The 225191-nt window shown below is 40.5% G+C and overlaps 5 protein-coding genes across 12 annotated transcripts; 2 read left to right on the top strand and 3 right to left on the bottom strand.

Annotated features, from left to right (window-relative positions):
- Nucleotides 1-8820: 8820 nt before the first annotated feature.
- uckl1b (uridine-cytidine kinase 1-like 1b) lies at nt 8821-27641 on the bottom strand. 4 transcript variants are annotated; one of them, XM_075474674.1, is made up of 15 exons: nt 27514-27641; nt 20962-21155; nt 19012-19118; nt 17901-18071; nt 17479-17550; nt 16362-16551; nt 16061-16122; nt 13004-13023; nt 12144-12242; nt 11927-12020; nt 11381-11443; nt 11126-11248; nt 10691-10798; nt 10450-10606; nt 8821-10340 (listed from the first exon to the last, which is right to left on the bottom strand). In XM_075474674.1, the coding sequence occupies exons 1-15, from the start codon at nt 27639-27641 to the stop codon at nt 10261-10263; spliced, it is 1668 nt and encodes a 555-aa protein (XP_075330789.1). In that variant the 3' UTR covers nt 8821-10260. The 4 variants fall into 4 exon arrangements, with proteins under 4 accessions (XP_075330789.1, XP_075330790.1, XP_075330791.1 ...); XM_075474675.1 differs by lacking the exon at nt 13004-13023 and adding an exon at nt 14103-14119 and having other exon boundaries at nt 27514-27625; XM_075474676.1 differs by lacking the exon at nt 27514-27641 and adding an exon at nt 24252-24835.
- Nucleotides 27642-32026: 4385 nt separating this feature from the next.
- znf512b (zinc finger protein 512B) lies at nt 32027-66341 on the bottom strand. Of its 3 annotated transcripts, none has more exons than XM_075474672.1 (17): nt 65214-66341; nt 63302-63436; nt 50208-50287; nt 49937-50065; nt 49617-49792; nt 49242-49516; nt 48994-49065; nt 48135-48269; nt 44801-44928; nt 43032-43124; nt 38928-39026; nt 38179-38418; nt 37714-38037; nt 37425-37526; nt 37185-37247; nt 36697-36795; nt 32027-35797 (listed from the first exon to the last, which is right to left on the bottom strand). In XM_075474672.1, the coding sequence occupies exons 2-17, from the start codon at nt 63432-63434 to the stop codon at nt 35453-35455; spliced, it is 2493 nt and encodes an 830-aa protein (XP_075330787.1). In that variant the 5' UTR covers nt 63435-63436; nt 65214-66341; the 3' UTR covers nt 32027-35452. The 3 variants fall into 3 exon arrangements, with proteins under 3 accessions (XP_075330787.1, XP_075330786.1, XP_075330788.1); XM_075474671.1 differs by lacking the exon at nt 65214-66341 and adding an exon at nt 63735-63762; XM_075474673.1 differs by lacking the exons at nt 63302-63436; nt 65214-66341 and adding an exon at nt 54375-54463.
- A 3683-nt stretch (nt 66342-70024) lies between these two features.
- On the bottom strand, nt 70025-128840 carry LOC142390310 (sterile alpha motif domain-containing protein 10-like). The gene is made up of 5 exons (XM_075475704.1): nt 128619-128840; nt 100015-100199; nt 87699-87867; nt 78679-78819; nt 70025-71407 (listed from the first exon to the last, which is right to left on the bottom strand). The coding sequence occupies exons 1-5, from the start codon at nt 128629-128631 to the stop codon at nt 71385-71387; spliced, it is 531 nt and encodes a 176-aa protein (XP_075331819.1). The 5' UTR covers nt 128632-128840; the 3' UTR covers nt 70025-71384.
- Nucleotides 128841-141616: 12776 nt separating this feature from the next.
- Nucleotides 141617-157831, top strand: prpf6 (PRP6 pre-mRNA processing factor 6 homolog (S. cerevisiae)). 3 transcript variants are annotated; one of them, XM_075474667.1, is made up of 25 exons: nt 141617-141857; nt 142185-142347; nt 142488-142606; nt 142763-142841; nt 144456-144632; nt 145083-145211; nt 145331-145425; nt 145519-145675; nt 145811-145973; nt 147837-147955; nt 148082-148300; nt 149161-149283; nt 149391-149512; nt 149702-149840; nt 149976-150095; nt 151234-151410; nt 151551-151684; nt 151901-151992; nt 152470-152584; nt 152730-152856; nt 153031-156047; nt 156190-156298; nt 156589-156645; nt 157001-157141; nt 157277-157831. In XM_075474667.1, exons 1-21 carry the CDS (start codon nt 141655-141657, stop codon nt 153181-153183), a joined length of 2925 nt encoding a protein of 974 aa, XP_075330782.1. In that variant the 5' UTR covers nt 141617-141654; the 3' UTR covers nt 153184-156047; nt 156190-156298; nt 156589-156645; nt 157001-157141; nt 157277-157831. The 3 variants fall into 3 exon arrangements, with proteins under 3 accessions (XP_075330782.1, XP_075330781.1, XP_075330783.1); XM_075474666.1 differs by having other exon boundaries at nt 156164-156298; XM_075474668.1 differs by lacking the exon at nt 156190-156298.
- A 186-nt stretch (nt 157832-158017) lies between these two features.
- aar2 (AAR2 splicing factor) lies at nt 158018-161635 on the top strand. Its single transcript, XM_075475701.1, has 3 exons — nt 158018-159139; nt 159232-159461; nt 160695-161635. The coding sequence occupies exons 1-3, from the start codon at nt 158371-158373 to the stop codon at nt 160860-160862; spliced, it is 1167 nt and encodes a 388-aa protein (XP_075331816.1). The 5' UTR covers nt 158018-158370; the 3' UTR covers nt 160863-161635.
- Nucleotides 161636-225191: the final 63556 nt, after the last annotated feature.

Genomic DNA, 225191 nt, shown 5'->3' with positions numbered 1-225191 from the left:
TGACAACAAACAAATACATTCCATGACATGCACTAATTCCTGAAAATATCTATTAAATAAAATGGGAATGAAATCAGCTGTTCCAGATAATGTGAACCCCTTCTCCTTCCAGGGTTCTGCTGTTTAGTCAAACCCCTTCTGTTTTTTCTGAGGGACGCACAAGATTTTCTTTAGGTTTCTTGACAACACCATACCAGCACTTCTGATAATGTTGCACATTTACATCATTTTACTATGTTTACCTGATGTGTTGAAAACTGTAACTCCTAACGAAGAACCAGACTGGTTCTCATCTTAATAATAATTTCTGTTCAGGAACCACAGAACCAGTCACCCTGTAGTAACCTACCGACCCCTATTTAATTGAAGAACCATTTTCCCATGTTAGTCCAGTGGGAGGTGATGTCACGGCTGCATGCTGGTTATAGCACACTGGTTTCAGTTTGCTTTTTTGTTGTCACAGGCGTGTTCACTCAGCCATAATGGCGTGTCTGACTGGCACTCATTTCTTGCTGGAGATTTAAGGTTTCAAACTTTCTCATTTTGTTTTGTTATGAAATCATTCTATTTTCTTTTGTTTGATTTCATTCATTTATTTATTCAATGCCTGTGATGCAAACCACAAGGGTCGTCCAACTACCAAAAAAGGCCTGTTACATAAGGACAAGCTGGAATTATCAAGCCAATCTATATACTAAAATGATGTAATATGTAAAAGTGATATCAGTGATTGGTAAGAGTGAAATCAAATACAATTTAACCTCTGTTTTCATGTGTAATAATGTTATTGGCCACTTTTAGTTATACATTTTTAATACTGCACACTGCAGTCTTCCAGCTAAAGATTTGGAGGGGTCAATTTGAATGTCCATGATGTGAGAAGAACTATTGTATTGTCTTCTATTGTACTGGTTGCTTTAGGATAGTCATTGTATACTGTATTTCATGTAAAATGCTCAGCACTTAAATGAAATGACTAAGCAGCACATTAAGTTCTATCAGGTTCCAGCAACACTGCAACATTACCAAGAATTCACTGTCTGCATCTTTAAATAATAAATGTAGGTAATCTAAAAAAAAACAAAAAAACAACACAAATCTTACTTAGATCTCTCCTATATTTGATTACAAGCTTTGGCCAGAACAGTAAGAGTTATGGGGTTGCTTCAGCACACTAATATTATGTACACAGTATATGAATACAGAATATTCTTTAGCGTTCCTCAGAAAGAGATTATTGACTGAGTGAATGTGGAAGCTCTAAATGTTTCTCTTTAGCCTACGCTCACATGTGCTCTTACACACTTATTGTGTGTGGTTTAAAGAGAAATCAATACATATTGCTGAATGCTGTACTGAAATGTTTTAATATGAGCAACGCTCCTCCTTGCGTTGCTCCTTATGTACCTCCGTCATTTCTTTCTCCTGCACCCTCAGTTCCATCTCTCCTTCTCTCTTTCATTCTCCTTTTTCATCCCACTTTCTTGCTTTCTCTCTCTCTCACACACACACACTCTCTCTCTTTCTTCAGCCTCCTCACAGTCCAGATGGCCTAGCTGCCCCCACACTCACTCCCCCACATACACTCCATGCACTCCACCTTACTCCTCCTCTCCCCCTATGGGAACAGCACTCCCTTTTGAGGAGTAGACCTCACACCCCCTTTAAAAAAAAAAAACATAACAACACCACTACCATTGTGCTCACTTTCTCGGTCTGTACGCTCACACACCTCCCCACAAATGCACACAGTTACTCCTCAACACATCTCTACTGTCCTTCCACAGTCTACAGGCTTCTATACGCCCACTCACACACACCGACACAGAGGATTTCGTTCAGAAATCTCTTCTTCTGCAGCCCAATGACTGATGGGAGCAGAGTAGGAATACTGCTACAGGTGTGATGCATAGCACAGATAAACAGTAATCATATCGGGTCATAGCTGGGCTTTTTTTAGGGTGTTTTATTCTTGTCATTAAATCAGTCTTCTGATAACAGGGAGTAAATGAGAATGAACTCACAGACATCTTTCGGTGGTGAATCAGCCGTTGCTAAGCGCAGACTGGATTTACAAAATGTCTTTCAATGAGAAGCACATGGTTGTGCATCTCATTGCTGTGACCCTGACATGAGTTCAAATCCACCTGCATAGCCACAGTGGCTCAAGTAAACACATGCGCAGTAGTGCTGACTTATATTCATGATTAGCCTGTCAGCACGAGAGCAAGAGAGACATGATGGAAAACACTATTGTTTTTGGGGAGTGTGTGTGTTCACTGGCCAGGGAACTGAAGGGGAACGAGTGGAGGGTTGGTGTATTCTAGAGTGTTTTCTAGGGCTTGGGATGGTGGAGAAGGGTGTGGTTAACGGTTATAGTGCTGACAGGAAGCTGTGAAGCAGGGAAAGGGGAAGTGAACCACCCCCACACTGTTTCAAGGCCACGGCGGCACTCTCCTCGAGGCTGGAACTAACTGACCTCAGCTCACAACTCACACCACACCTTTAAACCCTCTAACACACACAACTCACATGCACACATACACACACACACACACACACACACACACACATACACAAAGATACATAGATAGTTGAGGCATGGTCACTTGCTAACCCTAATTTCCACTTTTTCAGTGAATATTTCTAAAATAAGGACCATGAAGACAGTGCATTTTTACCCTGCAACTAAAAAAAACTCACAACTTAGAATATTGTCAGCCATTTTGCAAAATCCCACTGAGTTTGCATTGGCATTCATCTTACACTGTACATACAACTGATTTGGTTATTTGCTGTTAAAGGTAAGTTACAATCATACTTTTGATGAGAGCAGCCCAATAATTTTGAGGTGTTTCTGTCATAGATTTAATTAGGCTTTCTCCTGGATGAATTATAAAAAAGTGCGTTGAATATTTCAGTATTTTAATTTTCAATTCTATTCATTCTAATATGATAATACAATATATTGTTTCTTTTGTAGTGAGTAAGAAGCATAGCTATATAGCTATATGCTATAAATATGCTATATACACCATAAAGAGTAATGAACCCCACAGGTTTATATTGCCCTTACAATATGAACCTATATGATACACTATGATACCGTGCAATCTTATACAATACGATACCATACAATGCAATATATTCTATTGTCCCCAAGGAGAAATTTTTCTTGTTCTCAAATGCTGCACACATAAATGCATTCATAGTTACAATAGAAAATAATCACAATAGGAAATTTGAATTACAGGTTCCCCCGAAATTTTGAGATTTGTTTTCTGGTTTTATCTTAATAAGATATGTGTTAATATGCATATATTTGCAGATACATTTTACCCTGGATGAAGCTATGCCATATTAGAGTAAAATATTTTCACTGATGGGATTTATTTCATTACTAACAGCTGTGAAAAAAAAAATCAATTTCAACATGTTTTTGGATTAAAAAGTTGCATGAATCAGGCTTTCAATAGCATGCGAGCAAAAGCCTCTTGCAATAACCTTCAGAATGTAGATAGAAATAAATGTATAAAGTTGGATGAATGACAGTACAACCGAGGTGGAAAAAAAGAAAAAATTCAATAAAATCTTTATAAAAAAGCTCTTTTCAGCTCTTTACCAGCATGCAACCTTCCCAAGTGAAGTGCATATATACATGTAATGTGTGCTCACATAACAACGCAACATCCTGCACACCCACACACTACCATGCACATATTTGCACTTACACAATACAGCAACATTTTCATAGAATGCCAAATTAAAAAACAAGACAAACAAACAAAATCTTTTTTTTTTACTAGGATAGCTGGTAAAAAAAAATAAAAGCGGAGCTCTTGCATTTAAGCAGAGTTAAAGGTTTTCCAGAAGTGACAGGCATATTTCCATCACATTCCACCATTTTGAATACATGATGCAATTATTCAACGTGTTAAATGTTAATAAAGACGATTATCAAAGAGCATCATGAAAAAAGGTTGAAGATACTGTTCTCTGGAGTTTTAAAGACAACCTTGACGGTATGAGAAGACGTGTAGTCGGCTGTCATTCAGATTTAAAGCAAGAAAACCTTTTCCAATAAGGTGTTTTCTTTTCATGTCAGGTGCATCTGTGACCCTAAACTTCCTTGACGCTCAGACTGCGCTGTTCACCAGCCAGCCAGACTCACGCTTGGACTCCACAGTCTGGCTCTTTAGTCCACACACATGTTCGTTCCAAACCAAGTAGCTACAGGCAAAGTGGCTAAAAGCCGGCAAACCTTGTCGGCTGACTCACACACAGTCAATGCTGTAGGGCAACGAATGTTAAAGCCAGCAGAGCTGACACATGCAAACACACACAAAATATGCATACACACTTGGAAAACTAATTTTACGAAAAGATTTATTGTTTATACAAGTTATCATAGTTAAAATGATGAAAGTTAGAATGAAAATAATCGTTTTCCCTTCGATAGGACAATGGTCATTGCATGATAAATATTCCTTGTTGTGGATGTGGATGCACATTATGTTACCCTGGTGACTTGGTTTAATCTGTCCACAGAGAGCTGCATCCAAATCTGACCCTTAACCCAGATGAAAGACAGGTCACCCTGGTAACACTCTCCTCTAAAAGGATGTTTGTAAAGTCTTTTTTTTCATCTGCAACACAAAGCTGGTTTGACTACATTTAGCTGTAACACAATTGTCCTGATACAATTACCACAAACTACCCTTAAAACCGCAGAATAACTAACAATGACTTTATCTTTGCATTGTCCTCTAATTATTGGCAAGGGTTTTACTAATTACACCCAGGGAGATTTTAAAACTTAATAATCAGTCCTCTCAAAAATCATGAGGTGCCCTATCTCTAATCCAGTTTGTGCAAAAGAAAACAAAAGGTAATAGAAATATGCAGGACTGTTTATATAAATAGAAGAAATTGTCAGAAAATACTGAAACATATTGACAAGTTAAATCTGTTTCACTTGTTTTTGCATTATTGACTCAAGCTGATTTTTTCATACTCTCCAAGAAGTACAATAACCTGGAAACAGTTGCTGGGATAGTTAGTGGAGAATGGATCTGGGGATTATTGTACAAAAGATATTACAAATTGGCGTAAATGTAAGTTCTTCTATTTAGCTCTGAACATCATTTTATAGCTTCGAGTTTTAGATTGAATTACATTTCAACCTCAGTAACAGCTTAGAATATTACTTTTAACATACTGAAAAACGTGTGTGCATGCCACAACGCAGAATTGAGCAGAAATGACTTCTGAAGTGTCTGTCCTGGTAACAGCTAACACAACAAGGAGACAGAATGAGGAGAAGTCGCAGGTGATGAAATGAAGCTGATACGTCTGTATGGGATAAATAGGGCCGGAAACGCCCCACTGCATTTGATATCAATCGTGAACAATTTCAGAAAAAGAAAAGTGTTTTTTTTTTTTCACGATATTTGATTTGCTGAGAGTAACCACACGCACTCATAAGCATTTGATTTTATGTGGCTTTTATTTCATTTAAAATACAGTATATTTTTCATCAATAACAGAGTAGTTTAATGCCCCTGCTGCCACAATATGCTTTACTCTAGACAAGTGTACGTGACAAGCAATACCCTCAATTTACTTTTAAGCTTTTACCGATTATAACTCACGTTACACACAAAAACTGCCAAGTAGTGAACAATAATTTTATTTTGCCTTGAAAACATATCAAACATATATGTACTCTAGACACACATTTAAGATACATGAGTTCCACTAAACAAACTTAAAATGGATACAGCTACAGTAGCAGAAATCAGTGCAACCCGCCTTTATATATGCTTGCAGATCCTATGTAGTGAGCAAAATAGTTTTTAGGATAGATGATATTTATGCATATTGTTTTATTGTCTTGAGCTGTACTTTGTGATTCATTGGCGATAACAGCACAGTTATTCACAGAAGTCTGCAGTCGTCAAAGAAGAACAACAGAAATGATTCTAGGCCCGTCTACCTTTCGTACGTAGAGGATCAACACTGTAAGGCTTCTGGAAATAATTTAGAACAGTAACTGCCTTTTTATAAGTGTCTGTAATTATAGTAAAAAATGATGTAATGTTTTATTCAGGTGCCCTGTGAACACAACTTTCACGGCAATCTATAAAAAGTGCACAAAAGATTTCAAGACTGAAGTTATCCTTTTTGAATACATTAAAAGAGAATTAATGACCAGCCTCTTCAGTTGATTTATTGCATAGATTACAATCAAAATGAACTTTATCAGGAAAAGTTCTTTCCAAAGGCTGCAGAAGTCTTTGCTTTCTGGTCGGTGCAACCACTGCTCCCTCTACTGGCTGTTACTACTGGCATTTACTGTTTGTTGGACAAAACTTGCAATGTCAACTACTAAAGTCTTTGACAACAAGAAGTATCTGTGATTAGTCAAGAAGTAAATGACAATAAAACCTGCTATTTCAATGTGATCAGCAAGTAATTCTAAATGTTTCAGTCTGAATATCAATGCTTGCTCTTGCACAGTCCGGATGGGTGTGTGCTTTTTCTCCCTCTGCTGAGGCGAGTTAGCGTTTCATGGGCTGACGAACCTGAGATTGAGCGTGAAATCAACATTCTCAGGTTGGACAGTCCTAGAAAGAACCACTCAAAAGACAAAGAGCAGCCGGTTGTCTGGTTCAGGCCGCTCCATGAGCCTCAACGCGCAGTATCCACACTGAGGGCAAATGTCCTGACAAAAAATAAAACCACTTGATGAACCACTGTCTCAGAGGAATGGCATAAATGTGTTCACATGTTCGAAACTGTGCAATTTGTTTAATCCTAACCTGTTTTGTTGTTGTTGCTTTTTGGGTATTCGGTACATGAAAATGTTGCAGAGACTCTGATTTTATGTTGCATTGTGAGCTGCGTGTTTAAGGTTTTGGCGCCAACAGCAATTATTCAGCGAGAATAAAACTGAGAAAATGTGCTTTAAAAGAATTACAGTCAAACAAAACAACATGGATTTTCACTGATTTTATTTGTATCATTTCTCTATTTTCTCTCCTTTAAAAAGACCTCAACAGGCAATCATGCTTAATGGAGGATCTCATTTCGATAAAGCGAGGTTTCAGATTGAATGGCAAACTCCAATAGCTTCATAAGGAGCACTGAAACATCATAATAAAATCTAACATTTGAGCTGGATTTCTCTTTCATAAAACTCCGTGCATGGTATGTGTGGGTTAACACCGGATCTGGCTTTTTGTTGTTGCTAACCTGCACTGAAACCTCTCACAGGACAATTAAACACTCAACCAACTGAGCTTAATGCTCAAACTGTATCTCTTACTAAAAACATATAAATCAACCTGGTCTGATTTTATGAAGACCGTCCAATCTCTCAGAGTTTCTACTCTCATGATAAACTATGCAGATGGAGCGTGTACGAGGACACACACACACACACACAGAGTGAGAGGAGAAGGCAAAGGAGAAGGAGAAGGAGAGGGGAAAGACAATACTTTACCCTCTTCAACAGGCTAATCTAAACCCTCTTCACATGATTCAGAAATACTTCATCATCTGAATAATTTATCCTCAACTATCAGCACTCACTTGCTGCTCAGTAATGGCCTACATCTCTTCACATGTACAATCCAGAGACACTGATAGGACATTAACCAAACTAAATAACAGCCATAAAAACAGTTATATTCCATGTTTCCTCTACAATCATCGCACTACTGGGAGGAAACTGCAAGCTTTCAGAGACTTTTCTGCATGCTCCTTACCCACATGGCAGACCCTGTGACTCCTCAGGCGCAGTCAAACCAGACAGGGGGGGCGATCTTCATCATGTAAAGTCAAAATCAAAAGAAAGCAGACGGGAGGAGAGTGGAGCACCCCAGAGCACATGCCAGTGATGTGAGGATGAAATAGCAGCACAGGTCGCTGAGTTATAACAGCCACTGTCTTCACTAAGCTGTGACCTCATCGTGCTCTGTGCTACCAATGGGGATGCAAGTCACACACACCGTGATACACCACCTTCCTGTTTGTCAGTGCTGCTGGTGAACTTTCCACTGACATCTCCATTCATTTGAAGTTGCCATGCATTCTGTCATCTAGAATAAAACCTGTCTTCATTGAATCTATACAATGTGTTTAAGCAAATATCATCAGCAAATGTCACACACGAGTAGAAGGAAAACCTTTCAGTTTACCTCAAAGTTAAGCTAGTAGAATTATATTCAAGCCATCTGATTTAAAGACGGGCATCTTAACTTGTGCAAAAAATTAAAGAAAATAAACAACTATTAATCTATTACGGCTGCTCGTAAAAGAACAAGATAAAAGAAATAGCTGCTGGTGAGTTTCCTGATATTCTTAGCTCTTGCATGACTTTTCACTGTCCTTTTCATGCCTCCTCCCCCAGAAAAAGATGACTTTTCTGTGTCAACATCTGCCCAACAGGTCGCTGGTTTGTAATTGTCCGTTGGCCTCATGAGATGCGTGCCAATCATTCTTTCACGTGACCGACATCTCGACAGCTGTCAGGGTGATAATTATGGAAAGTGATGGAAGGTATCAAGGTTATTTTCCATGAGAAGAGGACAACCACAATATCCTTCCTGTTCATTCTCAGAGTGAAGGCGACGTGTCTGTGTCGAAATGTTTGATAAATGCAACTTATCCACATTATGGAGACATGAAGAGAAGTTCTCTTTATGTGCTTTGAGGTATTTTAATCTCCCGTTCTTCCTTTTTGGATAAGTGATGGGCGCTGGCCGAATACTGGGTTATAATATTCATAATTGACATAAATAAAACAATTAGAACCAATTAAAATCTGTATTGCACTTTTATTAAATATATATATATATATATATATATTTTTTTTTTTTTGAAAAAACAAAACAAGAACAAAAAAAAAGACAAAAACATGCAGAGCTGGTGAACCCAAAACGGCACAATCAAACACTGAGGCTGCAAACACAATCAACTGATCTCAGCACAGAAAGACAGCTGTATGCAGCAGTAAGAACTTACTGTACAGTAACAGCGATGATAAGCCAGCATTGACGATCTGTCACTAATATGACAGGATGCACGAAGTTCCTTTCATTAGAAATGTAAAACATTGAAATTCCAAGAAATATAAATCATGAATTTAAAAAAAAAGAAAAAGAAAATCAAAACAATAGTCGGGCAAACTGTTGACATTTTCCAAAAATAAGTAAGAGGCGATATTAATGAGCCCCCCCAACTTTAACCGATGGACCTCATTCTTTTCAATGTAGCTACCAAGTAAAAAAAGTTCAGGCACGATCTGGAAACTTTCTGACCTGTAGATATTTCAATTTCATGAGTCCAGAGCTCAAAAGCTCTCTTTAAACAACCAAAAGCGTTAAAAAAGACGGAGGCATAAATCAGTGTGTGCGAGACTGAAGTAAAGACTTATTGTGTGTTTGCTAAAAGCAGATGACCCATTCTCAAAGCAACAAAAAGATGCATGACTTGCCTGCTGACAGGTCAGGTCTCTCCGTGGCCAAAAGAAATATGTAAATGAAGAACTTTCAGCGTAAACATAAACCACAAGTACATACTTAAAGCTGTATAATGAAAAGTGGTTTTCAACATCCTTTTAAGCTGGTTAGGTCAGCATCCACAGAGAAGGAAAAGGCTGAACGAGAGCGCTAAAAAAAAAAGAGAAAAAAAAAAAAGAGATACACCCACACATTTTCCGATTGAATGGTCCTTCAAAAAGTGCTTGTGGCGATGGAAGTCGAGCCACTCAAGTACATGTTCTGATTTTACTTTTGCAAACGTTAAGAGGAAGGAGCCATGTGGTGAAAAAATAAGCTTAAAACCCCGACTGTTGTTCTTTTCCGTCGTGTGCAAATTCACATTCAGTTGTGTCGTCCACAGTACTCGACTTAAGGCTGATCAGGTCTGACGTGTCAGCGAATTTTCATGGCGATTGTCACAATTCAAACATTCAAATAGAATTTTACAACTTTGAAAATACTGTAAAAATAAAAATATTTCAGACTTCATAACGGTAACGTTCCTTCCCATCATTCCCAAATGATTAAATAATATAATTTAAAATTCAAACTGTACATTAGCAACATCTCGTTGCCCTGTTTTAACTTTATTTCTCGGCTGAGTCCTTTTTTGCCCTCGAAGGATGCACGCTGCGGCCGAACAGAGGCAAAGAGTACGTCCTCAGATTGTCCACTGAGGGGCACAGTCCAAAATCAAAAAGATATTGTAGAAATATCAGTAACTGGGTTCATCTATGTCCTCGTCGCTCCAGTCAGGAGGTGCATCTGTTCCAAAGTATCGATCCCCAAAGTTTCCTACAGCGATCAAAAACATGACGTGATGTGAACTTTGTTGACACCGTGTAAAGATCAAAAGGCATAACTGTGAAAATAATGTAGCACTTCTCTCCATAGCATCACTCACCTATGCCTGGTATGATGTGAAAGAGGTCGTTGACCTTCTTGTCCACAGCTGTGGTGATGATTTTGACCTGTGGGAATGCATAGGCAACCGAGTGGACTCCCATTTCAGCCATGAGCAAAGAAACCAGCAGGATCTTGTCTTCCTGAACGTCGTGATCCTGAAAATGAAACCGGCCCAATGAAAACAGGCTACATGTAGAATGCAATCAAAGTGGATTTTGTGAACAACGAGGCACACCCACCAGCAGAACTCGTACTGCCATCATGGCAGCGGCCCCTGTGGACACAGTGCAGTCCATCAGAATAACATGATCTTCGCCGATGTCTTTGGGTAAACGAAGGTAATGAAGCTGAAACGTGCAAAGACAGGATTTGGGTTAATACCAAAATATGACATTTCTGACCTGCAACTATGTCGCTTGTGGTATTGTGTGGAAATAACCCCAATGTGATCATTTCCTGAACAGGACATTTAGATAAACAGAATGCACACAAAAAAACAAAAACAAAAACACACACTTCAATCCGTACAAATGCATTTGGACCCGGTTCAGTGGAACCTGTTTCAAAAAGTTGAAAGTTTCCTCATTGGGGACAATGAAAATAAGCATAAAACAATAATCAGTTTTAAACTACTCAGAAGTTCTAGAGCTGGTGGAGTTGTTGCAGGTGTGTACCTCTGGTTCTCCCGTGTCCTGGTTGGTCTGGATGAGGATCTTCCCGATGCGGACGTCTTTGCAGACGGCCCTCAGAGCCGGCTCCATGGTCTCCCCAGCTCGCAGGATGGACACGCCTGTGATCTACAGAAAAAAAAGAAAGAAAACTAAACATTTAACGGAGGTTAATTGCATCATTTAAGGCAGAGAGAAATGATTCTGAATGGCTACAGAAAAAATAAAAAACAGCGTGGAGTAGTAAATGGAGTCACTCACCCTCTTCCCGTGGAAATTTCTGCCTTCATAATCCTCTCCTTGGGGGGTCTGGACTATGTGGACCTGAGATAATCATTAAAACCATGAGAGTGTGAGCACAGAGCTGATCACCTTGCTGCATACTGCACTAAAGCAGACAAGAAAATACATTGTGTCCGGCTACAGAGAACTACAGCCCATCAGTCGTAAGTTTGTGCAATGCACGCGACAACTTTCGAATAAGGCATGAAAACTTTCCATTGTGGTGACATGATAAGTTTCCATGCTCATGTTGAAAGCCATTACAGTGTGTGTATATTTGACAAAAATGCAACCAATTTCCATTCGTCTCTATCTTTCCGTACCGAGTATAAAATTGAGGTCACATGTATGCCCCTCTTCTGCTGTATCTCGTAGGCATCTTTCAATACACCGGTTATCTCAAAGTTTCCTATTTTCCATCGCTCTCTATCTGCACATAGTTATCTAATGGTATTGTCCTAATACATTCACAGAATCTAACGCACCGCTACCAACTGATTTTCAGGGTATTCTAGTATTCAGAACCTGCGAGGGGAGGAAGGAGAGCGCTCGTTCAATCAACAGACGCATCAACCTCTTGGAGTAGAAGATGAACTCATCGCGACTTGTTTCCTTGTTTCTACATGACAAGATAAAGAGGGAGACGAGATTTATTTCAATGGCAGCAGCTTTACACTGCAAAGGCTTTCATGGAAACACATCCCGATGTTAAAGGAAGAAATGAAGGCCTCTTAGCGTTTACCTGATGATGGTGTGCATGCCCCTGACTTGGGGTGTGCTCTCCAGCACGCTGAGGGTTTGGGGGAGGGGTTGGGCCTGGTGCGCAGAAGCCAGGGCTGCCCTGTAACCACGGCAACAAATAGTAGCGCGGGGGTGGCAAAGGGTGAGAGCAGTGGAAAGAATGAAAGATGGACGGAGACATGAATACAGGAGCAATTAAGACTTCAGAGTCACACAGAGGCGTGCGCGTACGTTCTGCATTCACACTCAGAAAACAAGCGCACGCGCACACACACACACACACACACACACACACACACACACACACACACACACACACACACACACACACACACACACACACACACACACACACACACAAACGTGAATGTGCATGCAGAAAAAAAGAAAGAGGACAAAGACTAATTTTTCAGCATCAGTTAGAGCAAAGTTGATAATGACAGTGTAACCGATCTAACAGGATTGTTTGGGAAAATAGTCACACAAATTTGCAGAGCACACGGGGCCAAGTGTTGAGTATCTCAGAGGAAAATTAGGATGGCACAGAGACCATGATGATGGAAAAGAAGTCGAAAAAGCTAAACAGATCCATCTAAAAATGATCATACACATTAGAAATAAAGTAGAATTTCAATATCTAATGTAAACAAGTCCACATTATTTTCCATGATAGGTCTCTGTGTTTTCACAAAAAAAAAAACATTAGTTCAGAATATCTAGTAGGTCTACCCAAGACTCCAGACAAAACAGATACAAAATGCCCAGTGATGCAGTCGTATCGACACTACAGCATCTAGAATGTCACTGTGATACAGGTAAGCCCAATCCAACGAAAAGAAAAATGATAGCAAATCTGCTCACATATCCCAGCGAAGCTTCCTCTATGGGGAGAACATGTTGACGACACAAACAATCACAACAGAGGGGACACAGAAAAGACAACAGATAAGAGGAGGAAAAATGAGAAGAGACACAAGGTCAGGTGGATGAAGGGATGGAGGATTATCAGACACAGTGCAAAGTGTGACAGCTGAGATTTGGAAATGCTTCAGAAGATATTGTTGAGGTAAACTGACATCTCAAGTTAAACAAAGTTTTATGGGTTATCACTCACACTCATATTTGAATCACAAGGCTGACAAGAACTCAGGTAACAGGCCATGCGTTAAAAGATACTTGCAGATGCTAAAGCAAGAAATAAAATGACTTTTTGGATCAGATTTTGGTATAGATGCAGGTATATCTATTGTGTGTATGCGTGGGAGGCGCGCCAGCTATCGTGTGGCTGTCACTCTTTCACTGTGCCGAACAGTAAAGGTTGGTATTTCAGCTCACAGGCCCCAGCACATCCTGTGTCTAAAGAGACACACCAAGCTCACTTCCTCTCTCGGTCTGTCTCAGTTGCTGTGGCCGACATTCAATGGAAAAACTCAGCGCTTTGTAGTAGGGTATTGGAAACTTTCTCTGTGGCTGAGGTGTGTGATAATCAACAATAGCTAGCAAGAGCTTCCTCTCTTGTGCTTTCTGTTATAGTCACTCTCTCTCTCTTGTTGCCACTGAAAATAGGGGTCAGTGACTTGAATCATGGGTGTATTTTTAGACACAGAAGGCAGGAAGCGTGTGAGATGTAATTTCTATAAAACATAAAGAGAAGGAAAACCAACGCCTTTACATTAAATACTGGCTGCATCACATCACTTGCAAACTTTTCAAACTACAGTTTTCTTACAGTGCTTCTTTTTTTGCATTAATGTGGATCCAGAGTTTACACTACTGCCGCCAGATCTGGTTAAAAGATGCAATAGTGCCGCCTGGTGATGTGTCGTGGCAGCCAGCATGAAAGGCGAAAGAAAGAGGTTGGTTTTACTCTTTTCTCTCCCTTCCAGTAAGAAGCTGGAGCACTTGGGGAAATGGGAAGTTGTAGAGGAGAGAATGATAAATAGGATAACGGCCACTCTACCTGACGCTGAGCTCGCGCTGTGAGCAATGGAGGGTGGGGGTGGAGGGGAGGGGGAGAGTGAGAGAGTAGTCCGTCAGAAGCATGTGTGTTTTTGTGTGGTGGTGAGGACATGTAGCAAACAACACCGTCACACAAAGTGCTCCCCACAGACAAAAATGTGCATTCGGTGACTGGTTATTAGTGCTGGCTGTATAACAAATCCAATTGTGAATTTGATGTGTTGTGTTCTCACAAACCAACACTCAATGCATAATTGGATGTTTGAGTATTAGGATCATAGACTGTATATTAAAGACAGAGGAGGCAATTGTGCCAGAAAAATGAGGCCTGTTTGATGTGGTTTGAAGTGAAGCCCCGTTGAGGGCTGCAAGGTCCTGGCTGCAAAAAAACACGACTCCCATTCAAAAGATGCAAAAATTCTCCCATGAATTGCTAATCACTTCCTATTCCTGGAGGAAATTGCCAAAAAAAATCCCTGTCCATGGCAAATGCAAAGGAAATTGAGAGCGGTTTGGAACAATATAGCGTACTTGCTTGAAAAGCAACTCCACCATTTTTTTCTAAAGTGTCAGAAACACTCTCAGTATTACTGGGACTGAGTTACAGATATTTCTGTAGTTTCTTTTTATATTCATCCAGATTCTTCATAAAGCGAGTCCTGTAGCAGGCTGCGAGTTTATTAGTAACAGCAGCACATAACCTTAACGTTTTTTATTCAGGTTTTTCTAAAGGATTGTACGGGCACTCACACAAATGCTTTCAATCAAAACCTAATAACTCTGGCTTTAGTTCAAAATCACCGTATCAAGAATGCCCCGTATCAAGAATGAAAAGACATCATTTCTGAAAGATGAGGCACATGATGATGCTACGACAGTCTCTGGGAGTATATCAAAGTATTTTTGGGGGGGGGTTTGATTGTACCCGCTGTGGGCACAGGATGCTAAAAAGTTTTACATCAATCAAAACCTAAAACTGTGTCGAAAACAGCTGAGGGCCTGTGGGCTGTGCTGGTGGTTATATTGACAGTAATCCCATCATTAAATAGGTAATAGAACTCATACAGAGGTATGTTTAGGGCAAAAATAAATACTTTGATCTGAATGGTTCCAAATCTTAATAGGAAGTCTACAAGGTGCCATAAGGGTTGTGCGCAGAAGTGAGACGACAATTAGCATTCCGTAGCCAACATGAATTAAGAATGAAAATTGGTAACAGAGCTCAGGTGAGCCTAATATTTGCCAAATAACTTTGTTCTCTTCCTCTCGTCCAAGAGGACTGACCCTGGAGTCGGACACGTCTGACTCTAAAAAAAAACGTAGATGGCCAAAAGTGACTTGCTTCCCCCTCTTTAAAATACAGTCTAAGATTTGGATGGAATGCTTCCACAACAATCAAAGTCACTCAAAAGGAAATGTCAAAATGAAATGTCTGGGAATTAGTTTGATATAGAACAATGCAAAACAAAAAACCCAATGAGGGGTTAACACTGTTGTAACATGGTTTAATTATTTAACCGTTAGTCAAATTAGAACTCCAGAAACTCTTAATCAATATTAATGAGTTTTACATTATGACAGGCATACAAATCACTTGACTCTTTCCTAAATGCATTCATATTCACATTAACCATGAGGCAAAAACTGAATAATCCAAATTGCAACTACTGAGGTTAATAAACAAGGCCAGAGCAATCAAACTCAATCAGACCTCGTTAAAACCTGTGCAATGTCTTTTTCATCCACTAGAAGGAGCAATGCAGCTTCTGGGCAAAAGATCAAGTGCTGCTTATCAGCACACCCCCATATGTGTGCATTTAGTTAGTACATGTACTGAGTCAGAAACCAATAAAAACAGAAAAAACAGGAAGTGGGAGTGCTCTTCAGTGCTCTTCCAAATGTACATGTCATGTGAGTGTGCTTTCATGTTAGTGTCTGACTGGGAGTGTCCTCTCTCACCTCCTCCAGCTGACTGTGAACATGCTGCACAATCAAATCAATGGCTACCATGTTGCCACCACCTGACAGGATGAAAATCAGAGAAACAGAGATGTTTAGTTTTCCATCTGCGGAGTTTGAAAACATGTGACTTTTTTTTAACAGTTGGAAAACAAAAAAAAGTGCTACAAGAGCACTGCTGCATAATAAAATCGAAATGATAAGTCTAACTCTTTTTTTTATATTGCTGCTGTTATGTCATCATGAGCTACAGTTGTGCAATTCTGAATTTGCATATGCAAATAGGTCAGTGTGCGCGCACCCCGTGGCACCACGATGTCAGCCAGGCGCATGGTCGGCTCAATGTACTGCTCGAAAGCTGGCTTCACAAACTTGTTGTACTGCTTGATGACACCCTCGATATCTCGGCCTCGCTCTGTAATGTCCCTCCTGAGGCGGCGCACCAAACGAATGTCAGAGTCCGTTTCCACAAAGATCTTCATGTCCAGCAACTAAAGGAAAATTTGAAACAGAGACAGAAAGTGTTCCACTGAACATTAAGAAAAATAAAGCTCAATGTCGACATTTCACGAAACAATGACATAGAAAAAGAGACCAGACTGCATGTTCAGTTTGAAATGAACCCTTCCTATTTCAAACTGTGGTGCAATTTTTATTAGATTCCATTTTTCGAAAAAAAAATAAAAAATCCACGAGAAAACTTTTTTAAAAATTAAAACATTGCAATCTAACTTCTGACGGACATTTTCTTGGAACACAAATGACCAGGCTGGTGCTACAATTGTGTGATGGCTCATTACTATTCTATTCTTTTTTCTTTGTGTGTCAATACCTAAGAACAAGAAGAAAACACTAAATCAACATGTCCGTCAAGACAATTCATGTGTCCAATGTGTCATTTTTCAACTATGTAGTATAAGCTGATTTGACACTGACATGGTGTGTGATGGAGAAACGAGAGCTGTGTTGCCACTGTTTAGACAAAGAAATACTGTATGAGAGAGTGTGTGTGAAAGAGTGGCTTATGGTGTGAAAGCACTCTGAGTGGTCAACTAGACTAGAAAGGTGATTTATAAGTACAGTGTGTTATCAAACAGACTTGAACAAACGTTTGCGATACAGACAAGGCTTCTAAATCATCTTTGGCACTTTTGTGTGTCCGTTTCTCTAAACTCAACTCACATGTGCACATAAACGAGTTCATGGATTTGTTCACTTTGTAAACAGATGTAATTTATATGTGTGCATGGTTTTTTTTAAGACTTATTTTATCATTAGACTTACTACGGCTGTTTTTGCATCCCCAAAAGAAAAACAAAAGACATGCAAATGAACTCTGACTTAGCAAAAGCCTGTTGGGCCACAACCGACTCCAGTGAGTCAGTTGTGCAGAGCACATTAGAGGATAATTACTTTACCTGCAAGAGCTGTTTATCTGCAAAGGCCATGATTCCCTCAAAGATGATAACACTGGCCCCGTATACGGTTTTCTGGCATGAACAAACATTCAAGATTAGAGTAAAATGTCTTTACCAACAACAGCATTGTGAAGATACAAACAGTAAACACCTATATATATGGAAGTAGGTGCCATTGATGAACAAATAGCCCAGTGCAATTTATTAGAAAACAACAAGTTTGACAGATATCACTACAGCACTCTTAACAGAGACCATCTGGAGTCATGTAGCTTTGAAATGTGACTAAAACGCATGATGGAGATTAAAACCCTCTTAGATGTCGAGAAACTGAGATTATACTGCATGAACCAACTCTGACGTGCAACCCATTAGCTTACATACGCAGTACTGCATGTCCGCATGTGCACGTTCATCCTTACCCAGTCCTTCTGTCTCCCATGTGTTGTGAAGTCATACACAGGGATTTTCACGCTCTTGCCCTGTTTGAGTTTGCGCAGGGTGTGTGTCAGCAAATCAAAGTCAAAGGCATCAGGGTGGTCAAAGTTATAATCATTGCTGGCAGCCCGGGTCTGCTCCTCTGGGGACAAGACCTACGGATCACCAAGGTGTTTTCAATACAACAGGATTTCCATGTGCTTTCTTACTTACAATGAATAAAAGCATAAATCAAGCAAGGTTCCTTAAATGCATTCTGTTACATCGGATGTACGTCCTCAGATACTAAAACATAATGTATATAAGCAAAGATAAGCATGAAAACACAGATCCCTGTTGAAGAGCAGTTGAAGTTGGGGGACCTAAATTTAGGAGAATCATGCGCCACTGTGACGTCTGTACCAGGTGCTGTGCGTGTGCCCTCGGGGTAGTTGAGCGTTAAAGCCCCAGACCTGGTATTTGGCCATTTCTGAACAGCAACGCCCCCATCTCAAGTGAGCTGATTACACACTCAATATTATAAACCAATGTTGCATGCTTTGTGTTGGCTGTAGGCTTCTCCAACAGCAGAAAAGCAGATATCAATGTGAAAACACACACATTCTTAACGAAATGTAAACAAATGCTGACCTCTGGTAGTGCAGAGCTTGCTAAGGGCAACAGGAGCATTCATAAATCCCTCGTACTCTGCACGGTCTGACCCCCTTACTGCTGTCAGTTTTTGGCACGATTACACAACCAGAGTGGGTGGAGCTATAGAGGGGCAAGAATGATTGCTCTTGCTTGATTGTTTTCGAGCGCTCGTTCTCTCTCCCGATTTTACTCATCACTGCAACTCGCTTTCACCACATGAGCCTCCGTTGTATCTCCTCTCTCTATCTTCCAAGGGATTCAGAGGGAAAACAGAGGGAGGGGTATCTCATGTCACAACTTTAATTTCTTGGACCTGACCCCACTTGGGACTAATGTAAAAGATTTGTTTTTTTTTTTAAAGTCAAAATTGAGCAACTTACAACAACGTTTTGCACGTGTGCAACATAATGCAAATGCACACACACCGTCAGTACACGTCACACACTGCACGATCATACGTACCTTGTAAAAAGAGTCCATAGAGAGTAATACAACCCATGGAACATCTAAAGCTTCAATGATTTTCCTGGCAACAGTTGTCTTTCCTGAAGCGCTGCCACCACACAGACCTGTGAGGATTAAAAGGACACAAAGACATCAGGCGATGCTTTTATACATTAGAAAAAGCACCATTTCAAAATACAATCTCTTGGTACAAACATATCAGAACTAATATGGCAAGACAGGCCTGTTATCAATCAGTGCAGGCTGAGGCTTGTTTCAGACAATTACTTTCACATAGCGAGGCAAAAACACAGTCAGTGACTTTTTTCCAGCAAGATTCTCTCACATTTCTAATACATATACTGTATATGTTGGATAAATTTACCATTTTTAAAACATTCTACCCTCGTGAACCATCACGGTAGCAACTTATTGTCTGACAACTGTAGAAACTAGAAACTCAACTAGAAGCTCATGTGAATCATCAAATCGGGAAAAATTCAATTGCAAAACATTTTATTCCAGCAGCACTGTTTTAGTGAGCAACAAGGCACAGCAACTCTGGCTGAAGAGGAACTAAGCAGTCCTACCCACACCGATCTTTTTCTATTAACTCATTGGCTGCCAGCCATTTTCAGTGCAGAGAGACCCATACTGCCAAGTGTTTTACAGTATTTTGACTGATGTTCCAAGACCCACAGAAAAGTGTGTCTTATGACTATGTACACAACGAAATGACCAAAAGAAAGAGTAGACTCTCTACTTTCATCAGGAAAAAAAAGTTTGTTTCTACCATTTTCAGTCCTTTAGTAATAGACAGTAGAATATAGGTTGGTTTCACCAAAAACAGCTGTTTGACCAAAAAAATGGAGAAAACAAGGCAAGGCAAGGCAAGGCAATTTTATTTATAGAGCACAATTCATACACAGGGCAATTCAAAGTGCTTTACAGCTACATAAAATCACAAGAAGGCAATAAAACCATTAAAAAGGAATAAAAAAAATAAAAGAAAGAAATTAAAAAAGAAAGAAATTTAAAACCCATTAAAATAATCATTAATTAATTAAAAAGTGAAGAGTGCAGATAAAATACTTTCAGGTGTCATATGCACAGCTAAATAGAACTGTTTTCAGCCTGGATTTAAACATTGTCAGAGTTGAGGCCTGTCTCACATCTTCTGGAAGACTGTTCCAGATTTTAGGAGCATAAAACTGAAACGCAGCCTCACCTTGTTTAGTCCTGACTCTGGGCACCAGCAGGAGATCCCTTTTTTTTTTTGTGCAAAGTGGCACTGCTGCCACCTTGCGGGTAATTTTGCCAGTATATTCTCTGTTTAGTGTTTACAAGCCTAAGATTTAGTGACAAACTCCGCTAGATTGTTCCCCAGCCCGCTCCGTTAAAAAACGCAATTGACGTCTATAGACATCTTTGGCAGTCAACGTTTTTTTTTAAATTGACGTCTATAGACGTCAATGGCAGCCAATGAGTTAACACTATGAATGAACGCCATGAAAAAGACTGCTTGTATGATTTTAAATTTCATATGCTGGAAAACAGAAAATAGGTCAGTTTGGAAGCAAACTATTTTTCCATAGAAACCGATTAAGTAAACAATCCAATGAACAGATGAAGGTTTTTTTTTTTTTTTTTTTGTAAAGATTTTTTTTGCACAGTTTATGCCTAATATTTCCAGCTGGCCATGCAGAGCCACCTTTAATTAGTTTGAATATTAAAAGTGGCATTGAATGAGCAAACCGACACACATGAGCAATAATTTTGGGTATAAGCTGTGAAAAAGACGCCTCTACTTGGCTAATTATGATAACCGGCAAACTTTTCCAACATCTGAGTGATGCTTACGCAGCTTTTTAAACTCAGCGTTGAAATGGTGCATTCATGCACTCAAACATTCTTCTTTATTTTGCTAAATCAAAGGAAAAGATAGATTGTAAAAGAACAGTTTCCTACCGATGACGAAGGCCTCTTTGGACTGTGTTCCATGTTCATTGTACCAGGGGGGGCGGCCGGCAGTGTAGATGGTTCGTTTGGAGGTGCGCAGCAGCGGAGGCTCAGACTTACACTGGCTGGTTGTCCTTTTCCTGGGAGAAAGGCCTGTGCTTACCGAGGGAAGAAGCCGGTCCAGTGAACCCTCCCCACCTCCACTGTTGATTAACAAACACAACAGATCGACGCATCACTGTCTTGGAGCATTAAATAAAATATAGTTCATTTTTGTTTGTGCATATTTTTTTGTAGTTGATTCCACATCATTCTGCACAGTCACGTCCTCTCAGCTGCTGTAACATGATGCGTTTCATTGCGTTTTATTTCAGTACGATCGGGTTCTCACGCAACCAAACAAACTACGCACGAAAAGAGTTCATGAGAGCAAAACACGCGTGACCATAAAATACCTTTAACACAGTCTTTTTTATGTCTAATGCGTGGTGGCATCAGGTTATCATTATTAAATGTGTGACAATGGAATGGACACACAGGTGAACTAAAGAAAGGTGACCGACAGCAAAAAACGTCTGAAGCATTTTCCCTCCAGTTTTGGGTTAATATTTACTTCGTCACATCTTCACCAAGTGAACTTTGTACAAACTCGTGTTGTCTAATTGCTACACGTAACAAAGTACACATGCAGTATATAGTTCCTTTTACACAATGGGAACAAAATAATCTGAGGACGATGTCATCCATACCCGAATGCTTTGAACTGGTACGTTTTCGGAGGCGTTTCTAACAGCCCTATGTAGGTGACGGGAAAGTTAAGAAGTAGACAAAGATCCCTCAACTTTCCCAGCAAGAAAGCATGCATATACAGTGCCTCTCTGTTCCTGTGATATAACTATATGGCTTAGAAATAACCATTTTTGCAGCATGTGAGGAGCGTAACATAGAGAGCTTGATGGAGATGCTGCACGCACTTATCATTTTTCTATCTAATTCTGCTTTTATCAGTAGACTTTTTCTGTTTTACTTCTGGTCTATTGAGGTTTATTGCCACACAAGCACACCACTGTCACAGAAAAGATCTGACACGTGCTCCTGAAAACGCCCCATGTACAGAGGCTACAGTCCTTGCTGCAGCTGGCCCTGGTTTGAGTCCCACATCGGACGGAAATTTGCTGCATGTCTTTCCCCCCTCTCTGCTTCCTGTCTCTCTTAATCTGTTCTGTCCATTAAAGGCATAAAAGCCCAAAAAATACTACCGAGCCACTTCTCTTTTCTTTCTATTCAACTGGCTACTTTTTCACTCACTTTCAGTCCAGTCCTGGTACCTGAATACATATTCTATCATAGGAAAATGCTTCTTTTTTTTTTGGGGGGGGGTGTTAAACAACTTTACACTGACCTATGAATCATTAAATCATTGAACAGGCACCTAACTCAAGGGATGAACCAGTGTTGTGTCATGTTTCAATACACAACTGCTCCCATTTCTCATTTTCCAGGCAGTACATTCGGATAAACGAGGGGTTGCTCAAAACGTCTGCGCAGTACTGTATGCAATTAAAAAGGCAACAGAAGGATGTCACAAGAAAAGATTTTGCTCATTTGATGCGTGTCCACAATGTACTTCTTTTGTTCTACCTAATTAAAAGTTTTATAGTTTACTTGCCGACCAACACAAAGAAGCGAGACAACTACTGCTATCCTGTTTAGTTGTGTTTGAGATTTGATGAGCAAGCTATGTGACAATCAAGGGTGAGGCGACAATGCTTCAAGTATCCGCCCTTTCTCAGATCAGGTCTCAGATCTTGTTGTGAAACAGACCCTCAATGTTACGTCTGCGGAAAAAAAATGCTGACTCAATCACACGACTATAGTCCTGCAATCAGTTGTGCCACGAAATACAACGTGTCACCACAGTGAACAAGATAAAAAGGTCCCGATAAACAAATGTCAACAACCCAATTCCAATCAAGCATAAGCCCCTGAGGGGAATTTGCAATTGGAAGTGAGCAAGAATTTTACAAACACCTGGTTAAAAAACCGATCCAACTTTCTGAGCAAAACCAGTTTGACTGCTTTTTTACAAGTCTAGTTTAGCAAACCTATGACACGGGTTACCAAAGCCGTCGGTAAACAAATTATGATAATGCGAAGGAAAAGCGACTTGGAAATCAGCAGTGAAGCAGTAGTTCACACCCAGTCTCGTCTCCAAAACTCACACTGCCTTTGTTGCTGTACAACACAGCTCAACATGTATGAGTGAGAAGTCTAACTATTTACCAGTCGCTGGCAACACTTACTGCAATATCCTAGATATCCAAACCTCACCCTGAGGGGACAGTATCCAGCCAGATGCCATAACTACAGACGTTTGTGTAAGAGAGGTTTTCCTAGATGTTTTCTGCTCTCCGCCTAACTGTCGGCCCCCCAGGTCTTTAAAGGGGCCATATATCTTTCCAAGAGTCAAGAGTTCAGAAGTGTAGCAAACAAGGGAGAGCGAAGACTTATCTTATCGCATCAGGGTCACCTGGGCTTGGATAGAGCTAGATAGTGGACTGGGACAACACACTGAGACACAGCTCACTCCAACAGAGTTATCAGTTAAAAACAAACCAGGGTGCCATAAAAGATTAGCCCGGTTGACTGTGCTGAATCATGCCCTTCTTCAATGGTTACACTTATGCTTTATTGACTCGTGCGCCTAAACATTAAACGCACACTGTAAATGTACCGTTGAGAAAAGAGAGAAGGCTAACAAAAGGTCAGAGTGCAAGGTGCCGGAGAAAACTCTTGTGGACCAGAACCAGGTACAAACAAAGCTCAGCAGGTGTGAAAGGTCACATTTCCAGCAAGTGATGCAGTTCAATGTCTCAATGCGTAACAAGTCTAAGTGATGGCATCAATGTGCAACTCAAACTCACACAAACCGTCTACTCATTTGACGCAACCCAACCATACAAAAACACTTCCTCCCGTTTTGTCATCTTAATTAGCATTTCATTATTTAACTGTAAAACTAGGTTTTTAAAAATATGATTCTACTGAGATTCTTCAGTATAAAAACACCATATAGTCAATCATATCAGCCGGGTGCTTCTGAGTGACAGATGCTAAATTTCCCAAAGCACAGCATGTCAACAAATACCTCGAAGGCTTAAACTCCATATCTCAAGAAGAAAAACAGTAGATATCCAAACCTCACATAGTTAAAAAAAAACTAAAGAAAACCAGATATCTGTTACACCTGAGGATAATAAGAAAAAGCAGGAATACAGAAATAAATCAAAGGCACTTACCTGCCATCAGATCTTAGAGTCCAACAGCCGGATATTCTAGCTCCGGAGTAAGCTGGTAGAGAGTTCATAGCTGGAGAAAATGCAAGAGATACTTCCAGTGTGTGCACTCCACAAGTTGTGTTTTAATCCTACACCACTGACAACAGGTATGCTCTGTATTATTGTGCACCTGAGCTCAGTTGCGCATTTAACAGTACTGCCCTCTGGTGCAACACACCCAGAGATATGCTGGGTGTGAGAGAGAGATTGGGAAATGTGGAGTGATATCAACTGGGGTGAGAAACGAAACCTAAAACAAGTGTTTAGCTTTCTGTTTCTCCCATTCTCTCAGCAGAGGGAGAGTAAAAGAACTGCAGCTTGGTGGAGAAAACAACTCAGTGTGAAACTCCAGCGCAGCTTTTCCCTCCTCTTTCACCAGCTCCCTGCTCCTCCCCTTAGTCGTCCTGGCCAACAAACGTAAGAGGATAACCTACCCTCCAGATTATGTTCATTAGCTGGTATTAATAGCACCAGCTCAGAGCCAGACCCCCACACTACTGGCACACACGCGCATGCCGAGCTTGGGTCGTCTGTCTTTGACAGCCAGTGTTGCAATATGTGGCTGGAGGTGAAAGAGGGACCAGGAGAGAGCGACAGAGACCCAAAGAAACAAACTGGTGGGGGGGGGGGGGCGCCCACGAACAAAGAAACGACCAGCTAATACTTTCCTCCGATGTTGACGTTGACTTAATTCACAAGGGAGATGCCTCGGGCTGTGTTGGGAGGAGACATGAGGGAGAAATGAGGGAGGGGAGAGACAGAGAGGACGGCAGAGGGGAAGGGCACGAGGGACGTGATGTGCTTGTACCCTGCAGGGACTTGCTATGTCTCTGTGTGCCTTACACCAAGTCTGGAGGCGTCAGCACCACACATAAACACACACACTCACAGAGAGCGATGCCCCCTCCCAGACATTACCCACAGAGAGTACTGGGGAACAAGCAGCATGATGAAACCCAACACTGAGTGCTCTATCAGCTGAAAGTCAGACAAACAGCCCCAGGCAATGCGCACACACACTTAGACACACCCTCACACTTCGTCTGAGCCACAACCTGTACATGCAACCAAAATAAATCCATATCCTTTGAGTTCAGAGGAGAAAAGTTGTTTTTTTTGGTGAGTGTAAAAACAAACCCCGGGTCGCAGCTTAATCCACATGCTGCTTAGAGGAGCTACTAGATTTGTTTTAAACCTACGCTTTAAGTATTCCAACATGTTTCGAGTTTGGAATTGACATGACCCCACGAGTGTTTTTCTTCCTTTGTAAAACCACAGAGGAAAGAAACATGGTAATCCCTCTAATCTTAACTAGTTTTGGGTCTGTCGCTGTAGCTTTAAAATGCGGCCAGAAGACAGCTGCGATGCAAGAAAGTCACATCGAAACAAGAAGCCAGAGCTCGTTGCTATGCCAGGCATCCAACCACCGCTTTGGCTACAACGAGGCACTGTAGAGCCTGAGGTTGAGAAACACAAACAAACTATAACTAAAAAAAAAAAAAAAAAAAAAAAGGGACATGTGATGCGGAAGAAAAAATAACACTTGTCTCCAACGCCTTTCGACTCGCGTGAACTCTGTGATTAACAAAACTGTGTTCAGCTGCAGTTGTTCATAGGCCAAGTTCCAAATCCTTTTCAAACCAATTCTAAAAGATGAGGACAGAAAGTAATGGAGGTAAATACACTCGGTATGGATCGGAGAGTCATTATTTGTCTGCTATTAAGTGGCTGTTTGAAATGAAGAATTAGCACTTAGGATAGCAGCGAATCACTGGACATACGTTTTGTTTCGACTGTTGGAATCGTTTACACTGAAGCAGTCTTCATTTCCTTGATAAGAAACACTTTATTTTCCCAGGGGAAAAATCTATTTCATATTTGCAAAAATCCAATATTGTGCCTTAACACTTTAACATTATGGCATTCTTTACATCATATTTTCTGTTATATTAAATCATACCATCGTACTGTCACTTTACTGCATCCTTACACCTTCTGCACTGCTTATGTGTCTTGCTCAAGCCTACATACATATTATTCATACTCCAATACTGTCTACATGCAGCTCTTGCTACATGTAATCTGCATTCTCCACTCACTGTATGTGCTTACCTCATAGATATGCACTTTCTTAACAATGTACATGTATTTACAATATATATTTATTTCCTATAAGATTTCTACTGCACTTTATGTAAATAATTCTCTATACTCCTAACTATGCTAACAGCATTTCATTGGATCTGCACCTATACTCTGCACAATGACAATAAAGTTGAATCGGAATCCGAGTTATGGTCAGACTGTGAGAAGGATGTATGGTTTATTCAGATATTCAGTTTGTCTCCAGCTATATAACGTCAGCAGAGTATCCCCGTGTTAAATGGCCCTGCCATGAGTAATGGCTTAGTGCTTGTCTGTGACTTTAGGGATCAGGGACAAACAGTTCTCTCGTCTCGCGGCAGATAGACCATCAGACCAATGCAGCAACACCCCCTTGTGGTTTAGTAAGGTACCGAGTTGTAGGTTGGTGTGATGCAGAGCTCACTGGGTCGATATGACCGCATGACACGTGTGTTTGCGTGCGCGTGTGTGTATTCAGCTGTAGTATTAGTCACACAAATCAAATGTCCATCCATTCGGCATTCGTGCATGTGACTGAAGAAGACGTCACTTGTCTGTAATAATAAGCACTTAACTCGTATCTTAGTACTATTAGGGAACGCGTGCCGTATTTCTTTCTCCACAAAGTGAAAACTCGCACCATTGCTTTCTTACCGCTACAAATTTAGACACAGGTTAAAGTGCGAGGCCTTATTTGGGTCCGTGTGTCAGTGTCTTATTTTCCGGCTGAAGTGTGAGGTGATGTCAGGAGGCCACCTCGTGCAGAATAAGACAGCTCCGAAGCCCAGAGAGAGAGAGAAAGAGAGAGAGAGAGGGGAGGAATGCACGACGGGTGACTTTATATCAGTAAGTTTGTGTGCCAGCTGTTATTAACAAAGTTATACTGTACTGTAGTTCCCCGGGCTGCCTTGGCAGATATACCGATATGTTAGTTTAAAATAGGTACACTTACTGTACCTCTGGACATACAGTGTGACTGTTCGCGTTTCCGTAAAGATGCTTAACTGCCAGTAGAAAATGTTCAAAAAGCACTCGCAAAAAAAAAAAATGAACACAATACAACCCTCTCTGATTAAACTCCAACCTTTAAGCGTAATACCTGTTCAAAGCAGATGAGGTTCTCTCGTCGCTGTCCATCTTAGAAAGCCTTTCTTCTATGCTAACGGCAGACATATCATATCTGTTGACAATCAGGTGTTGAGCTTGAAGTTGGCTCCGAGACATCATGGGACATGTAGTCGTATCACGGTTCACTGTTTAAACGCTATAGCAGCATCTGCCTACATATAGACTTCAAGCCCCAGAATGCACCTCTCGCCGTTTCGAGTCAAAAACATGTAGGCTACAGTACAAGTGTGATGATCATAAAGGCCCAGTCCCCAAAGCTGGCTATGGCTGACGTTCAACGGGCCACGTGCAGATCTGATAACTGACTGTTATTACGTAATTAGTACAGGATAAACTACTTTTTTTAGGAGCATGTTGCAACTAAGTAGGGAACTTTGCAACATGCCAATAACATGGTCAGTTTTAAAAGAAAAAAGATCTTAGAGAAGCAGAGTCTCCTCATCATAAGATTCTGAAAATCTGGAAACATCTGTGTGCAGCATGCATTCATGACAGTGTCATCGAAATCACTGGACGTGCTCAGGAATACTTCCAGAAATCATCGCCTGATCTCCCTGCCATCCACAAATGCAGGTCAAAGTTCCCACATGCAAAGGAAAGCCACGTGTGAACATGAACCAGAAATGCCACCGTCTTCTCCGGGCCAATGCTCATCCAAAATGGACTCAAAGTTGACAACTGTTCCGTGGTTAGATGAAGCAAACTTTGAAACCGTTTTTGGAAATCGTGGACGCTACATCCTCCCAACCAAAGAGGAGAGGGAGTATCTGTTTTCATCCCTTGTTCAAAAGCCTGCATCTCTGATGGTAAAAGGGTGTGTATTGGTGCCTATGAAACTGACAACGGGCACATCTAGAAAGGCACCATTGATGCTGAAAAATATTTATAGAATAGAATAGAAAAATACTTTATTCATCCCCCAATGGGGAAAATTCAAATTAGTCAAGTAGCTCAAAAATTATTAATATTTACAATGATTGTATATTAACAACAACAATAATAATACAAATTCTAATAAAAATACTACTACTAACTAATAATAATAATAATAATAATAATAATGATAATAAATGACTAAATAAATAAAATAAAAAAATTAATCAATCAATTTGAGAAGAACTCAGCAGTCACTGTTAAAAAGCCTTATGGCTGTGGGAACAAAGGACCTTCTGAACCTCTCAGTCCTGCTGCGCAGAGAGATGAGCCTCTCACTGCAGCTGCTCCTCTGTCCTGTCAGGATGCTGTGGAGAGGATGTTTATTATTCTCCATCACAGAATCTAACTTCCTCCTCATCCGTTGCTCCACCACAGCACCAAGAGGGTCCAGCCTTCTGCCTACAACAGAACCAGCCTTTTTCACCAGTTTGTCCAGGCGCCTACAGTTTTTGTCTGTAGTGCAACTCCCCCAGCAAACAACAGCATAGAATAGTGCACTCTCAATGATGGTGTGATAAAACATGCACATCGAATCACTGCAGACATTGAAGGACCTGAGCAGTCTCAGGAAGAAGAGACGGCTCTGGCCCCTCCTGCACACATTACATTACATTACGGTCATTTTGCAGACGCTTTTAACCAAAGCGACTTACAATTAGTGCGTTCAACATCAGTAGGCAAAAGAACTTCAGGTCACAAGAAATCATAAGTGCATTTCCTTCCAATACCAAACAGCTAAGAGCAAAACTAGTGCTAGAGTAAGTGCAATAAGTCAGCCTCTCACCAACTGCACACCAGTCACAGCGGGGTGGGGATGCAAACCCTGGTTCGGGTAGGGGAAGAAATAAAAGAGGTAAGAAAAGCAGGAATGGGATGCAAACCCTGGTTCGGGTAGGGGAAGAAATAAAAGAGGTAAGAAAAGCAGGAATGGGATTCAAACCCTGGTTCGGGTAGGGGGTAATGAAAATATAGAGGGTGCCAGTGGTGGAGGAAACAATAAGTGCATAAGGAACTAGGACGGAGCAGGGTAATGTTTCCTGAAGAGGTGGGTTTTCAGCCTGCGGCGAAAGATGGGCAGCGACTCAGCTGTCCTGATATCAGTCAGGAGATCGTTCCACCATCGGGGTGCCAGAACAGAGAAAAGCCGTGACCGTGTTGATCGTGCGCAGGGACCCCTGAGTGACGGGGCAGCCAGGCGCCTAGTGGCCGCGGGGGTGTAGGGCTTGACCATAGCCTGGAGGTATGAAGGAGCTGTTCCTTCCACTGCCCTGTAGGCCAGCACCAGAGTCTTAAACTGGATGCGAGCAGCTACAGGGAGCCAGTGTAGAGAGCGGAGAAGGGGAGTGGTGTGGGAGAACTTGGGGAGGTTGAACACCAGACGAGCAGCAGCTTTCTGAACCAGCTCCAGAGGTCTGATGGCAGAAGCCGGGGCACCAGCAAGGAGGGAGTTGCAGTAGTCCAGGCGGGAGATGACAAGAGCCTGGATGAGCACCTGTGCTGCCTTGTCGGTGAGGAAGGGGCGAATCCTCCGGATGTTGTAGAGGAGGAATCGGCAGGAACGGGTCACTGATGCGATGTTTGGCGAGAACGACAGTTCGTCGTCCAGGGTCACACCCAGATTCCTCGCGGTCCGGGTTGATGTCACCACAGAGTCATCCATGGTGATGGCCAGGTCTCGGAATGGGCAGCCCTTCCCCGGGAGAAACACCAGCTCAGTCTTGTCCAGGTTGAGCTTAAGGTGGTGCATCGACATCCACCCCGAGATGTCTGCCAGGCAAGCAGCAATGCGTGCTTCCACTTGGGTGTCAGAAGGGGGAAAAGACAGAATCAGCTGGGTGTCGTCTGCATAGCAGTGGTAGGAAAAGTTATGGGAGTGGATGACAGAACCAAGAGATGATGTGTAGAGGGAGAAAAGAAGAGGACCCAGGACCGAACCTTGGGGAACCCCGCTGGTGAGCCTACGTGGCTTTGGTTTTGGTGGTGTTCAGGGGCAAACAGTTATTTTTGGTCCTGTCAATAAAGGCCTCGACAAGGTCCCTATACTCCTTCTCCTGTCCACCATGCACACATGCCACAACAGCCGTATCATCAGTATACTTCTGTATGTGGCAGGACTCTGAGTTGTACTTGAAGTCCGATGTGTACAGGGTGAAAAGAAAAGGAGCTAAGACAGTACCCTGCGGAGCCCTAGTACTGCATTCCAGTGTTCCAGAAACACATTTCCCCATCCTGACATACTGTGGTCTGGCAGACAAATAGTCTATAATCCATGATGTCAGGGAGGGGGCCACACCCATACCTAGAAACTTGTCTTTCAGTATGGGAGGCTGTATGGTGTATTATCTATTATAGGTTTTAAAGCAACATACGCTGCCAAAAAGCATGAACACATCACCCCAGTAATCATCTCCATTAGATTTTGAATTGATTTTAAAATCTTACCATTTTCCTTCAAAGCCGTGGTCCCCCGGCACCACTGCTTAAGAAGGTTGGTGATCTGGTCCCGGTCATAGATGGCTGTTCCATCTCTCCATCACCACAGGTACGGAAGCTGGGTGTCATCCTGGACTCCACCCATTCATTTCGGTCCCACATCAAGAGTATCACTAAATCTGCCTTTTTTCACCTTAGAAACATTTCAAGACTCCGGCCCTCACTATCCGACTCAGTAACAGAGACCTCATCCACTCATTTATCTCCTCCCGTCTGGACTTCTGCAATGGTGTCCTGTCTGGGCTACCCAGTAAGGCCCTTGATAGGTTGCAGTATGTTCAAAACTCAGCTGCCAGGTTGCTAACTCACACCAAGCCCTGGCAGCACATCACCCCCATCCTCAAGCAACTTCATTGGCTCCCAGTCAAAGCACGCATCACCTATAAAATCCTTCTCTTGACCTACAAATCTCTCCACTCACTTGCACCTAAGAACATCTCTGATCTCCTCCACCCCTACTCCCAGTCACAGCTTCTGCGCTCCTCAGACAAGGACCTACTTTCCGTTCCTCGAACCAGACTAAAAACATATGGAGATAGGGCCTTCTGTTCAACTGCCCCTACCCTATGGAACAATCTGCCACTTCACATCCGTTCTGCTCCCTCTCCACTACAGTTAAAAAATAATCTAAAAACACATCTCTTCTCCATGTCCTACTCTTCTTAAACCCACCCACGCTGCCCTACCCTTCCCCCCTTCTTTTCTCTTGTTAAGCGACCTTGGGTACCCTGAAAGGTGCTATATAAGTCCAAGTTAGTATTATTATTATTAAATGGCCTTGTCCCCAAATACATCTAAGACTTATTGTCCTGGTAAGTCCCCTTCCAACTATTTAGATTTACCAACAGTGTCCGGCTGACTATTCCCAGGCTTCCTTTCCTTTGTAAATCTGAAACCAGCTAAGATGGGAACTGCAGTCGTTCTGATTATTTGTCCTGTCCATGTTTGTCAAGTCAAAACTCCAAATGCGATGGCATTCCAGAAATTGTATCCACTGTAACCTATAATGTGAATAACACTTAACATAGTTTTTCAGCTGACATGAATGACACACGTTTTTGTCAACAAACTTTTATTAATTAGTTGAGGGATACTAATGCACAAGTAATACAACAAGTTTGGGAGAAAAATTGTAACAGTTCAGATGCAAAGGAAGCGTTGGTTCCTTCGACGATAGGTACTACACAGCTTAATTTCAGATAAGAAAATCTTTTTATCGGTTACCAATGTATCATAAACAGTCAGAAGCTGCAACATTATCTCATAAAGTTCTTAATAGTTTCACCACAATGGCCCAGACCAACAGAGCTGGATGCCATATCCTCCTTTTCAAGTAGGTAGAATACAAAACAAACCACTGTTGTCAAAATAAAAGGGTAAAATCTTCAGCCCGTCGAAGGGGATAGCTAGGGATTCACCTTGGTTTTGGAAATAACATTGCTGACAAAGGGAAGACACTTGAGCCTCCTGTTTCCCCAGGTACAAAAGTCACACCACACACAGTCCAGGTAACTAGAAAGCTCCAACAACACTCCTATTTCAAGCCTATTTCATGTTATAGTAAGTGCACTAAATACAGAAACAAACACACATACATATGCATTGTTGCCCCATATTCAATAGATAATAATAAAGGACTCTCTCAATTGGTTTTCCATTATGTATTGAACATAAAAAAAAAAGCTCAATTTACTGTATGTGCATCATCATAATGGATAAAATAACAGTGTATGCCAACACATAGGCCTAAAAGGTTTCTTCGTAGTCTACTAATTTTTTTCAACTTTTTTGTGTAGAATTTATAATTAGCAAAAAAGCATTTTCAAAGCAAACAACAAAAGAAAAAAAAGGAGTGGAGGGGGTGGAAAAAAGCCATATGGTTGTGAAAAGACACATCTATATGAAAATATTAGCAAGCTAACAAAATCAGCTAAATATGGTGTATTGCTGTACTCTAACATGTTGCAGTTAGCTCACACTGCGGGATAGATATGCGTTTTTCCCCGTCATAGGAAGACAGATAGTAAAGGGTGTGATAAAATATAAAATACCCACTGTTAAAAGCAGTGCTAAACTATCATATTGCAACACCAAAGCTTGTCAGGTAAACACAGTCAATGTCACGTCTTCAATGAAACATGAAACAAGCAGCTGATGAACTGATTCTGTGCCACAGCATAACACTCGACAAGTGTCACCATTTCTAACATCCAGTCATTACAAAGGTGCTAGCTGTTCAATACACTCACACACACCCATACACACACACATGCACTCACACACACACACACAAGGCCTGGACAACTCATTGAAAAGGTCCACGAACCAATCAGTGCTCATCTAACTTATGCTCTTTGTCAGCCGAACCTCGTTTGGAGATAAAAGTTCCAACAAACTGAAACGCGTGCATAATCGTCCCCACCTGAATCGCCTCCATCGTCTTGATTAGTAATGAAGGAATTCAGATTGAATCTTTGCTTTACGTTATAAAAAGTCACAGCGCAGGAACGAAACCACCCGGAAAACACGCACGCCTCTTAAATCCAATATTTCTTGAAAATGATCTGCTGACATCAGTGCTTGGTTTTTAAAGATGACTTTGACATTTTGGTGCAAAATTCGGACAACTTGCCAGTAAGGAGAACACGGCGGATGGATTAGTAGACTTGAGTGAGCTTTATCAGGTCCTTAAGGTAAAGTGGCAAATAAAGCACCCTTATTATCTCACCAGGATATTCTCTTCACATCACAATTTTATACAAAGCTATCAGATTGCTATCTAGGCAATACACAATAGAATACAAAATAGATTCATGATCTGGTTTTTTTTGTTGTTATATTTTTTTTGTTTTTTTTTTTAATGCAAGCAAGTCATTATTTTAAGGACATAAACTGCACACATAAATCAAATATTTATGGAGTTTTCATTGGCTCAAATTGTTAATACAACTGTGGATTCAAGTATCTACTTTAAACACGTTAAAGTGAAAATATGCTCTCCTCTTAAGTAATTAAGTTATTTAATCAATTTACAAATCTGAAGCTAATCTAACATGAAGTGACAGAGGACACTTAAACTTCTACAAGACCAGTTATGGCTTTCTGGGGTGAATCATAATTATACTGTCGATATAGTTAATGTTAATGATGCTACTTTTGTGTAGCTTTTCATCGGATTAAAGTATTTCAAATCCTGTACATCGGCATGGTTGACTACACCTGGAGTGCAAAAAGACAAGAGAGGATAAAGAAGGTCAGGGGTTAAAGTGCATGGCAATAACTTCTAAGCTTCTAGGAATTCGTTCATATAAATTATTTTCTGTAAATCTGAATTAGCAATTTTCCTGCTTAATAAATCCATCTCTCTATACAAGATTGCAGCTTCACTCTATCCTCAGCTTAGATTCGAGGTGAAGCGGCGGCCAAAAGTGCAGCCTCCTTTGAAATGGCGTCACATCATTTGATTGTGCTGTAATGGCGCAACAAGCTTCACAAAAAAATAAAAAATAAAAATCTTCCTTCTGTCAAATTTTTAGCTTTCATTAGACTTATCTTAGAACGCTTCAAGGTTTTGGTTTTTTTTTTTGTTCAAAAATCAGTTAAACAATGTCACAGTCAATATTGTTGTAGCCAACTTAAATATGTAGTTTTACTAATTAAAATTGAGGTTTTTGGGGTATTCTGCTCGTGAATTTGACTGAACACTTGCCTATGGCCGTCGAAGCAGATACCTTTCTTCTCCTCTGTGGGATTGCGTGGAACGGGACTAACAACTGACAGACATTGTAGCTTATGTGACATTTGCTTACAGGAAACATGAACAGTAAAAAAAGAAAATAAAAAAAAGTTAAACTAAAAGCAAAAAATTCAAACACCATTGCACTACAGCACACTGCAACAAAGAAAATTCTGACTTATTAGGATCCAGTCGGACGTGTCAGGCTTGAATATGACAGATGGCATCATTGCTTTGAGTATATAGATATATAGATATAGATACTGTTTATGTACACCGTACAGTATTTCAGTGAAAAAAAATGTAAAAACATTAGCTTTCATTAAACGACTTCACCATGCTAATAGATTTTCCTTTTTAAAACCTCTCAAACACGACATGAAACTTGCAGAGAAAATCGCTCTCATTCATTTGGAATACTACCTCTGTTTAAAAAAATGTTATCCATGTTAAGGTCTGGATTTTATCTTGCGAGTACAGAAACTGAAATGTGTGCCTTAAAAAGGAGAAAAAAGTGGAATGGAGGAATATAACATTACAGTTCTGATTATTGTTAACACCAGTGCAGGCATAAACTCTGGGATCGCAAACCAGGATTTGAAGACTGTATTCATTTTTACTTCTTAATGGTTGACTTGGCTTTCTTCTCAGTGCCAAGTCGTCCTGGAGTCAGTGAGGTCATTTGGCTTCCTGGCGTATCGTTAAGTAACCGTCCTCTCCTGCTCCAGGGTCGACAGAAGCAGTGCTACTCTGAAAAGGAGAGCCTCTTGGGTTTGTTTCGTCTGCTGGCGGAGGGGATGGGCTGTCTGTTCTGGCCTGGATAAGCACTGTCCGTCCGGTCGGGGATCAAGGTCGGGGACTGTGCTGGGCCAGAGGGAGGGGTAACGCTGGGGGCTGAGTTTTGACTGGTCACGAGTAATTCAGTTTTGGTTTGAAGAGCCTCGTCTGTGGAGGGGAGCTCTTTTGGTTTGCGGCCCCTCTTCTTACTGGTGGTGGCACCGTTCCTCACCTCAGTTTTGATCCCATTGTTCTCCAGCACTTTACTCTTGTTACTTGCCACCACTTGACTGGCTGCTGCGCGAAACCAGTTCTGGGGGCAAAAAAAAAAAAAAAAAACAACACACACAGCAATCAACCCAGGATCTGAACAGGGTACAGGAGCATGCATATAACTGTATTCATGTCTAAATATAGTTCAACAGAGCCCCTGAAAATGATTAGTTATTGGAGATATTAATCTTTACAGGGACAATATAATTCATCTTTACATATTATGCTGTGTAAAAACTGGACCCATAACCCAGAGTGTTAAATCATAACTGAGTGTTTCACACACACACACGACATTAGAAGAAAATAGAGTAGTATAATGTACAAGCAAGATCTTTATCAACTTGTTCTCAGACTTAATGATGTTTGCACACCACAGGCATAGTGTTTCTCCACACTTTGAAGGGATATTCTAGTTTTTGTCCATTTACTTACTTTTTAAAGTGGGCTTGTGTGAAGTACTTATGTATACTGCCTGCAGTAGACAGTAGTTAGAGCACTTTCAGTTTGGAAGGCACTGAGCTCTGAACTCTGACCTCAAGAAAAAGCTAATTTTCGACATCTAAAATAACTCAAACTTCAAAATTGTTATTGGCTTTGAGCGAAAACTGTATGTAGTGGGTTTTGCACGGAGCCGCTTTTGCATCAAACAAATTTTCTGAAACAGAGAATATGTCTAGCATACACTTATCGCATACACAGTGGCAGGTCAACACAGGATTGTGCTGACATTTTTTTCATGTCACCAGGGTTCAACGTCTCCCCCGTTAACCTCGACTGTGGACTGCATGTGGTTCAAGCTTGTGCTACGTTAAAAGGAGTTTAACATGTTCAGCTGCTCTCAGAGCAAGTGGGAGCAGTGCATGTATGAAAGGGGCTTCGGTAATATAAGGGGCTGTTTGATGGCTATTTGTGACATTTTCTCGGAGTGTAACCCACCTGTGAGTGTGTCTTACTGATGTGGTACTTGACACCACTCTCTGAGCTGAACTCCTTCTGACAGATCAGACAGGTGTACTTTCCCATTTCCCCACCACCCTGCAAACACAGACCGGTACAAAAGATGTACACACATATTTATATATTCCTTTCAAATCACACGAGACAAGGACAAAGACTCTTTTATGTGAATATGTTCTAAAACACTAACAAATATAAACAGGCACAGTGATTCTTTCTCATCTATCCTTTATTTCAGGGCAATTTCATTTTCAATTGTTTCTTATCTCCCTTTTTTTGTGTTTTTTCTGCATGTGTGTGTGGGTTTTGCTGTGATGTATTACACTGCACTGTTTTCGAATGAATGAATACAGTACATGCAGACAGCAGAGGCAAACAGCTTCACAAGCATGATGTTTATGCCCAGAGAACTCATTAGAGTTAAAAGTAATCAGATGCACGGATATACTGCAGATGTGGGTTTGTACCTGGCTGCAGTTGGCGAGGTGGGCCTTTAGTCCGGACACACTGGAATAGATAGCTTCACAGTTCTGGGACAAAGCAAAATAAAAAGCGAGTAATCGAACCAACTCAGTCAAAATTCCTGTGGAATCCTTACCAATATCATAAACCTAGTTCACAGTGTAAAGCCAAATTCCTGCGTTGCTTTAATCATTCATAGAGATTAATATTGTGTACATGATGATCAAACTTGTGAATGCTCTTACTGCATTTGTGCAGCAGATGAATCCCTTCTCCTTGACTTGGTTCTTCCAGGCCTCTAATAGCTCCGGGCTGAAGTTGGGGAGGCCAGGACGAGTGTAGTTTAACTGTACAAAAGATGGCAGTTTTATAAGCAATTTCGCTTGTTTTTCAGATTCTACTGGGATATGTGTCATTGCGTAACCCTGTTTGTACCTCTGCCTGTATGTGAGGAGGTCACTCATGTGTTTACTGTATATCTACAGGTTTAGAAATATATGTGTTGTGCGCTTACTGCATCCACTCTGTCCTCACCCTCTTGCTGTCAGGCACCAGGTCATCCTTGATGCGCCGCTTGGTGCCCCAGTCTTTGGCCAGCTCATCCTCTGCGATCTCCTGCAGGTGGAACACTGCCACCTGAGCTGACCGCCGCCTGACTCTGCCACTGGGAGTCCTTTCAAAGTCCTCCCCGTGGCTTTGAATTTGTGCTTCTTTTTCTTTGTCTCGCCCCCCCTGCTTTTCCTTTTCCCTCTCCTTCTCCCTCGGATGGCCGGATGGTGCCTTCTCCTGCCAGTCTTTCCTCTCAGACTGGATTTGCTCTTTCTTCTTGCCTCCTGGTGGAAACTCTTCAGAGACCACCTTGAGATACAGAAAGACATATTTTTGAGATGAAAATGCGATGAAAATCTGGATCTTTTATTGTCAATCTATTAAAAAAAATATTATCAACAGCATATCTTTTATCATAATGACTACCATTGCTTCGCAAGATAACCTTACCCTCTCCTTTCCAGTATTGTTGTTGGTGTCAGTGTCAGCGGTGGTTGCGGCTGTTATGATGGTGGTGATGGTCGGGGGGTGTTCGGTGCGTACGTGGTAATCTCTACCTGCCTTGGAGCGGTAGTTTTTTCCACAGTGCTGGCACAGAAACACAGGCTTCTCATCATCAGAAAGCTCTCTTCCGCAACGTTGCTGGTGATACTGGTAGCCCAACAGACTGGCAAAGTGGGCTGAACAGCCCTGTATATGTATGTGCATGTGTGTGTTTGGTTGTGTGACATCAGTGGACAGAAACGAGACAGAATGAAAACGCCCATTATGCAACAAAAGTCCAAGTCTAATGGAACAACATTAGTGAATTTAGTCAATACATTTAAAAGACAGGAGAAGCAGGAGGAAGATGCTCATTTTTCACAGAAAAGAGTCTATTTTTCACAGCTCTTTGTCTGTCTCTCTCTGCCTTTTGCACTCTGGTGTGAGTAATGGGAACAGTGTTGATGTGGTTTTGGGCAACATGTCAAGAACAAGGCATGAAGGGGGAAAAAAAAGGAGAAAGGTAAAATGAGGAAGAGACAAAAGAAGAGCCTGAGGAAAAATGGAGAAACCAAATCGAAACAGGCAGTTTGGGAGAGAGATGAATGTGACATGAAAGACAGGGGAAAATGATATTTTCTGATGCAGGGAGCAGGAGTAGTATGGACTGAGAGACAGGAAAAGAGAAAAGGATAAGTGAAGATAGAAGCACATACCGCACTAGGACACTTGATTCGTCCCATCTGTTTGAGCACTCGGCGCAGTCTTTCTCTCTCTTCGTGCTCGTTGCCCGTCTGGCCTTCGCTCCCTGAGGGCTGAGGGGGAACAAACACACCGTCGCATGAATGTGTCCCACAACAACACATTACAATCCTTGCAACTTAAAAAAAAAAAAAAAAAAAAAAAGCGATGAAAATGTGTTTCCCATCTCGGGTGTTCACACTGTGCCAGGATCATTAAATGATTTCATGGTGTGGCTGTTACTCCAGGCATGTTTATGACAACTGTCAAACTTGTGTTTTCACTTGGGTGTCAGCTGGTGCCAAATCCCGACAAGACCACAACAACAGATGGTGGGGCTGCCAGGAAGAAAGAAAAAAGTGCAAGGAACTGGAGAGAGTCTGGACTTCCAGAGGGATCCCTGTGGAGTAGCACGCAGAGATAATTGACACACAAGCTTTGAGTTGCTATCTGTAAAGGTAAGGTACAATGAAGCTTGCCTGCAGGCAAGATAACAGATACCGACTCAGCCTGTGATTTACACCAACAGGGAAAGAAACCATGAAACTACATCTGCATACATTTATTAATCCCTCTATCAGACACAGAGCAAAAGAGCAAACATGAGAGAAAGAAAGAGACAGAACAGGCAGGACTTTGAGGTCAGCCCCAGAGGTTCTGACTATCGACCCGCCATTCTTTTTTCACCACAATGCACTTTGGCTGAGGAATGTCACGACAATGACAACACACTCAATCTAGTGTCAGCGCAAACTCCAAACCGTACAAAAAAATCTAATTTCACAGAAGCAGTGGTACGAGATAGAAGTCCAAACTTCTAGACTAGAGCATCATGCAAAAGCTCGACATGTCAGTTTGCTTCTACCACCCTCTCGGAACTCAATAAATATCAAAAAGAATATCAAAGCTTTACAAATACTCCGACTAGTCAAACATGTTCGCAACAATCAGCAGCCACAGACTCCTCGAAGAAGCTGCCAAAGACTAGTTGTCAAAAATTGAATAACTGATGGCTGTAAAGTAGGAGACAGCTATGAGACAGGGGCACAGAATTATCATCTAGCAGTTTCCTCAACTTTATTACTGCATGACCATTGAGGGTGATTTAACAGTTGGTACACTGTTTTACTTTGAAGCGGGTCCTGTATAAATATAACATTCGTCGAAGCAACACCCGAAGAAAACATTTCCTGTGTCCTCGCCAAAGAATTCAGCATCTAAGTTAGCCTGATGTAGTCTTGTGGACTGGAGTAGTTGCAACAGAACTTTGGCAGCAATAAACAGAGGAAACGCAGAAGTCAAATAAAAGAACACAACTCCAACTGCTAAAGATTCAGTGAATAGGATGTAGTGATCCTGAATACATCTAAATACCAACTACCGAACCACCTTGTTGGAAATGTGTAGGGAAATCTATGTGGTCATAAAATAAACGCCTGATCTGGAGCCAGTGATTGTTTTGTCCCTTTTGACTTACTGTAGTCCAGTAGCAGTGCTACACGGTGGAGGGACCACGAGGGTTTTGTCGGACCACTGTTGTTGCATGCACAGGGACAGAATCTAGTCATTAACAGAAGTATGTCAGATGCCATAACGCTGTGGACTTTAGGAGAAAATCTGAAAGACATTCTGCCACTTCTAACTTGTCTTTTAGGGAGATAATCGCCAAAAAGGGCCAGAGTTTTAACCCCTCGAGGTGCACATTTCCATTTCTATTTAGGAATAGATTACTACTGGCTCCTTTTATTCCAACTGAAAAAATAAATTAAAAAATAGCTGACTAAGCTTACATGGCATACATAGCAATTTTGATCTTCAAATTTGTACGACTTTGTTCAGACTAACACAACATTTGTGTTGCGAGTCGTGTAAATGTGCTGCGTGGGTACAGTCTTTACTCTGAAGTGACCCATAATTATCTGAGCAGCAGCCATGATTAAAGCTGGTTGAATCCTTTAGATGATAAAGGAAATGAGCTTCAGTGCTTTATTTAGTACTTACTTTAGCATAGGAAACACTGGACTATCCTCTATGAAAGGAAAGGATAATTCCATCCCACAATTCCTTGTAGCCACAGCAGTGCTTTCATTTTCATTCAGTCGTACTAAGTGTGATTCGTGTAAATAAATATGAGAACAGGAGGGTGAGTGTGAACTGCCTGTGGCAACAATATTTTGTACTTATGTGTCTTTTCCTTCTGTTTTGAATGACAAACCTTGATGATGAAGCAGTGGCGCGTGTCGATGACATCATCCCAGTAGACAAGTGTGTAGAAAGCCCCCATAAGCCCCCCGATAGTCCCGGATAACAACAACATGGCAGCTATGAGCTAACAGTGTTATAGTACGCGTTCGTTCGTTCGTTCATTCATTCGTCTTAAAGTATTGGTGAAATAAAGACAGATAATTACTTATTTAGAGGCTGTACTGTCTATGCCCTGTTCTCATCGTTATATGGATATACGCAGATCTCCAGTGATCTAAATATCTTCCGAAGGACACAGACTTTCAACAAACTGTTATCGGTGAGTAGATTAACGTATTTTATGCCAGAAATAAGGTCCAGGTTTAAAAAAAAAAAACAGAACTTCTCCTTTAAGCTATGATGATATGCCTAAAATAGGCTCTGAGGAACAACATGATACTAACGTATAAGGAAAAACGCTTACAATACTTTTTGTGCAATATTTTTTTAACATGTATAGTTTCAGTACAAAAGCCCTACATCGAAACTTAAAGTAAATGATGCTGGATCTTTTCTGAAGTCTAAAATCATTTCTGCCACGACCTTTTCTGAATGTCTGACTGTTCCTCGTGCTTTAACTGTGGCCCTTTCTCTTTCTGTTCAAATGGTTGCCAAATGGTTACTTTGTTTGTTATATGCAAAAAGTGCATTTGCATTAAAGGAATACATCATGTGTAATTGTACTTCCTCTAGACAATTATTCATTTTTTACTCGCTTAGCTATTCACAGAAACAGTGAATTTTGACCGGTCGGGGCCTCAACCTTTTGCATTCCATTGTAATGATATAAAAGCAACTGCCTTACTTGAAAGAAAATCAAAATTTCTTTCTAAAATACACAGAAACCAAGATACCCAGAATGAATGGCTTTCCATCTGTAACACTGAGTTTTTGTTATACCATCTTAAATTGTGGAAACGTTTAGTAGTTTGATGAGGAAGTCCACTTAAGCCTCAGAGCATCTTACTTTTAAACACACACTTAACGCTCTGATGTGTTTGGCATTGCTAGGCTGCAACGCTGCCAATAGGGTCAGGGCTGAACAGGTCCAATCTGAAGACAAATGGCGGCATCAAACAGATTAACTTTGCTGACACTGGTGGCACAGTAATCTATCATCCCTGCTAAACTGGCAACCTCTAACATACACAAGCATGAGCACCGACTGTTCTGTATATCATCTGCTTTGAGCATATGCCCTCATAGAAAAACACAAATAAACATGCTACAAGCCACAAAGTTTACTGGCTGTAGATTCATCAATCTTTTATAGTACCTTTAGAAACAGGCACTGTTGAATTATTCAGCAAACTTCAATGCAGTAGGATTGCTCTAATGCAGGAGAGCGATGATAATAACTTCATGAAGCTCTCTGCTGTCAAGAGTTAATACAGCAAGAAAGAAATGTGAGCACCTTAACCACAACACCATCACTATTTGAAATATATCATCTTTTAGGAACTCGTGGATCACATCTATGAAAAAGGCCAAAGCAGCGGAGGATAAATATACAAACGAGAATTCATATTAAAGAAAGGAAGCCATTCTGCGACAGGCTCTGTGAAACCATTAGCAGCAGTGTATGAAAAGCCTCCATATTTAGGGTAGCGTGTAAAAAGTCTGGGCAGCTTATAAATGGGTGAACCGTGACAGTGGTGAACCACTAGATCTCAAAAAACAAACAAACAAACAAAAAAAAAAACTCATCTTGTGTCAAGCTGAGCGGTAAAATAATTTGATTAAATATCAGCATAAAAGAAGACATAAGACACTACGTCATTTGGTGCTTAAAATATTGAAGCAAGTTTTAGAAACGACAAGATTTACAGGTGTACCTTGGTGCTGTGTTCAGCCATAGTGTGGTAGTTGAGGCCCGCCTTGGACCTGAACTGTTTGTGGCACTGCTGGCACTTCAGGGCATCCTGGAGCTACAGGGATGAGAGCCAAACAGTGCATCAAATTACATTTCTCTATGAAAGAAAACAAACACTCTTGCTGGCTTTGCTCTTAATTGGATCCATTTTCATCAACTGTAGAACTTAACGTCTCGCCGTGAGTGCAACAATTCAGGTCAAAATAAAACATTAAGAATCTCACAAAAACTGAAAAAGCCAGACTTCACCTCTTGTCTCAGTATTGATTTGGAAAAGGAGGTGCTGTGATGGTGAGTGACCCAGCAGTAATGTGGTAATTCTGTCATTGTTTAACAACAGACTGTCACTTTAATAGAGTCACGCAGGCCACTGGGCTAAGGAGCGATTATGTTGGCAGTAGGAACACGTTTCTCTGAGGACCAGGCTACTGAACCACTAGATCTGGTTCATAGAATTGGAAAAGCTCAATTTAATGGAGTTGGATAACCCTTTTCTATAATTAACCACTACTATAACAACAACTGACCACAATCAAGTGCTTCTCAAACAATTTCAGAGGTCTCCAGTGTCCCTTCCCTTAATCAATTTCAATCAGGATTGGCTTTCAGGTCACAATCAATGAATGAGAATATGACACCAAAAACTGGTTGAAATGATTGTAAATGATAGATACTGGCCAATGCGATCTCTAGTGTCTTCCAGTCAATATATTCACAGGAAGGAGTCCTAAGACAGCGCATCTCTAGGAGATGTATCCAATAATGCTACAGTCACAGTTCAAATCCAGCGTAGAAACAACAGCTTTGGGTTTAAAGAACTTTACAACCAGATCTCCATAATTGGGACATGATTCAGAATTTGTTTAAGAACATAATTAAAGCTTATTTAAACATCATTTCTAAATAAAAACAACACAAAGGCCACGTGTCAACTGTTGTCCCTGAGAAATGCTGTTGTTCTTTGATCACAGTTTTTAATTTGGATGCTAGCAACACATTATTTAAAAAGTGGGGACAGTTCCACGTTTACCACTGTTGTCCATCAACTTTTCTTTTCGAATGCTCACTAATTCGGACTGTAAATTGTTTCAGATCATCTGTTGTTGTATGTTGTTTCAAGTTGCAGGCATGAACAAATGAAATGACGAGTGAAAAGTTAGGGCCAGTTTAGCAGCAGACCACAGGACAGTTTTCCAACTTTACCATTTCAAACAACCTCTTGCCCAGAGAAGATGAAGGCTTTTCTAGATCTTATTTATGCACTATATGACTTTTCATAATGAAGTTTTAGTTTGCATTTGTGGGCGAAGCCACACACTGTGTTCACTGACCAATTTTTTTAAGAAATATTCCTGTTTTTGTTCCATAATTGTGTCAGTTTAATGAAGTGCTGTCTGAGAGGCTGAAAATCACACACATATCTTAGTGCAGTGTCTTATGGATCTCACAGAGGATACGCAGGATCCCAAGAGCAGCTCAGATTCAAGATGTTTTTCCAACTGAACTGCTCACAGGCGGCATTCAGCAGTTAGCAAATGAAAATATCATCCAAAGAGCGTGTAAGTTAAATTCAGTATTTCGGCAGGCAGACGCCTTCTGAGGAGCATTCGGTGAAAGAAAAGTTCTACTCCAGTGTTTGCCTTCATGTGGTTTCTGAGGTGAAAATAAAGATAATGCAACACAGTGTCCAACCCACTTCCAGTCTGATGGACCCCTGTATGCCTCACTAACCTTCTGGCAGATCTCCATATGTTTCTTGAGGCCGTGGATTGTTTTCCTAGTGACGATGGAGCAGGTTGGACACACCACTTCCCCTCGCTCTGAGATAGCTCGCTGCCACTGGGTGTCAGAAACGGCACCTGAGTAACATCCAGGACACAGTTTAACTCCGTTATTCAGCTAATCGAATTATACTCATAAGATGCTAAGTGTTTGACATTTCTGTCTAAATATGTGCTTGTGTTAGCAAAGTGTAGAGAGTGAGGCACTTATTTGAAATTATCCCTGATCAGGTGAAAGAGCGTGAATAGTTGACTGTTGTAGTTTACATCCATTGCTATTCATTTGCTCAGTGAAAAAGACTTTTAAAAAAAACAACAACTATTTACTTATATTCTCTTCAGGTTTGTAACATATATGATTAAAAACATCCTGCAAGCTAAAAATAGGACGAAGTAGGTATGGAAAACGAATGACAGATGACTAAAACGCGCTAATCTTCCTGGTTGTTCTTTGGTCAGATATCACAACGTCCAAAACCATCAGCTGTTTGTCAGAAAACACTTTTACAACCTTGATTATCAATCATTATCAATGCGGAAATATCAAAATGTTACTGGCTTCACCAACATGAGAATTTGTTGCTTTTCCAACACTGCGATTGATATCACTGTTGTACCAAAGGACACGATCACTGTGCTGGAATTGATCACAGCCACTCTGGACAATGTTTGTCTCTGTCCGGCACTAAGCAGATGAGCTGCACAGGAAGTCAGAAAATGAGCGTAGAGAATTTGAACAATTCCTAAAATAAATACACCCGGTTCATACTCGTAAGTGTGATTGGTATTTTCACCACGGGGATCGTTTAAGGCTGAGCATCAAAATTACTTTAATGAAGGAAAATACCATGAAGCACAAAGTGTAGAAATATACTGCAGGAGCATTGGGAGTATAGGGCGGGCAGCCAATTAAGCCTGGTTTATAGTCGGTAACGCAAGACACAAAGCAAGACGCAAGACAAAATGCAAGCCCTTGCGCGGTTGCAAGCCCCCCCTTGCGTGATTGCGTGTGTCACCTCAATTTTCTAAACTTCACGCAAGACGCCAGACCCGAGCGGAGCTATAGAGTAGCCACTCTGGACGCGAGCACAAGCCACTATCTAGTCCAGGCGGCTAGCTGCTAGCATGGCCCTATTCCAGCCACCTGATTGGTTCAGCGCGGTGCAACTCTCGTTCTCATTGGCTGTTCGTGTTGTCTGTCAAAAGATGGACGAATGGAATCTATGGAAAAGTATATCGACCATGTTTCATATCTCTATCGAGGAAAAGTTATTCATCGATAGCTATCGTTATATCTCCCAGCCCTATCTGCACATGTACAGATATACAGTTATTCATTCTATGAAAATACTATCTGTAATAAACGTTCAATTAAAAAAAAAAAAAAAAAAAAAAACAAGCCACTATCTACATCACATCCGGCGGCGTGTTGATCTTCCGGTTTCATCCCCTAATAAAAGACCGCTGTTTTCAAACGCTAAGGTAGAAAGTGAAGAAGAAGAAGAAGAAGAAGAAGCATGAATCCCATAGACATAATATATTATATATATTATGTCTATGATGAATCCACTCGAAGAGAGACTTGCCGAAGAGGTCCTGGCGGTGAATTTCCTTTCATTGTAGTAGGTTTGTCATTGAAAAAACCCGCTACTCCACCTACTGGCCTGGCGGTGAATCGCCACGCAGCACACGCAAGCGCCGGCAAAGCTAAATGAAGCATAAACGTCTCGAGCCATTAACCCAAGACCCAAGCGCAAGGGCAGTTAAAAGAAGTATAAAGGCTGAGTTATACTTCTTTTAACTGCCCTTGCGCTTTCTTCTTGCGCGTATGTTAATGGCTCGAGACGTTTATACTTCATTTAGCTTTGCCGGCGCTTGCGTGTGCTGCATGGCGATTCACTGCCAGGACAGTAGGTGGAGTAGCGGGTTTTTTCAATGACAAGCCTACTATGATGAAAGGAAATTCACCGCCAGGACCTCTTCGAGTGATTCATGCTTCTTCTTGTAAATAGCCGGTATTTTGTCAGATTTTCAACACCTTGGGGGTCTAAACGACTACTTTCTCGCCTGAAAATGTTTCAAATGTTGCTAAAGTTATATATTTACAGAGTTTATAGCTTAAGCGAAATCAGCTTTTCAGGCTGGCTGATTTGGGCTCGGGCAGGAGTGAAGTGCACTGTGTGTAAACGCTCTGCATGCTGTCTGATCGATTTTATAGTCGGTAACGCAAGACGCAAAGCAAGACGCAAGAAGAAACGCAAGCCCTTGCGCGGTTGCAAGCCCCCCATTGCGAGCTTGCGTGTGTCACCTCAATTTTCTAAACTTCACGCAAGAAAAGACGCAAGCCTACTACTTGAAAACGACATACTCATCGATCAGACAGCATGCAGAGCGTTTACACACAGTGCACTTCACTCCTGCCCGAGCCCAAATCAGCCAGCCTGAAAAGCTGATTTCGCTTAAGCTATAAACTCTGTAAATATATAACTTTAGCAACATTTGAAACATTTTCAGGCGAGAAAGTAGTCGTTTAGACCCCCAAGGTGTTGAAAATCTGACAAAATACCGGCTATTTACAAGAAGAAGCATGAATCACTCGAAGAGGTCCTGGCGGTGAATTTCCTTTCATCATAGTAGGCTTGTCATTGAAAAAACCCGCTACTCCACCTACTGTCCTGGCAGTGAATCGCCATGCAGCACACGCAAGCGCCGGCAAAGCTAAATGAAGTATAAACGTCTCGAGCCATTAACATACGCGCAAGAAGAAAGCGCAAGGGCAGTTAAAAGAAGTATAACTCAGCCTTTACTCAGCCTTTAGACCCTACAAAAATATTTTGTCTGAATGACTTCAACATGTCCGGCGGTTAAAACGAAACACTCAGCCTCTGAAGCGCTACTGGTGTGACATGACTCTGCAAGGTGGGCGGACGACAACCAAGTCACTGAGGAGACGTTGCAGAGCCACGGGCTCATATTCCATTTTTTAGAAAGAACAACAATCAGAAGATATCGACTTCGGCTCAGAGAAATTCAAGGCTTTACATTTTTTTCTAAAACAAAAATCTAAATAAACAACAGCTAAATCCTCATCATAGAGCATAAGGACACCATTCGTAACTGAAGGATCTGCAAAGTTGGGCTAAAGATCACTTAAAATCTGGATTTATAAAGAAACAATCTGAGGTTGGGAGTTATATTTTTGCACAGGCATCACAACTAAAATGCATCCTATGACAGATTAATTCAGATTAAGCCACTTTTGTCTCAGTGATCTAGGTGTTCACCAGAGCTTGCGGCAGCTGATTCCTTCTTGAAGGACTGCCTGGATGTAGGTCTTCTCTGAGGCTCCTCACTGAACCCACTCCCCTCTGGTCTCTTCACACGAACCGCCTTCAGCTTCTCCTCCACCTTAGTCATACCTGCAACACATTCAGAAAGGGTTAAAGACTCATTTATTGTAGTAATTAATACACACCAAAAATATATTCAAGGTTAAGTGAGAGAGGGAAGCAACGATGGGTGTATTTTGGACAATGCTGAACAACGAGCTACTAAAAAGGGACAGTTGATATAGTTGAAATAACCTACACATAAAATAAAAAAGGGAGACTGGAAATAATCAAAAGAAATTGCTTTAAGCTATAATGGATCGATGACAGGCAGACTGATAGAGAGCAGCAGAACGCAGGTATGGTTTATGAGTCACTGAACATTTTTCAGCATATGAATGAGACATAGAAAGAAAGGGGTTGGTAAAGCTGTGTGTTTGTGATATGCATTTAGTGTGTGAGTCACAGATTCATTAAGCCAGGCATGAAGCATCTCTGCAGTTGCCACATTTAGCACTTTTAAAAGACTAGCTCTATGATCAGCAGCAGAAGGGGGCAGTCACATACATACAATACTGATCAGGCAATGCTGTAAAGTTTATTTGAACAAGTCCAGAAATAACAACACTGCACAGAAACCAGCAATGGTACATTAGCCCACTCATGAATTCAATTATCAGGTAAATCATCTGCTGTAATTAGTGCTCACTTCAAATTTCACACAAGGTTAAAACACAAAGTGGATTTTAAAGGTCGTGTTTTCATTAAAAAAAAAAAAGTGAAATCCGGGTTGCTCTCATTGGCAGGCGCTTACCTTTCAATCCAAATGTTCCTGATATAGAGGGCTGTTCTCCAGTGAATTTCTTAGGAGTTTTCTGCTTCCGTCCTGGCTCAAGAGAAAAATAGAGGAAAGGATTGGTGATTATACACTTCCTTGGAAGCGTACACAATCTTCAAACTGCTGATGAGTTCTATGATATAGGATGATAAGCAATTTTTTTTTTTCAGTGGAAGCATATAATGAGACTGAGGCATGTTGCAAAAGTTTTGCTGTAATCTTACTGTGCCTCATTCGCTCAGGGTCTTCGTCTGGGAAAGGAGGGGGGAGACTGCCACCATCACTTTCACTTCCTCCTGCATCTGATGATGTGCTTTGGGACTGTGACTGAGGCTGGACTGGTTGGGACTGGTGAATCTGTTGGGAAGGCTGGTTGTGACTGTGCTGTTTCCTCTCACTCTTCTGGTGGGCCAGCTCTCCATTCTGAGACGGTCTGGACACCTCATGGGTCTTTTTCACTTTGATGAACACAGAAGAGGGGGGACTGTTCTCCATGGGCCTGAATTCACAGAGACAACGGTTTAAGGATATCACCATTATGACACTGCTAACGCTATTTGGATCAGAGGAGACGATATGAGCTCCGTAATTCCAGTCACCTTTTCTTGGTGTTGGACTTGACATGAGTCTTTTGAAGCTTAGATTGCTCTTCCTTAGCCTCTTTATTAACTCTGTCTGGGTGGTTCCACAGCTTGTGCTTCTGCAGGCGCACCTTTGTGGCAAACACTGCCTCACAGTAGGGACATCCATGACTCAGCTTCTCAGCTACAGTGGGCTGAATATAGACATGATGAGAGGGGATCTAGGGTCCCTACACAATATCTGATGACAATAGTGGGTATATATAAATATAAATATATGTTCATTTTTTTAAAATATAGCCTAACTAATTGACTAATCGCAGAGGCAAGTGACTCACCCCCTGGCAGCGTTGATAGTGGTACTTGACGCCATAGATGCTGGGAAACTCTAACCAACAGCCCGGACACGGACATTTAACTCTGGAGCGGCGCTTAAACTCTTCCTTCCATTGTACTATCATATGGGCCTGACGAAGAGAGAGTTGAATACATGCAAGTTTTACTGCTTTATCGCACTGTATAATGAACATACTCATGGGGAGCCGCCTCCTATGTGTGAATAATGAAGCCCACTTTAAGCCCTTGCTTATTTAGAAGTCAAATACTCACAGGGATGCTTCTCAGTTCTTGCACATCAGCTTTAGGACGACCTTTCCTCTTCCCCTCTGCTGACTCATCACACACCAAACCTACCAAAATGAGAACGAAAACCACATCAGTGGTGAGTCACAAAGAGACCACTGCTTATACTTCACATTCAACACATGCAAAGTACAACTGCAAAGTTTCCCTTTTCATAAAAGTTAGGACTTTCATTTGGGTCGTTAACACTCTTAATACATAACGACATACACAGTCTTGATACATTAAAAAGTCGCACATACCCAACTTTAAGTATGGTCACACAGTCAAACCACACATGGACGTCAGTAACTGCTAAAGTACATGTGTACATATACAGTAGTTACTGTTGTTCATGTCTGATTTCCACGCAGCTTTGTATAGTGTCCGTAATATACAGGTCATACCCTCGGTGTTCAGCATAAGAAAATGCATTTCCTCACTACTTTCTTTCGAGATTTGATTGAGAAACTTCACTTCAGCCAAGAGAACGAGGCTAATTTTATCAATGTCAGTTTCTATGGACTATGGATATAGAAGATTAATGCAGTTAAAACGGACTGAATAATGCAGGTGGAGAAATAAGTTAGATGGTCAGCCTGCAAGGTGTGTTATCCTTTTTGTGAAATGTTTTCTAAATCATCAAATCAAATTTATTTGTATAGCACATTTCATGTACAAACAGTTCAAAGTGCTTTACATAAAATAAAAGCATTGCAGCAGGGAGTGCAAGAAGCATTAAAAATACATAAAAGAATATAAAGAGAAACAAATAAAATCATTTAAATGAATTTAAAAACAGGCAACAGTCTAGATAAGTTAAAAGATATTTCATGCATAGACACATGAGAAAAGAAATGTCTTTAACCTGGATTTAAAAATGTCTACATTTGGTGAAAGTTTAGTCTCCACTGGCAGTTTGTTCCACTTATTTGCAGCATAACAGCTAAATCATGTACAAACCATGAGGCATACATTCTGCTCCTCACACAGCCATCAATCAATTCAACACCAGCTAGATAAATACTGCTTTGAGAAAATGCATCAGTAAAGTAGCTATCAGTTTGACTATTTAAAGTTAAAGACGTAGTTTTTCAGCCTGTAAGCTTGCTTTTGGCACAGCAATCCACTATAAAAGTGACAGGAAAGAGGTGTTTTACACACATATAAAAAAAAAAAAAAAAAAAAAAAAAAAAAAAAAAACGGGCATAAATGCAGACTTCTAGTTTGCCTTTATGTGTATAGGTCCGATGTTAGTCACTCGTGTGCATGCTCATATATGAGTTTTTGGCAAAATGGATTAAATCACCATTCTTGGAGGAAGTTTTTTTAGATGTTTTATCCAGAAAATGACAACAAATTAAAGTAAAAAAAAAAAAAAAAAAGACAAAACATGCATCTTTCTATTAAGTTAACTACGTATGTTTTATAGAGCCAAGATGTACAGCTGTAAAACCACAGCTATTTATCATATCTTTGATTTGTTTTTTTACAGAATAAAAACAACTAATTTAACATTTGTCAAGAGGGCTGATTCCATATTTTCTGCCAGAGGTTTTATATGTGTGTGTGTAAAGGAGTGAAGGAGAAAGCAGAGTGGGCAAATGATAGAAGAAAAAAAAAACCTGGAGCCTGTGTGAACCTCTGACACAGCAGACTGCAGACCGACAGCCTCAGCTCTCTCTGTGCTCTCGGTTTCTCCCTCCCTCTGTCTCTCATGTTGCTGCCTTCCTCCTTCCTCGCCCGTGACTAGCTTTCTCAGTTCTCTATTCATTCTCTGCCCACACCCTTCCAAATCTTTCTCATTGGTTCCACCAGCTCATTACGGTTTCTCTCCTACAATTAGACCTCTGCAATCCATTTCCCTTACACACTGCTGCTTGAGTGAAGGGGGAAAGAAAGATGGAGAGTGTATGCATGTGGGAGAAGGTGACAAAGGAGGGGGAGGAAAGGAAAGGATGTTGAGGGGGGGAGAGGGGAACTGCGTAGGCGAGAGACTCTGACCAAGCATAATACTGAATGACAGTGTTGCAGGTAGCTCTGCAGAATTATATATCTTTACATACAGTAAGCTCTCAACTCTCATGCATTGATCTGGCAAGACCGAAAAGCAGCAGTAGAACCAAGGCAGACAGGAGACAGAAATGTTGTGGAGTGTATACAGTCATATCAGATTCTGAAAATGTCAAAGGGAAACTACTTCAGGCAGTTGGTTCTGAGGTGGAATGCAGCAGAGCTCTTCCTTTGACTTTCCTCTAAATCTGTTTCACTGCTCCGTGTTGAGAAACATGACATTGTGTCTACCAACTGCTCACCTCTCCTGCAAACGCATTGATAAGACGACACGGGACGCACACAAGCATTCTGCTTGGAGCAAATCCCAAACTGAATCAAAGCACTGTGCCAACCAGGATTATTTCAAAATAGAAAAAAAAAAAAAAAAAAGGTTGGATAATTTTACATTAGAAAAATAAATTTTCCTCCTCTAAGTGAAGCTCAGACAAGAGATCATGTTGGTAAAAAAAAAAAAAAAAAAAAGGCAGCCTCCAACCAAAACCCATCTCTTTATGTCAGTGAAGTTAATGTGTCTAAGAAACATCTCGGGACTAACCTACCATGACCTCAGCTTTCCACTCTCTCCTCATTTGTCTTTGACCTCTTTCCCACTCAGAAGTACAAACACATTGTGGTGGATTATATCTAATCTCTAAAAAGAAAGTAAATAAGTAAAGCAAGGCAAGGATGGAATGAGAAGTAATGCATTATTGTTGGCTGTTAGTTCATGGCATGAGGTGTAAACACACACATAAAAGCATACACTGTTGCATAAACAAATTCACAAAACCATTACCAGAGTATGCAAGTGTGATGTCTGTGCATGGATATGAGTGTATTAATATTCTCCAGGCGACAGAGCTTTTCTCTATTAGCTGTCTGGGTAGCAGCTGGAGAGGTGATGCAGTCGGCAGAGAAGCTCTTGTGCGGAGAATAACATTTGAGCATGCATTCTAATTCATGTCTTAGAAATTAAAAGGTCTTGCGTTTAAAAAAAAAAAAAAAAAAAAAAAAGCATAATTAATGAATTCTGCTCATGGGAAAGATGTGATCTTGTTGCTATGGGAATAAGATCCACTTGTCTTAGTTACCACTATCAGATGCCTCTTTACAGAATGCAAAACAATTAGGCCCACATACAGTACAGTGGACCACAATACACACAGGCAAAGCCGAGGCAGCAGAGCAGCAGACTTTACTCTTCTGGGGTTAACTGTGCCAACACATTACAGTGTGTTAATATATTTTACTTTGCTTTGCTTGCATAAATATGAGCAGCACACCGACGCTAAAACGTTCCAATCACAAGCATTGTCTTGGTATGAAACAAAGCAGGTCCATTGTGTCAAATCTAAAGCCCAGTTCTCAGGCGCAGGCTATAGGGATAAAACAGCTGTTCAGCTAATGTCAGAGTGTGAGTCGCTCCCAGCTGTCTGCAACTGTTGCTCCACAGTGGTTTACACTGAAAGTGGTAACCAAGTCGGAGAAGAGGAGAGAAGAGAAGAGGCAGGACCCAGGAGTGCTGGCAGCTGTCTAATGATCTCAAATAACCTCTGAGTTCTCCTAGCTACGCCTGCAACTGCTCTCCCTGAGTGCATGGGTTCACACATTACCCACAAACACACAAACACACACACAGAACAGTCATTTGTTTTCCTTGACAAATACTCACACAGAAGCCTTTGTCTGTGTCTGCACAGTAGGTTTTAGACCAACTGTAGTTTATACGGACAGCAAACGTAAAATAAACACTGTTCACCTCTGACTTCATGGACTAAGGACATAGTATCACTATTTCCTCAATCTCAACAGACAAAAGATGGAGAAAGTAACACACCTGGACTGTTTGTAAAACAATCCCACAAATAGTAACAGTTTGTTGTCCACATTTTGTTTATAGCTTTTCTCCTTCGCAATGTTTCCTTCTCTCACCTCTCCTGTTAGGCGGCATGTTAGCACTTTGCCACTTTCATACACTCATGTTTTATAGTACTTCCTATCACCCTGCATGCTATTTTTCAGCACGTACTGCCATTTCCTCCCCTCTCTCTCTCTGTTTCACGCACACACTCAGTACAATCTTTCCCATCATATACGCACCTCCTTTTGAAGAAGTTCCCATATTCCCTCCCAGTCAGCCCTGATTCCAGACAGTGAGTAAAACGGAGAAATGAGGTGGAGCAGCACCAGAAGAGTCTTACAGCGCGGACACTGACTAACTGAAAGAAAACCAGACTCTCTCAGTGAGTCTGGCTCTCGCACTCTGCCTTTGTTTTTTGTCCCCCCCCCCCCGACTCTTTTCTTTCTGCCTCTCCACAACTGTTGCTGTGAAATACAAACAAGTTTCACCTAAATTGTGCTATTTCAAGGTACCACGTTATGTGACTTTTGCTGATATATACAACACATCTATATTTGTCAATTCATTTTGACTAATTGCATCACTGTTAAACGCATGTATTCTTCCACCGAACTGCAGGAAATATCCAAAGCTTCCTGTGGTGGAGTCAAATATTTGTGATGACCCACTAACAGATGCAAAAATAACATAAAAAAGCTTTTTCTTATTTGCTGGGCGCGCTGTTATCACAATGCATCCCCATGAAAGCACAACCCAGATATCAACCGGTCGCTAAAACGTCTCTCATGGACATGCCATCAGCATATAGGTTGTGTGACATGAATTGAAACAAAAACTTTCTTGATAAAACATACAGCAGAAATAGTTGCTCCATGCAATTTGGATGTGGTGTCATTGCATTTTTTGACCAGCGGAGCAGATGGGTGCACAGAGTACACAACAAAGCTTCAAACACAGCAGTGTGGAGTCAAACAGCGTCTTCACGGTAAGTTGCTATGCAGCTTGTGAAATTCTTCACTGAAAGGAACAATGAGCCCCACCGTTTTCCCTTGGAAATATCACTTAAACATACTGTAGTTATGCATGCAACATGTAGGTATAATCTATTAAAAATATTTTACTCCCTTAAATCTGTATCGCTCTGGCTCAAACTTTCTTTCATTCCATCAAATATTTATGAGATGAACCCATATAGGACACATACTGTGCAAAAGATTGTCCCAACTATACGTTAAAGCATTGTGCGGGACTGCTCCGGCCCAAACTCCACGCTGCCTCTTCCAGAAAGTGTGTATGTGTTCTGCTCCCCCTGGATTTCTGGATATCATTGCCGATTAAAGTCCTGCTTTAATCTTCTTCCCAACTTCATTTATTGGCTCCATCACTGTTGTAAAGTGATGCTCCTGCTGCTCCTGCTGCTCCTGCCGCAGCAGCCTCATAATAAGATACAACTTCAGGTCCAAAAAAGTTATGACTATGTTTGAAATGTAAGTATCAGAAAGCAATGATTTGTAGATCTCATAAACCAATACTTTATTCACAATGGAACATCAAAAAATATATCAAATAAAAATCTTGAATTTGATGGTCGCAATAAATCTCACAAAGGTTGGGACGATGGCAACAAAAGGCTTGAAAAGTAAATGCTACGACAAAAGAACAGCTGGAGGAACATGTTGCAACTAATTAGGTTCATTGGAAATGGGTCAGCAACATAACTGGATATAAAAAAAAAAAAAAAGAGCAGTTCAGCAATCAGCAAAAAAAAAAAAAAAAACTGCCTTTGACTGAGAATCTTCCATCATCTACAGTATTTGATATTATCAAAAGACTTTGAAAATCCTGAGACATCTCTGTGTGCACTAGACGCAGCCCAAAAAAAGAGTCTATATTGCCTGGATAATCTTTTGGCCCTCTGGCAGCACTGCATTAAAAACAGTGGTGAGTCTGCCATGGAAATCTCTGCACAGGCTCGGGAATAGTTCCAGAAATCATTGTCTGCGAGCACACTCCACCGTGTCACCATCAAATGCAGCTTAAAGCTCTGTGATGTAGAGAAGACACATGGGAACATCATCCAGAAACACTGCGACCTTATCTGGGCACCATCAACGCTGAAAGGCACGTACCAGCTTTTAAAGCAACATGCGCTCCCATCAACACGATGCGTGTTTTCGGGGAAGATCTCGTATATCTGAGCAAGACGATGCTAAACTACATACTGCATTTATTACAGCGGCCCGTCCTCGTAGCACAAGAGTCCCGGACTGGCCCTGCCTGCGGTCCACACCTTTCATGTGCCGCCATCAAATTCAAGATTAGCTAATATTTTTAAATAAAATAGTCAAATGCATCAGTTTCAACATGTGAGAGGTTTTCTTTGTTCTACTGCGAGTAAAACATTATTTTTTCAGTTTTACAAATCATTGCATTCTGTTATTTACACTTTTACACAGCATCCCGACTGTTTTTGAACTGGGGATGTAAATATCGTGTGTTTGGGCACATACCTGCTTTCAGCCCTTATGTGTCTCTTTTGATGCAGTGTGCCATCAGTAAATGGGGATAAATAGTACATAGTAATAAATAGTAATAGGTCTGATGCAGGTTTTTGCATTTGCTGGATCGACGAGTTAGTGGTAGAATTACAGTAAGTCCTTTTCAGACAAGAAACACTTAACATTAATACTTCATCAGTCCGCTGAAGCAGCAGCGTTTGGTCACTCTTACATTCAGACCTGCTACTTATATTTTCATATTTTGTGTGTACTTATCTCTTGTTGTGTCTAATCTTGTATGCTTATTTCTAATTTTTGAATAATTTCATTTCAGTATTTGGTCTATCCCTGTACTGCTGTAACAATGTCATTTTCCCCATTAAGAGACAAATGAAGGGGTACTCCATTCTATTCTCTACATCCTTCAGCTTATTCCTAGGTTTGCACTACTTTGTGTCGAAGCAATAAACAGACTCGGACTGGGAGGTTTTCTCCCCACAGAAGTTTTAAAAGTAGTCGCTAATGTCAGACAGTGAGCGTCCTAATGAAAAACTACTTCCATAGCTCTCAGTGGTCTAAACCACTGTATAGGGAATAACTTTGTATAAAAGGCCAGGGCTCACTGCACAGAACCGAGGATGGCTATTGGTTTACAACCACCACTAAACCACAAGTAAGGCAGACAAATCAAAGAAGTGAGGACATGCCTGATATTTCTGCCACATAATTTTGGTGACTCACAGTACCTTTATTGATTTTACAGCTTTTCACATCAACTCTATGCTTCGTGATATTATAAATCTTCTGTATTGGGCCCCCAGACAACAGTGTGTATAGACACTTTCCATCTGAACATCTTCAGATGGCTGGCCACATATGTGCGGTTCCAAGAGGATGATGATGTTGTTGTTGTTGGGGAAGCTAAGCTGACAGCAGAGCAAGCTAAATGTTTTCAAATGCAAGGCTGACTGGAGAAGATTACTGCATATGCAGATCATGGTGGAGTTTACGACAAGTGGCAACAAATATTTCAAATCTACATATTCAAATGAAAAAAAAAAAAAAAAACAGCCTGTGTTTATGCAGCAGGGCATACAGTCCCGTATACGAGAGCCAGACGGACATTGTCTGCTCGAGACTGTTTGTGCGTCTTCCTTATGGACAATGACTCACCGTCTCTCTTAGCTACCTCTCTGTGCTCCGTGTCATCTGCCATCCTAAAGCCTGCCAAATAAAAAAGTATCTCAAAGGACCCCGTTTAAAACAAGATGTAGCGCCAAGCTGAGAAAATACCCAGAATCAAGTTTCAACTCTTCACTTTATAACTAGAGAAAGTAAAGAGGCTGAGTCACGGTGGCTGATAATAACGCTTGATGAGTAAAACAAAAGAGGGATGAGGAGTTTGGAAGAGGAGCATGTAGAAAGGAATAACAACTATGCATGAGGAATTGTTCAGCAAATAAGTGAGAGGACGTGTGGGTATATGGAGTGGAAAAGCAAGAGACTGATGAAAATATAGACAAATATGGAGGTTCAGCAAATTGCAGCTGTGGGCTCAAAAGGAAGGTCCTCCAGTCGGAGTACAGAACTCTCATTTGAGAACCCACGTGTTTGCGGGCACATACACTGGGTCACATGGCTAAGGTATTCAGAAATCCCAAAGGTATGACTTGCAACACCAGCAAAAGATAATTGAGTTGATATATTGCAGTTCACTGCATGCCATGTGCTACCAGGGCTCAGTGCCCACTGAAGGAACGGGTGGCTGAGCTGAGAAAAATGACGAGTAGAAGCGGTGGGGTCAACATTGCACGAGAGGGAAAGAGGAAAATACGTCTCTGCCCTCTCTGGGAGCTCGAGTCTCGTTGTCACAGTTTACGTTAGCCAAGATACACTCGGGTCGACACAATGTGCATGCGTGCAGTACTTTTAAGTGATAAAGGAACGCATGTGCATTTCACAAGTCACGTCCAAAGTTTGGAATTACCTCGAATTTTTCAATGGTGGATAAATCATTTTCTACAGGTCATTTAAATCACAATGGTAGCGTTAAAAGAAAAGTAAAGAAACACAGATTTGTTATTCTTTGGGTGCAAATAGCTTCAGACAAACATGCTTTTTTGTGGAAAATATAATGAATTGTGACTCTTTCAAGAGCTTCGTCCACAGAGAGAGCAAAATGGACATTAGAGGCAAAGTCAATTCTGACAGATCTATATTTCCTACCTGACACAATAAACTATTCTACTATTAGATAGAGTTATAGAGGTATTAAATCTGCCTCTCAACTTTTAACCTACATAATGAAGGTTGGTCGTTACGTAAGAGACATTAAACTGGCCTAACGGGATGACTTGGTTATAAGCTACTCATAGCTCATCTTGATCAGGTAGCGTAAACTGTCAGAATACTGACAATAAGCTGGTATCTGTTGGGAAATGTACCAAATAAAACAAATCAATCAATGAATAACATATCAGACGGCCTAAAATTATGTGACCGATAAGATAAGCTCACATGTTGAGAGATGTATCAATCATTGAAAATAATAGGAAACAAAGAAGTAAGAAAATGAAGAGGAAAATAAAAAGGTTGCAGATATATTGCAGGTAACAATAAAGAAAAGGAAATTGATGAGATTGGACCTGAACAGCGTCAAAGCAGTCTGTGAAAAACAGAAACAGTTCTGTAACTGAAGCGAAGTAGTAAAAGTTAAATGAAATACACCGTGCATGAGCATAAAGATAGACTCAGAGAGGATTATGTGACAGCACTGGCTCGAGCTACAAGGAAATGTGCTGCAGCTAACAAGCTATTCCCACTTTTGCACGGCATGCCTCACGTTTTCCAGACGTGTTCTGGATGGGCTGAATGTGAAAACCTTTGTTTCCGAAACTTTTTCATTAAGGGGGTTTTCTTGCTCACATTATTTAACCAGCGAGTTAGACCGTGTGTGTGCTTGCCAGCAATGTTCCAACGAGTAAACTTCCATGCTGATTTGAACTTCTGCTGTAATGTAGCATGCTTTTCTACTTGCTCATAAATACTGCAGATGTATCCCACCACATATGTGACTGATATCTAAACACGAACAGCCTACAAAAGTAGGAAGCCTCATCTGACATTTTATAAGTGCTGTGAACTAAATGCCGCAATTTCCCCAGCATGTTTTTTGCATTACATCCTACCCTCTGTGTGCTGTAATGCAGGAGCCACTCTGCAGTATTTATAGTTGTGAGAACGCATTTCCAGCAGAATCTTCTGCTTTCAAGTGCACGTGTAAGCACTGCAGAAAATCCTTACCTTAAATCCTTAACACGTTCACAATTGGATTGAATGCTACTGTTAAGTTAGCCAGATTCTGTGAAGAAATAAAGTTCAGCTAAAAGTCATTTCCCACACATAGATTACATTAAGGTAGGCCACTCAGCGATTTTCAAGGGCACCCAAATATATCTGGTAACGCATTAACCATATATATATATATATATTTTTTTTTTCTAAAATGATCTAAATTGGAGAAATCTCATTTCACTGTAAAGCTGCACACAACCGGCTGACTCCCACTGAGTCCCACTCTCTTAACTCCCACACGTACGACATCGGCCCTTCCTCTTCACGCAACATACTGAGTCAAAAAAATCATCAAATATTTGGCGGCTTCTTTTGTGTCTTTTCTTAATAAAAAAAAAAAAAAAAAAAAAAAAAAAAAAAAAAAAAAACAACCTACTGAAAAATCTAACAACCTTGTGAGAAAAAACTTTTTTTAACGTGGAAGAGAGTTTTGAGCACGACCGTCTGTGCTGCAGGCACAAAGAAAGACGACACAGTGCTGAAAAGATCAGAATGTAGTGTTAACCAGTCCGACCACGTAGACGTGTTGGGCGACCTGACTGCAGCGTCTTCCAACGAGAGGCAGAGGACAGTAAGCTAACACCCCCCCTCCGCCACCCTCCACACAGACAAACACATAAAAAAAAAATAAAAAACTACACTCAATCAGTAGTGAGTATCCTGTATTCATGAAGAGTACGGAACAGCTCATTTCCATTAATGTTTGCAAGGCCCTTATCTCAGGCCCAATCTCACGGCTTGTCAACAGCATTCAATATAGCAACTTTATTTTTATATATATATAATTATTATTATTTTTTTAAAAGGCATAACTGAGTTCAAACAAGATGTCATCAGTAAAAAGAAATATACATTTGTATGTATTTTCACAGAAAGACAGAGAAAGAGACAAACGCTAAGAGGCCAGGTCGCCCGCATAAACCACACATCCTCCCCAGAGATGGTTTTTGGTGCGGCACGGTTACCACTCAACCACAACACTCAATTTTTAGCTTTTCTTTTCATGTGTAAGCAGGAAGGATTTCAGGAAAGTGCTAGTGCCACATACAGCCAGTGAGACAGGGATTCTTCACATTGCTGCATTATGTAAAGGATCTGTCGGCGAGATTCATAGATGAACATGAGAACTGATATCACAACAACATGTAGCAGCCTAAACTATCATTGGACATGGGGTGGAGACTGAAAACTAACAGCGGGATGAGGGCAGATAATGAGGAGCACACTGAAAGAACACACTATGCACAACTGACCTACACCGAGAACTGAAAAGCCTCCAGCCTGCCTTAGACATTGATGCTTTTGTTTCAGAGGGGTAGACCGGTTAGCGCAAAGCTCATTACTATTAGCGATACAAAATTTCTTAACTCTCGAAGGCTGTTGAGATTTAAGCGAGCAAGATACAGAAAGCTATCTTACTGACGAATCATTTCACTGTAAAACAGTTGGGTGTTTTGCTGATTGAACAAGAAATTCAGGTCAGTCAACAAACACCTTATACCTTAAGCCTTAGCTGAAGAGGAGTGAATCATACACCACACTAGTTCTTGGGTGGTGAATTGGACATCATTCATGTTTAGTGCTTTTTTCCTCAAATGAAAAATAGCATCTAATAAGCATGTAAATCAACGTGTACTGCTGCATTACATTCAGAGAGAGAGAAGCAGCAGTCACACATTTCCCCCTCGGGTTGCTGCAGGTGTTTAGAGAATCATACAGCCTCATGATAACTTTAAACTTTAAACTCCACAGCCAACGTCAACAGCTTAGTCTCCTTAATGGCAGGAGAAACCTCAGGTGATACTCGATAACCTTTCCAAACCAAACAAGACAAGTCTTCAACAACAACAGAGTGGAATGTAGATCCATATCTTGTGCAGTCTAATCATGCCGGAGGCTGTCCCTAACACACACACACAAAAAACGACTCGCAATATTAAAAACACGGACATCATTACAGCATCAGAATCTGTGAGAAGCTGTGAGAAGCTACAGGTGAATTAAAGCAGATCGACCGTTGGAAAAGAAAGTGAAACGCACGCAGAGACAGTTAAGTATGAAGTTACCTGAAAAAGTCCCATAAATCCATCGCCCGCAGTTACATTATTAAAACACACATACACTGAGTCACAATCATCAGCTGGACTTACCAAAGAAGCTGAGTTTAGAGTATTTGTTGGACTTCCAGTCTCAAAACGGCAGAAACAACCACTAACCCTCCACTGATTGATTTATAAACTCGTCTTGTTTACTGAGTAATAAAATAAAATGTAAGAAAAAATACGAGACTTTGAGGGCCTGCAGGGAAGACGCTGTCATTCAAATCGACTAATCGTCTTCTACCAAAATAAATACTTCAAGAGCAAAATACCACATTAGCCTGCATGCAATGAGAGGTTAGAGAGCATATTTTGAACCGGTGCCATGCTGCCAAACACCAGATGAGGCTGAAAATCAACACTGATATAGCGTACATTTAAATAAGGGCTTCGAAACGTTGTGTGTCCTGGGTTTTGCTGCACAATCAGTTATTTCTTGCAAAATAAGCTTCATATTAATGTGCATAAGAACTAAGCACAAACAAGGTCACATGCACGAGCCCACTGAAAAAAAACACAATAAAAACACAGAATGACAACCAACTCAAAGACCTCGGCGAGGGTTGGTGCGCCGTGTGTCTGGGCATGCCGGGCTATTTTGCAGCAACCAAAACAACTGGGTCATATTAGAACAGGCCCCCGTTTCCAAGGCTGCCTGATGCTATTAACAAAGATCCGCTGGTTATTGGATTGAAAAATAATTCCCCTGTCTGACTTCCACTTTCCAAAATCTTCCGTCTCCATCCAGATGGCTTGGGGTTTCACCCATGTCAGAGCTTGGCAATACTTGTTGATTTGTTTTTTTTCTTCTAACTGTAAGGCCGTCCCTGGAAAAATGTTGTAGTTTCCAGGCCCTTCTGTGGCGAGACGGGTAGAGTTACATTGAGCCTGGAAGCATTGATTCTAAATAAAATATATATATATATTATAAAAAAAGATGACGATGCATAGTAGGGTAATAAAGTCCTGGTGGAACAACACAGGTGTTCTGAACAACTAACCTAAAATGATAAAACATCGGCCAGTGCTGGAGAGCACAAGTATATTTGTGTAGTGCAATCATGAAACACCGTTTGTGTCAGTGTTTCATATTGTTGTAGCTATTCACCACTTGGAATTAATCTTGGAATCAATTTAGGAACAAACTTGGGTCTTACCAACAAAAGCTCAATTCACTGACAATATTAAAACCAAATGCGGCAGCTCTTCACTCACGATGTTTGTTGTTGTTTTCAGGGCCTGACGTAGTCCTGACAAACTCCTGGGGATGTCCGTGCTTGGTGCTGCGGCCCCTTGGCAGGCCTGATGAGGACAGCTTCCCAAGCCTGGGGCCACTTGGGATCTCCATGCCTGCAAAAGTAGACGAGGGGGTTCAAACACACGGGAGACGTATATGTCTACAGGCAATGCCCGGATGTTTTCTGCTGCTCATTAATCTGCCTTCATTGTGTGTCAACACATTACTAGCACTCCATTACATCAATAGACTGTGATAATGCTGCCTCCTTGTTCTATAATTCAGTTTCTTCATGTCCGCCATCATGCTGTTGGACTGAAGGTTATCTGAGCGGAGGCACATGCATCATCTGCAGCGATAATGAGGGTGTGACCTTCCTTGTTTCATTTAAAAATCAATACTCTCACTTACACACTAACTTCATGCTCTGCCCATTAGCCAAAAGGTGAGTCAAAGAGAGGGCGTGGAGTAGAAGCAGCGTTCCCTCCTTTCTTTAGATACAAGATCCATCAAAGTCCATGAAGCACTTTTAAAGTCTGTGGTGTCATCAGCCGTACTATGCCTACAGTACATGTCAAAATCGGGCTTTCTGTTCCGAACCTTCATTGCCCATTAGCATGGAACGGTCTAATGAACGGAGGCTGACAATAGCCAATTATGCTAAGTGGTAGTGATTACGATCCAACACGCTTTCTCTTAGCACACGTTTATGTCACTCTTCCAATAAATTACGACAACACACAAAGGCTCGCAGTGGGGGCCAATCAGTGTCCGTCTGCACGTCGTGCATTGACTATGTATTGGCCAATATTGGCTCATCTATCTCAGTGCGAATTTAGTTTGTTTAAGGACTTGTTCAACCTGCCGGAGGATACGAGCTGCTGAAATGTAGGCATAAACACAAACAGGAACTCGCGCTAACACAGGAACTTGCTTTAGAAACCGGTGTTTCTGTGTTCAACTCTTCTGCGAGTATTGATAGTCACCTCTGTACAGCACTATGTATTTCCTGATAAGAAAACTGTTCATCTTGCATCCTTTAGTTTAAAAAGGGGAGTTAAAAAAAAAAAAATTTAAAAGAAAAATCTCAGTTAGCAGTTTCATTGCTAAAACTAGGCAACTAAGTACAGTCAGGAAAAATGTAGCCACCCAAACCTATTAAAAGTAAAAGCCCTCACAGCAGAAGTTTGCTTGTGAGCATTTTTTGTGTATTTGTTTGTTTGTCAATACACTGAAAACAGAGACATGTACTCACATGTGCTCTAAAGGGATGATCAACATAGCTACAGCTGCCAATTTCCTTGTCAGTTGACCAACTGATTAACAGACTGTTCATTAAAGCTGTATTTTATATAAACTCTCGAGTAGCTCAACCTTTAAAATGACATAAATCCCAGAAGTTGTTTTTTATAATATACATTTATAATGTAACTGGTAATTCAAGCAATCAAAGAAGATGTTACGAAATTAAATAAAAAGTGTAGTGCTGCCCTTTGAAATGTAGCAGAGTGAAAGTAGAAAGTGGCATCCCAAGAAACAGCTCAAGCAAAGTACAAGTGCCTCTGACCGTATCCAGGAACAATTGTTTGGTTTTTGCTCTTAGTTACAATCCAACACCGTTTTTCACAGTTGGGATTCTACAATTTCAAGACAGCCCTTAAAACAGATTTAGCTAGACACAATGACACCCGGTGACACCCACACACATCTCACACAATCTGCTGACAAACAAACCTGGAAAAGAGTATTTTACACTGCACGTGGCACGCTGCCATGCTGTGTTTGTCAACTACAACAAGGTTATATTTGCATATTTAAGTGAATACGAAAAAAAAAAAAAAGTGCTCCACTTTCTTCTTCTTCTTCTTCTTCTTGACCGGCCACACCTACCTGAACTGAAGCAGTCACCCAGCACCAGGAGCCGGGTGGCCCCGGGTCACCCACGTGAGGGAGGAAGGGGTCAGGAGACAGGCACCGAAGTGGGCGTATTTCCACCAATGTTATGTTACATGGCAATCACACCTGCTGTGCGTCAAGGACCGGTCTGACTGAGGTTGGGGGGGGGCCTGGATGGAAGCGGACAGTCGTCACCGTTGTCCTGTACTTCCACTCCGCTGGCGGTGACCCGGTGGACGGCCAAAAAAAAAAAAACAACAGAGCAGGGCAGGAGAGCAGAAATCACAATTTTGTCAGTCCATTAAACGAAGTCCAGGATACTTTCACCTTATTTCCAGTTTCCAAATGCCTTGCCCCCCCTCCTTTCCTGTATTAATATGTATACCACGAGGCACTTCTCTTCTCCAACCTCTGTGTTCTCCTTAGACACTCCAGAAATATCAGAAATAGCCAGGAAAGACGGGTAGGTCCCCAACTCCTTGATGAAAAATATTAGAATACGGGATGGTTTATATAGGCAGTGAAGCAAAATGGCGACTTTATTGCGAAGGAGGAGAAAAAAAATCCTTGCGCTGGCTGGAGCGAAAGGGAGGCACAAAAATATGTTTAGTGCAGTAATGTCGACGGCTTCGACACTGTCGGTTAGAGTAAAAGAAAACGAAGCGAAGGAAAAATCAGCAGAAACGCCGAACCTCGGTCGGTTTTGGTTAACTCCTCGGCTCCTTACCTCGAGATTATTTCGGTATTTTATACGGATATTATCTCGGCGGCCGTGTACAGTATTACAGTAATGTGTGTTGGGTCATGCGCGTATCCACTCCACCTTTGACAGTTGCAACTACAGTCTTGAGGCAACTTACAAACTCTCGCGTTATTATTTTCTATTTCGAGCTGAATAATAGTGGGGTTGCTGGCTAATAAAGTCGCGCAACACCGGCTCCGGCTACTCTTCCGACGTAACGTCGCTCCTGCCTGACGAAAAAGGGTCAGGGCTTAAATTCCTAATATCAGCCCTCGCAAAGTATCTACCGCGAGTTCCAGCTAAATGTTTCTGCCCATGTGTCCTTCGTCGTACTGTGTTTGGGCTTTATCAAGTCCGACGAAATGTCTGTAGTCTAGTCTATGCAGACAACTCTACTTGTCATAGGCCAGTGCTGTTGTCACATTCTCCAGAAAACCCCTGGAATACCCAGTGTGCCAAAAAAAAAAAAAATGACTGGACATACTTAGCTGAAGGCAAAAAAACATGTTCTTGTTTTCCACATGGAAAACCGAGCTCAAGCAGTAAGGATCACATCCACCTTTTCCTGAAATAACAATAGACTCCCAAAATTCAAGGTCAACATTCGTGCACAAGCTATTAATCCTGTTGATGTTAATGGAGGCTAACAGCACATCGCCCCACATTCAGTGCAATATTGGGTCTGTAATTGTTGTAGCCGCAAGCTACTTCCAGGCTATGTGCACTTGCTGGCATTTTGCCCGTTTAACACGGCTAATAATAAATGTTTCACATATGGTGTGGGCCTACATCTTTTTCACATCACAGCCCACTTAATGAATCATTCATGGCATCATTGCCACCTCACTCAGTTTTAGTAAAACAACAGAGGGACTCTCTTAGTCTTTGATTGGTGCCAGTCACCATGGCCTGATATTTCCTATTAGTGGAAATGATCTAAAACCATGATGTAATTTATGTATGACAACAGTTTTAAGCGTTGCCAGTAGAGGGCAGTGTAGCTCTATATATTATCTTTTTTTTTCACCAAAAGGAAATAAGGTTCACTGTCACTGTAACATCATGCCACTTAAGCGATGCTTACATTGCGCATTAAGAGGTTCATCATACCACTCGTGAAATTAATGAATTACCTCATAAAGACATGAAAAAATAAAACACTAATAAAACTGATGGATCAAAATTTTACATCAACTTTTTTGACATAGTCCCAAAAAGTCATTTTTCATTGACTCCTGTGCTATGCTTATGTATATAAACACATGCAATGACACTGATCCAGCTGTCATAACTGCATTAGACCATATAAAACGTTAATGCTTTCGTTGTTGTTGTTGTTGCAGCAACAGCTGACAAAAGCTTACAAACACGTTGTGTACAGGCAAGGTTTGCCTGGTTTATGCATCTTCCACAAGGGGGCAGTGCAGTTCTATGATTTCATAGAGCATCCCCAGTCGTATTCAATACAGAGGCCCCTGAAGCATCTGTCACGTCCAAATGTGTGGTTTGTTTTGCTCTGGCTGAGTGGTGTGGTAGTACAAATACATTTGGGATATCTCTGATGAGTTCATTAAGACTTGAGGGCAGTCACAGCTGGTTCATGACAGACTGGTCCAGTAGAGGGGAGGCCTGGGTTGACTATCAGCTGAGTGACAGCTGCCATTCTCCAACACAGTATGTCAAGGTGATCTGAGTTAAATCTGGCTCCTGCCTTCTTTTTGTGTGTTTTGGTAAGGCAGCTGATAGATACTTTACACAGGGCACTGTTTGACCCATGATTAATCCTTAAGACTATGGTAGTGATTCATGTTTCTCCTCCTTCCCTGCTGAGTGAGCAATATGTTACTTAACGGTTTTCAAAACTGGACGAGTGGAGTTGTCTGCTTACTTGAAAGCTCAGAGGAGCCCATCCAGCAGTTCATGGTATTGTCTCTTGACCTTTCCTATCAAAATTCAGAGAGCACACACCCTTTTTTAACTGCTTACATGCTTCATGTATGTTATGTATATAGAGATTCTTGATATTAACATTTGTCTGCTAGCCAAAACCATCACAGTCTTCAGCTGTTTATGTCATCAAAGCAACTTCACTAGCTTTTTTTCAACTGGCTTTTAAAGGACCGCCTGACGGTAGTTGATGAGAGACGACGATGTGTGTTTCTCATTCAATTTAAGTGCTGTGTGAGGATGGAGATACAGCTGATCAGAGTCATCAGAGTCACAAGCACATAAAGATAAATAAGCTTAATGAAGACTCCCATTATTGGAGTATTTTGGGGAATAGTCACGAAAGCTTTCTCAAAAGAAATTGCCCATTTCCAAATGCCACACAAAGGGGGGAAATAGATACTTAATAGTAAACAGTCCCCAATTAACTTCAGTGTCCAACCATCTGCTCCACAGATTTATTCTCTGTCAAGGTTGAGAAGGTCACTGTTCACTGAATCTGTTTATCATACATGTGGCCTGATTTCAACAGGTGAGATGCTTCATGTCTCTCAGTAATTGGATCCCAGAGACTGTGTGTGTGTGTGTTAAGAGTGTCAGAGAGAGACAAAGTCTGTGTCTACTTAGGCAACACTGATTTGCATTCCATAAGTTAAAGTCGTGACTTGGGACCCCGAATGACAGCGACAGATAGATGGAAGTTTGAGGGGTAGTGTGAAACCAATATGCAATAACCGCTGTATGAATGAACCGTCTGTATTTGGCTTTAGATTAGAAGTGTTTCTCTCAGAAATCCATTTTCAAACTTGCTTATGAACCGAAGGCAGAAAGTGAGAGTGAGAGAGAAGAGCAAGTACCTGCAGCATGGGAGGGGAGCAACCTTTCTTGGTTGTGATAGAATTCTGGAGATTATGGATTTGAGGTGAGGACCCCTGAGGTTAATCGCTGTTGTGGCATTTTAAACAAACCATTGGGTTTCACAGTTTGTTCATGTAATAAAGACGCTGAAGGACTCCTGTAGATAGAGCGCTGGTAAAACGCACAGACTAATATTATCACTACAATTATACATCTGTCCATAAAAATACAGTGTATGTATTCTTCAAGAAAAAACACAATTTTTCCATGTCTCATGCACACATTGAGTGCACATTTAAGGATGCCTGTTTTTTTGTTCAGAATACTTATGCAAATAAGTTTGTTTCACCATAATATTTCATAATATGTTGATTTACGTAGGTCTAATTGCACTTTACACAGAAAGTAAAGGGATTCAATCAACTTGTTGGGCAGGGGGAAGGACGAGAAAGAGACACAAACACAAACAGTAGTGGCATTTACTGTACTTACATGGAAAGTAAAGACAGCAGAATGAGGATGGGTGCTTAGTGCATCATGGGTGGTCCCCCAGCAGCTTTGACCCAAAGCAGCATATCTAAAAGGATGGCTCAGCCTTACCCATGCCACCCCTAACCATATGTTTTATCCAAAAGAACATTTTCTGCCTCCTAAATCCAAGCAGGGAGCTGCTTCCACAAGAGAGGAGCTTGATGGCTGAAGGCTTCACCTCCCGTTTACTTTGGGAAACTCTAGGAACCACAAGTAAACCTGCAGTCTGAGACTGAACTGCTCTATTGGGAAAAGATGCAACTCCATTCAGTGAGCTGCACATTTTAAGACGTGACTGTGTTCCTTTATTGTATTTCTGCTCACATGCTTTGGTTGTTTTGGCGTCATGTTTTCACATTTCACAAGTATAAAAACCCCTGACTTTTTTTCTGGTCCCTGGCATCCAGTCACATTAAGTGATGGGAGCACTGCCGACTAGAACACTCAAGTTTTGACAAACCTTTTGAAAAACTGCTTTAGCGAGAGGCAGTTTGTGTTCATATAAGTAAGTATGCAATTTCTTGTTCTAATATGAATAAAAGGTCAACTTTTGTTTGTTTTTGGAGAGTTTTTCCTTCTAATTTTGTCTTCTTTGCTAATTCATACTTATTTCTCAGTCAGAGTTCTTATTTCTCGAGTTTCAGGGTCTGCAACCCCGACACCCCCAAAAAACAGCACTGATTCTCAATTAGTTTATTCCAAAAAGACAGCTTTCGTTATACTCCATACATACATATGCCCTTGTATCTGTAAAGCAGACAGATATCATATAGCTTTGCTTGTTTGCATGTCAATCACTTCATCAATCATCAGTCAATGTAAACCAAAAGCGTAGACATTTACAGTACATCAGGTGATCTAAAATTAACACAGCGTGTTTTCTCCCTTTTAACAGTCGGTTACTCACATTACCCAAACACGCCTTATCAAGAGACAGATGGAGGGACGTTAGATGGGGAGGTTTTGTTTGTTGGAAGTGTTTAATACTTTATTATTGATGTGGCGCAACATCATCATCATACAAAGCTGTCTGCTGCTGCTTTGAGTCCCACCCAAGGTTGAGGGCTGCAGTCCCTTTCAGAGACCTGCATTTGGGTAGCTGTCATAGTTGGCTATTTTGATTTCTGAGCATCTGAAATTTCAGTGTCACATCAGGGACAGAAACAGGACATAATTCCACAGAGGCTTGTCCTTTCTTCTTGTATCTCTGTGTGACAGATGACATAAAGTACACAGTTGCACATACAAAGTAGTTTCCTTTACAGACACTCCAAACTTGGAAAAAATGATTTCCATACAAACCAGATATTTCTTTGTCATCTTTATTTATCATCATATGAATTATTGCTTTATCAAGCATAAAAAGTCAGTCATTGACTCTGTTGGCCCCCCTTGATCCATTTCATTCTTAAACGACTACAGTACTGCTACAGTATACACAGATTTAAGTGTATTTTACTCTACCACACTCATACTGTATATATATATAGATATATATATATATCTATATAGATATATGTGTAATTTCTCACTGACATACTGCAGAAAAGTTACAATACAAAAGATTTATTGTGGGAATGACATTCAGCTTAAACAGTTAAATTCATATTTTTTATGCTTTGAATCCAATGTCCAAATAGTAACACTGCATGTAAATCTGTGCTTGTACCATAATTCAAGGAATTATGAGTAAATTTCCTGAACATACTCAAGTTTTTGCTAAAGCTGCCCATTCAGTCGCATTCCTAATGAGGCAGGAAACCAAAAGGAGATTTGCAATGATCGAGCCAGCGCCAGGTCTAAATCATCACTAGGAAAGTGAATCTTTCATTGCATCATTATGTTACAGTGGATATCCCTGCCCTGAACAGAGCTTTGTCTCAGTCTAAGTGTCTGTAAACCAGATTGGCTGTGTTGAATGAGAATCCTCCAGACCAGTTGGCATGTGGCCTACAGGCTCATCCTTTCCCCTTTCTCTGGTCGATTCTCTGTTCACATATCCGAGGACAGCAACTCTTCCGTGGCTCCTAGAGACGTATTGTGACAAGGGACGAGGGGAAGGGCTGCCAAACAGATCCAGGGATGAGCTAAGAGAAATTTCCAAAGGAGGCTGCAGAGAAGGGAGAGAAGAGAGGCAGTGCATAATTAGGATTCACATGGACGCAGAAAGCAGAGGTTAAAGAGCAGGAATCGATTGTTCCCACATCGTGAACTTTATAACCCTGACTAATAGTCAGAAATAAATTTCTCACGACTCGTATGACTGTTTATGTACCATAAACTCCTGTGTGCTAAGCCTCTAATGCAAGATCCTCTCCAAAGCCACAATCCCACAGTCAAAGAGCAACACATTCCTCAGGAACCAAAAAGTTCAACTGAAAAATCAGAAGGATTAAAGGCAAAAGACAATGACTGTGATTAATGAGGCGTATAATATGAAAATCTTAAGAATTCCTCAGAATAATGGTTTATACACATATATAATATATATGTGTACAAACCATTATGTACACATAATGTACATTATATAACATATATATATATATATATATATATATATATATATATATATATATATATCTTTTTTGAGACACCAGATGCAATCAAGTGGTCTCAAGTGTCAGTGGGAAAGCAGACTTTCCTCTCCCAGTCTGCTGGTATTTTAGCACTAAGCCCTTCTCTCCTGAAAGCCAAGGAAGATGGACCACCTGTTACTAGACACAGACAGATGCAGCTTGGCACTGAAGTGAACCTGAACTGGGAGGCAACAGAGGACCTGAATGGAGAGCCATGTGACTAGATGCTTGCACAGAAAAAAAAGTAGAGCTGCCCCTCTGATAGAAATTTGTTTAAATGAGCTCCTATGTAGTTGTCAAAGCCTAGGTGCAGCAGAGGAGGAGAGGCGTGCGAAGAAAGGGGGATAAACAGCAAGAAGGCAGTATTTGTTCTGAGCAATGACACATTCCTCCTTCTTCTTTGTCTAATATGTTCGGAGTTTCATTCATATTATAATTCAGATCTATAGTTCAGCTGGCAGGCACCACATGGAGCTCTTGAGTAAAGCTCTGCAAGGATGGGCAACATCACAGAAGTGATTCAGAACTAGGTTACCAACACGGTCTCCCATAGCAACTGCAGCGCTACCGACAACATGCCTTTTTTATGGTGGAACAGGGTCAGGTGTTCTATGGAGGTTGTTTGCAACATCATCAGCTTTTCGTAATTAGTGAAGATTTTGACACATTGCAGATGGCTTAACAAAAAAGGCACAGACTGACTTTGATGAAAATTTTATCTGCTGTCGAGGAAGGAGGCACCGACAGTTTACTATTCAGGTAAACAAACAACCAGTGGCTAAGCAGAAGAAGGATGGCAGATCTTACACTTGGCTCTGATATGAATACTCAATGCCAAAGATTACCAGATGTTACAATCCCTGCATGCTTCTCACTACCCTCAAAAAGCTGTGGCTCCAGGCTATGGGAGACATCAGCCTCACCTTTCACTGACTGACTGAAATAAACATCACAGCCCTCTAAAAGCAATAAAAACACAAAGTCTGGGGTCTGAAAATTCAAATGCAACAATCATGCACAAAAAAAGACAGGGTTATGTACAGGAGGAGATAAACAAGAGACTCCTCGAGTGTTAGAGTCTATACAGCATCCAGTCATTGGCATTCAGTTTTGATTCTTTGATGTAAACTCAACCCTCTCACAAATATAAGCAACTGTGTCTCTATCTTCTGAGTTTTTAAAACTTTTTCGAAAGGTAACTGCTGTATAAGGTTTGTTTTTTGGTTTAGTTAAAGTGCAAAGTTCCAAAACTTTGTCAGTGACAGGGCAATCTAATATCAAACTCCTCGTGGAAGACAAATCACATATTTTCACCATCACTGTTGGAATACAATTTATCCGACCAGAACACAACATATCCATGGTTACCAAAGTGAAGGATGAAAAAGAAGATGGGTGCTTCATACTTTATAGTTTACCATCTGTTTACTTTTTTTTCTTTGCCTAAATGTTAATCTTCATTCATTTTTTTTTTTTTTAAACACAGCACAACATGAAAATAATATTTCCAATTTGTATTGGTTTCATTAGTCTTCAGATGTGGAGAAACCCCTGTGAGAGTCAGAAGTGAAAAATGAGTGCTAATGTAAGCCTTCTATTGATCACATTTGTGTCCAAGTAAAACATTCAGAGAGAGTTTCTGGTAAGTTTGTTGATCTTCAATAAGTTTTATGAAATATAGACATCTTCAACATTTAGAACTGTAGAAACTTAAGAACAGAAGTGTCATGCTGATTAGTGTGGTGGTAGTTCTGTGTCTAGAAAGGACCGTAGGTCCAGTCTAAGAGACGCATTGCTTTGATTCCATGAGAGAAGTGGATGAGTCAAAGTCAAGGAGAAAACCTGAGGATTTAAATGACAGCACAGGAAAAAGGAGCAACAGTGCCCCCCTCAACATTTGCTCTTGAAATCTTTCATATCTTTTATTGCCCGCACCAAAATTTAAATGGAATATGCGCCCATGGGCTGCAATAACCTTTTTATAGTTCTCAAACTACTGGAGGCTTTTCCCCCTCTTTTTTAGTCTCTGCACAGGAACATCAGACAATTTTAGCAAATAGAACTCCTCTTTTATTTATTTCTTTTGGCTCATACTTTTGAGGAGGAGCTTTCCCAGCACGAGGGAAAGCTTCTGTGGCATAATTTTACAGTAATTGGTTGATGGATAAGTGGTTGGATAAGTGAATGATCATTGGTTGAACGTATGAAGCTACGGCAAAACCTATCCTGAAAAATGAATAGAACAAACAAATAACGCACAAAAAAATGCAAAAAGCTGTGAAATGTTTTCCACGTATACAGCAGTTCTTAATAATGTTTGACTCTACACACTATAACAAAACACAGAAGAAGAATGAACTGATCGTGAAGCCTCTGATTATCAAGCCTATTAGCCTAACCTAAGTTATCATGTCCTGAAGAAGACACCTAAAACATAGACCATACGACTGTTCGGATTGAAAGGGCCTTATGTGGTGTTGGTGGGGGGCTCCTTTAATAGAAATTTCCTTCCGTTGGTAAATCCAGTAAAGCGCAGAGATAATCTCTAAATGCAGCTTTCAATACTCCCTACTGTATGGACTTCATAACACAAAAGCTATCAGTCCCTTTCAGTCACGCACAGCCTTTTGGTTGATTCACTCAATTTCTACTGCCTTACTTATTGTGTGGAGACGAACACTTTCAAACAATAATTTGCAACAGGAGTAATGTAATTTTGCTCTGAGTGTGAAATGATATTTCAGTGCTTTGAGCAGGGGAGCCTGCTGTAGACAGATTCACATGGAACGGAAACTAGGGGCGCATAACCATGAAATAAAAGAACTGTCAGAACAAGTTTTCTTTCCCTGTCCAAGTTCTTCCATTAACCTCTTGACCAATCTAATTTATTTATATCTCAGTGATCAGCAAATTTCCTCCCCAGTATTTATCTCTGTCTGTTAAAAATGTCATCTCCAGCCGCAGCTGTCCTCCTTTTGTGCACTTCCTTTTCTCTCCTCTCCATAACTACAATGCCGACTGAGATACTATAAAGTTTTCCACTTTATGTTTTAAACTCATCTAATATACTTATTTTTTGCTGATAAGTCGACTCACAATACTCCACCATATGATTGAATTGATCAATAAGATTTTTTTTGTATTTTGTTGAAATGATTCAAATGACAGAAGATGTTCCTCACAGAGAGGCACCTGACAACCAGCTGGGAGTAAACCAAAAGGCACCTCAGCAACTCACAAACTGGAAAAAGCTAAATCTTATGATCTAACAAAACAAAGAATCCCAATTTCCAAACCAGCTACTGGGCAACACCTTATTAATAACATCCCTAAAGTCAAACATGATGACGGTACCATCTACTTAGAGACTTATTGGGATAAATGGAAAGATGCATGCAGAAAAATATTGTGTAATTCTGAGGGAAAAGCTTTTCTGGAATGCTCAGGACATTCCAACAAGACAATGGTGTGAAGATTGGCTTCAGGAAAACTCTGGAGATGAATGAAAATTACGCTGTCCAAAAGCTGCCTATCCCAGCTGCCGTTAAGCCACATTTAGAGAAAACTTTGGATAGGGATACTCACCACTTAACCTAACATGCATGTCTTTGGGTGGCATGGGAATGCGCTATATAGTACTACAGATCTCGGAGACACTGAGGGAGAAAAGAGTGGAGTCGAGTGGGTCTCTCTCCAACCATTAATCTGAGAAACACGTACGAGCAGGCATGTCTGATAAATCCATTTCTTTTCATGTGTTTTTTTTTCATGTTCTTGCAAGATGCTGAGACAAATCCACAGGCTGAGGTTCCCTGCTGTGGCCACCAGTTCTGGCTGACCAGGTCAAAGCGAGTCAAGGCTGAAAATGCTTTGTTTAAACAATTTTATATGGTGCTTTTAAATAGATGATTTAACCGTTTTAAATAAACGGTTTAAGATTTTAAACATCATCTGAATGTCAGGAGCAAATGGAAAGGACTGGCACACTGGTTCCAGATCAGCAATCTTCTTCAAACCCTTCTCCATCTATGTTATCTCATCAGTGCTGCGGGGGTTATGGAGCTCTCCCAAAACTTCTGGTTCCGTACACAGCTTTGGGACTTGAAAAGACATTTCCAGATCCCAAAGGATGGTTCACGGACATATTTGTCAGCACTTACGTCATAGCAGCCTGTGGTGGTAGGAATAATAAAAAAAAAAAAAAAAAAAAAAAAAACAGTCACAACATCAGCAGCATGCGTGAACACCCCCAAAAAGAAATGATCCGTTTAAATAGAGGTGCATACCAGTTGAAGCAATCGGAGCTGCTTTTCATTAAATTTAATAAAGTTTCATTTAAAGACTTCAGGAAATGTTGTCATCTTGTGAGAAAACAGCATATGCCGAATATTTCTCATCAAGTAAGTTTGCAAAAAACTCCAGCAACTTGTCTTTGCTTTGTTATTTTGTAGTAATGTGTGTTGTAATGAAGAAGAAAACTACTTCAGCTATTTTAAGGCGACTCTGAATATAAACAGAATGTGGAGAATTCGAATGGGTCAGAAAAGCTTCCATCTCATCCCTTACGAATCGAGCTGGTCTTTTTTTTGCAAACGTCCAATAAATTGTGTCACATATCGGTGTTGCATGTTATTTGTCGAAAGGAGCTGGAGCCCTTACTGCTTGTGAAAGTTTAAGAATCACTGAAGAGAGCACTTTACACTCCCGACATGAATAATTTAAACCCTAGTTATGGTTGTCATGGCTCAGATCACAGACAAACTCACATCAGATTTCAGCTGCATCACTGTGTTTTCGTCCTCGTTTCAAAAGTTATTGTGAGATCAATATTTAATTTTTGGTAAATCCATTGGAGATGAATCAGGCCTGACAGGTGGTATGACGGCTGCACTAAATCGCACCAGAGTTGTAAGCGTATTAGGAATATCGTTCAGGGAGAAAAGTTGGTGGGGTGGAGTACTGTGAGTGCAAAACCTTAATGTGCATTAACTACTGTTTGAGTCTCTCTTTCTTCTTGCTTCTGGTTCTCATCGTTCAATTTCTTAATCCCATTGCCTGTCCACACATATCATCTGAGTTACCAGTCAGAACATCTTTTCTCTCTTGCCCATAAAAATATTTTCATATTTTCTCAACACAGTCTCACACAGGCTAATAGTCCTCAGCAAAGCTAGCAGACCTCCAAGACCTTCAATCTTCCAATAACTGAGATGTTTCAGTAGAATCATCAGTGCGGACGTCATTGTTGTGCGAGAGGAAAAGATCTGACAACCATGGATGTCTGTGCAAAACATCACGGTTATCTGTTCAACAGTTGAGATAAAATACACACCCAGATAATGCAGTTCCCATTTGAATCACTCAACTAGACTCAAATGGGCCCAAGCACTCTGAGACAATTTACAGGCTGAGGTTCCCTGCTGTGGCCACCAGTTCTGGCTGACCAGGTCAAAGCGAGTCAAGGTGGAAAATGCTTTGTTTTGACAATTTTATAAGGTGCTTTGAAATAGACTCTGATAAACGGTTTACAATTTTAGACATCATCTGAACGTCAGGAGCAAATGGAAAGGACTGGCTCACTGGTTCCAGATCGGCGTTCTTCCTCAAACCCTTCTCCATCTATGTTATCTCATCAGTGCTGCGGGGGTTATGGAGCTCTCCCAAAACTTCTGGTTCCGTACACAGCTTTGGGACTTGAAAAGACATTTCCAGATCCCAAAGGATGGTTAACAGATATATTTGTCAGCACTTACGTCATAGCAGCCTGTGGGGGTAGGAATAATTAAAAAACAGTAACAACATCAGCAGCATGCGTGATCAGAGAGAAAGCCTGTGAGCTTACAAAGAATAAAGACCACTTCATTTATTCATAATTGTATGAATGTAACTGCAGATTATGTGAGCCCTTGCACCATCAGCTCATAATGATCAGCTGACAGCAAAACAATTTCATTGTTTTGAATTAAATACTCATTTTTAGTGAAGAGCACCTGTGTAAAATGCAGGTAAATCTACAATAATTGTGCAATTTTTCCAAAGTTTGCTGAAACATTACGGTCTAAATTACGCTCTAAAACATCCAAACTATTTTGTTGAAGTACACTGGAAACTACTAAAGCTACAATTTGTTGCAATTCACCTTAAATGCTGCAGAGTCCATCTCATTTGAAGCCTGTACTCAACAAGGTTCCTGCTGTAACTGAATATATATGTCATGGGCTTAAAGATCACAGTGCCTGAAGGAAACAGTGAGTGCTCATGCGTTTGGCTCGAAATAAAAACAAATAAAAATTTTCTTTATTTTTTCTTTATTTTCTACGCATCATCTGATCATCAGCTTCCTCCTGTGAGTAGTATTCATCCAAAAATAGTTAAAAAGTCTATTTATTTTCTATTTTTCTTTGCAAAAGGTGAAAGATAAAGAATAACCAGGGAATATTGGAGCGAAAATTGAGTTCCACATTCATTTTTGCTGTGTCATGGCAATCGAAGCACAACAGAAAGCACCAACCTACAACAATCACCACAACAAAACACATGTTTCCAAGTAACAAGCCCCATCAAGTGAATCCAGGTCTGCGATGGCTGGCAGTGTAGTAAATCAAGAGTTCTCATCAATACAACCACATGGACGTCCAATTCCAAGTATCTCACAGCTAGCATGCACGGTCTCCGACTTCTGTCAATTTGACAAAATCCATGTCCGACTGTTTCTCCTCATTGTTCCCTTTCTCAAACAAATACAGGCACAAACCACAAACAAATCAAAAGACACAGTAACACAGAAAACTACACGATCACTTACTTCTGCTTAGGAGCTGCAAGTTGCGAACCTCCTCTCTGACCTGCAGCTGGAGGACTTGTTGGAGGACCTCCTGCCTCAGAGTCTCCTGAACGATTCCCATCCTCTCCAGCTTCTCCCCATTCAAACGCAGCAATGCCCGTCCTGCCAGAGAGGGTGTGAATGGGTTTAGTTACCTAACATATCCATCTTTAAAGAGTATTTTGATTTTGAAATTTGATTCTGACTCTTTAAATTAGTTTTCAGTCAGACAAATGGTGAACAATAAAAATGTTTTATAATAAACTTATGTTGCTGTCTTGTCAGTAGAGTAATTATTTTACTTGAAATGTTTTGTCACTATACACGAGTGTTAGTTTTGCTCCCTGAGCTAATTTTCCCCCACACAATACGATACATTTAGATGTACTTTACTGTCCCCTTGGGGAAATTTGTCTTGGACTCAATGGCTTCACAGTTAAATAGGAAAATAAACACATGCACACACAAAATACACATTGTCCCAGATGTTGTCTTACATGACTATTTAAAATAACACCTGTGTTCAGAAAGTAGATGTTTCACTCTTGTGCTTAATCAGTCTTAACTCACTTTGTATTTAAACTCCCTGCTTTTCTTTGTTCCTTGCCAGATTGTCTTCATACTTATGAGTCAAGCCATCTTGCAATGCATGATTTTCCCAGCTGCTCTCAGTTTAGATCCAGTGTTTCCTTGTTGCCTGTTATTTCTTCTCATTAGTTCTTGTACACTTAGAATGTTTCATTGGATATAGATGTTGCCTGTTTCTCTTTGCTCCTCTGAATGCCTCCCATTAGTTTTATAAACCTGAAAATAAACTCTTGGATTGTGGACTTTTTAGGTCTTTATATCAGTGAACTTATCACCGTTAGAATTTGCTTCTCACTTTTAAATCCCTTGTTTATCCAAATTTTTTAACATAATTCTCTACTCTTTCATATTTACACACCAAATTGTACACTCAGATCCACCTCTTCATGTCAACTCAATACGTCCCCTTCCTACTTCATCGGCCCGCAGTCTGAAGCTCTTAGCCTCTGATACTTTGACCCACAAGCCCCCTGTGAAACTGACTCTCTCCTTACCTTCAAATTTTCAGTTTGAATTTTAAAATTACTTATTCTGTCTCATCATTCTGCATCTCTGTTGTTGTGCTGTCAGTTTCTAAAAGACAGGGACCGTCTTTTCTTATTTGAAATAAGAAAAAAGGGACCTTTATGTTATATTAGGAAGCTGACCCATGAAGGTTCGCATCTTTAGTGGCAGACAGAAAAGTGCTGCTTTTGTTGTGTAAGTGCTCAGGTGTCTGAAGCTGAAAAAGGACTGAGGAGAAACTTAAAGTACTGGCCATCTTCAGCGAAGCTACTGGTGGGCAAACGATTTTGTGTTCATATTTGTTACTAATTGTCAATTTTGGTGTTAAAAAGGTTGTACAACTATAATGTTAAGTTAAGCTAGTTTGTAATTAAAAAAAAAAAAATTTTTAAATGGCTACTCTAATTGCTTATACTTTTCTTGGCATATTGTTGTTACCATTAATTCAACTATAAATATATATGAGGACCAGAAAGAATTAAACATCTTGATGTCACAAAATAAAAACATAAATGACTAAATGCTATATCCTTTGAAAAAAACATAGTTCTAAGGGTTAGGCACTGTTAAAAAAGTCTTCAGGCTCATAACATGTCTTCAAGCTTGTGGAAATGATCCTTCTGCAGAACATTTAGTTGTCTGCATATGGCTTGTGTCGAAGAAATTTTTTGCAAATAGACATGGATCATTTACAATGGTGAGCTTATAGATTTACAGTTTAATTTACATAAATGGCTCAGGTGTTGAGTTCACACTGAGCTCTGCGGCCCCCCAGTAAGCGGCAGGCTGGCACAGAGTAGATTATTCACATTTGCCTGTTTTCTGTGAAGTTTTATTACAGAGTTTGGCAGTTGACCCTACCATTACCTACAGTAAACATCCTTTACAACCGAGCTGCACTCACACAGACAGTGTGAAGGACTTGCATGTAAGGAGGTGCAGACACGCAAACAGAGTATTGTGGCTGGGTGAGCTTCAGTGTGTCCTTCACTGGTGCAGAAAGAGGAGGAATCCATCATACCTCCAGCAGCTCTTTACGACACCCAAAGCGTAATTAGACCCATCATTCATGCAGCCATCTCTCCATATCATTCCATTCCTTCATATTTACTTTATCTAAACATCAGCGCATCATTTGCATTTCTGTCATCCTTTTTTTTGCCTTTAATCATTGCAATGCTCCGCTGACAGGTCCTGCAGAATTATTTATGTATGTATGTATTGTACACGCACTTTTTATACATGCATCTCTCACATAAATTAAAGTCAGTTTATTGTTCCTATATTTACTCAGCGCAGCTTGTAAGCAAGTCTGTGGTCTGAGTGCAAGAAGAGAGGAAGAAAAAGAATTAAACTGGGAAGAGCAGAGACAAGGAAATTAAACGAGAGCTCGAGCCTTTTGTCCTCCGGCCTTTAAGCCCATCAAATATAAGTAGATTCCCTTAATAAAGAGTCGGTAGTGATAATTCATAAGAGAAGCTTTATGGTGGAGAACAGCTTTCTGTGTTTGATGGTATGCATTTGTCATGACTCACACTGGTCAAACACTTGGGCTAAGTGCCACTAAAACCATCTGCAAAGAAAAATGCAACACGCCTCATACCATATCATCCTCAACAACATTAGCACAGCTAAACTGATACGAATATTATACCAAACAACAACACAAAAACCGTATTTGGGATTTTGATTTACTTTTTCTCCCACATAATTTCCAGAAACTGCTTTATTTCCATCCGTTCATCCTCTAGACTTCTGTACTGTTTTTCAGTGTTTTCAGCTGTGTGACTCCACAGACTCATCAGCTAATCGATGCTCTCTCACAAATCACTGGAGATGTCTATTTTAATCATATTTTTTTGTAATTCAACAATTTCACTACACGTGTGCTTTTTTTTATTTTTATAAAAGTATGCTCTGGAGGGAAACTGAAACAGGATTTCAGATTCATGATCATTCATGTTTATCAAAGTATTAACATTTAGGGAATTTAGTACATAATGTAATCGTTTGGCATGATGAAATAATACTTATAGTTAGCTTATGATGACATTAGGGATAGTTTAGTTTTCAGTTAAACGATGTTTTGAAAGAAGGAGCCTACAGATTACTGAATACTATATCAAAAAGCAGCCATAATTATGACTCCTTTCACATGTCATAGCTCTTTGAAATACAATATGACGCACTGCAAATGGACAAAGTAAATGAAGACACAACTGTCAACCAATACTTGCTTTAAAGCCAGATGGGCAGAAACAATACATACAATAGTTTCTTTTGATGGGGTAGAGCTTCTCTCCCTGAGAGACAAAGCCATGACAAACCAGTTAGCTTTTATAATGGTTCAATGATTGGTGTGTGGGTGCTGTGTATGCCTTTCTACGCACATGTTGTTTAAAGCGATTATTTGAGTCCAGGTGCTCTCTGTGTCTAGAAAATAGAGTAAAAAAACAAACCTTTTTTTTGTCCATCTTGAGGACACAACAATAATAATTTTCTATTTATTTTGTGCACATTTCCAGTTCTTTTTTTACACTGTCTGTGCGTACACACTTGTCAACCTCTTCACCCCATCTCCACAAAAGCCTTCTCGAGTGTGCTTGCCAACAGCAGAACCAGCGTGTCCTAGAAAACCCCCCTGCCCTTACTCTGTATCCGTGTATGCCGTGTGTGTGTGTGTGTACAAATGAGACAAAGCAGATGAATAGAGCTCAAATCAATTCCCCTCAGACAGACTTAATACAGCTTCTAATAATTGCCTGCAGATAGGCAAAGTATGCTGTCAAAAGGAGAAAAGAGACACAAAAACAAAAGCCGTTCCAATGGAGATCGCTTTTCTCGATTTGGCTTCAAAATAAATAACTTATTAACAATGTCTGCGGGCAAATGGGAAAGAGCTCTACTTTGGCAGGGACAATAATGACTCTTAAAGCGGTCTGAAAAAACAATCCAAAAGGGAGGAGGGTAAAGACCCTAAAGGCTAACACAAATTATTACACTACTGCTAGCTTCCACACACGGAAGCACCAAAGGTCATGTGTATCTTTGTAGGCACGTTTGCTAATCACTTTACTCGTTATTTATTTATTTACCAGATTATAGTCCACTTTATAGTTGCTAAATTATACCTGCATCCTATTTACACTATCTTTCATTCACATCTGGTATTAAATTCCCATCCACTATATCTTTAAAGGAGAACAGAATATTAAAGTCAGTAGTAGGCAGAATGCAATCATGTCTGTAAGTCCACATCTGGAGGTGGTCTACCTAGCTTTGTGATTAGATCTCTGTCTGCAAATGCAATCCGTGAAGCTTGCAGTCATACCATGAGAAAGTAACAGTACATGAGCTGAGGCCAGCAGGTATCAGTTTATTGACTTCATACATGCAGACTAAGTGAACCTTTTTTTTTTTTTTCACTGCGTGGACAAAATATAGTTAGAAAAAAATGTACTAAATAAAACAGCATGGGACAGATGCTGTGTGTAGTTTCATGACTAAAACTGTGCAGTTAAAGGTAGATGTATACATATTTAATCATTTCACCTGATTTAGCCCCATTTAATCTGTGAATCTACAAAAAAGTCTCTTTTATTTCTTTTAGGCACAGGCACAAATCTGACTTCCACCCCTATTTTTTTTAGCTACGAATGGATGAAAACACTCCTCTATGTAATCATTTGCATAGAAAAACCTTTTGTACCACAACTATACCGACATGGCAATAAAAGCAAGCACATGGTAAAGTAAAGAAGCGCAGTTTCACTGAATGTGAAACAGACACAAAAACTGCGGGTGGGAAAAAAAAAGAGAACTCCGTCATTCCTGAGCAAAGGACCCAGCAAAAGTGAAAGAAAATAGTCGGATTACAGACGAGAGGAAAAAATGTGCATCCAGCTCACACAAGGACAGCATAAGGGCTATGAGCAGAGGAACGGTAACTCCTGTTTTATGTGGCTAGGATGAACACGTAGAGTAGACTGTACAGTATACAGCGTTGCATTGAGAAGACAAGGGGGAAATAGATGTCTAGGTTGGAGCATGGTATGTTGGCTGTTTTCTCATACAATCTTTGGAAGCATAAACCAGGGCACGAGTCACTATTGTGTCAAAAAATCTGAACCAACCTCAAAACACTCATTGGGCCTCATGTAAGAACATTTTCGTATTCTTATTCTAAATTTCTCTCACTTTTTTTGAATGACAGTCTCGCACGAACACGCCACGTCAGATTCAACAAACTTCGGAAAAAAGTGTGTAAACGACTTGCGTAAACATGATGAATGTCACTCCTGCATATTTAAGGGAACGTGCTCGAGGATAGTAAATTTGCATACTCCACGCCCAAAAAAATACCATATAAGGCTGTGCTTCCTCTCTCCTGTGCCAGAAATGTTGAGTGTTGAGTCATGAGAATGGCATCAAGGCGCAAAAAGAACAACTTTAGGGGCTCTGAGATCGAAGTTCTGCTTTCAGAGATCCAGAATGACCTGGCATGCCATCTCTGGGCTATAGAGCAGCTTCGCCCCGCTATATCGAGACACACCCACATGGCCTTCAGCACACTAGTGCGCTCCACAACGGGACGGGTGCTTTGATGCGTATATGTGTGCAGTCTATTGCTCCGATTAGGATTAAGATTGGCAGTCCAGCCATGGCATGAAAGTCCCGCTTAATTCTTTTACATGTTGGACAGTGGTGTATGGGAATTTGATGTACCATGGGTGATAAACTGATGAGTACTTTTATGACCAAGGGGAGCGCAGGACTCACAGAGGACTGGGACACACCCGATCTGTCTCCAATGTCCCTCTGAAATGTTCCCGTGGCCAAAAATCCAAAACAATAGTGTGGTGAGGACCTGGACGTGTGGTGGAATTGGGTTTGATCGGCGTGTTTCTCTCTGGAGTTGTGGCTCTAGCAAGCTGCATATTTGAAGCAGCACGGTCCTTGGCAATCTAAATCGCGATGTCAGCCATTCGTCTGTCTCCGCAAGGATATGTACCCGGTCTCAGAACACACACGGTCTCTTCCAAGAGCCTAATGCGCTAAGGCATCCAAAAGTAGCAAGTCAGCCGCTGGTTACACTTCCCATTGACCTTGTTATATCTAGAGTCAAATTAACTTTCAATTAGTGCATAATTTAAGTCAAACAGAATAATGTCAGCATAATTATGGGATATAATGTATATATTTATTTATGTTTGCTTCAAAGTAATTAAATATACAATCCATTAGTCAAGCAAACTTGATTGGAATAACAGCAGACTATTCTACATGACTCCTACGACAGCTCTGGATCACTCGTAAATTCTGTTCGTACCTTAAAGAGAACTAAAAATACAAAAAAAAATTGTGAATGCGCAAGTTCTCTTAAATCTCTCATACGCACGACTTAAGAACAAATCTGTTCGTACGAGTCGTTCTTGAATGAGGCCCATTGTGTTTTCAAAACCACATTAGCAGGGCCTTCCACTGCCATCCTTATGTATGACTGAAATAAAACTCTTTATTTAGGGGCTCTTGAAATAGTGTCTTTTGTTTTTATAATAAATTTTGATACCAATTTCCCCCATTTCCACTTCACTAGGCGTAGTCTGAGGAATGTCCGAGGGGCACGTTCTCACCGAACATTCTCATCTTCCTTGATAAATTAGTTTGTGGGTTAAAAAAAAAAACGCACGGTTTTTGTGTGTATGCATCTTTATTGTGTCTGCCCTCGGGTGTGTTTGCAAGGCATGCCATCAGGAGCCATTACGTACTCTGAGAGCTCAACTGGATTCAGATGAGATTTTTAATAGAAGGGAAAAATCTGGCTCCTGTCCCCAAATCGCATGCATATCATCATTCTCCTACAGAGATGATGGGCATATTCAGATCTCTGCTCTGCTTTTAGAAGGATGAAATGCAAAGTGGAAGTTGTGGTAGTCTGGTATGACCAATATTTATCATTAGACTTTAGACTACTGGCTACTTTTGGTAAAACTCTTCAAAACTGTAAAAAAAATGGAGGCATTGTGAGACCTCGTGTTCAACATAAAGAGCAAGCAACTTCTTCAAGTTTATTTATGTGATTGTGATGGGAAGCTCTACATACATTACTGTATGTTCTACACACACTCTCATAAAGGCAGATGATAAAAGACAGTTTCCTAAAACACAACAAAAGATAGCATAAATTTTTAAACACACACACACACACACATATTGTAAAAGCAAGAGGCACTGCAGAAGCTACATTGTTGTCCTGAAGCAGCTTACTTCACTGTAATGCTGCTCTGACAAACAAACTGAGAGGGACTTTCGGATCACTGAACTAACATGATTCAGAGACAGAATCTATTTCTGAACTGTTGGTGAAATCCAACATCCATTAAAAAAGGCTGGAAATTTGGACGCAGAACATTCATTGATCTAAATATTCGATTATAGAAATAAACAAAGAAATGTATTCAGCCAACATTAGCACAAGAAAACCCAGGAGCTAATAACTGTGGCCAAATTAAATCCAGCTGGACATCAGCGAGTAAATAAGATCAGAGCCTTTCTTTCACTCTCCCTGTTTGAGAATACATAAATAAAACTGATCAGATCAGAGCTGCAGCATTGTTCACCCTGAAGCCAGTGTGTAAGTACAGCATGTGTTTCTAAGTAGCCGTGTGTATGTGTGCATGCAAATCTCGCCGAGTGGTGGCTGACCCTACGGGACAAAACAGCAATCTGTTCTCTGTGAGACGCTAAAAGAGAGACTGCTCTACCGTCTGCTCTGTCAAAGCTGTGTGTGAATAACTGCACGTTCACATTTGTACGAATGTTCTTGTGTGTCTACGGTTGGTGGGTTTTTCTGTGTATGAGCACTTGTGTGCGCTTGTGTGGGCTTGCTAGCAAATGTGTGCGCATGAGTGTGCTGTTTGAACTACGATAACCCGATGCTTTTCATACAGCTTTGCCTCTTTCCTAAAATAAGCTACACTCCACCGAACATGGGTGCCCTTTAAATCTCCTTTGCAGAAATTTGAGTATAAACCTGTTTTGAGTAAAAGCGGCTAAGCAGTGAAACCTAAATATATAACCAATGTGAGATTTTTTTTTTTGTGTGCGTGTGTGATTCTTTGTCCAACTGATAAACATATTTTTGTTTTTAAAGGAATAAAGGTCAATGAACAAGGTGTAAGGATTAACATTAAAAAAAAACACCCTTTACAGAATTGATACCCAACCAGCGGTATAAGTGCTCCGGGACATCAAGAGAAATATAAGCTAAACTAAGCACTTAAAGAGAGTGAACAACCAAAAGAACTTGGAATCACGGACCAAAAACTAAAGCTAAAAACTCATTATCAATGACACTAAATAAAGATGAAATAAACAAATAACTTGTGTATCAAATAAATCAGTTTTCCCAACTTTATTGATAAAATGCTTTTTATTCAGGCAATGAATACAAGCATGATGGAGGGAACAAGTTTTAGGGAAAAAATGTTTCTTTGGCTACAAGAATAACTTATAGTAGAATTTAAAACAACATTATCAGGGTTTAGGAAGAGTTAGTTTGCTCTGATTCAACATGAAACAATGAACTTCACCAAACAATGACCACATTGTTCACTAAATGTTCACTTTGTTAACGATGCAGGCCAACAGTGTGTGTTCAAATGGTATATAATACAGTAGAACTGGTTAGTTAACAAGATATCCAAACAAGTGAAATTGTTTGCCATGATGAACAGTTAAAATCATTAGTTAAACTCAAAGGGTGAACTGCTCAAATTAGTTAGCAGTTAAATTGTGGTAGCTGAAGGGAGCACTGATGGGCACGAGCTGCCGATATAAGAGTACAATCAGTAAGTATATAATTAATAATTGCTAAATGTGCAAGCATTTGTCAGTGCTGTGCAGTGTACCTGTGATGGCGTGATGAGAGAAGGCCTCTACATAGGTCAGGTAGTTGTGAGGACAGTGTTTCTTAAGCCACTTGCAGACATCTTGTTGAGTCCACAGCACCACAGGTTTGGACAGACTGGACAGTGTTGGACTAGTGTGATAAACAGTGAAGGCTTCACCCGGACGCAGCTAAAACACAGAAGAAGACATGTTACATTGTTTTGCATCCATGGTATATTATCAAGATATTATCAAGACAAAACCAGCTAGCTGGTGTACACATGTGCTTGAGTTTTAATTTGCTATTGGAGAGTAATTTGAAGCATTGCTTTTTTTTATTGCTCACTCTAGATCGATGCTGTAATTGCACTTGCTTTCTTAAATGTGCACCACGCAGGTTTTTTTTTTTTTTCATTAACATGAAAATAGCAGAGATGATGCATTCTAATGCTGCAGTTTGAAACTAAAATCCCTTTGGTATTTCTAGTAAGCCACAATTAAAAAAAATGAGTGGAGAGCAAATAGCCTTATGTAACAGAGGTTCACTGAATGTTTTTTTTTTTCTTTCTATCATACAAACCAAAAATGTATTTTCTGACTTCACTACTTTCAATTTGTCGGGGTTATGTTTTGCTGTGTTCAGAGAAAAATAACACGATAAGCCCAAATGCAACTCAAATCATTGGTGAGCATGAGGTTTAAAAGCTTGTAGGCACTGAACGGGAAAACAGATGCTACTTTTGAATTAAATGAGCAGCCAGTGTTTCACCTCACTTACCTGATGAAGAGGGACAGATGTAAGACTGCTATTTGCACTGCTGGTATGGTCTTTCTCCTGAGGTAATTTTTCCTGACACCAGTACCTTCATTAACAGCACATCATCAGTGTCATTGTGCCATTTTTATCTTTCATTTACATCAGTACGTCTCGCTTCTTCTTCATTTTTCTCTCCCCCTTTCTTCACAGGCCTACCTCTGATGCCTAGAAGTTGTCACTTGTCAGCAGCACACTTTTCTTTGTTTGCGTGGAGTAAATAGGGACATTAGTAAAGTCACAACCTGTATATATGGCCAGATAACACACCCATCACCCTGTCCCCTCCACATTCTCTTGGGTGACTTACTCTCATGTCCAATTCATTCATTCATGGACAGTCTGAGCCAACTCTACAACAAAAGGCTTTGGCTTGTTTTCAACAGAAAAACACACAACTGCTGCCAAATGTGCCGCTCCATAACCAACTGTATTTAATAGGATTATGTATGCTGAAATGTCATACACACTAATGCAACTTGCACATACTCTTGAAGCTTAATATCCAGCGCTCCCACTATTACAGTCTCATAAATGTCAGAAAGTCCAGCTTGCAGAACACCTCCACATCTTAATAAGCTAAAGAAGTTCATAACTGTTTCCATCTTTGCCAGCTGCTGTAATGAGATCTCCTTCTCTCCATTAAAGCACAAATCAACCCTATCAAGTTCTGGCTACTCCACTAAAAGTGGTCTGCTTTATAGACCTTAATTGAAGACGACTCTATTTCTCCACTTTGGTGTGTTTGCTTGTTTTCTAACAAACAAACTTCTACCTCCAACCAAATTGAGCTCTGAGGCCATTTTGATACCCCTAATTTACAGCTCAACTCAATCATTAATTCAGATCGAATTGGGAGCGGTGCAGTAATGGTCTCTTCTGTGTATGATTGAGTGTGAGCGAGAGAGGGTAAAATTGTTCCCTCATCTTTGGATGGCCATAACTGCTCTCTGATTGAGGCTGCAAGCCTACCATTTTATAATTTATTATTTTATTACCTTATCATCTTTACAGTCTTCATGTTGATCCAGTTGAGCGAATATTCAAGTGAGCAAAAGCTTAGACAATCAATTTGTAGGGCAAATTTAATAGGACAAATTGGTTTTCATCAAAATCAAGTCAAAGACTAAATTACATGCTGTTTGTGCCCTCACGACCAAATACAAATTGGTGACCTGAGGGGGCCTTCATAATAGAGCTCTGATTTTAGAAGAAAAGCTATTTTGAACTGAGTGAAAGCTGTCTAAATGTTGTAACCGAAGAAGAATATAGGCTAAAATAATGGTTAACAATTGCCAATTGTTGGCTGCATGTATGGCTAACAGTTGAAATTCTTAGTGAAAGTCTTTCTAAGAGATTAGTTTTTAGCTAATAGCATCTAAAGTTGATTTTTTTTGGCTAAGATTAGATATATACATTACCAAATGAAATGTAGATTAAAAGTATGGTTAACAACTGGAATTTCTAGTTAACGGGATGGATAAACAAAGTGTGATCTAAACATGATGGTTAAACAGTGGAAACTGGTCCCCAAATACTCTTTAAATGAGCAGTAGGCTAGCTGCATTCTTTAAATACAAAAGATAATTGCCATAGCGGATACAACAGCCAGAGGAATAGTTTAACACTTTTATAATTTTGTTTTGTTATGAGAAAACTGATAGTTTGATGAACATTTGCCAAAGAAAAGCCCCTTTCAGACAAACTATATCCAAATGTTTTTACACAGTAGTTTTTCCTTTCTGTGGTTATTTAGTTTCAGCATCCTTTTTCAACTAAAGTTAATGAACAGGAATAAGCTGCTTGATGTTCTGTATTGTAATTTCGGTTTAGAGCTGCTGGCCTTTGGGCCCCATGACACATTTTCGTCACTAAACAAGGTTATGCAGCCTCATCCCTCGTTATCTCCACCTAGTTTCAATTTAAGATAATTTTGGATTTGCAGTCCCTCGAAACTGAGAAGTTTGAGCTCTTATGCTGGCTTCCAGTCAGTCACAGAATAGATTTTAAAAGCCTACTGATGGTTTACAAATCCCAGAACAGTTTAGGCCCAAAATACATCTGTGATATGTTCAGAGAATATAAACCTAGCAGAGCTCTTAGATCCAAGGACTCAGGTCAGCTGGTCCAGTCCAGAGTCCAGACTAAACATGGAGAAGCAGCATTTAGCTGTTATGCTGCAAACAAGTGGAACAAACTGCCAGTGGAGATTAAACTTTCACCAAATGTAGACGTTTTTAAATCCAGGTTAAAAACATTTCTTTTCTCATGTGTCTATGCATGAAATATGCACGGTATCATTGATCTTATCTAGACTGTTGCTTATTTTTAATTCATTTTAATTATTTTATTTGTTTCTCTTTATATTCTTTTATGTTTTTTTAATGCTTCTTACACTCCCCGCTGCAATGCTTTTTTTTTTTATGTAAAGTACTTTGAATTGTTTTGTGCATGAAATGTGCTATACAAATAAATTTGACTTTGACTTTTGACTCTTGCTTCGCTATCGCCAGACAAATCACATCATTAGTTATGTGGTTCACTTAACTGCAGAGATAAATGAGCTAATAACGCTCCACCAATACTTTCTTTCATTTTATATTTCCCAACATAGAAATCTGACACCTTAGTGGTGTTTTTTTGGGGGGGTTTCTTTTTCACAATTGGAAATAGGAAATTCTGATTTTTCATTCATCATTGAATTGCGTACAGCACCAGTAACTGCTGTTACAGACAAACATTGGCAAAATATTGCCCATATAAGCAACGGATCTTTGTGTCAGCTGGTGAAAACTTACACAAAACACAGAGGAATGGAGCAACGGTGAAGTCCAGAGTTTATGGAGCCAATATGTAACTGAGGAATTATAACGTGAGTTCTCAATTGTGTGATAAACCTGCCAGCAATAGTAATATTCTTTGGCAAGTGGTTAAAACAACTTGGACCAGTTCAACATATGACGTACATCGAGATTATACCTAAAAAGGAGATTAGAGGTCTTCCAGCTGTCTGGAATGTACTGATGTATTTAATATCAAAATTGCCAGTGTAGTATTTTTCTATGTTTGGTGTGTAGTCTGAGCTCTCAGGCTATTTGCTGTACGCTCTCTTATACCGTAGCAATGTACTCCAATGGTAATTATAAGAACAACTTTGAGGAACAGAAGAGCAGCATAGAGTCCAGCGGGTCACTACATGGCCTTAAATGATCCACTTGAACTTTTTGGGAAGATCTATTCAGCCAAATAGCTACTAGTTGTTTTTTTTTCTTTTATGAAAAGGTCCAAAAAAAAAAAAAGGTGGAATTTTCAAACCTGTGACCAGGCCCATAGGACCATTTGCATCTGGGTGCGATAGTCCAGTTTTGAGAGCTTTAACTTTGCACGATTTTGGTCAGACTAACATGTTTTTATGCATTTTAAAAATCCAGTTTTGATGCAACTTAAACAACAATTTCTTTGTGTTCTAGTGTCAAGTTGTAGTCACACCGAGAACTGCTTTTCTGGTTGTAGTAGAAACATGTACAAAATTCAGTCAATCATGTCCGAAGCACATATTGTGGGTGTTCTTTTGTAAATGACCTAATAAAGAATGTATTACATAGCTAAATGATAATAGGCAACAATATGTCAAAATGATTAGACTGAAAATGTAAAGGTCTTGTGATATTGCATTTAAGATTAAAGAAAGCAGAATTCCCTGTTTGCTCTTCATCCATAACATAACAAGAATGAACTGATTTAGATCAAATTTCACAAGGCAAATTCATTATTTTGATAGACCTAAAAACAGTTTGTATGATAAGATACATAGGTAGCGCATGCCTTTATAGCTGAGATAGAGGCCCATTACAGCAGTGTAATATATCCAACTTTAAAAACCACTAAAGGATAACTGAGTACCGTTACAAATATTCTTATAAATACTCCGAAATCTGATTATGAATGAAAGTATAATGATATTTAAGTCTTGAATATTTTATGATTCAGCTCGTTTTTTTTTACATGCATTGCCTGTGCGGTACATATATATGGCATGTAATACTGAATGAACTGCATAAAGAGAGACAGATAGAGAGAGTGAACGCAGACAAGAAAGGGACACAAAAGAGAAAGAAGACAGCAGGCTGGGGAGTTGGCTACTCTTTGTGTGAATAATGGCCTTCATCATCAAGAAGCCAGACAGGGGGGAAATTAAATGATAGCTCCCAATCATCCCTCCGTCTCTCTTCCCCCCCACCTTGCTCTTCTCGCTCCATTTGTTGGCCATCCATCAGACTGTATCTACTCTGGCCAGTTATATCTCGTCCCTGTTCACCCTTTACTACTACCCTGCTCCTCCTGAGACCTACTTCTGTCCAGCTGGAGGAGGTCCCTTATTTGTTACATACAGAGGAGAAGGGGGGAGGGTGCAAAAGAAAGGTGGAAGCTGTATATGGAGCGGAAATCTATCCAGGATTAAGGACAGAGGGGGCTGAGGGTGATGCAGAAATATATACACAATAATATGTCCCATCTTTTCATAAGCTGCATTCAAATAAATTTTTTCGAGGGAGCTCCTTATTTGTGATTTCTTTTATGAAGCATAGAAACTTCCAATAAAAAAAAAAAACAGAAGATGAATATAATTTCTGTCATTGAAACTGATATGAGCAGATAGATTCCACTGTCTGCGTGGTAAATAAGCACTCCAGCTATAATCGTCTTTTTTTTCCCTTGGATATAACTCTTTATTGGCCTTTTGCATTATTCCTCTTAAGTCTCTTCCTGGCAAAATTCCTCCAAATACAATATTGACAGTTTTTATAGATATATTACATGTCAAATATCCTCTGTAAACAGTGGGATTCAAAACCTACAAGGCCCCTCCTTGACATGCTTCAAAATGGAACCCACCATGTTTTTATTTTTATTTTTTTTGCTACTCTTTGGTGGATTTGATGAGGCATTGGCAAACATTGCTCCAGGACGCTGTTCTTTTCAGACAACAACAAAGATTGTTTTTTCCTGGAACTTGTCCAATGCAGGTCAGTGTTGTAAAGCATCTTTATGATTGTAGACAGGCCCGCCAATAGGGGGGGACAAACGGGTATTTTGTCCTGGGCCCAGGAATGGGGGGGGGCCCAAAAAAAAAAAAAAAAGGAATATGCGCATTAGTCCGCAAATATGTCCAAATGTTTCAGGCACGCACGCCAATCAGGCTGAATTGATTTGAGAATCATCCCCGGTCAGCTGAATGACAGCCAGTGTAACGCGGCTCTGGTTTAACCTTATTTTGTTTAAAATAAGCCAGTATAGACATGGCAACGTGTGAAATTGCCATTTAGATAGAGTTGAATGTAACGAATGGGTTATAAACGTGACGTTTTGGGGTAGCCTGTAACTTTCGTTTAGACTGATTTAACTTGACACTCGCCAGATGAATGGGCTCCGCCTTGTTCCCCGAACATTCTCAGAAAGTTCAGCGGACATACACACCGGTCTGGCGATAAATAAAAGTACCCTTAACATGATTCCCTTGGTCAAGTGAAAAAGGTTGATGAAATGTGCAGTTTATGAGCTCTAAATGAATAAAATAGCGTGAGTTTTATTGTGGTAGGATTTTGAAAGCCATAACTCCACTCAGTCCATATCCATATCCAGGCAAAGTGGTAAATAATCCTTTTGGTTTATCCGCAATAAATGAGAGACTGGGAAAGTAGAGGTGGGTGTGGGTGGGTTGCTCCGGGGGGGGGGGGGGGGGGGGGGGGGTGTTATTCAGAGAATTTTGTCCCGGGCCCAGCCAAACCTGTCAGCGGCCCCGATTGTAGATGTATGCACTTTGTGATCAACAGTTGTATGAGCTATCTGCAGATACTGGGGTGAAATCTTTGGGGCTCTTGGATATTTCTGTTGCGGATCAAGTTCTCTAACTAGATATCCAATTTGTTTGGTGCCTTGATAAGCAACAAAATGGCATGCTGTGACATATCAACGGCATTGTGACAGAATTTATTTAAGCCCAAACCGTTAACTGGTGAAAACGCATGTAAGCTTCATGTAAGCATAGGTACCTATTAGTCCATACATATGGGAAGAGTGTTCACTGATAGCACCAACAGAATTGCATGACAGCAAATTGAATGGATGTTTGCCACTACACCAAACCTGCAGGATGAAGGTCCTGTCAACTCCAAATGTTTGTTGCTGGGTGTTAATGAAAGTCAATGAAGGCTTTCTTGTCTGCATTGTTCCAAAGAAAAAGAAAATCTACGTACAAAAAGCCAATCTTGCGATGTATAATTCTCTTAATGAGTCGTGAAATGTTGAAATATTCTTTAAAACCATCATTTATGACTTTGTCTGTGTGGAAATTGATAGAGGCTCCTGATAAATGATGAATAACAAGTATGCTATTTTTAGGTGTCTTTATCTCTGCAAGAGGAGTTCTGTTTCCATCCATGAATTCATCTTCCTCACATCTTTGACTACACCCAACTCTGACTTTTCTCTTGGCACTTCTCTATTGATCACTCCGTTTGTTTGGAACAGCTTTTTAGTTCTTCCTTGCTTCTTTTATTCTATTAATTCTCTTATCTTCCCTCCACTTGGTCTTCATAAATTTCATCGCATCGCCAGGCTCCCTTTGCATCTTCTCTTTTCTTCCTCCTTTAGATCTTTCTTCTACCTTGGTTTCTGCGCATGGGGAAATGTTTTGTCTTGTGTATGTGTTTGTAATTGTGTGTGCTTGCGTGATTTGCCTCCGTCAGCAGCTGAATCTGGGATTAGCTTAAAGTCAGGGGAGCGTGGGGAGTAAAATTCTCTCTTTGTCACCAATAACACCTCTCTTCCGATGACTGCCTGTTAGACCCTGCGTGAGAATGATCAATCATGCCATGGTAGTTAGCAGTAAAAATGTGAGTGTGCATGTGCATGAATGAATAAATCAATGTTTCATGGTCTGCATATCATGTAATGTATCCCACACTTCCTTTTCCTTTCTGCTGTGCATGTTTTCTTGCTGTCACTTAATCTCTGAAAGAGGTGTGAACACTTGTCCTCTCTCTTCCCTGTGTAGTCTCTCAACTCCACTCTTTCCTTTTGCCCCAAATCTATTTTACCCATCTAACTCGCTCTGCTGTCATTATCAAATCTTCAATCTGTCTCTCCTATCCTAAAAATCCTGACACATTGTTACATGTGACCCTTCATATCATCTTCACTCCTCTTTCTCACTTCTTTGTTGTATCTCCTGCCTCATTCCTCTCTTCACAGTAACCCCCCTTCTCACCCTTTTCCCTGGCAGTCTATATTTCATCATTTAGCACCAACTGCTCGGTCCAGCCATGCGCATTTATGGAAGTGAGTCACTGTGATGCTTCAGAACCTTTACTTGGTGTATTCTTGACTGTTCTGTCCAAGTAACTTTGTAGATGTGTGTGAACTGTCAACCTTTGTCAGCTTTGTGCAACTCTGCCTGTGGTTGTCCTGCCTCTGAAAGTGTAAACGCCATGCACTCATGCAAATATAGACAGCCTCTCGGTGCGTGGACAAAAGGGCCAGATGGGATTTTCACAAAGCTCTCTATTTAGCATGAGTCAAACATGTGTCTTGGTAAGAGCAACACATCACTGAGTGGCAGGACAAGGACAATGCAGACTGAAGCATCTCTGCCTCACTGCCCAGCAGCTCTTATTTCTCTCTGCGTGTCTGTGCCTTTCAAACCACCAGCTTCCACTGCACTGAACTGCACTGCACTCACTTCACCAGCACAGCCATTGGCCACAGAGGTGATGCTTTACCTTTTGGAGCTTGCAGTGACAGTACTAAACGTGCTGTTGGTCCAAATTAGTCAAGGAAGTCTGTGGGGTTTTGTCTGTGGGGACTCTGTGGGGACTCTGTGGGGACTGTGGGGACTCTCCGAAGTGCGAAATATCTTTGTGGACTTTGTCTTTACTTGAAATTATTCACAGATACAAATGTTCAAGTGACAAAACAGCTAGTCGGCTCTTGCTGGACAAGGCAAAATTTCGTCTCATTCATATCATATCTGCTTTCAAACTGCAGGAACCTTTTCATAGGTCTTGGGACTACTGATGGTAGTTTTGAAGACAGCTTAAGTGTACTGTGATTGGTTGAATGAACCAGTCCAAAATTTGGAACCCGTCATAACAGAAAACAAAAAATCATTTGCAAACATCAATAAAAAGCTAGTCATGTCAACAGCAGTTCTTAATGTTGGTCTCTAAAAAAAACTACAACAAGCCAAAATAAAAAAAAAAAATAGAGCAATGGGTTCATTGAGCCTTTATGTGGCGAACTCTACCCACCCACTTCTCCTACCTACTGACTGGCTATTACATCACTTCAGCTTTTATACCTACAGTGCGAATGTAACCAGGGAAAAAGCCCATGTACTGTATGCTTGTTTTCCTTCGGGAAGTTGGGTCTAGATGTGCCTGCAGGCTCAATAACCTATCAAACTGTAGGAGCCATAGTGCAGCCTTAGTGAACATATTGCCCCAGTTTTTATAGTCATCTGGATCAAAGTAGTGAGCCTTAGTATATCTAAAAAGCTCTTCATATAAAAAGGGAGCCACCAATATATAGTGTGTTTTATAAGGTCTACAAGCAATGTTCGAGCAGCATATTTTCCTAAAGGGCAACATTTGTACACACAATGATACGCTACACTATACCATGCATATAGATGATTATGATAGACTTAAGTGTGTCATACAGAGCAAACATACAGAGTAATGCGAAATAGTGGTAACAACAACAGTAGTAATGTCACTGCGGTTCAGTCTTATTAAGCAAGTGTAAAGGCATAATTTGAACAGCAATACAGTAACAGAATAACAATAACAAAAAAATATCCTTCCTCAATACCAGCTTAAAAATGATCTCATATGATCCTTAAAAAATAATATGTGCTATCTGAAAATGTAGAGCACATATTTGTGGAAAAGTGTTGTGAGCGTTATCTGTGTGTTTGTTCTCCATTAGTTTCCTGCTTAGTGCTGCTGCAGCTCAGAAGGTCAGCCACTGTGCTCTGTAATGAGGAGGGAAAAATAATCATGAACTGCTCTGTCTTTTTCACTCACCCGCCCAGCAAGTTAAAGCAGAGAATGGCAAAGACCTTCGCTTTATCTAACAGGCTTGGTCCTGCTTTAGAATGAGGAGGCAATGTGGCTACATTTACTCCCTAAATTGTGCCTTTGTTGTTCAACCTATTCCCTCATCAAACGGTCCACCCACAAGCTGTGTGGCAGACAGCAAAATGAGCACTCCCTTCACCCCATCTGGCCACCTAAACAACAGCCAATTCAAGGATGGCACAGAAGGTGCACCGACTACACAATGGCTCATTATTTGGAAAACTCCTGAAAGCATAGGTCTCTACAAAAGAAATGAGTATATACCCTCCATTTCGAGAAATCATTTATGTTGTCTTGGAGTCAGAAGCTGGAGTGTGCTGACATTTCACTGGTTTGAAAAATACATATTTTTACTGCATATTTGAATAATTTATGCATCCCTATACTCTGTCTGTAACACTTAATTGTTGGGGACAACTTTGATAATGGCAGCCATGTCTGGGCATGAATGAACACTAACATCTCTGCTGTTGCTACCTCTTGTGTCCCCTTAATGGGAGTTTGAAAATCTGTGCATAATGCGTTACATCAGCTTTGTTAAGCACATAAAAGAGAATTCTCCAGGTCATACCTTTTCTACAGAAGCAGAGATATGTTTCACTTAACTGGCTCCCTCATTACAGCTGGTGTGGGCAATGCTGATGCAACGGATAATAATCGAATCATCAGTCCTTAAAGAACTAGACGCACAAACAACAATCCCCACCACACCCGCATATGTGTATTTTGAAACATAAATGTCTAAAAGCATGGATACATGAACAGACACTGAAAAGTTTGTGAATTCACAGACACAGACACGCACACATACACTAAAGACAGCTGAACTGCTCTGAATAATGCATAAAGAGGCTTGTTGCTACGAGAAAGTGATAAGCCTTACTTCTCATGGTATAGAGGAAGTTTAATTATCTGGTCTGTGTGTAATCACATGGAAACAGCTTCTCATTCATCTTTTATTAAGCCTTTTATAGCTGTTATACGTGAGAGAACAATGTTTTATGAATTATTGAACAAATTCTGCAGTGCATATGTATGTCTTACAGCCTCCTGGTTACAGGCTTTATTAAAAGCAGTGAGAAGATGAAACAAATGACCTCCACATGGCTATCTGGGCTCTTTCATCAAAGGAGTAGCAATGAGGAAGAAGACTGTTTTGTCATATGCGGTTTTAGGTCAGATGCGGGCAAAAGGCCTTCAAGAATATAGCTTTTCCTCTTCAATTTACTTTTCTGGTGCTACACAGATGGGATTCAGTTTTGCACAAAGCAAAGTGCGGAAATAAATGATGCTGTCGCTGAGACATTATGCTGCTGCTGAGAAATACCTCATCCATGTGCATCTGTTTTATATATAGTATTGAAAACAATTAGTTTTGTTTAGGCTGTTGTTAAGCTCTGGGGGACATATTTCATATTAACTGCAGGCTGCTGATCATTTATGTTCTTTGCAGTATGTGCCTACTCGGACTGCACAAACCCTATTACATCACACGCCATGAAGTAACAGTTCCTGTATCACTCCAGTAATTATATAACAACTTTCTCTCTGGCGACTTCTACAACCACAGTGACGTAAGACCACGCTGCATTATGTACACGATAAAACAATTAGACTTCCTGTCACCGCTGAGATTTGACTGCTGGAGATGCAGCACTGCCGTATGACTCTCCATCACTCAACTCACTCGCTGCTACATCACTCCAGAATTAAAAAATTATACCAAAACCATCAACAACCGAAAATACTGTCTTTTAAAACAAGAACTTACTATCTTAGTTACATTTTGTGAATTGTTATATAAATTAGAGATTTTGTTAAACTTGACGTGAAAGCACATTGAGCTGATTACCTGACATCTCTGCTATTTTTAATAAAACGCAGTACTAAGATGTATTAGTGAGTCCAGTTAGAGCCCTATGATCAGTCAGATTTGAATAACTCAATTCTTGTTTCGCTTCTGCATTTCCAAAGAAGTACAGACTTGAGATGATGAGAGAATGAAATACTTTCACTGGCAAAATATGTCCTAAATTTGCAAAAGTAAGCCATAACTTGGAACTGGCCAAACTGACCTCACGCTACCTTGAACTGTCATTAAATGGCAAGCTCTAAAAATCTACGGTTTTAGATTTTGGTAAAAAAAAAACAGTCCAAATTGGGCTGGGCTAATCCAAATTCAGTGACAGATAATAAGTTAAATATTTCAAAGTAGATTATTTAAATGAAACCAAGAAAAGTTTGGGCTGTCTCTTGTTTGACAAACTATGCAGTCCTCTATTATTTGTCATTTTAAGCTAAATGATTTAAGTAATTATGTTCATGCATTGAAAACACTCATCTGGGCAGCAGCCTCTGCTCTGTTTGTGCGAATGTCAATACCTGGATGCCCTCTGTGCCGGGCTGCTGCAGCAGTTTGACGGTGCGCGTGTGTGCCGTCTTCTGGCCCCGGCCATCGTGCCAGGTCAGGTTGCTGCCTCCGGCACGACGCGGCAGCTGGTAGCTCAGCTCTTCAGCAGACACCGTGTGCTCCAGGGAGGCACGGCAAAAACTGAAGCTGGACGCCGCTGTGAGGTGAGAAAGAGAGATGACGAGGTGAGAAAACAGAAAGAGGCAAGCAGATAGAAAATATCATCATCTTTGAACTACACCTCTAATTGTCTTTATTTAAGAGTTTGCATTAAGAGTACAAAAAATAAATAGAATCAGATTAATGACCGATATTCCTGTAAGAGCTTAACAAACTGCCTTCATTCTAGATTACATGCTTTGTGCATTGACTCTGGTACAGATACAAACAGATGGCTGATGCGATGATGATGCTGGAAAACGGTTTTACTCCACTGTGATCTCCAATTATATTGAGTGCATGTTCACAGAAGCGGCGCGTGATTTCTGGAGCTGTCTTTTGAGATTAGTTCTTGATTATTTAAATCCCACATCATGAATATGTGCCATTTCTTCTTCTCTCTTTCTGTCCACCTCCCATCCCCCTATCCTCTCAGGACAGAGTGTTGGCTCTGAGACAGTGAAGCAGACAAACTGTCAATGCAGGGTCAGGGTGCAGTTCTGTGAAAGCCACAGGGCATCTTCTACAGTTCATATCAAGTTGAATGAGCTGCTGAGCTGTGGCAGTCCATTTAATCCAAAGGGTAGACAAGCGGTCACTGGCCTTCCACCTAAGAGCTAATTTAATGTGATGTGATATGAATGATAGACAAAGAGCTAGGAGACAGAAGAGCAGGGGTGAAAGTGGTGCTAGACAGTGACAGAGTTAACATATTAATGTGGGTGATGTCTGCTTCTTGCAGTAACATTGTGTTTTAAAATGGGATAGGCTAATGTGATATCATGTCATTGCATGTGAATAACAGCAAAGGTGAGGCACATTTTGCACATCATGTCAAGCTTTCAACAAGCCATTTTGCTGTTATATCACACCTGAAATGGTAAGGGTTAGTTTGAAAGTTCAGTGTAGGTTGTTTTTCCTTGATACAACCTCTCATGCTATTTCACACCTGATTGGATAGACAAGAAATCCATTTATCAGAGGTTAATGGCAACCTGGTTAAGCCACAGAGAGCTGATATTTGGTAAAACTGATACTCGGTTTCCACATGTGTGCATTTAACAACAGACAAGGGAAGACAAAAATTCTGAAATAAACATATTCAAATACATTATATATGTATACTTAATATATAAAACTATATATGACGAAGGAAGAATCTGCTTCCTGCAATGTGTAAGTAAATGCAAGATGTTAATTGAACTCCCACTAAAAATCCAAAAATGGTTTTGCCTGTTCATGTGAACACAAGTTACTGAGACAGAGACAGATTTGCTGATGAGGGAGCTAAAAGTGTAACAAGGCATAATAAATGCTGCATTCATATCTTTCTCATATAAAAACATTTCTGTGTAAGAGGACAATATCAGAGGGGTGGTGTGCTTCATTTCATCTCTGCTGAATGGCTTCTTAATTTCTTTTTCTCCCTCCACCAGCATGCAACCAAATTTAAAACTAGACTGGGTTGAATTTGAACACACAAGGTCTTTCTACTGCTTTTTCTTCGGCATGAAATACTTTCCGATATTAAAGTAATTTATTTATTAAAAGAAATACCCGTTTACTCCATTATTAGAAGGAGAAGAGACATTATGACATTACAGTTATACATTTATTGGAAAACATGATGTGGAACAATTCTAACTTACTAATGTGTGTGTGGCATTCACTGTTTAATTGTGGCATTTATAGTACAATAGCAGTGCAGCTTCAAGAAGTGAAACAATGGGGTTCCTAAAAACAGTCACCAGAGTATAGAGTTTCAAATTCCAACATTTGAACTTCGGAGATATGCACAACACATATGTTGGCATCAGTACAATGGCACTCAGAGAGCAGCAATATCTGATGAAGAGAGCAAACGTTCAAGCACCCTGCAGAATTGTCATGAACTGCCATATTGTGCTAAACACACAGTTTGGAATCTGGCTTGCAATGGACTATTTTCCTCATGAATATGCTCCAAAATCAGCATAAGAGCCAAATCATATTCAGTGGTGGACATGCACACAAACGACTGCAGGCATCACTAGTCCTGTTCACATATTAGTTGCGCCTTATATGTGCAAAAATGACCTCATTAACAACTTCCACTTCCGAAATTCACACATGTCAAACAGGGGCAGTTCATTCCCAGATCAGTGTGTGCTTACATACAAGTCTGTGTCTCAGAATAAGATGAGTCACGACAGCATAATTGGGGTGGCTGTTGCTAAGAAAGAATAGCTCTCTGCCAATCAGAAGATCGGTCGTAAGCTTCCTGGCTTCCTGCACTCTGTACTTTCACACATGACACAGATGCTCAATGATAGCCACAGCATTCTCAGCTGTAATGGCAAATGTGAAAAGACCTCCTGACACCTACTTAAACCTTCTTGAAAGACAATGGTATTAGCATATGCACACTATGAAAACCCATGTGAGAGCACAGTTTTCCTTTTTAAACTTTTATTCTCACGTGCCATTTAGTCTAGGCTTCAAAACTGGTTAGAGATGGGCATCAAAGCCACTTGGATAAGGTAAGCAAAAGACTTTCATTTGAGTTAAAAGATGTCCTTTCACAAACTTGAGTGAAGAGAAAAATATTCAGAAGATTAAAGAGTGTGTTACGGTGTGAAGTCAGTGCTTCCTGAAAAAGTTACTCCTGTAGTTCAGAAATGTGTCAGAGTGTCAAGCGGAAACAAACAAAAGTAACATTTCATGTGGTGACTGGGTGGGCCTCCTTGACCAAAACCCCCAACAGATTTTCCATGAAAATTTATGAATTAATTACCTCACATGATATTCTAATTATAATAAAATTATATATATAATTTGTCTACCATTTGTCTTTTCATTACTTTCCTTTCTTATAATTTTGTTTCCTCTAAACTAAACAGGAGGGATGAATAAATATGAGGTTTTAACACCAAAAACAACCTGAGAGCTACAACTCAAGGACCACCGTTTCTGATTAGCATAACGTTCTCAGATAATTAGGATAGCTTATCATTTTTGAGTACACAGTGTGTTTCTGTAAAGAAAAATGTAGCGGATCCTACTCTTGCAGCCTTGATCACAGCACCTTCATTGAAATTTAGCATGTCCAGGTGTAAATACCTGCGACTGCAGAGTCATATGATGAGGAGACTACATGCCCATTAAACACTTTTTCATTGCACTAAAAATCTAAATCTTAGCAATTTTTAGCAGGGTTTTCACTGGTGTCAAAAGGACTTAAGATGTTTACTTTTTTTTTTTTTTTTTAAAGTGAAAAAAACAACTACAACGAGAAGAACATTTCATCGCCTTTCACCAACAAGGGAAAACTAACCTTGTATCCCAGTTGGAGATTTGCACAACAGACCACTGAGACCTGTTTTATGACAGGTGAGGTTTGTGGGAAATCCCTGGCTGCAGCTGAGTGGAAACAAACACATTTTTTCTCAACCTAGAAGGCTGCTCAAAGTGAGCAGTGATGAATGCCGAGTTCAAACAGCCATCAAGGAGAAAAGAAAAAGAGGGAGGAGAAAAAAAAAAAGAAGCCTGCCAGGAATCACTGTTGTGAAACCTTTTCAGACGATTTTCTCTCCCTATCCTGTTTTCTCTCTCTTCACTCCTGCTTTCCTCATTTCTTTATGTTTCTTATCCAGTACATTTCTTGTTACTCTGCTTTTTTTTTTCTTACCCACACTCTTTCAGCATTTCTCTGTCTTTATCTTGTTGTCATGTCTTTGGAGTCGTCGGGACCAACAAGGCCCAACTCTGAAGTAATTACTGCCAGTCAAACTGACGGAGGTAGACAGGAGGAAGGAACGTGGGAGGCTAAGCACCTTAGAACCCTAAAGACCTGCCAGTCTCACAGAAAAAGACAAGAGAAAACGTACAACCAAGAGTGAGACAGACAAGAAAGAGACAAGGAGAGACGTGCTGTAAATTAGCTCAAGATCTATTCTAAAACAAACTAGACTGTTTCAAGGTGAAAGAGCTCAGGAGGGAGACATGTTAACAGAAAACAACTTAATGCCATAAGCCAAGACGTTCCTTATAGAAGGAAATGTCTCAGCTTTCCTAATAATTGGAAAGTCTTGGCATACTTTAAAGACACAACCCTTATACAAAGATATGCTGGATCATGACTTCCCTCATTCATTTAAATCTAAATCTCTTCCCCATTGCTGCGCCTCTCCACCTCCAATAGTCATAAAATGAAGACAAAGCACTTGTTCTGCAAAATTTAATGGACTTGGTTGGCTTAACCTCCTGGTACAGGATACCACAGAGAATTTAAGATTAGCCAAAGTTGATTAGCTATTCATACATTCCAACTAATGTCCCTTTTGAACTGGCATTGCAGTGTAGAGTATATCTTTGCTAGTTGATTTAAGAGACATAAAGCTTTAAGAAAATAAAAATGCTCTATATTCCTGCAGTGTGAAGTCTATTTAGATCTGTGAGATTTGGGGAGATTACCATTCTTTCTATTCATATCAAGGGGATATCTTCCACCTTTCCCTGTTTGTCTCAACATGCATTTGATGAGCCTGGGCAAATGCCAAATCTTCACTATCCTATTCGTCACTCTGTGGTGTTGTATTATCACTCGCTGCCCTTGCTGATGACTTTTATCACTGTCAGCCAAGGGAGGGGTGAGAAGATGAGGAATGGATGGTTGTAGGCAGGATGAAAAGGAGAAAGTATGAAATGTTTTCCTTTTACAGTATTTTAAATGAGTTATAGATGGGAGTGCATCTTTTAAAAGTTAAAGGGTCAGTAGCTTCAGATTCACATCCTTAGAAAAAAGAAATAAGAAGGACTGCTTGTGATAGAGGTGCCAAAATCAAGGCGTAGTTTTTATTATAGTGTGTGTGTGTGTGTGTGTGTGTAGGATAGGTAGGTCAAGACTCAGTCCAGTGAAGTGTAACCTTATATCACCTCCTCCTGACTGAGCAGCATATCTGCTGTGCAGAGAGGCTGCTAAATCTCAGAGGTATTCCCTTTTGAAAAGGTAATTAAGCTGTTGGGTACGACATCCTGGAAGGTCGTTCCAAGCCAAATCCCACAGTAGATTAGTATGGCACTCATTTTACTCCAAAAAGAGTGTCTAAATTAGTCCGTCTGGGCTATTTTGCTGTGCAGGCTTTCTCGTAGAAGTTTGATTTTGATTTTTGCATAACCTTGGCATCAACTTCAGAGCGCACATGTTTGCTACATCGCCTCGAATGGAGGATGAGGCAAGTGGTCTGTGTAATCCACCTTATGTCAGGCATCACAGAGAAGAATCCATGGTGTATTTCAGCAGCATGATATTGGCATCAGCTCCCTGCTGCACCTCTTATTCAGCCCAGACAAAATTTCTATTTGCAGCCCAAGTTTTACATGTGAAAAGAAATCACAGTCACCCTCATTTCTTTGTAATCTTCCAAGGTGTGAAACTTCATCATGCAGAGATTTCATGCCAGTGTAACACATTAAACCTAGAGAGCTAACTTTAGCGTTGCAGAGGCCGATGCTGCCAAGTCCAATGGTGCATTTACCACTGATCCCGATTTGCTGGTCCTGCAGTATGTTGGGGTGAAACGGGGGGCTATTTACAACTCTTCCACTTCAACAGACCCAGTTTTAACCCTGGAATGAGCCATGAAATTACTCTATTTGAAAGAGTAGGAGGGAAAAACGATGAATCTGGTGGCAGCTTTGAAAATAAATATAAACCCAAAATCCCAGGGGGAGATGGGAGGGGTGGGTTGTCCCATGATGCATTGCAATCTATTATCCACTCTGACATGGAGACACAGAGAATGGGGCTGAGGTTTACCTTTCACAAACAAACAGGGTCCGGGGAGCAAGCAAATAGGGAAACGGCAGTAAACAATCCACAGCTCCAACTCCCATCACGGCACAGACGAGGGGAATGGCAACTAAATATGAGTGCACAACTGTGTGCGATTGTGAATGCCAGTCTTCTCATACACACATGAATGCCAGCATGCCGACACATATTCACACATCGTTTTTGTAGGCCAGTGAATCTGAATGAAGCTGCAGAGAGGCAGCTATGTGGATGGAGATTGAATTCAAACCGCAGGGTAGCTATGGTTCAAAATGCACAGTTTAGCCCAGAATACGGGTGAAGTTGGCATTTCCATCATGACTCTGCAAGTGAGACCTTGCACGACCCTGAGAGCACATACCTAGGCGGGTATGATAAATGGCAGGCTGACCTTGGTTTTCTCTCAGCTGGCACAGCTGTGAGAGGAAACAACACCAGAAGGTCCAGCACTTCCATGGAGACAGACGGAGCTATTGATTACCCATCGATGTTTCAGATAATTACAGATAGACCAGAAAGAGCACACACAGTCCCCCTCGCTCCACTAACCACCACTTCACCACTGGCTGTCATACCTAGTCTTGTTAACAGAAAAATCCCACCATGTTTTTCAAAAGATGATGAAGAGTAAGAATGACAATGAAGAGGAGACGAGATGAGAGGGGCTGACATTGTCATGGACATTTAAGAAAATGACTGAATGAAGCCTGGGGTAAATGAGAAAAGAAAAAAAGTCATGAAAACAGGCAAGATGACATGTGAAGAAACAGAGACTAGATGTAAAAATTAACACCATTAACATTGACTGCGTCAGAGAAAGAGGGGGACAAAGACTTAAGGAGACGAGACCACGTGTATCTGCTCTTTTCTCCCCTTTACAGCCAAGCCCTCGTACGATGACACGGGAGGACGGATTAGATCTCAGTGACTATCAATAATCCAGACTGAATGTCAGAGGAGAAGGGAGGAAAAGGAAGGACACGACGAAGGAGGAGGTTTGAGGTTGAGTAGTACGACGTGAGATGAGAGAAGGTTTGATAAAACAAGGGAAATGACACGATCAATGAGTGCCTATGCATGACCACTAGTAACTTGGTTAACTGCTGTTCTGGTTTGTGGAGTATTCTAAATATGAGTTGTGCAGAATACCAGAAAACTGTTTCCAACTCAAGTCATATTGAAGGTAACCAGTAAAACAAAATAAAATGTTTCCATAAACATTGCTATATTAAAACTACAAGCTGAAATTGGATTGAAAAACTGACTTTGTGAATACATAATTTCACAGATGCATCCAGCAATGTCGTAAATGTGTTATGGTGGAGGAAAAAAAATGAAAGGCTAAAGTATCAAAGAAGCACTTGAAGATTACGAGAGCCCTTATACTGTCATAGTCGCACTGAGATAACAAACAAATTATGTTATTTTATTCATGCAAATTCATGCTCACAGTATAAATGTGAAAAAGCTGTAGAATCCCTTGCACCTGACCTGCTCTGCATCAAAAGACAGATGGGCACGGTCAGGGACAAAACAGTGAGATGCAATTTTATACAGAATATGAATGACAGATTCCTTTAGTTTGCTTTATCAAGCATGTGTTGGTATGAACTGGCATACCGTTACCTGGCAACATGTGCAAACAATCAAAATTCCCATTTCGAGGCAAATCAAACAAAACTCTGAAAGCAAACACTTTTCTCTTAGCAAGAATTTATAGTTTACAGATTCCTGTACTCATATCTTACATGCTCTATGTTAGTTTGACCCTGACACTGTGCTCACTTCCATACACCAAACACTAAGCTCCATTAGGCAGCAACATGCATAATGAATGCAGTCCTTGCAGGGGATCTAAGAGAAAAAAGAAGCAGGAGGGATTTTTCGAATGAAGGTTTAAGTGCCATAGCTTCAAGAGCATATGACACTTGTGTGTATTTGCAGGTTAATTTTTCACGAGACATTGAATGATTCATAATAAGCCACTCCAGCAGGTGGACGTAATCACATGATAAACCTGTTTGTATGCAGTTGCTGCTCTGATATCATTCACATCACATGAAATTCTGTGACAAATTTATCCACATTTGGCTGGTTGGAGATCCAGACGAATAAAGGAAATGAGGCAAAGCATGAAATGGGAAGAATTACATGAAAAGGTCGCAGAGGCAGAGCACAGCTTAATGTAGATGTAAAGCAGGGGCACATTGTCCAATTAAGCAGATGAAGCAGTGCTTACAAGAATTCACAACGGAGAAAAATGCCATCAGTGGATTTAAATCACATGGGTCCTCGACATTTATGCTTGCCTCATTTTGTTCAGAAAAACTGACACTGGGTTCTTGTAACAGTGATGCACACTGGCAAAAACATTAAATTTGGTGTTTGGTCAACTGACTCAGGTCAAGTGACTGTCCTCGAGCCGTATCTGGGTGTTCTCTGGGTCAATTAACTTTGCTGTTTCATTAGGTTACAGTTGGGTCAGACCAGACAAATTACAACAATGAAAATCAGGAACTTGCTTTAAGCAAACAATAATATGTTTTAAAGGGTCCTTGTAACTGCGAGTTTTCTGAGCTATGAAGATGTTTTTTGTTTCAGTGTGAAGATTGTAAAAAATATTTTTTAAATTAAAAAAAATAATAATAAATCACCTAATCTATCAAACAATCACTGATTCCACATTCTAAACATTGCAGAATCCCTTGCTGATGAGAACAATCATTTTAGCTGTTGAATATAAATAACAATCATCGGCATACTATGCAAACTACCACAGTGTGTTCACAGTTGGTCTCCTCTTGTATTGGAACTTGCTGGAAATTGAATGACAAAGCTTCTCATCACAAATAAGATTGGCATTTGAAACATTTAGGGTTATCATACTACTGTTCCCCTGAGTGGTAAAACATTCAACTTGAGTGGATAATCAGATGTTTGGGTACAAAGCGCTAAAGCTCAGAAATACTTCCTTCCTTCCTTAATAAAGGCAGCAGACTGAGTAACTGGTGATCATGAAAACAAAGTCTGCATTCATTTAAATATCATAAATATTATCTTTTCATTGCAAGAACAATTTAAGCCGATCATTTGGACCTAAAAGCAATAAGCTAGATGGTCTGCTAATGAACTCTAAAGTGGCTCGTGCAATGAAACCAAAAGGTTTGTCATCATTATTCTTTTTCTCAGTTCACATACTTTTTAAGTGATGCAGGAAGACTGTCCAGCAGTGATTAACAACATTCCAGCAGCTGACTATAGGCCATAAACTACTATTAAATATAACTCCGCCAGACCAGCCTACAGAGGTGATTGAACCATGCTTATTTGAGAATGCCGAATGTGCTCTGTAAATCAATGAGGTGCACTCACCCTGTGGCCTGGCGTGAGGAAAGGATGAGGAGGGGTTCAGTGCTCAATACATTATTGAGTGTCCCTAAACCACGACAGTCACGCAAGTTGCCTACCATGTTAGCTAATCTATGTCGGGGCTCACGGACCTCTAACATATTAGAAAAGCAGTAGTGTGGGGGAAAAAAAGTCAATAACAAAATGTACACGCAAACAGAGATGCCCCCCCCACACACGTTTGCATTATTGAGCACAGAGGTGTTTGAAATGAGCAAATGTGTGAGCAAATGACCATCATGAGAGTTGGTTAATAACATCAACGCATCTGCACAACAAGCCTAGGATGGGGGGATGAAAAGGATAGAGAGAAATGAAGAAAAAAAAAGAGGAGGAAATAGGCTTATAGACTGGGTGGAAAGCTGGTGAGGCGAAAAGATAAAAGTTAATGCTGTGCAGAGGCTGAGAGGTAAACAAAGAGAGAGAAAAAAAGCACAGTGGGGAGAAAAGGTAAATGTGCCAATGAATTTGAAAGTGAGATAGGTGGGGAAAATGAAAATTGCACACTGGGAGTTAGTTTGTAGACTCGTAAGCTGAGTGAATGATTTGAAACGCTCAGCAGCAGCGGTGGTGGTACTACTACTGTCAGCCAACTGATCGAAAACTATGAGTTTAGAAGTTTGTTGCAGTGCTGTGTGTCAAGCAAGCTTCCTCCAATCTTTTCGGGAGGCTTGAGAAAGAAGAAAAGTAATATGCAAAATAATATGCAACAGTTGCATAAGGCCATACTGAGAGGCTCATGTAATACTACTGAGACAGGTGAGAGAACTGCAGTACTGCGACTGGCATAAAAGATCAAAGAGATATAAAATGACTCTGCTCTATTTCCTCTGCTTATCATTTCCGCAAGGAGCAGACAGTGTTAGCCCAGGACTTTGCTATGTTCTACTCTTTTTCAAAGGAGACATTTTCAAATGCACTTTCACATTGTTGTTTGACATAATCACATCTCCACAGCGTCAAGAGGTCCACAAAAATGATTAAAGAACATGTTTCTTTTCTTTTCTCTTGAGCTCAGAAAGTGCCTCTCTGAGCAAGCCTTTCAGGTTTGATGGTGGTTGTGACGTCAAAGCCAGAAAAGCACTAAAGCACTGCCCTTAGCAAGTGAAAATATCTATTATCTTAATCCACATGCCACTACATACTTGTCAAATTTCCATATTCTTCTTGGTTACTCATGTATTTGAAACAATCCTAATGTACTTTCCCATTCTCCTGGGAAACTCAAACATTATTGTGCACTTTATCATCTTCATTCATGGATCCATTAACTTTGCATGTTTGTCTGACATTATCCGAGCTGGCGTATTGTCTATGAAATAGTATCTACGCACACAGTCCAGACACCACATCAAATTTGACCTTGTCTGTCACCACAAATTAGCAACGCACTCTCAGATTAAAGAGGTGTGCGCTCAGTGGCTCAAATAGACAATTTGAATGAATTACCTGTTTTAGCCTGCACCACTTCAACTGTGTTGGCTGAAAACACACAATGAAATGCAACACTCCATAACATATACTGTGTATTAACACAGCTGAATTCACACTGAGCTTGTATGCTATGGAGAAATTACAAAGTAGTAAACTGAAGCAAAATACGTCTACCAGATGCCTTTGGCAATTACTTCATCTCAGTGTTCCCATCTGCAGAGCAAATGCAAACACATAAAGTGCTCTTGAAGGTGTGTAGTTCTCCAATGAGAACTCTGGTCCCGTTAACCTCCTGGAGCACCTGAAACAGTTTGATCCAGAAGTGCCTGAAGCTGCCCAGAAGACATCAAATGGGCTGCATTTTTGTCATGTTTACATATAAAATGATCACACACAGACAAAGTTAGAAGTGACATAATGTTTCTTTTTTTTCTCTCTAAAATGCTACAACACATCTGTCTGCTGTCTGAACTCACTAAGAATAATACCAGGTACCCTCAGAGACCCTGCTCTGTTTATTGAGGGGTCTGTGCACTGATGTTTTGAAGCCGCAAGTTAAGCATTTGGGCTTTGGCACATTCTTTTTTGGTTTGTTTTTTTAAACTGAACGTGAGGAGCAAATATGGAGCTGACTAAGAAAGGGCGGAAACAACGCACACCCATGTGGTAACATTTTTTTCAACCGCAAGGTCCCAAAACATTTCCTCCTTCATCGTCAAGGCTACCAGTTTGAATCTTGGCTGGGGGTCTTTCTGTGTGGAGCTTCCCTGTGTCTGAATAAGTTTTGCCTGCTTCTTTCCACAAAATGTGTTGACTGGAGGTGTCAGCATACGTGGTTGTTTGTTTCCTGTGTTTGCCCCGTGATGGACTGAAGAGCTGTCCAAGTGTGACAGCTAACCATGGTTTCAGCCGACTGTGAGCCTGAACGGCATAAAGCACCACAGAAAATGAATGAAAAAATTATTTACGAAATAAAAAGCACACTATATTGAAAACCTGGGATTAAGAATATAAATCAATTTGAGAACATTTTACTGAATTCAAGTGTTTTGCTGTGTCATTTTCACACAATGCCACAGCCTTCTGCTATTAGACCCACAGGCTATGTCCATATTTTAAAGTTCATTCCATGGGGACTGGGAATGATCAGAGTTGTATTTAGAGCTGGAACTTACACAATCATTGGACATTCGATCCTTACATTAACTTGTCTTTGAAAATGACCTCGCAAAACCAGGATTGAGTCTGTGGCAGGTGTCTTCAGGGGGAATGTGACTGATGTGTGTGCACGGTCCTATACTAGCCCTTCTGGGGCTTGATGTTTTCAGTCTTGCAGCAAGACAAATCAGCTCACACCTGGGGCACTCGCCCATTCTCCCATATCCACTCGCTGCAGTCCCACCTGTCTGCCTAAGTTTCTGCACCCCGCTGTGCTGACTGGGGGTCTGTCTCTCCCAGCTTAATTGCCATGTTATCAGAACCACTCCTACTCCGCCACCGCACCCAGTTCTTTCAGTCAGACGGACATGCCAATTAATTCTCCACACACACACACACAAGTTCTTGCTCTCTCACATGGTTTCCCAGGGCTGCACTTGCAGGTAACTGAGAAGACAGTCGCTTATAAAGTGGGCAGTTTAGAATGAAAAAGGGAAGAAAATCAAAGCTTTTTGTTGCAACTATGCACACATACAAATACACACATCCTTGCACATAAAGTGTCATTATGACCTTCATATCCAGGCCAAAGGATGTCCAAGGACCCTTTCTTTTTCCTTCCCTCTTACTCCTTTATCTTAACATGATGTACATATTTCTAAATAAGTACTGGTTTACAAATCCCAGAACGGTTTAGGTCCAAAATACATCTGTGATATGTTCAGAGAATATAAACCCAGCAGAGCTCTTAGATCCAAGGACTCAGGTCAGCTGGTCCAGTCCAGAGTTCAGACTAAACATGGAGAAGCAGCATTTAGCTGTTATGCTGCAAACAAGTGGAACAAACTGCCAGTGGAGATTAAACTTTCACCAAATGTAGACATTTTTAAATCCAGGTTAAAAACATTTCTTTTCTATGCATGAAATCTGTGCGGCATCTTTGAACTTATCTAGACTGTTGCTTGTTTTTAAATTCTTTTGAATTCTTTTATTTTTTTCTCTTTATATTCTTTTATGTATTTTTAATGCTTCTTACACTCCCCGCTGCAATGCTTTTATTTTATGTAAAGCACTTTGAATTGTTTTGTACATGAAATGTGCTATACAAATAAATTTGACTTTGACTTTTAAATGATTTTCTTTGCCTTACAGTTTGGAAATATTCACATTAGTTTTCTTTCTCTTTTTGGTAAAAAAGTGTCAAGTGTCACAATGGCATTTCCAAAAACATTGGGACACAATAAAATGAAGTAAGTATAGCCAAATTTAAAGATCTGGAGCAAAGATCTGTAAGTGTTTGGGAACTAAAGAGGCCATTTGTTGTCATTTTGAAAGAGAATTGCGTTCCCATTTTTTTGTGATTGAGCTGCTCGATGATTTAGAGCCAACTTTGATGTCTTCTTATTTAGTAGTTCTCATAGTTCTCCATGAGAAAGATCTGAACTGCAAAATGGCCAGTTTGGCACCAACACATTCTGTTACAACTGAACCATGTTCTTGAACTGCTAAACTGAGAAGCATCAGCATGCTGACTAAATTTAGATTATACGTAATAATGATTGCTTCTCAGCCTGATTCTCTAGACACTGACAATCTGACTTATTGAACTACCATCCACAGCTACTACATTATATCTCTTTTAATAAAACATTTGTTGCAAACTGTGTTAAGTACCTCATTTAGCTCTCTTAATGTCAGGTCTCCAACCACTATCAGCTCTCTACGAATAATTTTCCAACTGTTGTACTTCCCCAACTTGTAACGATGCAAGATGTTTCAAAGAGAGCACCTTCAGCTTCTCACAAAGACCCTCCCAATTAACCAGCCTCTGTGTGTGTGTACACCCATACTTGCTTGTTAACACTCTCACTAGCACTTCTGCAGCGGTTTCAGTAATTCTGTTCAAATATTGCAGTGTCAAACCAGCTCTAGTTCCCGCTCCCTTCCACTCCAGTGAACCATACTCTTAATATAACCCAGTTACTCAGACATCCCCAACACACACACACACACACTGACATACACACAAAAGCACACTCCAATTATCCCACAGATGCATCATGTTAACAAATGGGGCATTAATAACACATGCACGAATATGTCCCCCTTTCCTTGCTTTTTTTTTTTTTTCCCCCATCTCACAGACGTGCACATACAAGCCAATGTCTGTGCCATCACATCTATCCATACTAATGCACTGGCTGGCTGTGGACCATTTTCACTTTAGATGAGATGGGACAAGAGAGAAGAGTTTTACAATCCCACTCTTAATTGCTTCGCTTTCTGCCAAATTAGTGCACCTCGAGCACATCACTGTGTCACTGTGCAGCACAGAAGCCTCTATCAGTTTCAGAAGAAAAACTCAGAAGAGCTAGATCATATCTTGTGGTTCAATTTGAAAATCTATTCTATCTATTTAAGACAAAGTTTCTTGCAAACTTCTACAAGACTTGTATCCGTCTGATTGTATCCTCTGTTTAAAATCTTTCTTAGTGCCACAGTTGGTGACTCAGCCCGAAAGTGCAAATGTGTATGTGTGTACTATACGTGTGCAGCTTGAGCTGTGTGTAGAAGTCTGTGTTTGCTCCTGACAAGTCCCAAAGCCTGCAGTGCACCAGTGACCTGATATATAGGGCGAGACGGAAACACTGGAATGACAGCTTAGAGCCCACCCCCACTAACTCTGACTGACAACCCTGTAACTCCGGCCACCTCCCGAGACAATAGTTTCCTCTTGGTTCCACTTTCACGTCCGTCTTTCCTGGTTTAAAACAACAGCTTTTTCTGACGCAAAGTCCTTTAAAAGCATCATAACATGACTACACTCTTAACCCGAACTAGTTGAGTTTACTAGAAAATCGCGTGGAAACCCGTTGCCTTATCCCGTTTAAGTTTTTACAAAACATGAAACTAAACCTTTTAAGTTGTATTGGCATAGATAACTTAGACATATTCAAGTTTACATTAGTAACCTTTACTCAAAACCATTAGTTCACATAACTTATCTCTTTTCTGAGGTCTAGCCAACCATTTTAGGTCAAATGCACATAAATAAATATAAAAGCACTTCTTAACATCATTTGTTGATATAAGTAATGTATTGTCTTCAAATTTTAATTAATGACTTATACTGTTTTGATTTAAAGTTTGTATATACCATTGTAGTACTGGTAGAGGTGGAGGCAAGAAAAGGCTTAGTCCAGACCTCCTCCTGCAGTAAGCACTTTTATCTTGACAGACAATTCACAGGAACAATAGTGAATTTCAACCAACCCACATGTATTCGAACAAGTGGGTGTAACTTTCTGTCTCACCACTTTCAGTTATGGTGCAGATTTAGTTAAAATGCAACACGAACAAAAACCTTGTACTACACCGTCACTGCGTACAGAACATAAACATAAAACACATACAAACTCTACCACAGCACTAAATACAGCACATAAACGGGGAACAGAGAGCACCCATAATGCAATGCGGCAACACACCCAAAGCACGCCACAATATATTGTTTAAAAAGAAATTTGTATGGGAAGGAAGAAATTAAAAAATACATTTAAATTGTTCAAGTTCTTTTATTTCAGAAAACACTGAAATTAACAAATAACAATTAACACAAATAATTCACTGCAGCAATAATGAATTAAGACTGGTGCAGTCCTAAGCTAACCTTCAGCAAACGTTTAGCAACCAGACCGATCTTAATAATTGCTTTACACACTCTTCCGTCTACTTAGTGTCGTTAAAACTACTTTAAAACATCCACAGTTTATTTTTAAATACACAATTCAGTTTTCTCCAAAAATCGAGCTGGTCACGCTCTCACACAGGACGGGTCTTGACTCTCAGTTGAACTTCAAATAGGCTCCGCCCCTCCCCCACAGAACGTAACTTTATATGTAATCTCTGCTTAACATGATCATTGCAGTGTATATTTTCACATTTCTAATCCAAAGAACTAATTTGATTTAGTAATTACATAGATTTTTACAAAACATAATAGAATAAGTAATGAACACTAAAACGTTTAATTGAAAACAAATTCCGGGTTTACAGTGTAGACCACATTAGGTGAAATGAAAGGAGCTAAATGTTTTCAGGGAGACTGACAATCTGATGACTGCTAGTGCCCAAAAGTGACAGTAAAGTTCAGCAAATGTCTCGCAACGCTCCCAGCGCTTGTGCAGTGTCAGAAACTACATTAGCATACACGGTCACTCTGTCCCATAGTCCTGCAGTCCGTGTGACCATACAGCTCTCAGTCAATCTCATCCAGCTGCACACTCTCTCTGGACAAACCCACCCTAATCTATGGATGAGGTACAACAGCCATATGCCTCAATGGATTCAACAAAATCAGGTAAAAGGGTGCATACGCATAAAAGAGCAATATTGTTCACAAAGAGTCTGTGACTTATAGCCAGTCCCATCACCATTTGACCCAAAAGAAGGAAACCCAAAACAATAATAAAAAAAAAGTCAGAGAGAAAAACATGTACATGAGAGAGAGGAAACAAAAGGAGATTTACAGCTTGTAGTTTCTTACACACAGATAAGATCAGGATGAAGAGCTAGTCTTGAAATCAGGAGCAGATTGAAATCTTTTTTTCTGCAAATGTTGTGTAAGACTCCGATTATGACATCACAGCACCAATCTCTTTCTGAGAATGAATAATTTAATAGGAGGTTAGGAAGGGGCACATGTACATATTAGATTAAAAAAAAACAGAGCTCGTCTCTACAGCCTCTGGGACATCCTCTGGGCTGTGGCATTTTGTAAGTTCGTAACCCAACTACAGGAAACCAGAATACATGTACACAAAAACAGAAACCTGCATGTAATTTTCAACTTGCTATGGAGTAAGGCGGTTTTCTGACTATATGGCTTTGACATCAGCCAGAGCTTCCCCTGAGGTCAACATTGGAGGAAAAAGAAAAAGAAAAGTTTGTGAAGTGAACATGTGAGACGTGTTTAATGAAAATGCAAAGAACTATGGGATCTGTATCATGTGGGGAGAAGGTTTTTAAATGCATCTCTGGAGATACCACAGGGAAAATGAGCATTAAGAACAAAAAACAAAGACTACAAGCATGAGATGATGTTTGGGAATAATTACATTTTTAGAGAGGGGCATATTGTAACCCCACTTTTACAGCATCTACTCCACTAAATGTTTTAGTTTCATAATAAAGGCTGCAAGAAAACAACCCTGAAAAAGATTTAAAGGCAGTACTTTTACACAGGAGTCCAAGGTTTGTTTTCTGCGTTTTCTTTTTTGGTTAAATCAAATTTAGGAAGCACCAACATACTGTACTAAGATTAGGCTTTTTGACTTTTTAACTGTCCTTCTTGGTTTCATCATCGCATAGGATGACATCAACCAATGGCAAAGCCGAATATTTACAGTATCTCGTGTGTGCCGGTTGTGTTGTGTTGACTTTGCTCTGAAACTGAATGGAATTACATTTTATTCAGCTGGGCACAAAATAAAATGTTGTGGACCACGAAAGCACCAAAAAGACATTGAGTTAGTTACGGTTTGCTGAATGTTCTCTTTTGTCATTGTGTGTTCTGTAATGTTGACATGTTTTGTCATCATCATTTACACTTCAGAAATGTTAGCGCTGCATAGTGCATTATTTTGGTAATAATACTGCAATGTACATGTGAACTGAATTCAGAGGTAAACAGAAGAAGTGAGATCTGCTATCAAAACAGCAAACACCGTCTGCGTAATGCAAATACAATAGTTCTGCTTCCAAAAGAATTATATCAACCCAAAAGTTGTTTCTTTTTTGCAGTGTCTTGGATGTGTTGGTAAAGCAATTTTGAACATGAATAATTTGTTTGATTATTTAATTTGGCACCACCAAGTTTTGAATAATGAGTGCAAAGCCAGACCTGAACGGGTTCCAAAGCAAATTCCAACAGTACAATACCACAGTGTCATCTCAAGGTCCAAGAAAGAATGGTGTCCCTACTCAAAGAAAAAAATTAGTTTTGTCTTATTTACTGTGCTACTGCTCCTCCCAGGTGTAAAATCACCCAAATTATTTCCAAACAGATACAGCTAATCCTATATTTTCATATGACAATGATATGAAGTAATTCATTTTTCCTCTCAATATTATACAGTCCTTCAACAGATGCTGAAAATGTATGAAAAAATGCAATAACATATGGAGAACATTACTTCTAGGGGTTAAAGGAAACCACAGAGCCTTGAGCTGCATTTAAACAACTTCCTGGACATTCCAGCTGTAGAGCTGACACGCTGACACTTGGCTGCCCATTGACATGGTAAATTGTGGGCCTATTCTAGCAGCACTGTGACAGCCAGAGGAGGCCATGGACTCTGCCAGAGCTGTAACTTTGTACTAATACACATTGAGGAATAAAGTTGGAAGGAGAGAGAAGGGCAATGGAATATGGATGGAAGGAGTAAGAAGTATAGATTCAACATAAAGTGAGACGGATGGAAACCAAATGATTAAAAAGTATGAAAATACTGGCTGAGAGAAAGAAAACAACCAAGATTCTGGTTAGAGGAGAAGACAAAAACCCATGAGTTAATGAGCTTAAAACATACCTTCAACGTCCCACAAACACATACTAGGATTTATGCATATAACCTCCCATTTAGGCTATGTACACACGTAGCCGGGTATTTTTAAAACCGAATGTTTCCCCCCCTCCATTTCTAAAATAATTTGTATTCACATTACCTCGATTTCGAAAAAAACACCTTCCACACATAACCGAACATCTGCGTTTTCACCTGTCTTGACAACCCAAATGCATTTGCTGTTTTGCGCAATCTGCCCTTGTCAGCTAAATAATAAAGTGTGCACGCAACTTTTTTGAGCACACTGACAGGTGATCGCATGACTGCCCCTCGATATGAGGACGTAATAATTCCGACAGCGACAGGAGTGAGGAGTACGACTTGGGCGTGTAAAATCAAGGCTGTAAACAGCGCCTGCACAATAATAACCACCACAGTTCTCAAGACATCCATGCTTCTTCAGTAAACAAAGGTCGCACTTTAGACTTTAAAGCAGATTTGTTGTTGTTTTGGCGCATATTGTGACGTTCGAAAATGCAAAACTCCGGTTATCTCTGTCTACACGTAAATGCATAAACGGAGTTTTCAAAAATCCTCACTTTGCCCGGAGTTTTTAAAAACATTCGTTTACGATGCGTTTTTATGCGTTTTCATGTGGATGACAGGTCCAAACGTAGAAAAATATATTCGTTTTAGCAGATACCCGGCTACGTGTGAATGGGGCCTTAATCTCACATGCAGATGAAATCTGCCACAGATCACAATACTAGATTGCTTTCGGGAATATAATTGCTTTTCCAATGAATGAACATGACTCGTGGTTTTGGTTTGGTTTAATGGACAATCTGCACCACAGGGTTCACTGACCCCCCCAGCAATAGGAGGAGCTGGCCAACCTATTAACAAAGAGTGAAAAGCTCCAAGCTTACCCTATCACACAAGGCCACACTTAATTAGGCTGTTTGTTTAGAAGGCTCTAATGGGAAGGATAGTGAGTGGGGGAAGAGCTTGACGGCTCTCCTTGAAACTGCAGGCTGAAAGACATCTGGTCAAGGATGAGACGGAGGACACAAGCATGGCCTCATCCCGTTTGGCATATCTTGTTTTTCTCAGGACAGATGGTGATTGAAAGCAACAACGGACAAAACAATAAATTCAGTGATTGCTTCTTCCCTTTTATAACACCCCCCCCCCCACACACACACACACAACTATGTTGATTCAATTAAGCATCCATGAGAGAAGGAAAAGGGGAGAAGGAGACAGTGATTGAGACTGTATATTTTAAGTCAGTAAAGCCTGATTTATGGTCGTCTACGGAGAGACGGAGACGCTCTCCGTTGCTTGCGTGCATCGGCCAAAATTCCCATCTATCCGTCGAGGCGACGGAGACTCGCGGAGACCGCAAGGGTTGTGATTGGTCGGCTAACAACATCATTTCCAGAATCCCTTTTCCGGTTTAGCTCCTTCCTTACAGAACAACAACACCGCCATTTTTTAAAGAGTTTACTGTGTGCCGGTCAACATTTGGTCAAAATTATTTGCATTTCAATATCAATAAGCTCCAACTCCAACAACAGTCTTTCTCTCTCGGTCGCCATCGTTCACTGTGAGGAGTGGAACGGAGCCGGAAGGTAAACAATCAATCAACGACTTTCACGATAGACGTCGCGAGATTAGGTCGTTTAACGTAGCGACGCCTACTGATCGAGAGGTGAATTGCCTTGCGTATCCGACATCCCGACGGAGAACTTCGAAAGGTTTAGTGACCACGGAGTCAGATTGACGGATAGTGACGGAGAAGCATTACAGAGGCCTTAAGTAACAACAATGTGATACATGATACAACCCCTGTATAAAATTCTACCCAATTAGAAAAGTTAAACACCCTTTCAGTTCCTCTCCCTTCAGCCATCTATCTGTGTGTAAAGTGCTAATTAAAGGAAAGAAATTGGATATGGGCCTTTGCACACTCCCAGTCAGGAAAAGGGGGGAGTGAGAAGTGGAAAGAGCAAGAAAAGTCCGACCCAGGATAAGGACAGTAGATCAGACAGGTGATGGCTTGTCATTTAGGGAAGTATTATAGAGATGGTAAAGGGAAGCATCAGTGAGGGCACAAGGTGGACTGAATGAGAGAGTTGAGGTGTGACACCTTATGACATAATCCAAAATTCACTTCACCCGACTCCTGCTAATCCACTGCTGGTTTATCTTGAAGTGATCTTGTCCTCTTTTACCAATGTACACCAATCACACAGTATGTAGACCAATAGTGGGTATATGAAATCTCCCCATGCCTTGTTGATGATTTTGTCTTTCTTTTTTTTTTTTCGTGGTGTGTCACATTCAATGTCAAAAAGAAAAAAGCATTGTAGAACAGAAAGCTAAAGGCAGCTTAGAGGCCAGAGAGACATTAAAAAAGGTACTTTGTTTTAATCTTTACTTCAGTCCCCTCAAATTCTACACTAACAAAACAATGTACAAGTGTTGCCAGAATGCATTCAGATAAAATCTATAGTTGAAATAACAAAGAGTGTTAGAAGTTGCAGACAGAGGAGACCAGCCCTCGCTGACTCAGTAAAGCGGCCCAAGATTACTAGCTGCCATCCACCCATGGGCGTCGCACCCGTGGGGGATGGGGGTGTTTCGACACCCCCACTTTTACAGCAAGATGATTTCATCCCCCCCACATTTTCCAAAGGTAAACCCGTTTGCCCACCCTCGTAGTGCACCAACATACATGGAGCGCACCTCAGCTCCTATAAGCTGGATTTACAGTTGACGCGTCTGTCACGGCAGTGGCGGACCGTGACGTCAAAATGACGTTTCAGGCCTGGCACTTGCCTTGAAAAGACGGCGCATCGCGTTGTCATGCACCAGTCGATTTTTGTAACTTGGCTGCGCCGAGAATGACAAACCGGATGGACCAATGTGAGACCAGGCAGTCAGGAGGTGCGTTTTTACAGCACCTGTACGAAACTGCAGTGAAACAGCACAGGGACCAACGTAAACTCCCAAAACTTTGAGATTGAGATTGAGATTGGCAGAACTTTGGGGAAAGAGGGAGAGTTCTGTAAGAATGTGTGGAAGAAGCTACGGGACAGATACGTGAAGGCAAAGAAGAGGGCAGAGACTCAAAAAGTGGTGATGCCGGGAGCTTCAGACATTCACCTCTTAACTGAATTAAAAAATTAAAATTATCCGAATACTGCAGCAGTATCATTAATGACAGTCTTCCTGCTCTTCATTGTTTTCTTCTCCACTTTCGTCGTTGTAGAGTAGCGGTAACCTTCACGTAGCAGCGCCACCTCTGTGACAGAGAAAATTGCAACGACTGGCGCATCGAATTGCGCCACTATATATTGCGGGCACGAAATCGTGACGTCATCAACACCGCTCGCGCTAGCAGATGCGGCAACCATGCTAGAGCCTTTACGCTGCACGAAAAGGCATTGGTCAAACTGAACGGACATTCACCCAATCACAGGCTGTTGTGATTTGTGACCCAGCCGCCGGCCTGGGAAATTTGATATTACTTAAGAGACGAACTATATTGTGAGACTTACGTGCCAGTTGGAGCTTCTGTCACTCACCGGTGGCTGACATTGAATAAAATTTAAAAAAAAAATGGACAGAAGAAGGAGGCAGAGATGCCAAAATGGAAGAGGCAGCAGAGGCAGCATGGCCCCTAAAATCAACACCACTCTCTGTCGACGGAGACCCTCCTCCCCCCGCACTAAGCCACACATCGGAACTTAATGGGGAAAAATAGTGATCAGAAGCTTACTCTTTTGGCGATCTATGGTGGGCTCAGGGCAATTATATCTTTTCGAGAGAGATTTCAATCAAGCCATGAAGTGCAAAGTTTTTTCAGGAACTTCGTACCCTGCATCCACCAATCCATGGTCCGCAGTTTTTCTGGACAATCAAACTGTGGATTAGTTAATCAATAAACATGCATACAAGATACTAGAATAAATTAATAATTGTCTTTGTTCAGCCAAAATCAGACTTTAAAATGGATGTAAACATGTTAGTCCAACATAAAGCCTACAAAATCAAGCTTCTCATAACAGGACTAACACACTCAGATAATGCGGTCGGTGGATGAATCACTCTTGCATGTACCGTATACGCTTTAATAGACTTGAGTGGCCCTAAGCACTTTACACAAGCTGCAGAGTGAAATCTTTTTTAGATCCTTTAGTGAAGCACAACTGTGTAATAATTTAGACAAATTCCCATATTTGCTTTCATTTACATCATTTTCTATTTCTTTTGTCAGAATTTGAGACTGAAAATCAGCCCATTAAGACTTTGTGTCGACTCGGGGTCACTTAAAGCATTTCTAGACTGTTGTTATGTTGTAAGAAAATCCTCATTTTATAACTGCAGTATCATCTGACAAGATCACCATTTCAGTAACTTATAGGCAACATATGTGCAGTGAATTAGTTGTACTTACATGTACGTCGATCTCTCACAGAGACAGTTACAGGTGGCAGACTTATCTTGAATGTTTTCTTACACAATCCACAGCACTGCAGCATCAGATACGTTTGTTAATGACAAGATTCTGCTACAGTGTGCATGTATACTGGGACAAGGATGGGGGTCCAATTAAATGGCCAAGTTGAGGTACAACCACAGCTTGACTAAACGTGCATGTAACCATGCCGAGTGGTTCAAACCCCACCTTCTCCAGTCTATATGCCCATGTGTTCTTGGGCAAGGCATTGAACTCCATGTGGCCCCCAACCTGCTCATCGGTGCGTATGCCACTTGCAAGTTGCTTGGGAAAAATGTTGGGTTAAAATCTTCTGCTAAACTAATTAATGTAATGTAAAGCTTTATTGGTAGTAGCACCGTGCCTGTGATAAACACTCTTGACTACTAATTGTTTGACCCAAGCGTGAACTTGCTGCTTAAACTTGTTAACAAAACCAGATGCTTGTGGGTGTTTTGCTGCTTGTTTTTCCTCTTTTTAGCCAGTTCAAATAGAGTTTTACACTTGAGTTCCTACATGACTCCTTGGCTTTGACGGGCTTTATTACCAACCTTAATCTCACCATAGGATGATTTGATGAGATGAGAACATCTCAAGCAGTCACACAATCCAGCATTTTTTAGAAAAACTATTTGTAAATGTCCAAATATTGTCCAGTGAAACATTCATCAGTATATAAACTTCTCTACTGGGTCAACTTTAATCTGTGTAAACCAACTCATACAGCTTTACCGTGCAATGAAAGGTGGTTCTCAACAATTCAGGGACCCTCACTTGACCCCAAAAGTGTTTTGGACTTGTTTAAAAGTTGATCATCTCAGAAGCCTGTCATCATCCACACACTTTAGGACTTACTTTGGTATGTACATTACAATCAAACCTGAAAGAAATCATTACAAAACTGATCAAAAGCTCTTAGGCCGGTTTAGTTTTTCAGGCTTTTGTGGAAGCATTTGGACAATTCCAGTTACCATTCAAATCAATACAATCACATCCCTCTCTGTCCACTTTGTCTTTATCTAATTCTCTGAGAGTCTAAAATCCACAGGCTTGGTTCAGGTGCAGCAGTCGGGCAATGGCGGATCAGGGACTTGATGATGGGAGTGTTTATTTGCGTGTGGGTGTGTTCAAAAGGATTCTCCTTGCACTATACTGACACACTCCCGCTGTGAGGAGGCAGGAGATGATAATGGACAGGGGTAAAGAGATTAGCAGCTTGCATGCCTGACATGCATTCACATATAAAATCTCTGTATAACCCCACTGTGGCACTGTAACAGAGAGGGTTAAGACACTGTTGCCATATCACTTAACTACGCAAACCCAAAACACATTTGGCTCCAACACCAAATGCACCAAATGGACGCTGTCCTGAGCAGATGATGTCACACACGCCAGGAAAACAACAAAGAGTGTGTTTGTCTGTTTCAAGCAAACACTCCTCCTCCCCCATACTTCCCTCCCACTGGGATACTGGCACCCCTTCTGCTTCCTTTCAATGTTCACACACCAACATAAACACACTCACTTTCATATATAAAGACTGGAATATTGTGGTATAGCAGGAGGGCCCCCCTGCGAAGGGGAAATCATTTTACAACTGCAATACGGCAGGACCTGATCCCAAGAAAGAGTGTGTTTATGTGCTGCAGGGGTTAAATATGGTCAGGTCTCTCCTTTGACAGAGCGCAGGTATAATAGTGAATTTAGTCAGTTCTTTTGGTAAGAAAATTACAGTTCCACTTTACTTAGAAACATTCAGTCACTAAGAAAGATCCAAAGTATACACAACTTTTTATCTATGAGCCCTCATCCCACGAGCATGTCCGTCACGAAAGCAATAAATAGACACCCTCCCACAGTGGACTGTATATCAACATGCCCAAAGCCATGGGGGTTGAGATAAACAAGTGGGTTGTGTTTAGATGCAGATCCTGCTGTGTGATTTTCTCCATGTGGGCCTGTCAGGTTGGTGGTGAGCACGGTTCGTTTCCTTTTTTGCGATATGTTCACGCATGTGTGTTCATATCTCTGGCAGTAAACGGATGGATGGAAGCCACCCTGCAATTTTCTCCATCGGCCCAAAATCTTAGGATATCCTGCTGAGCGTAGCAAGCCCTGCCTCTTGGAGTACACACACACACACACTGGGTTGCCCCTGTGAGTATCCCTAACGTTAACAGAGGATAAACTGTGCAGCTCTCTCCTCTTGACAAAAATCCCTGTTGTTAGGCGATGCGTGCTGGACGGCACAACGGTCCTGCTGCATCATTTGTGTAGCTGCTTATCAAAGATGTGACAATACCGCCAGATGTCCTGAGCAATTTCAGCAAACGTCTGATGAAATGTATCCACTTGGAATTGCCAAACATGGAAGAGAACATAATTATGTAGCGTGTGCTGCTGTGCTGCAGGCAGCAAGACAAATAAGAAAAAATTATCCTCTCAGTAATTTGAATAACATTTTTTTATTATACCTTCTCCATACAGACCACACCTTGTAACTGATAGAGGTACAGGTCTGTAGTTGACAGGCTGACAAACAATAACATTGCAAACGAAGGAAAAATGGAAACCGATCCAAAAATTATCAATCATTGCTGATATTGTACTGTACGTGCCACACCTATAGCAGTCACAGGTCACAAATTAGTGTCTGAAGGTAAATAGTTGTAGGTTCTCAGTAGCTGCTTGTGCCTTTCAGCTTGACCTTAATCAGTTTTTCTCTTTCAAAAATATTCCACCATTATTTTGTGTGTTTTAAGGCTCCTGTTGCTGAAGTTATTTTCCACTGTTTTGTTAGATTTAGGAAAAAATGCTACTTGGTTAGATTTGAGCTCTTAAAAAAAATAAAATACCTGGACATGGTTAGAAAATTTAGTTTGCGCAGCTAGATGTGAACTGAAAACATTGAAACGAGATTTCTGATCTGGATACGCTTTCACACTGCTTGATCAAAGCTGGAGTGTTGTGCCATTGTTGTGAATTGCCTTATGTTTGTAAAGTTCAGAGGCAGAACGGGGTCAGGGGTCGAAGCCGGATCGAGGTGTGCGTGTTTGAGGAAGAGCTGGCATGGCAGAACAAGGGGTTTTAAATGCCAGCACAGTTGGCGCATCACTCAGCTGATTCTCAAACGGCAGCATCCTATTTGAAAGCACACACTGGCATGGCACTGCATTTATTTGGTTGGGGTGAATGAACAAAGACGAGATACAGCAGCATCTTCTTTTTTTTTTTTTTTTTTGTAGCACGATACATGTCTGAAAAGAGCCAATATTTCTCCAACCCCTTTCACAGAGGTATCCCCCTGTTACACACATATAAAATGATCCGGACTTTTTGAAACAACATACAAAATGGATAACAGACTTGTTGTTTTCCGTAGTACCCGTCAGTAAATTTAATACACTAAGTGCTTCCATCATGTAACAAATGATTGTGATAATTCTTCTATACTTCTGTGAAACCAGCCAGGGATAAGAGACTTTTTCCAAAATACATAAAATGTCCTTATCTTTATCCGCAGGCCAGAGTGATATTTAAATCCAAATGATAAATTATGAAGAACAGCCTCATGTAACATTGATATTTCTGAACCTGTTCTAAAAATTCTCAAGTTCAGGTTTCACACATTTAATTCAGAAGAAAAAAAGCACAAAAAAAAAAAAAAAATAGCAACATCAACAACATACATTTTTAGACAAAGCAGTACCAGACGCCCCTTTTTAATTCGAATGTGGCAGCTTGAAAACCTTTGAAAATAATATATTGTTTTTGTCTTTAATGTACTTAGGCCTCCAGAGAGAGACAGGATGATAATGATCAGATTTAGCGTCTGCGCTCAAACATCTTAAATGTCTCTTAGTGTCACAGGTTATGTAAATCAAGACTCATGAGTGCGACAGTCTTTTAAAGTTTAAGTGTCACGGCAGTGTCGGGGCTCTCAATAAATCAATGCTACTTAAGTAAGCCGTGGATTAATTATACATAGTCCAATGTCTCTCTATACCTATACATTCATCCGATTGAGCCTCTTACCTGCAGTCATGCAAGATGAAGAGCTAACCTGACCCAGACGACAGAGGACAGTTAGGAAACACACTTGGCACTACAGTGATGCTCCAACATACATTATTGCCCTTGAGCAGAAAGAGGCTCTGATTAGGCTTCATTTAATTTAGTTAGCCTGGAGCAAAAACCAATCAGCCTTGTGTAGGACAGAGAAAGGGGCATGACAACAACAGCGGCGGTGCAAACAATTCCAAAGCACCAAAGAGGGTTTAATGCACAGTATATAAGTGTCTAATTGCTTTTGTCCCCTTAAGCTACAGGGGAGGACAGCGAGTGTGTGTGCATGTGTGGCTCTCCAGTGAATGAGTTTCAAGCTGAAGCTGCAAAACAAATAAAAAGATCAAATAAAAATTGCCCTCAACATGCCTGATTTATTCCGTACATGTTTTTGAAGAAGAGGGGGGCTTTCTGTAGTTGATTGATCTCTAACTACTTAAAATCCCTTTTCTTTTTTGAAGCTGATGTATTTCCTTTACATCACTTTCTTCTGACCTTTGCTGGCAACACTGTGTACTCTATGAATTCCATAAAAATCGACGATTTAAAATAATGATTTTTTCACTCAAATGAGAAAAAAATAATTGTTTTGTGTGTTTTACTAGTCAATAAGATGGTGGTGGCTTGTTTTCTTAACTAACAAAGCAGCATTATTCCGGCTCAGTTTTGTGCAAGCGGTGAGTGTATGTGCATTTTTTTTTCATTCTTATCTTTTTAATCACTGTCTTTTTATTAAGTTTTTTTCCTTTTATGCATACAGTTTGTGAATACAAAGTGTTTATCTGGCACAGACATAAAATAATATATTCTTCTTATCTTTAAACAAAACCAAAAGCATATTAAAGGGAAGGGCAGAGAAGGCTTCATCATTCTTACATTTGTGAGCTGAAAACCGGTTGATATTATTGCACATGAGCACAGGAGACAATTTATAAACCTTAATCTAACAGAGACCAACAACAACAACAAAAAAAGACTGAACTTCCAGAATACAGTATCGTGTTATCTTTCTATCAAAACAAAATTCCCAATTCCAATTTTTCAAAAGAAAAAGAAAACACGTTGATTTTCAGCCCCACATTGCCTTATGTGTCATTCACAAGATTAAGACTGGATTTATTCAAGTTAATCCGGCCAAAAGAGTATCCACATTGATTTTGACAGATATCCCGTCACCCTATAAGATATAAGTAACTTGGTGATTTCTCAATGTAACTATAAGAGCGATCCGGCAGGCAACTTCCACTAAAACTAGACGTTTTACAATACTTAACTCACATCCTCGAAAATATTGTATGAATATGTTGTCCATGCTCTGAGAACTGATGTGAGATTTATTTTCTTAACCAAAATAAATAAATAAAAAATGTAAAATTCTACACACTGTTTAAATCCGTATAAAGTCCACGTGAAAACACTATAGGGCTGAGATGCTTAAGCGAAAGGAACACTGAGCGCTCTTACCGTCCACAGCCATAGTCGGTCTCAGCGTGTTTCTCTCCGTGGTGTCAACAGGACTCTCTCATTCTCTTGCCAGAAGGATGAAAATACAGGTTACTGAGAGTGAGGATAAAGAGCGCCTCTTCCCCACTTCCAGCCCGCTATGTGAGCATGTACACAGCTCTTGCTGTAGTCGCTCTGAGAGAAAAGATGGACAGCTCACAGACTTCCTCTCTGCCGGCTCCCGGCCATTTGTTGTCCGGGACGTCGGGACCAGTCCGATACGAAGCTGCTCCCTCGGTGTCTCCGCCCCCATCTCCATACCTGACCGCCGGGAGACAAAAGGTCATCACGCCCAGCCAGCAGCTGCCATTGGATATACACGAGATTCTGCTCTCTGTCTCTCTGCGACGGAACTAAGCGCGCGCATCATTTCATTAAAAATAGCAATCCATAGATCACAACAGAGGCTAATTACACAAAATGACCACATTTTGCAGAAACATGCCCTTTTAATTATGGGTGACATGTAACATTACATTCATAATGTCACTTTAAAGTTTCCCTACACAGAAAGGATTGAATTAGAGTCTCAGATGTATTGATTACTAAAAGAATAACTGAGAGCTGAAACTGTGGTGAGGCAGAGACGAAACCAAAACACACAGAAGAAGAAAAAACCCAGCTTCATAAATAGGATCTCAAATCCATGTTTTATGTATTTACTCATTTATTTGACCTCTCTTATTGTCACAATTTTAAAAAACAAAATCAAAAAATTTCATGTAAATGAGACGACTTTAGGTTTTTTTCTGAACAAGGGGGAATCATCTATCTGTTCTCATTGTTTTTGGTCTTGGTACAACATTGTCTTTTGCACGCTGGGAAATGTGGCCTGACCTACAAGCACCTTTAATGCAAAGCAAAGACAGCAAACCTCCAAGTTTTTTACATAAATCTTCAACTCAGCCTAAATCCACACTATTGTGTTTGAGTTTAACTGAAAGTCAACACAGAAAGTCACCACGAGAATCTCTCATATCTCATCCGTGTTGTCCCTTTACAAAACAAACACACTTTTGACCATTTGATATAAGTTAGCAGTTTGTATGACACAAGTCCTTGCGCCGCCACATACTTTGCCCATGCAAACAAGCAAAACAGAAGCAAGTAAGAATGTCAGCTGGTAGGTAACCCCATCACATCAGCAGCTTTCTGTGTGCACTTAGATGGCTTCTGATATTCATTTGTATGAATGCTGAATGAGGCTTTACATCCTTGATCTAAAAACTTCCAAACTCTCAAACGATGGAGTTTTTGAGTAAAACAAGGAACAGTTGAACTAGACGAAACAGAATGGTCCGAATCAAACCTGCTGGGGCTGAAATAGTTTTTCAACTAAGAGTCGTGTGTGATGTCATGTTCATAAAATCTTCCCCACCCTTTGGGCTCATTTGAAAATGATACATGCCTCTGTCTATCTTCCGTGTGATCCCTGACACAGACAGTGAAACAACACCAACATGTTTAACTGGTGGTGGCACCAGTCTACGTGACAATGTAGATGTTCAATACAACTGATTTGGCCACAAATACTTATGAAGGGATGGAATGAGTCAGAGGACAGATGAGTTACTCTGCCTATGACCATGAAAGAGACCCTAGTTGGATTTCCATCTTATACAACATTATACATTCACTTCGTTCATTTACTTGTCTACTGTGCTATCGGTTGCCAGGGGTTAGGGTTAGGAGTCAAGAATACAGAGTTAGAATAGGAGCTAAAATATATGTTACTTTTACACAACAAATACATAAAAAATACAGTGAGGATGGAAAATGATACGGGGTTAGGGGTTACACATGTTTTTTATGTTTCTCTCTTTATTAAGAGCTGCAGTATATAGTGCAGAAGAATGAGGTGCAGCAGAGTGAAAGCCACAGCTTAATGATATCTCAAATGAAATGACAAAACTGAATGAATTAACATGGTGAAAAGGCTGCTGACAGTGAATAGTTTTAAAGTTAGACTTTGGAGGAAGTTATGTGAACTTGGAAGAGCTCTGGCAAAAGTCCTGTTTGCATGCATAAGAAATGCGATTCAGGATGTCATCTTTTTTGTGATTTTTTTCAAACAACATTTCTCATTCTTTTATCCAGTTGTTTATCCAGACATCGCCACATTTTCTTTTTTCTTTTATTGTAGTAACCATGATGACAAAAGTCCATTTATGCTTTAGCTCTATCCTCCAGGTGCTTTAGCCTATACTGACACTGAGAGGTGGTGGAACAGAGGTGGTGGGTCCAAGCCAAAAAAATTGCTTTGACCCAAAGATCTTACCCAATTTTAACCACGTTGCTTTTCTGCCGAAACCAAATCTTAACCATAGCTTTGTCACATTATAGAAAATCACATAATCCCTTTTTATACATGTAAGTTATCGTTTATTATTATCATGTCAAAAATCCCCTTGCTTCTACCCTAACAATTTGTTACACTGACAGTGCCAGAAATATCAAATCTAAAACACACCCTGAGATAAATCTGCTATTTCTGTCAGGCTATATTGCTCCCTCTTGGACAATAAAAGTCACAAAGCACCTGTTAGCCAGCAGAATATCATTATCCAAGATGAATAAAATGATCTCTTTCGGGTATAAACAATTGACTGAGAAACATTGAGTGGATCTATGCAAACGCAATTACTTTTTTAAGTCAGACTCTTGAAGGAAAACCACTAGCAGAAAATAGATAGAATCTCCCAACAATTACTATTTGCCTGTCAAAAAGCCAGGCTGCACATCAAAGCAGAGAACATGTGAGGAAGCTGCTGACGTGCCTTTGTCGATAAAGTCTCGCAGTGAAGACAACTAATTGATTATGCGGCCCCTCATTTGCAGAATGCTCTGGAATGGTGATTTTTTTCGTGGAACATTGAAGAGTTCCTGACAGACTGCTTGTAAGAAGATGAGTGCCCTCCCATAAGCCCAAAAAATTGGATCATCAAAGGATGGATAACTAGGAACAAAAGACTGGCTGCTCCATCAGGACTTCACCAGTGTGCATGCTGATTCGGAGTGAAAGAGCCACACACTCACAAACACACATTCATATAATGTCACAAATGCACACGTAGAGACACATACACATTTGCATGCACTCACTCGAACTCTAACTGGCAGAGTTTAATTTAGAAGATGTGCTTCCGGGTGCCCGTAAAGACGTTTTGTCATGTAAAAAAAAAAACTGAGCAGTGAAAGCCTGAATATTTAATTTAGAGGGTGGTCAGTGTGTTAAAAAATGAATGGAGTGGGACCTGCAGAGATAGAGTGGGTAAGACTTGCCAAGCAGCAGCTCAAAGAATTTTAGGTCACAGTAGTGCTGTGATTCAAGGACCAAATGAGCAACTCCTGTGGAAGAAATATTCGTACAGTTTTGTGTCAGCGTAGATAAGAGGTACGGACAACGTTGTTGTTTACACTCATTCATTACATTGAAAATATTCATTCTTTTCCTGTAGTCAAGTTTCTGTCAAGAGTTTTTATATTTTACCTGGCATCCGAGTGTCAATGAAAAGATGGAGACTCACAGAAGCGTTGATGATTAAACCTTTACTGACAGAATTGTAACACCTCACATGGCCTATCCACTTTGTGCTCTTTGCAGTTTTATACTGTTTATACCACACTTAGATACTTAAGCAGCTTTATTCTTTAGGAAACCTGTGAACTATCAGAAACAGCAGGTTTATGCTGCACACAGCCTGAGTGGGGCTGGTAACATGTTGGAAAAGCTTGGGCTTATGTCAAAGCTCTCTTGAAAGAGAAAAGGGGAAGGATAGCACTTCCTTTGGAGACACAGAGAAGCTATTGATACTAGGGTTCGGCATCAGCCTTGCAAAAGCTTGTGTCTTGATGAATGGCTGTCCTTGAGTTGGCAGTGAGGAATAATGGTTCCAAACAGAGCAAAGTGTGAAGAAAGGATCAGTTTAGGGGGAAAAAAGGTTCAACTTTTGGTGCGTCTAAATGTACAGAGAAGATTTAAAGAGGCTGTATTTAACAGAACATAAGAAGAGTCTTCTCCCTGTTCTTAATCTGATCTGAAAGGGGATGTGCTTTCAGGTGGAAGGGAAAGCAATCTAATGAATTCCCAAAGGAAGGTATTTACTCCACTGAGATGAGTGCAGATGATAGAGAGGAACCCACCTCCTCGTGATAAGTTGTGTCCCTGAGCTGTTTTCCTAATGAGAGGCCTCGGGGAGTTTTGGTAATCTTGTGTGCATATCGTGGAGAGGCCTCCTTTGAAAAACATGTGTCCTCTCTCTGGATTTATTCAGGATGTGGAGAAAGACATGACAGAATCTATTTGAGAGATATATTCCCTTTGCCACTCCCTGATCATCACCCCTCATCTCCTGTTTTGTACCCTGTGCGTGTGCATGTGTATGTGTGAATATACGTGCATGGAAGGAGGGAAATGAAAGGAACATAATTGTAATTCCACTCACTCTTCAGTGGTGACCTCACACATATGCAAATGACCACAGTCCAACAGAGAGCGTCTGAGGCTGAGTGGTGTTACAAACTCCCCCCAGATTGATCTATCTATCTATCTATCTATCTATCTATCTATCTATCTATCTATCTATCTATCTATCTATCTATCTATCTATCTATCTATCTATCTATCTATCTATCTGTCTGTCTGTCTGTCCGTCTGTCTGTCCATCAGTCAATCTTTCTGCAGCATAACATAAATGCCTGTTCCCTCACCTGTAAAACACAACCTGTGCTGAAAATGCCATATTGCGCTTAATGTCACTGATTCTTTTCATACTCGCGGCATGAAAGCCAATGCACTGGATTTATGTTATGTGTGCACGAGTGTAACACAGAGACGGCAAGGTTCCCTGTGGTGATGGGGCTAAGTTTATATAGATGCAAGTAAATACTAATTTGTGATGGACAATAGAGCAGATTAGGTGTGGTTTAGAATGATCCTCGTATGGACAGCTTACCATGACAGTCAGTTGGTTTATTGTTGTGGTCTGTCTTCTCTGTGTTCTGAATGTAGGCTCATGACTGGATTGATAGTTCAGACTTAAAACAACAGCAGACACAATTTAATTTTCCATTCGCTGAGAAACAATCTCATCTGCACATTAAGAAAAATAAGGTGGTAATACTTCTTTAAAGTTCTGTTCCATAGACTTTTTCACCACAAATGACTGTTTCTACTATTTCTACTTGAAATGGACATATTGTACTATGTTTTTCTAGGATGTCAATCAGCATCAGGCAATGAGAGTATTACAGTTTTTCTCTATTGGTTTGGCTCATTTCTTGAAACAGAAATTACATTCTCAAAACTCTAAGATCATTTGGCATAACACTCTCATAGTTCAGCACAACACCATAGCTAACCTGCAAAAGCACATATCTCTCCCAAAACTGTTAACCCATGCTTCAGACCTGATTTCTTTCCCATGTAAAAAGTCAGTGCCACCCAAATTGCAAAGATCTTTCTCAATTGCCTAGGCTCATTTCTTGAAACAGACCAGATGTTTTCAACACTCTTTAGTACTTTTTGCAAAACTAAACTGAATGGTTCAGCAAAACACCATGGTTCACCAGCAAAAGCTCATATCTCCCCCTAAACAGTTCACCCATGTGTCAAAATGAAGTTTCTTTCTCATTCAAATAGTCGGTGCCCCCAAAATGCATTGTCCTTTTGGCATTGTGTGAGCACTACAAGTCAAAATGTTTAGATGTTTTGTCACTATGGCATAGGACTACCTAACAGAATACAATAGTGTATAAAACTGGAGGAAAAAAGTTTCACAGTAAGAGTAGCCTCAAAGCACACACAATACACTCATACCAACCATTTTTATTCACACAAATACTGTGAAGTACGTAACTTCCATACAGTATAGTATTGTAGAAGGAAAAGAAAAATATACATAGCACACATATACTGTAATATAAACACAAACAAAAAACAAGCAAAATTAAGTGGCCTACAGTACTGTAAATAAATCTGCAGCTTGCAGAAAACACTATAGCAACACTTCACTGGTCGCTGTCGTCCCCCTCCCGCTCACCCTCACCCTCCCCCGCCCCTCCCTCATGACCACTGTCCTCACCCTCCTGGCCGTCCGACGTTGCTGTCTGTCTGGCCACAGATTCTCATCAACATCGCAACGTATATTTTCCCTTGCAATGCAACGCGGGAAGAAACGCCGTGCATGCCGCAACCATCCCTTACACTGATCTCCTGTAATGTCTAAACATGCGGCGTCCATTGCATGGAGCAGGGATCTTTGGTCTTGAGCATGATGCTCATACACTCTCCACCTCCAAGCAGAGAAAAACAATCAATAGGATTAAGGAAAGGGGAATAACATGAGATTCTATAAGGTATTGATGGTATCATGTTCTTGGCCCATTTTGACAATTGAACAGATTATTGTGCATGTGATGACTTATACAATGAAATCATGCTGACATATTTTGGATAGAAGAACCATTAGACCAAGAATCAACTAATCAGTTCAGATCACCAAAATCTATTCACTATCAATAGTGTTTTGTGGGATAGGGTTCTCAACAATTCTCTCAACTTTTGTCTCTAACTTCGATTGTCTGACATGTAATGTCAAGACAAGAAAACAGTTCTATTTTCATTTAATCTTTGAATGCATAATCTTTTAATGTGTTGGGTCCAGGGAAATATTTCTGAGTGGAGACAATCCGGGTTTATTCAAGCTTTATACTCCTGAGAAATGGTTTGATGCTCAGTCCATCTTTTTATGCTCCACTCCTCTGTCTGTCTCTTTCACTCAATGTAAAAGATTTTGCTGTCCTTACCTCTTGAAGCTCAGGGGGAGCGAGAGTCTCCTCTCTTCTCCTCAGCTCACAACAGACAGAATGCAGCATCATCAGATTCACTTTGTCTAAATAACCTGATGTCGTCTCAGTCTAACAACAGGTCTCGAGAACAGCTTCAGTCAATAAAAATAATTTATCTGCTCACCCATCAGCGAAACAAATCAGCTGTACTGTGGATCGTGTTAGCTGTCAGACTCACAATGTGAAAACTATGAAAACCACTTACTGAACCAGCGTGAGCGGAATTCTCCCGCTCCCTCTTTTTCACTCTCAGACTGAGTAAAACAACTTACAAGGACGTGTATGATATTGCAGCAGAGGGAGGCTGTGACATCAAGTGGAAAGCAGAAAAATCTGCTCTAGGATTTCTGCACATGCGTCATCAACATGTGCAAAATAGAAATTGCATTTTCTAAATGAAAATTGTGGTCTTCACATAGCAAATGCCGGATTACCTGCAAAACCTCAGTTTATCTCCCAGATGTAAACTGTGATGTCAGTGAACATGGTAGTGCCATCAGAATCACATCAGAGGTCATTGTTTACTACAAAAAAAAAAAGATGCTCAAAATGCTAATTAATGTTATTTTAATAAAACGCTATTGCTATAGTTTTAAGGGGCAGTGATTGAAAATGTACTAGGCCGCTCTTTTATTCTTTTATTTTTTATTTTTTTATTTATGTCATATGTGAATTACAGCAGTACAGTGCACAGCTCTATGTCTAATTCAACAGAATAGACAGACGACACTTGAGTTTTTACTGGTCGGGCTGTAATTGGCTGACACACCATGTTTGAATGACAGAAGACAATATTGTTCTTACAACATCTGGTTGTAGTCTCCAACTAGTCTCAGCCACAATGAAGGCAGTTATGGCCCTTATTTCAGAAGGACAAACATATGTATATCTCTTTTCAGCCTTTCCGAATCACAGCAAAAGTTGTTCTCAAGTCTTTCCTGCAAGAGGCCAAGGAAGGAAAGCTCAGAAGAAGGTATGAGGGTGGGTTAGATGGTGTAGTTAGGTCCAGCGCTTTCAATCACTCACAAGTTCACAGCACATATTTGTGGCCAATGCACCACAATGGGTTTCCCATCTCTGTGTTATGTTCAGTTAATAAAACAACAGCACTTTCCTAAAACATTTCTGTTACTTCCTGGTTAGATTTATGGAATCAGATCACTTGATTAGGCAAGAAAAAGATCACGATTACGTCTCAAATACATTCTTTTGACTAGGAGACCATCACCCCCCATTTTTAACAATTCACTTGAAGTTGCTTTCAAAGCCACAAAAGGTTGTATAATCTTCAAGCAGAAGTGTATTAGCCATTTTAATCTGCATGTGCAAACACCCCTTGGGGAGGTAGTTCTTTGTTTCCAAATTTCATGAAATATCACTCAGTTGTTGTTGAGAACTGGTCGACTGTAAGTGTGTCAAAATCTTCACATATTCTAATTTATTATAAAAAAACTTAAGATTCGCCTGAGAGTAATACGTTTCTCAGAAGTGCATTGAAAATATGATTGAAAGATTTTTGTCAGTTGTTTACCCATTTTGCACATGATGACTTATAGGCCAATGCCTACACGCTTTGAAGGGAAAAGAGGCAATGGACAATTTCACATCACCATATGAGAGATGTATAGAAGCAACTATAATGTTTGTAGTGGGAATACTTGTAATTCATGGCCATACAGTCAGTTTCAAGGTGATCCTGTTAACACTCAAGGAGACGAGTGGCAAGGGTCTTTTTCTTCACACAGCAATTAGCTTAATTAATCACTTTCAGTGACCCACGATGCAAATATGTCTCGTTTGTCAGATTTGTCATGCATTAGTATTCACAACACAAAATCCACTTTCTTTTTCCATTGAATAGTATCTCAGCTGGAGACTGTAGACTGAATATGAGCCATCTTTATTCAAAGCTTTGTTGTTAAGCAAAGCTCAGAGGATCAATGAAACTTCACTTGAACATCTGTTGCCCAAAATGACTGGATGGCCACTTCTAAATGAAGGCCCTAATGGGAATTAATTGTTGTCCTTAGTCAAGGACACTTCTCTTTGTTTCAGAATGGTACAAAGTAGGTACTTGGCAATAAATAAATCTTTAATGCTAGCGAGACTTTATTCTATGGTTATAGTCAGGCGTTGTGTGAGTGGACTCCTTTCAGCTAAAAGGCTATATTTGAGTTTGACATGTATGTGCAATTTTGAAAAATGATAATGTCTACTCCTTGTTTTGGGATCTTTTTTTCTTTCTTTTTTTTCGCCCACACTTGTATTGTTTAATATAATGAGCTAAAATTAACTGACAGTGCTGTCCAGGCAGTATGAATGATGTGTCTGTGTTTCTTTGTGTGTGTAGTTGTGTGTTTGTAGATAATGCACTGAGTATATCAATAAACCTGTCATCTTGACATATCTCCTCCTTCTCTCTTCTCTCTTGCAGTCAGCAGCTTTCTCACACTAAGTCGACAGTAAATGGGACAAGATGCTATTTGCTGGGATATTTCACACTTTATTTCTTGGTGTCCTCTTAAAAACTGCTGTACATCCACGGGCATATCACAGGATGGACATCTCTACTGTGACAGAGAAGACCGATTGTCCATTGGTCCTTCCGTCCTTCCACTGTCATTTAGAGACTTAACAGATTCAATGGAGTAATGCATCCATGCTTGAATGGAAACACTTTCGCAGTGATTCACTTCGTTTATAGTGCATTTAAATTGACCAATTACAGATTTCACATGCATTAGTTTGTCATTATATCACCAAAAAGCGTATTAATAACTAAATGAGGGGCATTGTTTTGTGCATCTCTTTTATTCAAAATACCCCTCTACAAAAATTGAGTGATTAGTCTTTGTTAGGAAATGGAATGAGCCGTTGAATGGTTGTTGTTTTTTTCATTAACAAATCACTCTAATGGCTTTCCATAACCATTACTTTGTTCTCTTGTCTTCAGTGCAATAAAGTGTGTGCACCAATCAAAAGCCTAATGTCTTATTATTACCAGTTCTATTTGCTAAGTTTCTTGAAAACTGTGATGTTGCTACAAATTAGATTTGGAGGTCATACTAGTGCCTTTTAGGCTTCTGTGTCAAATTGTCAAAAGCAGGTATTTTCCAGGTCACACCTGCATTTACAGGAAGCTCTGCCAAATGTTTTATGGCTGCACATCAGAGGAAATGATGATAGTATGATCTCTGGCAAGACCACGGTTAGCCTTCACAACCGCTGAGAAAAAAAGCCTGCTATCTTCTGCTGCCGCTGCCATCAAAACTATTGATTTAAATGTGAGTGTTGTGCTGTGTTCTGGAGGTTGGTGGGCTCCTGCTTATTTGTGATCATGGAAACCACTTCTGTTACTGAACAATTTAATCAGGAAACACGTGATTCCATCAGCTCTGGTTATTTTTCACTGTTAACACTGGCCAGTACTATTAATGAATTATTTGTCACCATTGAAGCTGACCTTGATCAGTTAGCGTGATGAAATGTAAAATGTGACTTTCTCCCCTTCATCATACAACAGTTTCAAGTGGTAAAAAAAATATCTATTTTTACATTTAGTCCTTACAATCAACCCTTCAGAGTCAAATCATTGTTTAAATAATCACAAGGAAATAAAGTGCAGCAGTGGCATAAAACTAAGGCTCAAATTAAGCTTCATGTTTAAGAAGGGTTTTGGATGTGTGAGCTATATATCTTCGATTGAGTCTGACAGTCCATTTTCATCATAACATTCACTCCCAGGAGTAAAATAATGTCTGCCCCCCAGGCGATGTAAATGAAGAAAAATGTAAAGGTCGGAGCCAAAGCTCAGACTGTGGATGGGTGAAGTTAATGTGATTGAAATTAATTGATGTATGGCCTCAGTTCATCTCATGGGATGGAACCCAGAAATGTCATGTTAGACTGTAATTATCAATTGCAGTCTCGTGTCCCACGTTTGAATATTATCATGGATAATATTGATATTTTTTCCACTCATAATGTTAAATTTGATACATTTTATCATGGTCACACCCTATAACGTGTCTAACGAGAACACACTGAAATAACCTCAGATTTAGAGCCTGACTGGCTACATGTATTTTAACAGCTTCTCTAAGAAAGTAGCATAAAGTACACTTCAGAGCTGAATGCCACTGTGGGTAAGAATTCGTTTCACTGTTTAGTCAAACAAATTTTACTTTAATAGGATACTTTTACATACCCTGTTAAAAGTAAAAAAGCAAATGTCAGCTGTGACATGAGTGCCCTGAATATATCATCATCATGCCCTGTCTTTTTGTAAAATAATTGTATGTGAAGCACAATGCTTTTTCCAAACAGATGATAGATTGAGGTGAAAATAAAAAACAGAATTCCATTCATGAATTTATTCATTTTCTATGTCCACTTAATCCAATTCAGGGCGAGAGGCAGGTTACACCCTGGACAGGTCACCAGTCCATCATAGGGCCACATAGAAACAAATGAGGCACACAACCATGCACGCTCACACTCACACCAAGGGACAATTTAAAATCAACAATTAACCAAACATACATGTTTTTGGACGGTGGGAGGAACAAAATTCCATGATTTGTTCAATCATTTAGCTGAAAACAGTGCAAGGGTCAGATCACATGTTTTTTGTTTTCTTGTGAATCCACATTTTGAATGTGATTCCAGCAACATGTTTACAGAAAGGTTATTGTTGGGCTGTTTTCATCCCTGTTTTTTATTCTGCTTTTCTTAACAACACTGTAAATGTCTGGAACTGTGCAAACAAAGTGCTTTAACCTTGAAAACACTTGCTTTCTCATTCTTGCTGATATAAAATTTCTGCTACTCAACAGTTCAGGCACGAACTGTACCCAGACTCACGTATTACTGAACTCTGCAGAATGTGGTTTGGGGTTGTCTTGCTTAAATAAGCAAGGCCTTCAAATGTTGGCAACATTTAATGCCTTAAGACTTCAAGTATACTTTTTTTTTTTTTGCTCTAATGAAGCTCTAATGAGGCTTTCACATTTGTGCAAGTTGACCATTTCATGTGAACTAATGCACTTCCATGTGATTACAGACCCTGGCTCTGTGTCAGGGTTCCTCTGTTTAAAGTGGTGGTTTTCAGAGTCCATCATTTCCAGAATTAATTTTAAATTTTGATTAATCAAACCACAATATTAATTTTCTATTTCACACCAGTCTATGCTTAAGACACTCAGCCCCACGGAAGATGCCAACATTATTGGATCTAATCTATATTATTATTTATTTTCTGTTGTATACCGAGGCTTAATTTGTTCTTGTGGAGGCAATGTCTAAAAAAAAAGTTAGCTTTTTTTCATGGCCATTCAATGTCCATTCAATGCAAGTTCATAGCCTTGTCCTTTCGTATATCTGTGGATCTTCTAGTATTTTCTTATGCCTGTGTTCCATGATACCAGAATTCTTTGTAATTTGACTATACATTATAATATGTTTTTCTTAACATATTCAAATATTGCCCATACAGTTTTTGACAGGGAAAACCCATCCTAATCTTTACTACTGAAAGAATTATATAAAAAAGATCCTTCTCTCTTTTAATGCCAAATCAAATTACTGATCTGACATCAGTTAATATAATTAGTTGCAAGATTTTGCACAAGGTCTCTTTCTGGAGTTTAAAAAGATTGGTACAATGTAATAATGTCCAAGAAAAATATCAATATGAACTTTATTAGCAACATGAACGTGTTTTACACGACCCTATCCAGCAAATCATAGCAATATAATCTAAAAACTAAAGAAGGATTTTACTCTGCAGAAATAGTCAACCAAATTACTATATTTGTCATGATTTGGCGCCCTCCTGTGGCTTCTATTAAAAAAGAAAAGAAGAAGACAAAAAATGAAAAATGAAAATAATTCTCAACAGTATGAAACGTGATAACTATCCGGAAGAAATTGTTTCAGTCACACAGTCACAATGTGTTCATGTTATATTCACACCTACAATGAATTGTAGGAGCGGCAAACATGATGAGTAGCACAGTCTGCCCAGTGGGGGCGCTGTTACAAACACCAGCAGACATTTCTAGAAGAACAGGGTTGCTTTTTGTGTGGGAACGGAAGTTCGACTGTTGTTCATCCGCCAGTGTGCATTTTCGTCGTTGGAGCCGACATAATGGTTGGAGTAACGATGGCTGCAACCGCTACAAAACAAGCGACTAAAATTGTCAACAAAACATCTGCGGGAGGCACCGGGGCGGCGGGGGGCAGCGGTGCCCCGCCTATAATGCCCCTTGCCTCTCCGCTTATGGGGAAAAAGAAGAAGCCGTTTTTGGGCATGCCCGCTCCGCTGGGCTACGTCCCCGGTCTGGGCAGAGGGTGAGCTAACCAAATGCTAACTAGTTAGCCTAGCTCTCTAACCACAGTTGGATAGTTTTCAATGCAGTCGCTAGTTTAACAAGGACATGGTTTCCTCCTTGGCTTACCTTTAATTATTTCGGAGTACACTTCAATAATTAACATTATAAAGATACTAGAGATCCGCTCGTTGTCTGATACCTACCTACATACCTACTTATTTGGTTAAATAAGGCTGTTAAAAACGGCGCTTAACTCTTTACAAGTCTCCCTGTGAATAAACATTATTTAGTTTGTGCATGCTGTTGGGTTTATTTCAGTACGTTTTAATGATTATTTGTGTTGTAGTGCTACTGGTTTCACCACCCGATCTGATATCGGTCCTGCTCGTGATGCCAATGATCCAGTGGATGATCGACATGCACCCCCGGGGAAAAGGACTGTTGGGGACCAAATGAAAAAGAATCAGGATGATGATGATGAGGATTTGAATGACACCAACTATGACGAGGTTACTATGATTCGATTATTTCCGTTTTAAAGTATGGGTCAGGGTTCAGTAAATCGAATTTAATTTCAAATTTGATTTGACAGTACTATTTCTCACATGATAAACTGTCTTTTTGTGTGTGCGTGTGTGTTTCCTTGTAGTTCAATGGCTATGCAGGTAGCTTGTTCTCCAGTGGGCCTTATGAGAAAGACGATGAAGAAGCAGATGCTATATACGCAGCACTGGACAAGAGGATGGACGAAAGACGCAAAGAAAGAAGGTCACAAATAAAACTAGTCTTCTATCCCACTTGACTAAATAAGTAGAATATAATGCCCTCCTTTGCAAACCTTGCATGGCATATTCATCTTTGGCAAAACTTTGATTTAATGTTGCATAATGTATTCGTTGTTGACTGTTCTTTGTGGATTTTTAGGGAGCTGAGAGAAAAGGAAGAAATTGAGAAATACCGTATGGAGCGACCCAAAATCCAGCAGCAATTCTCAGATCTGAAGGTAAGAAAATTTGTGCTTTTTCAACCTTTTAAAAAAAAAAGTATCAAAGGTATGATGATGTGTAAAAAGATTTTAACTGTGCAGTCTCTGCCACATTAAAAGTCCTCCAGGGCTCTGGTGCTCCTGAATGAGAATTGAAGGAGCACCAGCACAACTTAAATCATCTTAAACCTTTGATATTTTTCCATTCTTGGCTGGGTTTTCTGTTGAAGGTATGGTAGTAAACATTTTAAAGAAACAGTAATCTGCACTTTTACTTTAGATTAAACATCTTACAGAGTGCAGTAGAATTTTAAGTTTGATCTTTTTTTAAATTGTCAATTCAAGGCTAAACCTTTATCAGTCGTGTGTTTTAAGATGGAAAAAATGAATATCTGAGTAACATGTTGAATTAAGTGAGCTGGTTATCACATCAGTGTCTCTGCCGATTAACTGCACACATGATGATGGACTCACTTAAACTTAGTTTCTGTGAACAACTGTTTCTGAATGGGACCTGTGAAGTTCGTGCATGACCGTGGTTTCAGTAGGATGTGTTGAATTAAATTTAGAGCTACCGTGTCACAGGAGGATCTCGGTGATATTTTCTCTTGTAAAATTAACCACTCGTTCATTGGAGTGAGCGGGAGTGACAGGTGGATCTGAGACTAGTGACGGCTCGCTCCACCCTACGCAGTGGCGATCTTGAGAACCTCACGTCAGCTCTGCACTCTGTCACGACACACACCACTGTCTCGCTCTGTCTCACTAGTTTCAGTCCACATATGCTAAAGATGAAAAAAAACAAAAAACAGATAGAAACAAAAGAGAGACACATTTCCAAGTTGCACGGTTGTGCCTTGTTTGAAATTTTGGACACGCTGTCTTAGAAAATGGTTGCAAACTTGGACTAAATGGTTGCAGTAGCGAGGTAACATTACTGTAACACAGTATACTTTAAAGTCTCGGGTTGCTGAGTTGTGTGACCATAACTGTGTTGATTGAAACAGAAAAGGTAAAGTAGCAGTATGATATGGAAAGAAGAAAAAAAAGCTCCCCTGAATGAGTTCTGAGGATGGGACTCATTAGCCTAATAAGCAGGTGTGTTTTATTGAAACTTCTAATGAGCACTAATGTCTTAGTATTTCCACTCAGGAAGTCCTTCAAGTTGTTTTCATCCATTGAGTTTTGTAGACACAGATTACATACTCACGGAAGCACAACCAAAAGCATCATTTATGCTTCACTTGTCCATTTATGCGTTTCATGGGCAAATCTACACACCTGCAGTTTATTGAGCTCAGCAGGCTTCCTGAATGTTGTCGACTTACTACAGAATTCTATGAATATACAACTATGCACCTCCTGTGTAGACAGAGATTGAACACTTGAGCTGTTGCTGCTCTGTTAATGTGCTCCTCTCTGCTCACATCTTCTGTATGAATGCTTGACAGTATGAGTCTAAGGAGTAGGTGGGGTCCTTGATAATTTGCTCGTGCACTGCTGTTTCTTTGAAACAAGGTTTATGTCAGGTTTGGGAGAGCGGTTTCCACGATCTTTCTCATATGGCCAGACTTTTCAGCGATACCGATTCAGATCTCTCTTGAATCTCACTGTAGTCCCATCTCTTCACAGAGGAAGTTAGCAGAGGTGTCGGAGGAGGAGTGGCTGAGCATCCCTGAAGTTGGAGATGCTAGGAACAAGAGACAGAGGAATCCTCGCTATGAGAAGCTCACCCCCGTCCCCGACAGCTTCTTCTCCAAACACCTGCAGAGCGGAGACAACCACACCTCTGTCGACCCTTTGCAAGGGGTCAGTATTTATGCAAATACAAGTACAACCAGCTAAGAGCACGTCACTGAACTGGGAGCTGTAGTTCCAGCCTGCCCCAGCAGGAGGCAGGATGTTTCTCTGGAAAGAAGCAAATCTCTATAAATGTACCATTCATGAAGTTTGCCATGCTCGTGATTTTATATTGAACACATGTAGTAACACTTCTTGGTGCTGACACCCCATGCTTACGAGTAGTAGCCTTTCTCATGTATTTACATATTGCATTTTATAAATCTACACTGTCACAATGCATAGCATAGGACAGAGTTGCTTGGACCGAATTGGTTTATTGCATATATTTTTGGCAGTGGTGAGAACGTGTCAGATGATCTTTGCCTGTGTGTCATAAGCTGTTTAAACGTGCCATAACAAAATTCTTGCGTAGACTGTATCTCGCCTCTCTTTATCATTGTTTCCCGTTACCACCAGCTGGGAGGCCTGAACACACCTTACCCAGGAAGCATGACCCCTGGCCTGATGACACCGGGAACAGGAGAACTGGATATGAGGAAAATTGGTCAGGCCAGGAACACTCTGATGGATATGAGGCTCAGTCAGGTAAATCTTGCATAAGCCCAAGCCACCTTCACCTTTCTCTTGTTCTGTTGTTCATACACTGCTGTAGCTGTCCTAGTCTAGAACATTTAATTATTTGCCCTCCCTTTCTATCTCCTCAGGTGTCCGACTCAGTCAGTGGACAGACAGTAGTAGATCCAAAAGGTTATCTGACAGATCTTAACTCCATGATCCCCACTTATGGTGGAGACATCAGGTAGAGACAAGTTTACAACATGAAATGTTCATATATAATCTGTATAAAACAAGTTGTGTATTTGATTGCTCGTGCATGACTCTGCATGTCTAGTGACATCAAGAAGGCTCGTCTGCTGCTGAAATCAGTCAGGGAGACCAACCCCCATCATCCGCCTGCCTGGATTGCTTCCGCCAGGCTTGAGGAGGTGACAGGCAAACTGCAAGTGGCCAGGAACCTGATCATGAAAGGCACAGAGATGTGTCCAAAGGTAAAGATGGGTGGATACACACAATACGTGTTAATGGTGCCCACAATAATAAATCACTGATCTTTATTTATTTAAATGTCTTGAAATTATTACTGAACTTAGTTGCATTTGCACCCCCTCCCCCTCCCCAAACAGAGTGAGGATGTGTGGCTGGAGGCAGCCAGGCTCCAGCCAGGTGACACAGCCAAAGCCGTGGTAGCCCAGGCTGTTCGTCACCTGCCACAGTCTGTCCGCATCTACATCAGAGCCGCAGAGTTGGAGACAGATGTCAGAGCTAAGAAACGGGTCCTCAGGAAGGGTAAGGCTGCTTATTTATTTATTGTAACAAAAGAGATTTGCGCTCCTTGTCAGACATTTGTTTTGAAACCACGCGTTGAGCAGAGGCTCATGTGCCTTCCCAGCAGTGCATATGTGAATGAGTTTGATAATCCTGCCAAAAGGAAGACACTAATTTCTGTGGGGCCAAATTTCAAGGCCAGTCTCAATCTGTTCGCTGCCTCATAAAAGCACTCACACACAGCCACTCCGTTCCAGCACACTTAAATTACCGAAAATATTTCATCAGGGTTACATTTGGCAGCTGCGTTTCTGGCTTCTCGTCAAGGCCAGGCACTGTATTTAACCATGGTGTCAATGCCCCATCTCACACATGCACACACAGGCACACACACTACTATTTCCCAGCAGCATACCCCACTGACAGAGATGGATCAGAGCTTCCATTGAGGAAGAGCTCTCTCCGCCTCTACATGTTTAGACGCCTCTGCTCTACTTCATTACACACACTACACTCTGCCTTCACATCCAACACTATTAAACTTTACTACTAATGCACAACTAATACAGTCTTCAGGCTTGCACTGCTTTCCATTAATTTAACAGTAATGTGTTGGCTTCAGTTGGGAATGAGCATCCTGGTGAAAAATGACTTCTTTCTAGGTCAGACGCGGGCACATTAGCAGATAGGCAAGCGCGTTTTTTCTTTTCTTTTTTTTTTTCTTACAATTATTGTGTGCAAGCATTTTATTTCCTGTGCTCGAGCCAGCTGAGTGGGTTAAAACTTCGAAGTGAAGTTCACTACCGGTTCTTGGGTCAACCTGCAGCCACAGTCACACACATTAAACCCAGGTGATGTGACAGAATATGTTCGTCTAAAGTTGGCAACTAAACGCGTGCAGTTAAATGTTCACGAGTAAAGCCTGATTTATAGTTGTCCGGGAAAGGCCACGGAGAGCCCTCTCCATCGTCGGAAACCCTCCCGGAGACGCTCTCAGTTGCTTGCGTTCGTCGGCCAAAATTCCTATCTATCCGTCAAGGAGACGGATAGGGTTGTGATTGGTCAGCTAACAGCACCATTTCCGGAATCACTTTTCCGGTTAGCTCCAACACCGTCATTTTTGAAAGAGTTTACTGTTTGCCGGTCAACATTTGGTCAAAATTATTTGCATTTCAATATCAATAAGCTCTAACTCCAACAAAAGTCTTTCCCTCTCGGTCGCCATCGTTCACTGTGAGGAGTGGAACGGAGCCGGAAGGTAAACAATCAATCCACGACTTTCACGATAGACGTCGCGAAATTGGGTCGTCTAACGTAGCGACGCCCACTGATCGGGAGGTGAATTGCCTTGCGTATCCGACATCCCGACGGAGAACTTCGAAAGGTTCAATATCCTCTGCGTGACCACGGAGTCGGATTGGCAGATAGCGACGGAGTAGCATATCGAGGCCTTAAGACCGACATAAAAACCCCTTTCTTTCTTGTGGAAACAAAACAAATCACAAACTTTAATTGATTAATTGTTTAACAAAGCATTGGACTTCTTTTGTTATCGTGAGAAGCATACATTCCAGCTATCGCCCTCACAAACAAACGTATGGTCTGTCACAACCAAAAAGGGATGTCATTTGATTATCCTGCTGACTAGCTTTCCCCCTCCATCTGAAGACAAAATCCAGTTTCCAGGGCTGTTATTGGCTGTTAATTGTCCTCTGTTAAAAGGCTCCTCATCGCAGTGGCTGGTCAACAAGGTTTATTGTTGACATCCCATGTTTAAGATGGTGTTCATGAGATGTTTAGTGTTTGTTTTTGTTCCTTAAGAGTTTACCCCAATGACCGTGTCAATAAAATGACTTAGCAGTTGTCTGATTGTTTTCCATGTAGCCCTGGAGAATGTGTCGAAGTCGGTTCGACTGTGGAAGACTGCTGTTGAGCTGGAGGAACCGGAGGATGCCCGGATCATGCTCAGCAGAGCTGTGGAGTGTTGCCCTACAAGCGTGGAGGTGTGCTTCAAACACTCATTTTTTGCCAGCTTAAAACATTTTACATTGAACTACACGTCACACAGCGCATTGCGCCGTATGAACGTTCGCATTAATCTGTATGTTTAACTGATGTGTTTCCTGTAGCTGTGGCTGGCACTAGCCCGCTTAGAAACGTACGAGAACGCCCGTCGTGTCTTGAACAAAGCTCGAGAGAATATTCCCACTGACCGCCACATCTGGATCACTGCTGCTAAGTTGGAGGAGGCTAATGGCAACACTCAGATGGTGGACAAGATCATTGACAGAGCCATCACTTCTCTGCGAGCCAATGGCGTGGAAATCAACAGAGAACAGTGGATACAGGTGTGTAGTTGCAGCTTTGAGGTTTTCTCACAGAAGGAGAGAGCAGGATTTCCATCAGTGGTCCATATCCTACTGAAACTTTGTCCTCTGAGTAATTACTTGTGTTCTCTACGGTTAGGAAAATAACACTTGCTGATATTCCTTATAATGGAAGCCTGAGGTCATGCATTATATACTGCATAGTATGGTTAACTTTTTAGACTTCTGTATATAAATTGTGGGTCGCATATGTAAGCAGTTTCTCCCAATTTAGATGAATATCTTTAAATATGCAACAGAACACAAGCCAGTACTGTGACTGACACTTTGTCCAGTGCAGCTGAGTTATTGTGCAATCTCGGGCTTTCACAGAAATCTCCTTGTGCACCCTTTAGTTTTCTAATGGCTGCTTGGCTTTTTCTACCCCTGGAGAAGTTAAAGTGTGTAACATTTGAATGTCACGATTTGACGGCTGTCAAATGTAGTCATGTAGTAAACTAGTGTATTCGTAATATATTAAGATAACTTTTTGTTTGTAATATATTGATGTCATTTTTTTTCAACAGGATTAACATAGTGGGCAAAAAAACCTTCTCTTTTCAGACAGCGTCTGCTAGCTTTACCTCTGTTGCCCCTGTTGTCCTTAGCTCTTCCTACAAATAAATATCTCTGCCTTGATAATATCTCATAAAATAATAAAAGAGTGAGGATCTATAAACTGTAAGTCATCTACTTTGATATCAATCAGTAACCCAGGTTCATTAGGTGTGTAAATGTTCCTACCTGAAATGCTTCATTTACACTTCATACCTTTGATATTTCGTATGCTTCCTCTTCACCCGCAGTCTTCTCTCTCCTAAATGCTTCTACTTGTCCTGCAGGATGCAGAAGAGTGTGACAAAGCAGGCAGTGTGGCTACCTGCCAGGCAGTGATCAGGGCTGTCATTGGGATTGGCATTGAGGAGGAGGACCGCAAACATACCTGGATGGAGGACGCAGAGAGTGTGAGTTTGGACAGATGACACATTCAGATCATCACACCTAGCACCTTCGTTTGCATCCCAATTTGCTGTTTTCAGTTGAACTTAACTGCTTATGTTTTGTGTTTCAGTGTGTGTCCCATGGAGCACTGGAGTGCGCCAGGGCCATCTATGCCCATGCCCTGCAGGTGTTCCCCAGTAAGAAAAGCGTCTGGCTTCGAGCAGCCTACTTTGAGAAGAACCATGGCACCAGGTGATTGGAATTGTTTTGTTTGTTTGGTATTTTCTTTCTGTAAGAAAAGGAAACTGTAGTCTAAAACTGTTGGCTGCTGTATTTCTGCACTAACTTTCTGGTTTCTTCTGGTCTGATTCTCATGTGCTTTTGTCAACTGCCACTGTCCTCTGATTCATCAGTCTTCTGTGGTCTTTTTATGTCACTTAGAGAGTCTCTGGAGGCTTTATTGCAAAGAGCCGTGGCTCACTGTCCAAAAGCAGAGGTCCTTTGGCTGATGGGAGCCAAGTCTAAGTGGCTGGCAGAGGATGTACCAGCAGCTAGAAGTATCCTTGCTCTGGCTTTCCAGGTGACAGTGAAACCATGCACATGTTGACTTGTACACACATTATGTCACATACATAGTTAATGTGTGCCTATGTGACTAACCATGTCCCCCTTCACACGCTTTCTGTCCCTCCTCTTTTTGTTTATTCTATTCTAGGCTAACCCTAACAGTGAAGAGATTTGGCTCGCTGCAGTCAAACTGGAGTCTGAGAATAATGAGTATGAAAGAGCCCGTCGACTGCTGGCCAAGGCTCGCAGTAGTGCTCCAACAGCCAGGGTGAGTGTGTGAGAGAGTGTGTATGAAATTTGGATACGGTCACAGGGGGGGGGGGGTGTTCCCCATTCTAAATTTACACAATGGGATCATGTTGAAATACTCTTAAGCTGTCACTTTTACTGCCCTTCTTTTTCCTTCTGTACCAGCATGTTTTGCTTCTCATTAAGTAACGCCAGTATTGATGCAGCTCTTCTGACCCGTGTTTCATAGTTGACTTGATAATCAGGTTTTATTGTTGTCTGTTAGAAAGCCAGTGTTCAATAGTTGGGTATTACTGCATTATCTTTGAAGTGGCTTCTACAAACATTCTGTCCTGCTCAGGTTCAGGCTTGCAAAATTTCTACACCAAGAAACAGTCAGGTTGACAGATGCTGTCAGAGGTGCTCTCTAACTGTCATTCTGTTTATATGGTGACCTGGCTACACTCCATTTTTTCTATTTGCTGACAGATATGACTAAAAGAGCCTTAATGATATGATGGCAGTGGTGATTGCCTCTCGTGTAAAAACAACTTTGCGTGTTAATGACCCAGGTGGGGTCTGAGATCTTGGAAAAACGGTTCCTGCAAGCTATATTTTTGAAAATACACAACCTTGCCTCTCCCTTCAGCCCACCCCTCGAAACCACGCCTTCAAAACACATGAACGAGTCACGAGTCTGTGAACGCGCAGGAGGCAGGGGTGAGGGGGGCTGACGGTTGATTGGCGTGTCAGAATCCAATAGAAGTAACTCTCATCATTACTTCTATTGGTCAGACATTTCCTCTTGCTACACCCTCTACTATGGACTAAAATATTATTTTTTTTTCCCAAACATTCTATTTTAGTGGGTGCAATGGGGATGGGGTCGTGAGGAGGTTTTCAGACAATATGCTAAAAAATGCTCCAGAAAACATCTCATACCCCACCTTTAAGCATTTAAGCTGTGTCCTTAGAGGATAGTAAGTGATATATCTGAAAGGTATTGCCATTGCATGCATTGGGCTATAAATATGTAAAATGATATCATTCTATTTTATGTATTTATCTGTCATTTTTGTTACAAGGCAAGTGGATTTAGGAACAGATGTCATAGATCACATTTCTACCTCTTTTCAATTCTGACCAATTTTTTGTTTGTTTGTTTGCAATCTCTATAGGTTTTTATGAAATCGGTGAAGTTGGAATGGGTTTTGGGAAACATAGACGCTGCCCAGGAGCTCTGCACTGAGGCCCTGAAACACTATGAGGACTTCCCCAAACTTTGGATGATGCGAGGCCAGATTGAGGAGCAGTGTGAAAATTTGGACAAGGCCAGAGAGGCCTATAACCAAGGGGTGAGGCGGTGGTTCGTGTTTTGAGCACGGTTGTTCGGGGATGAGCTACGTGAACGGTGGCGGTCATGGCAATTCGATTTTTGTTTTGATGTGTGTTTTTAATGATGAGGTTGTTTTTCTTTGCTTTTCTGTTGCCGTAGCTGAAGAAGTGTCCCCACTCGGTGTCCCTGTGGTTGCTGCTCTCTCGACTTGAAGAGAGAGTGGGACAGCTGACAAGGGCCAGAGCGATCCTTGAGAAGGCGCGACTCAAGAACCCACAGAGCCCTGAGCTGTGGTGAGGAAATGCAAATGGAACAACAGTGTTGTATATATTACATCGTATATGAGACTGACCAATTAACATGTTTATTGGACAGCCTCTCCATTTGTACAAGATTACTAATGTGCAAAATGTACTTTGAATGTAACCCTGTAAGCCAAAGTTAAGTTAAGATAAAAAACACAAATTGCCTCTAGAATTTAGCCAAAATTACGCGTTTGTGTAAACCAGGTTGGAGTCTGTCAGACTGGAGTTCCGATCTGGACTGAAGAACATAGCCAACACACTGATGGCCAAAGCCCTGCAGGAGTGCCCAAATTCAGGTGGGTGTGGGCTGCTGCAGAGTGGAGACTTCTACTCAGAGACCTAAAACGGTCTGTTACAGTTTATTACAAAGTGAAATTGTAAAAAAAAAAAAAAAAATTTTAAATCTCACCTTCATTGTCGGTTTGCTTTTGTGCTTTTTTTCCCCCCTCAAAACTGGCTGATACCTTCGGTGGCAATGACAAACTTATTGTACAACCAAGTGCAGAACTTTAACTTGCTTCCTTGCAGGCCATGTGACATTTGTTAATCATGGCGAAAAAACTTAGAATTCAACAGTTTATTGTCGCAAAGCCAGTTCCAAGGACAGCACTTGATGTTTTTTAGAGGTGTTTTTTTTTTTATATATATATAAATGCTGACACATTGGTTGGTGTCTTGATTGCAAACTAGACTTCCCAAAAAGAGATTTCTGAGAAGTTGCGCCATACATAAGCTTTCGAATCTCCGTTTCACTCTATGCTCATTTTCTAAAGGCATCTTGTGGGCTGAGGCGGTGTTCTTGGAGGCCAGGCCCCAGAGGAAGACTAAGAGCGTGGACGCTTTGAAGAAGTGTGAACATGACCCCCATGTCTTGCTCGCTGTGGCAAAGTACGGCTTCAACCTTTCCTACTTTTTGTCGATCTCTTTCCTAAAACAATTTTCACGATTCTGATTTTACAGTGTACTCAAAAAACCTTTACATAGGAGACTCCTCTGTTTGTGGTTTTTATTTGAACATTTCTGCACATCTCAGGTTGTTCTGGAGTGAGCGCAAGATCACCAAAGCCAGAGAGTGGTTCCTCAGGACAGTAAAGATTGAGCCAGACCTGGGAGATGCTTGGGCTCTCTTCTACAAGTTTGAGCTGCAGCATGGCACAGAGGTATGGATCATATGTCTGAACTTGTGCTGAAATTATCAGAAATGACATCTGCATTGTAGCTTAGTGTGTTGTGCATCAACCATCAGTTTGTTTGTTTTCTTATTCACAAAAACAGACGTGCGTGGAGCTTGTTCGTGTTGAGAGTGTTTAACCTTACTGCTCTTTATCCACCAGGAACAACAGGAAGAGGTGCGAAAGCGCTGCGAGAATGCAGAGCCCCGCCACGGGGAGCTTTGGTGTGCCGAGTCCAAACACGTCTTGAACTGGCAGAAGAAGACAGGAGAGATCTTAGCACAGGTAGCCAGCAAGATCAAGAACACATTCTGAGACTTTGGGAAAGTTGGACTGAAAACACCCAGAGAACTCTGGGAACAACTATGGACACGCTTGTTCTCTACCAGGACTTTCCCATCTCACACACACACACACACACACACACACACACATTTCCTGTTTATTTTGCCAGTATAATTTCTTTTGTTTTGTTTCCATCTTGTCAACAGGAAAAATGTTGCTAAATGTTATTGTGGAAACGGATTTCAGCACACTTAAGATCAAGTGCAAAAAATAAAACTCAAAGTGACGGGTTACCTACTTGAAGTGAAAATGTAGTAGCAATGACAACGTCTGAGTTTATGCGTAGGAGCTTGGGGCCCCCAAGGTTTGTCAAGGCCTCGGCTCAGGCCATTTTATCTTGGATTTCTTTTTTTCTTGTTGTGATGTAAACCTTCTCCCTTCTTAGAATTGCTGGACCGAGTCCTTTGTGACCTTTTTTTTTTCTTCTCTGCAATCATTTGATGATCTCCCTTCAGAAACGCTCATGGTTCTGCCCTCAGTGTGATGCTGCCACCACAATGCATGTTAATGGTAATGAGGCTTGTATTGAAATGTGCAAAACTCTCCTTAAAATAATGGTAGCCCATATATATTTGAAAGTCTCCAGCTTGTCTCAGTAGTTGCCGTCACGCCTGAGCGGCAGCAGCCGGCACGATCGTGTCCTGCATCATTAAAGAGAAAAACATTGCTACTCTTGTGAAGCACAGGCTTGATTTGTCCTTTAGCCTCTAATTTATGAACATCATCGAGTTGATCGTGTATGTGTTGGGATCTAAAAAAAAGAATTCTGATTCATCTTCATTTGAATAATCTGATATGGCTCAACAAAAACTGGATTGAATTTTCAATACAGGTTACGTAGTGTCTCCCGCAGAAAGACTTGGGCAGGTGGCCCAGGGTTATTAATGGTAGCTCGAATACATTTTGCAGCCCATTTACATGTTTATTTAAAAGCTGAAACTTTTCCAGTACTCCGCACAGCACATTAAACCAGCCCCTGTGTCTCAAACACACTTTTTGATTCCTTTGTGCACACACACTGAATCAAAATGTGATCATACTAAGAATATGGAAACTGTCAGTTATATATCAGAATATAACTGCACACGTAAATTATGGGGTGGCTCATTTCACCCGGTAGACGTGGTGGCTGGTTTGACCACAGCAGCTTCAGGGACTGGTAGAGGAGGCAGAGAGGACAGACGACAACTGGCACATCAGCCGATTAAATTGGGACCAATGTGGGTCCCAATTTAATCAGTTCTGGAAATCAGTACTAATACCCAACACCAGATGTGTGATTACAGCCCACAGAATAGCTGGCATATTCAGTATCACCAACATTCTTCGTTAAGTGTGCATTGGTCAGCTAATCATCACATGGACATTCAATATGTACAGATTTATTTAACCTAAGCTCACTGCCTGTTTCTTTTGATCATGCTCGTGTTCTGTGCTTGTACAAACCTGTACGCATGGGGCAGCTGGTGCACGAGGGGTCAAAACACTTAAGTTGGCAATGTATTTTATTTCATGGCATGCTTTGAATGCATCATAAACTTGAAATAAGAAGATATCATGGAGCCGCTGCCTGTCTTTTGTTCCCTAGACATTCAAGTCACTGTTTAATTTCCTCAGCAGCAGCCTGTGGTAGTTTCTAAGTGCTCAATTTGAATTGAGAGAAACCCACAGCACACTCTGAGCATCTGATGTATTAAGGGTATGAAGCAAATCTTGGAAAAAGAATTACATTAAAACAAGAAAGGCTTAAACTTATAAGTAATCAATTTGAAATATTTGTTTTGTTGTTGCTGTACTCTCTTTGACATAAAGGTCTCATTGTCTGTCGGTAAAGTGTTGGGATGTCAAAAGATAAACAAATGATAAGGAATACTTGAGCTGGACATTGGGACAGTAAAACATGGGTTTTCTCTGAGAACTTAGGTTGCCAAGTGATCAGTGGGTTTAAATATCATAACAGCTTTTTTTTTTTTTTTTCTTTCTCCCCTTTGTGCACATGTACATGTGGGGCTACAGATCTGGCAATTTTTCCAACATGATGTGACCGTGTACAGTACAGTCTTTGATGGGAACCATAACAGCAGTTCTCATGCTGTGATTTGGTCTTTTATATAGTTGCTTAAAGAGTTTTAAAAAATCTTTTTGTAGCCATCCAGTAAAGAAATAAAAGTTTAATGCACTTTGGTCTATTTTTTCTTAAACGAGACGTGACAATTTTCATATTAGTGAACAATTGCTGTCTTTGTCGGATATGTTCTCCCAGACCTTTGACTCCCGCACTAATCCTCCCATGCATTTCCCACAGTTGTTCTTGGTTGTAACACTGGACGTTTTGGCTGAGGGATCTCCCTCAAACCACCCACTGAGAATTTGAACCCCTCACGTTTTTCCAGCAGCGCTTTCGATAAAGGCTCCTCCAAATTCCAGCTCTGCTGGTACCACGTCTTTCAAACGAAACCGAAAAAAAAAAAGAAAAAAAAATACGGGCAAGTGATTGATTGCAGGAGTTTCCTGGACTTGATCGGGCTGGAGTTTGGTGAAATCTTATGCCCAGCGCCATCCATCCATGACGGGGAGGGAAATCGGAGCAGCAGTCACGTTGGGGATGTTGGAAACCGCGAAGCACCACGTTGGACGTCTCGTCGCCGCCTCAGCGATAACCTCTGCTCTAAAGGTGTAAAAACACCGAGGGAGGAAAAAAAAAAAGAAAAGAACAGAAAAAAAGTTTGGTTACAATGAGCGCAGCCAGATCAGGAGTATTTCCTGGGATCTTGCTGTCAATGACAGGGATGAGTTTACTCGTCTGAGGATCCTGCTGAAGAACATGATAAATGGTGAGTAACACGCAAGCTGACATGGACAATTCTTTTCAAAGCTGCGCCGCTGATGATGAAGCCTGTGTACACTTTCTCCATGTTGTCTGTTTTCACACCTCTCTCATGTTATGCAGTGTCTGACCGGAACTCTGCTCCGTAGTGTGCTGGTGGTTCTCTTGTTGGCCAACACTTGTGGTAAACGTAGATGCAACTATAAAGAAATACTGCGCTCCTACAGAGAAGTCATCTTCGTTGAACTGCAGAATTTGGTATGACAACAGAGATGCACATTGTGCTGCATGAGTTACGGAGAGATTTGTTGTTGTTGTTGTTGTTTTTCATCCACTCTTTTATTTAGTATTTCACAAGCCTGGTAGTTTATTGTATTCTGTCGGCACTGAGGGGGGATAACTTTTAAATATATGGTGGCATGCTGCCCTCCAGTGTTTGCAGGACAAGTAACGATTGCGACTGTTCTTTTTTGTTTTAGTTTTTTTCCCACCCTCTTATTGACGATCAGAATGTAATTAATAACTGCATATTTGCTTCCTCTTTGCAGAATCTGACTAGTTCCCTTAATACATTCAAAGAGAGACACCCCTGTCCCTCGAGAAAGGTAAGTGACACATCATTAAAGTTCACCCCATACCTCCTGATGTTCAAACAGCAAAGCCAAAAACAAAACAAAAAAATAGAATTGTTCTGTTGAGTTTTTATACCAATAATTCAACAGAACAATATCTTTCTCTGGTACTTTCAGCACCATGGACAGGGTGGTTTATGTGCCCCATCTTGTCACATAAACTGCTGGTATAGAGGATTTGGAAAATGCAGATGAAGTTTTCCCAGATGGAAGGATCAAAATTTGAATTTTTTTTATTATTATCATGATTACTATTATCTTAGCCTGATGAATGGTTTCAAATGTCGTTTCACTTCTTTCGATTTCCTGTGCTTTTGTCTCATGACAGGCCCATCGAATCCTTATCTCCATATATGGTATGGCACAGCAAATAAGGTGTAGAAGTAGTGGCAAGCAGCTTTCCGACCTGGAAAAGCCAGTCGAGAGCATGGAGCTGCTCATCATTCAAAACTGCAGTCCAGATTATATGGTAAGAAAAGGGACTGTAACAACCTGTTCGGCAGCTCCAAAGTATCTACCACCACAGAGAAATAAGAGACTCTGAATATGATTTATGACTCTGAATATGATAAAAAAAATAATTTCCTTTGTTGCTTGCTTTTAGGCAAAGAAAGGCTCTTGTTCAGCTGTCCGCAAAATACAAGGAAAGAAGAGAAAGAGGATCAGGTTGATCAGAGTTATTAAGGCGCTGACCACTTGTTGGGAAAAACTTCAGAGTGTTTCTATGTTCTCTAAGTAAAGGTTGTGTCTCTTTTGGTTTCCATTACCTGAGCTACCTTCTCACGAAGATACCAGTTGAATTTCCAGAATGTCCACTGCACCATGACTTTGTTAACATAGCTGTATTCTAATGCAATGCTAATCCTGTTTACTATTGTCAAGTTCTCTGTGTGCTGGGAATTATAACTGCTAGCTTTCGCATGTCAGCATTGCTCAATGTCATATGGAATAGTTCTATAGTAACCACAGATAAGCTAAAACATATCCACAATGCATGCAAATACTTTCAAAATATGCACATTTTCAAGGTATCTGCTGTTTTTAAGAACCTTTGTTTTGTGTTTGTAAGCTATTTGTTATCATACCCAGAAAATATTCTCCTGTCTGTTCTGTTGTGAAGTTTATGCCACATAATAAAAAGTTACACATCTATTGTTAATATTCTAATATTCTTTTGTTGTTATTATTTGGTTTTACGGCACTTTATATATATATATATAAATAAATAAATGTAATTGCACATGAACGATATACTTCGAAGTGAGATATAAATCACTAAATTGGCAAGCGACACAAGAGGGCGGAACACTTCGAGTACGACACTGTTTCCGTCCGGAGCGGAAGGTTTGTAACGCAGCTTCCACCAACTCGATACACTCGCTAACTTAAAGTTGGCGTTGTTCTGGTTGGTTAATGTGGATAAACCCCATCACAGCGTTATTCAAACGTTTTATTGCAGTTAACATTACTTCTTGCCATGTTTTTCAGAGACGGGTAAACCAAATGTATTCTGAACTTTAGCTTAAACGTAGCTGTGCGTGTTTTTCTTTTTTGTTTTTCTTTCCGCGAAATGCTTTCTTGAAGATGTGGGCATAAGAAAAACTCAAGTTAACCGGTAAGAGGAGAGTTTAGTTCTTGTGTTAGCTCCTTAGACTTAGTTTGTAGGTTTCAAGATAAAGTAGCCTTTCCGGAGCAGACATGGCCAGCAGCAGCAGCAGTGTGAACATGGATCCAAATGTTGCTCAGAGGCTGTTTGAAGAAGGAGCTATCCTGGTCCTGCTGGGTGTTCCTAAGGGTACAGAGCTTGGGATAGACTGCAAGAGCTGGCAGGTTGGTCCTCGCTTCCGAGGTGTGAAGATGATCCCCCCAGGACTACATTTCCTCCACTACTGCTCTGTTAACTCGCCAAGCAGTGGAGGACAAGCTGGTCCGAAAAAAGGCCTCTTCCTGTCTCTCAAACCCAAGGAAATCTTACTGGCGAACTGGGACCCCAAAGAAGAAGATCTTGACTTCTCGGCCTCCAAGAACGATGAGGAAGTGAACCGGATCCGGGCCACCTTGCGAGAGCTGGATCCCTATCTGGGCCCCTATCCCTATGAGGTGATGAGGAAGTGGGTGTCCCTTACTGACCATCTCAGTGAGGAGCTAGCCATCAACTTACAGCCTCTTACAGGTCGAATATGCGCCTTCTGTGATGTTATTCCTGAGCTTGAGTTCAGACACACCAAAGACAGGGCAGAGCAGCCCAGGAATGACACTGCCTGTCAGAGCATGAAAGAGGGACTTAACAGGCTTCCTAAGATGAAGGTGAGGGAGGGGACTGAGTTGCGCTTCTCTGATATCCCTGAGAAGCCCTACCCTCCTGGGGCTACACCGGCCGAAATCACCCGGTGCAGCATGGACCTGAGTTACGCCCTGGAGACTGTGCTGGAGAAGAACCACAAGCAGCAGCCGCTCAACTTGCTAGGTATGAGTGAAATATAGTAATGTTTACTTGACAAACAATCACATTGTTGCATTGAATACGAAAGAAAATGACCAACATTTAATCTGTTGCAGGTGAGCTGCAGTTTGCTTTTGTGTGTTTCTTGCTTGGAAATGTGTATGACTGCTTCGAGCACTGGAAGAGTCTCCTGGCTCTGCTGTGCCGCTCAGAGGAGGCCATGAGGAAGCGTAAGGAACTGTATCTGGGGCTCATCACCATGCTCTACCACCAGCTGGGAGAAATCCCCCCTGACTTCTTTGTCGACATTGTGTCACAAAACAACTTCCTTACCACCACACTGCAGGTACAGTGGATGCACATGAAGTTGTTGCACAAATGGCGGGGGGGGGGGGCAGCTGGTTTTCCATTTTTCTTGTCCAAATCAAAAAGGAAATACATGACAAATTTATTGTTTTCTTCCTTTAGAAGTAAAACAACAATAAAAGCAAGGGGCTGAACTCCCATTGGGGGAAAAAAAGAGATAAAAATGTATCCCAAAAAACAGATCTTGTTTGTTCGACTTTAAATGTTGAATATTTCCAATGTGACTGGTAAATGAGGGAAAAGCAGTTTGTGTGTCCAGTGTCATGAAAAGCTTACATACCATTATTCTTATAAGCCCAATGTCTGAAGAAAAATGTCAAGTTAATGAATACCACATACATATCTAATTCTGAACGTTGTGGTTTTATGATTTATGAAACAGACTGAATCAGGAGAAAAAATCTTTAAGGCAGGCCCGTCAGATGAATTTTCATTAACTCTTCTCTTGCTCTGATGTGTTGATTTGACCATATTTCATGCTGGAACTCTTCTTTTATCTTATCATTTAGTCTTGGTAATAACACTCAGCTTACTATTTGTCAGTTATGGTTAACTAACTGTTTCAACTGTTAATGCATACCTTCTCGGTCCTTGTTTCCCTGTAATTCCTCTACTTTAGCTACCACTCAGCCTTTAATTGTTTGGTGGTAATCTGAAGTAAATAGTTAGCTAACAAGTTCAACTATTAAGCCATAATTTACAATTAGCAGTTTATGCTATTGCAGCTATGCATCTGCCATTTGCTCAGGGTTTTAACTATTTATCCATATCTATAGTATGCAGTTTCAGTTGTAAATTTTTTGCTGTTTGCTAGCAGTTTCCACCAAACCTTTAGCTAAATGTGTCCGTGGTGTATTCATGCTATTAATTAACACTTCTTTCTGCTTGTTTGTGTGTGAATGGGTGAATGTGGCTTCGACTCAGAGCGCTTTGAGTGGTGAACAAGTCTGGAAAAGTACTATATTCAAGTTGTCCATTCACAATTTCTTAATGTAACTCTTTGAATAGTTTGTGTATTTCTTTTAAGCTGTCAAGTTTGACAGCATATCGATTACTTTAAATGAATTCTTATCAATTTTTCTTTTTCATGCTCATATTGGTCCCCTCATGAGGCCGGCCGTGCGTGCATCTGTTTGGAAATCACAACGTCCCTACTGAGGAAATTCACATTCACATTACAGATCCCAACGTTGTTTTACTTCTCATGTTGTAGGACTTTTTCCAGTTTGCCACCGGACCTGGTGTGGATGGCACCCTGCGTAAGAGAGCGGAGAAGTTCAAAGCCCACCTGACCAAGAAATTCCGCTGGGATTTTGATGCAGACTTAGATGACTGTGCGCCTGTGCTGGTGGAGCTTCCAGAAGGTGTCACAGTGGACTGAAACTTCCCTCCTCAGATCCTTGCTGAAACTTAATACACTACAGTGTATTCGGCAGTCCTCTCTCAAATTTGTGGCTGAGGTTGTTATCTGTGGGCTGTACTACAGCTTACATTCAGTTGTACCCTGTTATGAAGAAAGCAAACATGTTATTAAAACAATCTGCAGCGTTATAGTCTTCGTAGAGCTGCACTGTACTATAGGAGAGTAGCGCCCTCTGGTGGTGGATTTCCCCAGTTTCAGATAGCATATTATTTAAAGTCAAGTCAAGTTTTAACCTCATTTTAGTTAATCAGTGGTTATGGTAGTAGGTAGGAAATATGACAAAGAGTCTTAAATAAGCATGTTATATTCTACAATGTGTAACATGATTTTAAATCTTGAATTTTTACTGAAAATTATCCCCCAACAAAGTCATTACATGAACCATACAGGGTTTTGTTACAGGGAATAAAAGTTAAGAGTTTGTAACCTTATCACACACAAAGACTAAACATCTGTCATTTTCTACAAAAAAGTTTTTGTTTTTTTTTGTTTGTTTTTACATTGTTTTGTTTTTCATTAAATTGTTTAACCAAAAGCTTCCTTCAATAAAAACTGCACTTATGAACCAACAAAGGCTAAAAGCATCCATGGGTGTCATTCATAGATTATCAATGGAAGTGTTCATGCTTGTAAAGAGGAGTTATCGCTCTCTCCTCCACTAGATGGCAGACATGGGCTTTTTGTGTTGTAGTTGTCCAGATGTGCCGGGAGAGCTTACGTCCATGCTGGGCATTGGCTACTATGTCAAAGAATGTCAGAGTGAAGGTTATTTGTAAAAAAAAAAAAAAAAAATTCTCATCCAAACTGGAGTCCTGTTAATAATATGTATGGGGGTGCACCAAGAGCAACGGTGTAACTGACATGATTATGTTCAGTTTGAGCTGTGTAGGCGGTGTGTGTGTCCCTTCTATGACCATGATGGACGTGAGAAATTATGTTTTCCTATTAGTCCATCCATTTGCATGTTAATTTCTCCTCTGCCCATCCTCAGCCTTTCTCTTCCCAGTTGGACTGTTTTCCTTTGACACGCAGCTCCAGGAGCCAATCTATAACCATAAAGCTGCTGTGAAAAGGACAGAAGCCATCTAATGTAATTATGGGAGGCTCCAAAATGCCAATACAAGAAATCTGTTCTCTTCCCAGAGAATTAATGGTACTGTGGAACAGATGGTAATGCTGGGTTTTGTGATGAAAACGTCCCTCTTGAAAATGTATGTGCAACTTAAAAGGAGATCAATTTTGTATTTGGGGTCCACTGTGAGTCCACTGGGACCCTGCACTGGTTATTATTTTCCTTTTGAATGCAATTAGATGAACAAAATGTCTTGGAACACATGCAGGAAACATGTCAGCAGAACATTGAGGAAAATGCACACCAAAGATTTGTAGACACATTTTCCTCCGTGGGGATGAAATAATGTACATTGTAAAGGAAGACAGTTACACAAATGACTCTGTTGGGATATCCTTAACATTCCAGCATTCCAGCCCCTCCGTCAGTGCAGCAATTACAGTGTACAGCAAGTAAGCAGACAACTTTTCTGTGCTGCATGCACCCCTTCACCTTCAGCGGACACTCTCTCGCTATACCTCTGGTATGGCAACCATTTTCCTGCTAATCTCTTATGTTTGTTTTGTTTGGTGCGGCCTCTCTTGGAAGTGAAGCACTCTGGGAAACACGCTGCATGGATTGTGCGGAACCTCAAAGCCCCACAGGCGCGTCAGTCATGGTGGAGCTTTCTCTAAACTAGATTGTGAGCTTGCCATTTCCATTGAGCTTGGTTGCTGCTCACCCTGCCAATGTAAACACAGGCTTCTCAGTTATGCACCCACCTACCCACTCCCCTCTTTAAAGAAGCAAGGATGATAGATGTTGACATAGACTGGTTTTAATATGTATTGTTGACTCAAAAAATCATGTGTAACTGTCTCTGATGCTGCTGCTTTGTTAGACCAACACAGTTACAGTCGAGGCCACACCTGTTTTATTAGAATACAAGAGACAGAAAAAAAAAAAATCTAAGTCATCCAGAGTAAAACGGATATTTATTGGTTGAACTAAACTGATTTACCATAACATTATGATCACTCAGCTGATAATGAGTATGTCCTCATCATGGTGCCAAAACAGCTCTGACTAGACACAGCATGGGCAAAGATCATCCTTTGGGTATCCTGGAGTTTCAGGCAGATCCCATCAGATCGGTGCGGGGTGGGTTTGGGGGCTGAGGGTACACCTCAGACTCTTGGCATGTTCTTTGAGCCGTTCCTAAGCAGCTTTTATGAGGCCCAATGCTGTCCTGCTGGGGGAGGCAGTGACTATAAATGTTTAGGTAAGTGGCAAGTGTCATAGTAACCTCTGTGTGAATCCCAGAATGCAGGCTTGCCCAGCAGAAACTTGCATTGTAACAAGAGGAGCAGCGTAATGCACCTTACCTGTCGGCTGTTTTTTTATCTTGTGGCTGACTTTTCTATATCAATAATTGTATGTCTTTATATTCAAATAATTTATTTATTCTATATCTTTCTACAAGAATGTTGGTGTCTAGTAATAGCTTGTAAAAAAGTCAGGTTTTTGGTGTTTGGTGTCCAAAGATTACATTTTGAAGAAAGTAGGTCCAGAAGAAAATAGTGTTCACTCTCCTACTAAAAAAAAAGCATATTTACACACCATTGGCAGCACAGTTTTGATGCTTTTAATGCGTAACAAAGGAATTTAAAAAGGTGACGGTTAAACGACATGCTCTCATAAATTAAGTGGGATGTCTGAAAAAGTGTACACTTGTTCATCTGCCGTGTGGATTCGGTTCCCTGTCCACCTACAGCTACTTTCTCCCACACTTTCATTGTGAACTTGAGAGTCGGACTCATAAATAAAAGTGTGTTGATGGCCAGGGTGTGATTCTTCTGTAATCCCTCTCTTGCTGCAGTACCAGTGGGGCTTCACATGTTTGACTCACATGACTAAAATGGGAGTGAGGCACGTGTACATTTTCCCAGGACGAACGTATGAGTTTGTGGTGTAGGTCCTTATGTCTGGGCTCTGGTGCCCAGACATAAGGACAGAGGGGGTGAAGGGGTTCTATAGACGGGGATGGATGAGATTTAAAAATCCCTCCTGGATATTCTGGAGAGAGTGTGTGTATGTGTTTGAGTGTGTGAACAATGTGTTCTGTTATGGTGATCTGCTGAAGTGATTAGAGGCAGGAGCTAAAAACAAGGCTGTAGACCTTTGAGGTCCTGTCGGCATGCGTGTATGTGCCTCTCTGATCATGTACTGTATTGGACACAACAGCTGGCCAATACATTTCCCGGCCCAAGCAACTAAATTAGTAGAGGTGAAACAAGTACAGGCTTTGATTAGCACACACAGACACTGCTAAGCAACAGAGGCAGAGATTACCTCCAATGTCATGTCTCATAGTCACAGAGATCATAAAAGTGTCTGTTTCTGTGCTCTGTATCGTCCTTTGGGGCTTAACTAAACATTAGGTGGTCATTTTGAATCAAGTAAAATGTAGACAAGCCCCAGAGAGACTTCTCCTGGTCTTTATTCCCCATGCACAGCCCATCGGATAGCATTTGTTCTCCCCCACCTGCCCATCAGATGACTGATTTCTGACTTCCATTTATAGCGAGCCTGGATTGTCTTTGGCTATGGCACACAGGGCATGAACTCTGATTGATGTTGTCATAGCAGAAATGATTTGAAATCCCTGCCCCCTAAACACACACAATCACTCATTATTGCTCACTTTCTTCCCCTTTAACCCTATTTTTCAAGAACATTAGAGTGCTTGTGTGTTAAAGAGCTCTGAGGTTGAAGCAGCCCCCACCCGGTAGCCACACTCCCAGGGGAGAACCCGCTGAATGGTTGGAGCTTGGAGAGGAAGGGCAAGAGGGAAACCCTGCAGCAGACCAGGCCTTTCGTATGCGCTCTGAAGACGATGAATACATTCATCACTCACTGTTTTCCATTGGGTAATGGAGTCATTCAGGTTTTCTGCTTTATCTCAGTTTTGTGTGTTTTCTCTTTGCCTTGTTCCCCTTCACCCACTGCCTCATGCACTCTACTTTGTGAATAATTCACATCTTTCTGATGTATTATTCAGACTTTTCTCTCTCACACAGCTTCTGTGTGCTTTCCTTTTTTTTTTCCTCTCTCTTTTTTTTATTTTTTTTATTGCCCTTGAATGTTAATACATAGAAAACTCCTTTGACGGTGTCTTTTATGGGATTCTCGCTCTGCAATCTGTTCACATACACACTAGGTATATAGTGTGACGTTGGCAAGGTTAAGTGAGCAAAAGATGAAATTCATAGTGGTATTTCCATATATTCAAAGTAGCTTTGTGAGAGCTGTTCTCACCCAAAAATGCAAGTACAAAAGGGGAAGCAAATGTGCACAGAATCGTCTGATGAACTCAGACAGTAAAACAGGTTGGCGGTTAATGTTGCAGGGTTTGGTAATCACTACCAAACTTGGAATTGACAAATTCAAATTTTTTAAGATAATTTAGGATATGGAAATAGAGTTTTCTTATGTATGCAGATACATAAGTGACTGACAAATAAATCAATCTTGAATTCTGAGTAGAAATGGAAAAGTACACCTTGCATGATAAAAATCTGCTCCTTTGAACAACCAAAACAGAAAACTCTTCCTTTAAATCCCACATCACTTCTCCGTTTTATCTTCTTTATTTTATTTTTATGTTTCCCATTCTTTCCCACTATATTCCTCTTCCCCCATCCCCGTGCCTCTCTCTGACTATGTTTAATTGGATCTAATATGTCCCTTTTCTACTCCAAAGTTTCAGCAATCCCCAAATTCACCCATGATTAATAGCAGATCCAAAAAAATCCCCACCTCTCATCAGGAAGCTTATTGAATAAAGAACTCCCATATAAGCATGTTCTTTAAAGTATTTCCATCGGTCCTACCATCTCTCACTCATCATCATTGTTATTGGCCAGAATCCTAAACCCATCTCAGCTCATTGTCCCCGACTGTCTCCTGTCCAATCCAACTGCTGTCACCACTACTATTAAGTCTGTCTAATTTAAAGTGCTCCTGTCAGTGTGTGGGAGTGTATGCATGTATGCATCTATGTTGTGGCCAGGCTCACTGGAGCCAGGTGGCCACGTGTTTGGCTCACACCAGGGAGGCTGTTATTCCATCGATTTCAAACCACAACCAGTAAATACAGTTATGTTATGAACACAGAACAAAATCTGCTTCAAAGCCAAAGCTTTGGCTGCGGATGCATGAGAAGACATTAGATATACCCAGGATTGGGAAATTTGGATGCTGCATTTAGGATTTGGCAGATATAACAAAAGTGGTTTGAGTTTATCCAATAGTTAATGGAACTGTAGGAATAGGGTGGCTCTGGATCTGAGATATGTGGCCAAATGGTTTAACAGTGACAACTCGTGGATGTGAAGTCAATGGGTCTCTGATGAGTAGGCAGGGTCTTGAAGACTCCGAATGCCTTATCACAAACAGCTAAGACATAACTGCAAGAATCATTTGAAAAAAGGTCCTTTGAGTCAAGCAGCAAACCAGAAATATGTTAGGTGTGACATTATTGTGGTATGTTATATAATTAAATGGGCTTAAGTTGCACAACCCAAGTCACAAATAATTTGCAGAAGCTGCTGATCTGCCATGATGTCAATAAAAAACAGCTTTCTGCTATAAACGCTTCAGCGAACACCTCCCTTGCTGTGCTGCAAATGCAGCAGGAGCATCATTCAAATGTTTCTATAAACATTCTTCACTCTTTCTGTGCTCTCATTTTCCCATGTTCTTCTCTTTCCCTATGCTATATGGCTTTGTTGAATGCTCGTTCTCCAACTTTTACCATGTAGCCAGTAAACGGATATTGTCTCCGGTCTGGACCATTTCCAAGTTTCTGCTCTTGGTCTTCTCTATTTCCACATTACAACTGATTCCCAGCTGACAAATGAAAGTCAGGCCCTGACTGGCCACATAGCGCCAGTTAGTATCACAAAGGCTTCAGGAGTTGCCAGGGAGGAGAACATGTTAATACATTAATGCAAAAATCATGAAATTATCTCCAGCCTAATTTATGTCCTGCATGTGACATTAAGCTTCGACATTAAGCTACTGACATAGCAGAAAGGACATTGTACTGTAATTTTTATGACTACACATGTATATTCATATGTGTATACATGCTGCGAACAGATATACACTAAAACCTTTTTGATGCATCAAATGGAGTGTCAGAACTTCGCCCTTCATACTGAATGGGTCAAGTTCCTTTTGTGTTTTCTGAGGGAAGACATCAGTCCAAAGTAAAAAAAAAAAAAAAAAAAGATTATCTGAGAGCTAACTCAGTCACATGTTACATATGTACAGAAAAGATCAAGTGAAGATCTATCTTTTGCCAAACTATTCAATTCAGTTTCTTTATATAACGCCAAATCACAACAAATGCCATCTCAGGTCACTTCCATGATACAGTCCAATTCATTGTGATCATAATCAAAATCTAAGCAAATCCAATTCATACGTACAAAACAATTTCCTAGGTAAGGAAACCAACAGTTTGCACCGAAACGTCTCTACGGTCCAATCTCCTGTCCATGAGGCGAATGAGGAGAGAAACGACAGGAAAAAACCTCTGGCAGAACCAGACTCACGGAGGGTGGCCACCAACTGGGCTTTTAGAGGTCAGAAAAGAGGGGGCAACAAACACCATGACACCAGATCAGGGATACTTGCTGAGAAAGAGAAACACAAGTTAATGACAACAATGATCTCCCCACGGAGGGGCCTGATAACCGAAGGCTCTGCCTCCCGTTCTACTTTTAGAAACTCTGGGAACCACAAGTAAACCTGCAGTTTGAGAGCAAAGTACTCTGTTGGGAAAATATCTAACAATGAGATCTTTAAAATATGATGGAGCTTGATCACAAAGAGCTTTCTACTGTATGTGAAGAGAAGAATCTTAAATTCTATTCTGAATATAACAGGGAGCCAAATGAAGAGGAGCTAATATTGGAGAAATATGATCTCTCCTGTTCGATCTCATCAGAACTCTTTCTGCAGCTTTTTGGATTAGCTTGAGGCTTTTCAGAGAATTTGTGGGACAGCCAAATAATAAAGAATTACTGTTGTCCAATCTTGAAGTAATGAATACCAGTGGACCAGTTTCTCTGCATCACTCTGAGACAGGATGTTCCTGATTTTGGCAATATCATGTAGGCGAAAGAAGGCAGTCCTAGAAACCGGTTTTATATGTGCGTCAACTGATAAATTCAGGTAAAAAATAACTCCAAGGTTCCTCACTTGAAGCCAAGGAAATACCATCTAGAGCCATAGCTAGACAGTTTCTCCCTGAAGCGCTCAGGTCCAAAGATGACAACTTCAGTTTTGCTTGAATTTAGAAGCAGAAAGTTCTGAGTCATCAAGGTCTTTATGTCTTTAAGACATACTTGTAGCCTAACCGACTGACTGGTTTAATCTGGTTTCATAGATAAGTACAGCTGAGTTTCATAAAAATGGAAATTTATTCCATGCTGTTTTATAAGATTAACTAATTGTAGCATATATAAAGTGAAAAGAATCGGTCCAAGCACAGAACCCTGTGGAACTCCATGGCTTACTCTGGTGTGTGAGGAAGATTCTTCTTTACAATGACAAACTGGAATCTATCAGATAAATATGACTAAAACCAACCTAATGCAGTTCCTTTAATCCCAATAACACGTTGAAGTCTCTGTAATAGAATGTTGTGATCAATTGTATCAAATGCAGCACTGAGATCCAACAGGACAAATACAGACACAAGTCTGATTATATTACATATTATATTGTGCTCCCACAGCTTCTAGTCTGCCCTTCCTGCACCCTCAACACCAGGGCCACCAGGATTCATAGACAGAAAAACAAAGACCCAACCTCAAGTGGAATCACATGCTGTGATCTGGTCATATTTAATGGTCGGAGGCCAGAGGGGGAAAGGAATGAGGGTTTTTAAGAGAGTGGTGCAGGAAATCTAACATTTCAAAAAAGTTAGGATGCTGTGTGAAATGTTGATAAAAACGTAAGGCACTTAATTTTAAATAATTTTAACCCATTGTTTGAATTTAAATAGTATAAAAAAAACTACGTGCATGGGCTTGTTGATTTCTGAATAATGTTGTGTTTTGAAGAATATTTCTTGACTTTGATTTGATTTAGTAACACATTTGAAACATTCCTGTATAGCCAACAAAAGATCAGAAAAGTTGTGTAATGCTGAATAAAAAATCTCAGCGGTAACTAGTTTATCTGTAAAACATCAAGTAAAGGAAGGGTTCATCACACGGGCAAAAAGATTTGCAATCGGGGATTAATCTTCTTTTTTTTGTTTCTGTTTGATTTGCAGCCTTCTGTTTTTAATGGGGCTAGGTTTTATTCTATAAGACAGGCAGAGAAGTTAACTATAAAGTTTGATGTTTTTCACAGTCACTGAGAGGAACAGTGACTATCTATCTCTTAATGTTAATGAATGAAACACATTTTTGCACAGTCCAACAATTAACTCTGGATGAACGTTAAAGAATGGTCAGGATCTTGTCAAAATGAAGTCTACATTTTAGAGTGATTCTGTTTGGATCTGTCTGTATGCATGCATGTGTTTCTTCAATGTCTTGTTCATTTGAAAAGGCAGCGTTTTCACTTTCTATTCTTCTGACAGTCTTGCCAGTCTCATGAAAGCAGAAAAGCTATTGGCAAATCTGTGGCCGTCACACCCAACCAATTTGGAGTCCAGCCTTTCACACAGTTATTTCACACGCCCGGGAGAGACCTCAGTCTTCAGCAAGGACATAAGAGCACATTAAAGATGTGTTGTTTTTAATGTTAAAAAGAAAAGAGCCCAACTTTTTATGAGTCTAAGGGTCTGGTGACTGTGATTTGTATGCTCTGGGGATATATATTACCATACATACCATACAAAGCAATGGATCTCCTTTTCCTTTTGGGATGCACAGCTGACGCCTGTATAGCTTAGAGGGGTTCAGTGCTAATCTATAGGAACTGGTACAATAGGGAATTGTTTTATCTGGTTTTAGTTGTAGCTATATCTCAGGTTCACATATATCACTGCTTTTCTACTACATGGATACAAACTCCACTGAATTAGGTACCTGTGTTTACCAATGCACAAAATCTTCCCCTAACAACTGATAGCCTGAGAAAACACAAGACAGTCTGTAAATCGCCACATTGGGACTTCCTAATCCAAACCACACAAATGTACTTACATGTGAATGTATTCACTCCCTCTCTAGCCCATGTAAACACACACAGATGCACACGTTTAACTGGAACATCCATTTTTGACTGTTGCAGCAGATATCCTTCATATCCTGTCCACTAAAGAGTGGAGATTTGTTACTTTTTGAGATTCCAGGATGAAAGGGTGTGGGGCTAAATCCTCTCTGTCACTGCTCACAAAGTCACCCTCAGGGCAGCCAAAATAACCCGCCTTAAAATTAAATCAACACTGCATGTGAAACACTCAGATCATTACAAGCTCCTCTGTGTCAGAGAGGAACAGGAGCTCAAATATTTTTTATTTGAAAGTATAACTTACCCATTTATGCTTACATATATTCAAATAATTTGAATGAACAGCCCCTCTTTTTAACCTGAATTAAACTCTGAGAATTTGTTAGCTCCTTTAAAATGTGATTTAGGACGGCAATACACCACTTTAAAAAGCATATTTGAGGCTGTGGTTGCTGCTTCAGACCTGATCATAGACAGATCAGGAACATGATATAGTCAAAGGCAGTTATTGAAAATAAGGTTGGCTGTATTGGTTACTGAATATTTATTTAAGGAAGACTACTTATACCATTTATTCATTAAGGTGGCGGTTCCCATTTTGCATAGCTGTGAGTGAGCACACTACCTCCAGGATTAGTAGGTTATGTAAAGGTAAAATTAGATTCAGATTTTTTCAGTAACTGGAAATCCAATCAGGTGTGAGTCTGTGCCCTGTTTTATTTAAAGAACTGCAATGTATGAAAGAAGTACATGATGGAAAAGACATTTATGAGGACCTCAAATCAGCTAACTACCCTTGGACCAATGCCAGGTACAGGGAGGTCAAACCAGACACTACTGAAAGCTAATGGGGGCATTTTATTTGGTCAACAATAACTTCAATCATGTGGAATGCAACTTGTCTGATAATTGTGTACACAGTTTACATTCCATGGTAGGAAAATGCTCAGAGGTACTTGTTTGCTGCAGTGGTTTTTGGACCCTTCTAAATGAAGTGATGGTGGATTAAGTGAACTTGGTTTCCATTCTCTAGAAAAGCAAATCTGAAGTGATCTTTTGAAAAGCTACAAAAAGTAAATGTGAATCAGACACATTTCCACTGACTAGAGGCTGCATAGTGTCTACAGAGGGTGGCAGAATAAACAATGTTGCTTGTGGATGTTAAGTATGTTAAGTACAAGAAGTGGTAGACATTACTGACAACCTGTGAGAAGGACACAAAACAACAACAACTGCATCAACAAAAGGAAAACGAAGAGAGTGCCTCCTCAAGCATTAACTTTATTTCTAAGAATATTTGGGATATTGTATCATATCTGGGAAGACAGATCAGTCACGTTAGTTTGCCTACTTAGACCGGAAACAGCTGGTTAGTCAGACATTTTAATCTTTGCCACATTAGACACGAGTCTCATAGAAATTGCCATCAACCTTGATATGTTTCAAGTCTTCTCGGAAATCTCATAACAAGATTACTCAAATCGTTATGAACAGATTTCCATGAAGATTTTTACCAGAGGTAGGGAATGGTCCGAGTGATTAACCTTTGATGATGAGCCAAATCCAAGTCTGGATGAAAGAATGTTTGTATTCGGACCTGACTGAGGCATCAGGTCTTAGCACTTGTAGATGGTTTCATGAGCTTAGTGTGACATAAAAAAATGGATACTTGCGAGGTGTTTCCTCATATTAATGTTAAAACTTGCCGTTTTTCAGTGAAAATTTTGAATTATGGCTTGTTGATTAGGCACACAGTCACCGACTTCCCTCAATCTTTTATCATCATGACTGATGATCCACTTTAAATCCACACAGCGGGTCCTTCACACTTGATGGTAATACATTTTTAACATGCATTCCTTCCAGATTTAATGAAACCAGATTTGCTCCTTGTGCATTCTGAAGAAGGATTCCAGTCTTTATTAAAATGTGAGATTTGTTTGCCTAGTACTGTATCATATGAAGGATTACACTGCCAGACAAGAGCGTCCGTTTAAAAATGCCCTTTGGCCTATACTGAATCCCTTTTTCAAATGCTCCAGCTTGCAACTTTAAACCTTACATTTCATTATTGATTTATTGACACTGATCAAGCATAATTACATTCCAAACTATATTATGGCAACAGGCCTTCTGCACTCTATCAAAACCAAGTGTGAGACTTGTGGGCTCCTCTGAAAGTAATATATGCATAAACACGCATGCATAGGATTTTTTGGGCTTTGGTGAAGTGCAGTACAGTAGGGTTTGTCGAGCAGAGACACTGGCGGCAGCTGTTGTGTGTTTGGTATGTCTACCATCTATTAGAATAGCATGTAAAGCCTTTGCTGTGCCATTAAAAAATTCCTCTGGAGTGACAACAGGCGGTCAGCAAAGAGATTTGCTGTCTAAGCAATTTTTTTTATCTACAGACTACATCCAAAGTATGTGACACACTATCAGTGCTGATGTCAGTCAGGATTTACCAGCTAATGTGAGGTACAAGTAATTAATGGCATATTCTACAAACTACAGAGTACAAGGGGCAAGTTTAAAACTCATAGCAAAAAACACTAAAAGCTTGTAAAATGCCACAGCAGATGAGAAGTAAAAGTCAACTACCAGTGGCACACAGTGGTCCAAATGAAGAAGATATTGAAGTGAAAACTAACCCCTTGAAGTACATGTGAATTGTACAACCAGTCTATAAATTGGGAAATGTTGGAAAGTGTTGAAAAACAGAGGTGACACAGATCACAAGAGAGGGATAATGGATGGGTTTGCAAGTTTTGGACTTGGCAGAGAGACAAAATGGCATCCCTTCCTGAGAAACACCACTACAAAATGTCCGACATGCTACATAGCTGACTATCTAAATGAGTAAGCACTTTTGTTTATTGATTTCAAATCGATCTTAAGGTTTAAAGTATTTCTGAATGTCTCACAGCATTTTCAAATTACTTTAGCCTCTGAGCTAGATCAAAAGCTAATGGCCACATTAGCTGATGTCACAGGCCATGACTGATCAAGGTGGAAGGCAGAAGGTGCAGGACCCAAACAAAGGGTAAAGAGGAAGGAGGCAGCCAAAAATGCAAACATAAGTTTTAATGACATACTGCTTCAAGAAAACAAAAACAAACAAACCAAAAAAAAAAAACACTGAGCAAAACTGATGAGCAGGAAAACCAATAAATCCAAAAAAACAACAGAAATCCAATAAAGGGAAGACTAAGGATATAGATGCAGAACAATATAGATACAGCAGAATTATCTCTAGCAATTTGATAAAAACAGATGATTTTGAGGCAGCATTCTTTGTTTGAAGGTATGCCAAACAAGCTTCTGAACCTGTGCAAATATGTTCCATTGTCACAAAGACATGCAATGGGGAAAATGGCCAGAACTGCAAGAGGTTTCAGGTAGTTGCAGAGTTTCAAGTGATATAGAATAACTCCCTTTGGACTTTGGTGAACTTCTGACCCATCAAAAAAAAAAGCAACAAGTAAACAAAGTAAAACCCAAATAGAACTGTATATTAGGAAAATTATACCCATTTGTGTTATTTGCTACCGAACAAACCAGAGCGATATAAGTGTGCCTTAGATACCATCATACTTGGTTCAAATACTGACACCACAGCTGTTGTAGCAGCACTACAACACACAGCAAAGACACACAAACACACAAAAATTATGCAGCTGTTGAGTTTTGTCAAAAAAAACCAACAGTTTCTCATCATTCTTCCAAGTGCTGCAGTAAGCTTTATGTTTCAGATGTTTGTAGATTGGCTTGCGCATGCACATACTTACTAAATGCTTCTGAATGCTTAACACACACACGCACGCACGCACGCACACACACACACACACACACAGCATGTGACTAAACCTCCAACTTTCAGAACTCTCTGTGTTTCTCCTCCTTTCTGACCCTGTGCCAGAGGCTGTGAAATGAGATAATTATGTGTGAAATGATAAGCTATCTTGCTTCTTCCTGTGATCTAGACAGAAAAAATCCGGGTTAAACACAGATGTTAAATGGTCCTGAGTAATAGCTGCAGGCTACAGCTGCAAATACGCTTGGCTAAATTCTTCCTCATCATGAGATTTAAACTTTGCATCCTGTAGCTTGAGTCTTAGATAGTGTCAATGGGGGTCATCTCCTGATGCTTTGGCTACTTTCATAAATGATCTCAGGTTGAAAAAACATTCTGGGTGTGAAGTGTGGTGTTCACCCCCCCTAACTGGTGCTTCCTCATACTTACTGCCCTCAACAGTATCTTCATGGCTGTACTACCATGGCATTCCCTGCAAACCTGTGCTCTAGCACATGCTCAGGTCAGAGGACCAAAACGGGGAGCGGATTTATGTATATTTACTGTAATCTCCTATGACAATCCAGTTTTACTGTTTTTGCAGATTAATGTTTCCCAGGCTAGGAAGGCAGGGGATGTGTGAAGGCGTAGGGAAAGTGACTGTGTAAGGGGGTGTGGCGTGAAGATGGAATTTTTTTTTCATTATTCGAGTGAGAAGTTTCAACCTCGGTCAACTGTGACCTATAAGCTCCTGATGTGATCTTGAGGCGAGCTTAGTAGAGACCAACCTTCTCTGACGGAGTAATTAGTGTGAACAATAAGATGCGATTGGTTACGGTTGAATGAGCTTGAACTCATCTAATAAAGCGTGCGATGCACCAAGTGGCTCAATGAAGCGCTTAGTTTGGGGAACGATACACATTCTTTGATGTTTTAATTAAAGGCATCTCTCTTTACTCAGTTCACTGCCTATTTGATGGCTATGTGCACAACAGATAATGGCAAGGGCAGGAAGTGTGTGGAGTAACAAAGTAGCATCGAATAACCCTATTATCGAAAAAAGACATGCCTTTACATTTATTACATTTCCCACTCCAATGCTCCAAGTCTATTATTTATAGTGCTATTTCTTTTGCTGCAAAGCCTTTTCACAAATGATCTTCTATGAACGGACATTGTATTTGTACGAACATATTGATTCAGTATAATCAATGATGCCCATTGTGGGCCTTTAGTGTATAATGTGGTAAGATTAGATGGGATGCATTACCAGTGTCCTGGAGCTCAACAGAGGAAGAAGACTACAAAATAGTAGCTAAACTGCGGTGCTAATAGAGTATAGGGACAAGAATGATGAAAACACAGCAATTATGGTCGCGAAAGTTCATGGCAAGTTGACATCATCTTCGCCACCAGCCTCTCATACAAAGCTGCAAAGCTGCAAAGGGTAAATATGTGTTGAGCTTTTCTTCACTGGAGATGGTAAATGACTGAAAACTGATGCAGAACTAAATGAAAATAAAATAAATACATAAAGTAAATAAAAAGCTTGTATTGTAAATGTTGTGAATGCACTTTATGTTGTAGCTATAACTTTTCTCAGCTAATTCCATTAAGTCATCTTGCTGTATGTATTTGCGCTGTGCAAAGCCACCTCTGTTTGGTATGTGTGAATAACCAAAAAGGAACAGCGGCGTGAAAACGAGGACATTTATTTTCAAAGAGGGAGTGTACGGTGGTGTGGTGGTTAGCACTGTTGCCTCACAGCATGAAGGTTCCTGGTTCAAATCCTGGCTGGGGATTATGCATGTTCTCTTGGCTTAGGTGCATTCTAACACAACTTCCCTCTGCAGCAGAACTAAAATATCTCACGTGTGTACAAATGGCCTTAATATAGTCACCCATAGGCTTCCATACACGGTCAGGACCAAAAGGATGTCCTTGAACTATCATTTTAAATTTAGATTTTGACAATAATTGGTAGGTGGGTTGTTTATCTGCAATTAAAATAAATATACCACCAAGAGCTGTTGGTGCTAACTCCATAATTCCAAAAAGGTAAAGTCTCTCAGGATACACTATTTTTTCCCACAAGTCATTGTGGTGTCATCGGGTACATTCACTCCGTCTAATCGGAGTGCTCATGACTATTTTCTAATAATTCAATTTGCCCTCTAAAATGGATATTTTTGTCCAGTCAAACTGGTTCACCCTCTCCTCCATGTATGATCACTCCAAGCTTCTATGATTCTATGATGCAATACCAAATTTGAGGCCTCATAACGACAATACACAAACCAGTTGCTGATGTTAGAGTTATGGCGATGTAACACAAAGATCACACCTTTACAAACTGCTTAATCAACGATTTGAAAACAATTATTTTTAGCTTGATAGAAAATAACACAAAATTGATAATTGTGTCGCACACATTGAGTGCTGTATTTTGTAATACAGTAAATAAAAGAAGTGGAAGTGATCCATCCCGCCTGTTGCCGTTTCTCAGAATGAGTTCTGCTTCATTCATCAGAAGCATGATGATTATATTAGCCACACTTGTCAGTCACACAGTGCTGTTAAACCATTCTCAAGCACTGCTAACAAGAACCGTTGACACAATTTGGTCCAGATTTTCTTCAGACCCTTGACAGTTCCTTCGATGCACTGTGCAGGTGCAGTAAACAGTGACATTTGGTTAGACCAAAAACAAAAGCTGTAGCCTACTGCCCTCAGCTGAACCCTAAACCCCAAACTTAACATAAGAAGGCTCACTGTCAAAGAGCGAGAGAATGGAATATTATATCCGTCCAACTTCCTAAAGTGACTGCTTCAAATCTCTTCAAAGACTTTTGATCCTCTTTTGGAATTTGTTCCAATAAACTGTACCATATTTCATTGTGTCACTATCATGCAATGCTGCATAATTTAATGTTCCTTTCTGGACCCCATCAAACATTCCTAGGTTATGGTATTATATTGTGACATAGATCCAAATGATGAGAAGATCACATTGACTCTGAAGTGACAATTACTTCTACAAAGCCTTCGGTGGAAGTTTGGTCTGTTTACTGTCTGAAGTGGAGATTGATTGCAGCTCTTGTTGAGTTTGCTGTCGTCAACTCATTCCAACTTTATCAACAGAGCAAAGTGGTCTCCAGAGGTATGCAAACCAGACTCTTGTGAGCACTTAGTTTGATTCTGTCCCCATCTTCAGATCATCATCCATCCAATCTTCCTCCCCTAAAGTTTGCATTCTCTCTTTCAATCCCTCTCTGCAGACAAAACAAATACCTGAACAAAATGCACCCGTCACATCGAATATTTTGCATTTATCATCTTTGTTTTTCCAATCTTTTGGAATTAGCATGTAAATGATTAGCATGTAAAGCAGAAAATACTACTGTACATATATTTTATCATGACTAAACAAACTGTCACATTTTGGGTCGCTGACAATGTGAAGGGTAAAAGTGTGTCAACTTGGTCAACTGAAGCTGGCTCTCTTTGGGAAATGACTCCTCAGCCCTTCTGGCTTTCTGAGATGATAAGCAGCATGGCACCAGCAACATATGCTGTCCTCGTTCTCACCAGGTACCGCCAGTTCACAGATTTGATCGTGCAAATTAACTTGCAGATTCAAAAGTGAATACAAATGGGACAGAGAGCCTTAGGTGCTGGTTACACATACCTGGGTATTTTGATAAACGCATATTTTCCAACCTTCGTTTGCAAAAAAAACTAGGTGCACACGGCCCCGTTTAAAAAAAAAACACGTCTACATTGATCCGCATAAATACGCTACCAGGAGCTGTTAAATTACGCCAAGCCTGACGGTGGCAGTGTTGGAACAATGAGAATTCCACACAAGCCAATCAGAAGCCTAATAGAGAACCGCTGACAGGAAGAACTTCCGGATCCTTTTCAAGAAGAAAATATGGCGCCAGGCTCATGTGTGTGGACTGATAGCGAGACTGAGCTACAGAAGCTCCGCAATTGCTGCCCTCCGCCCGCGCCCTAATGCGCCTTTGTTGTTCAATACATTGTATCACACAAGCGAGTATAGCTCTCAACAACAGAAATGCTGCTAGTACCTCCATGCTTGCCAGATAAACAATGAATGGCGTTATCACGCTAGCATCCTGCCAATATGGCGGATAGGGGCGGGGCTCTGTACTATGACGACAACTCCGCATTCCATTCTGAGAACTCCGTTTTCGTCTCTTTCAACCAGTTTACACACAAACGCTAAACGGAGTTTTTAAAAAATCTCCACTTTTGCCGGAGTTTTTTTTTAGCTTCGTTTTCGGAGGAAAAAACTCCGTTTGTGTATAAACGAAAGGCACAAACGAAGGGAAAGGTCTTCGTTTATAAAAATACCTGGGTATGTGTAAACAGCACCTTAATTTGCACGTCATAAATGATCAAGAGAAGCAGTGATCTTGCTGATATGCAATCAAGCACACTTGATTACTTGACTCGTGGAAATAGCATACAATAATTTCAATGTATAATTACCGTGTGCTCTGTAGGTCACATCATGTGGAGACAATTCAAAGTCGAAAAGTCTCAACTCACAGCAGAAATAACCAACCAAAGATTTATGACCTATTCCACCAGTAGGCTACACTTAAATTAAAGCAGGAGTGTCAGGGGAGGACTAGCCTCTATTGCCTCTGATTGGTGAGTCTGAAATTTTTACCATTCCTGCATCAATTAAGTTTAGTGTTGGAGGATCCATCTGTTTGTGCTTACACTGCCTGGCTCTGAATTATGTTTTATCCTTTGCTATTCTTTCATTTGAGAGCTGAATGGCTTTTGTTATGGTCACAGAACTTTTACAATCCATGCTTTGAGCTATAAAACACCATTCTGTACAGTAAGCATATCCGAGTGTCCGTGTGTGCTCATAACTGATGACTGACATTAATCTGTAGAAGGTAGAGAAACCTATCCGGGAGCACAGCATGAGATTCCATCAGTGATTATGTTACCAAGCTTGACTTTGACGTGGCGCATACAGTAGTGTAGTTTTGAACAGCTGAGACCCAAACTATCTTTTAGGTCAAGTTTAGGAAATTGGGATTAAAATCTTGTATGGCTAATCAGAAAGTTAAACTGAAACAAAGTCTTAAAGTCAAAACCAGAAGCAAAACAATTAAGCAATACTGCTTTTGCACATCTGTCAATACATAAACTTGTAGCTTGCTCATGGTTCCTATCACTTTTAGAGAGGATCCTCCTTTCATTTAAATTTAGTTGTATTTATCTAGCATTAATTCACAGAGCCAAGACAGCAGATGGATTTGGACCTAATCGCGCTTTTGGCAGTTATGACTCTGTGACTGCTCTGGAAAATGTTAGATGGGGCTAGACATGGCCTAAATGTCATAACCCAGCTTTGACACGAGTACTGGCAAGTATTGTGAGGGCCAGATGTGGCCTTAAGTCCCAAAGAAAATACAGATTTAGACCTGTCTGGTGCATATGTGGCTGAGTTCAGGCAGCACACTCACTCATTCACTCTCTAACTCAACACATCACTGTCTCCTCAATTACAGTAATATTGGAAGTGAAAAAAAAAAGTGCTGAATCACCATTAGTTTTTTAAGTAAATCTGAAATGTCCATGTTAAACTGTTGTGATTGAAGTGACATAGAAACAGCTTCTGCACCAAGCAATCATACCTGGCTCTTTGATTTAGGTGTCTCAGTAAGGTAAATTAAAGCGGGAGTCGGCAACTTTTTTTTAGTCATATTAGCTTGAACTGTCATGGGATTCTGGAAGTAGAATATTAAATAGGCTGTTGTTTAGGAAAAATAACGAAATCTGTAGCTCCCTATGAAGCCTGTAATCATGCTTGCAAAAACCGAGCGCTCCCGGCTGTTTTTAACCAATCAAGTTAGGGTGGAGGAATCCTACCTGTCAATCACAGCTTGTGCACACGCTGCTGAGCGTGAGTCTGCCCCAGCTTGTGTGCGCTCACACTGGTGTGAACTCACGTGCACAACCTCGTCCACAGAGGGGGAGGGGTTTGGGGGGCGATTTGGAATCGGAGCTTGTTAGAGGTTGGGGGAGGGACCTGAAAGTTGTGTCAGTTCGAATTTTCCGACTTTAGACTCGGAATTTTGAAAACTTGCCGACTGCAGCTTTAATTTAAAATTTTATATAGAGCTCAGTGTCTGGAGAGAAAGAGGGTTTGACCTGAGTCACCAAATCAAACATTTTTGGAATTCCTGGCAGAAGAAAAGGCTCAAACTTTCTTCAAAATCATGCAACTTACTGTCATATGTCATTAGTTTGGCCCACAATGATGCAGCCTCTGAAACTAAAGGCACTTTGTTGTTTTCATTGCAAAACACTCATTTAGTAAGGGAGAATTTAAACTTTTATGGTCTCTGCATTGTTTGTGTGATGACATGTTATGTATTTCTGTATGTTTCTTCATTTGCAAAGCAAATACGAAGCAAACAAAATACAGTAATTACAACATGCACACATTCCGTTATCTGGGGATTTGTGGTTCCTACATCACAGTCATGATGAGTGACAGGGATGGGATGTGCTTGGTCACTAGCCTGTGTGTATTTCTATAGAAGTGACCAAAGAGACTTTCGGTGATTTTCATTTCTAATTAGGCTTTTTCATGCAGCCCCAGAACTTATGTAACAGCCTGTTACATCAGCAGAAAGAGGACAGCAATGCCTTTGGAGTTACAAGCCCAACTCAAGTCACACTACACAGCACATGTTAGGGCATTACACAGGCTAAATGATGCTTTACTGTTTTGTAGGATCTGGATGCGTTATTGATAGGTGGGATTTGTTTCAGTGGGCTTCCATCTGTACTAGATAGGCTCAGAGGTTCACAGCGCTTGAATAATGCGTTTGGTAAGAAGATGTCTGGCTGATCATGAACTGAAAACAACACACTGGTGGAAAGTAAAATTTCTGGAAAACCCTGGTATAGACCATGAGCGAGGTTAATAAATGATATGGGAATAAAATGTGAAGCCAGGATAGCATCTGGCTTTTGTTTGACCAGCAGACCACTGAGCAAGCCTCTATACCAGACTTCAAGTATCTCTGTTTATCTATTCAGTTTACCTCTGTTACATCTCTAAAACAGCCAGCTGTGTCAATAAAGTTTTATGTTTGGCTATCAGAGGCAGTGTCACTCTCAAGACTCCTGTGGGCCAAACTGTTTGATATCAATAGCCAATGTGAAATGGACCGAAGCTAAAGTTAAACTAAACTGCAAGGTTACACTGATCAAAATGGCCCAATCCAAATATCCCCGTTCACAAACTCAAAGACTGAGCACATTCCCACACAAGGGCTCTGACTAATGCAATGATGCAGTTATTAATTTGGAGAATTTTCTGCAGGACTTTCCCATAGTTCACTCTAAAATTGGTAACAAATGTTTGTGTTTGTGTTGTCTCCCACACTACATTTAGATTATATATAGCAATCTGTACTATATTAAAGATCTGTTCAGGATATATGATGTGAGAGGCTTTCTCCACTTTTGGTAGAGTTCTAAAATCTATATTGTATAAATGTCACAACAAAGGTCATTTATAGACTAAAAATAGAAAATCCTACAGTAACAACTGTTAAACACATACCGAAGTGGCCTTTATCTATTTAGTCTTGTTTGATATTTGAACAAATACCTAGCATCCGGGCAACGTGTGGTGTCACAAGTGCGTATCCTCTTCGTTTGTAGACCATTTCAAGCCCTAGTGAACACACACATTCAAATACTACAACTGTTATGTAAAATAAATCTGGGAGCATTTAGTTATTAGGCCACAGGGTGGATATTGGGACTGGGCTTTTGTCAGCCACACCCTTTAAAGAATTTAGTTTAACGACTGATTCTTTTCTTAGGCCAACATTTTGATTATATTACACAAAGATGAGATAGTCTTTAGCCAAAACAAAGGCAACATTTGTTGCCTTATCATGTCATTGTTGTTATTGTTGCCCCGATACAAAAAAAACAACAACATCCCCACTTTTATATAGACATTTATAGACAACAACTTCATTTCCTATAACCCCACCAACGCACTTTGCCCCCTAAACTCTGTAAGACTTTTATCAGTGTTAATCTGCAGGTATGATTAAGAGGAGCCTTTCCACCGAATTTCACTGACAGACCTTTGTCTTTCCAGCCAGTCATTTTTATCTGGAACAATGTCAGTTGCCGGCGCTGCATGATAGTGTGGGTTCAAATCCCAACTGGGGTCTTTCTGCGTGGAGTTTGCATGTTCTACCTGTGTATGTGTGGGTCTGGCTTCCTCCTACTACCCAAAAACATGCAATACAGGTTAATTGATTAATTTCTAGGAGTCCCTTTTGCCCAATGACAGCTGTGATAGGCTCCAGCCCCCTCGTGACCCTTAGTTGGATTAAGCAGGTATAGAAAATGGATGGAAGGTGTCAGTTGCTGCCATCTTATCTGGTGGCATCTTGGACACAGCATCTCGGGCACCAGTCATGGTAATAAACAGCAAAAGCTTCATCATACTGGAGTCGGACTCCCTTTTAACAGGAAGAAACCTCTGGCAGAACCAGAATCAGGTAGGGTGGCTATCCACCTTGAGCGGCTGGCGGTTGAGAAGAAAGGAATCAGGGAATAACAAGCCAAAACACCAGACCAGGGATACCTACTGTTGAGAAAGAGAAACACAAGTTCATGACAGCAATAATGTCATATGTACATGAAGAGTAAAGGCTCTAGCATGGTTGTCGCGTCTGCTAGCACGAGCGGTGTTGATGACGTCACGATTTCGTGCCGGCTATATATGGTGGCGCAAGTCGATGCGCCAGTAGTTACAATTTTCTCCGTCACAGAGGTGGCGCTGCTACGTGAAGGTTACCGCTAACTACTCTACAACGAAGAAAGTCGAGAAGAAAACAATGGCACTGTGTCATTAATGATACTGCTGCAGTATTGGGATCATTCTAATTTTTTTATTCAGTTAAAAGAAGTGAAGATCTGAAGCCCCCCGGCATCACCACTTCGAGTCTCTGCCCTCTTCTTTGCCTTCACGTATCTGTCCCGTAGCTTCTTCCACACATTCTTACAGAACTCCCCCTCTTTCCCCAAAGTTCTGCCAATCTCTGTCCACCAGTTTTGGGAGTTTACGTGGTCCCTGTGCTGTTTCACTGCAGTTTCGTACAGGTGCTGTACAAACGCACCTCCTGACTGAGCCTGGTCTCAAATTGGTCCATCCGGTTCGTCGTTCTCGGCGCAGCCAAGTTACAAAAATCGACTGGTGCTCGACAACACGCTGCGACGTCTATTCGAGGCAAGCGCCATGCCTGAAACATAATTTTGATGTAACGGTCCGCCACCGCCGTGAGCGACGCATCAACTGTAAATCCAGCTTAAAAGTGAGCAAATTGAGGAGAGGTGCATCGTGAGAGGTCCCCCAGCAGTCAATGTCTATAGCAGCATAACTATGGGATGTTTCAAGGTCACCTGAACCATCCCTAACTATAAGCTTTATCAAAAAGGAAGGTTTTAAGCCTAATCTTAATTGAAGAGAGGGTGTCTGCTTTCTGGACGTATACTGGCAGCTAGTCATTCAGCTCTTTTATGTCTTTGAGACATGATTGTAGTTTAAGCATAGCTGATTATAGCTGATAGCTGATTATCATCAACATAGCAGTGGAAATGTATGCCATGCTGTCTAATAGTGTTACCTAATGGCAGTGTGTGTATTGTGAAAATAATTGGTCCAAGCACAGAGCCCTGCAGAACTCCATGACTCACTCTTGAAGACTCTTCGTTTACATAAACAAATTGGAATCTATTAGATAAATATGACTTAAACCAACCTAATGCAGTTTTTTTTTTATCCCTCTAACACGTTGAAGCCTTTGCAATATAGTAGAATGTTGTGCTTGCTCATATCAAATGCAGCACTAAGATCCATCAGGACAAGAACAGACACAAGTCTACCATCAGAGGCCATGAGGAGATCATTGGTAACTTTCACCAGTGCCAGTCTTGTGCTACGATATGCTCTAAAACCTGACTGAAACTCTTCAGACAGATTATATCTGTGTAAATGATTCTTTTGTATTTTATTTAGATATCTTTATACTGTGTGCCTTGTATCTTTTGTGTATCCAAAGCCAAGAGCTCCTGAACTAAATTTCATTATGCCTGCATAGTGCCAATAAAGATTCTTGATTCTGAAAGTGAAGCAGCAATGATTTTTAGACATAGAAAGTAGGTTGGATGTCATCTAACACTCCTGGATGAAGAGTCAAGGGTAGGTTTTTTAAGTAAAGGTTTAATTCTAGCAACTTTTAACTCGACCATAGAGTGCACTAGCGCCCTCAAAAAAAAAAAAAAAAAAAAAAAAAAAAATCGTCAGTTTTCTAGACTACCGCTCATTTCCATGTCAAGTTAGTGGAGTGGGCTCTGGGGTGCCCTCATGTCAACTTGCTGCTGAGAGTCCTACAGGTTGTGTGTGTCAGAAGAGGCAAGGGGGAGGGGGGCGAGGGATAGACTGATCCCAGGCCACACAACACAAACTGCTTCCAATCCAAATAAACTGTATTTCATTCCTAAAATTAACATAGACCCATTCATGTAATTAATTGGGTTATGTGAAAAATGTAAAAAAAATAAATAAAATCTGTGCAGTCATCTACGTGAATTTGTTTACGTCACTTGACTCCAGTTGATTGAGAGGTGAACGGACAGTGTTAATGGGAATAGCAAAGGTAATAATGGCGAGTCATCATGGATCATCATCATGGTAAAAGAGGGATGGTTCGCCCAGGGCGTAAATCTAGCCAGGACCGCCTCTGGGTACATAGCCTGTCAACAAAGACAGATTGATCAAATCCAATACGGAAGCATTTTAAGGGGAAGGCCTCCTCCACAATTTGATGGTTTAGAAGATAGGTTAGGTTAGGTTAGGTTAGGTAACTTTATTCATACCAGAGGGTAGATTTGGTTGCACTTAAAAGAGTTGGCTGCTTACAGACACACACACAGACAGCATTTAGGACAACTACAGAGACAGTGAACATAACAGTGACAACAGTGCTCCAGACATGGAAACATGGATAAAAAGTATATAAAAAGGTATTTGTATGAAAAGACAGAAGATACAGTACAGAATAAATAACAGCTATTGCTGTGGTTAGCTCGGAGAGTTTGACAAGACAAAAACAGTATAAATAAAAATCAGGGTCCAAAGGATACCTCTAAAGCTGCTGTACTTGAAGATGCATCAGTGGCAATAGTGGGAAGGATTCTATGTGTCTTCTCTCTCATAGAAACAATTTTATTGGTGAAGAAGCTCATGAAGTCATCACTACTGAGTTTTAAAGGAATACACGGCTTAACAGAGCCAGGACACTTCATCAGCCTGGCTACAGTGCTAAAAAGAAACCTGGGTTTGCTCTTATTGTCTTCTGTCATTGATGAATAATAAGCAGTTCTACCTTCATGAAGGGCTTTCCTATGTGTTATTAAACTATCTTTCCAGACTATTTGAAATTACTCCAAGTCAGTGAAATGGCATTTTCTTTCCAACTTTTCTTGTCATCTGCTTTAAGGTACGCAGCTGTGAATTATACCAAGGAGCCAGCTTCTTCTGACCAAGTAACTTCTTTTTCAGAGGGTCAACATTGTTCAATGCACACATCAAGGTTGTATTGCTGTTAACAAGACACGGCTATGGCAGGACAATAATATTTTCATTTTCACATGTATCAGCTAATTCTCAAAAAAATCCAGTGTGTTGGACCTCTACATTTCCTGCTTTGAGGAGGCAGAATACCTTAGATCTTGAGCGAAGTCTTGGAGTCGGGGGAAGATTGTCCGAGACCTTTAGAGTAAACAAAATACCTGAAGTTTCGCTTAGGTATCCTCTAATCTTGAAAGATGTCTAGCACATGTAGGTCCTAAAGCCTGATTTATACCTCTTTTAACTGCCCTTGCGCTTGTGTCTTGCGCTTGCGTTAATGGCTCGAGACGTTTATGCTTCATTTTGCTTTGTCGGCGGTTGCGTGTGCTGCGTGGCGATTCACCGCCAGGACAGTAGGTGGAGCAGCGGGTTTTTTTCAATGACAAGCCTACTACAATGAAAGGAAATTCACCGCCAGGACCTCTTCGGCAAGTCTCTCTTCGAGTGGATTCATGCTTCTTCTTCTTCGCTTTCTACCTTGGCGTTTGAAAACAGCGGTCTTTTATTAGGGATGAAACCGGAAGATGAACACGCTGCCGGATGTGATGTAGATAGTGGCTCGCGTCTTGCGTCTTGTGTGAAGTTTAGAAAATTGAGGTCACACACGCAAGCACGCAAGGGGGGGCTTGCAACCGCGCAAGGGCTTGCGTTGCGTCTTGCGTCACTGACCATAAATTGGGCTTAAATTTTCTAAACTTCACGCAAGACGCAAGACGCGAGCGCAAGCCACTATCTACATCACATCCGGTGGCGTGTTCATCTTCCGGTTTCATCCCCTAATAAAATGCCAATGAGTGCCAATTCGTGGACCGAGATCTCCGGCAACCTTGACATGCCGGTCCCAGACTGTTTGAAGCTGTGGCGTCATTGAAAAAACCCGCTACTCCACCTACTGTCCTGGCGGTGAATCGCCACGCAGCACACGCAACCGCCGACAAAGCAAAATGAAGCATAAATGTCTCGAGCCATTAACGCAAGCGCAAGACGCAAGCGCAAGGGCAGTTAAAAGAGGTATAAATTAGGCTTGAGGTGACACATGCAAGCACGCAAGGGGGGGCTTGCAACTGCGCAAGGGCTTGGGTTGCGTCTTGCGTCACCGACCATAAATTGGACTTAAGATTTGGACACTGATCTGGCCAACTGCAAGGCTTTGTGGGGTAGCAAAGTTCACACACCCCATGCAATTGTTCTGGGTTTGGGAACAAAAATCACTTGGTTATGTGTAAGTTTTGTGAACAACAGTCATCATCTTCCTCCGGCACAGCAGCATGAGCCAAACGTGACGTTGCTGCTACTGGTGTCTGGTTTCACTTTAGCTGGTTGTGCGCCTCTCAGTTTTTGCATCCTGTTGAAAGGAGGAGCTGGACACAAAAATGTGTGTACAGGCCCATGATCCATCAGCAGATGACACAGCCCTTTGATATTGTCCCTCACTTGTAGGTCAAAATATATTAAAGAGTCTGCTAAATAACTTCACAGTAATTAAAACATTTTAAGGTAGCTTGCTACTTGCTTTGTACTTCTTGTGCATCTCCTCTTCTGCTGCTACTCCAGGGTTGTTCCCATGGTCAACAACAGAAAAGCTGTTACAATTAATAATTAATAGCTAAAAGAAGATGTAATGAAGAGATTCATGTTTTTTTCCTAAATAAGAGAGAAATTTTACAAGTTGTAGAAGGGAGTTCAAGAAAAAAAAAGGCAGGCAAAATATAACAAATTGACATTGGACTAAAAGTGAACAAGTAAACATGATGAAAGACAATAGACATGTGCAGAAATTCCAGGGTGAGAAAAAGAGCAGTGGCTAAACTAACAGTCAACAATCAGGTCAGAGGTCAAAATGGCAATAGGACTTTGGTGGTCCAAAACACAGACTCAGAGTCTCATCATGTCCTAAATAGTTGACTCTATTTAGGAGGAATCCACCTTGTCAGCGTACATCAGGGAATTACATAAAATGGCTTAATGCGTGTGCCGTTTACACTGATGAAGTAGTCTGTGACAGATTAAAAAAATTGATAAAAACAGCTGAACAGGTCATGAGTTGTTTGGGAGTCAGCGAGCTGTGTGACAGTGAATCTAACAGCAGCTCTGCGGGAGGGTTCTCTACCCGGAATGTTGATATTACAGCAGGGTTGAACTGGATTGTCTAAAAATAAGTCCTCTGACCAATGAGACATAAAGATTAGAGTAAGTAGAAAAACACTGAAGTGGAGATATTTCCTGGAAGGAAAAGAAACCCATTTAGAATTCTTGAATTCCAGGGTTCCCGGGCTCCCCACAGTGACACGGAAGCTGCAGGAATAAGATTGGCTCAAATTGACAGGATGGAGCAAAGTCGACTTCCTGAGAGGATGTGCATCTATGTAAATGAGGGAATGTGATTTGTGTCTTGAAAGACCAGTGAATGAGCTTTTTTCTCCCATGAACAGTTCACTGATATATCACCGTCGCGTGTTTGTTTTCATACTTTTAAATGAGAATATTGTCAAAAAAGCGTAGAAGCTTCAAATGTCTGCTTTGGGTGTTTCCCATAGCTGTGGTTCACTAGTCATGATAGACTTTGATTGGTAACTGATAAAATAGCGCCCAACTGTTTTTGTGATGGAGGTATGATTTAGCTACATCTTAGTTAAAACAAATCCAGAGACTATACGTATGTGAGGGGGAGAACAAATAATCTGTCATTTCGTGGTTTCAGTGTTAAATGATGGCAGACATTTGTCTCTGTTACTCCTCACTTTGTCTGTTAAGTCACTCAGGCTTTCTCTGTGGCATTAACATTGTGTTGAGTGGTCCTGTTATGACATCATTGCACACAAAAGCCCGCTTCATAATAACGATAAACATACAAATGCTCTGCCTCAGTGTTTGTCATTGTCACAAGTGATTAATACAAGCTTTCACTATGCTGTTTATTCTCCGAAAACAATGAGTCACAGTGTTGGACAACATCTCGCCTCAGTGAGTTTTGATTATTTGGAAAGCATGCTAAATCAAAAACGGCAATGTTAGGATGATACGATACATTAATTTACCGTGACTGGAAGTACAAACTAATGTGGGAAAGTTAGAGAAACTCACAAAAGAAAGACTTTGCGCAATCTTAGGGGAAAAGGAAAAGATGTGCTTTCTCTGATTGTGAATGTGTTTTCATTCACTGCATGTCACTAATCAGGGAATAGTTAGATTAGCAGCTATCGACAAATTGTGTCTTTCAGTAATGTTGCAATTTACAGAGCTTCCTGCTGGCAGTTGTATGAAGAGAAAGTATGTATTTGTATGTTGTCTATGGTTTGATTTTAGCCATTTGCTCAGGGCACTTGCTCAGCATATGGAAGCAGCATGTGAATAAAAAGAAGCTTTGGTGTTTGGTGTGCTGGCTGGACATGAGAGAAAGTACAATGTGAGGGATGAAATCTGAAACAGTAAACTAGCTGTAAATCCAGAGTGTGGATTAGCTGGGTTGTGAAAGGTCATGCAGTTCAGCACGGTCACCTCTGCATGAAACTGCTGTGTCATATTTCACGCACGACGCCATCATGGACTTTTACAGATGAGATGCGTGAGAAGATATCACATTTCAAATAAACAGCAAAGACAGTATAGCAAATGTCATGAATCTGGGCTCAGCTTTTTGTGCGTCTGTATGTGCGGTTGCAGATGGGGAGGGGCTGTCCTTTTAAATATGTGTGAGTAAGTTTGGAAGAGTTCATATACAAGAATCATTGTTGTTTTTTTCATGATTGTCCCTGGGTGGACCCTGATTTCTGGCAGCAACGATGACAGTATTTATGAAAAATACTGAAAACCGACACCAGTCTTACTGCACCTTAACTCAAACCCCAAAGGATGAGTAGTGTCTACATTGACAATAGCTCTTGTTGTTCACCTCTTCTGATCAAAGAGTGACAGGCTCAACATTTTATCTCAGGTTGTAGAGCAAAATTATGTTGTCTGCAATAAAAAATACTCATCAAATTACAGCCACAGCCAATATCATTTAACACTTTAATGTTTAGATTTAGATGTTTATTTTAACAATGACCTCATCTACTCTGGTATCTGCTGTCAGTCTGTCGTTTCAGCTTGGTGCTTTTGAGGCAGGTGTGTTTATAATTTCAATACAAAAAGAAAAAGCTGCCAAATAGGAGACTGTCAGGTGATTCTTTAACTCATTTCTTTACTAATTTTTCTTTCCCTTCTGAAAAGGCCACTCAGAAAAGGTACAGGCATGTCCAAATACCACCATCATCACCGGAGGCTCCAGGTGTCAGGCTGTGTTAGTGTCAGCGACCTGCCCCAAACACATCTGTCCCCTTACATTAAGTTCCAGCTCTAACCTTGGGCTTCCCAGGCACGGGACAGGCCCCAGCTGGTTTAACCTGTCCACAGATGTTGACTCTGTTTGGGTGAAGGATGAGGGGAAAGCTCGTGGGATTGTACTAATTCACTGGCTGAGTCCCAATGTTTGATTCCACAGTGTAGTATCCTGTAGATTCTGACTGTGTGAGTATTAAAGTGTTTCTGTTTATGAGGGAAGTAAGCGAGTCTTAATGAGACTCCTCTTGGCCCCTTACTCCCTGTGTTTTAGTGTCAGTGTTTAAGCTGCATTAAGAAATACAATCTCTGTATACCCTCATGTACAGTTTTTACTCACAAAATGTTTTTAACACAGAAAGTGTTCCAAAAAAGAAAGTGGATAATGGATGTAACTAATGGAATGAAACAGCAGAGTAGGAAACATAATCTTTTCCTGGTCACTCCTCAAAACTGCGCTAACATTCAGCAAGCCTGGCTATTCATTCAGCAAGCTATTCACATGCTCACTTTGGTAATCCTTTAAATATAAAGGACTTAAAAGGGTGGGCAATCTGACCAAATGAATATGATGACTTTTTGGGATAGTTAGTTAGATGTGCAGCGGGCTTATGATTACCTGGATACGAAGCCTATTGCTTCAACACAAGATCAAGGTTCAGCTTACCTTGTTTTTGCTGCTTTAAGGCTTCTTCAGCACAAGAAAATTAGATATGCTTCTGCTATTTTTAGCATGTCCACTTTTGCTTAGTTCTTGTGGAGTGGGAACATATTCAAAGAACTGGTAATAATTTAATGTCACAGTCTGTGTTTAGTCAGAAAAGTGGTTTGTACACCACTGAAAACGTTCTAGAATAAAATATCACCAGCTTGCCAACCAGTTTGCAAGTCATAATCCTCCTCAGACTAGCATAACCTTTCATCATATACAGTTCATCCTGCTCACAAAAAGAGAGATGGCAGCGTCATGCAGCAATTTACTTTTAGTCAAACAAAGTATTTGGCTGTATTTCACACTCAGTTCATTCATCAGCTGGGGAAGTTTTATAAGCAAAATATGCAGTGCTTTAATTCTTTAAATTGATGCATATGATCATGCAGGATCCGTAGGCATGAAGCAACATGCATCCTACTGGCCCCCATTTCCATTTGCTATCCCTTTTAAATCCCAGCAGTGTTGATCCATCATGTTTGAGTTGGCTTTTGTCTCATATGCAGGTGTTAGGCAATCAAGCAACAACCGCTGCATGCGTCACACAGTCTTGGCAAACAGTAACAATTTGTTTGAAGAGTTTCAGTCAGGAATTAAAGATCACATCATATCACATCATAGCACAAAAACAGCACTTATGAAAATTACTAATGATCTCCTCTTGGCCTCTGACAGTGGACTTGTGTCTGTGTTTATCCTGTTGGATATCAGTGCTGCATTTAATAGAGTTGATCATAACATTCTATCACAGTAGCTTGGACATGTTATTAAAGGAACTGCATTAGGTTGGTTTAAGTTGTATTTATCTGATAGATTCCAGTTGGTTTGTGTGGATGAGGAATCTTACTCACACTCAGGGTTCTGTGCTTGGATTAATTATTTTCAGCCTGGACAGGCTTTCATTAGGTAATATCATTAGACAGCAAGGCCTACATTTACATTGCTAAGCAGATGATACTCAGCTATTCTTATCTACAAAGCCAGATTAAACCAATCATTTGGTTAGACAACTAGCATGTCTTTAAGAAGTAAAGACCCAGATGACTGAATTTTCAGCTTCTAAATTTAGAAATAAAAAAAATGAAGTTGTTGTCCTTGGACCTGAGAAAGAGAATATACAGCAGAGCTAAATAATTGCTCCAGATGACATTACCTTGGCTTCTAGCACAACGGTGAGAAACCGTGGAGTTTCAGAGACATCCTGTCTCAGAGTGATAAACTAGTCCATGTTACTACTGAAATTTTTGGGCTGTGATAATAATTCCCTGAGAAGCGTCCAGCTGATCCAAAATGCTGCAGTCAGAGTGCTGATGATAACTAGCAGGAGGGATCATAATTATCCATTTTTTTCTCTTCATTGGCTCCCTGTTAAATTCAGATGCTTTGCTATCCTCTCTCTCCTCACATATAAAGCTCTTAATAACTGAGCTCCATCATATTTGAAAGATCTTATAGTTCAATAGTCCTTAGCAGAGCACTGCAGCTTTCCTTGTGCTTCCTAGTGTTTCTTAAAGCAGAATGGGAGACCTTTACTTATCAGCCCCCTCTCTTGTAGAACATGTTGCAAGTATGGGTCCAGGAAGCAGACACCCTCTCTACTTTTAAGATTAAATTCAAGAGTTTCCTATTTGATAAAGCGTACAATTAAGAGGTGGCTCAGGTGACCCTGAAACATCCCTTAGTTATACTGCTATACACCTGACGCACTGAGCACCTTTCCTCACTCTGTTCCCTTTATTCTTCAGGTACACATGACATTATTTTTGTCATGAGCTTGCATTGGCTGAAATTGTGAAATTGTACTTGTTGACCCCTCTTTCCTGTCGTCTCAACCCTCAGCCGGTCGAGGCAGATGGCCACCTTTTCTTAATGTGTTTTTTCTTGAGGTTGCTTCCTGTTAAAAGGGACTTTTTTCTTTTTACATTCACATCATGAATGCTCAGGATATGGAACTGAATTAAAGTGAAGATTTGAAGCAATCTGTTGGTAGTCTTAGCCAGGCAACTTTTTTTCAACTGTCTCTGTATGAATTGGGCTAATTTGAATTTCCATGAACATGACTTTATTTATTTATAATTGGCTTTAAAACTAAATTAAAATAAATTTAATTAGCTGACATATTGGCTGCTTAAGGAGACCCACAAAGTTTGTTATTGCCTGCCGAGGCAAAGTGTGCAAATAATAGCCACTGGGTTCCTAGATTTCACAGTGCTGATCAGGGTTGGCTTGTGTTAGCTTTATTATATATTTGATTTGACTTTTTGATATAATGTAGCAGCTACGGAGGAAATAAAGAGGTTTATGGCAGATGACAGAACACACCATCACCTTATCACATTCCAAAGTTTATTTCTATCCCCGCAGCAAGACAAATTATTCCGAAACTTATAAATAACTGTGTTGATTAAAGGAGACTTTAATTAAATGGAAAAAAAATAGCTTTTTTGTTCTTGAGAGCATATATTTGTATGTCTGAAGTCACAACCAACTGAAAAAAAACAAAAATTTGGCACTTTGTTTTGTGCTCCCTGGGTTGAAAGAAATATCTTATTATGTAAAGTTACATTACTTGTCCATCTCCTCTGTTTGGCCTTGACCTCTGAGCTCTGTGGTAATTTTATTGCAACCATTCAACCTGCTTGAACAATGAAACTAGCTTTGCAACTAAATGTTCAGTTGTCGGCTGCACTGAGCAACATTCATCTTACATCAGCGCCAGCCTCAGAGGATATAAGAGTCCATCTGTAAAACTTTGTATTTAAAGTTATTGTTCCAGCAAGAGTTAGCAAAGGACTGTGTGTGCAGCAACCACTTTTCATTGGACTGTTTTACCAACTTGGGCCAATTCAATGCTGCCTTGTTCTTTGCCTCAAAATTGTATTGATTCTGTATTGACAGTTAAATTCTGCAAACTTTCTTTTTTCCCAGCTTTGCTCAGTTGCAATGGTAGGGAGAAGGTCTTAGCCTGGAGAAACACAACCCCAGGACGAGCTGGGGGTGGAATAAGGGGTGCAGTTAATATCTGTTCACTTCCCCATTCCCCACCCCTGAAACAACCCGGTCTGAGCAGTGTTATTTTAATAGAATGAGAAGACAGCTGTTATGACAAGAGATATTTTGACCAAAGCATGTCTTATAAATTTTAATTTGACCTCAGGAAATTGTGCCATCATATTAAGAAAGGGCATATCCTACTTTATTTGCACATTTTCAGTTAATTTGTTTAAAATATGTTCACATCCACAGGTCCGCACAACAGACCACACATACATACATAGAATAAAAACATACATTTTATGATCTATGGACACACATGGACTCTATGTCCAATACATACAATCAGTAGCTTTATTACCACCTGTCCCCACCTGGTCATCATCCTGTGGATGAATTTAGAGCTCAGAACAGGTCAGATCTTATACACACACAGCAGATCTGCTGATCTCCTGGGCTGTGATGGGTTCCAGATGCCCCTTTCTCTCTTCTCTCATGAGTACAATGCATCCCAGATGTCTCATGCTGAGTCGCTAGGCAAACTCACAGCTGGCTAGGCCAAGGGATGAGAGAGAGTAGAAAATGGAGAAGAATGAACGAACTGAAGTGTCTGCCAAACCTGGAGAGTTCTGCTGGTCTGTCACACTGCAGAGACTTTATGGTTTCAGCTCAGGACAAATTAAATATAAAACATAATGTAGCAGATGAGATACCATTAGTGCCAAACATATTTCATGAACGGATCAACAAAGAGTAACAATTTTCCATGAAAACTACACACAGACAACATGGGTATATGCTAACAGCAAAAACAGTATGCTTCTCTCTATGTTTTAATGAACTATGTATTGCTTTTGTGTTTACAATAACTTTGCCAAAAGAAAGTGAAGGTATTAGTGTTTTTATGTTGCATTTTGCCTCATGAGTTCTTGCTGCCACAGTGTCTCCAGCCACCCAAGAGAGATGAGACTGTCTGCTTCCACAGTCCCCTCACACCATCACTCCCTTTTTAACCCAGATCTGCTTCTCCTCTGTGTTGCATAAAACTCCCACAAACGCTGCACAACCTGCGTACACACACAGGCACACACGAGCGGGCAGAATTTCATTCAGCCTATGTCCCAAGTGCTTTTGTCTTGAACAATATATCACGATGCAGAACACACCTTTGAATTGGTCTTTAGAGAATAATACCTAATGCACATTTCATTAAATGTTTTGACATACTGTTATTTTATTTTATTACTGTAGTCATTTGCAAGTGTCTGTCTAACAGCTTTTTCAATTAGAGGAGTTAGTCGTGTACACATGTAGTTGTTGATTCATGTGTGTGTTGGAGAAAGAAGTCCATAGTGTCAAAACGGATGAATATGGCCCTAATGTATTTGTCTTTGCCCTCTTCCCTTGAGCTTTACTGTACTAAATAACCAATCACAGATGATCAGGAAGAACAACTTGTGTTGAGCTCCAGAAGGAGGCCATGAAAACAAAACAAAAAGAAGATGTATGGATGGAACTTGATAAGATGGAACTTGGTATGAGTAGTGAACTTAGGAGACTTGTTAAAACTTTGAACCACTATTGGCAAAGGAAACCTCAAAAGAACACTCACTCACCGCTATTCACACTAAAAGTTTGAATGTTCCTCTGTGGATTTGTGATCACCACTGTTTTACAACAATGCATTCTTCACTCCCTGAATCATGTGTTTGGCTTCATCTGGATCACTGTTTTCATGTGAGTTTGACCATGTCAGTTCTCCCCGGGAGCTTTTGTGGTCTTTTAACAGAGGACTTTGGATGTCAAAGGCTTTCCCAAACCAGATGGCCCTTCTATTATGTTTCCCATATTAGCTTTGGGCTCAGCAACAGCAATATATAGGAGCTGCTAATTACATGCTGTCCGAAATATAATGAGGAATGCGCTTTTTGCCGCTATTATTTCATATGTAAAGCAGATAGTTTTTTTATGGCCAGCAAACGTTTTGAGTAATATCAAGCTTTGAGACTTAGGCTTTGTGGAACCTGACAAAATGAGTTATGTCTTTTTTATTCAAACAATGAAAAGATGACATGGTAGGCGTACCTCACTGACCTCCAGCTCTGCACAAACTTCAAAATGATGCCACTCTGTGCTGTGTTAAATTGTAAAAATTAAGTAATTCAGCCATTTACATTTGGACAGGAAGAAGAAGAAGGAGAGCAAATTTTACAGGACTGAGTTTATGCACCACTCTTAATGTTCGTAACCTATTGGTAATATGTTAATATTCTATCAAAACTTTTGAGACACAAAAGAAAACAGTGAATGTCTCTTTAAAATCCCACTTGCTTCAGATTAACAGACTTTGCAGAACACAGACTGAGTGGCATTTCTAAGTGTTTAGTATGGATGCTCACAAAGCAAATCTATCAGATTAAAGGTCCAGAATGTATGGTGGAGTAACCCTTAGTGACTCAAATTGCAAAACAAACTGCAAAACAAATACCTCCCCAACTACAGTGGTCATGAAAAACATGACATCTTAAAATTAAGCTTCCCCCGCACAGAGGCAGTGACTATTTTTTTTTCTGAATCGATTAAGCATTATATGGCAAAAACTTCTGCATTATCTCACAATAACTTTGCTGTTACCTCCCAATGAATGTTACATTTCCTGTGGCCTGTATGAACAGTGTGTGTGTGTGTTTGTTCAGTTCACCTGTAATTTGCTGCCTAATTAGAGCAACGCTCACTGCACATGCAATGAAAAGATGAAGAATGATGTGGCACTTCATGTGATGTGTTTAATACTCATTCCTCATTCTATCTGATAGTATCCAGATGTCAGCTGGGGAGCAAAGCTGCAGCTGTTCAATATTGATGTGGCAGGTACATTTGTTGAATGGAAATGGTTTTTGGATTCTAAATTGACCCCAGGAGTGAGTACGAGTGTGTATGGCTGTTTGTCTCTGTGTGGCCCTGCGATGGACCGGCGACCTGTTCAATTTTGCCACCACTGTTCTACAGTGAGAAAGATTATTCACAAGTGGAACAAATTCAAGACAGCTGCTAATCTTCAGAGGAGTGGACATCCCAGAAAGTCCACCCCCAGGTCAAGCTGTTAAATGCTCAGAAAAACTGTAAAAAAAAATTAAAAAAACAAGAGCTATGGGCGTTACATTTGTCAACAATGTTACTGCGAACATACAATGTGTGCAGTGTCAGAATGAAAGCGTGAAGGATAATGCTTGATGGGTGACTCACTGACCAACAAAGGTGTGCCAACAGAGAATTTGAAAAGAGCAACTGAAGCTATTGGTTAAAAGCATTCCCCTTAGACAAACATGAACATTTAGTTCTGATACGTGCAATTCACTTTATAGAATTTTGAATAAACTCAAACTACTCAGAATCTTAAGAGATGGTTTTCAATTGGAAACTACAAAAAACTTTTGCGTAAGTGCAGACTATGATGGCATTAGTGGATGCATTGTGTTCTACAGTTTGGTGAGAGATGATTAGCAATGTCTGCCACATTATGCATCATCGGCTATATGACACTATGATGATACATGACGGTTTGAAGAATTTTCAATGCTTGAATGGGTAAACTTGGTCAAAAGGGGTATAAGAGAGCACACCCTGGATTTTATGTCATTCATATAGCAGGATAGTCTCTGAGGCACTGCATTCTGACAATGGTGTCTAACTGTAGAGCTTCATCAAAATCTTGTTCAAAACATGCAAAAAGCCAAGGCCTTCTTCACTTAATTTCTTTATTCTTTTCTGTATTTCTAACTAAAACCCTTCACTATCCTCCCTGGACTTGGTAAATAGGTGTATGTTGATGTAGATGGCTGCACAGTTGCAATGTTTCTGGTCTAAGATGATACTTTGGTGGACAAAAAAAAATCTTGGCACTTGGAAGCCTGTTAATATTAATGTTATTTTTCTTCTGCTCCTGTTTTGTATTTTCCTGGAGGTCTTTCTGAGCTGGTGACCTAAAAAAAGAGCTGCCTTCCACCACTTGCTCGGTGTCTTCCAACATGTACTGGAGAACATTACAAATAAGTTTCGACATCCAAGTCTTTGATTCCAAATCATTTGAGGCAAGAGAGCAAACACAAACAGCAAAGAAGTTAAGAAGGGTGGTGGGATTCCGAGGAAAATTTTGTGATGTAAAGATTCCTGAGATCACATGTAGCTGTAATCAGCAGTTTTATGTGTGAAAGAGCTCTTTGTTTGCAGCCCAGGTTCTTGGGTTCAGCAAATCAAATGGATTAGAGGAGGCTTTGAAAATCCACCCATTTGAATTGGCCATCTGCACAAAAACAAACACACTGTAGTGACTTCGTCTATCCCCTTTAAGTAAGGTGGCTGTTTGTGTTTGCTCTGGACCCGTGTTGTTTCACATGTGTCTGCATACCACTGCATTAGACATATGACTCCTTGTGTCCAATTCTTGTGTGTAAGTCCTTTTCATGAGAAAAACAAGACAGCACTCACTGACAGTAACATCATGCTGTTCTTTCTCTGGTCTGTCACACTTGTCCAATGGGTGGTCTTTATCAATTTATGGCATTTAAATAAGAGCCAGATCCATTATTATTTTTCCCTGATGATGGCATCAAGTGCATCTGTTTGTATTGTGATTTCAGAGCTAATAAGATGCAATGATTCATGACTATGTTATGTAGAATATGTTTCAGATTGTTCAGATCTGAGAAATCCTCTGCTTCACTTTGGTCAGCTGCCAAATGTAAAGCTGTTTTTTTTTTTTTGTTCAGAGGCAGACATTTTTGTGGCAGCCCAGCCTCATAGAAAACCTTTTTTTTTTTTTCTTTAGGTGACACCCAACACAATGTTTAAAATGATGTGTTTCAGTTGGACATCTGGTTTCTGGTCCAACATGTTTTCTATGTTTCATCGAATGGGTGGAACTTGTCCTCCAGTAATGATCCAGGGAGGATCATTTGAAGCAACACTTGAGGATAGTGTCTGTTACGACCAACCCCGATGTCTGCCTAATCTTACCTCAGCAGTTTGTAAAAGAGAGATGAAACAACGACTGAAAGCATGAGGAAACGACGACTGAAGTTACTTCAATGGTTGAGATGGGAGTTGAGCTGTTTTTCAGCTTGTCAGTTGTATGTGTAACTCCACCGGCCAACTGTTCCATCCTCCAAAGGCAGACTTTTTTTCCTGTTAAATGTGATCCTATGGTTGTTAAGTGACTTTTTCACACGTTGTTTTTGTGTATAGAGGCACAAAATGTTTCTAAAAATCAGCAAAAATTATGTCTGTGGCCATGAATCAGTGGATAGAGTTTTTGTGACTTCTTTGTGTTTTATTGTGAGACTGAGCTGAGTGTAGGCATTAGTTTGACTGAGTTTGACAGCCATAAATAGCATATTATTGGGTTAAATCTTTCAGCTCTGTAGGTTGTGGCCTTGTTCCCCTCAGTGGGGGATCACTGAAACAGAGACAGTGGCAGCAAGGTACAGAATTTCCATTTCCAACCTTGCCAGGGCAGTCTTCGCTTTCTGTGGCCTCTTGCCACACTGTTTTGTGCTTGGCTTGCTTACCTTTACTCTGGTGTAAACTAAACGTACTAATTGAAACACAGAGAGATTTCTTCGTCCTGTTTTGCAAAATTTGTAGTGGCATATTTCCTGCGTCAGCTTCAACTGAATGACTTACGGAGCCCGGTGGAGATCAAACATTATCTTTTTCAGGGGGTTTCAAGAAAGCGTTCTCTCACTTTTCAAAGTGTGCCCTCGCTTTATTAAATCGTGCGCTCGTCTAAATAAAGCGTGCGCGCGTATACTAAAACCGTGCGCTCACTGCCCCTCAGTCATGCCCACATTATATACCTTGTGAGCACAATAAACAAAAGTGTGCCCACGATCTGTAAGACGTGCCCACGACATTCTGTATGGCAACAATAAATCCAAATTACTTGAAACGTTCGCACGTTGTATTAATTGTGGCCACGAAATCTGTTACCATTACAGTGTGAGCATCTCACCTTTTTAATCTATTTGGAAGTTGCTTGGAATGGAACAGTAAGTGCATTGTGCTATGGCGAATGTATGCCTAAGCAAGTATTATGGGACGAACAGTGTCCCTTAATGTTATGTATAATTCAAGTGCTTGGTCTGGACTGTTTGTCAACTGTAACCCTCGTTCTTGCATTATGCCTGTGCAAAAATCAAATACATCGATGTCGCATGGTATGGAGTCGAGGAAGGTGCATTTCCACTTGCAGACGGTCAGATTGGCTTCATCGAGAGGAAAGAGATGATCTTCAGCCCCCCACAGATGCGGAGCCAGGTGCATTATATCCGGTATTCCAGCCGGAACACCTGGGTTTCTGGACGGACGGATGCGATGTGCATTCCATGTGTCTTGGATGCTGTTCAATTCATCCTGGGAAAAAATTAACGAATGCAAATAAATATTTTAGGATTTTCATTTGGCTACAGCCCTGACTTGGGCGCCTTACAAGGCAGCCTTGAGAACAGGTGAGGGTGTGTGAAGTACTTTGAGTCAACTAGAATCATGATGATGCCATGACTGGACGCCAAGGTTGAAAGAATATTCTTGTATTCCATACCTAGCCCATGGTAAACCCTGATTAAGTCCATTTCAAAATGGTGAAGAATCATATCCTGCTGGTAAATTTGGCTCATGATGTTATGAGAGTGTGGAATCGTGGCCACGCTTTGCTTACTTGTGCCAATTTTAATTAGGCTATACATTTCTTAAATAACGTTAACACGTTTTGTGAATCATGACCACGCTTTAGTAAATTGTGGTCACGAGGTATATAACTTTGTTACTACAACGAGAGCAAGAAACTACTAAATCGAGTGCACGATTTAGGTAAACGTGCGCACGTTGTATTTCAACAAGAGCACGTTTTGGTTAAATGAGCGCGCACTTTACAAAGTGAAGACACGTTTCAGTAAATTGTGCTCACGAGGGATATAACGTGAGTACGACTGTATTACAGCGAGTACACGACATTAGTAATTCGAGCGCACGATTTAGGTAAACGTGCGCTTGCTATATTTTAAGGAGAGCACGGTTTGGTTAAATGAGAGCGCGCTTTTTAAAACGGGTGCACGCTTTCTCGACACCCCAATATATTTCACCTTAAGACTCAAGGGGCTCCGTAATGACTGACTGTGGATCAGGAATCTAATTGTACAATCACTTGTGTTTTCAACCAAAATATTCTCAATGACTATATAGCTCATTTCATTTAGGTGGACACGGCGGTAAGCATGATAGTTATGTACAAAGAATGTTGATGTTTTTTGCTGAGAAAAGAAGCTGAAACATGGCAGTGGTTTCGTTTGGACAGTGATTTAATTTCCCACCCTTTAAATCTTCACCTCAATTAATTTTGAATTCTCACTATGATTTTTGTTTTATGCAAACTGCTAAGCATAAGTCAACGGAAAAGTGCTCTTTAATTTTTTCATATGAATTGCAGTTATTACGATCATTATTCCCAACTTTTTTTTTCTTTTTCCTTTTCTTTTCTTTTTATTGAGATGCTACACACATTTCTGGAAGATTACTGAAACACTGTGAACCAAAAGGTCAGAGCACCATGGGACTCTGGCTTATCAGTGAGGATACAGACTTGCTGGATTGCTCCTGATCCTCGGGCTTGATTACTCTGCACTCCCAGCTCAGGGAAACACTCGGACTTTCCGCTTAATCTACTCCACGTGCGTGTGTTTTTATTTTCCTTCCACTGTTGTTGACAAGTTTCCACTGAGTGTTTGCTTAAGAGACGAAAAGGTCAAATTGTGCACGATTTAACTTGTCCTCATCTTTCAGTCATGGAATCACAGATGTCTTTGTCCCTTTGCTGCTCACACTGAACTATTGTACTTTTACAGGCTGGACATCCACAATGGAGCATGCACATAGTGAACAAACTGCCCTCAAGCGATGGAGTGTAGAGGCCCCGTGACACAGTGAGAATGGGAAAATGAGCTTTCCCTTTCAAGGGATGGGCTGCACCACACCATGAAGGCCTCAGTGGAGATCACACAGAAACAAATGACCTCACCAGGGGGTGACATGCCAAGATATTCTTACAGACACAGCAATGGATGCAAACTGTGTAAGAAGAAGGTAAATGCACAAAAGTGAGCACGCGTTTTGCAGTGAGATTTTTTTTCCTTCCATTTGACAAGGAAACTGACTGCTGTCTGTAATCAACTGCAATGTTGATGCCTTGAGCTTTTTGCAGTGGGACAAGTTACGGCTGATTGTAAATTTGTCAAGTTTATTTCCAGATAATGATGCAAGATTGCATTAATGAAACCCAGCAGGTAGCATGTGATATAGTTTTCACGTGTTTTCTCTCACTTTCGCTTTCTCTCCCTATTACTGCATTAGGAAATGTAAACGTGTCATCCTGCCTTCCTGCATAACTTTCTTTTTTTTTATGTGTACAAGTGTCTGGTCTACAGATGTGAATGTTTGTGAAATTTATCACACAGTTCCACTCAGTCTCTGACGTCTGGAAACCTCTTAGAATGCAGACATTAAAATCAAAGCCAACCGGACTGAAACAGGATGCATATTGATCATCTTTGCTCATCTGACCACAGTGACCTTTCTGGAGACCAAGTAAACCCACTGGAAGTTTACAATTATACATTGTAATTTTATAGTTTTGTATCAAGAAGACGCCTCCTGGTCTTCTGCCACACACATTTTGATGGCATAAAAAAACAATTTCACTTCTCCTTGGTTTGTTTTGGAACACTAAATTATTTGCTGGCCAAGGGAAACATTGTGCAAAAATGGCAAAATGAAATAAATGCAAATGTTATGCACAAGTAGACGTGAGAATCCTTGAAAAATTCCCCTTAACTGTGGCAACCGACTTACCCTGAGGCAACTAAAAAGAACAATTGAATTCACGAAGGAGTTAAAAAGTCTCAGCATTTTCTCACGGTTTGTGCTCCTGTGATTATGAGATATGAAAAGTAGCATCCTCATTCAAAAGATCCAACACTTTTGGAGACATTCTGATTGGTTGCAGCAGGGGTCTGGCAACCATCTGTGATAATTCAGACTTGGCAGGTAAATTGTTTGGGACTCATGAAAGAGTTATACTGAGTCTGAAGTTGTTTGGTTTAAAGATGTTTTCTGCTACACTTCCATTACCTTGTTAGAAAATAGCAGCACTTTTCCCATCTGAAAAGATGTCATTGCTCCCCTCTTTAGCAGGAGTTTGATGTCCAACTACATTCTGTTCTATTGATAAATCAAAGTTACCTTGTGATGAATATGATTCATTCACAGTGTGTTCATCCCACTCCCTGCAGAACATTTCTTTGAAAGTGTCTGTCATTCTCCAGTCTCAATTCAGATCAATTATAATAACCTTTAACGAAAAGCCATTGCAGTCCACAGTTATGCAAGTAGAGAGAGCAAATGCATTCACAAGTCTGCATTCGATGATAGATGGATAGAGGTGGGATTTGGAGGACTTTTGGGCTCCCAGATGGGACAATGAGCTGCAACTGAGGTCATCTTTGGAGGCATTCATCGACACCGATGCGCCACTGTGAGTTAGAATCCAAAATATTAAAGCAATGAAGTATCAGAAAAGCCTGTCTCTCTGGAGCCTGGAGTCAATTCTGCCTGTATTCTCCATGGATTTCTTTGAGCTACATATCTTTTTCTTTTTCATCTCACACTGTATTATCTCCATTTATTTTTTTTCCATACATTAAGCTGGTGCCAAAGTCTTCTGTTACCCCTCGCTTTGTCCTCAGTCATTGCCATCAAAGATGTCACTAATCCAGGGGATGTTGTGAACCTTGCTGTTTCTGCCACTAATTCAGCTAATGATACCAGGAACTCTGTTCCCCGCCTGCTTCACTGGTGTTTCTTTTGTCTCGGTGGCTGCCAGGACCCTGCTGCATCCAGCTGGCATGGCAGAGGGAGCTGGGGCAGCTGCTATCCTTGACCACCCAAATTATAGCAATGTAGTAATCATCAGCAGCAGTCCATCAGGGCAAGAAGCTTCCACTTCAAATCATTGGAAATCTCTCCAGTTTCTTAGTCATCACTTCAATTGTTGTTTCGTACTTGGACATAAAACAGAGTTTTTCTTAAACCCTTGGCTTTCTGTAATTACTTCCACTAAATGAATGGTTTGGCTGTATCAATAATTTGACCGCTAAACCTCATAACTGGCCATGAAAGTAGAGAGAAGCATCCTTCCTGATATCCAGTATGAGAATGTAGACTGAAAGCGAGTTTTGGCCTGCAGATTACATTTCCTGAGTGGGTATGGTCCCCTCATGTGCCAGAGTGATCACACCATGGCAGTGGATCTGAGAGTCAAAAAAACAGGAAAAGACATTCAGCAGTAACACACCATTCCAAATCTGAGAAGTATGCAGCATGAAAAAAATGGTCATCCATTGACCTGATGGTTTGAGCTCGGAAGCAGGCCTGTTCCATCCGCGTATGCGTTGCATTAGTACAAAGGAAGTGTTGTGTCATACTGTGGAATGGGAAATATGTCAAAGTAAAGTCTTTTGGGCTTTCAAATATTGTTGCATAGAGTTGCGTGACTAACAGAAGAGTTCCAAATAAAGCTGTAATTTATCTCATCTGGTGCACAGGAATTAGTTGATGAACGAAAACAACGAGGATAGAAAAGATGGAAACAATGATATATTTTTTAATTGTTTCATTTTTTCAGGCTTGATGAAATCTTCATCTTCGGAACACTTATCCCCGTTTGCCAGCAATACGGTAGATTGCTTAGAAAAATGAAAATGTCATTTTAAAGAATAAATCTTAAATCAAATTTTACTACTTTATAACACTGATGAAATCTGTGCATGAAGACAACTATTAACTATAGTTATTTTGTGTCAAACTGGCCACACATCTCGATTATTAACCAGTAACGCCCATAGGGTTTGTTTCTGGGAATTTTCGATAACTTAATAATCACTGTAGCTGAAAAATATCTATACTTCCTTTTTTGTTTAAACTTTCTGTAGTTATTGCTATCTCTACTGCTTTTCTGAGTCATCCACTTGTGTGCTACCATCATGGCCAAGATCTTATCTATGGATCCTTTGACTTGATCTCTGATTATTTTTCTAAATTCTAACTTCCACACAGTTTCTGTTCTGCTAAAGTGTATAATGTGATACAGCTGTAAGCGCAAAACTTCAACTGAATGGACCTTTTGTCTTTTGCGACACCTGAATGATTAGTTTATGATTAGTTTTATTTGATGCTTTAAAAGAGCCTTGCTCTAGTCATTAATCATCTAATCATTGAATTCAGAGTCCATGTACAATGACGCTGCTGTTGAATGACCTTGATTATCTTTTGACTGAAAAACTCAGTCACCTGAACGTGTATATGTCTTATAATATGTCTTTGAAATGACTAGATCCAGGATGCGACAACATCAACCCTAGAAACAATGTGAGATGACAACTTAGGTGAATCCAGTAGGCGAACATGCTAGAATGTACTTTTCAGACACCAAATGCGAACGGACTCTCTGCAGATCCTTGCAACCAGGCAGGTCTGTCTATCATGTGGGTCGGTTAGCTCGTCACATACTGATGCTTGGCCAGAAGCCAGCAGTGTTTTTTTTTTAAGTAGAGTGTGGCCCCAAAGTGTCACTTTTGGATGTGCAGGGTTTCTTGAAGTGGTAAAGCATCAGTCATAGGTCATCATTGTGGAAAATGCCTGTGCACCTTTTTGCATAAAAATGTATTTTATTATGTGTTATGATATCCTTACTGTTGTTTTTTTCTAACCTTAAAGTATTTTTTATACGTAAGGAAGTAGTAGACTGCAGAAATAGTGAGAAGGGAGTCAAAATTAAGATCAGCAGTAAAAATAAGGGGACAAAAAGTTTGAATGTTGGCAACCAGCTCGGTAGAATGATTTTTTTCCTGTTAGTATTTACTATTGGTGCATCCGGTGTGTCACTTACTGCCACCGAAGGATAACTGGGAATGGGCAACTGTCGAGCCTGTTTCCTGTGTACTCAATTTTGTGTAAGCCAAAATGCAAACTGTGACATGGCAGTTTGGTGATATTTGATTGATATTCTAACTGATTGCCACATTTCTGTTTCTCAACATCCCATAAAATACATCCTGTGTGATCATCAGAGATTTCATCTGGTTTGTCCTCATGGTCTCACATTGGCCGAGGACAGTTAAAATGACCTCAGGGGCCCTGTTTGGCATGGCTGGAGGGCCTCCTTGTGCAGACTAACAGACTCCTGCCTTTGTTGTGTTCCTTGTGCGAAAGCCTAACAGTCAGGGTCTGAATATTGACCCTCTGCGCTAATGGTAAACACCAGTCAAATGCCTAACAAACAAAAGCAAAATAAGCAGAGTGTCCATCTATCTGTGTAATGAGCCTCTTCTACCCCATCTCCCACTTCCTCCTTCTCTCCATCTCCTCTTGTCCCCTGGAAAGCAGTTAATGTGCTAATTTAACATCGGAACAAGAAGCGAGAGGCCAGCACCGGCAGCAGTCCAGAGTTCATTCGAAACCCAGCTCAGCTTTGTTTACATATTCATTCAGGATCATTTGGCTCAAAACCATTTGATTTTCTTTTGTCCGTGCTTGGTTTTGTTCATCCCTTCCTTTCCATTTATTGTATTTCTAATAGCTTTACTTTTTGCCTGTTTGTACTGTCTCTGCAATCCTGTGTACACCCTCACACACAAATGTACAGAAGCATAATTTAACACAGCCACACTGGGATGGATGTGTGGTTTCATGAGCACCAACACAGCTGCTATGATGGTTAATAGACCATGGCTTATTCTTGTATCTTTGCTCCCTCTCTTAGATACACACAAACACAGATTTTATCCAATGCCAGTGTAACTAAGCCAAATCCTGATTGTGAGGTAGTCTATGGCAGGACTCCATTTGCTGTGGCCAAAGCGGAGACACTGTGATCCAGCTTCAACCAGCAACACTGGTTCACAAACCCCTGGATCTATAAGCACACTAATGCTTAACGGATTTGCACTAATTGACTAGAGTAACCACAGTCTCTCTGCATTCCAGAGTTCGCCTGTAACCAAGACTAATCCCGTAAGCCTTAATAGATATTATCACTTTACTCTAGAAACCACACATCATTCATCAATCAAACCCTGCTCCTCTGATGCTGCAGCCAAGTGGATGTGTGAGAAAGAGCAGTGCCAGTCAGTTTGTAGACATAAATCTACAGGTGTTAACTCAGTAATACTTAATTTTTGATTGTAACTGAATAACAATAAAATACGTTCTGTTTTTCTCTGCTTCTCAGTTTCTCTGCCTGTTGATATCCATTCGGAGCTTTTAACTGGCTCTTGGCTTCCTCCTCACAGTGTTTGCCTTCCGAAAATTATGCCTGCTGTTTTAGAGTTCTGCTTTTCATTGGCTTTGTAAGACCAACTGTAAATTCCTGAGCATGTTGTGTCTCTCGGTAGAGTCCTTCCAGTTTTTCCTTTACTCCATCGAGTTGTACTTTTCCCCTGCTTTACTGACTGGCAAACCCTTTCCACTTCATATTAGGCTTGTGAATACTCAGCCTCCTAAATAAGAGGTGATAATTTTTCAGTACAGTGGATGAAGGATGTACTGGTTATGGGAAATTACGCTTGCCTCAGAGGGTGTTTAGCTTAGTGAGCACATAAACGCTCAATATGTCTAACAGACCAAATGGAAAGACGGCAAAGTTTATCAATATTTTTTTCCTCTTCCAGTAATGTGTTTTTGCAACAATGAAAATATGTTTCATCCAGTGGAAAGTTTAGAGATTTGCCATAAGAAAGTGAGTGCTGCAGGAAAAGACTGAACACGTGTAAAACAGTTGCATGTGTGTCTTGTGATCATTGTTTTGATGGAACCGAGATAACCCCCCTAACAGGAGTAAGATCCTGAGCACAGCAGGGAGAATGAATGAGTGAGCAAGTTTTTTTGCAAGTGTATGTTTTTCTGTGTGAGTATCTGCATGTGTTTGTGGCGAGAGCTTTGGCACGTGAGCAGAAGAGGTACAGAGGAAAGGAGCCAGACACAGTGACTGAGAGAACGGAATAATATTGTGAGGTAGCGTGTGTGTTTGTGATACGATGGCCGAAAGGAGGCTCCTCGGCCATCTGTTATTGATTTTGCAGATGTGTGTTGGGGACAGAGAGGGGCGAGTTTCTCTGTAACAACAGAAGCTGCATTGTGCTTCGTCAAATTCAAGTTCATTACATTCTTTTTTTGTGATGCGGGAACAGTGTTGCCTCTCAGCGCTCCCTGAATAGTTACAATCACGCAGATTGAGCACAGAGTGAACACAGACGTGTAAAGGCACACACGTGCACATTAAAAAGTTACTTCTCATAGAGTGGTTATGAATTTCCTTTTGAACTTGCATCAAGATCATCTGATAGACAGAAAGTTAAAGGTCAGAGCTGAAGGCCTTAAAAAGAGGATATGACATTTGATCTGAATCCCATCAAAGTATCTCAGGCTAAGGTCTGGTATGTAAAAGGGACTTGTCATGCCCTTGGCAGGCATTGGATTTGCACCATCAGTCTGCTAGATTAATGCCATTCTTTAAGCCATACTTTTGTTACTTTTACGTTAATATTCCTGAACCTCTGTTAGATATACTCATCAACGATGATGGAGTGAGAGAAACCCCAAGTATTTGTGCAATGCTTTCCCATGTCATCTCGCCTGGACAGTTTTCAGTTGCCTAACAAGTGTGCTATGTTCACATTAAGTGTACTGACAGTGAATAAGAGCTGACCCACAACCTTGTCAAACAGCATCATCAGGCATACAAGAAATGCCTGCTATAATTATCTTACCAGCACCAAGGAAGACAGCAAGCTTCTTTTCAAGCTTTATTTAGTTACCTCGAGGATAAGTCTCTCTTGAGGCAGTGCCCACGATGCTACCACAACTGTAAAAGTCATGTCAGTGAAAGTAAAAGTCTGAGTTGATATGCGCTTCATTCAAAGACAGCGGAAACCTTTTCCCAAATCTTACCGAACACAAGGTGAAAGGACAAACCACTGAGCTAACTCAAACTGAAAAGAAAAGAAATGGTTGCCTTTAAAAGAAAATGGAAAAATGATAAATAAAAAAAAAGATGCTTGTACTTAAAGGGAATTTAAAGTGAGGGGCATTTAAGAGTTTAGTGCAGTAAGAGATCCTGGCCTAAATATGAAGCCTATATGTCAGTTTAAAACAATTTAATGAATACGCTGCAGAAATACAGAAAGTGCAGACGTGTAAGTTGTTAGGCACATTAGGATGTTTGGAGTGTTCGGTGATCATTTCAGGCATGTATTTCTGGCAGACCAGGTTGAGGACAGCAGTTGAAAACAGTACTTCTCCGAAGGTTTCAGCTTGCTGAAAAGACGGTGCAATAAAGAACTCTTAACCTTTTCTTATTGGTGAATATTTTATAACATTTACAGTAACAAGTGTGTTCATTGTTAACTTGATAAAAACTTCTCAAATCTCTCAATTCACTGTGTCCACCTTTTACTGTCTGCTGTGTTTGTTAAACAGAGAAAAAAGGCTGCCTATAGGTGTCTGTGCTTTTACACACAATGAATGATGAAGCTATTTTAAACTTGAATTTGAAGTCGGGATTGTAAACAGGGTATGACTGACAGATCCCTATTCGATGCCGATTAGTCACTCTTGGCTGCTCATTCCAACATGAAGCTGACACGTTCAGATGCTTTCAGATTAATGGGAAAGAGTGCAAGTCTGGAAGGGGCTTTAGAGGAAAAGGCTATAAATGGCATTCCGCTATCAACTAACTGAAATCAGCCCCTCTCTTCACCATATGATCCAGACTGAAGCAGAGAGAAAGCATGAATGACAGACATATAAAAAGAGTGGGGTGGAAGGTGAAAAGAACGTGAAAGACAGAGATGGTGGAGGGAGGGGATGAGAGGCTTTGGAGAGCAATGGGACAGACTGGTTGACAGGTTGAAGGGTCTGATAGCTCAATATGCATCACTCAACCCATACACACTCGTCCTCTCTATTCTAACTCGAGCATTCAGAAGGACTTTCCCACTGAGAAGGTCAGAACCCCATTAAGAAAGCATTTTGTTGCTATTTTGTGTTTGTTATGGGGAGAGTGGATGGAAAAGGCCGCCTGGTAATAAAAGGGATTTCCTTCTGCTTCCTCTCTTGAGCATTTCAGACTTCACTTTTTCACAAATGGGTTTTCCCTGCACTCAGGCTTTAATCCGTGTCTCACTGGAGACAGTATGTGTGAACCTAATTTATTTACCAAGCTTTTTTTCTTTTCCTTTTTTTTTGAGTCGGACTCGTATAACAGTCTGATTTAATTGGCTTAAAACAAACAAACAGAAACTACTTATGGCTGTAAACTTTAGCTCAAGAGTGTTGGTATATCTGTGTGTAAGTGTAGTCGCATGTGCACACACTTATGCAGGGATTTCATGCTTTTAGGTTTATTGGCCCACATGCATACTCCAGTCTAGTCCTTGACTTTGAACATGCCAGACCAGGAAGTCAGAACAAATAGGAGGTGTTCTGATGAAAGAGAAGTCAAACACCAGTTGAAGTTGGAGGTGAATGTTTTGCTTATACCAGATGGTATCTGTGAGTTGTTTTACCACCAGTGATTGAGCCTTGAATCTCACCTGCACTGTAAAAAAATTAAATATTAACATATGACTGCAGACATTTCTATTAATATCTATAGAGAGTAATCCCTCTGCAGCGTTCAAACTATAGGCCCAACTTGTATAGGCCCAATGGGCCTGCCTATTGTCATTGGTATATTGTAGTGTTTCTGTTGGAACAATAACTCTGCTTTTTCACCCTTAATCTATGAAAACATCTATTTGTAGTAGACTTTCTGGAGCGGTCCTTAACTGGTTCAGGTCCTACTTAGAAGGCCGGAGTTATTTTGTTACTATTGGCAGCTATGAATCTGAGCGAGTGGCCATGACTTGTGGAGTCCCCCAGGGGTCAATTCTTGGACCTCTTCTGTTTAACTTGTATATGCTCCCTTTGGGTCAGATATTGCAGAATTTTAACATCAATTATCACAGTTATGCAGACGATACACAACTTTATGTGTCTCTGTCACCGGACGACTGCAGCCCAGCTGACGTTCTGTGTCAGTGTCTGGAGGAAGTAAACACCTGGATGAGAGAGAATTTTCTACAATTAAATGAAGACAAAACTGAGATCATTCTGTTTGGGAGCAAAGAGAAGAGGGTCAGCGTTGGTACATATCTTGAGACTCGGGACCTTATAATCACTGACCAAGTTCGTAACCTCGGAGTGTTGATAGACTCAGATCTGACTTTCAGCAGCCACATCAAAGCTGTCACCAAGGCAGCTTTTTACCACCTCAGAAATATCAACAGAATTAAAGGTTTCCTCTCCCAGAAAGACCAGGAGAAACTCATCCATGCATTCATCTCCAGTAGACTCGATTACTGTAATGCTCTTTTAACTGGACTTCCCAAAAAGAGCATTAAACATCTGCAGCTCATCCAGAACGCTGCTGCTAGAGTTTTAACCCGGACTAAGAGATCTGAACACATCACACCAGTTTTAAAATCTTTACACTGGCTTCCAGTCAGTCATAGAATAGATTTTAAAAGCCTGCTGATGGTTTACAAATCCCAGAATGGTTTAGGCCCAAAATACATCTGTGATATGTTCAGAGAATATAAACCCAGCAGAGCTCTTAGATCCAAGGACTCAGGTCAGCTGGTCCAGTCCAGAGTCCAGACTAAACATGGAGAAGCAGCATTTAGCTGTTATGCTGCAAACAAGTGGAACAAACTGCCAGTGGAGATTAAACTTTCACCAAATGTAGACATTTTTAAATCCAGGTTAAAAACATTTCTTTTCTCATGTGTCTATGCATGAAATATCTTTTAACTTATCTAGACTGTTGCCTGATTTTAAATTCATTTAAATGATTTTATTTGTTTCTCTTTATATTATTTTATGTATTTTTAATGCTTCTTGCACTCCCTGCTGCAATGCTTTTATTTTATGTAAAGCACTTTGAACTGTTTGTACATGAAATGTGCTATACAAATAAATTTGATTTGATTTGATTTGATTTAGTAAATATTTGAAAGGTAACAGATGCAGCAATTAGTTTTATTTTGGGTATAAGTTGACAAAAAGCTGGGCAGTTTGTTTTTTTTTCTCTTTAAATTTAGGGCCCGCAACTCCCGACTGCTTAAAAAGACCTATCAGAATGGGAAACAAGTTAGTAATCAAAATCACATAACAGTCTCGAAGATTCAGTTTTCCTTCCAGTACTTCAGTATTTATAGTACACTGACTGTGTCCTCATAAATGTAGAAACTGAGCTAAAAACCTCTCAGTTGGTCATTTGCAGCAGGGTGATTGGCACCAGGAAGTGATTGGGCGTAACACGGGAAAGCACTATTTCAGCTTTAGTTTGGGCTGAGTGGTGTTGTTTGAATAAGGACAGAAATACATCGACCTCCAAGGACAAAAGTCAGGAAATGCTGCACAATGACACCATAAATTAGCCATTTTTATCAGTGAGTGTTGGCTGTTTAATTGTGCTCACCGTTTGGGTGTGAGTTTGTCTCTTCATTTGTTTGAGGGTCCAGATCTAAGCATTATGAGAGCTATGAAGGATTTTTGATTGCCATCTTAGATCAGCTTGAAATGCTTGTTAGCCTGCTGTGGACATTAAGACTGCTGTAACTTAAGCCACAACATTCCCCAAAAACATCCATCCATCCATCTCTATACTCACTTTATCCAATTCAGGGTTTGCGGGGCACTAAAAAACAATGATGTCATTTCCAAAAGATTCAGTTCTCTTTGTTTTCTCTGAAGTTCCATCATTATGGAGGTTCCTTTGTGGGTAAGTTTAACATAGCATTGGCTGCATGCACTAGTCAGTGCGGCCTCTGCTGGGTTTCCTGGTTTTCTTTTATACCTAATTGCTCACCACATATGTGACAAATGATGCCAGATGCCACAATGGAGAGAAATCCAGCTCTCAGAGATTTATGAGCTCCAGTTGGGCCTTATTTATAGAAGGCTTTTTACTAGACCTGGCCCCAGGGAGTGGAGAGTGACTGGACCAAGTGCCAAATTAGACTATGGCACGTGTGATCCATTAAGTATGCAGGGCTAATTCAGTCAGGTATGTGTGACTGCGTGTTCGGTTGGGTAGGAACAGAGGAGAGTAGAAAGGATCTAAATCAGAGGCTCAAAATGTGCAACAGATACAATGAAAATGACAAACATTGCCAACAAGTCTTAAATAAATTATGACAGTTAACAGAAAAAAACACATTGGTTCAATAATTTAACACTTTTTAATAATGCATTTGTGCCACTGTATATATGTCCACACTACAACACAAAGAGAGCAGCTTCATTGCTCCCTGTGTCTGTCTCTCTCTTATTTTAGTCTCTTAATACTTTATTGTAAGTGTAGCTTGGACAAACTCAATTACTTTCCAGAAAAAGAAGGAAACACATGATGTCTATTCAATCCACAACAACATGTTGAAGTTCCTCAGCCTCGTACAGTGTTTGTAGTTAATGGCGGGGTGCTTGATGCTGCTCCTCTGAGTCCTCTGCCCTGTCCCAGCTCCCTCAGGTATGCAGGCCAGGGATTATTGGCATCTGCTGCATTAGACTGCAGCCCAGATGAGCCTGTCTATACTGTGTGTCTGCTGTGCTCGGCTCACAGGAAATTAAGCAAGGCTTAAACTCAAGAATTCAGTTGATTCAGTCATTTTTTTTAAACTTGTAACTATTAGTGATAGCCCTGCTATCAAAAATTTTGAACAACTGCTTGAATGTATGCGTTCTGAGAATACTGTGTGGGTGGTGAGGGTCAATAGAAACAGATGAAAAGCAGTGCCAATTCCACTAGAGTGATAAAAGCCTTCATCGCGGTCCTCACAGCACTGTAAACGCTCCCTGTTGGCCCGCAGCTCTTGCCAAACGCTCTTCTTTTCTTCAGTCTTTTTCTCCATCACTGCTGTTTATAAATCATAAACTCAACACGCAGGCAAAGAAGCAAGACTGCCTGGCTCTGTGAGCACAAATCCATTGTGCTTCCCGAGTACCTGCACGTGCAAGAAACAAATAGACTTCCAAAAATCTTTTAATTGGCCTTTTAAATGCGTAGAGCCTTAAACGCTGTGGTAAAAAGTATTGTTTCTTTTCTTTTACTATTTGTTTATTTTCTCTGTATGTGCCACTGTGTGTATCTTTTAACCATTTTTTTAAATCTGATCTGTTCAATAAGATGCAACATATTACCTAAATATGATAGTACCAAAACTCGACTTGACGTCAGTAAAATTAACTTTCTACAGTATTATGAATATTTGTCTGCTTGATTGATTTGAGCAGCAATACTGGTACTTACTTTTTTTTTTTGGAATAGCAGTGGCAGTAGGCCGCAGACTTTGTATCTCAAAAAGCTTAACAGAGATCGTCTTGAAATGTGGTTGGTGTTTAGAACCCATTTTAGAAGCCAATAGGAGCAACAGATATAGCACTTTAGCACTCAATGACATGAATAATAATGGCACCCCAGATGCATGAACCAAATCAATTTTTAACTTCTGAGATTATGTGTTCATATTGTTTGTTCTGCTGGCCAATACAGTTCCCTTTGTGATGATATGATGATTTAACTGACATTTCTAGGTTCTAGTGACGTTTTACAATGATAAAACTGCCACAGGTTAAATATTGCTGATAGAGGTAGAAGGTGTCCTTCACATATTTTACTGATGTTTCATTTCTAAAGTTGGTCCTTGACAGAGGTTCTCAAACTGTGAGGCAGATCACCTACAAAGAGATATAGTGTGAGTGGATAACCAGAGGAAGAAGATGAAGAGGACCCATTTTAAATTATTTAGATTTATGTAAGGAAATTGAACAAATAAGGATTTGATGATGATAATTGTTAAATAGGGTAAAATTGTGGGGTACTGGGGTGTAGACTTTCTTTGGCCACAGAAAGAGGCCAATATTTTTCACAAATATTACAATAACACATACCTTAAGGGCAACAGTCCACATTAAGACACTGGGAGGGGTGGTGGAATAGGTCACTGCAAACCTTTGTCCCAGATGACTCCAGTATGAGACCATTGTTTAACAGTTTGTTCCAACTCATATTTTAGTTGGGTGTAGGCAACAAAACTAGTTACATTAAGGCAATAAAACCAACATGTATGAGTTAAGCATGAAAAAGGCAGCATTAAAAAACCTTGCTCTTTCCTCATAAAATGCCACTGGAAAGCTAGATCTTTTCAGGGAAATTTTTTCCCTTGAAACACCCTGACTGACCTAAGGAAAATGTTTATGGTGACATATAAAACTCTCTCAATGCATTCAAGTCAGCAAGTACTATCCTGATATACACAACTGGAAAATTTGACCGTGATCAACATCATCTTGGGTTGCTGTGCTCGTGGTGGTGAAAATGGCAAACATTTAGATGTCATCAACATTATTTTTGTGAGCATGTTAGAAACCTCTCAATAGCATTAAGTTCAAATGCAATCCTGTGCCTAAATACAGCCTATTCTGCTAACATGTACACTATTTTCTGATGTATGTTTGTGTTTTTTTCCACCTGAAACATATGTTTTGCTTTTTTTTTGCAAAAGAAAAAAGTGCAGGATTTATATCATTTTAGAGACTTTTGCAGACCTTTGCTCTCAGCATATTAGCCTTTTTTTAAACTGAAAGTAAGCGGTTGGGTGTTTGGAGTTCTTTTGAGTTTGACTGACAATCTAAAAAAGCTTTCTCAGTCTGAGCCTTTTGATGCAGAAAGGCCAGGAAAAACCAGCTGGCACCAGTCAGTAATGCTGTTGAAAAGAGAAAGCTTTTTGTAACTCCTGGTGCGAGGTCTCATGATAAATCGCAGTTTTGGACAGCGTCCGAGTCTTTCGGAGAGTGGTGACCCCGGCACCGACAACAGTTAAGACACTATCGAATCAGCTTAGAAAACGAGCCAAGCTGTGGCTGCAGAGCTACATTGCTGTGTCAAGAACTAAATTCCTTCATTATGATGTGGTGACGAGCGAGGAAGGAGGGGAGATTCAGTTCCAATCTGTAGATAGAAACATTACAGTGTGTGCTGCTGGGGGTTTAGGAAGAGGATAGGATTGAGGAATCAGACCCTGCGAGTTTTTCAGACAGATGAGTGATATTCAAGGATATTGGCAGGGAAAGGCAGTGATGGCTTTATTATTGTGAGTTTATGACCCCTTTAAGTATTGACCTCAAGTGAACCATTAACAACTCTTCAGTGTGTCTGTGAAAAACACACACACATACACACATCAACTGACACAAGGAGGCCACATACAGTATCCTCACACCATAGTAGGAGTGATTGGCCCATTTCTGTTGTTTTTAGAATAAACCATAGGAAGGAGAACACACATGAAAACACAAGGCTGCTTTTGTTCGCTCCAGCCTATACGACAGACAAGGATAGAACAACAAGAGCACTAATCAGCAGAAATCATATTTATTTGATTGATTCATTTTATTGTGATAACCTCAAGTGATAGACTTTAAGAAACAGCAGTACTTTTCATTCCACACTGCTTCAACCCCATCACCCACTTAACCCACAGCAAGAATCCCAAACCCGCTGACCCTGAGCTCCTAGAAGTCTGTTTCAAGTTGCTCCAAATAACGATAATCCATCTTTATCATCTGTGTCTATTTTACAGTTGGAGGGATTTCAGAGGGAGTGAAAAAAAGGTAGGGACTGAGTCTGACACACATGGAGAAAGTTATGCCTGTTCCCACACCCTGCAGTGTTACCATGGGACACACTGACCTGGTGTGGTGGTCTGTCTGTGTAAACACACAACCTGTACCGTGCATACCGGTGTGAGCTGTGGATAATGGCTGACTGAGAACCAATAATATTTTTCCACACAATATACTCACACTCAGTGATTTGCTTGCGTTGTAAAAGTGAGCACATCAGCATGGAACTGTTTAAAAGGAAGGAGAATTGTGTGCAAAAAAATTGCATTTTTAAGATAAGATGTCAAAATATTACGATAAATACACTATAATTTCAAATTGGATGTCAGCAGCATTGCAAAAAAAGTTTGGACAGGGGGATAGTTCACCACACTTTTTCCACTTTACCTCAAACCATCTCAGATTAGTTCAGGCTGAGGGAAAGTGGAAGCATTTATGAATCTTATGTCTTTATCTTTGTGTTTGTTTTTATGAGTCTGTACTGACTGTTTTCACTCTTGGTAGATTTTAGTTGAGTAGATCTTGCGCACATGCATTAACTTAATTATAGAATCATGTCAGTGTTTTATGTGTTGCTGCCAAGAGTTCAACACTGGCTGTAAGTTTTGTTCCTCACATACAGAGAATTCTCCACATCTCTTAATCATATGATATATATAATGATCTGTTTGCACTTTGCACTGAGACTTTTGTCTATCGTAGTTGATATAATGTTCTGTGAATCAGGAAAATTTCAAAATGTTCACAAGTTTTTACTTCTACTTTTTTTTTCAGTGAAATTTTGTTTTAAAAGGGATATTTTATGAAAAATAATCTAGATTTCTTTCATTGAGAGCATGTATTTGGGTATCTGAGCACTACTAACTCAAATCCTCAGAAAAAATCCCAACCCTGAGACTTTGTTTGGGGCCCCTGAGGTCCTATGTTGCAGATTGATCCGTTCAAATTTGCAGGGGGTTTGGACTTCACAGTACTTCTATGTTTGTTTTTTCTTCTTTTAAAAAAGCTGATCAGGTGGAGGTTGACATCACCATCAAACAACTCCACCCGCACAACTAACGTTTTGCTGCACAAAAAAAGATTGAACATCTGTGCTCAGTAAATCTGTTGAGTCAACACATTAATGATTGTAACTTCACGCAAAGTTTCTGTCACTCATCTAAATTTATCGCCATTGTAAGGTTGTAAAAATAAGAGCCTCTCACAGCCACATACAGGGCATGCCTTGTGCTGCAATGATGTGGAAGTGTTTTCCTTCTACCAGCTTTGGCAAAGCCTAAATAATGTGTGTATGTGCATGTATGCAAGTGCATGCATGCTCGCGCACGTGTGCATTCACATCACTCAGCCTTCAGCTGGGCAAACCTAGAGGATTGCGTCACATATGCAGAGAAAAGAGCAGTCCTTGCCAGTAAACTAGTCTTTAATTGCTCTGCAACTGAGAACACATTGCTGAGGAAACAAGGGGCTCATTGTGAGTGCGTGTTCATCTCAACACACCTCATATTTTCAGCAGACCCCTGACCCCCACCAGCATTTACTATAAAATGCAAAGCCAGCAATTAAAGTGTTTGCATGCATGCTCACATGCAGACACTCTTAAAAAGTGTGTCTGCACTTCCATAAACTGATTTATTCCAACAGTAGGTCAAAACGTTATACATTATCTCTTTTAAACGTCAGGGATTGAAGTGAAGTTAGCTTGCAAAATGTACAACACTGTGCTTCCGTGATTATCTTTTAAAGATCTGTGGTTATTAAAAATGAGTGATGTTCTAGTGTATGTGTGTGTGTGTGTGTGTGTGTTGCATGATAGATCTTGGCTGGGTGGCAGTGGTGGTCTTACAGTGATGTAAACCAGATGTGTAATGGATGCAGACTTTCATACCCACTGGAGGGAGAATGAACCCCGTGTGTGCAAGTGTGTACGTTGGTGTGCGGAGCGCCAGCATTGATTACAAATCCAGCGTAATTTTGCATTGTAGCAACCAAATTTGGCAGATTGCGGATGCGGTGCTGGCTGAAATGAGCTCATGCTTCATGTGAGTGACCCATAAATCATGGAGACTGCATACAACCTCTGCAGACCTCAGCAGGACTGACGTTACTAAGGGCGTTTAAAAGCTGTATTACATAAACTTTATCAATGCACAGCAGTTCTGTTTGTTCTGTAAACATCTTGGTCTACGTGTATTATGTTTCAGCTGATGGTAAGATTAAGATGGAGAAACGATCATGAGATTTATTTTCAAACCGTTTTTCTCTGAAAGGCCACCTGACAAATCCCTCTGAATCACTAAATGTAATTTCATAGCAAGGATGCTGGAATGAAGCGAAATTCCTTTTTTTATGATTTAGCCAAATTTAATAAACCTATCTGCTGGACAGAGAACACTGGGCTCATCTGTTGCACCGACAGCACAGACACTGGGTATAATGGATACTTTGTTTGCAGCAGTCCAATTGCCAGCCCCTTTAAACTGGTGAGTTCTCTCTTATTTAGACTTTCAGGAAATACTGCTGGAAGAGAAAGAATAAAGTCATTCAAGTGGTCAGATGTTTCCAACTGATGTAAAAAGTACATGGATGATATGGCTAAATTGGTAGAGTGAGAGTTAGGCTTGTATTCTGCATCTGTGCTCTGACCTCACTGTTTTTGATAAGTAAGGCAAGGCGAGTTTATTTGTCGAGCACAATTCGTACACAAGGCAATTCAAAGTGCACACCTTAACTTTCTTACTGGACCAGACACAACAGTAAATGACTATTGACCCTTCTGGTCAATTACTGAAAGAGAATTCATGAGTTGATTAGATATCAGCTTTTAATTATCAACTGATGCAGCAAACCTGATATTGACCAGGCACTCCCTTTTTTATAGTCTTCTGTATTGTTGATAATCAGAAGATGGCTTTAAGAGCGAGCCATGGAGTAATACCTGCCCCAGATGCAGTGTGTCTAGCGAAAGAATCTCTTTCTTTATGTATGATTGTATTTTTCCTGAACTTGAAAGCCCAGGGACATATTTATGTGAATGGACTGTGTGCTGCAGTCATGTTTACATAGCAATTTGCCGACATGCAAAATTAGTTTCTGCTAGAGTCAAGAGCAACCCCCTTTGCAGCATTAAGTGTCAGTTTGCCCTTGATAATTTTAGCCTGTAAGCATAAATATAAGCGTTCATATCTCACCACTGCAGAAATAAGCAGCATGAAAGTGTTACAATGGATCGCGGGGCACCTGTCAAACAACATCCAGAAGAAAAATGACCTCAGCTACTACCAGGGATGCTGGAAATGAAAATTCATCTGGAGTTCTGGCTCAGAGCAGCACCCCATTCAGCTTTATTTTCTTTCCCTCAAATTTTCTGTTATGCCAAATGTCCTCTGGTATAAATAAATTTACAAGCAGTAACCAGTGCAGACAATTGTACTTAAGATCAGATCTTTACAACAAGGTGGCCACTGATTTCTTTGCAAACAAATCCGTTTGAGAGCAATTAAAGACCAAAGGAAATAGCAGTCTAAAACCTTTGACAGGAATGAGCTACATTTTCCAAGCTACCAATAGAAAAAATGGAAATAACTGACTGTTTTGCTATGAAATGAATGTATTAGTAGCCCCTTTCAAACAGATTGCACAGTAATAGCACTAAAATGTTTCCCCTTGTCATGCTGCCAATGCCTGCTTTTGCTTTGAACCAAACTGAACACTGAAACAAATAAAGCATGCACAGTGCTGTCCCACTGTCTGCTTTTGGATAGCATGCTGACTTTCCAGAATCAGAGGCACGATAAGTAACGCTGTAACAGTGTCGTGTCTTCTACAGCATGCCCCACCATGCCAGCTCAGTTCCTCCTGTGGCTGCTTATGCCGCCACTGTTGTATAGAGTTATGATGCAATGCAGAATTCAGCCCTGCTTTGCGAACAGGTGATGTCAGTGAGATGAGTTCTAAACCCAATTCTAAACCCTACATTATGCAGAATAAACAGGCTTAGATTCTGCAGTGGGGTGTCAAATTTATATAAAGTGCATTAAGCGAAACCAGAAATGTAAGCTAGTCTTTTTTTCGTGCTACCAGACATGAAAATAACTCCTTGGAGCATATATTTCAAACTCTGGTCCTCGGGGGGGGGGGGCGCTGTCCTACAGGTTTTAAATATTTCCCCGCTCCAACACCCCTGATGCAGATCGATGCCTCATTAGCTGGTTTGTACTCCCCCTACTCATACTAACTTTTTGAGTTAGTATGCGAGTTTGAGTAAGCGAGAAGTTCCCGGATGTATACTAGATTCGCCGAAATGTTGGGTAGCCTATGCATCATGAGGTTACTATTTGTACTCAAACTACCCAAGATGCAACGTAACGTGACGTTGCCGATCGACCTGTCAAAACGGCAGTTTCAAGCTAGCTACAACGAGGGTAGGTTCACTTTCTGTTTCAAAACAAAAGCACCAATTGTATCATAATGGCTTTCCCTATGATGAAAGGCAACGGGTATTTTATTTTGCGAAAATAACCGGAAGTGCGTTGCTCACTACGGCTAGCTTTAGTAGCGCCGAATTCGTCGGAACAAAATTGTAAAATAGCCGGTATTTTGTCAGATTTTCAACACGTTGGGGATCTAAACGACTACTTTCTCGCCTGAAAATGTTTCAAATGTTGCTAAAGTTTACAGAGTTTAGAGCTTAAGCGAAATCAGCTTCAGGCCGGCTGATTTCGGCTCGGGGAGTAGCGAAATGCATTGTGGGTAAACGCTCTGCATATTGTCTGATCGATCAGTATGCCATAGGCAGAATGGAAGTATGCAGTTCGCAAGTATGTAGTATGTAGTATGCGGTTTCGAACACAAATCAGGTGTGCCTTAGAGCAGTGTTTCCCAACCCTGGTCCTCAAGGCACACTGCCCTGCATGTTTTCCATGTTTCCCTGCTCCAGCACACCTGATTCAAATAATTGGGTCAGGTCTTAAAGCTCTCCAGAAGGCTGAGGACGACCCATTCATTTGAATCAGGTGTGCTGGAGCAGGGAACCATGGAAAACATGCAGGGCATTATGCCTTGAAGACCAGGGTTGGGAAACACTAACTAAGAGGAACACAGCATCACCTCATTTTGTGAAATAGTCTTAAAATGACTGTTGCATCAAATTCAACAGGTCACAAATACTCCATTTACTGGTTGGCGGAGGATGGTGTTGCAGTTATCACGACAAATTGCTGAGTTCGACTCCTGTAACAACCACTAATGTTAAATAACTTTACTTTGAATTGTTATTTGACATCATTTGACGTTTAGCCAATTTACTTGATTCAGGTTAATCATCAAAAACTATATGGGTGCGGTTTGGAAAACATCATGACTTGCAATAAAACAGGCAGAAAACAGTCGCTCCCCCTTGGCTGAACACATAAAATATGCTGGACACACAAACCAGATGTCCAACTGAAATATATTACTTTAAAAGTCATCCTGGGTGGCATGAAAAAGTGAAAACAGAATTTGTGTTTATCAGCACAAATACAAAGGGTTCTATTATGTGGCTATTTTACATTTTTCCATGAGACTCAGTTGGTCTATACAGGCTGTGCGAAAGCTGAGTGACAGCCAGTCTGACACTAACGGGTTTCCCAATACAGAACTTCCAAAAACTGCAGTTCCTCGGATGAGCAGACTTTTTCGGACATGCCTTTCTTGCGCATCGGTATTGTGTAAAACTACAGAGGGAGCATGGGATGACGAAGTTGATTTGCCCTGGATACGCTGAAAAAATAAATAGTAACGAATGGGTAACGGACTATGTGTGACATAACGAAACTCAACACTTTAACCAACAATGCTGTCGTTTCTCAGCAGATTCTGCAATGGTGGCCTGATGTGTGTAAGCACGCAGTACAGGGCTAAGTTTCTTCTGTCTGGCATGTGTAAATTACCAAGGAGGAACAGTGCCGAGATTAAAAAGGATTTTTTTTTTTTGTGCTGGACTAGGACTAATTCTGATTTTTAATAAAGAGACATGGTTTTATTGTTGATTTGTTGTTCCAGTTTCCCATTCTGTAGTGGTTCTCAGTGGTTTTCAGTCGCAACATGGTTAGGTTTGTTCTGATTCACATATAATCAACCTCGCCCTTCTTTTTAAATCTTTAATTGCTGCTTTCTTGTTCCTTGTAATCTTGTTTTCCATCCACTGCATGCACATGTATCCATTGAACCAGGTCATTATTAGCTTTCAGTGTGAAACACTGCTTGTTTTGTAGTTCTGCCTAATTGAATTATGTATATTAGTTTGACAAAAAACAGATATAGCAGTGTTGAGTGAAGTGAGTTGAAAATAAAATAAACAAGTGTAAAGTAATATGCTTCAATACCTTTTCTGCTGTCAGAACAAAAGAGGGAGGAGTTAGAATAAGATTTGGAGCAATAATGTAAAAACAATGGAAGTAACTGCTGGTCTAGTTGTCTCTAATAAGATTAGTGTTCAAGAATAACCTACTGCTGTATGACTTGTGTTTATATTGGACAGTTTTGTATCCTTATACAGTTTTGTAACTTAATTTCCGATACTTCATGTCCAAATTTTGAGCTAATGCAGAAAGCAGTGTGTGCCTTACAGCGTGGAAAATCAAATTCTGGAAGGGGGTGATGGGCTTTCATTCAAATGGGTGGAGATCTAATTTTCTCCCAGCCCTGTGATAAAACCTTCGATTGACTATTAACTCTTTCCTAACTTTTTACGTTTATTTCTCTTGAGCTATACCTTGTATTTTAGTGTGTCTCAAAGAGATACAAACAGTATGCAACGAAAAGCTTTCTCATCTCTTGCTAAGGTATAACTTCAGGACGTTAATGCTTCATCTGCAGCTCAAAGTAACACGAACACAAGATGCTGCTGGTGGCTCCAAAGTCTCATTAAGGTGCCACTGGGTTTCAAACACATGTGGCCTCTCTGTCTGTGCCACATTCACTCCACTTCCTGCTTTTTTTGAAAAACTGGACTGACTGCAAACACTGGTTGCATACCTAACATGAAGTTACAACAGGTCCTGTGAGCTTTATTGATGCAAAGAGAAGGGAAGTGTTTGTGTTGTGCTATGTGCTGTTCATATGTACACTTTAAAATGCCATTCCATTCTCACACCTACATCTTTATGACATCATATCCTCCAGGTTCTATTGTGGAGAAAGAAGCTGTTTACATCACAGGAAGCCCACTTGACCCCTGTGAAAATGGCGAGTTTTTCCAACCTTAAGGACCTTAAATGGCTCATTCCTGGCTGCTCTTTGGTATACCCAATTTGGCAGCTCTGGAAAAGGAAGCTTGTTGTTTGAAACTTTTAGCCCTTATCTAAGCATTTGTGTCTAACTAAGTATTTTAGTCTATTATGATAGAATAAATAATAATGATAATAATAATTATTATTATAAGCTATTATCGTTAATAATTAATTTATTTTCTGTGTATTTTCTATTCAGTTTTACCATCTGTTATCACTTTGTTCATTTTTTTTACATTCTAGTTTAAGTTGCACTTCAACCAAAAGGTCCCAGTACTTTTATCCCCAGGGAATGCTTTTCAAGGAATTAAATTATTCCTTCGGACAACAGAAATAAGGATCTCAATTGTGGCCTTTTCCTGTGTCACACCTTGACGCTGACAGATTGTATGAGTGTTGTTGGGGATTGACTATGAGATGACTGAGAAAGGTGGGAATAAGGAAATGGGACAATTTGGCAAATCAAAAAATTTTAAGCAATCCAAAGGCAACAGGTACGCTCAAAAGTACTTCCTTGCAACCAGGACTGTTTTGGGGGTTAGAATATCTCCCCAGTACTTTGTTTAACCCCTGGTCCCTTCAGTGGAAATACAGAGGTTTAATGGTTCTCCAAAAATCCCTGGTCCTTAATAGAAAGTTTATGTGGTCATAATGCAGCTTAAGAAAATGTATCATATGTTTTCAGACTTGTTAAGTGGAAACTGAACTTACTGTGTTTTTAATGCATTAATCATGCTTTAGTGAGGTTGCTGCAGAAAGGGTTTTCTGTGCACTGAATTCTTACCAGACTCAAGCTAGTACAGAATACTTCCTTTCCTTTTAGTTAGAAACCACCACTGGGACTTTAATGCCCGTGGAGTGGAGTGAGTTGGTAATTTATCACCATCCATCTCAAATTGTTTGAAATGGAAGTCTGATTTTATAGCTGGTGTCACATGTTAACAAGCACATTTTATGGTGGAAGTGATGGAGGGTCACCCCACCTAGGAATTACCACACCATGTGGCTTAGCAGCAAGTCAATTTCCTTTAGAAGAAGTTAAGTTTGAGAAAATTTAAAATGGAATACATTTAATTGTGCCTATCAGTACCTACAGCTGAAATAAGTTGGCCATGGCATGAGCACTTTGAGACTTTTATATAGTTTTATGATGCAATATCATAATGCCCGCAGCTTGGCAACTTTTGCTCTTCTTTTCTTTTTGAAGCTGGGGTTGCTTCTTAAGTCAAAAATAAAGTGTATTCATCGCTGATTGTTTGATGTCATTAAAACGGATTCCATCCATTTTCTTAGTCCTTCCTCACTACAATATGCCAGTACCCCTGTGTCCAA

Source organism: Odontesthes bonariensis, chromosome 10, assembly GCF_027942865.1.
Source record: "Odontesthes bonariensis isolate fOdoBon6 chromosome 10, fOdoBon6.hap1, whole genome shotgun sequence".
Classification (NCBI taxonomy): Eukaryota; Metazoa; Chordata; class Actinopteri; order Atheriniformes; family Atherinopsidae; genus Odontesthes; species Odontesthes bonariensis.
The sequence above is the reverse complement of the archived record's forward strand: the minus strand, read 5'-3'. Positions and strand labels throughout refer to the sequence as shown.

What these genes read in the sequence shown, in the direction of transcription:
- uckl1b (XM_075474674.1), bottom strand. Translation starts at nt 27,641, where the DNA reads ATGATGTCTCGGAGCCAACTTCAAGCTCAACACCTGATTGTCAACAGA. An exon ending in CTATGGACTCTTTTTACAAG is followed by an intron (nt 18,072 to 19,011) that starts GTACGTATGATC and finishes GGTGATCCGTAG; the next exon opens with GTCTTGTCCCCAGAGGAGCA. An exon ending in AGGACACGGGAGAACCAGAG is followed by an intron (nt 10,799 to 11,125) that starts GTACACACCTGC and finishes TGCACGTTTCAG; the next exon opens with CTTCATTACCTTCGTTTACC.
- znf512b (XM_075474671.1), bottom strand. An exon ending in ACTATCAACGCTGCCAGGGG is followed by an intron (nt 49,793 to 49,936) that starts GTGAGTCACTTG and finishes GTCTATATTCAG; the next exon opens with CCCACTGTAGCTGAGAAGCT. An exon ending in GAATCAAGTGTCCTAGTGCG is followed by an intron (nt 38,419 to 38,927) that starts GTATGTGCTTCT and finishes ATACATATACAG; the next exon opens with GGCTGTTCAGCCCACTTTGC.
- LOC142390310 (XM_075475704.1), bottom strand. An exon ending in CCGGCACAGAGGGCATCCAG is followed by an intron (nt 87,868 to 100,014) that starts GTATTGACATTC and finishes TCTGTGTTTTAG; the next exon opens with CTGCGTCCGGGTGAAGCCTT. An exon ending in CTTGCAGCTCCTAAGCAGAA is followed by an intron (nt 71,408 to 78,678) that starts GTAAGTGATCGT and finishes CCTTCTCTGCAG; the next exon opens with CCTCCTTTGGAAATTTCTCT.
- prpf6 (XM_075474668.1), top strand. Translation starts at nt 141,655, where the DNA reads ATGGTTGGAGTAACGATGGCTGCAACCGCTACAAAACAAGCGACTAAA. An exon ending in GTCCCCGGTCTGGGCAGAGG is followed by an intron (nt 141,858 to 142,184) that starts GTGAGCTAACCA and finishes TTTGTGTTGTAG; the next exon opens with TGCTACTGGTTTCACCACCC. An exon ending in GAGAGGCCTATAACCAAGGG is followed by an intron (nt 151,411 to 151,550) that starts GTGAGGCGGTGG and finishes CTGTTGCCGTAG; the next exon opens with CTGAAGAAGTGTCCCCACTC.
- aar2 (XM_075475701.1), top strand. Translation starts at nt 158,371, where the DNA reads ATGGCCAGCAGCAGCAGCAGTGTGAACATGGATCCAAATGTTGCTCAG. An exon ending in GCAGCCGCTCAACTTGCTAG is followed by an intron (nt 159,140 to 159,231) that starts GTATGAGTGAAA and finishes AATCTGTTGCAG; the next exon opens with GTGAGCTGCAGTTTGCTTTT. An exon ending in TCCTTACCACCACACTGCAG is followed by an intron (nt 159,462 to 160,694) that starts GTACAGTGGATG and finishes CTCATGTTGTAG; the next exon opens with GACTTTTTCCAGTTTGCCAC.